The following is a 283,526-nucleotide window of genomic DNA, read 5'->3' on the forward strand; positions in this document are numbered from 1 at the left end:
ATTGTAGAACCACTTCAGATTTTCAAGCTGTAGAGTGAGTGTGTGCAGACTACAGGTACAAGAAAAACACACAGAAGTGGTGTTGAGATTTATGTAATTTACAAATCAAATTTGATTTCTAGATTGGGTTTGGAATGCCCAATTTAAATTGGTTTTATTTTTGCATTATGGTCAAGTGGGTGATATGGTAAACTGCAATGGACAGATTAAAATAAACATCCATATGGACATCAGAACATAGAAATAGAAGCATAAGTCATTGATTTCTCATCGTAGACTATAATTTACTTCAGAACCGCTTTACTGCACCCATTGATTTTCTCAATATCGAAAAATCTATCAACATCTCTCTTGAACATGTTCAGCAACTGAGGCTCCACAGCCATCTTCATGGAGAATTTCTATTATTCATGACCCTCAGAGGGAAGAAATTGCTTCCCACCCCCATCCTGCATGGAAGACTCCTGACTCAAGGTGCCCCAGCCTGTCAAGCCCCATAATAACAGTGCAATGTTCGATTACATTCTTCTCGCCTCCACAGAGTGAGGCTCCTCTCCTCACGCAATCTAATTAGGATTTTGTATAATTGGAGGGAGATGTCACTCCGCTTGATTTTAACAAAGACCAACATACCTTTTAACCTTCTAATTGCTTGCAGTACCAGCAGCATACTTTCAGTTATTTCTCACCATTGGTCAATGGTTCCCCACCATTTAAATCGACCCTTCGATATTCTTCAAACCAGAATGGACAGATCCACACTTTTCTGCACTATATTCCATTTCCCAACCCCTTGCCTATTTACTTAATCTGCTATAGTCTCTCCAAAGCATCTATACATCCTCTTCACACCCCATGGCCACCCAGTTTTGTCTCAGGCAAGAATGGATTCCCTCTAATCTAAATTATTCCCTCCAATCCAGGATTCCCTCCAATCCAAGATTCTCTCTAGGCCTGCACAATGGCATGGCTGGTAGAGCTGCTGCCTCACAGAACCAGAGACCCACCCAGGTGTAATACTGATCTTGGGTGATGTCTATGTGGAGTTTACGCATTTCCCCTCTGGCTGCATCGGTTTCCTTCAGGTGCTTGGGTTTCCTCCCACATTCCAAAGACGTGCAGGTTTGTAAGTTAATTGTTCTGTGTAAATTACCCATAATGTGTTGGGAGTGTATGAGAAAGTGGGATAACATAGAACAAATGTGAATAGGTGATCAACGTCAGCGTGGCCCCAATGGTCCAAAGGCCCAAAGGTCCATGCAGTATCTTTCAATCAATCCATTTTACCAGCCATCATTGCATTGTTAGAACTTGTAAACAATTGGTTCCCCATGACCAGTCCCTGCAGTATTCCACTGAGCACAACTTTCCAATCGAAAACTAACCCTTTTAATCCTAAATCCAAATCAGTGTAACACCCTCAATACTGTGTGTTCTAATTTTGCTTGATAATCTCTTGTGTGAAAACCTGCCACCTGTGAAAATTCTAGCTTTATTTGTCTATGGTGTACTGTTTCTCGGAAGATTCTTTAACATGTTTTAAGATGATTTGGTGAGAGAACCACACAAACTTTGAAGAGGGATATCTACACCATATTGGTGATTTCCATGGCATTTCTAACAAAGTTATGGTTGAGAGGAAAAGAAGCCTGGTGGGAATTTGCCTCTGATTCGACTCCACCCAACCATATCAACACTAAATTCATAATTCATTTCATTAGCAATGATGTAATGACAGTTCTATTTAGTTTGAACATGCATAGTTGAAAGCTTCAAACATAAGATTACCACAAAGGAAGAAAGCCAATTGATTGATTACTCAATTGACTGAATCTAGAGGATATAAATGTAGGAACACCTGTTAGAGATTTTAAGCAATAATTTAATATGTTTTTTCCGGTAAATTGGTTAATGATATATTCATTCCAGGTGCTGGATGACAAAACAGTAATCTTGCAGAACAAAATCCAAGTTGAAAGGCAGGTTTCAAAAATGTAAATCGAAGTAATTTTCTGTCTTCAGTAATGTCTACCAATATATTGAAAACAGATTGCAGAGGTTTATCAACTTTGTACTTTACAAATCTGCATTCCTGCCATCTTTAATAATTGGCTCTAATGGAATAAAACAATTATTTAACATTTGACATCGGTATTCTGACACAATGATTATGTTCTTTAATGTTTAAAATAATTAAATGAGATAAATGTGTAATTTTAATTTTGAAAAACTGAATAAAAAGCACCCCCAAAATAAAGCAGAATCTACTTATAGAACATAATGTAAGAATACATTCTCAAATGTTAAGCCACAGATCTGTTAAGTCCCAGAAATGTGTTTGTGTAATGCTTAAAGAATTGTTGAATGATGAAGTTGGTAATGAAAATTACATTAACATGTCATTAACCAATTTTGACCATGTTTCTGACTGAGTTAGTGCCAGTTTTAATTAGATGAGAATTTTTAGTGAAAAAATGTCATGATCCCTTGCAATGTTTTCTGACATCCATCTTGTCCAAATTCCATCAATATTGCTGCAATTCTCAGAATATGTATCTGGACAGATCTGCAACCACAATGGTCTGAATCATGACTGGCTCTTTTTGTGCACAGAGCAATCAACTTCTGATAACACTGAAGGCTCAAGCTGACAGCCATTTGAATTCATATGATACATTTCTCCCAATGTCATAGGCAGAGTGTTATACAACTCCCTGCCAAAACAACCCTCCAGTGGACTGACCCAAACTGGGATCTCAGACACCACAAACCCCAAGTGTTTTCAGCATGTTCTTCCTAATCCAACAAATGCTTGAAGAAACCGCACAAAAAGAGAACTGGATATATTTTCGTCTGATCAGAAATAAGCAAAAAGGAGGAAAAGAACCTTTAACAAAAGTGGTCACAATTGGTACGGATTGGGGATGATCACATTGAAAGGCGGTGCTGGCTCGAAGGGCCGAATGGCCTACTCCTGCACCTATTGTCTATTGTCCATTGTCATGGCATGCAGAGATCCCCATGAAGTGCCCATAAGGGCATAAATGTTTGTATTTTGGAAGCTCTGCAATGCTTTTCCACTTGAATGCAAATGTCACATTTGCCAACAATGGAAGATTCCTAATTTTTCCCATTGAACTTTCCTTGACTACTTCAATGTTGCAAATGGGCAGTGAAGCGTAAGAGTGAACATGTCTCAGCAAAGACAGCCTGCAAAGATCCTAAATTAAGATTTCTGGGAGTAAAGTAGACACAATTGTTTATGTTAGGTCCCAAGAAATGGATAGAAGTCCCCACTCATTTTCGCACAGTGTTTTGCATAAGGAGCCCACTGATACTGTTTATAGAAATGGTACTAAAAAATGTAATTTTTAAACTTCTTGTAACAGCATTAAGGAGGATGGGAATGTCATTTTAGCACCAGAAAATGGCCCAGGCACATTTATCTATCTATCTATCTATCACATTTATCTATCTATCTATCTATCTATCTATCTATCTATCTATCTATCTATCTATCTATCTATCTATCTATCTATCTATCTATCTATCTGTCTGTCTGTCTGTCTGTCTGTCTGTCTGTCTGTCTGTCTGTCTGTCTATCTATCTACCTATCTATCTATCTATCCTATTGCTATCTATCTACCTATCTATCTCATCTTCACCACTTCCGTGAGTGAATGAACTGTGAGTCTACACCGTGCTGACTGACTGAATGTGAGTCTATGCCATGAGTGACTGACCTGTGAGTCTACACTGTGCTGAGTGACTGAACTGTGAGTCTACGCCGTGTGTAACTGAACTGTGAGTCTACGCCATGCTGAGTTACTGAACTGTGAGTCTACGCCATGATCAATGAACTGTGAGTCTACGCCATGCTGGGTCCAGAGTTAGAATAAAGCCCGGAGGCCGAACATGAGTCAGTCAGCCCGGAAGACCGTGAGTGAGAGTTGAGTCCAGAACTGTGAGTCTACGCCATGCTGACTGAACTGTAAGTCTACGCCGTGCTGAGTGACTGAACAGTGAATCTACGCCGTGAGTGAGTGAACTGAGTCTACACCGTGCTGAGTGACTGAATGTGAGTCTATGCCATGAGTGACTGACCTGTGAGTCTACACCGTGCTGAGTTACTGAACTGTGAGTCTACGCCATGATCAATGAACTGCGAGTCTACGCCATGCTGGGTCCAGAGTTCACACTCATTCCGGAAGTCCCGCTCAGTCCAGAGTTCGCGCTCATTCCGGAAGTCCCTCTCAGTCCAGAGTTTGCAGTCATTCCGGAAGTCGGGCATGAGCAGATTCAAGAGAGTTTTACTGTCGTATATGTCCCGGATGTGTGTGTGTGTGTGCCTGAGATGAGGGGGTGTGTGTGTGTGAGATGGAGGGTGCAGTGTGTGAGATGTGTGTGTGGAGGGTGTGTGTGTGTGTGTGTGTGTGTGTGTGTGTGTGTGTGGGTGATGGAGTGAGGGTGTGTGTGTGTGTGAGTGAGGGTGTGAGTGTGTGTGTGTGTGTGATGTGTGTGTGTGTGTGTGAGAGATGGAGGGTGTGTGTGTGTGAGTGTGTGTGTGCGTGATGGAGGGTGTGTGTGTATGTGTGTGTGTGTGTGTGTTTGTGTGAGTGTGTGAAGGTGTGTGTGTGTGTGTGTGTGTGTGTGTGTGTGTGTGTGTGTGTGTGTGTGTGTGTGTGGAGTGTGTGTGTGTGTGTGTGTGATGGAGGGTGTGTGTGTGTGTGTGTGTGTGTGTGTGTGGAGGGTGTGTGGGTGTGTGTGCGCGTGTGAGCACACAGTCATGAGTGAGTGTGAACTGCGAGCCCACCAGCCGTGAGTGAGTGAACTGAGAGCCCACCAGCTGTGAGTGAGTGAACTGCAAGCCCACCAGCTGTGACTGACCGAACTGTGGGTCCAAGAATCCATTTGGCCCACAATGTCCATACTAGCCCTCTGGAAACCAGTCCCTTTGGCCCACAACACCCATACTAGCGCTCCAGGAATTGGTGGAGAGGTGGAGAGGTGGAATATTGCATTGGGGGATCAGCCCTCCCATGTGTGAATGGGACCCAACACGTCCCACTTAGTCTGGTATAGGTTAAAGTTTTATTTGATCAGCCATATATTCTTGTTCATCAACCCCAGCAAATGAAGTGTGTTAAGGTAACATGGATAAAGAAACATACATGACAAATCACAGCTTGTTTTCCATCCAATATAACTAAGATCAATATTGAATTCATTATACTGGTTCAAATATTTATTTCCCTAGGCAGAAACTCTACTGCATTTGATAGTCTCAAGTAGGCTTATGTTCAAGAGTTGACGTGACTATTCATAAGGAGGATAACAAGAATCTTGATCTATTGCTCCTTATTTTACAGTAGGAATATACATTATTAGTCTAAGAATAATTGCCTTTCAAAACTTGATCCATAAAACAGGGCATTCCTATTTTGCAGATTCACTGCTGATTGATTCCAAATAAATGGTTGTTTTTCATGGCTATAGATAAGATGTTAGCATTTTAGGAAATTTCAGTATCTGTATCATCGTAAATAAACCATTAACATGGCATTTGATAAATGGTTGATTATAAAGATGTTTATTCATAAACTTTGATGATTTTAACCTTATTTATTGCACAAGAAGTAAATTAAATATAGAAAATGTCAGATGGAAATCAAATTTTAGCAATCCATGTGACAATCAAACAAAAAAAAGTTGCAAATGTTGCACCTGAAAAACAGAAGAACATATGCTAGAAAAACCTGTAAAAAATTCTGGAAAAGACAAATGAGCCTTTCTATTTTGCATCTTGCACATAAACTTGACAAAGGACCCCTGCACAGAAAATGATTTCCTCTCTTAATTCCACAAGTGCTGCCTCCCTGCTTGGTGTTTCCGCAAGAAATAGGAGAAAATGTTCATTTTTATCTATAAAGCATTTAGATTCGTAAGGTTAGAAAGCATACAAGTTATAACATACTTATTCATTAAAATCTGTTCCTGTAATGAGTAATTAATATACATTTATTTCTCTACATGTAATATTAGCAGAATATTTAATTTTGTTTCATAAAAATTGTTCTTTCATATCATATTTTCTTTGAGCCGCAAGCAGGGCTGGAAGGCAAGGTGTATGCCCATTGAAGGTTACACAGAAAAGCTGGAGAAACTCAGCGGGTGCAGCAGCATCTATGGAGCGAAGGAAATAGGCAACGTTTCGGGCCGAAACACTTCTTCAGACGCATTGAGGTTGGCTGCAGAGGTTTTGCAGTGCAATCGCTCTACAAAGCCTTGAGTGCACTGGGCATCAACGGAAGGGGAGAGGAGAAGAGCTATCAAGAACACCACAGAGGCCGCGGAGGCGGCCTCGAGGTGGCTCTGGGTCAGGAGAGGAGGTCCATGGGGAGGAGCAAATGCCACCTGAACACAAGTCGTGGTCTGATCAACCCCGTCTGGGTCACCTGGGTGTGGATGTCTGATGTTGAAAGACCCGAAACACCCAATGATCCCAGGTTACATCACTGATGATGTGTTCAGGAGCATCAATAGATGTATTTTTATCAATCACATTTTCCAATAATGGATATTTCAAGTGTGTCTTTTACAAATGTAATTTCACCTTTTGATTGAAATATCAGCAATTTGCTTCTGAACATCATTCAAATATACTGCAATAAATATTGAATTACTTGATCTCCACTTTTGCCACATGTATTTCCAGAAATTATCACAATGTTAAATATCATGAATAATTAGAAATGTACAAATATCTTACATTTAGAAAAATTAAACTTACATAAATTACTTTTTCAAATACCTATTTATGCATAAGTTACTAATTAAAAGCAATAGTGAAATTAAGAAATATCGTTGATGGAAATCAAAAACCATCTACTAAATTAAAGATCAGTGATTAGATATTTATGACATATACTCAGTCATGTACCCTTACAAAAACTTAGAAAACAAAATAATCACTGTTTTAATTTTTTCATCCAATAATATGCAATGTGTCAATAATTTTGAAATTCATGGTTCAATTCTTAAAGCTCCAAATGCAAAGGGTATTCAGAGTAAGTAAAGTTTGTTTCACAACAATTTACCTAATCTTAATTTTCCAATAGATTAAAATACCTTTTGCTCTCAAAGTGAGTCCTTTAGTCCTGGATCTTTGACCTCTTAAAAAAGGAGTTAGCAATTTAATCTATAACGTTGATAATTGCGTCTCCAGGTCAGATCTTCAAAAGAGATTGATTATTTGGAATGTCAAATAGTAAGAAGAAGAATGGTGAATAAATGCTTCTTTACAATGGATAATAGTAAGTACATCGTGAGACACTCATTTGCACCTACTGCATACACGCTGAATGTAATTTTAGCTATATTCATAAATGCAATTATGATGCTTCTGAGGTTCTGCTGTATTTTACACTATTCACACTGCGAGGCTGTATGTAATCATTTTATTGAATCTTCAAAATATTCTACAAATATTTGAGATTGATGCCCATATTATATATAATGTATTGCAACATCCCTGCAATATGCTGCATCCCTATAAAAACCTTCAGAATGTTTCCCAATCAGAAGCCTTGGATCCGCACTCTTCTGAAGACCAGACAATGGGCATTCATGTCTGATGATACAGTGGCCCACAAGAAGTCCAGATACGACCTTGGTAAGGCCATCAAAAAGGCCAAGGGGGACTTCTGCTTCAAGCTGGCGGATGAGACAGATGTTCGGCAGGTGTGGTGGGGTCTGAATGCAATCACCTCCTACAAGGCAAAATCAGGAGGTAGTTCGAATGTCGGCGAAACATCACTCCCTGACGAGCTCAATGCGTTTTACGCATGCTTTGATAGGGAGAACACTGATGCCCCTTCTCGAGCCCCCATTCGCTGTGATGGTATTTCAGTCTCAGTCACAGAGGCCGACGTCAGAAAATCCTTCAGAGGGGTGAACCCTCGAAAAGTGCCTGGAACTGATGGTATACCAGGTCGTGTTCTAAAAACCTGTGCGGACCAACTGGCTGGAGTTTTTGCGGACATTTGCAACCTCTCACTTCTGAGGTCTGAGGTCCCCACCTGTTTTAAAAGGGCATCAATTATACCGGTGCCCAAGAAGAGTAAGGTGACGTGCCTCAGCGACTATCGACCAGTAGCACTAACGTCGGTGGTGATGAAGTGCTTTGAGAGGTTGATCATAGCGCAAATCAACTCCTACCTCGACAAAAACCTGGATGCACAGCAGTTCACCTACCGCCACAACAGATCAATGCTGGATGCGATCTCGCTGGCTCTCCACTCAGCTCTGGACCACTTGGACAACAAAAACTCATGTCAGGCTGTTATTCATTGATTACAGCTCGGCATTTAATACAATCACCCCCTCCAAGCTGGTTACCAAGCTCTCTGATCTGGGTCTCTGCGCATCCCTCTGCAATTGGATCCTTGACTTCCTCATTCAAAGACTACAGACTGTTCGTATTGGTGGAAAAGTGTCAGCCTCGATAACAATCAACACGGGAGAACCTCAAGGCTGTGTGCTCAGCCCCCTGCTGTACTCACTATACTCATGACTGCGTAGCGGTCATAGTGCGAACTCCATCATCAAGTTCGCTGACGACACCACTGTTGTGGGACGTATCACTGATGGGGACAAGTCAAAGTATAGAAGTGAGATCGACCGACTGACCAAAATGGTGCCAGCACAATAACTTGGCCCTCAACACCAGCAAAACCAAGGGACTGATTGTGGACTTTGTAAGGGGTAGGACGGGGACCCACAGTCCCGTTTATATCAACGTGACTGGAATTTGAGGGACTATGGTGGAAAGGGTCAAGAGCTTCAAATTCCTGGGTGTGCATATTTCTGAAGATCTCTCCAGGACCGAGAACACTGATGCAATCATTAAGAAAGCACATCAGTGACTCTACTTCCTGAGAAGTTTACGGAGAGTCGGTTTGTCAAGGAGGACTCTCTCTAACTTCTACAGGTGTATAGTAGAGAGCATGCTGACCGGTTGCATCATGGCTTGGTTCGGCAACTTGAGCGCCCAGGAGCAGAAAAGTAGTAAACACTGTCCAGTCCATCATCGGCTATCACCTCCCTACCATCGAGGGGATCTATCGTAGTCACTACCTCAAAAAGGCTGGCAGCATCATCAAGGACCCACACCATCTTGGCCACCATCAGGTAGAAGGTACCGGAGCCTGAATACTGCAACATCCAGGTTCAGAAATAGCTACTTCCCCACAGCCATCGGGCCATTAAATTCAACTGAAACAAATCTCTGAAGATTAATAGACCATTATCTGTTGATTTGCACTTCATCTGCTTATTTATTGATGTGTGTATATATTTATATAATGGTATATGGACATACTGATATGCTCTGTATTCATGCCTTCTATATTCTGTTGTGCTTAAGCAAAGCACGAATTTCATTGTCCTATCTGGGACACATGACAATAAGCTCTCTTGACTCTTGATTGGTATATTTAGTCTACATATTAGATATATATGTTATGAATATACCTCCTTTGCAAGTGACAAATCATTGTAATTGTAATGAATGATTGTACAATTCTTGGCATTTCTAAATCATAATGGATTATTATAGAATATATTAGACTAAACAGTCATGAAACGTAAAAAGCAGTAGCAACATCACTGTCATTTTTATTTTTAGTTGCTATTCTCAAATTCAAAATTATTTTGCAATTGCAATTGATTATTTAATTATTCTGCCCAAGATAAAACTCCAGTTAATTCATTTGTGTAACAATAAGTGATACTCGTGTCACGTTGCAAAAATACTGTCAATATTTTGTGCATATTCTGCATATTTTGTGTAATATTGTGTGCATAATATAGTATTCTAACATATAATTGCATTCATTTTTAAATACTTGTAATTATGAAAATTTCACATTAATTTACTGCTGAACAACCACTTTGGACTTTCTTTTATAATCAATTACATGAGTTTAAAAAAGGATGCCGGGAAAGCTCACATAGTCCCTCAAATTTGCTCTAGCATTCAATGATCACTGCTGAACCTTAAATTCAACTCCATTTCCTAATCTAATCCCCACATTCCTTGTTTCTTCCACAGTCCAAAACATCTATCAATCTCAGGCTTGAAGTACAACCTCAGTTTTGGAAAATTCCAAAGATTCATAACCCTCATTATTAGAGTCCTAAATAACAAACTATTTTTCCTGAGACAATGTTTCAGCAGAGGCATTAATCTTTCATCTCGGTTATGGCAGTTTATCAGATCCATACCTACATCAATAAGGTCACCTTTCAATCTCTAACTTCTAGAGAGTACAGACATATTCCGCAACAGAAAACTATATCATCCCAGCAGTTAATCTAGCGAAACTTTGCTGCAGTGGCTGTAAGGCAAATCCATCCTTCCTATGGCACGAAGACACTAACCTGTAAACAATAGCCATGGTATAGTCTCACCTGTACCCAATACACTGCTGCACAACCTCTTTGGTACTTTTTACCCATTTGCAATAAAGTCCACATGTGACTTACCATGTGCATTGCCTTCATATTAACTTTCTACACTTCATATTAACTTTCTCCATTTCATGTATAAGGACACTAAAATGATTCTGGTCACCAATAATTAATAGTTCTTCATCAAAATAAAATTAGATTTATTTCTGTTATTCCCAACAAACTGAGTAGTCTCATTATATCTACGATTTCTGATGTTGTATTTCTACTTAATGTTCCTTTGTGTACTCCTTACAATTTAATTTCCCATCTAGCCTTTTTCAGACAAACATAACAAAATTAGCAATGTAAATATGTCACCAAAGGGAAACTAAAATAATTGTCTGTCCATAACAGACTTCCACACAAATATAATTTGTTTGTTCATACCCTCTAAATTCCATTCTTTAACTAATCCTTCGTCTATGTTAATGTGTCAGCCCATATCTATAATTGAAGGAAATTTTATTATATTATTCAATTTTTGAATGTACACAAACAGAATGAATATGTGAACTGGATAAATTATATGTTTTGACAAATTTCATGTTTTTTTACGTATTGTTATTCAATCTGAGAGTAAAACAGTTATCATTAGCTGTACTGCAAGATATTGATTTATTTTAATTTTATTAGATCAATGCAAACCTGCTCATTTAAAGTTCTCTTAATGAAAAGTAAAATTGCCTCTCAAAGTCAGTAGATTCCTGTAGGTAAAGACAACTATGCAGGATCAATTATTAAACCAACTCAATGCATATTTGTCATTCTATCTTGTATAAATAATGACAACATTATAATAAAATGCATTAAAATATTGATCTTTAATGTTGCCTTGCTATGTAATGACTATCAGGTTTATTATATAAATTGACTTCCTAAAACAAGTCAGATTTAAAAAATATTTTCTCTTTTAAGCATCAGTATCAGTAATGTGAGGTCTGTTTGCAAATGCCACTGACCCCTGCTCTTTGCCCATGGAAAGCTACCAACCATGGAGCCAGGATCTTTGTTGAGGTGGAGACTGGGACTTGGGGGAGGGGTGGAGAGGAAAGGTCAGTTGCATGAGGGCTGCAACTTTGTTGACATCTTAAAATTTTCTATAAAAAAGGTTAATATGAATCCAGTTTTGAAAAGCATTTTATTTGGCTTATACTGTAATATTTGAAAAAGAAGCCCTGTACATTTAAACATAACCATGCAGCAAGGAATGGTTTGATATCTGAAAATTGTTAATATATTCTTCATTTCCTAAACTGCAAAAAATCGGACTTGCTTTCAGAAGTTCCAGAAGATTCACACTTTAAAGAAAATCACATTTTAATTGTCCACACATTATCTTTCATTGTTTTTAGTTCAGTAAATCAAATAGTTTAAATAATTACATATATTGATATTGAGAACATCGTCTGAAACTTGTGCAGGATTTGATGGCAATGCTACAAATATAATTTTTCATTAAAACACAATCTGATGCATGCCATATTTCATTCGATATATTTATTAATTCTTCATCTAATAACATTTATAAATTCAATATAAAGAAATGTATATTTCACACAATGACTATGACCACAAAGTTTATCTCAATGTTGGCACAATTTTAAACTACAGTAAATAATTTGACTATTACAGATTTGCCTGTCCTTTCAGAAATAATAATTGATTGATTTCTCACAGATGTCCAGAAACTTCAAAACAATATGTCAAATGCTTCTTTGTGATTACACAAATGAAAAACCTTTACTGTTTTGGGTTTTTTTTAAATCATTTCCATAGACCTCTTAGTTCTCGAGTTTTTGGATTTCATTGTTGTTATAAATTATAAACAGGAAATCTGGACCTAAGACTTACCGAAAAGAAAACTTCAACATGCTGCCTCACCCGCTGAGTTTCTCCAGAATCTTTGTCTACCTTAAGAAGGAAGGTCTAGATTAAGTTGATCGCTGGATGCGGTTATTTTGACCATCGGTAACGAAGGGCCAGGCTGGAATTTTGGTGCTGATTTAAACATATTAAGCACACACACACACACACACACACACACACACACACACACACATATATATAAATCATCATGACACAAGAATGAGTAAGTAATCTTTGATGTTTATTTTCCGGAGAAACAAACCGATTCACGTTTCCGGGAACGGATCTAGTTCTCGGTTTTCAATGCAGGTATTGATGTTTTACCCCGTTGTGGCCCCACTTGATTAGTACAGTTTGGCCTCAATACTTTTAGATCTGAATGTCGCGAAAAACGGGTAATGAACTGCGAGGAGCCCAAGTTTAGTAAACACGTTCAAACTTTCTTCCAGCCAAGTTTTTTGAAGAAATATATATATAATGACTGGTATACAGAAACGTAGTCTATTTCCTTTTAAGTATTCTGGGTAAAAGAGGTATTTTATGACAGATTCTTTGAACGTGTTGTTGTGGAGAAAGTAAGCGTGGTGTCCGCGGGCTTCGTTCTGTCTTTTTTTGTTACCGATTGTTTGTGTTGTGTTTTAACCGGTCACTTTCGCATCACTTTCGGGGGCAAGGGAGCAAAATCTCCCTCAAGGACTCCGAGTCGTAGCTGGCAATGTGGACAAGGACAACATAAACTAGTAGCAGGATGTGCGAGCCCCGCACACCGTCAATGTTGTTACTTTTGATTGTTCGCAAGTTCACCATCAAGGCTGATTGCATGATCTCCTGAATTCCAACACTTTGGGAGCGTCTAAAACAGCCAAGGTCGGAATCCAGAGGGACACTTGCCAAGTTTGTGACTTCTTTAAATATTCCAAGACTTAAGTGGGCTGGACCGTTAACATATCGGGATCCAGGAAGCTGAACTGGATTTTTACATGTTTTTTTTTAACGAGGAGAAAGTGTGTCGGTGGCTGGTAGCGAGGAGAGGAGGTGGAGGAGGAGGAGGGGAGGGGGTGGGGTGGTGGAAGGAAGCTTATCTTCCGTTGTGTAGTCTTATGTTTCTTTTTTTCTTTCGTCGGCTGGAACTTGACAGTGGGAAACGAAAAGTTCACTGAGCTGAGAGACAGAGAGAATGTGAGTGATTCGGGAAGAGAAAAGGCCGGGCGGCTCTCGCCTTTGTTGTTCAAAGGAATGCGGAAATGTTGATGTTGTGTGTCAACTGCTGAAGGGGGGGGTCACATTCAGGCGTCGTGGGAAAGAAAAGACAGAACCCTTGCTCTCCTCTCTCTCTCTCTCTCACTCTCTCTCTCCGGCAAGGGCTGTGGCGGAGGGAGCGAAATCCTCGCATAAAAGAGAAAGGAGGCAAGGGATTAGGGTGGAGATTGGATAGAAATTGTCCACCCAGGCTCCATACATGCTGACCGGCAAAGAGCACCAAACATTTGGCTAACAGGTTTTGTACTCTCCAGGCCTGGCATTTGCTTCTCTTTTGCACCATCTACCCCAACCATCCCCCTCCCCTCCTTCCGCACTACCACCACCCGACATGTCCTCATTCACACGCTGGGGAATGCTGAGCATCTACCTGTGTGGCCCAGTCTGCCGCTTGCCGCACGCTGGGCTGCCGGCTGGGCTTTGAACGGACATTAAATAAGTGCAGACCTCTTCAGCCTGGCGTGTTTTATCAAGAGAAGCCGCGTACAGCTCTGTGTGTGCGTGCATGGGTCAGGTGAAGGGTCCCGATTAAGTAAGTCTGCAATCTTTAAGATGATGTTGCTCCTTTAAAGCTGCATGGTTTTTGGAAAGTTGAGATCGCGAGTCTCGGCTAGATTGCTCCCGGTGCCAAATGTGCTGGAGCGGCCGACGTTTACTGAACGGATTCCTGGTTTCCCAGAATGTCCTTTCCTCTCGAGTCTTGCAAACAGCAATTCCCTAGCCCCGGCCCCCAACTGGTGCCATTTAGCAGCCGGATGTATTTCCCACTGACAGGTCTGTGTACACCACCCCTTGTGCGGGGTGCCCCGGGTTACATTTAAAACTGGGATTGGAGGCGGTCGCGCTTTCTGCCTCCAGGGCAGCGTGCTCAGAGGAGGGTTTCTCCCCCCCAATGCAAATGCAAGTGACTTTACAACCCCCACGCCCCCCTCCCCTTCTCTCTCCCGCACAAAAAAAACATCCCCTCCCACACTTGACCCCCACTCTCCCCATTTAATTTTATGTAATGAACCGGATTTGATAAGGGAACTCAAGATAAAGGAACCAATAGGAGATAGCGATCACAACATGATGATATCAGCCATGATTGAATGGCGGAGTAGACTTGATGGGCCGAATGGCCTAATGCTGTCCTATCACTTATGACCTTACCACACGGTCCCCCCACTCTCCCCTTTACATGACCCCCCCCCCCCCACTCTCCCCCATTATCGCACGATCCCCGCTCCCCTTCCATACTTGACCCACACCTTCCCATTACCCCATGAACTACACCCACTCTTGAACTCCATTCTCCCCATTCCCACACTCCCCATTCCCACACTCCCCATTCCCACACTCCCCATTGCCACACTCCCCATTCCCACACTCCCCATTCCCACAACCCCCATTCCCACACTCCCCATTCCCACACCCCCCCTTCCCACACTCCCCATTCCCACACTCCCCATTCCCACACTCCCCATTCCCACCCTCCCCATTCCCACACTCCCCATTCCCACACTCCCCATTCCCACACTCCCCATTCCCACACTCCCCATTCCCCACACTCCCCATTCCCACACTCCCCATTGCCACACTCCCCATTCCCACACTCCCCATTCCCACACTCCCCATTCCCACACTCCCCATTGCCACACGCCCCATTCCCACACGCCCCATTCCCACACTCCCCATTGCCACACTCCCCATTCCCACACTCCCCATTGCCACACTCCCCATTCCCACACTTCCCACACTCCCCATTGCCACACTCCCATTCCCACACTCCCCATTCCCACACTCCCCCATCCACACTCCCCATTCCCACACTCCCCCCCACCATTCCCACACTCCCCATTGCCACACTCCCTATTCCCACACGATGGCCTCCCCACCCACACGACCCAAGGTGTTTCAAGGGGTGTGGGTGGGTGGGTGGATCTGGGTGTTGGTGTTGCATGCAAAGTGCATGCCTTTCTATGGGCAGGCGGGCGGGCGGGCGGCGGCTGCAGCCTCGCCGCTCGGTGCTGTCGACAGCACGTGCGGGGGGGGGCGCGCGTTGTGCGCGTGCCCGCCGGTGCCGCTCTCGCTCGTCCGTCGCCCGCCCGCGCGCGCGCATTTCCGCGCCCCCCCGCCGCCGCCGCCGCCGCCGCCGCCGCCGCTGCTGCTCCTACATGTTCTGCTGCGCGATCTCAGCTTTGCAAGCGTCGCTGCACAACTTCCATGGTACACTCTTCCTCCCCACAGTAAACTCGCTTCAATTTCTGTCAGCCCCAGCCCCTTCCTAATCCTTACCCTAGTCCTTTATGAACAACTAACCGCACAATTTCGTTATCATCGCAACTGAGCACTCTGTTAAAATGTATTTTATTTTAAATATATATAAATGCTTTGCTTTCCAGATGTGATCGGCCCGGATAACCTCCCTGGTTGTTTCCGTCTGTGTGTGTGTCAGACATCGAAGGGGCTCCGCGGTTTGCACCATGGACGCTAAAGAGGGCAGTTGCTCGGAGCGCTATGAGCCGGTGGCCGAGATCGGGGAAGGGGCGTACGGCAAGGTTTACAAGGCCAGGGACAAGAACAACGAAGGTCGCTTCGTCGCACTTAAAAAAGTGCGAGTCCAGACCGGTGAAGAGGGGATGCCCCTCTCCACCATCCGGGAGGTGGCCGTGCTGCGGCAACTTGAGTCCTTCGAGCATCCCAACGTGGTCAGGTGAGGGGAACGGCAGCTGCTGGGGACTGGGGCAACCTCTCTCACTTAAACACATCCCGTCTCCCCCAGTTACAGTCATGGAACAATTGACCCCTCTCTCTTCTCCCAAACAATTAACATGTTGCTGGCAAACGGAGGGAGACGAAATCAAAGCGTTATCCTACAACCCATCTGTGGAAAGTGAATGTCAAAGTATCCCCCACTCCCTAACCTGATATTGGGCAAATATTTATGCAGGTAAATGCCAAGATTGGACATTTGTTTCCATCGTAATTGTAATTAAAGGTCAAATCCGAAGTTTGGAAGTTGTCAATGCTGGTGTTAAACTAGCTGTTTGGGACGGCACGTCAGGTGCGAAAACATATCCAGAGAGACGCGGCACATCCACTGCGGCAGGCGGCACCGCCGCCCCACGCATTGAAATAGCATGAAAGTAACTATTACGAAGCGTGAAAGCACCTTCTTCCTAGTCAAGAGAGAACTGTCTTATTCTATATATTTGTCCCAGCAATGGTTTAGGGAGTGGGGCGCTCTGTATTCAATTTCCAGGTGAACATCATAAAAATAACACTTCACCATATGGTCAAGTGGAAGGATCACCCCAGTGCTGCATATCTTAAATTAATTCACAGAGAAACAAAAACGATTAATGGTTTGTACATTCCCATTTTTTGTGAATTTTTTACCAAATAATACTATAATACTTCACTAAAGAATGTATGTGGAACATTATATTTTGGGATAAAATTGTGTAACATTTCATAATGCATTTCATTTCTGCACCACGGGGCTATTCGTTTCTCACCACCCACGAACAAATACAATTTTAAACTTATTTAGAAGGTAAAAAAAATTCACAGCCCTACCGCGTCATTTCAGCAAGAATGAGCGTCGGTGAAACATAAAACTGATATATTGTGACACGGTGAAAGTTTTGTGCAAATTAGGTGAAACTGTAACAAGTTTCTGACAATCAAATCAGAGTCACCTCTTTGCAAACTAATCGTCCTTAAAGTTGTAGTTTGCAACAGGTTTAAGAGAGTAAGAATAGTAGATGGTGGGTGGGGGACGGCCGTGCAGAGAGGATTTAAAGGACAGCTGGAAACTCCAGCTCTGGGGGTTGTTGTAGTTCTCGCGTCATTAGCGCGAGAAGTGAGCGGGAAGGCGCCGCTTCTCCCTTTCCCGTCCGCGTTGTTTCGGTTGTTTCTGCTGCGTCCGCGCTGTTGCTAAAGCGTCCCGTTGTCAATTTCACTCTTCGCATCTCTCCAGCGTTCACATTTCCACCAATGCCAAGTTTCACGTTTACCACCCTCACGCAAAGAACGGATACACAAATGAATAAATTGCAAAATTATATCATTCATATTAACTGATTTTGCTATTTAGGGAATTTCCCTGGAAGTCCTAATTTTTTGTGACCTCTGAGTTGAGTGTACTTTTTCACAGCAGCCTTTTATTGGAAACACCATGCGTGTTCACGGATGACTGGTAACATTTATTTTTCCCTTTAATTCTTACTGTAAGGGAAAACTTCAACTGGCGTCCCCTCGTTTAATGTAATTTGCATACAGCTGCAGAGTAGCCTCTTACCTTTTGAATGCACATTTGGATTTTAATTTGATTGTATAAACCACATAGAATGAATGTTTTCATTTTCACTTGGCAGTGTGAGTTTCCAACATGATTGCAGAACATTTTGGGGCAGGCCAATAAACGAGACATCTGATTTCCCCATATGCCTTCTTTGTAATGTCCCAATTCATTGCAACTGTCAAGTCCCTTGTTTAGTCATCATTTATTCTGAGTTTCAAAGAGTACTTCCTTTCTCACTTTTTGTTGTTATTTCTCCGTCAGAAAACCGACGAGTTAACACTAAATACTGATTGTTCTGCAATTTTCAGATTTGACTTTTGCACGACCAAAGCAGAAGTTAATTCCTGAACATTTATAGTGTCCATGGCCCCAATGATTAGGCAGGAGAAACTGGTATTTATTTATAAATGTTAAAATATTGTTAGGATAACCACTGGTATATGGGATTAGAATCGTTGGGCACTTGATAGTTGCTTGTGGGCATGGTGGGACAAAGGGCTTGTTTCTGTGCCCTATGACTAGCTAACTTTGCAGTTATTTTTCAAATTTGTTAATCAGATTCATAAAGCCATCCGCAAATGGTTAGGTTTTGGTTTAGTATTGAATCCTAAAGTGCACCACTCCCTTACTATTGTATTGATGTTTAATGCACAACTTTCTGACAGAGCGACAATGGTATTTGGGCTCCAGTTGACATATCCCTTGATATGAGAGCTCCAAAGGATTTCAATGTTGAGTTTTTGTACCAATTGAATGTAGGTAAGTTAGCATGGTGAGCCTGAGAAAGTTGATGATTATACTCTATTCCAATAAAAGTCACTTGCTGAACTGCCAGGTATTGTGTCCATGTTAGTTGTTTTGCCATTGTGGGATGTAATTAGCTGATGTTTCATTTGGACCACAAGCAATTTGACACAGAAGATAAATAGTTGGCTGGTGTTAATTTATTAGAGATAAAAAGTACAAAAAAACGGAATTGGTTGGTAACTTGATATAGAAGCAGATAATGTCAAATGGTTGCAAAAAACTCAACACTTGTAAAGAGTAAATGCATTTATTGCTTTGGTTTTACTTTCTCAGACCCCTGAGAATGAATCTGCATTTGAAATGTGAATTTACTTTTTCTTCCTTGATGCTGGTAAACCTTCTCTATATTTCTATCATTTTATAATTGCAACACATGCATTATATCCGTGTGTTTATGGAACAAATTTGGTAATTTCATTCATATGCAGTGATACCTGAATAAAAATGGGGATGATTATTGCTGTATAATAGAGGGCATTGAACAAGGAATGACAATACCAGCCTGGAATGATGAATTGGATGTCAAAAATTCCACACTTATCCAACTGAGCACCCTAAATAAATATTTATAAGCTGCACCATGATAGATGTTTTACAACAATGTTTTCCTGCCTTCCAAAAACAGTTTGCTTTTAACTTGACCAAATAACCTAAAGTGCTTCATGAAGGTGAATGCAGAAAAGTTCATGGAATACCGAAGAAGTATTTAGATGTGGTAATAGACAAAGTTAGGAAAACCTTGAGTTTTAAAGGAAATCTTCAAACTGTAGAAATAGATTGGGTAGTTCAGAGAGGGCCTACTATAACATGTTGCCCAAGGATGGCATGTAGGGAGAAAAAGGTACTAGAAATTGAAAGCTGGCGTAATCATTTTTAACATATTTTGCAAACTATTCTACTTAACACAAGTAGCATCATTGAACATTTCTTCTAGCCCTTAAGGTTGCACATCAGTGCCTTAATCGGTGAATTATGAGCACAGCTCCTTTATTAATATGGATTATTTTCAAAATAACTGAAATTATTATCTGAACAAAATACAGTGCATTCAGAAAGTATTCAGACCACTTCACCTTTTCCACATTTTGTTACATTACAGCCTTATTTTAAAATGAATTAAATTCTTTTTTTTTAATCATCAATCTACACACAATACCCCAGACTGAATAAGTGAAAACAAGTGTTTAGAAATTGTTGCAAAGTAATTAAAATAAATAACTGAAATATCACATTGACATAAGTATTCAGACCCTTTGCTATGACACTCAAAATTGAGATGAGGTTCATCCTGTTGGCATTGATTATCCTTGAGGTGTTTCTACAACTTCATTGGACTCCACCCGTGGTAAATTAAATTGATTTTACATGATTTGGAAAGGCACACACCTGTCTATATATGGTCCCACAGTTGACAATGCATGTCAGAGCAAAAACCAAGCAATGAAGATGAAGGAATTGTCCGTAGACCTCAGAGACAGGATTATATCAAGTCACAGATCTGGGGAAGGGTATAAAACAACATTGCAGTCTTGAAGATCACAGTGGCCTCCATCATTATTAAATGGAAGAACTTTGGAACCACCAGGACTCTTCATAGCTGGCCGGCCAGGCCAAACTGAGCAATCGGGAAAGAAGGGCCTTGGTCAGGGAGGTGACCAAGATCCCGATGGTCACTCTGACAGTGCTCCAGAGTTCCTCTGTGGAGATGGGAGAACCTTCCCGAAGGACAACTACATCTGCAGCACTCCACCAATCAGGCCTATATGATAGAGTGGCCAGACGGAAATCACTCCTCAGTAAAAGGCACATGACAGCCCGCTTGGAGTTTGCCAAAAGTCATGGGAAACAAGATTCCTGGTCTGATGAAACCAAGATTGAACTTTTTGGCCTGAATGCCAAGCGTCAAGTCTGGAGGAAACCAGGCACTGCTCATCATCTGGCCAATACCATACCCACGGTGAAGCATGGTGGTGGCAGCAACATACTGTTGGGATGTTTTTCAGTGGCAGGAACTGGGAGACAAGTCAGGGTGGAGGGAAAGATGAACGGAGTAAAGTACAGTGATCCTCGATGAAAACCTGCTCCAGAGCGTTCAGAACCTCAGACTGGGATGGAGGTTCACCTTACAACAGGACAACCACCCTAAGCACACAGCCAAGACAACGCAGGAGTGGCTTCATGACAAGTCTGTGAATGTCCTTGAGTGGCCCAGCCAGAGCCTGGACTCGAACCCAAACAAATATCTCTGGAAGGACCTGAAAATAGCTGTGCATCAATGCTCCCCATCCAACCTGACAGAGCTTGAGAGGATCTGCAGAGAAGAATGGGAAAAATAACCCAAATATAGGTGTGCCAAGCTTATAGCATCATACCCAAGAAGACTTGAGGCTGCAATCGCTGCCAAAGGTGCCTCAACAAAGTACTGAGTAATGGGTCTGAATACTCTTGGGTATGATGTTAATGTGATATTACAGTTATTTCTTTTTAATTTGAAAAAAATTCTATACACCTGTTTTCGCTTTTTTATTATGGGGTATTGTGTGTCGATTGACGATAAAAAAAATAATTTAATCCATTTTTAAATAAGGCTGCAACGTAACAAAATGTGGAAAAAGTGAAGGTGTCTGAATACTTTCTGAATGCACTGTAGATAGATTACTTATAGTGGCAAAAAAGAGATCTGTCATAGTAAATTATCCTATTAAAAGATAATTGTATATAATGCACAATTGAGATATAGTAAAGTATATTTTAACATTAATAGAAGAAGTAAATTCCGTTTAATATTTTGGCTAGAAATGAATGGGAGATCTCTGAATCCAGTTTCCTCGTGTAGATTTTAATGGCTTTAAACTGTTGAACAGAGACTGAGTTTCTACAGTTATTGCGCTATGTTTCATAATTTTATATGCAGAAATGAAATATATGGCACATAGCAGATCTGCTACATGTTGAATATGTCAATTTATTCTGATACTTATAGGTACCTATACCTTTAATATGGAATAATTTCATAAACATAGAATGCCATGAAAAAGTAAGCTAACAGAAGAGTGTTAATTATTGTTACAGGTCAAAGACTCTTGAAGAGTTCTAGGTGACATAATTCATAATTCATTTAGCAAATATATTCAGCTCTTTAATAATATTGGGTATTGAAAGATACTTTGGTCCGATATATACTTCTAATTTTGTTTTATGTCTATTTAGTTTGTGATTGAGATTAACATTGTTTACATTCAACATAAATCCAAGCACATTGTTTATATTGGTTAAAATGGAAACCACAGCTTATTTTCTTTGAGTTATTAAAACCAAAAGCTGAATCATTCTTATATCACAACCTGGTAAAATTCATCCATGTTCAGAATAGTTTAACACATTTAAAATACTTTAACATTGCATGTAAGCTATTGCCATGCTTGCCAAAATGCCAGAAATTGTATTGTAAGTATCCCTCAGCTGCCTTCAATACAATGCTCACTTTAAGACCCACCCGTTCATGTTAGACATTTCACTCTACATAGATGCCACCTCTATGCTGACCTATCCTTATTGCCAGGCTCTGAGCTGGTATCTCACGTCCCTCAGCACCTCAGGAAGGAGGGCAAAAGTTAGAGGTACATGCTTTTGCTATAAATCGGAAGATAGTGAGGGGGTGGGGGTAGGAAGTGTGGGGGTGGCAGTGTGATGCAAGAAGGTTGGGCAGGTATGAGCCTTCACCACGGCTGGCCAAGATTTCAAGCAATGGCTGCTGCGGTAATGGTGAGTGGTGTGTCCTCCATTCTGGGAAGTTCATGCAGCTGGGCCCATTTACCCATCATCCAGCTATTACTTTCTCCACAGATACACTATCTTTTGAACAAGAGAATTAAAAGTGAGTCAGTACGAGGCAATGCAAATGATTTTCCCATCACCAATGAAATAGTTGGTGATCTCAACTGTCTATTCCAGTAAACAAATTAGTCACATTATTGAATTTTAGCTCTTACCTCCCCCCCCCCCTGGTTAGTCTAGTTTTTTGGTTTTAGTTTGTGTTTTGGGGGGGGGGGGTTGAAACGGGGTTTGCAGTCTCTCCCTGCGGGGGAATACGACCTTTTTGTCGTATTCCCCTTCTCTGCCTCCGTCTGTGCTGAGGCCTAACGGAGCTGACTACCTCGAGGCTCCGGAGGCAGAGCACCGTCAGGACTCGCTCCCGTGAGGGTGGTCCGGCTCAGGGCTGGGAGAGGTTGGGACACTCCCGTGAGGACGGCCAGCCCGAGGGTGGAACGAGGCTCCTGTCGGAGCGGCCGAGCTCGGGAAGGTGAGGCGCTGGCAGCCCGAGGGAGGTTCGGCGCCCAAGTCGGGGCAGCCCAGCCCGGGGAAGAAGCGACGCCCAAGTCGGGGCGGCCCGGTCCGGGGGAGAAGCGACGCCCAAGTCGGGGCAGCCCGGTCCGGGGGAGGTGTGGCGCCCATGTCGGGGCGGCCCAGCCCGAGGCTGAAGACGGCGCAGTACTCACGTGAGGGTGGCTGGGACGGTGTTCTGGCGGTGGTGGCCCGAGTCCGGGGTTCAGCCGCGGGCCAGCGGCTGCGTCTGCAGGACTGGTGGGCGGCAGCTTCAACCACCCCGGGCCGCGGTGTTTGAGCCGTGGGACTGTTCTTAACATCGCCCGGGGGGGTATCGCCCCAGCGCAGAGGGCGAAGAGGAGGGAAGAGACTGCAGACCTAAGACTTTTGCCTCCATCACAGTGAGGAGATGCTGGGTGGACTCACTGTGGTGGATGTTAATATGTGTTTATTGTTGTTTTATTGTATTGTATTATATGTATGACTGCTGCAATTTCGTTCAGACTTCGGTCTGAATGACAATAAAAGGCTATCTATCTATCTATAAGAGAGCAGCAGGTGCAGGGGACCTTTAACAACAGCTGGTTCTCTTCCAAGTCATACACCATTCTGGACTGGAAATATATTGTCTTTCCTTCATTTTTGCTCGTCTGTACCTTGGAATATTCTCTTGAAAAGCCGCAAGGTATGCCTTCACCAGAAGTGCTGCCGCCACTCAAGATGGCAACTCATTTGTGCCTATTTGAGGGCAATTAGATTTGGGCAATAAATTCTGACCATATCGCATAAGATTGTTTTTTTTAATTTTGTGAAAGAAGTCCCAGTCTGCCCAACTTCTCCCTATAACTCACTCTCTCGAGTCCTGGCAAAATCCTGGTAAATTCTAACTGCACTGCTTCCACCTTAGTGACACCTATCCTGTAACAGAAATTTGAATCATAGCTCCCTTTCATCTTCTACAGAATTACCTGTATATGTTACTTTGTTATTAGAATTTGTTGAGTATGCTATGGTTTCAAATTCTATTAAATACACATTATTACACAGAAAACTCTAACTACTAAACATAGATTGCCAAAAGGTTCAGCTGATGCCACAAATATTAGGTAATACAAACCACTGTTTAAAATGCGACATGATGTTATATAGGTGAACCTACTTCCCGTACAGTCCTTAATTTCTGCAGTAAATATTGTATTGACATGGAGTTTGTTAAGGCAGTTTTGTTTTACGATGTTTCCATTTTGTTTATGGTAGATATTCTTGGTGATGTAGACATTTATTATTATCTGTGTGTGATGTATGAAAATATTGTTAACAAAAAAGTAACTCTGTGTTGCCAAAGAACATTAATCAGTTAGTCAGCTTGTTCCAACATTCAGCACTTTAATTACATTTATACATCTTGTTTCCATGTCCCTTGAAAAAATCTATCAAGTGTAATCTTGAATATTTTGGTTGATGTTTTGTCATGTTTTTATGAGGAATGAGTTCCAGATATATATCAAGTTTAGTGTGAAAAGGTTTTTGATCCTAAATGTCTACACTACTAGGATTGAGATTCCATTCCTTTGTTTGGATTACTGTTGAAAGAAAACAGTTTTTCTACCTTTATTACAGATGCCTTGAAAACCAACTCAGTCTCTATGATCTTAATTTATTTAATGCGTTAAGTCCTGCCAACACTGAACCAGTATTGTTTTCCCTTCCAAAACCAATATGTATATCCTGAACTTTAATGTCCATTCCAGATCAGGATTGGCCAATGCTTATATTTCCTTACTTCATGGGATGCAAGTGTCAATGGTAAGGCATGTGTGCCAAACTAAGGGTATGAAAAATGAACTTGTTTGCTCGATGTGTCCAACATATACACCGAGTCTCCTTGATTACATGTGTAGGAAGGAACTGAAGATGCTGGTTTAAACCTTGATTACATGATACTTCTTCAAGTTATCAAGAGATCGTATTCAAGAGAGAGTTAGATATAGCTCTTAGGGCTAACATAATCAAGGGGTATGGGGAGAAAGCAGGAACGGGGCACTGATTTTGGATGATCAGCCATGATTATATTGAATGGCACTGCTGGCTCGAAGGGCAGAATGGCCTACTCCTGCAGCTATTTTCTATATTTCTCTGTTTCTAATCTGTCAATCTGCCTCTGATAATGAATTCAAATACCAATCCTGCAACTCATATTAACAGGTTTACTTTTCCTTGTTGAAGCCAAATACTTTGAACCTCAGAATATGTTGGTCAGTGCATCTTAATTAAACTAAATTCCTCTATTTTGACTTTTATCTTCTCTTATTTGCCTTAGATTCCCTGCATGCACTTTCTCCTGACATATTCAGTATTTATTCAAACAATAAACCTTTATTTAAAGGATCAGCATTTCCTTTTACTGCTATATTTTCACTAAGTATTTATTTTTTAAATTGTGGTTCCCTCTGAAATCACTGCAATTTTTTTTCTATCCCTTTTATGTTTATGTTTGTCTTTATTTTCTATTTGCATCCCTTTGCATCTGTGAATAAATCTCCAAATTACTGGGGTCATTATTTGTATTTCCTCAGATATCCTCAGGAAGGTCTACTGTGTCAAAAGCTTCAGCATCTTTCCTAGATTGGGTGAACCCTATCACCCAATATTTGAATGGATGTTACAGTCTTCTGACATTTTAATCTTTCCATTTTACTATCTCCAGTGATAAAGGCTACTTTTTCATAATTCCATCGGGGTCAAGGAAAGGGCGTTTACGTCGCGGCCCTGTTTCCACGAATCTTTCCACCACGAAGCACAATAAGTGACAAGACAGACACCATTGTATGCAGATGCTGAGAAATGTGTTCAGCTCTGGCTGACCTTCTAATCTTGTGTGTGGACTCGATAAGAAGAAGAAGAAGAATTCTATCCAACTGAAGATTTTTTAATGTTGTATAAAACAGTACTTACAAATCCTTCTGATCTTCTGCAACAGTGTGTTTATGTATTTACAGTATAATTACTGCTGTTGTTCATTTAAACAAATGTACCTCTTGTATATTTATATTAAATTCCATTTCCTATTTGATACTGGCTTAACAAAATTAGCAATATCACTTTAAGCTTCCTTTCATCTTCTACAGAAGTGTCTGTTACTTTGATATAATCTATAAACCAGCTTCATTTCTTCTATATATACATCAGAACATATAATTAAACACAGCAAAGAGATAGAGCCTCAAAAGTGGACCTTGCGTGATACCACAATCTACTTCCAATCGGCATGGTATAATATTATCCCATTTAACCACATCTTAAATTCAGTGGGCTTTTCTGCCTATATATCTTAATTTTGTATTTATTATTCTCCATGTCATGTACTTCCATGTGAAGTACATCCACTACATTCCACCATTTGATCTGTCTTTTGCCACCTCAAATATTTCTATTGAGGACAGTGAAACCTTTTGAAATCAATGATTTGTTACTTCTCCAACAAAATGCAATAGAAAATAAATTGATTTTTGACAATGACATTGGTCGTTGTGAAAGGGAAATTATTGTATGATGTATTTCCTCTACCAAATGCAATTATAGCTTGTGTATAGAGTGTGTACCCAGACCAGCTTGTAAAACCTAAAGCATCTTGCCTGAATTGCCTGAGGTCAGGTGAAATTGAGAGTTTAGCAATAAAATAATAAACTTTATTTTAAACAGCATGAAATACTGAAGTGAATCTGTGCAAGTGATATCAAATTATAGTTCATTTAAAATGACTGGCTACATTGTACTGGCTACTTGCTGTCGCAGACCACCTGTACTGTCTGATCAGGGGACACATAGTGTTGAAGGAACTTATCTCCCAAAATCAAATCTGCCCACAATCACAATCAACAACTAGGAATCTGGTGGTGGTCCTGATGCCCACCCTAAATGCCAATGGAAGCTTTTATGAGCTGATTGCCGCTTTAAGTTCTTCAAGCTGTTGGAAATATCTAAGATGATTAGAGATGCTTTTTTGAAAATAAAGCAATTCAGATGGACCTAAATAATTTTAAACTATAGTAATTATTTAATGAAGATGCAAAATATTGTAGATGCTGGAATCTTGAGCAAAACACAATGTTGGAGAAACTCAGCAGGTAAAGCAGTATATGCGGAGAGAAATGGACAGTTGATGTTTCGGGTAGAGACCTTCGTCTGGACTGAAAGACTGGATGGGGGGATAGGCTGTATAAAGAGATGAAGGGGAATGGTTACAGCTGGCATGATCAGCCGATAGGTGGATTCAGTGGAGGGGTGGGTTGATGGATGGAGAAAGGTGGGAGAGAAAGTGATAGAGATAGTGACAGAGGCTGGGGTGTGATACAGTAGGTTGCGTTAACCAGGGTCATCAGATGGAATCTGATCGGAAAGGAAGGTGGAGGGTGAGACCAAATGTGACAGGTGGATGAGAAAAGGTTTCCAGAAATGAGAGATTTCAATGTCCATGCTTTCGGGATTGTAGACTACTGAGGTGGAATTATTTAAGTTGTTTTAATTTTATTTATTGTTAAATTATTAAGAATTTAAAACATAGTTTGTTTGTTGGCAAATAAACATAAATTACTTGTTAAATTTATCTTGTGTGATTAAAATTAAAATTGTCTGAAGAAGGGTCTCGACCAGAAACGTCACCTATTCCTTCGCTCCATAGATGCTACCTCACCCGCTGAGTTTCTCCAGCATTTTTATCTACCTTTGACTTTTCCAGCATCTGCAGTTCTTTCTTAAACATGTTAAATTTATCTTCTTCACATAAGAGGTTGTAGAAAAAATGCTGGAAAACTGTAAGATCATTGATTCTTGGTATGGTAGGTTTGTGAAGTGAGTTAAAGCAGACTAGGTAGTATAGAGGTGATCTAATTGAAACATCCACATTTTAAAGAGGTGTAATGCACCAGCATCTGACTTTCATCACACATCTACCATCTGGCCTCCTTCACACTACTATCTGACCTCCAGTACACCTCTACCATCTGACCTCTGTCAGACGTCAACCATCTGACGTCCATCACATCTCTACCATCTGTATTTCAAACAGTCAGCATCGCATCTGATTCTTGGAGAGCGTATGGGCAGCAGTATTTTATGTAATTGATATCCAGATGTGAGAACAGTTGGGCCAATATCTTACTATAACTTGGTCATATGAGCATGTACATATTATTAAAGAAATATCACATTATTAAATTAAATATCAGTTATTTTCCTTAGCTGAAATTAATCATCATAAATTCCTCGTGATTTTGGCATTTGCAACATTAGAAGATCGAAGTTACTTGAAATGCAATGTCATCACTTTTTATCATCCCAGCGATTTGCGCTGGTCACTTTGCACCCAAAGCTTTCTCCTGACCTTTCTTCCCCAATCTTGGTCACCTGTATACCTCAACTGAACCTAGTGTTTTATATCCCTCATTCATTCCTACTCTCACTCACATTCTGTTTGCAAATATTTGTCTTCCACTTGGCATTACCTGCAATCTTATCAAATACTTCATAATTTGCTACCATGAGCTCAGGTATTGAAAACAGATCATTTGAAACCTCGCTCTTCATCCACTGGGTCAGGTGGAGGTTTGGACCTTTCTGGTTCTAAAGCTTCATTCAACTATAGATCCCTGGACATAACATTCAAGCTTCCAACTTTGACCTAATTCCTGTCAGCTGTTTTCGACTACAACTTAAAATGCTTTAAAAAATATTTGCTGTAAGAACACCTTCCATTATAGCTTACAACAAAGCCTGTCTCTTTGTCCACACTTTTGTTCTTCACCTAATTTGCCACTACTTGATAATCATATTTTTATGCTCTGAATTAGTCTTTAAGATTTAGTACTTTAGAACTGTGCTTCAAACATCATTGCCAAAACAGATACTTAGATTGTTACCTCATCACAATTGGTGGAAACTTGCAATGTACCAATTGATAATTCCATTTCACCACATTACTATAACGTCTTTACTTCAAAGTAATTCATAGGGTGTGGTGTTCTGAGATGGTCTGAGGTTGTGAAATGAGTATTTATTTCACATGTAAAAGACTATGCCGGCAAACTATTGTTGCATGCAAATCTCATCTGACAAATTTATCTCACCAGAATGGTTTACTGAAAATGGCTATGAGCCATCATTCATAGGTACTCTATTTGTAGAATCATGCTGTCTGGGTAATAAAATGCTGGACCATGACGTGCCATGCTCTAATCTGCAAAAGTAACTTATTTAGGGGAAACTATTTAGCTTGAAAGAATAGTTCAGAATAGCCTTTCCCGATTCTTGATTTTGTCCAGAATAATTAGTTCACTTAATATCTTGATGTTAACTCCATTTCTTGTTTTAACAGTTTTAAAAACTGGAACCAGAAATGCTGTTCTGTCATTATTGGCTGATAGCATTTGTGTTTATTTGATAGGAATATTTAATATTTAAATCAATATTTTACTGATAGACATTACTCTCAATTACATATGGATCTAAATGACTGCAGTAAATCTTATCTAATTCCCTTATCCAGTGACCAGGTTGCTATGTTATGTAGAAAAGTGCTGTCATTGTCTCAGAGAGCAAGACAAACACCACTATCATTGTAAAATTCCATCACAGTGCCATCACTGATATACGTATATCAAGTACTGCAGATATTTTAGTTTAGTTTAGTTTATTATTGTTGCATGTACCGAGGTACAGTGAAAAGCTCTTCATTGCGTGCTATCCAGTCAATGAAAAGACTATACACGATTACAATGAAGCTGTCCACAGTGTACACATACAGGATAAAGGGTATAATATTTAGTGGAACATAAAGTCTGTTAAAATCCATTAAGGATAGTTCAAAAGTGCCCAAAGGTAGAACATAACCACATTCTAGCTGGTGAGACAATGGTTCAGTTGCCTGATAACAGGTGGGAGAAACCGTCCCTGAATCTGGAGTATGCGTTTTCAAACTTCTGTACCTCTTGCCGCATGGGAGAGGGAAGAAGATGGTGACTAGTGTGAGATTGCTCCATGTTTATTCTGGTGGCCTTGCAAAGGCAGCGTGAAGTGTAGATGGAGTCCATGAAAGGGAGGTTGGTTTGCGCGATGATCTGGACAATGTCCACAACTCTCTGCAATTTCTTGCAGTCTTGGATGGACCTGTTACCAAACTAATCTGTGAGGCATCCTGATAAAACATTTTCTTTGGCGCATCAGTTGAAGTTGATGAGAGTTGTTGGGGATATGCCAAACCTCCTAAGCCTTGTTAGGAAGTAGAGGCGTGGTGTGCTTTCTTGGCCACAGCTTCGATGTGGCAGGTCCAGGACAAATTGAAGTTTTTATTGTAATTGCTGTTCAATTAAATACACGTTATGTGCTATTGATGGGATTGAAGACCTTAATGCAGCCTTAATGTTGATGTTTGTACAAGTTCTAAAAATATGCAGGTGAGATGCAATTTTAAAGAAGAATGTCTACCCCCTAGTATTGGAATGGAAGATGAAAATCTATTCGGTGTGTTCTTTATTAATGTCAACAATTGAACATTTACAATTTCTCAGGGAGAATATTTATCTGTTCTGTTTGATGGAACTATAGTCTTGTGATTTAATATGAGCTTTTAATTTAATTGTTTTCTCTCCGTATCTGGATTAAGGATTCCTCGTGCAGCACTGTTAAATATAGGGCCAAGATGAACTGGTCCTTCTTTCTAGATGTATCAATCAATAAGTTGACATATTTACAAGGATGCTTGTAAGATGTTATAGTTTTAAATCCCCATGTGGGATTTAATGGGAATATTTGTCTTTTCCTCTGTGTCAATCTGCTAAACTAAACTCTGACAGTAGTTACATACCACAACCTGGTATTTCTCACTTCTATTACTTCATGTTCAGCCAAGTAATTCTTTGTAAATGTTTTATGAAATAAAGATTGGACCTTTCTGAACCATCGGTTCTCCTAAGTCAGATTGACAATTTACAGTTGAATTTATTTGGGGCTATCATCTTGGGGCAGTACTTCTTCCTATCGGTGTCTGATTCTGATTATTTTTCTTAGTTTTCCTATATACTTAAACCAACTTGATTTTCACTCATCTGCCCTCCACACTCTTACATTAGAAGTCACCCACAATATTTTCTCTTGAAATATACTTGCACTAACATCTCTGAGCATTTGCTGGAGTACTATGTGTGGCTCAGGTCACTGCACTACAAGAAGGATTTGCAAGGCTGCTGTCAAGGGTTGGAATGCATTTATGAGGAAAGGCTGTCTAGTCTTGCTATGATTTATGTGGAACAAAGGAGACTAAGAGGAGGTTTAATTGGGGTGCATGAGCTTAGATAGGATAGCAATAGGACTATTTTGCCGTTAGCAGAAACTGGAAAGCATGATAACATTTTAAATGACAGTTGAAAGGATTCAGTTCTGTGTCTCCATATTGGTTATATCCTGTTCATAAGCCCAGTTTGTCACTGGGACTTTCTGAGTCTTCTATTGTGGATGCTGTAGCTGGCCAGTTGTCATTATCAGTATTTAATATGCTGCTCCTGTTTCACCTTTAACATAAAAGTTTTCATTTGATAATCGCAACAGAGTATCTGGTTTGAACTATTGTACTTATTTGTGCAGCCACATAGGTGTCCTTATTTGTATCCTTGATGCTAGCATGGTCGACAGTGCTGATTTGGGACTTAATATTGCAGTAGTGTCTTAAGAACAATATTGGGATAAAGGAACTGTTAAATAAAAGCTGATAGAATTCTGATCATCAATAAAGTCATTATTTAAAGTACTTACCTTGATATGTGTACAGTTACACCTGCTTCTTGGGACATTGAATAGTTAGACTGATAAGTCTCCTGTAGTAGCCATTTAGCTTAACTCAATATGTTATAGTCTTGTCTAGTTACCTTTAATTTTATCTGCCTGTAATTATGTGGGTGGGATTTATACGTAGTCTGGGGCCTGGTTGTGACTAGGATTCTAGACTCCCAAGGAGTTTAGTTTAGTTTGATGAAGTTTGATGAAGATCGTGGAAGAGACATAGTTTTCGACCATGCACGAGCATGACCACGAGTATGATTGAAATGTACTTATACAAGAAGAGGCTTTTATGAACAATCTTACAGCTTTGTACTTCAATAAATAAATTATTAATTGAGACTGTTTTGGAAGATTCATCTTTCGACAGCATTGAATGGCCCGTGGGTGCGTAAGATTACCTTCTGATCACTGGTCATCAATAAAAGTGACTATTGAGGGCTAAACCCTTGAGACATCGTAGAGACTGTCACTAAATTTGGATTCAAAAACTACCTTACTACCAGGAGGTAGAAGATTGGTCCCATAGAAGAGGGACAGAAGCTTGGGCTGGATCTCTGTGAGAGATTACTGCCAGAAGAACTGGTTCCGTAGAAGTGGAACTGAAGATTGGTTCCATAGAAGAGGAACTGAAGAAGCTAAATCTGTGCCAGAGATTGTAGCTTGACCTGGTTTAGAGCCTTCCCTCGACACAGCCACTCGACTTATCTGGAGATTGAAAACGTCACTGATTGAACCATCGCGAGTGATGAACAGCTATTGTACTATGCTGTAAATTTGAAAGCTGGATCGCTTTAATTCGAACAGCTTCTTAACGAGATGCTGTGAACGGTTTGACTGATTTGTCGCATTTTAAAGTGATTAAAAAAGGGCAAATGTAAAGTCTGTGAGATATACTGGAAGTTTAAGTTCTGCTAAAGCCTGCAGAAATAGCCACAGAAGCTTGTTTACGTGAAGATAAGCCAGCAAAAGGAAAGCCGTGACCTTGAAAATAATTGGATGTTTTCTGAAAGTCCAGTTTTGTTTTGGATATTTTTGGTGTTTATGGAACACTGAACCAGAATGAACGATTGTTATGGATTTATGCTCAACTATTGAACCACTATTGAATGTTTATCAGCTAGAAGACAGAAGCAGATTGAAAACCTTCCTGCTAGGCCAGGTGAAGGAACGCCACCAGAGGGAGCCATGGAATCTTCGACAGTTAAGACAGGCGAAGAAGACCCACAAGGAAGAGCTATGGAGCCAGAATTGGTAAGAGCTGGCAAGTGAATAGTCAAACAAACTGAAAAGGCCCATGTTGCATTTCAGGAGAAATGCCAGAAGACTAGAGACAAATTAAGGAAGCAGATGGTTCAGTTAATTGAATTCCAGAAGAAACTAATGGAATCAGGTGAGAATGTGAAGATAGTAGAGTCTAATTGGGGCAACTATTCAGCCTCGGCAAAGAGGTTGGGGAAAAACAAAAAACACTGCTGGATTCACAGCTGCTTCAGGTAGAACTTGAAAGACATACCCGGTGGTTTCAAGATTTGATGATTTTAGGGTTTCTGCTCGTAGGGAAGCTGAAGTTGAAATGGCTGCTCTCTTGCAACAAACTGCCGCCTTGGAGAAAAGATATGAGATTGAGGAATGAGAAGAACAGCTGGAGAGAGAGACTGAAGAACAAGAAAGGCAGTTGAAGAGAGGCGCTGAGGAACAAAGAAGGCAGCTAGGTAGACAGAAAGAGCAGCTGGAATTAGCCACAAAGTTGGCAGTTGCCAAGACAGAGGAGATGCTGGAAGGTTCAAGATACGGCTCAGAAGAAGAGTTCCTTAACTCAAGAAGGAGCTGCTAAGCTGAAAACAACAGCTGAATCAAATCTACAGCCAGAGAATATCTGTCCTCATGACTTAGAACCTGCACGGAGCCAGTGGATGGCCGATAAAACTATATCTCAGCCACCGGGTGCTAGACCGAAGCAAATAACTTATGGGCCGTCTGTTGAGCTTCATAACAAACCACCAATTCAGTATCCTTTTCAGAGGCCTGATATACAGGCTTGAGCTGCCTATCAATCATTTGTACCCAGACATGGACAAACAACTAGCTCCTGACTAAGCTTACCCAAGACAGTACCCAGATGCCTGGTCATATACATCTGTGCCCAACCAGAGATCTTAAAATAAATTCTTTGAATTGGTGAGGAATCAAACGAAAATCAGCGAGCTCATAGCTCAACAAAATATCCTTTCCACCTATCTCCAAAGGAAATTCCTACATATGATGGTGATCCTATGCATTATGAATGGAATGAAAACTACTAATCTGGGAGATCGCTTAAACCTCCTTGTTAATCAACAGCTTGTTAATCATTGTCTACATTTGTCTGCAGAAGAGGGATATCTAAAGGCAAGGGAGTTGCTCAAAGAATATTTTGGTAATGAACAGAAGATTGCTAATGCTTACATGAAGAAGGCCTTTGCCTGGTCAGTTATCTAGGCGGAAGATGTGAAGGCATTACACGAGTTTGCGATGTTTCTTAGAGGTTGTTGTAACTCAACCACATGGGCGAATTGAAAGTTGTTGATAATATGCAGGCTATTATTCTTAAACTGCCCTTCCAACTTAGAGAAAAGTGGCGAGATAAGGCAGGCCAGATAAAAGAAGATCAATGCCAAGAAGCCATGTTTCCTGATCTGGTGAATTTCATAGCCAGGGAAGTACAAAATATGTAATGTCTGCGCCATCGGAATATTCAAGATCCAAAACTAGCGAACGTCAAAAGTTCTACCTTTACTAAAACAAAAGGAAGACCAGGACCTAAGGGAAGTAGTTTTGCTACTGCTGTAATACCTGCAGAAACAAAAGGCGAAAGGAAAGGAGATGCATCTACTATTAAGCCAAAAGGGTTTTGTTTGTAATGTGATAGAGCTGGCCCATAATGTGATGTCTAAAATTCAAGAAGAAGGAATATAAAGAAAAGATGAACTTCTTAAAGAAGAAGGGGATCTGATTTAAATGTTTGAAGAAAGGACACATGGTTAAAGACTGCACGAGTCATATGACTTGCGATAAATGTAAACAGAATCATCCTGGATTACTTCACACTGAACAGAAGAAGACGGAAAAGAAGCGGAGGACTTAGTACAGGAAGAAAAGCCAGCTACGAGTGATGCTGTCACCTCACCTCAGATAACTTCCCATGTTGGGGCCGGGGTAGAAACCTCTATCTTCTCTATCTTCCCAGTACACGTAAGGAATAGCAAGACAAATACAGTGTTGCAAACATATGCATTTTTGGATCATGGAATTTCGGCTGCCTTTTGTACAGAAAGCTTGATGAGAAGGCTGGACATTACAGGAGAAAAGGTTAAGATTCTATTGCATACCATGAATGAAGTATGGAAATATCTAGCCTGGATGAAGACAATTTTAAACAAATATCAGATATGTTTACACATGAGACCATGCCCGTTTTTCATCAAAATATACCCAGACATGAGGACTTGAAACAATAGCCTTACTTGAAGGATGTCAAGATATCTAAAATAAATTCTGGTATCGACCTACTTATCTGAATGAAAGCTTTGAAGGCATTGGAACCTACACTGACTGTGAGGAGCCAAGGGGGTGGACCGTTTGCTGTGAAACCCCTACTAGGATGGGTTATCTATGGCTCCTTGAGAAGGAACAACAGGAAAAGCAGGAACCAGAAGAACCACCCTGCCACTGCTGTCAATCAAATATCTACTGTTAAATTAGAAGAGCTGTTGATCAAGCACTACAATCATGATTTCAGTGAAAGTAAGGAATTGGAAGAAATGTCCAGAGAAGAATCCAAGTTTGTGGATATTATGAACCACTCAGTAAAGATGATAGAAGCACACTATTGTCTAGACTTACCTTTCAAGCAAAAAAGCGTTAGTCTGCCAAATAATAGTCGCATGGCAGAGCACCAAACCCAGAATCTGAAACGCAAGTTTGGCAAGAATACAAAATTTCATGAGAAATATGTATCTTTCCTGAAGGACATGATTGTCAATGATTATTGACTGATTCCTGGGATGTCAGGACTGTCTTATGAAGAAAGACTGGATAGACTTGGTTTATACTCTCTAGAATTTAGGAGATTGAGAGGGGATCTTATAGAAACTTACAAAATTCTTAAGGGGTTGGACAGGCTAGATGCAGGAAAATTGTTCCCGATGTTGGGGAAGTCCAGGACAGGGGGTCACAGCTTAAGGATAAGGGGGAAATCATTTAAAACCGAGATGAGAAGAACTTTTTTCACACAGAGAGTGATGAATCTCTGGAACTCTCTGCCACAGAGGGTAGTTGAGGCCAGTTCATTGGCTATATTTAAGAGGGAGTTAGATGTGGCCCTTGTGGCTAAGGGGATCAGGGGGTATGGAGAGAAGGCAGGTACGGGATACTGAGTTGGATGATCAGCCATGATCATATTGAATGGCGGTGCAAGCTCGAAGGGCCGAATGGCCTACTCCTGCACCTAATTTCTATGTTTCTATGATTATGCCGAAATGGTACCAATAGACCAGCTGAATCGGAGTGACGGAGAGTTTTGTTATATTCCGCAGAAAGGGTGGTCTTTGACTGTGCTGCACACAACTGTCAACTACTGCAGGGCGTGGACCTTACAAACTCACTCATTGGAGTTCTTATTAAATTCAGACAAGAACCAATTGCTTTGTTGGATGATATTAAAGCAATGTTTCATCAAGTCAAAGTATCAGAAAAGCATATTGACTACTTGCGATTTATTATGGTGGCCTGATGGTGATGCACAACAAGATCTCGTTGAATACTGGATGAAGGTACATCTCTTTGGAGCAGTGTCATCACCTAGTGCAAATTTTGCATTAGGAAAGACCGCAGAGGGCAATAAAGCTCACTTTCCAGAAGAAGTGACAAACACTGTGAAGAACAATTTCTATGTGGATGATTGTTTAAAATCCATGTCTACGGAGCAGGAAACAATTGAGATGGTAAAACATCGAAATTCCCTCTGCAATAAGGGAGGATCCATGCTAACCAAGTGGATCAGCAACAGCCGTGCTGTATTGGGAACCATTCCACCAGATAACAAAGCCAAGGAGACCTGGGAGTTGGATTTGGACAAAAACAACTCTCCAATGGAAAGAGCACTGGGACTGCACTGGTGTGTCAAATCAAATGTGTTCAAGTTCAGAATCTCGATTCAAGAGCGACCATGTACAAGGCGGGGCATCCTTTCTGTGATTAGTTCCATTTACGACCCTGTCAGCCAGGTTAATTTTGCAGGATCACTGCAAAATTAGAAATAGAAAATAAGAAAACACTTGGATGGGATGAGAGTATAACGCAAACCTCCTCTCACTGATGGACAGAATGGTTAATGCATCTTGACAAGATCTCGGAGTTTAAAGTGGAGCGGTCGGTGTATGAAGCCTACAGACTTTGGTCAAATCAAATGTGCACAGCAGCATCACTTTTCAGACGAGAGTGAAAGTGGCTATGGTACTGTTTCATATCTAAGACTGGAAAATGATAACGATGAAGTACATTTTCCATTCTTCATGGGAAAGTCCAGAGTGGCACCATTGAAACAAATGACAATTCCCAGAATGGAACTTACTGCCGCAGTCTTAGCTGTTAAAGTTGACGTAATGCTGCAAAAAGAACTATCTTCTGGACTGATAGTACCACGGTGCTTAAATACTTCAACAATGAGAACAAACGTTTCTTGATATTTGTAGCAAACAGAATCTCTTTTGTAATGGGAGCTACTAATGTATCACAATGGAAATATGTTAACACAAACGAAAATCCTGCGGATGAAGATTCGAGAGGAATAACAGCAGACCGCTTCCTAAGCAATAAGAGATGGATCAATGGACCAGAGTTTCTCTGTAAGCCAGACAGAGAATGGCCATAACTTGAGCTGGGATTTGATCTGGAAATTAAACAAAACATCACAGTGAACGTTATTGCTAAAGATTCATCAAACACAATAAATGACTTAATTACCTACTTTTCACCATGGAAGAAGTTGAAGACTGTGGTAGCCTAGTTTCTTAAACTAAGAACAATGTTTTTGCTGGTAGACAAAAATGCTGGAGAAACTCAGTGAGTGCAGCAGCATCTATGGAGCGAAGGAAATAGGCAACGTTTCGGGCCGAAACCCTTCTTCCGACTGATGCAGGGTTGGGGGGCAGGAAGAAGAAAAGAAGAGGAGGAGCCAGAGGGCTAAGGGAGAGCTGTTCGCTCGAAAAAGAAAGGAGCATGCTGAAGGTATCTTTGAAAAGGATCCTGAAAAACTAAAGGAAAAGGTTGAAAAGATGCAAGTTTTTAAGGCATCAAACCATGTATCAATACATCGTGATGATCTCCTCAAAGTGGAAAACGCAATTATTTATTTCTGTCAAAGACAGAAATACAAAGAGGAAACATCGACATTAGAAGCTTCAGTACATGTTGTCAAAAGAGACAGTCAATTGTACATGCTTGATCCGGTATTGGAAGAAGGACTTTGGAGAGTAGGTGGTCGCCTGAATAGACCAGCAATGCCTGAAGAGGCCAAGCATTCTATTATTCTCTCAAAGGACTTTTACATATCAACATTATTGTTACGACATATCCATGAACTGATCGGACATGGAGGAAGAAATTATATGCTGTCCCTTTGGACTTTTGAGTTTTGGACTATATACTGGGTGATGCTAAGGGTTTGGTGCTTACAGTATGACTTCAGACTAAGAATAATGTTTTAATAAGACCAATAACCAAGTTATGCTTCTAGAAGATGAAGATGAAGAAGGAATTAATCTGAATGCTGATATATATATAATGCATGTTTTTTTGTTTTTTGATATATGTTAAGCTTTTATAGCTCCTTTTTTTTAATGTCTGTTAGTAATTGCCTCGTTATATACTCAAAACAATTAGAGGCCAGTATGGATTAGCTTAACTCGGTATGTTATAGTCTTGTCCAGTGACGTTTAATTTTATCTGCCTGTAATTATGTGGGTGGGATTTATACGTAGTCTGGGGTGTGGTTTGCGGCTACGATTCTGGTGCAAACTCCCAAGGAGTTTAGTTCGATGAAGATCGTGGGAGAGACGTCGTTTTTGACCATGCATGAGCATGACCATGAGTATGATTGAAATGTACTTATGCAAGAAGAAGCTTTTATGAACTTTCTTATTGCTTTGTAATTTAATAAATAAACTATTAATCAAGAGACTATTTTTGAAAGATTCATCTTTCGGCGGCATTGAATATCTCGTGGAGGGCTCGTGGGTGCGTAAGATTACCTTCTGATCCATGGTGTGACTATTGAGAGCTAAACCCTTGAGACTTCATAGAGACTGTCACTACAACTCCTCTTCAAATATTGTGTGCAGTGCTGGTTGCCACAATATTAGAAGGATGTAACTGTGCTTGAGAGAATGCAGAGGAGAATCATCAGGATGTTGCCTGCATTGAAGAAATGGTTATAGAGATAGATTGGATAGGCTGTATTTTCTTTACAAGAGGCTAAGGGGTGATTGGACAGAGGTATATAATATTATGTCATAGATGGGGTAGATAGTCAAACTCTTTATTGCCAATGGTGAAGGTATCAGTGAAATGAAACACAAATGCATGTGAAGCAAAGAGCAACAAAGTGCAAATGACGACTGGAGGAAATATTAGCAAAAGTATCTCTTCATGCATTGTGATTATATACAAGAGATAAAATTGGCTTATTATTAGGTTATGGATGAATGGTACTGCCATATGATGAATGCAGTACTGCCACCCCTCAGTTAGACCAATCATAAGCACAGAGCCCTTATAGACGACAGCCAACACCCTCATTTTAGCAAGTTACAAAATTTTGAGATAAAAAATCAGTCTTGTAAGCATAACAACAGACACATTCGCCCTTCAGTATTAAAAAGATATGCCATGCCGGAAATTAGCATCTTGTTCCCTATTGATTTTCTATGGACATAACAAAAAAGCTGTGATCTTGGATAATCAAACGCCCATTTCTTAAGGAAAGATTAACATTTTTTAATAGCCTAAGTATTATTCACAAATAATTCACAATATAACATGATTTTTATATATTACATTAATTTTTAGGCCCTTTTAGTGTTCTTGCTCCAAATAAATGCCCATTTAAATCGGCTTTCTAGTGGGTTCATAAAAGTAGTGTTTAGAATTTGACAGCGCGCTGGATTAGTGTCAATGCCTCCTCAGGATATGCAAATTCCAGATAACTTGATATATATTATATATGCCCCATTTAATCTTATAAGGTACAAAAAAATCTTTCACTCAATTGCCCCTTTGAAAGTTTTTGAAATCAACTAAAACTATATTATTGAGGCCTAATAAAACTAATAATACCTTTGCCCGGGCTTCGGCGATTTTTCGTTAATGATTTACTAGGCTGGCTGGTACAGCCAGTAAAAATCGCGTTTTTTAAATCCAAACAGCGCCAAAATCCCCATGGCTCTGTATGAAGCAGGTAGGTTTTGTAACATACCCCCATTTGCCAACATTAGGTATCATTTATTCTATATCTTTCCCTTTAAGTTTTGTCCAAATGTCCCCTTAAATATTTCATCGGTCTCTCCCTTCAAATCTATGTCTATGTAAAAAGACTTTCCCCATTCCCCTTTTGGAAAAAACTTCAGCTTTGTCACTGGCTGGTTTGATAATTACTGTATATTGCCCCTCATGAATCTTTTCTGTATGTCTAGTAGACTATAGGGTTCACCCCTGCGTATCACATCTCCACATCTCCAACACTCCAGGAGAAAATAAGTCTAGTCCTGTCCTTAAAACACAACCTCTCAAATCATGGTAAAATTCTGGTGAATTTTATGTGCATTCTTTGCAGCTTAACATCCTTATCTTACGTTAGTTATGTTTAGAAATACAATGTGGAAACAGACTCTTCTGTGCACCTCGTACACAACAAATAACGATCACCCATACACTAGTTCTATCCATACTCACAAGGATAGATAGCAAGGATAGATGGCAATTTACAGAAGCCAATTAACCTACAAAGTTGCACGTCTTTGGAATGTGGAAGGAAACCGGAGCACCCAGAGATAACCCAAGGGGTCACTCGGGAGAACATACAAACTCCCTACAGACAACACCCATAGTCAGGATTGAACCCAGGTCTCTGGCGCTGCCCACTGTGCTGCTGGATGACTAGAAATGCATGCAATACTCCAAATGTGGTCTCACCAATATCTTGTACAGCTATAGCTTGATGTCGATACCCTTACCGATGAAGGCTAGTATGTTAAACATCTCCTTCTTGGTTCTTGGTTTCTTGGTCCTCCAAAATATTCCAAATGGAATTGAAACTGGAAGTTTAAACTGAATGTAAACACCTCCCTGTCCACCTATGTTGCCACTGTCAGGAAGTTGTGGACTGGTCTTTCTGCTCCACAACATCCTCCAGGGTTCTTTCATTTACTCTGCAACTCCTGCCCAGGTTTCACTTACTAAAAGCACCATCCCAAATTTATCAAAGTTACATTTCATCTGCTATTCCTTGGACAAATGTTCTGGTTGGTGCAAATCTTTGTGTAAACTTAGGTAGCCCTCTTCATTGGGTACTACACCCCTAATTCTGGTGTCATCTGCAAATTTGCAAACCACATTAACTATATTATCATTCCAATCATTAATTTACATGACAAGCAACAGTGAACCCAGCATAGATCCAACAACCCGCTCACTCCTTCCACCAAATCAGTTTTGAATTCAGTTGGCGAGCTTATCCTGGATCCTGCGAGCCCAACACTGTAATTCGGCTCACTGGCCTTTCATTCCCTGGCTTGTCCTTGCAACCATTCTTAAATAACAATACAACTTTAGCCACCCTCCAGTCATCCAGTACTGCCCCCATAGATAACAATGATGCAAATACATCTGCCAGGGCCCAGCAAATTCCTCAATAGCATCTCACAATGTTGAAGGACACACTTGGATAGGCCAAGGGGATTTATCCATGTTAATATTCTTTAAGACTGCCAATACATCATATTTTGATATTTGGATATGGTCCAACACATTACTAGTCATTTCCTTCAATTCCCATGCTCAGTAAATGCAGATGAGCAGAATTCACCAACTGGCCCATCTCATAGAAACATAGAAACATAGAAATTAGGTGCAGGAGTAGGCCATTCGGCCCTATCGAGCCTGCACCGCCATTCAATATGATCATGGCTGATCATCCAACTCAGTATCCCGTACCTGCCTTCTCTCCATACCCCCTGATCCCCTTAGCCACAAGGGCCACATCTAACTCCCTCTTAAATATAGCCAATGAACTGGCCTCAACTACCCTCTGTGGCAGAGAGTTCCAGAGATTCACCACTCTCTGTGTGAAAAAAGTTCTTCTCATCTCGGTTTTAAAGGATTTCCCCTTTATCCTTAAGCTGTGATCCCTTGTCCTGGACTTCCCTAACATCGGGAACAATCTTCCTGCATCTAGCCTGTCCAACCCCTCTCCAGAGGCTCGGCACAGACAACCATGTTAATCCTTAACGGGGCCAATCCTCTCACTTTTTTCTCTATATAGCTCTGGTAGAGTAGGACCTCTGTTTGATGGTTCTTTCCATTAATAGTATGAAACTGAATTTACAAGACTATGTGTCATGACTCAGAAATGAAACTTCTACTGCAGTATGCATTTGTACGTCATTGCTCCAGATATTAATCAACAAAAATCTACCTGCTGCTGATATCACGTGGTTTGATTTCTGTATATTCCCAATTCCTCATTCTGTGAATGAATTTAATAGCCATGGTCCTCCTTTCTATTGCTATTCAGAACAGCTGTGGTTGCATTTCTTAACCTTGGATAAAATAAACGTTATGCATTGTAAAGCAAGCACGAAACAAAAAAAAATGGGCAGTGCTCTCAATACATTCTAAAAGTGTCTTTACATTCAATATTGTTACTGTTATATCTCGTAGTGTTACCACCTCCCTTTTTCATTATACGCAGCACCATTGCCACTCATGTTACCCCCTGGGCTGATATCCCTTCTCATGTTTGAGTGGGATATCAGCCCCTTAATGTCCAACAGTGTCCAGTGTGCATCCCCTCTAGCCTGTGATCCTCGGCTCCCCACAGTCTTTGCATTGGCTGCACCAAGCTTCAGAACATCCCTCGGTATGCAGTCTTGCAGCCTGGAATGGGACTGTTGGCAGCATTCCCTATGGTCATCTCACTGTGCTGGGAGACCAACAAGTTTCTGGCAGATCAAAAAGCCTCTTTCACCAAATTGATGGCCTTCCGGCAACACTTGATGTCTGTCTCTGAGTGTGTTCCCTGGGAACCTGATGTCCCTTGTACATCAGAGAGTCTTCAGTTATGCAGCTACTTGGGATGAACTGTGATAAGAACTTTTAAATGTTTTTGCAAGACCCTCTTAACAAATCCACACTCTGCAAAGAGGTGGGCAACCATCTCCTCTCCATAGCCTCTGCCCAGAGGGCAGCAGGTGTTGGGAGTGAGACTCCAATGGTACATGAAAGATGTGAGTGGGAGGGCCCCTCTCACCCATAGGCAAGTGAGGTCATGGTGCTTGTTGGTGAGTTCTGGGGATGGACAATGAGGAACTGGGCGATCTGCTAAGGATCCACTCCATCGGATCTATCAATTCATTGTCTTAGGGATTATAGAGTCATAGGTGTTAGTCTGGAGGAACATTTGCACGAAGGATAGACAATGCGGCAATGTCCAGCTGACTGCCCCTTAGTGAGGCATCAATGCCAGGCCCATCATTCACATCTCTGGGGACAGGTAGAACATCAGCACTTGGTGACACTTGGTGCTTGCAAACTTTGGCTGTAAGCACATCCTGATGCAGACACAAATGGACCTTGGGTCAGTAGATTGTTGAAATGTGATTTTTCTTTTGACGACTGAAATATTTAGGTATTTAAATCCAAAAAAATTGTAGCAAGTGATGGACATTGTAACTTATTAACTGAATGTTCAACTTGTGTATACCTTTACATACAAGCGAGCGGCAGTGATATTATGAATTTAAAAGTCCAACATGTTCGTTCCAGTGACGTAGAATTAGTTGCATCTCCTTTGTCCACTTTTAGTAATTGTTATTTCTTATCAATCTATGTGCGTTTGGTGGCATTCGTTACAATACTTCAGAGGTATAAATACAATATTGAGTGAATTTTGTGCATGTTCCAACTTCAAGAATTCAAAAGAAACAAGTGGGTTTTAATTGTCACTTGACCAAGAGAGACCCGTTGGGTCCTGTCCCCTTAACGTGCGATTCGGCGTCATTTGCTATAATTTTAAATTCCTTTAATATCCTTGTGCTCAATTTGTTAAATTTTCAATATACTGTTGTGATATAGCATATCCATTGAAAAGTTGTAAATATTTTATTTTGCCTGGCTGTTCACTATCTATCTTTGTTAATGAAAACCTGTGGGTGATGGAAATCAGGAATAAAAGCAGAAAACGCTGGAAACATTCAGAAGTCAGGCAGCATCAGTGGAAAGAGAAACGGATCAAGGACTTCACAAATGGGAATGAGAATAAAGAAAATAGTAGATAGACACAAAAAACTGGAGTAAATCAGCGGGTAAGACAGCATCTCTGGAGAAACGGAATTGGTGATATTTCTGAAGAAATGTCTGAAGAAGGGTCTCGACCCGAAACGGCACCTATTCCTTTTCCCCAGGGGTGCTGTCTGATCCGCTGAGTTACTCCAGCTTTCTGTGTCTATCTTCGGTTTTATCCAGCACTGCAGTTCCTTCCTACACATAAAGAAAATGGTGTTGGGTGGGATTGATATGACAAAGGGAAAATCCTTAATAGGGTAAGGTTAATGAGGACGGCAAGAGAATGATAATACATGCAAAGAAGTATAGCCAATATCTGAGCTGCAGGACATGCCTGGCAAATCGGGCTATGCTGTGGGAGAGAGGAAAAAATCAGCCAATATCTCAGATGGGTGACCCAGCAGAAATGGCCAGTTTGGAAACAGTCAGAGAAAACAATATCATTAAAGTTGTAGAATTCGATGTTGAGTTCGGAAGGCTACAACATATCCAGATGGATGCTCAATTTATGATGAGCCTCACTGCAACAATGCAGGAGGCCACTGATAAAAAGAGTCCAAGTGGGATTGAAAGAGAATTGAAGTAACGGGCAATAGCGGTTCAGGATCACTCATATACAATGCAATTTGTCTGCAAAGCAATCAGTTAATCTGCTTTTGATTTTTCCAACATAGAGGAGACCTTGTTGTGTACTCTGAATGCAGTGCAAGAGACTGGAAGAACTGCAAGAATGGTGTTAATGTTGGAATTAATGTTGACTAATGTATTAATGGAATTAATGTTGACTTTCAAAATTGAGAGAGCTAGAAAGCCAGAATGATGCCCAATGTTGAGTTTGCCACTGAATTGCACTGAAATTGCACAATTGCACTGACATTGTGTAAACACACCTTTGTAGAATCAAGAGAGAGAATGTTCAAGGAGGTTCCCATTGTGTACAGTCTGCTTGTAGGAACATTACTTTCTCAAGGGAATCTTAGAAACGGCACAATGCACAACATGATTAAGCTGATCCATAGACTGCCCTTCCCCAAGACCAAGGAGTATGTTTTTTAATGCCAATCTGTTCATGCTAACCATTTCTACAACTGTAACTGAAGAAATAATCACTGGTCCCACAGATATGCATTGTTAGATTAAAAAACCCTTGGCGTTGACTAACATAACATCCTTAGACCATTGGTAAATTTTCATGTCAAAAGCATCCGATCATTTCAATTTGCATATCAGTAAGATTGCATTTTTATTTATGCTCGTAAGTGTTGAATACTAAATGTAGTAAATATAAACCACATTAGTGCAACTTCTGATATTGAGTATCAGTTGATCTTAACGTTGTTGATTCAGCAATAAAGACCTTGGTTCAGAAAAAGGAGTTCTTTTTTTGTCATGTCCTGATGTTCCCTCTGATTTGGTCATCAGCTTTATGTCAGTGCATCTGGTTATTAAAAATGCTTTCATTTCAAGGTCTAGAATTTACAGATATCATGGAAAATGTAAGTGTTTGACTTGTTAGATTATTTCCTTTAAGAAGTCATACAAGATAAATCTGCTCTCTGGCCCATCATGCCCAAGTCAACGGTCAAGTACCCATCCATACTGATCTCATTTAAGAGCCCTTGATCTATGGCCTTCCTGTCTTGGCAATTTAAATGCCCACCCAGATACTATTTAAATGTTGTGAGAGCACCTGCCAACATCACCTTCCCAAGCACTGTTCTAGATTGCAACGAACCACTACTTAACGTTTAATTACCTGTTGATTATAATGAGCTTTTAATGTTTTCAAAAAACATTTTCAGTCATTCTTAAATTTTAAAATCATAGCAACTTTCATATGTAAGGGGAACAATGTGTGTGTCATGCAGCGAACTAGTATCAATATTCCACTCCGCACAATATCACTTTGGACCATTTTCAAGAATAGGGGCTTAAATGTACTCTGTGAGCCCCAGAAGACAAGTAAGAACCATCTGATTGCAGCTTGAGCCTTTGTTACCTGATCTTCCGAGCAAGGATCTTGTTTGTTCAAAATTTTCTTTATTAATTTTCTTGGTTCATCCCATGTTCATCATAGTAGCCCCCCCCCCCCTCGGTCATGTGACCATGGGTGATGCATCCTAGTTGTTCACTGCTTCCTCCAAACTGCGGCTGGAGCAGCGTCGCTTATGGCTGAAGAGACCAATGCGGGAGTGACAATCTCTGTCACAAAGGTCACATTTGTGGGTGGTCTCTGATTTGTTGAAGTTGCTGCGCTCCTTTCTGTGTGCCCGCTTGTCTGCCGCTGCATTCAACAGTTTCTCTTCCCCCATTTTGAGATGTTGGTTTAGGGTACCTCTCCACCTCGTGCGGTCAGCTGCAAGGCTCTCCCAGGACTCCACATCGATGTCGAGCGCCTTCATATCTCTCTTGCAGACATCCTTGTAACGTAGCTGGGGGCGGCCGATGGTTCTCCTCCTAGATGTCAGCTCTCCATCGAGGAAGTCTTTTGGAATATGGCCATCCTCCATGTGGTGGACATGGCCCAGTTACCGCAGTCTGCGCTGCCTGAGTAGAGTGTACATACTGGGAAGGCCAGCGCGAGACAGGATCTCGGCGTTGGACGCTCTGTCCTGCCAGGATATGCCCAGGATATGACAGATGCTGCTCAGGTGGAAGGTGTTGAGTCTTCTCTCCTATCTGGCATATGTGGTTCATGTCTCACTGCCGTACAGCAGAGTGCTGTTGACACAGGCAATGTAGACTGCTATATTTGCTTTCACTGTCAGCTTTGGGTTGGTCCACACTCGAGTTGAGGCGAGTGAGAGTTGTAGCTGCCTTCCCGATCCTCTTATCAATCTCTGTGTCCAAAGAGAGGTTGTCGGTGATGGTGGAGCCGAGGTACGTAAACTGATGGGCGGCATCAAGTTCATAGTCATCGATGGTGATGACAGGCGGTGCCTCTATATCCTGCCCCAAGACGTTCATCTTCTTCAGGCTGATGGTCAGCACGAAGTCCTTGCAAGCCCGATTGAAGCGGTCCATCAGTGACTAGTTCCTGCCGGGTGTGGGACACAACTGCAGTGTCGTCGGCAAACAACATGTCTCTGATGAGAGCTTCATGTACCTTTGTCTTGGCGCTGAGGCAGGTGAGGTTGAAGAACCTGCCATTTGATCTAGTACGCAGGTAGATCCCCTCTGTTGCAGAGCCGAAGGCATGTTTCAGGAGCAGAGCGAAGAAAATCCCAAAGAGTGTGGGAGCGAGGACGCAGCCTTGTTTGAGGCCACTGCGGATGTCGAAGGGCTCAGAGAAGCTGCCATTGAACTGCATTGTCCCCTTTGTGTTGAGGTGGAAGGATCCTATCATGGTCTGCAGTTTTGGTGGGCAGCCGATCTTTAGCAGAGCCTTAAATAGGCCATCTCTGTTGACGAGGTCGAACGCTTTGGTGAGGTCAATGAAACCAACATACAGGGGCATCCACTGTTGTCCTGGAGCTGGTGAAGGGAGAAGACCATGTCTACCTATGACCTTCCAGCTCGGAAACCGCACTGTGACTCTGGGTAGGCATGTTCTGCCAGCTTCTGCAGGTGGATCAAGACGACCCGAGCAAAGACCTTGCCGACGATGTTGAGGAGGGAGATGCCTCTGTAGTTGTTGCAGTCGCTTCTCGCGCCCTTGTTCTTGTAGAGGGTAATGATTGTGGCATCCCTCATGTCCTGTGGTACAGCTCCTTCTTGCCAGCACTAGCAAAGGACTTCATACAAAGGAAGCAGTAAGGTAGTCTTGCAATACTTGATCAGGTCAGGGGAATTCCGTCGCTGCCTGGTGCTTTGCCCGAGGCCAGGCTGTCAATGGCCTCGCTGAGCTCTTCTACCGTCAGCTCTGCGTCTAAGTCATCCATGGTCGGCAGGCACTCGATGGCATCAAGGGCTGAGGGGGACACAGTGTTCTCTCTCCAGTAGAGGTCGGAGTAGTGTTCCACCCATCTCTACATCTGCTGGCATTCGTCTGTGATTACTTCCCCAGTGGGGGATTTGAGGGGGGCTGTCTTGCTCTGGACTGGTCCTATTGCCTTCTTAATGCCATCGTACATTCCCCCTGATGTTCCCTGTTATGGCGAACATGTGGATGTCCTCACTAAGCTGTGTCCAGTAGTCATTGGCGCAAGGCCTGGCGGTCTGCTGAACCTTGCTCCTGGCAGCCCTGAGGATCTGCAGGTTTGTCTCGTTAGCTGACCGCTTGTTCTTGAACAGGGCGGCGCACTTGACTTCAATGATGGGGAATCATCTCGGTCGACTTGTCCCCAAAGGACCTTCATCATAAGGTGGCTTAAAATCTGTTCATAGTTATTTTCCATATTTAGCCTCTTATTTTTAGAAAATTTAGTTCTGAATCACTCCTTAAGATCTCTGATGTGCTCCTCAAGGCTACTTTTTCCATTCTAATAGCTACATTGGCAATGCACAGTGTCTGAAGATTAAATCTATGCAATAACATTAGTCAGGCACTATGTTGGCAATTACTGGGTGGCGCGGCAGTACCAAATGCCACCGTCCCTATTCTCTTATTTAAACATATCACGTTCAAGTTAAAATCAGTACTATATTTTACCAATGAGATCGCCAGTGCATTTTATCCCATCACTAATTAAGGATCATGACATTATATGCAAGGTCAACATTTTCTATGAATGATCTGCTCGGTTCACAGAGAGCAAGATGGATTCGAATTCCATTCTATATTTATGAAAAAATTGAAGACATGTTTTTTTAATTATGCTGGCAGTATTTACCAGATGTTAGCAGAGAATAATGTAGTTTTGTTGAATATATTTATTTGTGTACTGTAAATATGGACAATATATCAAACATATATCAACGTGGTAAAAATAGAGTTTCCTAGGCTATGTCTTAACTCATTATTGATCTGCACATTTGAAACATAAATTTTAATGCACAAAGTTCAGCATGACTTTTGTTCTGGTATGAAAATAACAAATGTTACTTTTTATAATTACCAGAAATCTATAGGTTAAAAATATTTTGCTAGGTATTTAGCATTTGGTGTTGCAAACCAAAATGGTCACAATGACAGAATATGAGTGAGCTGTTCAGACTTCTTCAGTGAAATTCAGGCAAGTTGCCTGTGAATGTGAATGTGAGTGGGTGGTGGACCATACCTGGATACGGGCATATGCAGTGGATCTGCATGAAGTAAACATGCAGGTACAGCAGGCAGTGAAGAAAGCAAATGGCATGTTGGCCTTCATAATAAGAGGAGTTGAATATGGGAGCAAAGAGGTCTTTCTGCAGTTGTATAGGGCCCTAGTGAGACCACACCTGGAGTATTGTGTGCAGCTTTGGTCCCCTAATTTGAGGAGGGACATTCTTGCTATTGAGGGAGTGCAGCGTAGGTTTACAAGATTAATTCCCGGGATGGCTGGACTGTCATATGCTGAGAGAATGGAGTGTCTGGGCTTGCACACTCTGGAGTTTAGAAGGATGAGAGGGGCTCTTATTGAAACATAAGATTATTAAGGGTTTGGACACGCTAGAGGCAGGAAACATGTTCCCGATGTTGTGGGAGTCCAGCACCAGGGGCCACAGTTTGAGAATAAGGGTAAGCCATTCAAAACGAAGATAATGAAACATTTTTTCACACAGAGAGTTGTGAGTCTGTGGAATTCTCTGCCTCCGAGGGCGGTGGAGGCCGGTTCTCTGGATACTTTCAAGAGAGAGCTAGATAGGGCTTTTAGAGATAACGGAGTCAGGGGATATGGGGAGAATGCAGGAACAGGGTACTGATTGGGGATGATCAGCCATGATCACATTGAATGGCAGTACTGTCTTGAAGGACCGAATGGCCTACTCCTGCACCTATAGTCTATTGTCTATTGTCTATCAATGGGCAGACTGAGCCATGATTGACTGTTTATTTTGTTTTGTTTAGAGATAGAGCATGGAAACTGGACCTTCAGTCCACCAAACCCATGCCCACCATCAATTACCCATTCACACTAGTTCCACGTTGTCCCACTTTCGCATCCGTTCTCTGCACATTAGGGATATTTTAACTTGCAAACCCATTCCTCTTTGTGATATGGTAGGAAACCAGAGCACCTGAAGGAAACCCACGTGGCCATGGAGAAAGTGCAAACTCCACAAAGACAGCATCCGAGTCAGGTTCGAACCTGGGACTCCGGCTTGGTGAGGCAGTGGCCCCACAAGCTGTAAGGATATTCTGGCTTCACCAAATCTCATAAAAGTGGTCAAAGAATGGAGTTTACATTTTCTAAAATATTACCCACAAATTAGAAGCAAGATCCCAAGACCAGCATAGATCCTTGATTTATAGTTTCCTACTTGTATTTTGCTGCCCTGTAGCCAATAACAGCCAGACTGCAATTTGTCCCTCACATTTTGGTTGCCCATGGGGGAGCTGAGATGTCTCAGCAACCTTCACATGGCTAATTGGCTGGTGGATATAAATCAGCTCAAGGACCATCAATCTATAGTATTACTAAAACTCTCATCTTGACCACTTCCGGTCTGTGTTGTAATTAAATTTGCGCAAAAACGATTCCCCATAGTGATACGATTTGTTGCCACCTTACAATTCTCCTCTGCTGCAAGTCAAATAAGTTTTGTTCTGATCGGTGAAATAATACAAAAGATCTGAAGGTTTAAATATCGTAAAAAACGCCCCTTCCGCATCCCGCTGTCAATAACGTGTTGAGGAGAATAAAAAGCTGAAAGGGCGCAGTGTGTTGAGCAACTTGTGGGGAGTCAGCGGCTCATGGAGAGAGTCAGCAGCTCACGGGCTGCTTCTGCGGCGACCAGCATGACCAGCTGGAAGCTGTAGAGTTGAGTCGGAACCGGAGTGAAACCGAAGTGGGACCGGGATCTGTGTGTGAGGCCAAAAGCTGAAGACGCGGGGTCAGCAGAGTGCGAGCCCCCCCTCCTCACCCCCCACTTCCCCCCCCCCACTCCTGCTACCCCTCCTTTCCCCCAACCCCCTTTCCCCACACAACCCTTTTCCCACAGCCCCTCCCCCCCACCCTCCCCCCCACCTCCCCCCAACACACCTCCCTCCCCAGACCCAACAGGTCCCACTTAGTCTAGTCTATATTACTAAATCTCTGATCTTGACCGCTTTTGGCCGACTGTGCTCGGATTTCCGACAGAACGCCGCCAGCTACGGCCATCATTTTTGGCCACCTCGCTCAGAGCCCCCCTCCGCCATATGAGTGCGGAGGATTCTTTCCGTCGATGAAAAATGAGAGAGATATTAATGTTTTTACAAAATTCCCCATTTTCTCTGCTGCCCCCGCTGGCGGCAGGGGGAGGGACTATAAAACCAGGAAGTGTCGTGCCTCACTCAGTGTCTGCCAGACCCAGTAAGCGAGAGGGTCACAGCTCTCCGATCTGCGGATAACACTGAACGCACGTCTACTCACTGTGAGTCCCCTCGATGCGGCTGTAAAGTGGCTGCAATCCTTTTAAAAAGTTTGTGTTCACAAAATGAATTTTGGTTGTCGGGTGGCTGCAGCCCAATTGTTTGCTTCGCCATTTTAACAAGTTTGTGTTCACAAAATGAATTTTGGTTGTCGGGTGTCTGCAGCCCAATTGTTTGCCTTGGCTTGGCATTTAAAATCTTTGCAACAGTTGGATGCCTGCCCAAGCATCTATACGGCCCACAATGTCTATACTAGCCCTCTGGAAACCAGTACCTTCGGCCCGCAACATCCATACTAGCGCAACAGACAGCCCCCCCACTGGCGAGCAGTATTGGAATTGGTGGAGAGGTGGAATATTGCATTGGTGACCAGCCCTCCCGTGTGATGCTGGGACCCAACGGGTCCCACTTAGTCTAGTATACTTATAAAACTCTCATTTTGTCCTCTTCCGGTTTGTGTTTTTTTGTTTTTAAATTTGCACAAAAACGGTGCCCGATTGTGCAACGATTTTTCGCCATCTTACTCGCCATTCTCCTGTGCTACAAGTACAACGAGTTTCCGATCGGTGAAATAGTACGAACGTTATGAAGGTTTAAAATTCATTAAAAAACGCCCCTTCCGGCACCGGCAATCACTGGCGGCGAGGAGAATAAAGCTGAAGGAGCAGTGTGTGTTAAGCAGTGTGCGGATAAAGAGCAGCATGTAGGGTGTGAGCAGCGTGCGGGGGTGTGCAGCATGCGGGGAGAGATCAGCATGCCGGGAGTGTGTAGCTTCTGCGGTGACCAGCATGACGAGCCAGGAGCCGCTGAGTTGAACTGGAAGCCTTTGAGTGAAGCCGGAGTGGGACCAGGAGCTGTGTGAGGCCGAAAGCTGAAGGTGCGGGGTGATCAGAGTGCGAGCTGCATCTGCGGTGACCACACACCCTTCCCCTTCACACACATCCCCGCCCCCCACTTTCACCACCCCCTTACTTCACCCCTTTCCCCCACACACGTGCTGCTCAGTAGTTGCTCCATGACAACTCAAAGGTAAACTATGACTTGGAAGTGTTTCCGCAGCATCAGTGTTAAGTTGGTGCACAACCATACAGAGTGAATGATTACTGAAATCATGGCAGCAATGCCAGTCTGTGTGCCATTTGAGTTTGAGTCACACAAATCACCACATCAAAGCAACAAGTGGCAAGTTGCTTCAGTTGCTGCCTTACAGCGCTTGTGGTGCTGGAGACCTGGTTTCGATCCCAAGAATGGGTGCTCTAAGTATGGAGTTGGTGTGTTCTCCCAGTGACCTGCGTGGTTTTCTCCAAGATCTTCGTTTCCTCCCACACTCCAAAGACATATTGGTATGTAGGTAAATTGGCTTGATAAAATGTAAAAATTGTCCCTAGTGTGTGTAGGATAGTGTTAATCTGTGGGGATCACTGGTCTGCGGCGCGGACCCAGTGGCCGAAGGGCCTGTTTCCGTGGTGTATCTCTAAAGTAAACTAAACTAATAAAACTGTTTGGCAGACCCATCATTGGGAATTTAAGGAGATGCTACCTTTAGTTTACTGATCAAAACAGGACTGCACAATGGTGCAGCTGGTAGAGCCGTTGCCCCACAGTGCTGGAGCCCTGGGTTTGATCCTGTTTCCTCTGGATGCTCTGGTTTCCCAAAGATGTGCAGGTTTGTAGGTTAATTGGTCTGTGTATATTGTCCATAGAGAGTAAGGAGTGGATGTCAAAGTGAGATAACATAGAACTAGTATTAACAGGTGATCGATGGTCAGCATGGACTCAGTGGGCTGAAGGACCTGTTTCCATGCTGTATCTTTCAATCAATCCAAACAGATGGACTGAAACCTGTGGATTTTTTCTGAATATTTTTGTTCACAGGGCTATAATTTCAAGAAAGTGCTCCTGAGGAATCCTGATATGTATGTGCAGGAACTAGAGCTTACAAATAACTAATTTAGTGATATAAATATACATTATTCAGCATTTTAGAGTTTTTAATATGTTAAATCTGTTGTCATATGCAAAAGTGCGGCGCGGTTACTGGTACAATGAAAATATTGCTTGCGGCTGCATAAATAGGGAATTAGAGTTGGGTAAACACAAAAACATAAATTATATATAAATCGCAACAAATTCTCCAATAAACAAGCCACAAGTACAAAAACACCATTGGAAAACAAGTCCATGGTAATGCAAGAGGTGGCCCTTCATATTCTATTGCTGAGGTAGGATTTGGGTTGTGCGGTTTTTATCAAGAACTTGATAGTTATAAGAAAATAGCTATCCGTGTACCTGATGGTGTGGGGCTTCTTTAGAATAACTTTAAATAGCTTTCGAATAGCTGGTAAAGTTGTCAAACATGATCCATAATTTTGCATTCAAATGTCTTTGCCAGATATTTGTGTTGAAGTGGTAGAGTATGAATTGGGCAATGAAGCATTGTTTACCATAGAATGTTCCTGAGGGGCTCTGAGCATCGTGCAGCTATACAATGATGTAGCAAATTGCTAGTGTTGATCTCGGGTATTTTCCTGGTGACAGTGCGTTATTGTGCAAAGAAAATAAAATTTACTTAAGTACTTAGATGGCAAATAAAATTAGAAATGTATTACTTGGAGAAATTACTTTGATAAAATTATTATTTTTTTAATCTGATTGATATCTGCAAGAAGTTTTCATAATTTCTGTGGAATAATTTTCTATATTCATATCAACTAAACATAAAACAAACATTTTGACTATGAATATTAAGTGTGCGTTGCTATGTTAATTTAAAAATAAACGTTATTTAGATTGTAGAACATAGAATGAAAATAGTAATGTGCGGATGCAATGCAATTTTCTATTAATCCTCCATCAAACCAAGGTTCACATAAGGTATTAAATTTACTAAAGACGGTAGGCGGCGCGACTCTCGTCAGCAGCGGCCTCTGCAGCCCGTCTGCGTTTTTATTATTTTTGTCTATGTTTTTATGTAGTTTTTGTTATTTTATGTTGGGGTGTGTGTGTGGGGGGGGGGTGGGGGTGGGGTGGGAGGGAGGGGGTAACTTTTAAATCTCTCCCTGCACGGGAGACCGGACCTTTTCCTTGTCGGGTCTCCGTTGTCGTTGGGGCTGCAATGAGGAGCGGCCTCCAACAGGAAGACCGGGGGCTCTGGTGCCGACGACTCACCTCACCGTCGCGGAGCTGGCCGAGTCCGGAGCGGGTGGAGCGGTGGTGGAGCGCTGCTGCGGCCCAACCTCTGGAGATTCCGAGGCTGCAACTGCGGGTCTGGTGGACGGCGGCACCGGGAGCCCGCGGGTCCCTGGAGGGAGACCACTTTTCAGGGCTCCCGCAACAGCGACTTCTCCCGCCCGAGTTGCGGGGTCGAAGAGCTCCTGGAGCGGGGCCTTACGCGGGACTCTGCGAGCGCACGCCGGGGGCTCCAACACCAAGAACCCGGTGTGCGACCTTGCATCACCCGGCGTGGCTTTAATGGCCGCGGGACAATCGCCATCGCCAGCCGGGGCTTTGCTTTGACTTTGACTCTGACATCGGGGGGGGGGGGAGTGCAGTGGAGAGATAAGTTTTTTTGGCCTTCCATCAGAGCAATGTGATGGATGTTTATGTAAATTATGTTGTGTCTTGGGTCTATTTGTTTGTAATGTATGGCTGCAGAAACGTCAATTCGTTTGGACCTCAAGGGGTCCAAATGACAAATAAATTGAATCTTGAATTGAATCTTGAATCTTGAATCTTGATTAAAAATATCAGAGAAGTTTATGTCGAATACACTCAAACCTATAGCACCTGTGGTTTTGCCCAGTTTTGGGTGATTACTCTCATAATGATTGGAACTCTTTAGTTCCCATACAGGCACACTTGCAGATGCTAAAATGGATGCATATATGTACAAATGCACTAATCCACACAGAGCAATATAGTAAATGTTTTTAATGTGTAGGAAAGAACTGCAGATGCTGGTTTATATCGAAGGTAGACACAAAATGCTGGAGTAACTCAGCGGGTGAGGCAGTATCTCTGGAGAGAAGGAATGGGCGACGTTTCGGGTCGAGACCCTTCTTCAGACTGATGTCAAGGGAGGGGCAGGACAAAAATAGAATGTAGTTGGAGACAGTAAGACTAGTGGGAGAACTGGGAAGGGGAAGGGGAAGGGGATGGAAAGAGAAAGGAAGGGCTATCTATCTGAAGTTAGAGAAGTCAATGTTCATACCACTGGGGTGTTTTTAATTGATTGATTAATTGAATGTATCTTGATGCAATATATTCCTCTTAATTAGAAATGGGCTATTTTGAATTATTGGGTATTAAGCCCTTTACATAATATTCCTGTTATTAAACCATATTGAACCATAACAATTCATATTTTCATCTTGGCTGGCATGGGCAAGTTGGGTCGAAGGACCTGTTACCATGTTGTATGATTCTATGACTCTAGTAGGCTTTTCACTTACAGTAATAGCCAATAGTTAAGGTCATTTGATTACTGTACTTCTTTGTAATATTTCCATAAATCTGATGTGTTTTTATTATTGTGCTGTTGCTGCATAACTGACAACTTTAATCATATACTACAATATTACAGGATATCTACTTAGAATGCCTCTTTCTCAAACCAATTTTCATCCAACAAGGCAAACACACCACATATTCTGGAGGAACATCAACCTCAGTAACAATCATGCACACTGCGGTGAACTTATCCTGTCTATCTCTTATTAATATGCTGACTTGGAAACAATCGCAGTGGTTCCAGCTAGAGTAAGGGGATAGGCACAATTTCAGTTCCCTCGCCCTTTTAATTATTACAGCATGTAATCAGTGTTACCATTCAGCTCCAATTAATAAAAATTAATTCATTAACACAGAGAAAAATGCATTAATTTAAGAATTTCCCTTTTAATAACTAATACTATTATGTCAAGCTTTATAGTATGTTTTCCTATTCACAAATCATCTCTATAATTTACTAAAGTATGGTTGTAAGAGATAATTTTTCAGGGGTCAGCACTGTGAGATAGCTAGTGGAGCTGCTGCCTCACAACTTCAACAACTTGTGTTCGACCCTGACCGCGGGTGCTGTCTGTGTGGAGTTTCACCTTCCTCCCTGTAACTACATGGGTTTCCTTCAGGTGGCCCAGTTCCTGCCTGCCTTCCAAACTTGTGTGCTGATGGGTCAATTGGCCACTGTAAATTGCCCCATAATGTGTAGGTAAATGAGTAGTGGAAATCTGCAGAGAGTTGGTGATAATGTAGGGAGAATAAAATAGGATGTCTGCATGATGGTCAGTGCAGAATCAATAGGCTTCTTCTTCTTGCGTATGGCATGCACAGCCTAAAGTTGTAGGACAACTTAGAAACAAAGAAACATAGAAAATAGGTGCAGGAGTAGGCCTTTCGGCACTTCGAGCCTGCACCGCCATTCAATATGATCATGGCTGATCATCCAACTCAGTATCCTGTACCTGCCTTCTCTCCATACCCCCTGATCCCTTTAGCCACAAGGGCCACATCTAACTCCCTCTTAAATATAGCCAATGAACTGGCCTCAACTACCTTCTGCGGCAGAGAATTCCAAAGATTCGCCACTCTCTGTGTGAAAAAAGGTTTTTCCTCATCTCGGTCCTAAAAGATTTCCCCCTTATCCTTAAACTGTGACCCCTTGTTCTGGACTTCCCCAACATCGGGAACCAACCCCCTGATCCCTTTAGCCACAAGGGCCACATCTAACTCCCTCTTAAATATAGTCAATGAACTGGCCTCAACTACCTTCTGCGGCAGAGAATTCCAGAGATTTACCAATCTCTGTTTGAAAAAAAGTTTTCCTCATCTCGGTCCTAAAAGATTTCCCCCTTATCCTTAAACTGTGACCCCTTGCTCTGGACTTCCCCAACATCGGGAACAATCTTCCTGCATCTAGCCTGTCCAACCCCTTAAGAATTTTGTAAGTTTCTATAAGATCCCCCCTCAATCTTCTAAATTCTAGCAAGTACAAACCGAGTCTATCCAGTCTTTCTTCATATGGAAGTCCTGACATCCCAGGAATCAGTCTGGTGAACCTTCTCTGTACTCCCTTTATGGCAAGAATGTCTTTCCTCAGATTAGGAGACCAAAACTGTACGCAATACTCCAGGTGTGGTCTCACCAAGACCCTGTACAACTGCAGTAGAACCTCCCTGCTCCTATAGTCAAATCCTTTTGCTATGAATGCTAACATACCATTCGCCTTCTTCACTGCCTGCTGCACCTGCATGCCTACTTTTAATGACTGGTGTAGCATGACACCCAGGTCTCGTTGCATCTCCCGCTTTCCTAATCAGCCACCATTCAGATAATAGTCTACTTTCCTGATTTTGCCACCAAAGTGGATAACCTCACATTTATCCACATTATACTGCATCTGCCATGCATTTGCCCACTCACCCAGCCTATCCAAGTCACCTTGCAGCCTCCTAGCATCCTCCTCACACCTAACACTGCCCCCCATCTTCGTGCCATCCGCAAACTTGGAGATGTTGCATTCAATTCCCTCGTCCAGATCATTAATATATATTGTAAATAGCTGGGGTCCCAGAGCTGAGCCTTGCGGTACCCCACTAGTCACTGCCTGCCATTGTGAAAAGGACCCATTTACTCCTACTCGTTGCTTCCTGTCTGCCAGCCAGTTCTCTATCCACATCAATACTGAACCCCCAATACCGTGTGCTTTAAGTTTGTATACTAATCTCTTATGTGGGACCTTGTCTAAAGCCTTCTGAAAGTCCAGATATAACACATCCACTGGTTCTCCCTTATCCACTCTACTAGTTACATCCTCGAAAAATTCTATAAGATTCGTCAGACAGATTTACCCTTCATAAATCCATGCTGACTTTGTCCAATGATTTCACCACTTTCCAAATGTGCTGCTATCCCATCTTTAATAACTGATTCTAACAGTTTCCCCACTACCGACGTTAGACTAACTGGTCTGTAATTCCCTGTTTTCTCTCTCCCTCTCTTTTTAAAAAGTGGTGTTACATTAGCTACCCTCCAATTCTCAGGAACTACTCCCGAATCTAAAGAGTTTTGAAAAATTATCACTAATGCATCCACTATTTCTGGGGCTACTTCCTTAAGTACTCTGGGATGCAGCCTATCTGGCCCTGGGGATTTATCGGCCTTTAATCCATTCAATTTAACTAACACCACTTCCCAGCTAACCTGGATTTCACTCAGTTCCTCCATCTCATTTGAACCCCGGTCCCCTGTTATTTCCGGCAGATTATTTATGTCTTCCTTAGTGAAGACAGAACCAAAGTAGTTATTCAATTGGTCTGCCATGTCCTTGTTCCCCATGATCAATTCACCTGTTTCTGACTGCAAGGGACCTACATTTGTTTTAACTAATCGTTTTCTCTTCACATATTTATAAAAGCTTTTGCAGTCAGTTTTTATGTTCCCTGCCAGTTTTCTTTCATAATCTATTTTCCCTTTCCTAATTAAGCCCTTTGTCCTCCTCTGCTGGTCTCTGAATTTCTCCCAGTCCTCTGGTAGGCTGCTTTTTCTGGCTAATTTGTACGCTTCATCTTTTGTTTTGATACTATCCCTGATTTCCCTTGTTATCCATGGATGCACTACCTTCCCTGATTTATTTTTTTGCCAAACTGGGATGAACAATTGGAGTTCATCCATGCAGTCTTTAAATGCCTTCCATTGCATATCCACCGTAAACCCATTAAGAATCAATCGCCAGTCTATCTTGGCCAATTCACGTCTCATACCCTCAAAGTTACCTTTCTTTAAGTTCAGGACCCTTGTTTCTGAATTAACAATGTCACTCTCCATCCTAATGAAGAACTCAACCATATTATGGTCACTCTTGCCCAAGGGGCCACGCACAACAAGACTGCTAACTAACCCTTCCTCATTACTCAATACCCAGTCTAGAATAGCCTGCTCTCTCGTTGGTTCCTCTACATGTTGGTTTAGAAAACTATCCCGCATACATTCCAAGAAATCCTCTTCCTCAGCACCTTTGCCAATTTGATTCACCCAATCTATATGTAGATTAAAGTCACCCATTATAACTGTTTTACCTTTGTTGCACGCATTTCTAATTTCCTGTTTGATGCCATCCCCAACTCCACTACTACTGTTAGGTGGCCTGTACACAACTCCCACTAGCGTTTTCTGCCCCTTAGTGTTTCGCAGCTCTAACCATATCGATTCCACATCCTCAAAGCTAATGTCCTTCCTTTCTATTGCGTTAATCTGCTCTCTAACCAGCAACGCTACCCCACCTCCTTTCCCTTTCTATCTATCCCTCCTGAATATTGAATATCCCTGGATGTTCAGCTCCCAGCCTTGGTCACCCTGGAGCCATGTCTCCGTGATCCCAACTATATCATAGTCATTAATAGCTATCTGCACATTCAACTCATCCACCTTGTTACGAATGCTCCTTGCATTGAGACACAAAGCCTTCAGGCTTGTTTTTACAACACTTACCCCTTATACTATTATGCTGAAAAGTTGCCCTTTTTGATTTTTGTCCTGGATTTGCCTGCCTGCCACTTTTACTTTTCACCTTACTACCTATTGCTTCTACCCTCATTTTACACCCCTCTGTCTCTACGCTCACGCATTTAAGAAACCCTTTCCCTTTAACTCCATCCTCCAATATCCCATTCGACACCCCACCCCCCTTATTCAGTTTAAAACCACCCGTGTAGCAGTGGCAAACCTTCCTGCCACAATGCTGATCCCACACCTGTTAAGATGCAATCCGTCCCTTTTGTACAGTTCCCCCTTACCCCACTTGTTCCATTTGATCTTGTTTGATTGTGCACGCTGGGTTGATTGCATTCGTCGAAACAGGGCAGACCACGTGAAGGTTGCAATCTCCCACCCCAATCAATAGGCCAAAGGATTTGTTCCATTTAAAAAAAAACTCAGACTATCAAATTAAGTACATGAATTATGTGGCAGAGATCAATTGTTGTGCCTATACAGTTTCATTTATTGTCACGTGTACCGAGGTATAGTGACAAACTTGTTGCGTGCTAACCAACCAGCCTATGTTAACATATCAGCGGAGATCCAGGGAATTCCGGGCAGTTGGTCAAGGCAATAATTGTACACATAAATGGAAGAAGTCACTACCCAAGAACCTTGACACAAATGCTCACATTTGATTATAAAAATTGATTCAGAGTAAACATCATATTCCTTGAGTATTCCACATGAATACAAATAGGCCTCCATCATCATTTGCCAGCTGATGGTAGATTGAGAATTTTACTCACTGTTCTCACTGCTGCTGTAAGTGAACAAAGACAGAGTGAAAAGGGAAGAGCTGCCGGACAAACTCAGCTGGTCAAGCATCTTCTGTGGAGGGAAATAGTTGACATTTTGGGTCAAAACCCTTCATCTGGCAGTCCAAATGAAGAGTCTTGGCCTGCAATGTGAACTGTGCATCTCCCTCCACAGATGCAGCCTGACATCATGAGCTGTGCAACGTATTTTGCTTATTGCTTTTATCCCAACGTCTGCACTCTGTTAGATATCCAAAGATTGAGTGAACTTTGGCACCAAACTAATCACTTGACCTCTGTTAGCAAAGGTTTACGATTAATGCTTTATATTAGATTAGATTAGATAGCCTTTATTGTCATTCAGACCGAAGTCTGAACGAAATTGTAGCAGTCATACATATCTATATATATATAAAACTCAAATCAGTCCGCCTGCAGTACGGATCCCTTCCTGCCTTTTGATTCGTTGACGGCTGCTCCTTCCTCAGCTTCCAACACACTTCGAAACAATGTTGCAAGACAGGAACACTGAACTTTTCACTGCTGCAGCAGGCAGGGATTTCTTTTTAAAGAGGCAGGGCAGTGGTGGAATCTTACTTTTGAGAACGGCTTCAGTTCCATTGGAGGAGACGGGTGCATGGTGGAATATTGGGTTGGGGGATCACACCATTGGGGGAGCAGACCCAACGGGTCTGCACTTGGTCTAGTAATACAATAAAAACAACAATAAACACATATTAACATCCACCACAGTCAGTCCACCCAGCATCTCCTCACTGTGATGGAGGCAAAAGTCTTAGGTCTGCAGTCTCTTCCCTCCTCTTCTCCCTCTGCGCTGAGGCTGATACCCCCCCGGGCGATGTTATAACAGTCCCGCGGCTCAAACATCGCGGCCCGGGGTGGTCGAAGCTGCCGCCCGCCAGTCCTGCAAACGCAGCCGCTGGCCCGCGGCCGAACCCCAGACTCAGGCCACCACCGCCAGAACACCGTCCCAGCCACCCTCACGTGAGTACCGTACCGTCTTCAGCCTCGGACTGGGCCGCCCCGACATGGGCGCCGAACCTCCCCCGGACCGGGCCGCCCCGACATGGGCGCCGAACCTCCCCCGGACCGGGCCGCCCCGACTTGGGCGTCACTTCTCCCCCGGACCGGGCCGCCCCGACATGGGCCCCGACTTGGGCCCCGACTTGGGCGTCGCTTCTCCCTCGGGCTGCGAGCGCCGCACCTCCCCGAGCTCGGCCGCTCCGGCGGGAGCCTCGTTCCACCCTCGGGCTGGCCGCCCTCACGGGAGCGTCACAACCTCTCACGGGAGCACTGTTCCAGCCCTGAGCCGGACCACCCTCACGGGAGCGAGCTCAGGGCGAGTCTAGACGGTCTCTGCCTCCGGAGCCTCGAGGTCGTCAGCTCCATTAGGCCTCAGCGCAGACGGTGGCAGAGAAGGGGAATACAACAAAAAGGTCGCAATCCCCCGCAGGGAGAGACTGCAAACCCCGTTTCAACCCCCCCCCCCCCCCCCAAAACACAAACTAAAAACCAAAAACTAGACTAACCAAAACAAAATAAACAAAATAGTCAGCTTTAGATATTTTCATTATGATCAGTCCAACAATATTACTATTTACAATTTAAAATTTTGGTTTTGGTTATGCATAGAATTATTATATATTAGTAATTTCCTACATATTTTGTGCCATTTATTTTATTAATGGATCTGTGGAGTTCCTGGTGTTTTAGTATATTTTAACAACAAAGTGAGAAAGATATGTCTTTTAGCATCTGTGTGGATGGTTTAGGTTATTATTTGGAATACTTACCTGACATTCTCTTTATGGATCCTAACTTGTTGCAGTGTATTTTTTTTAAATTCTCTTTGTTTAGTTTTACTGAAGAAACCGGTGCAAAGGCGAATGGGGTGCAGTAACGCTCCAATGAGTGACATCTGAATGCTGTTTAATTTTTAACTTTAGGAGAAAGCCAATTGTCCCATTGATTCTATGCATATTCATTAAATTAACTTTCTAGACTAGCGTGGGAACTTCTGAAATTCCACTTTGCACCTGCTGTATTTACAATGCAACAGATGCAAGTGCTACCTGAATGTGTTCTCTCATAAATTCCACTTGAGCATCTTGGCACATCAAACATGTTCTACTTCAGTAATCAACCCTGTGTCAACCTTGACTGACTTGTGCCAATGACATTAGCATGCCCCATTAAGTTAAGCAAAGAACACAAGCATCATACATAGAGTAAGCATGAAAGAAGCAAAGCCAGAACACTCGACATCTAAAGAGTGGTCCTTGTATCGTCTGCCACAGATTGTCTCTTACTGCTATCATCCATTGATTTGGGATGTGCAGCTGAAGGTCGACTTGTAGACTGTGATGGAGATCTGTAAGACCACTGGCAGTAAGCAACTACTTTGTGGTCAAAAAGGCTTTTGGCACATTGGCCTTCATCAGTCAGAGTACTGAGTATAGAAGTTGGGAGGTCATGTGGCAGTTGTATAAGACGTGGTGAGACCGCATTTAGAATAATGTGTTCAGTTCTGGGCACCGAATTATAAGAACTATATTGTCAAGCTTGAAAGGGTTCAGAGAAGATTTCCGAGGATGTTGCCAGGACTAGAGGGTGTGAGCTAAAGGGAGAGGTTGAGTAGGCTGGGTCTCTATTCCATGGAGCGCAGGAGGATGAGGGGTGATCTTATAAAGGTATACAAAATCATAAGAGGAATAGATTGGGTAGATGCACAGAGTCTCTTGCCCAGGGTTGGGGAATCGAGGACCAGAGGACATACAGTAGGTTCAAGATGAAGGGGAAAAGATTTAATAGGAATCCGAGGGGTAACTTTTTCACACAAAGAGTGGTGGGTGTATGGAATAAGCTGCCAGAGGAGGTAGTTGAGGCTGGGACTATCCCATCATTTAAGAAACAGTTAGACAGGTCGTGTGCAGACGTGGCGCCGACAGACAAGAAGACGAAGCAAGGAAGACGAAGCCAAAGAACGGAATGGAAACGAGGCCAAAACGACAATAAACCAAAAGAGTCCGAAGACGAAACATCTACTAACCAAAAGGATGGGACGCCTCAATGCAAACTAACCCGAAAGGGCGGGACGCCTAAATCCCAAGGAACTGAAAAGCTGCTTCGCCTAAAAGCAAACTTACTGAATGGCCGCTCTGTCGAAACGCCACCTACCAGAAAGGCGGCGTCACCTACAAGCCAACGGACCGACTGCCGCTCAACAGAAAAGTCCAATAACGGACATGACGTTGCCGGGGGGCGGGACTTGTCAGCGATTGGTCCAGACCCCTGCGTCCATCACATCACTGTGAAGGCATGAACATTGTCCCGAACCTCCGCTCCACCCGACCCGCAGCCCGCGGAGGGTGGCCGTGGGAGAGTGGGGGCTGTCCCGAGCGATGTACACCTTCGGCCGCTTTCAATTTGGTGTTTGGGTTCAGATTGCCCAGTCACCTATGGCTTGTGTGCGAAAATAAACCCCACGCTCCCGTCTCCCTCTTCTCTCTCCCCTCTTCTCTCTCTCCCCCTCTCTCTCTCTCTCACTGTCTCTCTCTCTCCCTTCTCTCTCCCCTCTTCTCTCTCTCCTCTCTCTCTCACTCCCTTCTCTCTCTCCCTTCTCTCTCTTCTCTTCTCTCTCCCCTCTCTCTCTCTCCTCCTCTCTCTCCACTCTTCTCTCTCTCTCTCTCTCTCTCCCTCTCTCTCTCTCTCTCCCTCTCTCTCTCTCTCCACTCTCTCTCTCTCTCTCTCTCTCTCCCTCCTCTCTCTCCTCTCTCTCTCTCCTTCTCTCTCTCTCTCTCTCTCTCTCTCCCTCCCTTCTCTCTCTCCCTTCTCTCTCTCCCCCCCCCCCTACTCTCTCTCTCTCTCTCTCCCTCTCTCTCTTCTCTCCCCCTTCTCTCTCTTTTCCGCCTCCACCGGCAAGAGTGTCCCACAGTCACTGACCGCAATACACCGCCATCGGACCCCAACTTCCACACCAGGGTGATTTCCCCCCCACCCCCCTCCGACAGTGACAGTAGGAAGCTCCCGCGGGTGGAGACGGAGGAGAGAGAGAAGGGAGAGAGAGAAGGGAGAGAGAGGGGGGAGAGAGAGAAGAAGTGGGGAGGGAGGAGAAGAGAGAGGAGAGAGAGAAGAGTGGAGAGAGAGGAAGAGAGGTAGAAGAAGGGAGAGAGGGGAGAGAGAGAGAGAGAGAGAGGAGAGAGTGGAGGGGGAGATAGGAGGGGGAGAGAGAGAAGAGGAGGTGGGAGAGAAGGGGGAGAGAGAGAGAGGGGGGAGAGAGGCGAAGAGAGAGAAGAGTGGAGAGAGAGGAGGAGGAGAGAGAAAAGAAGGGAGAGGAGAGAAGGGAGAGAGAGAGGGGGAGAGATAGTGGGGAGAGAAGGGACAGAGAGAGGGGGAGAGAAAGAAGAGGGGAGAGAGAAGGGGGAGACGGGAGCGTGGGGTTCATTTTCCCACACAAGCCATAGGTGACTGGACAATCTGAACCCAAGCACCAAGTTGAAAGCGGCCGAAGGTGTACATCGCTCGGGACAGCCCCAACTCTTCCACGGCCACCCTCCGCGGGCTGCGGGTCGGGTGGAGCGGAGGTTTGGGACAATGTTCATGCCTTCGCAGTGATGTGATTGATGCGGGGGTCTGGACCAATTGCTGACAAGTCCCGCCCACCGGCAACGTCAAGTCCGTTATTGGACTTTTCTGTTGCGCGGCAGTCGGTCCTTTGGCTTGTAGGCGACGCTGCCTTTCGGGTAGGTGGCGTTTCGACAGAGCGGCCATTCGGTAAGTTTGCTTTTAGGCGAAGCAGCTTTTCAGATCCTTGGGATTTAGGCATCCTGCCCTTTCAGTTAGTTTGCATTTAGGCGTCCCATCCTTTCGGTTAGTAGGCATTTCATCTTCGGACTCTTTCGGTGTATTGCCGTTTCGGCCTCATTTCCATTCCGTTCTTTGGCTTCGACTTCTTTGCTTCATCTTCTTGTCTGTCGGCGCCACGTTCGGGTACCAGACAGGTACATGGACAGGACAAGTTTGTACAGATATGGAACAAGCGCAGGCAAGTGGGACTAATGTAGCTGGGACATTGTTGGCCGGTGTGGGCAAGTTGGGCCGAAGGGCATGTTTCCACACTGATCACTCTATGACTCTATAACTACTGTGCTGAATATGTCACCTCCCTTACCGCACAATTCCAATGCCCTCTGCAACATGGAGTATTGAATAATTACAACTTCACCCATTTACAAAGACCTATCAAAATAATACAAGGCCTTTAAAATCATTAAGGTTATTTTGTTATCGAGCTGTTAACATCTCTGCACCAAGCACTGATAGAATAGCCGGATGAAAGATACTGCAGGAATCAACAACTGTAGGGAGAGAAACAAGCTTTCAACAGACATTAATAACGATTAGAAACAAACATGTTTAAGATGCACAGTAAGGGAATATGTGTGCTGAGAATGATAGGAATATCTGTTTTAGTTTGGGGGCCAGGATAGACTGAATGATGCAAACATTAATGGTGCTGGCTGCGAGCGGAGGATGCTTGCTAATTATGAGCTGAATTATACGGAGTTTAAATAAGTTTAGGAAAATTAATGAGAATGGAAGAGAGAAAAAAATAAAAATAATGCTCAGAGCAAGTTGTCAGCTGATAAAGAAGAGAATGAGGGTGAAATATCTGTGATCACTTGGAATAAATACATGAGATCAAAAAGGCATGTGCGGGAATTGAGCACAACGCTTAGGTCGGAAGTTAGTAAAGCCGAGTCAAAATTGGAAAAATTAAAAAATGCCAGTGTCTTGTTTGTATTTGTCTCCTCTCATATACAGCATATACAGTCACCCCTCCATTGCAGCCTGACAAGATGTGCCCAATTATTGCATTGTTTCCATAGGAAGGATTCTTGTGCATCGTCTTTGAAGTGTCTTAAAAAAAAACATGGGACTTTATACTTGTTTGTGGTTCACTGAATGCATTTCTGGTATTCTGGAGGTTGCAATCATATTTGAATACTGATATAATGTTGGTAGTGATACAATATCAGACTTGTGCATCTTGGCACATCAAACATGACAATCAGGTAACAAATAGAACCATACAGCCTGCATCCAAAGATTCTAAAAGGCTGCAGAGATAGCAGAAATCCCTGATTCTGGGTCTATCACAACAAATTGGAAGATACCATTATTTAAGAAATATGAGATGTGAATGAGCCAAATGTTTTTTTTTTATTACTTACTTGACTTTTAACGCTGGTGATTTGACTATTTCCTAATGTCAGGACACTTCAGATGGATGCAAAACCCCAGTAGCTTCAGCAACTGGTAGAGCTGACAATGTGGCTTTACAGTTTGTCAAATTTTTCTGAGTCATTTTGTGGGTGTGGTTTGTGTTATCTCACCTACACTACACTGTTGAAGAGCCTGTGGCTCTGCAGTACTTTCCCCGTATACATTGGGACCTTCCAGGGAAATTGAATTGAAAGTTTAATCTGTGTGTTTTCTGTATGGCATTGAAGAGCGTAGGCAACTGGTTGATTTTAGGAAATTCTGACCCAGTGTTTTTCAGGTTCTGTGATGACCTTGTCTCATTTCACGTCTGCACCATCGTTTAGCATTATTGCACCCATTTTAAAACCAAAAACAATGCAATGCATATTAGAAGACATTGTGAAGTAGAATGGCCTGCTGCCGATAGTTAAGAATCCTTAACTTTTAAATAGGAAATTCAATATTAAGGGAAAATAGACAATACATTGGGATTATGTGGGAGTTCTTTCATCTTGGAGCGGCTGCTCAGCATCCTCAAGAGTGAGGGGGGGGGGGGGGGGAGGCAGCCGGAGGTTGTTGTGCTTGTTGGCACGAACGATATAGGTCAGAAGAGGAAGGAGGTTCTGCAACACAAGTTTACGGAATTGGGCAGAAGACTGAAAAGCAGGACCTGCAGGGTAGTGATCTCAGGATTACTTCCATTATCTCGTGTTAGTGAAGGGAAGAACAGGAAGATAGGGGAAATGAATGTGTGGCTGAGGAATTGGTACAGGGGGCAGGGATTTGCATTTCTGGATCATTGGGATCTCTTCTGGGGCAGGGGTGACCAGTACTTATGGGATGGGTTGCACCTAAACTGGAGGGGGACCAACATCCTAGCGGGCAGGTTTGCTAATGCTACGCGGGAGGGAGTGAGATCTCGTACAGGTCAGAGGCATATGAGTGGCTAGAGGTTGGTATGGAGGGTGGTGTGGGAAAGGTTAGTGCACAGAATAGGCAGGTGATAGGCAGAGAGCGAGGAAGGAGGGTTGGTTTAAACAGCACGTAATTTAATGCACATAATTTAACGCAATAGATAAGCTTAGGGCATGGATAGGTACGAGCGACTGGGACTTTGTAGCCATGACTGAAACCTGGTTAAGGGAGGGGCAGGACTGGCAGCTCAATGTTCCAGGGTACAGGAGCTTCAGGAGAGACAGGGGTGATGGAAAAATAAGAGGGGGGGGGGGTTGCATTGATGGTTAAGAAGGATGTCACAGCAGTGATCAGAGGTGACATTACGGACGGTTTGTCTCGTGAGGCGATATGGGTGGAGCTGAGGAACAAAAAAGGGATGATCACCTTCTTGGGGGTGTACTACAGACCCCCGAATAGTTAACGGGAATTATAAGAACAAACGTGCCAGGAGATTGCAGACAGCTGCAGGTCAAATAAGGTTGTTGTAGTTGGGGGTTTTAACTTTCCCAATATAGACTGGGAAAATCATAGCATGAAGGATTCACATGGGGTTCAATTCCTCAAAGGTGTTCAGGAGAGTTTTCTTAAACAAAATGTAGAGGCCCCCATATGTGAGAGGGCAACACTGGATCTAGTATTGTGAAATTGGGCAGGGCAAGTTAATGAAGTGTTTGTGGAAAAGCCATTTGGGACCAGTGACCACAGTCGATTAAGTTTAAGATGGTTATGGATAGGGATGGAGAGGGTCCACGTGTTAAAATGCTCAATTGGGGTAAGGCCAACTTTGAGGGTATAATAGAAGGTCTCGCTCAAGTTGACTGGAGCAGGTTATTTAAAGGGAAAGGAACATCGGCCAAGTGGGATATTTTTAAAAGTGTGCTGACGAAAGCCTCAGGATATGTACATCCCCATTAGAGTGAAGGGCAAACCATACAAACATAAGGTAGCTTGACTGATGATGGAAATTGAGGCATTGGTCAAACACAAGAAGGATGCATGGGACAGATATAGGCGGCTGGGATCAAGTGCATCCCTGGTGGAGTTTTGGAAACTGAAAAATGCGATCAGAATGGGGCCAGGAGATAGCTCTGGTGGGTAGCATTAAGGACAATCCCAAAAGATTTTATAAATACATAAGGGGGAAAAGGATAACTAGAAAGAAAGTGGGACCTCTCAGGAATCAAAGCGTTCACCTCTGTGTGGAGCCACAGGAGATGGGCAAGGTCCTCAATGGGTATTTCTCCTCTGTATTTACCGAGGAGAAAGACAGTAGGATGGAGGACTTGTGGCAGTCAATGGAAATGTCAGTGTTACCATCGAAGAAGTAATGAAGGTACTGTCGTGGATGAAGGTAGACAAATCTCCAGGGCCTGATCAGATACATCCAAGCACATTGCGGGAAATTACAGCGGAAATTGCGGGACCCCTGGATGAAATTTATGAGTCATCCGTAAATACAGGAGAGGTGCCGGAAGACTGGAGGGTGGCAAATGTTGTGCCTCTTTTCAAGAACGGCTGCAGGGAAAATGCAGGGAACTATAGGCTGGTGAGCTTAACATCTGTAGTTGGAAAATTACTAGAGAGTGTTCTAAGGGATAGATTATACAGGCATTTGGATGGGCAAGGGCTGATTTGGGATAGTCAGCACGGTTTTGTACGTGGGAGGTCGTGTCTCCCAAATCTCATTGATATTTTTGATGCCGTGACCAAAATGGTCCATGAGGGCAGAGCTGTAGATGTTGTGCACATGGATTTCATTAAGGCATTCAACGTGGTTCCGCGTGGTAGGCTGCTGTGGAAGGTTAGATCACATGGGATCCAAGGAGAGATAGCTGAATGGACCTGCGGGTGATGGTGGAAGGTTGCTTCTCGGACTGGAGGCCTGTAACTGGTGGTGTGCCTCGGGGTTCAATGCTAGGCCCGTTACTGTTTGTCATCTACTTCAGTGATTTGGATGAGAACATACAGGGCAAGATTACCAAGTTTGCTGATGATACAAAAGTTAGTGGTTTTGCAGATAATGAAGATGGTTGTGAAAGATTGCAACAGGATCTGGATCGATTGGGCGGAGGAATGGTTAATGGAATTTAATACGGAGAAGTGTGAGGTGTTGCATTTTGGGACGTCAAACAAGGGCAAGACCTACACAGTAAATTGTAGACCTCTGGGGAGTGTTGTAGAGCTGAGGGGTCTAGGAGTACAGGTGCATGGTTCCTTGAAGTTCGAGTCGCAGGTGGATAAGGTGGTCAAAAAGGCTTTTGGCACTTTGGCCTTCATCAGCCAGAGCATTGAGTATAGAAGTTGGGAGGTAATGTTGCAGTTGTATCTGACGTTGCTGAGACTGCATTTAGAATATTGTGTTCAGTTCTGGGCACCATGTTATAAGAATGATATTGTCAAGCTTGAAAGGGTTCAGAAAAGATTTACGAGGATGTTGCCAGGACTAGAGGGTGTCAGCTATAGGGAGAGGTTGAATCGGCTGGGTCTCTATTCCATGGAGCGTTGGAAGATGAGGGGTGATCTTATAGAGGTATACAAAATCACGAGAGGAATAGATCTGGTAGATGCACAGTCTCTTGGCCAGAGTAGGGGAATTGATGACCAGAGGGCATAGGTTCAAGGTGAAGGGAAAATGATTTTAGGAATCCGAGGGGTAACCTTTTCACACAAAGGGTGATGGGTGAATGGAACAAGCTGCACAGAGGAGGTAGTTGAGGCTGGGACTATCCCATCATTTAATAAACAGTCAGGTAAATGGATAGGACAGGTTTGGAGGGATAAAGACCAAGCGCAGGCAAGTGGGACTAGTGTAGCTGAGACATTGTTAGCTGGTGTGGGCAAGTTGGGCCGAAGGGCCTGTTTCCGCACTGGATCATTCACTCTATGACTCTCTATGACTCTAAAGTTATTAGCCATAGATGATTTTGGTACAATAGAACTGGATGAATTTGCCATCCACATTCTGATGCAACTTAATAAATGGGAATAATACTAATGATGTTCAAACTGTATATAACAGGAGAGAAGCTCCACTGCAAAATCAGTTAAAGGTTGAATTCTACTTTAAGCTTTTGTTACCGTATAGTAGGGAAGATGTAAAGGCGATTTAAGAGGATGTTGCTAAGATTGGAAAATTATAGCCACAAGGGAAGGCCAGGGTTCGCTAGGAGTGTTAGAATCCGGGGGAGTTCTAGGGAACTTGGGGTAAAATGGATTGTAGGGTAAGTTATTGGGATTGCTTTGTGAGCTAACAATGGAAATTATCAAAAGGGGACAAATAAAGCAAAGGGCGTAGATTTCAATATTTAAAATTAAAGAGACATGGGAAAAACAAATCACTCGATGAGGCAGAAGCTGACATAACTTTAATAAATACTTGGACATCCAGTTATGAGCTGTGGCTGCAGACTTACAGACCCAGTGCTGGAATGTGTGTGATCAGCTGGCAAACTATTCTGCCAGTCTAAAGAAGGGTCTTGGCCCAAAAGTCACCCATTCCTTCTCTCCAGTGATAATGCTCGTTCCGCTGAGTTACTCCAGCATTTTGTGCCTCTCTTTGGTGTAAACCAGTGTCTGCAGCTCCTTCATACACAAACTGTTCTGCCTGGCATGGACAGGGTGAACCAGAAGATTGTTGTGTTGCAAATGTCCATGACTTTGTGAGGTTCACTTTTGAGAATTATTAGCCCTGCAATTGCGTGTGTGTACCAGAAGTGCATGTTGATGATTGCTTTTAAGTAATTACCCTCCACAGAATTTGATCTTTTGTTTCTTTACTTTTTGTTTTTAGGTTGTTTGATGTTTGCACCGTGTCTCGAACAGACAGAGAGACAAAATTGACTCTTGTGTTTGAACATATCGATCAAGATTTGACTACCTATTTGGAGAAAGCCCCAGATCCAGGAGTGCCTCCGGAAACAATAAAGGTACAAAGAACAATTCATAATAATGGTGGTGCTTGGGCTGATAGACATGTGAGGAAGCACACAGCAAAGAGGGATGGGTGCATCGGCAATTAGTTTGTTGGGGAATGATATGCTGGTGTAAATTTAAGAGGACATATTAAATGAGGTTGGAGCAATATTGCATGGTTGTTGTGAAATTTACATGAATATCCATCAAAAGACGACACTAAGAGCAGGAGTAATGGGCCTGTCCCACTTGGGCGACTTTTTAGGCGACTGCAGGAGACTATGCAGTCGCCACATGGTCGCCACATGTTCGCGGGTGGTTGCCAGCGAGTCGCCTTCATGGTTGTGAGGAGTTCCTGCATTCTGGGAACCAGTCACGACCTCATTATGGTCCCCGCGTTGAAATATTAGCAGCGACCAGAATGAAGGCGCCATGGAGAGTAGTGAGAACTTTTGTGCCGTAGGTTGGTCACCAGGAGGTCCTAGTGGGTTGCCAGGAGGTCGAAGGTTCTCATAGGTTGTAGCCAGTGCTGACCGGTGAATTTCATTGGCTCATTGGGAAAAAAAACATAAGCAGTAGTTTTCAGAATCAAGGATAACCGGCCGGTAATGTTAATGTCCGCCGAGCTTCACAGCCGTGTATCTCTGGCTTCTTAAAAGTTGTCTCCACTCCTTCTCCCCCCCTTCACCCTCCTTCTCCCCACTCCCCCCCCCCTTTTAAAGAACTTACATGATTCTTCCCGTACGCTGTGCTTTCACCGTCTTAATTACAGCGCCAACCTTCCTGTTCATCGCGGTGTGTGTCTGTATCGCATTGGCTTTGTACCGTGTGAATTTCATTCAGACGGCGCTCCTCCCCTGCCTGCATAACGAGCTGGTGAAGGAAGCGATGTGTGTGCGTGTGTGTGTGCGTGTGTGCGTGTGTGTGTGCGTGTGTGCGTGTGTGCGTGTGTGCGTGTGTGCGTGTGTGCGTGTGTGTGTGTGTTGTGGTGTGTGTGTGTTGCACTCTGACAGTCGCCGTTCCAGTCATTGGTTTTTCAGGTGAGTGCCGGTGACTTGACCGTAATCGGCAGTCGCCTGAAGAATCGCCGGTGGGACAGGCCAATAACTCAGCGGAACATGCAGCATCCATGGAGAACATGAATAGGTGACGTTTCGGCTTGGGGTGTTGCTTCAGAATCTGAGGACTCGAGGGCCTGAGCTTCAGGGAGAGATTGGGCAGGCTCGGACTTTATTCACAGCACAGAAGGATGAGGGATTATGTAAAAGAGTTGTATAAAATCATGAGGGGAATAGATAGGGTGAAAGCATTAAATCCTTTTCCCAAGGTAGGGGAATTCAAGAACTAGAGGGCATAGGGTTGAGGTGAGAAGAGAAAGATGAATAAGATCCTGAGGGTCATTGTTTTCACACAGAAGCTGGTGGGTATATCGAATGAACTACCAGAGTGGTGTTTGAGGCAGGTACTATAACAATATTTAAATGATATTTGGAAATTCTTAAAAGTTCTCTCCACTCCTTCTCCTACCCTTCTCCCTCCTTCTCCTGAGCAACGTCTTTTTTGTTTCCTCTGGGTATGTGAGTACTCAGGAAATGACAATAAAGATATACTGATACTGATACTGAAAGTACATGGACAGAAAAGGTTTAAAGGGATATGTCAAACACCGGCAAATAGGACAAAGATAGATGGGGCATTTTGGTCAACATTGGACATATTGGGCCAAAGGGCCTGTTTCCATGCTGTTTGACTCTGACTCACACAGACATTTTTAGGGCATGGCCTGATGTAGGATCCCAACACGAAACGTCTACAATCCCTTTGCCTCCACAGATACTGCCTGGCCTGCTGAGTTCCTTCATAAGTTGTGTTTCCTTTTGCTCCGGATTTCAGCTTCTGCAGTATGTGCTGTTCCGTTTTTAACAGAACAATCTGTTACCCCAGGATATGTATGTGCTGAACAATGTGCTTGATGGATATCTATAATTGGAACAATGTGTTCCACTGGATGTATGCTTTATACCGAGCACAGCTGACTGGGCAATGTTATGCGCAGTAATTTGTACATAGAACAATATGGTTCATAGAAAACTGTGCAGATTGAACAAGATATTACATAGTGAATGTATAGGAAGGAATGAAGCATATAAACACAAAATGCTGGAGTAACTCAGCGGGACAGACCATCTCTGGAGAGAAGGAATGGGTGATGTTTCGAGTCGAGACATTAGAAATCTGAAGAAGGGTGTCCACCCAATAGACAATAGGTGCAGGAGAAGGCCATTTGACCCTTCGAGCCAGCACTGCCATTCAATATGATCATGGCGGTGACCCGAATCATCACCCATTCCTTCTCTCCAGAGATGCAGCTGTAAATTGCTCATTCTAATCTTCCCCCCAGTCTAGTTTCAGTCAAAAATCACTGAGTCAAGCACTTGCGCATCTAAACTTTATTTTGACAAAACACAATTACAGTTCCACTACTGTACCTAACCACCGCGGGTTCGATCCTCGTATCTGCCTGATCAAGCTCTCTTAGCCTCGCTCAAACAGAGACACTCCAGAAGGTCACACAGTCCTAAGCGCTCTCCCAGAAGATCGACACAGGACCTTGTGGTAGCGGACTTTTATAGGTCCCCGGACTTCGAGGGGCCGAACCACATGGGGGTGGTTCTTGGTTCTTGGTTTCTTGGTCCTCCAAAATATTCCAAATGGAATTTAAACTCGAGGTGGTGAAGGGAGGGCTTAAGCCAGAAAGGGTTATTGGGAGCTACTTTAAATTTAGTTGCATCTGGTATCTTAGTTTACAATCCAATAGCTGATATCGATTAACCCCATACATGACAGACATTTCCCTAACCCTATAATAAAGTGGCTAATACATTGTATTCAAACAGTGTTTCTCAGAGGAAACGAACATCGCAACATGTGCCCTGATATGCAAGAAAACCAGACAAGGCTCAATACTAAATTCAATCAACATTCAGCAAAGTAAAGCTTTGTAACATTATTTACAACGTGTATGTCTGGTTTGCATTCATCCAATCCATTCTATGCATTTTGCACCTAATTGTCAGGGTCTGCAGATGTTCCATTCTCTTCCTGAAGCTCTGATCTAGGCTCTAGACAAACTGGCACCATTCTGCAGCTTGTCCCATTTCTACAGAAAACACTTTTAAATAGGCCAAATGGCCTAGCAGCCCAGAAGCTTTTATTCAATTTTAGGGTCCTAGCCTCTCCAATTTGGCCAGGATTAACATTCCTTCCTTTTATCATATTTGATAAACCATCATTTATGATAACCAAATAGTCAGATAACCAGATATACATATGTGTGTCTGTTACATTCTCCATCTATCAACAACACAAGGTGATGATGTTTCTTCCCAGAATCTTGTCAAGCTTCCTGAGTTTTCGTGGGCATAGCTTCACAATTTCCGTCTGATGAGTCTTCACCTCCCGAGTTTTGGTGGGCGCGAATTCCCTCCATCTGTGTTGTTGCCCATTCTTCCATCCCTTTCCATAGTCGAACCTATAACCTATAATTCCTGAAAAACTTGGGACAAAGCAAGTTACCATTCATGCACCAATGCTTCCTCATACATTCACTGTAATTCTGCAATGCTATCCATTTTCCATTTCAATATTCTGCTCTATTATATTATACTCTATCACTGTACTCCTATTACTATTCTGTTGTATAATATACTCTTTACTATCCTAGGATCAACACTAATCAGCCCTCTCCATCTTCACACAATGTTATAATATGTGTATCTGATGATGGTTTCTCATAAAAATGTCAGCTGGGTTCAGTCCAGATTTCCCTACAGGCATGACAAGAGTCCATGCAAACCATGATAAATGTTTCAATTCAACTAAATTCAGTCTCAGCCTTCAATTTACTATTTTAAATTTCAGTGTCCATCCCATCCTTCTCATTCGGTGTTATCGGCATTGTGGCCGATAACACAATTCCATTCCAATTCCTGTGGAATTCCAGCAGCCAAATTTAAACAATCAATTTCTATATGCTGTCAATTTCAGCATAAATCCAATTAAGAATGTCAATTCCAGGGACAATTTCTTTCCACCTTGATAATAGAAGCGCTTTACCATCAAGGGTTAAACAATTTTGATCCATCGGTTAAATACATCGACTCTGATATCTCCACACCCATTCAAGTTTCTCCTTCTAATTCAATAGACTTCTCCTCCAGTACTTCTTCCTTAGTATGTTGGCTCTCAGTCTAACCACTGAGCAATTTCCTAGTCTGGTCTCTTAAAGGAAAGTCCTGCTGTTCACAGTTCGTCTTTTTACCATTTCCAATACCAACTCTCATGTTCACTGAATAATGTCCATGTTACCATATCTTCCCAAATTCCATCCTTCCTGATGTTCTCTGAATAATCCTTCCCATCTTTGGCTGCCTGTCTGGGGATGAGACAATAACAATATCAATTAATAATCAAACTCCAAATATTCCTAAGCCAAATCTCACATGTCTGTTCCAAATCTTAAAATCTAAAGTTCCTCCAATTCATTACCATACAATTTAGAGACCGAATTCAAAATGTTATACATTTATTTCTAATAATCATAATTTAGACGCAAAGTAAGTGTTTTACCCCAACCCACAGAGGAATGTCTTTTTATTCAAATTCAGTTCTTCAAAGTGGAGCTTGCTCCAATAGTCCTCATAGGTTGTCGGTGTTGTTTCTTTAGGAAATATTAGATTGTGTTATGCCCCTGTCCCACTTAGGAAACCTGAACGGAAACATCTGGAGACTTTGCGCCCCACCCAAGGTTTCCGTGTGGTTCCCGGAGGTTTTTTGTCAGTCTCCCTACCTGCTTCCACTACCTGCAACCTCCGGCAACCACCTGCAACCTCCAGGAACCGCACGGAAACCTTGGGTGGGGCGCAAAGTCTCCAGAGGTGTCCGTTCAGGTTTCCTAAGTGGGACAGGGGCATTACTTTCCTTCCTTCGCTGGCGTTAAAAGCTAGATGATGTTAAAGTTGGGCACTAGGTCAGTTTCAAGGGAGTAAAGATACTGAGGGGCAGCTCTCTCTATATCGGTTGGCCTTCCCAGATCTGTCTTAAAGGGACAGGACAGTATAATTTCCTCCTGCTTGTTGATTCCGGTTTCTGGGGAGCTACATTACCTTTGCTGCCTCTGCCCGTTCTCAAGGGGTCTGTATATTCTTTACCTCACTCCCCATATAGTATGTTGTCGATTATACTGTCCTGCAGGCACAAACTCAGTAACAAGTTAGTATAAAAGCTTCTTGCCTCACTCCCGTACCTCCTGCACAATAAGTTTGTTTCTTCTCTCCCTAGTGCCATTTCTTCTCCTTAGTTCCCATTCCATCTCACACCAGCTACTATGTTTCCCTTTCGTAGTCCTTATTCTTTCAGCTAGGGTTCCCAATAATTAGATTCTTTCTGTCTCCTCCTAGGATTTGGAAAGGGGTGATGTTCTTTCTGGTTTTTATTGCTTTTTTTGGGCCCATGTGAGGACGCCTTATGATTTAATAGGTGGCATTAACTGGCAGGTTTGGGCTAACAAAATGGGTTAGTTTGCCAAAATGTCCCAGCCCCCTCATCTCCTTGCCAGTGTCCTTGTCCTCTGCCCTCGGGGGTAGAGAACTAGGACCCCGTGGCCCTCTTCTTTGCCCCCTTCCTTCTCAGTAGTACTCCCTCACAGGACATGATCGGCTCCAATGTCCCAATTCCCCACAGTTGTAGCACTGAGCAGGTCGGACCGCTCTATACCCTCTCCAACCAAACCGAGGAAAAGTCGGCTCTCGGAATGGCAGGTCTATCCAAACTTTGAGATCTTCCTCCTCCTTGTCATCCTCCGTAGTTATTTCCCTTTTTTGAATTTTTAATCTAAGTCTCGGAGCTGCCGTTAGACCAGGCTGCATTAAAGTATGAACATTTGTGGCCCGGGGATCATTTACACCTAGTGTGGGACTTATTACCAAAGGTGGAATAGGCAGGTGAATCCGTTCTATACCTCCATCATCAGGGAATTGCTCCAACATAATAATACTATCAATGTCAGGATCAATCCCTCCATATCCTCCTGTGGTCTCACCGTCAGACTAGCTATTTGTTCTGTCTCTGTACTTCAGGAAGGATTCCGTCACTTTCCCACTACTGGATTTTCTAATTAATTTTGGTACCACTTCGGCAGAACCTTCCTTCTAGCTCGTTGATCCTCCCATACTGTCCCCCACTGGTGGGGCAATCATAGGAGCTAGAGGATCCTTCCCCGACTTCTCCACATCAGATTTGAATTTAGTGGGAGGAGCAGAAGATAACACTGACTCCTACCATGTGCCCTACTCGCAAGCTGCACATGGCGTCTCCGAACTGAGAACATGAGAGTGCTGTGAGGAATGCTGTGGCTCCATTCCAAAAAATTCTACCCACCCTGGCATATAGTGAGCCTATCTCCCTTTGAGGTCTACAGATACTGCTGCACTCTTAGCAAATGTAATGTTTAATTTTAATTGGCACCTCCCCTTTAAGAGCCTTCTCAGTAGTTTCCCTTTTAGAAGATGGTATTGTCTCCTGCTCTAGCTCCGGCTCTAGCTCCTGCTGTTGGCTTCCACTATCTTCCTTTCCCTGGTCTGGAATGTCCCGAGAAGGATCAGTTCTCTCGTGTTCCTCTCTAATGCCTAATTTACACGCTGCCATTCTTAGATTAGACTGCAGAACAATCTCTTTATTTATTTTTCTTCTAGTAAAGAACATTCTACATATTCCAATTAGCTCATTCCCTTCTTCACTGTTTCCATATCGTTTAACAATTGTTTCTACGCAGTTTACTCCTGTTACAGATTTCAGTCCACCCAGTGGCCAAAGTTCGCTTCTCAAAACTCCATTTAATTCTCCAGATAATCCTCTAAATCTGTCTGCTTCATGTGGAAATTTCTCGCAAATTGTTCTTATCGGGCTTCCGGGTCTATTTGATAAGTGTTCCGAGACATTCCCCATTTTTCTGCACAACAGTTACAATACAAAATAAAATTCCAGACACTCACCTATTCACTCCCTTTCAGACTCCAAGGTCAATGGAGTCACTCCCACACAATAGCTAACCGTCTCCCAGATTCACACCTATACGCACAATTGTTCCCTTCCAATCGTTACTCAATTACTCACTCAATCACTCCTATTCAATTATTCAAATCAATCGCTCTTATTCAATCGCTCTCCCAACTTTCTTATCAGTTAGATCACAATCACTTCATTCAACACTAAACTTTCAAACAAACGATCTCCGGTTTCTCAACCCAACACTCGAACTCTCAATCACAGTCTCTTCCAAGCAGTGATCTCTACCACTCAATCTACTTTAAGTTCGCACAGACAGACAAATCCGAACCATGCTAATAAAACTATAATCAGAAAATAAAGTATTCCTCCGATTACAAGTAACCCTAGACACACCCCAATATAAACTACAAGCATCCAATAAATCACACTCTAATAAATCCTCCGGGTGGCGCAATCGGTTAGCGGAACGACTCCTCCCCGACACAGCGATCGAAAGAGTACAAACCCTGATGAACCCTTCGCATTCGGATTACTTTTCACCAAGTAAATCAGGTTCCCGTCTTTCAGGTACTCTTCGCTATCAGGTACTAATCAACAATCGACCAGAGGGTTACTATTCACTGTTGATCAGCCGCTATTTGGAATCGATCACGAACATGCACAAACTCCGAAGTTCTATCTACACAGAATTCGAATTCTACCATACGGGCAGAACTTCAATGTGAAATTCTGTATTTGGAAATTTAATACTGCAAACCTAGACTTGTTCTCGAACTCCTAGTTTTGGTGCGTACCACTCCACATACGTGGGCTATCGAATCAAACTAAATTGCCCAATGAAATCTCGAATGGACTAGAGTATTCTCAGCCAATCTATACTCTATCCACCAAGCCCATCACCTTTACGAGATTCCTCGTCCATCACTCCAGGGAGGGACTCGGATATCTTCATGCAGACACCCCTCTCTGCTGGGTTCGTGCAGACACCCCTCTCTGCCTCTTCATGCTGGCAGTCAATGCCGATTTTCGGAATGCACCTTTCCAATCAGCGCTCCCGGCATAGATAGATCAATACGTAAACCAGACCTGTGTTTCAATACCCCGCCAATTGGATACCAAATTTGGACAGTGGGCCACCCCTCGCCCAATGAAGTGCGTCAGGCTCTTGTTAAAGCAGCTGCAGTCTGCCAACTACGACCAAGTTTTGGGCCACTCCACGCTCTGTTTCATGGGCCCCTAACCACACATATTACATAGGGTTTGACGGATGTAAGAACTGCAACCAAGTTTTATGTGAACTTATTTATTTCAGAAATAACTCTTTGGTTTACAGGTCCTCACAAACACATCTGACCACAACCGTGGTTTGCTACACAACTGTGGCGTGAAAGCGAAACCACGCGAAAACAACAGCCCCTCCCGAGTCATGTGTCCGTGGCTTCCGAACTTCTGGTTCAATACCTGCGTGCGCTAGCAGGCGCCGCTACATGCCCCCCCCCCCCCCCCCCAGAATCCGCGGTACGGACATGCACGGGTAACCGGATTGTTCGACTGGAACGCATAGTCCGAGGTCGCGGGGTGAGCGTAACAGTAGGGGCCGGCAAAACGGAACCAGAGGGACGTGACAAACGCGAACGAAGGACGGGCGTAACAGAGGGGACCGGTGAAACTTAACCGGGAGTGACAGGTGCAGAGGGCGGCAAAACGGCCGGCGGACACCCTCTACGCAGCGGAGTGGCCACCGCCACTGGGCTATACTCGTCGATGTGGGCTGGCTTAAGGCGGCTGACGGAGACGAACTCCTCCCTGTCACACAAGTCCAACGTGAACGTCGAGGTACCAGTCCTCAGCACCCTGTACGGACCTTCGTACACCCGCTGTAACGGCGAGCTGTGAGCATCCCTACGAAGGAAAACATAAGCACAATCCCGTAGCATAGTAGGCACATGCACTGCGGACGACCCGTGTCGGGAAATGGGAACTGGGACCAACGCGCGCGCCCGCTCGCGAAGGTCAGCTAGCACCGCTGAAGCCGGGACCTCCTGATCGCGGGTGGCGGGCAGAAAATCCACAGGTGCCCGCAAAACCAAACTATAAACCAGCTCGGCCGAGGAGGCGTCAAGGTTCTCCTTCTGGAACAGCAAAATCCTGTATGGGCTGGCGCACATGCCTCTGCACCTTGGAAGTCTGACAGGGGATACAAGCGCGGGCCCATGCTACGACCTGCTTTCGTAAGCCGTGCCAGACGAACTTGGACGCGACCAGGGCAGAGGTGGTGCGAATGGTGAGCTAGGCTGTGGATAGTGTCGAAAATCCTACGCCTCCAGGCAATCGGGACAATCAGGCGGGCTTTATCCGTCGAGACATCGCAAAGGACCCACACGCTGGCGGTGCCGCAAGGCAACTCAGCCAACTTGAGACCTGATTCAGCATTGCGGTAATCCCCCATGACGGCATCAACCCGTTGGGCAGCAGCCAGCTCCGCATAATCCACACCTGGGCTTAAAGCGGAAACCTCAAGGGCCGCCGGACGGGACTGCGCAGCTGCTGGCCACCAAAATATCATCAAGATAGATGAATATGAACAAATTGCAGTCAATTAACCCACCGGCACATCATTGGGATCTGGAAGGAGAGCTTTGAGGAAATGTACGCAATCATAGTGAGAACATGCAACCTACATATAGAAAGTACCGGAGGAAAGGATTAAATCCAGTTTCTGGACCTGCGAGGCAGAGCACCAACTGTTGTGCTGCCATGGCACCATAACGCCATCCCTCAAGTGTAAGATCTGCCATTCCAGAAACTGATAGTATGAATGTGTAGGAAATAACTGCAGATGCTGGTTTAAATCGAAGGTAGACACAAAAAGCTGGAGTAACCCAGCGGACAGGCAGTATCTCTGGAGAGAAGGAATGGGTGGCGTTTCAGGTCGAGACCCTTCTTCACTCTGATGTCAGGGGAGTGGGCGGGACAGAGATAGAATGAAGTCGAAGACAGTAAGACTGGTGGGAGAACTGGGAAGGGGGAGGGGATGAAGAGAGAGGGATAGCAATGGTTATTTGAAGTTAGGGAAGTCAATATTCATACCGCTGGGGTGTAAGCTACCCAAGTGAAATATGAGATGCTGTTCCTCCAATTTACGCTGGGCCTCACTCTGACAATGGAGGAGGCCCAGGACAGAACAGTTAGATTGGGAATGAGAAGGGGAGTTAAAGTGCTGAGCAACCGGGAGATCAGGTAGGTTAAGGCGGACTGAGCGGAGGTGTTCAGCGAAACGATCGCTGAGCCTGCGCTTGGTCTCGCCGATGTACAGAAGTTGACACCTGGAGCAGCGGATACAGTAGATGAGGTTGGAGGAAGTGCAAGTGAACCCCTGCCTTACCTGAAAAGACTGTCAGGGTCCTTGGATGTAGTCGAGGGTGGAGGTAATGGGACAGGTGTTGCATCTCCTGCGGTTGTGGGGGAATGTACCTGGTGAGGGAGTGGGAAAGGACGAGTTGACCAGGGATTTGCGGAGGGAATGACCTCGGCAGAAAACAGAATGGGGTGGAGATGGGAAGATGTGCCAAGTAATGGGATCCCGTTGCAAGTGGTGAAAATGTTGGAGGATTATATGCTGGGTGGTGTCATTATGAATTATGAATCTTTATTGAACTCCCTCTGTAATAGAAACATAGAAACATAGAAACATAGAAATTAGGTGCAGGAGTAGGCCATTCGGCCCTTCGAGCCTGCACCGCCATTTAATATGATCATGGCTGATCATCCAACTCAGTATCCCGTACCTGCCTTTTCTCCATACCCTCTGGTCCCCTTGGCCACAAGGGCCACATCTAACTCCCTCTTAAATATAGCCAATGAACTGGCCTCAACTACCCTCTGTGGCAGAGAGTTCCAGAGATTCACCACTCTCTGTGTGAAAAAAGTTCTCCTCATCTCGGTTTTAAAGGATTTCCCCCTTATCCTTAAGCTGTGACCCCTTGTCCTGGACTTCCCCAACATCGGGAACAATCTTCCTGCATTTAGCCTGTCCAACCCCTTAAGAATTTTGTAAGTTTCTATAAGATCCCCTCTCAATCTCCTAAACTCTAGAGAGTATAAACCAAGTCTATCCAGTATTTCTTCATAAGACAGTCCTGACATCCCAGGAATCAGTCTGGTGAACCTCTCTGCACTCCCTCTATGGCAATAATGTCCTTCCTCAGATTTGGTGACCAAAACTGGACGCCATACTCCCTGTGTGGTCTTACCAAAACCCTTTACAACAGCAGTAGAACCTCCCTGCTCCTATACTCAAATCCTCTTGCTATGAAACAACATGCCATTCGCTTTCTTTACTGCCTGCTGCTGCATGCCTACCTCAAGTGTGTACCATGACACCCAGGTCTCGCTGCATCTGTCCCCCTTTGGGAATGGCCACCGTTTAGATAATAATGCTTTCCCGTTTTTGGTCAAAATGGATAACCTCACATTTATCCACATTAAACTGCATCTGCCAAACATTTATAGCCTATGGGTCACCTTGCAGTCTCCTAGCATCCTCCTCACAAGAAACACTGCCCCCCAGCTTAGTGTCATCCGCAAACTTGGAGAAGTCTTTCATCCAGAGTGATAGTAAATAGTGGGAATGTACTGGTGAGTACCCCACTAGCGATTGTGAAAAGGATTGCCAGCTTCCTGTTTGCCAGTGACATCAATAGTGACCCCCAAGATGTGCTTTAAGTTTGGCTTATGTGGGACCTTGGGCCTTCTGGAAGTGGGAGAAATACCTTTCATAAATCCATGCTGACTTTGTCCAATGATTTCACCACTTTCTAAATGTGCTGCTATCCCATCTTTAATAACTGACTCTAGCAGTTTCCCCACTACCGATGTTAGGCTAACTGGTCTGTAATTCCCCGTTTTCTCTCTCCCTCCTTCTTAAAAAGTGGGGTTACGTTTGCTACCCGACAATCCTCTGGAACTACTCCAGAATCTAAGGAGTTTTGAAAGATTATTACTAATGCATCCACTATTTTTGGAGCTACTTCCTTAAGTACTCTGGAACTATCTGGCCTGGGGATTTTATGCCTTTAATCCATTTTAGCCTTTAAATTCAATTTACTCCGGGCCCTGCTTTTGAAAGATGGATTTCAACTAGCAATACCTCAAGTATGTAATATAACCCTGTAATTCCCCGTTTTCTCCCCCCCGCCCCCCCGCCTACCCCCCCACCCCTTCACTTCCCGACCCCTTTCTCAGATCATTCACTTCCTTAGTGGTGCGCAACTATTTATAACCCACTTTGGCTTGAGATCAAAAAGTGAGCATTTGGTCTGTGGTCTCACCAAGGTCTCAAGTCTGTTGTGCGCACTCAATCATTCTTGTTGTAAAATACCCATGTCATTTGGAAACACAAAGAACAGCAGATGCTGTAATCTTAAGCAAAACACAAAGTGCTGAAATAACTCAGTGTGTCAGGCAGCATCTGTAGCGGGAATGGATAGATGATGTTTCAGGTCAGGATCCTTCCTCAGACTGAATATAGTGGGGGAGAGATGCTGGAAAAGAAAGATGCAGGTGGGACAAAGTCTTTCAAGTGATAGGTGAATGTAGGTGAGGGCGATTTTAATGCCAGATGGGTGACGGTGACTAAGATGAAGCTATGTGGAGGTTAGTTCACCGCCCCAGTCATTGAGTTTTAACGACCAGGTTGAATCTGGTCTTTAGTAAATGGATTGCTTCAAGTTCTGAGATGGATAGATTAGAGAAACCACCACCCTAGACACAGACATTCCCTTTGCTTTCCCCAGCCCTGCAACAGTTCTGTAACTTAATTCCATGAAATGCATTAACTCTGAAGCATTAACTCTGTTCCTCACTTCACAGATGCTATCTGACATATTGCTTATTTCCAGCACCTTCTGTTTTTATATCTGGTTTTCAATTTCTTTTTGCGTTTTGTTTTCCTATTACGTTGGAATATGTACAACCAACGTTTTGTTACAGTAAGACAGATTGTGTAGCACCTAACCAAACGTGTATTCCACTGTGAGGTGTATGGACTGACATTGTGTTATGGAAGGATCTGTGTACATTGCTATTCAGCATCTTATCTCAACCTCATTGGTTGAGATACAGTAAAAAATGTTCTGAGGCTCAACTATGATGAAAAGTTGCCGAGGCCAGTTATCTTTTCTCTTGAAGGCAGAAGATTTAAGAGTGATGCATTTGCGGGACTTGGGATAGCTAACTGATATGACCGGGTGGATAGGCACTGTCTACACAGACTAATGGCAAATGCTGAAGGAGAGCTACACTATTCAAGAGTAATATCAAAAAAAACACCTGTTCACACAAAGGGTGGTGGAAACATGGAACTGTCTCCCCAAAGATCTAAGGTTGAGGTTTAATAGCCGGTGGCAGCACTAACTTTGTTAGATTTCAATTTGGCAAATGTATTAAAGGTTATGGAATGGAGGCGGATAGATGGTAAACTACAAATCAGCCACAACTTGATCAAAAGTAATTTATTTGTTATAAAATAGTTTTAAGACATTATATAATTTAAGGTTCATTTGCCACTTTAAATTTAAACTTTTTCGGTTGCCACCACCAACAACCATTCGCAGTGCAACATTTCAAAGCAGTTACCGCCACCAACAACCATTTGCCGTGCAGCATTTCAAAGCAGTTACCACCACCAACAACCATTCGCAGTGCAGCATTTCAAAGCAGTTACAACATTTTAATTTTCAAACCAAATTAAGGGCACGCACAGTTGAGTAGACATGTGTTCAGTGTTATTCACAGCTCAGAGAGACGTGACCCTCTCCTTCCTCCATCTTGCAGAGACTGAGTGAGGCACAACACTTCCGGGTTTTATAGTCCCTCCCCACTCCCACCAGCAGGGGCAGCAGAGAAAATGTCAACATTTTTTAAACATTAATAACTCTTTTATTTTTGATCGATGGAAAAAATCCTCAGCGGAGGGGGACTCTGAGTAAGATGGCCAAAATCACAGTCGTAAGTGGTAGTGTTTTTTTCAAAAATCATGAAACAGAAAAACAGGAAGTGGTCAAGATCTTACTTTTAGTAATATAGATTTTGGCAAAGGGTGGTATGGCGGTGCAGCAGTCATTGATCCGGCCTCACAACTCCAGTGACCACACTTACTGACTGTAGAATTCCCTTTGTGGTCTGGATAGGTTTCAGGTAATGATGTATTACCTCTGTCCCCACTTCTCATCCGCAACCTTACCCAACTCTCAGAGATTCATGATAATAATCCTGTAAAATGACAAAGGAAAGTGATTATTTTTTGTAGATGGCCAGTTTTTGACATTTATGTAGCACTAGACCAGGTGCGGACCCATTGGGGCCCGTCCCCTTACGCAATATTCCACCACTGACCCATAGCCCCCAACTGCGCAGGTGCGGCTGATGGATTCCCGTTATGATGCCAGAGATCTCCGTTGTGACGCGACTCACAGCAACCCTCCCCCATCTGCGCAGGCGCGGCCAGCAAGTGGGAGCACGACTGCAACGTTTTTATGTTCAAAGTGTCAATAACCTGTAAAATATAAGATCAATGTGAATGCATCTCACACTCCCTCTTCAGTCCCCTATTCCCCTCCTCCGTTATCCTCCCTTTCCTCACCCTCCACCAACCCTCCTCAGCTTTCTCCCCTCACCCCTCCCTCCCCCCTCACCTCCTCCATTACCTCACCATCCCTCTTCCTACCTCTCCTCCTACCTCTATCCCCCTTCATTCTCCGTCCTTTCCCCTCTCTTTCTCCTCTCTCACACTCTCTCCCTCACCTCTCCCTCCCTTTCCTTTCCCCTACGCTCAGCCACTCCCTCCCTCCCTCAATAACCCCCTCCCCTCCCTCCCTCCCTCCCTCCATAACCCTCTCCCCTCCCCAATGTGTGACGTTCCTGTACATCAATGAGATCTGCAGCCGAATGACCTACATCAGTCTGAAGAAGGGTAGGTCATTCGACCCGAAACGTCGCCCGTTCCTTCTCTCCAGAGATGCTGCCTGTCCCACTGAGTTACTCCTGCACTTTGTATCTATAGTCAAATACTGCCTTGATGTCCATTTGCAGTTGCCTTACCTTTAGAAATCGATTATCTTCCAAGTTTGGACCAAGGCTGCAATGAGGTCTGCAGACAAAAGATCCTCATGGAACTCAAGCCAAGCTTCAGGGAACTGGTTATTGTTGAGTAGGTAGCCAGTTGACAATTCCATTTCTCAATTTACTGATGATTGAGCGTAGGCTGAAGAACAGTAATCGGCTATTTGGATTTGGACTGATTTATTTGGACATACATGCCCAGGCAGACGGTTTAATTCAGTTAACAATGTGCCCTAGTAGTTCCAACAGAAAATGTAACAAGATTATACAAGTAATTGCCGTGCCTCAATCCCAGAATGTAATTGTCTTGGTTTGCTCATGCTTCAAGTTTAAATAATCTACCTTTTAGTTACAGTTCTTTTGTTATTATAATATAGAAAATATGAAACATATGTAAACATGTGTATGAAGAAAGAACAGCCTTTGAAATATTCTGAATGAAAATGAGCCTATCTTGAGAGAGATGACTGTGGGACCTAATGGATGAAATCATCTGTTAAATTATCAACTGCCGTGTTTCTTTCTTCAAGGGAACATGACAACCCGCTTCTGTCTGGACAGACAGATGTTCTTTTCTCAGTCATGATAATAGTGCATTAATGAAGCATAAGTCCAGATAACAAAATGACATAAAATGGTTTGACATCTGCTCTGATTTATACCTGGTCAAAGAAAACAATGTTGCTGCTATGAGCAGGAAAAACAGATTCAAAATGGCAATTGTTCCTTCAATTTTCATGTTATAGTTTTTGTCGTGACTTCATTGTATTCCTCTAAATGTAAGTGCAGTATTTAATTTGTACATTGCTATGCCTCTGCTTTCACCAAGTTCATCTGGATTAATGTTCACAACCTTAATTCAACTTTCCAGTCACTTCCTAACCATTTACGGAATGAAGCAGTGGGCCTCTCGCAGTCTTCAGTGTGGGGTCTTGGCAAGCTGTCTAAGCAGGCCTGCTGCAACCAGTGTCAAAGCCATTTAAAAAGAATTGGCAGAACAGCGTCCCCATTAATTTCTGTATGTCACATGTTGTCATGCAAGTTACACCAGAGGAAATGACCAGAAATGAATGGTTACAGCACTTAGAACCCCCTCTCCCCGCCACTACTTCACATCCCCATATAGATATTTGCCCTTGGGTTAAACAAGTGGATACAATTAGTTGCTGTCCACAAACAGCTGCAGGATAAAGGGCCTGTTGCTGGGTCCTCAGTACAAGGCTACAGATTTGAAGTATAAATGCATCTGGCCTGCTCGCAGCAGATTAGGATATAAACTTTTCCATTGTTTAACTGTTACAGCCTGGGAAAAAAAATATTTTGTTACTCAGTCTCTTCCCACCCCAATATTCAACATATTTTATCTTTGCAATTGTACCGTTTTGGTGGGAAGTTGATGACAAAATTACCCAGAAATTAATTCAGTTTTCTTTCCTGGCAAATCTTTAAAAAAAAAACACATTTGTTCAATATTATACTAATGTGAAGAGCAACAATTATTTATTCTCATCGAAAAATCTGAGGGTTGTGCCCAGAATATATGAGAGGTCATTTAAGGTGAAAGAATACATTTCATGAGATAAATCCCACACACCCATTCAGTAACAGAACATATTGCATTTAAAGTTGATCGGTCTCTGTGAACATCTTTTTGCAGGTTGTGAAACAAATGTTTATTTTTTTTTAAAGGAATAGCTTGCAGAATGTCTTGAAAAACTTCATTACAAATAAATTATTTCTACACCATGAAAGATCCAAAATGGCCAATTGATGGATTTTGAACCTTGCCGTTGAATTTATTTGCAATTGTTAAATTTGATTCTGTGTGGACTCTACTTTGTTAATATACTGCCTGTGTATTTTGAGAGAACTAAGGAATAGTTAATATGTCAAATACATCTGAAAGCAACATTACAAGGGGGGCACAATGAAAATAATAATGACTTGTTCACCTTTTAGTTGGATTCAGTGCAGCTTTTGTTTTACGTACATCGCTCCAGAAACACAACTTTCCATAGGATTAAATATCAATTTATCACATCGTCCTTTTAAGATGTTTGCTTGTAGAAAACTAATGCCGTACATTATAGCAGCTTTGCTGTGATTGTAACATAAAAGCAGCTGAACCAGCAAGAATTAGTGCAGTGTAATTTTCCACTACTCAGGTTTCACATTAAGTGCAGAACAAGTACAGATGGTTTGAAACAAACAAACGTGATTATTTGTGATGAATATGTAGTATAAGAACTGATACAGTCCACTTCCAACTTTTAAAATTCAATTATCTATATTTCCATATTTCTAAAATGCCAATTTGAAGGAAACCACTAATTTCTCCCTATAACATATTCTCTCCCTAGTTTCTATAACTGGCCTACGTTAGGGTCAATTTACAGCAGTCGATAAACCTAACACCCTCACATCTTTAGTGGAGTGATCAGGGAAACCCATACAGGTACAGTGAGAACGTGCAATCTCCATACAAACATCAGTGGTCAGAATTGTACCCGGCCCCTGGAGCTGGCGTCACTTTCAAGTAACTATGCACCTGCACTACTAAATCCCTCCGCTCTACAACGCTCTCCCCTGCCATTGAAGAGCCCTGCCATTTACTGTGAAGGTCCTGCCCTGGTTAGACTTCCTAAATGGCAACACATCACACTTCTCCAAATTAAACTGCATTAACCGTTCCTCAGCAAACCTGTCCTGTTGATCAAGAGCCTGCTGCAATTTTTGACAAACATCCTCGCTATCTACAATACCACTCATTTTATTTTTATCAGCAAATGTATTAATCATCCAAATCATTGATATAGATTACAAACAGCACCAAACTCTGAGGTGCACCACTAGTCACTAATCACAAATTCAGGGAAGAACATTCTTGCTATTGAGGGAGTGCTGCGTAGGTTTACAAGGTTAATTCCCGGGATGGCGGGACTGTCATATGCTGAGAGAATGGAGCAGCTGGGCTTGTACACTCTGGAGTTTAGAAGGATGAGAGGGTATCTCATTGAAACATATAAGATTGTTAAGGGTTTGGACACGTTAGAGGCAGGAAACATGTTCCTGATGTTGGGGGAGTCCAGAACCAGGGGCCACAGTTTAAGTCTGAAGAAGGGCTTTGCCCCGAAACGTTCCTATTTCCTTCGCTCCATAGATGCTGCTGCACCCACTGAGTTTCTCCAGCAATTTTGTGTACCTGCCGCAGTTTAAAAATAAGGAGTAAGCCATTTAGAACAGAGACGAGGAAACACTTTTTCTCACAGAGAGTGGTGAGTCTGTGTAATTCTCTTCCTCAAAGGGCGGTGGAGGCAGGTTCTCTGGATGTTTTCAAGAGAGAGCTAGCTAGGGCTCTTAAAAATAGCCGAGTCAGGGGATATGGGGAGAAGGCAGGAACGTGGTACTGATTGGGGATGATCAGCCATGATCATATTGAATGGCGGTGCTGGCTTGAAGGGCTGAATGACCTACTCCTGCACCTATTGTTTATTGTCTATTGTCACAAGCCTTCAGTCTGAAGAAAACCTTCCACTCTGCTTCCTTCCATGAAGCTGATTTTTTATCCGGTTAGCTAATTCTCCTTGGATCCCATGTAAATCTCTGCTCCTCTTTCTAGCCGGGTTTCCACTTATTGATGTTATAAGGAAACTATCACAATCTGTAACAAAAACAGAAAATGTTAAAAGCTCTCAGCAGACCAAGCAGCAGTGGGAAAGGAAGTATTAGATCAACCTTTGATGAGAAGTGACTTGGTCTTTCAGCTTATTGATGCTGTTTTGCATGCTGCATCCTTGCAATGTTTTGTGTTTCAAGCTTTCTGTTTCTGCATTGTATTGGTACAATGGTCATTAATCTATCATTCATGTTTGTGCACAATACCAATAACAATGACCTCAAGAAGATGTTCAATGCATTTGTATCTTTTCAATAACATTAGGGAAATTCTAATGTTTGAACAGTCCTTTCTGTTTTTTGAACAGTCCTTTCTGATGTCTGTTAGTTTCTCCAACTATTGGTTTGCATCTCCAACCTCCTTTTTCTTCGGCAATGCCCTGAGGTCTGAAGAAAGGTCCTGAACCAAAATGTCAGCTATCCATGATCTCCAGGGGTGTTACCTGACCTGCTGAGTTACACCAGCACTTTGTGCCTTTCCCTGAGGTTTTGGAGCCTTCTAAATATAGGCCTCTCTCTCAAGGCACCATAGTACAGCTAGTAGAGATGCTTCTGCACAGTTCCAGTGACCCAGGTTCAGTCCTCACCTCTGTTACTGTCTGCATGGGTTTTGCACCTTCTCCCTGTAACCACATGCCCTCACCAATATATCTGAAACACTCTCCGTTTCTTCCTGCCTACTGATGACAACCTCACCACTCATCCCCCTCTCCAAATTGTCAGCACTAGATCAGCAGAAATTATCTTAAATTAAACATTATGGAGCCCCACCATAATCTGTGTACCTAACCAGCGACTGTTACATTGACCAAGCTTTGGACATCTTTGCTAATGTCTAGCTAGGCTTGGTAATGCTCATGAGAAATGTTTGTAATGTTTTTGCAATGTTAATGGCTACTGTAAATATGAGTACAGGACATCCCTGGGTTACGCAAGGGTTTAATTCCTGAAAAACGGTCGTAAAGTTAGTTTCTACAGCTATCCATATTACATCACAAACATTTGCTGTATTGCTTTCATATCATTAAATATTCATCCCAACTCTATCCATATTTAAACATGGAATATATACTGTATCCAGTCGTTAATTGACCGTCATTAATTGACTGAGGCTCTGCATTCAGCTGGCTCCGTTCCTACCTTTCCAACAGATCCCACTTCATCTCTCTCCACAACCACACCTCTGCTACAGCCACAGTCACTCAAGGCATTCCCCAAGGCTCCGTACTCAGCCCCCTCCTCTTCATCATCTACATCCTCCCCCTTGGTCAGATACTCCGCCACTTCAACCTGGACTTCCACTGTTACGCTGATGACACCCAGATCTACCTCGGCACCAAATCCCCCCACAACCCCCCCTCTCCCATATCAACTCCTGTTTGTCAGCTATAAAAACCTGAATGCAACATAATTTCCTCAAACTCAACAGCGATAAGACAGAATTCCTCCTCATACGCTCCAAAGCCACACTCAGCAAAATCAATAACCCCACTCTCACCATCGACGGCACCACTGTCTCCCCATCTCCCCAGGCCCGCAACCTTGGCGTGATCTTTGATTCCACCCTCTCCCTTGAGCCTCACATCCGCCATGTCATTAAAACCTCCTTCTTTCATCTCCGCAACATCGCCAAACTCAGACCCTCTCTCACACCTCCCGCTGCTGAAAGACTCATCCATGCCTTCATCTCCTCCCGACTGGACTACTGCAACTCACTTCTCCTTGGCATCAGCTCCACCTACATCAACCAACTCCAACTGGTCCAGAACGCAGCCGCCCGACTCATCACCCACACCAAATCCTGGCATCACATCACTCCAGTCCTCAAACAACTTCACTGGCTTCCTATCTCCCACCGGATCAACTACAAAATCCTGATCCTCACCTACAAAGCCCTCCACCATCTGGCCCCCCCATATCTCACTGACCTCCTCTCCCCCAACCAACCCTCACGGTCCCTCAGATCCACATCAGCCGGTCTCCTCTCCATCCACGTCCAACCTCCGCAGTTTTGGGGACAGAGCCTTCTCCAGGGCAGCTCCCAGGCTCTGGAACTCCCTCCCCCAACTGATCCGCAATTCCGTGTCCCTCACCATCTTCCCATCCCATATCAAGATCCATCTCTTCACCTCTGCCTATCCTTAGCCCCACGTCCACCTCCCTTTTCATCTGTGCATTAATTGCCTTATTATTGTGTTTTGTATTGAATTCTGTCTTTACTTTGTGTACTAGTCATGTCTCTACTATTTATTTCATTCCCCTTACATGTTTTTCCTCCACCTGCTAATTTTTTGTAAGGTGGCCTTGAGACTCTTGAAAGGCGCCCATAAATAAAATACAGGGTATTATTATTATTATTATTATTAGTATTAATTAATGTAACACAACATTTTACTACTTTTATAGAAGGTATTCTCTCAGGATGATTCACAGCTTGGTTTGGCAACTGCTCTGCCCATAACCGTAGAAATTACAGAGCAATGTGGATGTAGCCCAGTCCATCACAAAAAAAACAGCCTCCGCATTGACTCCATCTACACTTTATGCTGCCTCGGGAAAGCAGATAAAATAATCAAGGACTATTTTCACCCTGTTATTCTCTCTTTCCCCCCTCGCCCATCAGGTAGAAGATACAAAAGCTTGAGAGGTTCAGGAACAGCTGCTTTCCCACTGTTATCAGGCTACTGAATGGACCTCCCGTGAGCTGCTGTTACATTGACTAAGCTTTGTGTATCTGTGCTAATGTCTGGCTTGACTGCAGTGTAGTCCCCATCTTCCAACGTACCTCATTACAGATCTTGCACTTTTACTTTTTATATGTACGTTTTCCATTATGCTATAATACTGCAACACTATATTCTGCACTCAGGTATTTTTCTCTTTGCATTACCTGTTGTACTTGTGTATGGCTTAATTATACTCATGTATGGTATGATTGTGTGGCTTCATTAGATAGCATGCAAACAAAGCTTTTCATTGTGTTTCAGTACATGTGACAACAATACAGTATACCAATGTGAATATTGCTATCTTGAAAAAAGCTTTAAAATATATGGGAGAATTTGCGTTAGAATTCCGTAAATCATGTCATCCATAACTCAGGGAGCCCCTGTACTTGTTTTCTTTTGTGCATTTAGATCCAGATAAGAACTAAAACAAAGCCAACTGACCTATGTTATTTAGAACAGCTCAGTAATTTTCATGTAAAGATATATTCATTTCTTGATATTGGATTTAAGCACACCTCCCAAAACACCTGCAATTGATCTCATTTCAAAAGTTCTGTACAGAAAACAGAAATGAATCGTTATTGTAAATATATTCCACTATATTTTACTGTTTTGCTACAATATGCAAAAAGCATGCAGCTTATTGGTGTGATTTGACTACTTGTGTTTGCAATACAGTTTGCTGGACATCCTAAGTACAACATGCTAATGGATTGAAACCATAAACTGTATTTTTGGTAACAACTATATTGTATGAAATTCCATTTTGCTATTTTATTTTTAATATTTATTTGCAAATAATTGTTTATTAAAGTAAGACAAATGTAATGGTTTTCTATAATCACGTTGTATTTATACTGCATCATTTGAAGGTGGAGAATATATATAACATATTGCCTAATTACATTTATATGGCAGACAGTGTTGCAGTGCACTTTGCCTTTTAAATTTTTATTGAAACTCTGAGAGAAGCAGCATTACCCAAAGTATGTGCTCAGTTATATTATGTAAATGTTATAACTTGTCCACAACCCAACAGCCCACAACAACCCAACCCATGATTGATCATGTCCCCCTTTAGCTCCTGGCTGCAATATTATCCACTGGCTTTGTCTCCAGAAAACTAAATTAAAAATCCTCATTGTAATTTGAAATTACCTCTCCCCTTTCGAATTGCGTACAATCTTTCCACTATCAACAAATGTTGATCTACTGATTCAAGCCTTATATATTTGTGTGCACTTTTCTTTGCTCTTTGTTTGCTGCCTCCCTTACTTCAGTGCCTTCCACAAAATATTCTTCTTTGACCATGCAATCAGTCGTCTCCACAGCTATTCTCATTGACCTCATAATCCTTGTGATCATTAATTAAGCTGAAGAAGTGATTAGTGCAAGTTGTTACAACAAAGTTTTGAGACTGGTTGTTAAGATTGAATGTATGGACATATTGATAACTTTAATGACAGTAAATTAATATCCCATTGGTACATTTGATCCTAATTGAATTGGAAAAGGAATGCTCAGGCAATTAACTTAAATAATGTTTCTATAGATAATTCTTCCCTTTGGTTTCAGTATCATGGTGATGAACTTTCTTAGAACAGACGGCTTCTTACTACCACAACACAGATGACCTGAACTGGGACCTGTTGATGAGAAGCTGACCATTGTTCACATGAAGCAAACTGAGCATTTGGACAGTTAATCCCATGGTTTAGAATTTAACTAAAGGTCACTCATTCTTTATTTCTTTTATCTCTGTCATAATCTGTCAGATGACTGAAACACAATAGTGCCTGAGGCTTCAGGTTTATGAGAATAATAGTATTAATAATCCTTTCCTGTTTAAAGTCTAGTGTTTTAAATAGTAATAAACACACAGAGGAAGAGATGACCCGAAGTTGGACTTTATTTAACATTGCCCCCTTGAGTATTAATTCTTTTCCGTGCTTGCTGACAGAACAATTATTTCCTGACTGGCTAGCTCACACTCATTTCTAATGAATATTTCCATCTTCTGAGTAGTTGGGGCTCTGTAAGCAATTCCTTAAAGAATAAACAATGGCTGGGAATATGTGATGCAGCTGTACCAAATTCAAGGAGTTTCAATGATATGATAAATGTAAAGGGTGAAGGATCAGCCCCAAGACGGGGGCGATGGCCATGAATTTAATCATGAAGATTGTGTTTTTATTTTACACTAGACTAAGTGGGACCCGTTGGGTCCCTGTCACACGGGAGGCCTGGTCCCCCAACGCAACCCGTTCCATACGCAATCATCCACCACTCACCCATTCCCCCAATGCAACCTGTTCCCCTAACACAATATTCCACCACTCACCCATAGCCCCCAACTGCGCAGGTGTGGCTCATTTCCCCTCAACCCCCAGCATTCCCTCCCCCTCCACTGCATCCTCCCTCTTCTATCCGTCTCTTCCTCCCCTCCCCAATCCCTCCCTCACCTCTCCCTCCCTCTCCTTTTCCCCCAACCTCAGTCCCTCCCTCCCTCCGTAACTCCTGTCCCCCCCCCCCCCCCCCTATCCTATCCCTCTATCCCACGCCTCCCCCACTCCTCATCTCCCCTATACCTCCACCCCCACTATCCCTCCTCATCTCCCCCAACTGCCCTCACTCTATTCCCCACTCCCTAACTCCCCCACTCCCCCCACCACTCCCTCTATTCCCCCTCCTCCCCCCACTCTCCCTCCTCACCTCACCAGGAACTCGATGTAACCCACCGCAGCCCTGTTTTCTCCAGCAAGACAGCGATGAAGTTGTACTTGAGGAGGGGGCAGTCAGGGAGGTGGGGGGGAGGGGGCGAGGCGGAGGTGGAGGCCTACCTTGCCCTGGGTGCCGCTCCTCTTCCACCCCACGCTCTTCCTCGTGAGTCCGGTGCCACTCCTCGGGGCGGGGGCTGTGGGGGGGTGAGGGGCCGACGGCATGAAGCCGGGGGAGAGAGATGCAGTGGCTGCGGCCAACCTTGTCCTCGGTGCTGCTTCTCTTCCTCCCCGCTCTCTTCCTCCTCGCTGTGGGCCGCATACTCCGGCAGCGGTGGTCATCCCCTCCGGCTGCTGCTGACCGACTGAGGTGCCGGACAAGGTGGGCGCCGCCAGTGACTGACAGTGAACGGGGCCAATCAGTGCAGCGATGGTGCAGGAAGGGGCATCGCCATCCTGGCCATGGAGGTGGCTGACAGGAGAAGAGAACAATCTGCGCATGCGCGTTTTTTAAGATTGTTGGAACTTAATAGCTTTTTAAAGATACCATAGATTGAAACAAAACTTGTTGCACTTCCAGCACAGGAGAATTGTGAGTAAGGTGGTGACAAATTGTAGCGTTATCGTGTACCGTTTTTGCACAAATAGTAAAACAATGCAAACCGGAAGATAACAAGATCAGAGTTTTAATTATATACTAGACTAAGTGGGACCCGTTGGGTCCCAGCATCACATGGGAGGGCTAGTCCCCCAATGCAATATTGGAAAAATCCTTGGCACCTGATGAGCGGAGGGGTACTCTGAGTAAGATGGCCAAAAATGACAGCCGTACGTGGTAGCGTTTTTTCTAAAATCAATATAAAGTGCAAACAGGAAGTGGTCAAGATTAAACCTTTAATTATATATAGTAGGCAAGGCAACTTTAGTCCCTGATGAGATAGGAGTTTACAGTCCTAATGGCCTCTGGGAAGAAACTCCTTCTCATCCTCTCCGTTTATACAGCATGGCAACGGAGGCATTTGCCTGACCGTAGCAGCTGAAACAGTCCATTGCTGGGATAGAAGGGGTCTCCCATGATCTTGTTGGCTCTGGAGTTGCACCTTCTGATGTATAGTTCCTGCAGGGGGAGAGTGAAGTTCCCATAGTGCGTTCGGGCCGAATGCACTACTCTCTGCAGAGCCTTCTTGTCCTGGGCAGAGCAATTCCCAAACCAAATTGTGATGTTTCTGGACAAGATGCTTTCCACAGCCGCTGCGTAGAAGCACTGGAGGATCCTCAGAGACACTCTGAATTTCCTCAATTGCCTGAGGTGGTAAAGGCGCTGCCTTGCCTTACTCACGAGTGCTGCAGCGTGTGATGTCCATGTCAGATCCTCTGAGATGTGGACTCCCAGGTATTTAAAGCAGCTGACCCTATCCACAGTATCCTCATTTATCTCCAATGGAGTGTACGTCCTCGGATGATGTGCCCTCCTAGAGGCCACGATCAGCTCCTTAGTTTTTTTGATATTCAAGAGGAGGCTGTTATCCTGATACCAGAGTGCTAGATCAGCCACCTCCTCCCGGTAGGCCTTCTCATCGTTGTCTGAGATCAGGCCCACCACCACAGTGTCATCAGCAAACTTGATTATAGAGTTGGAGCTGAACCTAGCCACACAGTCATGTGTGTACAGGGAGTACAATAGGGGGCTGAGGACGCAACCCTGGGGCGATCCTGTGCTCAGGGTGAGGGACTTTGATGTATTTCGTCCCATCTTGACTACCTGGGGCCTGGCGGTGAGAAAGTCCAGGACCCAGGCACACAGGGAGGTGTTGAGCCCCAATTCCAGTAGCTTCTCAGCAAGTCTGGTGGGGACTATCGTGTTGAAGGCTGAACTGAAGTCTATGAACAGCATCCTCACATAGCCTCTCTTCTGGCTCTTCAGCCTCACACTAGCAGCACGGTGATCAGCACCAAGCCATAGTTATAACCACAAAAATAAAGCCTGATAGTGATTTGACCTACTCTTATCATTTCTGCATCTGTGGATGCAGCCCAGAGCATCACATAAACCAACCTCCAATCCATTGACCCCATCTATACCTCATGCTGCCTCGGCAAGGCCAGCAGCATAATCAAGGACGAGTCGCGCTCTGGCCAGTCCCTCTTCTCCCATCAAGCAAAAGGTATAGAAGTGTGAAAACACACACCTCCAGATTTAGGTACAGTTTCTTCCCAGCAACGGAATCATCCTATCACAACCAGAGAGCAGTCCAGAACAGTCCAGAATCTACTTCATGGGTGACTTTCAGACTATGCTTGGGGGTGGGATATTGCAACCTTCACGTGGTCCGCCCTGTTTCAATGATTGCAATCAACCTGGCATGCACAATCAAATAAGATCAAATAGAACAAGTTGTCCTACAACTGTAGGCTGTGCACGCCATACGCAACAAGAAGAAGATTATGCTTAATTGGACTTTGCTGGCTTTACCTTGCACTAAACATTATTCCCTTTTCATGTATCTATATGCTGTAAATGGCTAGATTGTAATCATGTACATCGTATCGTCTTTCCGCTGACTGGATTGCACGCAACAAAAGCTTTTCACTGTTCCTCGGTACATGTGACAATAAACTAAACTAACTAACTAGTTAATATTAATAAATAACTGGGAGGGTTGTCAGACCATTAATAATATCAAAAGGTTTGCAAACATTTTTCACTCTTTCCCGATTCACGTGACAATAATAAATCAATATAATTTGGATATCAGTGATTGAAATACTGCACATGTCATTCAGGACAGAGGTACAGATTACAGTCTCAGCAATGTAGCAGGGTACTTGCAACCCCTCAAACTAATGTCACTGTCATTTATAGATACCGATGTCAAAGTTGAGGTGTTTTTGAGGGACGGTATATTTGCTACATATATTTAGTAATCTTATTAATATTTTCATTTGTCTTCCAAGATCAGCCATGATCACATTGAATGGCGGTGCTGGCTTGAAGGGCCGAATGGCCTACTCCTGCACCTACTGTCTATTGTCTATTGTCTATCTTTTGTAATCAAACAAATTTTGTAAAGAAAATATCACAATTTATTTTCTGATGGTCTAATATTCTTATACAGGTTTGTGTCTATCTGCCTGAAGTGGAATTGGTAGCTCCAACAAACTTTACACACATGAAATAATTCCTGTCCCTTTACCTCTTTCAGAACTTTACCCTTCACATCTTGAGGCTTTTCAAACTCTAGTGTAGTGTCATGCAATTATTATTTCAGATCTTCAGCATTTCTCTTGAATATTTTCAAACTATGTCGTAACCTTTGCTTAACTTTTCACCTGTGGTCTTTTAAATTTACAAAAGTAGAAACAGCAATGCTTTCACTGAATATACCACTGAACTGCAGCCAGCGGCAGAACCAGTATCCATAGCTGGAAGCTTGTGTTTGTCATATCTTTATTCATTGGACTATTATGCTGTGACAGTAGGGTGTATTACATGTGAACTTAGTCGTAAATCACGAGGTGTTGTGCAAAATAATCCAAATATTTTGACATAAAGGCATAAAAAGGAACAGGGTGGGTTGTATAGTGTAATAATGCAAGGGTGCTGGACGTATGTTGATGTGTTGATAATGAAAACATGCAGTGTGATGGACATAGATGTGACAATGTGGGCCCATAATCAGAGCTGCTGTTTGCCTGTTGCCAGTGACTCACCTAATGACATAACAACTTATTGTTCCTCACCTTAGAGTGTGCAGTGGAGGGTTTGGGAAAGAGATGATAAATGAAGGGGCCACCACTTTCACATAGATATCCTGCACAATGGATCTTACAACCTTACTTTTCAATGGCCAGCATAATCTTGTATCTTGTCTTGTATATCTTTATTGTCATTTCCTGAGTATTCACATACCCAGAGGAAACAAAAAAAAACGTTGCTCAACCAGTGTCCATTCAGTGTGCATTAAAAATAAATAGAAATAAAAATACATGTATCATGAACAAATTTAACACTCTACTAAACATTCAACAGGCGTTCCGATCGGCAGCGGCACAACAGTGGCTCTGCTGCAGTGTGTCCAGGTTGGTGGTTGGTGCGCGATACTTTGGCAGGGGGCAAAGTCCATTTAGCAGTCTTATAGCCTGTGGAAGAAGCTGAGGAGCATCCTGCTGGTTTTGCAGCTAATGCTCCTGTACCTCAGGATGGAGAAAATGTCATGCGATGGGTGGTAGGGGTATTTGATGATGGAGATAATATATATATATTACCAGATACCTGTTAACTAATAATTGTGACTAACAATTTGTGACTGAACTGAGTCACTGGAGACATTGAAGCTGATAAATCTTCAATAAGGTCCATATTCATCACAACAAGGAGGCATTCTCTTTCTCCTCTCCCACATTCAAGTGCTATTAATTGTGGACCTCAACGGGTCAGATAGCATCTCTGCAGAATGTGGAAGGGTGACATTTTGGGTTGGGACCCTCCTTCATAGTGATTGAGCGGGGGGAGGGGGGAGAGAAAGCAGGAAGAGAGGAGGGGCAGAACATGTATATAAAGTGAGGAGGGGTTTTCAGAGACAGAGGTATGAGACAAAAAAATTGAAGAATTGTGAATTGTGATGCCAGAGGAAGGAATCTAGGTAGAAGTGGGTGTGGGGGGGGATAAGAAACAACAACCTGCAGATGCTGATTTACAAAAAAGGTTCCCCTCTTCTCCCCCCACCACCCTGTCTTTTTCACCTCTCCTCCCCTGTGCCACACCTTGACTCACACCTATTTCTCCCCTCCCCCTCCCATGTCCTAAACTCAACTGAACAGGCAGGTTAATAGGTCACAGCAGATTACCCTTCATGTTTAGTTTAGTTTAGAGATACAGTGTGCAAACAAGCCCTTCGGCTCACCGGGTCCGTGCCGACCAGCGATCCCCGCACATTAACACGATCCTACTAGGGACAAGTTTTACATTTACCAAGCCAATTAAGCTACAAGCCTGTACGCCTTTGGAGTGTGGGAGGAAACCAAAGATCTCGGAGAAAACGCAGGCAGATCATGGGGAGAATGTACAAACTCCGTACAGACAGCACCCGTAGTCAGGATCGAACCCGAGTCTCCGGTACTGCATTCACTGTAATACAGCAACTCTACCGCTGCGCCACCGTGACCACCTAAGGTGAATAAATAATAGGATCTGCTGGGAGTTGATGGAAACCGGTAAGAATGGGTTACGGGGATAAACAAGTGGGGCAATGGGATCACTGAGCCAGAATGGACTCCATGGGCTGAAATAGCCTATTTTATAGGGATAGAGATGGAAGTCCCTATTTCATTCAAAAAGAGCAAATTGTTATGGCCCATCATGTACTGCCAGAAAAGATAGAGGAGCCATATTCAATCATCATTTTCAAAATGGATTTGATAAATAATTAAAATCAGAACAATTTGCAGGGCCACTGATTAAGAAGCCACTTTAAACAGCTGGTGAATGCACAACAAACCATCTGTGCTCCGAGATTTTACGAGTATCATGAAATCTTTTCCACTTCCTTGAGCAGACAAGACCTTGTTTTAGCATCATATTTAAAGCCGACATTGCCAACAATCTTGGCCACATTTATATCCTCAAATAGAGTTGGAACTGACACAGCACAACTGAAATGAACATACCACTAACTAATCCAGGCCAACACTTATAAAGGACAAGCTTCAATACAAGGAACACATGTTTCATGCTTAGGATGGTTTCCCAGAGGGGAGATTAGTGGAACACAATTGTGTATTCTTTTCAGTAGTTTTGTTGTTTGCTGGTGCAGCTGCAATAAAGAGAAAGGTGAGATAGTGGAAAGTTTAAACTGCAAATTGTTTCATATAATCTTAATGCTGCCATTTCTGCCTTCTCTCGAACAGGAAGTGTGGTCTTGAGTAGACCCTGCACTCTTTTAGTAAGTCACGCACACATATCTAATATATCTAATGTGGATGTGAGTGGTGGAATCTTGGCAGGTGAGAGAGGGAGAATTGATAGGAGTGTGGGGTGAATAAAATGGGATTTGTGTCAGATTACATGTGAAACTCTGACTCCAGTTGCAGAGTCAGCACTCCCCTCTGCAACTGGATCCTCGATTTTCTGACCAACAGACCACAATCAGTGAGGATAGGTGACAAATCATCCTCTACAATAATTCACAACACTGGTGCCCCACAAGGATGTGTTCTCAGCTCCTTACACACTCGTAACTGTGCAGCCACATATCAATACAACTCAATCTACGCTTGACTACACCACCGTAATGGGGCGGATATTGAAAAATGATGAAGATAGACACAAATTGCTGGGATAGCTCAGCGGATCAGGCAGCATCTCTGGAAAGAAGGAATGGGTGACGTCTTGGGTCGAGACCCTTCTTCAGAAGAATTCACATCATTCATATTCTCATCACCTATTCCTTCTCTCCAGAGATGCTGCCTGTCTCGCTGCGTTACTCTAGTACGTTGTGTCTATCTTCGGTTTGAACCAGCATCTGCACATTGAATAATTCCCAGACATTGAATAATGACGAGATGTAGTACAGGAAGTAGATTGATAACCTTGTAACTTGATGCCAAAGCAACAATGTCTCCCTCAATGTTAGCAAGACAAAGGAGATTATGATTGACTTTAGGAAGTGAAGCAGCACACATACCCCACCCCGATCGGTATAGATTGATGGCGCCAAAGTAGAGATGGTCGAAAGCTGCAAGTAGCCAGGAATAAATATCACATTCAAATTGTCCTGGACAAACCACATCAAAGATATTGGCAAGAAAGCACACCTGCCTCTACTTCCTTAGAAGGCTAAAGATGTTTGGCATGTACCCAACAACAGGTATCACAGCCTGGTTGGAGAACAACTCCATCCTAGACATTGGAACCCAGACCATCACACAAACCAACCTCTCTTTCATTGACTCCATCTACACTTCATGCTGCCTCTGGAAGGCCGTCAGCTTAATCAAGGACCAGTCTCACCCTGGGCACTCCCTCTTTTACCGTCTCCCATCAGGCAAGAGGTACAGAAGTATGAAAATGCATACCTTCAGATTCAGGTGCAGTTCCTTCCCAGCTGTAATAAGGCAACTGAATGGTCCTTTTATCAGCTAGAGTGTTGTCCTGACCACCCATCTACCTCTTTGAAGACCTTTGAACAATCTTTATTCAAACTTTATTGCTCAATGTTATATCTTGCACTAAATGCTATTCCCTTTATCCTTCCAATGTACACTGTGAACGGCTCTATTGTATTTATGTATAGTCTTTTCTTTGACTGGATAGCACACAAGCAAAAGCTTTTCACTGTACTTCAGTACACGTGAAAATTAAAAACTAATTTATACTAAACCAACCTAAATTAGTATAAATTGGTGCTTGATGAATGACCAGGGTTGGTGGACTGAAGGGCTGTTTTTGTTCTGTATGATTCTGGCTAAGCTGTTCAAAATTATCTATAAAGTGTAGATAAGTACAGGTCAACAGATCCCCATGACTTCTTTAGTGTGGTCTCGTTCAGGTGATGCTGAATACGTTTCAGCCCAGCCAGCCAGAATATCGCTTTCTACATGTTACGCGTTATTTTGAAATATGAATTCAGTTGTAGCTACTATTTAAGAATGAACAGCAACATTGTAAATGGACTTGGTAAGATTTTGTTCAGAAGTTGTTTCACATATCGAATTAAGTAAACATTTGTCTCTTTGAATTGATATTTTGATACCTAATATTCTGTCAACACCATAATTAAAGAATTTTAATAGCTTAAGAAAGTAAAATCTACTAATTTTAGTAGCTAATGCTTTACAAGCAGACACTCCGGTAAGTTCTGGGAATAGCCCACTCAATTTCAGAAAATTATTTTAAGTTACTCATAGATTATAAGCAGAATAATCAAATCTTTCAGATAATATCATAAACTGATACTTATCGACTTCATACACATCATCAGAAACTCCAGAATTTATTCTGGCCTTGAAAATGTATTCAGTCATTATTTAGAATCTGCATGAATGGCAGTTTAGTTTAAGGTACTTTAAAAAAAAACATCTGTTTCCAGGAATCAATGACATGAAGCCTTGCAAATTTGTCACAATTTTTTTAGTATATAATGCCTGCAAGCTTACTTCAACATATAAAAGTACACTGTCTTCTCCTCGCTGTTAATAATGACAAATAAGGAAATTAGACACCATGTAGTTTAATTGTTAGCGTACCATTTTATATCCTGCAAAACAAAATGAGTTTTGTTTAGTTGGAAACAGACCCTTCAGCCCACCGAGTCCACACCAACCAACAATCACTCACACGCTAGTTCTATCCCACACACTAGGGACAATATACATAAGCCAATTAACCTACAAACTGCACATCGTTGAAATGTGGGAGAAAACCGGCACACCCAGAGTAAATCCATATAGTCACAGGAAGTATGTATAGATACCTATCAGAAATAGGCACAGGAATCACCCCTTTCTTCCAAGACAAATTTTGTGCCAGCTAAATGCTACTGCATGATTGCCACGTGCACCTAACATTAACACTCAGACTTCTAAAGGAGACTTGTTTCGTTTTCTCATTGTGTTGTTGCACCAATTACCTCTTTTTTGCAGACTTTTAGAATTTTGTGCAACTTATATATAATTTGTTTTTGTGTGTTTATCAATAAATTTGATGCATCCCTTCATCACGGAAGGCATTGCTAATATTCCTTGGATATCAGACAGGCTAGTTTCAAATAACATTGTAAAATTTACAAAAATCCATATTACAAGGGATAAAGTATAGGAGAAACTCAGGAGGATGGAGGAAGACGTCACCAGGACCCAATGGACTGCACTCTAGGGATTTAAAGGAAATAGCTGTAGGGGTGGTGGAGCCAGTGACTGAAAATTTGTAATTTGACAAAATATCAGAAGGTACCAGAAAATTGGAAAATACCTAAAGTGACTTCCTTTGTCAAAATAGAAAGGCAGAAGACAGAAACTACAGGCCAGTTAATTTAATAGCTGTTACTGGCAACATGCATTTTATGAATCATGTTCTATTTAACAAATGTGCTTGTATTCTTTATGGATTCAACAGGGAGAATTGATAGAGTGGAAGTTGAACCTGTAGATGTAGTGTATTGAGATTTCTAAAACGTATTCAACAAAGAATCAAAGTATTCAGTGTGCCATCAATTCAATTAGCCCTTTGACTTTACCAGTTACTCTTCAATTACTGCCTGGTCAAGTTACTCTTTATAAGGATCTGAAGAGGGGGAGGAACAGGTTTTTGATGAGGGTAGCAAGAAGTGCATGCTCACCAACTGCAGCTTGGAGATGATGGAAATAGTAGGATCAGGAAAGAGGCTTTGTTATGTTGACCTCTGGCCCCTCATCACCCATGACTCCAGATTTGGATGTTGCAGTGTTGTCGAGTACTCTTTCTTCCACAGTGGGATGAGCATACACACAGCGCAGCAGTTGGCTAATTGCTGTCATCACTGATTTCCTGCACCATGTCCAACAAGGGGGAGAGGATTTGTCGAAAGTTTCATGCAATGTGTAAAGCAATGTGGCAGTCATAATTTGAATGTCTGCAGTGTGCACAAGCTGAGTGATGTGACTGAGCTTTTAAACATTTAAGGCTATCTCACATTGCCATTGACCCAGTTTCATTCCTGATCTTTGATGCTGTCTGTGGAAGTTCACGGGTTCTAGGAGCAGAATTAGGCCATACAGCCCATCATCTACTCCACCATTCAATCATCCCCTCTTAACCCAATTTTCCTGCCTTTGCCCCATAACCCTGACACCCACACTAATGAAGAATCTGTCAATCTCCGCCTTAAAGATATCCATTGACTTGGCCTCCACAGCCTTCTGTGGAGGTTTTGCTTATTTCCCCTGGGTGCCCCTACTCCAACAATGTGCAGGCTGGTAGGTTAAGTGGACAGTATAAATTGCCCCAGACTGTATGTGTATTTTGGGGAGGCGATGAGAATGTTTGGGAAATAGATATAGATGGTGATGCAAGATTAACACATACCCCCCTTTGCTTCTGCTGCAGGAAGAGCATGAAGTTAATGTAGGATTAGTGTAAATGGGTGGTTGATGGTCAGTACAGACTTGGTCAACTAAAAAGGCCTGTTTTTCCCACTGAATGATTGCTACGTGGTGTAGAGTGAGTGTTTTTAGAGTGGGATGCAGTTGGGCATCGCCACCGAGAAAAAAAAGGGACACAAAGAATTTCACTGTACAGTGAGAATGACGAGGGGCCAACAATCTCTGAAGAGGACTTTTGTAAATTGTCAGCGCCAGAAAAATGGCGATTCATTATGTACTTTGTGTATTGTATGCAAAACAAAAAAAATCACTGTATCTAGGTACATGTGACAATAAGTATTGAACCATTGAACCTCTGGATATTGGATTAAACATATTAGGTTACACATCATCTATGGAAAGTGAAAGAGAAAGTGTAACGTTTCAGGCCAAAGACCCTTTGGCAGACCCATGTTTTTTATGACCTGGTTGATTGAGATTGCTGGTGGGTTGTTGATGGGAGTGTGTGCAAAGTTAAGCAGTAGACGAGGCTGTTAGAGATTGGTACGATGTAACACTTAAAAATCTATTCATTAACAATGAAAATCTATTCATTAACATTGATCAAGTCCACAAAGAAACTTTTACTTTCCACATCCTGTATTTAAGTCTCTGATAAATGAGAAGCCATGCTCTCTCATGATTTCTGGGCAACAACATTACCCAAGTTGACTCCCAATATTTGCTGTAGCCATTATTCTCCTCTCCTTTAGGAGGTGCAGCCTAGCTGCAATTGATTCACACCACTTTAGATGGTGAGATGCACCACTCTGCAGCAAGTTAGTGCTGAAAGTGCATTCACAGTAATTAGCAAACCACTTAAAGTTGGCATTTTGCCTGCAGCAGATGCGGTAGGCATGAGTTAATTACACTGCATAAATCCTCACACCCCTTTTACCAGCTATTTAATTTAGCCCTTATTATACTACCATTAATTGCACTTAAAAGAAAAATGTAAATGGTTTGTTTCTATCCCGTAAATCCTTCAAAAGTAATTGATTAAAAAAATCACACTATGCTTGTATTCAACCATTGCTGCCCAGAGTGGTATATATGCTTTATATAATTAGAACCTCTGGATTTATATGCAATTCTTAAACGTTGTTCATTAATAGCTGGACAAAAAAACAGCTAATTTATAAAACTAAAAACAGATCATTAATATTGAAAGTAAATATTCTCTAAATAAACGTAAGCCTTTCATTCTATCAACACTTCCCTGCCTTAATGACCGTAGATCAAATATTAGCATGTTGCAATCAGGTCAGATTAAGGTTGATCAACACTGAGAAGAAGGTTCCTTTTCTTTGAGACATTTCCCTATAAATCTATTATGTGCTCCTACAAGGTTTGAGTTTAATTCCCTACATAAAGGTTACACAGAAGAAAGAGCTTCTGGCAGCTGTGGTTCTTTAACTGAACGTAATGAGTGATTTATAGTATTAGATTGGCAGTAGAATGTGTGTCCATGAATTAAGCAATTTACCCAAGATGTTCAAACTTGACAGCAGTTATAACAACAACAATTTACATTCGTATGGTGCTCACAGTGTTCATCAAAAACATACACAGTACTTTGCTGTGCAATGGATAATGAGAGACGAGAGAGAGAGAGAGAGAGAGAGAGAGAGAGAGAGAGAGAGAGAGAGAGAGAGAGAGAGAGAGAGAGAGAGAGAGAGAGAGAGAGAGAGAGAGAGAGAGAGAGAGAGAGAGAGAGAGAGAGAGAGAGAGAGAGAGAGAGAGAGAGAGAGAGAGAGAGAGAGAGAGAGAGAGAGAGAGAGAGAGAGAAGAGAGAAAGAAAGAAAGAAAGAAAGAAAAAAAGCGAGGGAGAGGGGGAGTGAAGAGAGGAGAGGACAATCAAGGAGATAAACAGTTTTGAGTGCAGACAGTCAATGGAGGTTGAGCAAGACTGGTGTTCTGGTGTGAGTCACGAGACAAACCAAATCTTTTTGGATGGTTTTCACTTTGTGGCAGAATGGAAAGTACCTGCACACTCAGGCTCCATAACTATGCTTCTATTATTTGGCCCCGGGAGAAACAAGCCAGAAAATTTGCAATCTACTTTCCTTCCATTCCTCCTCTCTTTTGTTTGCTTCATCATCAAAGTTTGGCGTGAGAGTAGATTGATTAAATTAATATTTCTTTGCAGTATTTGGTTGAATATCTTGAGAAATTCAAGTCACTCCCAAATGTGGTCCACAGTACCATGGCTTCAAGGAACTTCCCACACTGCCCAATTATTGGAGACATAACACAGGGCTGTAACATTAGGATTCTGAACAGTGTATCGTGAATTTGATAAGACTTCAAAACACAAGCCTGTAGATGGTGATGCAAGATTAACACATACCCCCCTTTGCTTCTGCTGCAGGAAGAACATGAACTATTTGCTGACTTATTTGAGTGGATTAATAGTGAGCACCAATCACATAGCTGAGTAGTTGCACGGCACAGTAAGAGATATGTAATAGACACAAAACTCTGGAGTAACTCCGCGATACAGGCAGCATCTCTGGGGAGATGGAATGGGTGACGTTTTGGGTCGAGACCGTTCTTCGACCCGAAATATCACACATTCCTTCTCTCCAAAGATGATGCCTGTCCCACTGAGTTACTCCAGCTTTTTGTGTCTATCTTTGGTTTAAACCAGCATTACACAAGAGATCTGTCATTGCGAGCAGCAACCAGCAGTTAAAACTCTGATGGAGGGTTTTGACCCGAAGCATCACGTGTCTATGTCCTCCAGAGATTTCAGCTTGACCTGCTGAGTTGCTCCAACACTTTGTGTCTTTTTTGTAATATCAATTAAAACCAATCTACACTATTGGCAAAGGTAGACAAAAATGTTGGAGGAACTCAGCGGGTGAGGCAGCATCTATGGAGCGAAGGAAATAGGTAACGTTTTGGGTTGAAACCCTTCTTCAGACTATTAGCAAGCCTACACTCTTAAAGAAAGCCTCATTGTGTATGGGGTAGATGGCATATTTCAGTGAGGACATCCTTTTGGACGCGAACACTGTTGCTTGCAATGCATGAAGAAAGAAAATTGGTTACTGGACATACATGTTCTCCTCCTATCTCTTTGTCCTGCTCTATGTTGCCTCTGATCATTTTCAACCATGCTTCATTCAAGATGAATCTCAATTAATGCATATATGAGCATCTGGTCTGTGCAAAACCTTTGAAGTCAGGATGCATTGCTTTGGTACCTTTTACAACATATCCTGCAGACTTTAGCAACTTTGGAAAGCATCAGATGCTTGTAGAACCCAATCAACAAGTAGTTGATTGTCACTTTAAATAGACCTGGTGGAGTTGTTTCAGTTGCTGAATGCCTGCCTAGTTGCAACTGATTAAAAGGATGATACGTGGAGCACCACTTTCCAAAGTGGCTGCACTAATGTCAAATTAGCATTCCATGTTGATTTACAGCTTAATTACCTCATAACTTGCCTATTTCAATTCTATTTTGTAACTAAATAGTGATACAAAACTATTTGAGTTTTGCACGTTTCTATTTCCATTCCTTCGAAGTCTCAAAATTTATCACTAATAATAAAGTCCTTTAATCCTTTTCAGAATCAAATTTACGTCATGACATTTGTATAGCCATAGTTATGTGATTCTATTCCTTCATCCAACTTTCCTATTGGTACGAAGAAAGGAAGCCTTGCATTTGTGGAAGTTTTCTGAATGTTTTAAAACGCTTTTTGTCCAAAGGTATCTTTGCAAGAGAAGTAAATGGCCACTGGACCAGGCATATACCAATTCTTCATCAAATCAGGACCATTCAATCCAATTGAAGGGGCCTCAGTTTAATACCTCTTCTGGAGTGGGTTTATATACTGTTAGAACTGGAACCAAGCATTTTCTGATTCGGAGATAAGAGTGCTGCTAATATAATACTTGCAGTGAATAATATTAAGCCTCTGAGATGTGCCCGGGGAACACCAAGTTACATTGTACTCATTTATCTGTATGCTGTTATGTCATAATTAAGACACTTATGTCGTAATTCCAATCCTGTTTGTTGCAGTTTAATAAAACATTCCATGCAGTGATGTTGAACGTTAAAGGCAATATAAATACTTATACAGGGAGACGTTGCAAACATAAAATATTAAGTTGTATGGGTTTTTGCATTTTTAAACCAAATGTTTAGCATGAATAATATTTCTGAAATGATCTTTATGCAGTTTGTTTTCCTTTATTTTTACATAGGATATGATGTTTCAGCTGCTCCGAGGATTAGACTTCCTTCATTCACACCGTGTGGTTCATCGAGACTTGAAGCCTCAGAATATACTTGTAACCAGCAGTGGCCAAATCAAGCTAGCTGATTTTGGTTTGGCTCGCATCTATAGTTTCCAGATGGCACTTACCTCTGTGGTAAGTTCCTAAATGATTTTTATGAGAATGCAGAAATCCGCAACCGATAGGAAGTTATTAATACTTTATCTTACAAGATTTCAATTGGGGGGGGGGGGGGGGGAAAGAAGGTTATGTTCATTTTGAAGAATAAATCAGCTGTTTTACAACAGTTATTCAAAGGATCTCAATTCCATACATTTCTTCCAAACATTATCAGTTCAATTTTATGCTTTATAAATCTGATCCATTTGTAATCACTGAACATGTATTCCTGATTGTATAATTATCTCTTTCCTGGCTGAGAATAATTGATAAAGAACCATGTAAAACAAAATTCCCCAAATTCTTAGCCGAATTATATGTGATGGTTACCCAAATTTCATAAAACCCCAATTTTCTTAGATAAATGTGTGAATATTTTAACAAAGATTTTAATGAAATTTCTTCACTTTGAAGTTATTTTCTGTCCAGCATTTGTTAATTGTATGTTTTTCACAAAATATATGGTGTGGAAATGACTGTGGGCAATGTGTTTTTTACGTTTGATGCATTTAAAACAAATTCCTTTCTTTACTGTTGGAGGTGTTAAACCATTTGTTTTAAATGGTGTAGTTCATCATAAAAGGCAGAGAAAAGAAATGTGCATTGTAAAGTAACATTACAAGGTTTATTTCCTAGCTTATATTTCTAAAATGAATGAAATAGGCAAAACAGTTTTGCAAACGTTTAAGGAAAACTAATGAATTGACGCCATTCAATTTCCATGATATTCTTTTTCGGCAAATGTGTATTGATTTATTTCTGGTAAACATAAGACACTGATATAAAGCAATTTACTCCTTTTTTCAGTACAGCAACATGTTAAGATTTTCCAATATCAATAATGTTTAGATAAGATGAGATTTATGGGAGATGGAGATAGAAAAGGAAAATAGCACAGAGATAAATGATCAGCAACAATCTGTAAACAATGGAGCAGGTACCAGAAGAATAAAACTCTACTCCTGTTGCTACTTGTATTGTTCGGCTCTAAGAGTTTAATTGAAACAAATGGATGTTTGTCATATTGGAAAACAAATCTTTCTCAAAAAAGTGTATTTTGAAGAGGTTTCAAAGATGTAGGGAAAGGTGAAGGCAGAGGGGTTTAGAAATTAAATTCCCGAGTTAAATGTCTGAAGACACAACTGTAGTTAATAGAATGAAGGAATGATTGGGAATGGAAGTGAAAACACAGCTAATGTGGGGTCAGGAAACTGTGAGTTCATTTTGGCAGGCACAGCCGTTAAATGATTTAAACATAGGGGAAGAGAATATAAAATGTGGTGAGCTATTAGGTTGGTGAGCCTCTGTAGCTCAGTACATACAGGGTAATGAGTCGTTGACCCAACGATAGTTTAACCTATGGTCATTCTGCTTTTCAATGAGCTACGTGTCATCTTGATGGGGGGCCAGAATCTTCATATACAGAAAACACTGTCAAGCGTGCTTATGAGATGGAGGGTGCCTTCAATATAATGTATGGAAATTGTGTGGATGTGGATAGAGAAGGTTTTGCTGGAGATGTTGAAACAACAGTCAAAAGGAGTGGAAGTCCCTTTAGGTTGACAATGACAATAAAACATTGAATGACCTTCTGAAATGCTGGTGTGGTTGACCTTCAGAGAGGTTAAGGAGAGCAGAAAGAATGATACATCGTGGTCACTGTCACTGTCATAAGAGATGACAAAGGTATTTGTGAAAATCTGTTGAAGAAATTCAAGTAGAGATTCAAACGGGGAAGATGGATGACGATTACGGAGAAATTGGTTTCAGAATGAATGCTAGAAAAGTGCCTGTATCAGACTGGGGCTTTGGACTTCATTTGGATCAGACATCATTTCTGGTGGACTTGTATGGCTTCTTTCTGTACAACACTTTCACCTTGTGGCATAATTAGCATCCATCTATGTATTCGGACACATGACTCATTACATTCACTGTCATTTCTCAGCAAAGGATCACCACAGCTTTCAATTTATTGACGATCGATGGTTGGAAATTTTCTCGGGTGTGTAGCAATATTCAATTGAATCCAAGTCCCAAATGACTCGGGATTTCTTGTCAATGTTAATGCAGGCATGCAAAATAAAGAGTTAATGTCAAGATTTTGTTCCCAGTGATATTGTTGTTCCAAGTGAAGTTGAAGAGTGTCAAGGGCTGATATTTCAAAAGGGTGATTAGGAAAGAAGAAGTGATGCCAACATTTTCTTTTTCTCTTTTAACATAATCCTTGAGTAGGAATTAGAGATATCAGTGTTATGCTGCTCTGGAGCACAATATTTGTCTTCTTAGTACCTTGGTAGTGATTTTATTTCAAAGTCACGTGAGTGACTACGTGAAGACCCCACCAGCCCGCATGCGCCTCAATTCCTGAATGCACTGTAAGCTAAAGATGGCTCAATACAGGCTTGGCAGAGCTTCATCAGAGAAGACACCCAGCAACTGGTGATGTCCATGAATCGCAGACTTCAAACAGTCATTGCATGCAAAGGATATGCAACACAATATTAAACATGACTACTTTCATTTACATGACATTGCCGTGTCCCAAACATTATGATGCCCTGAAATGGGGGGGGGGGGGGGGGGGGGGGGGGGGGGGGGGGGGGGGGGGGGGGGGGGGGGGGGGGGGGACTATGTATAAACACTGCTGTAATTTCTACATGGTGAAACTAAAATGTATAAATATGGCCTTTATTAAAATCTGACTATGTGCACTTTTATCACATGATTTTTTTCTATTACAAATCTCAAATTGTGGAGTACAGAGGCAAATAAATAAATGATGGGTCTTTGTCCCAAACAGTATGGAGGGCACTCTATGTCCTTTAGCTCCATGTGCAAGGGAAGATGCAGCCATGATTTAATGAGCAATCCATAAGATGGAATATCCATCAGTATAGCTCTCTTGTCAGTAATACTTTAGAAAAACTGCCTAGATTATTTTTTGCTTCAGTCTTCAGAATGATCAATATACCCTCTACCTTCTTACAGAGGTGTGAGTGAAATCATAATTGCACAAGCACTTCCTCTGTTAGACAGCATATATTGCTGTGCTCTGGGCTTAAAGTGTGTCAGGTTCATAAAATCGTCAGTACGTTTGAGCAGTTGACTTGACATGAGAATCAATTGAACCTTAATTAAATTTGCAGATTGTATATTACTTGCCTGGCTGCTAAAATGCACCACCATGTTGCATTCTAATATTCCTGAGTATTTTTACTCCCATATCCAAATTTAGGCATTTACATTTTCAGTCAATGTCAATGCAAAAAAAAACATTTCTTCTTTATAAATCGTTTTAATTTGTTGTTTTAATGCCGATAAAATGAAATGACCATTCCTTGTACTGTCAGGATGCAAGAATAATTATGAGATGCTTATTTGAAACTGGCAAAATGAACTACATGTGGATAAATGATAAGGCAGCAGTTTATGCCCATTTTTCATAAAGTAGCTTTACCAATGGATTTGCAGAGATTACACAAAAAGATAAGACGGTGTATTATGCAATGATAAACATGCCAGGTGTAAGAGGCAGAATATTATTGAGAAGCAGTCGGCACAATTAAATCAACCATCAGTAACAGACCCGATGACGTGGACAGTGTTGTAACTGGAATTTTCCATGAGGCTACTTGTTCCATCTCTTCAAAATAGAAAGCCCATGGAGTGAGAAAAAAAAAAAACCTAATTAGACCAGGGAAAGTTACATACAAAACTCCTCCAAGATTTTCTTGCTGAATGTGTAATTTTTTAAGAAAGTCCTGATGTTAAGATAGTGTCTTCTTATAACTGCCCCCAGATCGTTATTGGACAGTTCGTGCCTCTGGTAACATTCTTACCCTCCACCCCCCATTGCAAACAGGATGGGATGAGTCGAGTCTAGAAGAGAACATAAAACAAAGGATTCCAACATCCATAGTTCACAAGATCCAGTTAATCATTTAATCCTTGGATCAGATTTAAATTGAAGCCATTTCTCAAAGAAAAATGTTTTAAGGGTCCAGATCACTTGAACACCTCTTAATCATATCTGACAGTACATGCAATTCATACTGCTGGCTTGTAAACAGCCTCTAAAAGAACTGAAGATATCAAATACTTGGAGACACAAGAAATTGCAGACACCAGAATTTTGAGCAAACCACAAATTGTTTGAAGAACACAGCAGGTCAGGTAGTCATTTTGGGTTGGGACCCTTCTTCAGACTCATCTTGTGCAAACCACAACATGCTGGAGGACCTAGTAGGTCAGGCAGCATCTTTGGAATGAATGGACAGATGATGTTTTGTGTATGGACCCTTCTTCGAATTACTTTCCTCGTCAATATTTATTGTTCAGCCCACATTATTGAAACAGATCATTTGCTGAGAATCTCATTTGCCACGTGCAAATTGGCTGCAAGACCTTTTACAATTCAACAGGAGCGTCATTTGACCAAAGTTCACTGACTTCTTTGAAGAATTAAATAGCAGGACAGACAGAGAGTTAGTAGATCTTGTTTACGTAGATTTTCAGAAAGCCTTTGATAAGGTCCCACATGGGAGGCAGCTAAGCCTCCCATGTGGGATGAGAGCCCGTGGTATCAAAGGGCAGATACTAGCATGGATAGCAGGTTGGCTGGATGGCAGAAGGCTAGGAGTGGCAATAAAGGGGGCTTTTTCTGGTTGGCTGCCAGTGACTAGCAGAATTCTGCAGGGCTCGGTGCTGGGGCCGCTGCTCTTCATGTTGTATAATAATGACTAGTATGAGGGGATTGAAGGCTTTGTGGCCAAGTTTGCAGATGATACAAAAATAGATGGATGGGCAGGTAGTGTAAAGAAAGCAGGGACTCTGCAGAAGGTCTTGGATAGGTTGGGTGAGTGGATAGGGAAGTGCCAGATAGAATATAGTGTAGAGTGTGGAGTCATGCATTTTGGTAGTAAGAATAAAGGCATAAATTAATTTCTAAATGGGGAGAGAATCCAGAAATCGGAGGTGCAAAGGGACGTGGGAGTGCTGGTGCAGGATTCCCAAAAATCTAATCTGCAAGTCGAATCTATAGTAAAGAAAGCAAACACAATGCTATCAATTATTTTGAGAGGGCTTGTATACAAATACAGGAATTTAATGCTGAAGCTCCATAAGGCACTGATCAGACCATATTTGGAATATTGTGAGCAATTTCGGGTACCATATCGGAGGAAAGCTGTGCTGGCTCTGGAGATAATCCAGAGGAGGTTTACAAGAATGATCCCAGGAATGAGTAGGTTAAGATATGATGAGCGTTAACAGCGCAGGGCCTGTACTCGCTGGAGTTTAGAAGAATGAGGGGGGAACCTCATTGAAACATACAGAATAGTGAAAGGCTTGGATAGAGTGGATGTGGAGAGGACCATCGGTGGAAGAGTCTAGGACTAGAGGTCATAGCCTCAGAAATAAAGGATGTTCTTTTAGGAAGGAGATGAGGAGGAATTTATTTATTTCGAGGGTGGTGAATCTAAGGAATTCTTTGCCACAGAAGGCTGTGGAGGCAAAGTCAGTGGATATATTTAAGGCAGAGATAGATAGTATGGGTGTCAGAAGTTTTGGGGAGAAGGCAGGAGAATGGGGTTAGGAGGGAGAGATAGATGAGCCATGATTATATGGTGGTGTAAACTTGATGGGCCGAATGGCCTAATTCTGCTCCTATCACTTATGAACTTATGATCAGTGTTGCATGGGCATGGGTTGTCTTGATCTCAAACATTATTTCTGTCTCTGTAGTGGCCACTCAATTTGTTAAAGGGTTCTTTGCCTTTTGTGGATACAAAGACCGGTTATGATTTGATGTGCAGATGTCAGTTATTGTCTGCTTTTGCTCCCATTTTTACTGAATGCAATTTGTTTGGCCAAATATGTGCACAAATTTTCAAATATTTTTTCAAATAATAAATAATAAATAATAATAATAAATTATGACAAAATTATCATGACAGTAATTTGAGGTGATTGCTACAGTTACTGCATTTTATCATTTAGCTACCACCTCCGACCACCCCCTGCAGCCGTATCCCACTCCCATTTCTTTATAAATGCTATTTAAGGTAATGGCCCTTTTTAGCATAAATCATGTGCATACTTTATGTTTTTAATTTTCAAATTACTTGTTTGTAGCAACAAGGAAGACATCTTGCAGTCAAACAGCTGTTTAAAAAGCTTGTCCTGTCAGTGTAGTGCCCAGGTCCCAGCTGCAGATTTGCACTCACCCACACTAAAGTCCCAACAAGTCATATTTCAGATGTTGAAGAGCAGAAGGTGCCAAAGCATGACTTCATATAATCTATTTCTTGAATTTCTTTTTCTTTTTTCATTTACATTACTTGTGATGAACTAAAATACATTTGACTGTGTGTCAGTACCAGTTAAGAAAATGTGGAGAATGAGGAAGATCGTGAAAGGTTTAGGAATTTCTTACTAACTCTCTCAAACTTTCAACAAAATCTAGTCAATTTTTTTGGCTTTATGCACACATTCTGGTTTGTTTCTCTTAGTTGTAGCTAGTTCTTTCCTACGGTAGATCAATTTGATCCATAATAGCTAGAACATTTGTCCGACATAACATGTCTGTTTCTTGTGGCTCGTGAGTACTTACAAAGTTTCAATTTCCATTTAAAGCAAAGGGATGTTTATACTTTTAGTCATTTTACTTGTTAGGTAGGAGGACCAAAGTGATTTGGTATGAGGTTCACTTAGAAGTCTTGAAGTGACTCTTCAAATTCAGAAAAGGACTTGCTTTGTCCATATGCAATTAACTAACCAAGAAGCTGGAAATTTGTTTTTGATGTACGTCAAGTGTCCACTTATTCTTGAAACAAAAAAAATAGTGCATGGGTTAGAAAGTGTGTTTTTTAGTCACAAATGTTTCAATATAAATTTGAAAAATTCCCTGTTGTCTCAACTGCATTAACTAAAACTAAGTATACAGATTTGTCTCACATCACTTCTGCAACAATACCATTTGACAGTTTCAATTTTTTTCCAAGTAAATTATGTCAGAATATTTTTGTAAAATGTGAATTAAGGACATGTTTATAATGGATCAAAGAATAACATCTCGTTTTCATGTTACTTAAGTGTTCACTGCTCAAAATTTACAAGTATTTTCTGAACAGGAGGCGTTTTTTGAACTGATCATTGGCTATCAAAAACAAATCCAGCTGGCTGCTCAATAACTTCCACACAAGTTGAAGAAATGCGTCATTATATAATTGATGCTGAGGACAGATGCTAATCATGCAGTCCAACAAAAATAGTGGCTGTCACTAGATCTGTTGAAAGAATCCTCTTGCTCTCCTCACTCATTCACAAGATACTGCACCCACATTCTCTACTGACAAAGGGACTGTTCATTTAGGACAATGAGCTTTGCCAGAGGGCCTTCCACTGAAAAATCCGATCTCACCCACTAGATGCTGCAAATCTGGATTATCAAAGCGAAAGCTTTCTGGCGGAAAACGATTTCTGAAACGTCCTGAATGCTGAAGACTTCCCGCTGGCAGATCACAACTGCGGCAGGTTTCTGCTGTGAAAGAGCTAGTCTCTTGGGATAGCCTGGAACCCTTCCATGATATTCAGCCAGGGATGCAAGCTAATGGTGTATCTGTAAATTGAGAGCCATGCAGCAGCTGCAGTGAGCACCAGAGAGCCACCCTTTCACAACTGAAATACCCCTCTCGTTCAGCCGTTTATCACTGAATGGAAGATGCTGGCACTTTTCAGTTTACTTCAAAGGCTAGGTTGCTGTGCAGGTGTTTCCATCCACCTAGAGATGAACATGAATAAACTTTATACTGAGCAAAATAATTCTGGTCAATCAAAACAGTTGAATAGGTTGTCATAATTACTTTTCATTTTGCATTTAAAGTAGTCAGCATTCATTAATTTTTAAACAATGCTATCATGAATATTGGTGCTTTTTCTCATGCTTATTTTTTCTCTTTTTAAACCGGCATTTTGTTGCTCTTATGCAGAGAGCAAATGTCATATTACTGAAGCAAAGTATGAAAGGTTCTTTCCTGATGTTACTGATATATTGCATATAATTGAACATCAGAAACCAATTGGCAGATCTTAATATTTTGGAAATTTGCACCGCTCAGATGCTTTGAAATTTTAATGAGCCTTGGACAAGTCCTGTGATTTCATTTTTTTTACGGTGTCACAGGAAGGGCTGGATTCTGCTGTAGTAATAATAGCAAATCATTCAGCATTTTGCAGGTAATTTTATACCCAGCAACTAACAGGAATTTTAGATTCCTGCACTTACAAAGTCAAATGTAGAAATCCCAAAGTTGCTGCTCGAGATATATCTCTTCCTCAGATTGTTCTTCTTGTAGACTTTTCCAACAGAATTGGGAGAAATTAATTGAATTATTGTATTGTATTTTTTTATTATGACATGTACCAAGACACAGTGAAAGGCATTGTTGGCTTGAATTGATATGAATCTTGGGTATCTTCAAGCCAATTTCTGTGCAAAATACATTGAAAAAGTTACGTTTTACTCCAAAATGCTTGTGGGCTTTTAAGCATGCACTGACCCCTAATTACTCACTGGTTGCATATACAGAAAATGCAGTTATAAATGGAGAACATTTTAATAAAGTGCAACAAAATAACTTCAATACATTTGCAACATGCAACTGTACTGTCATTGGGCCTCTCTTTTTCAGCATTAAATCATTGGAATGTCAGGAAGAAAGAGTAAGCAGATTGAGCCGACACTGTATTGAGATTCGGGGAATAGCTGGTGATCTCTTGAAAGATATAAAATCCTCACAAGGATTGACGGTACAAAATCATGAGAGGAATAGATTGGGTAGATGCACAGAGCAGGGGAATCGAGGACCAGAGGACATGGGTTCAAGGTGAAGGAGAAAAGATTTAATAGAAATCCAAGAAATAATATTTTGACACAAAGGGTGATGGGTGTATGGAACAAGCTGCCAGGTAGTTGAGGCTGGGACTGTCCCATCGTTTAAGAAACAGTTAGGTACATGGATAGGACAGGTTTGGAGGGATATGGACCAAGCGCATGTAGGTGGGATGAGTGTAGCTGGGGCAAGTTGGCTGGTGTGGGCAAGTTGGGTTGAAGGGCCTGTTTCCACACTGCATCACTCTATGACTCTACGACGGTAAAATGAGAGACAATGTTTCCCTGAATTTACCCTGTCAATAGGGTAGTAGCATCAAAATAAACAATGAGCCATTCAAGGCAGAGGTGAGAAGAGACTTCTTTGCACATAAGATAGTGAATCTTTGGAATTCTCTATCCAAGAACGCTATGAATATATTCAAGATAACATCAGACAGATTTTTGGACCTAAATGGAATTGAGGAATATGGGGCCAGTGCAGGAAAATGTCACCAAGGTAACAGATCCACCATGATGTTTTTGTATAGTGGCGCAAGTACGTGATTGTCTGACTCACTTCTGCTTCTTATCTTTTTGTTTCATACATTTTGAGTTTCTTATGAATTGATGCCTGACAGCAACTGACAAAAGGAAAGGGAAAGCTCTTCCCTACAGAGACCACTACAGGACAGTGATATTGTAACAAGGGCAGAGTCCCCCTAGTCCTCACCTTCCACCCCACTAGCCGGCACATACAACAAATAGTCCTCCGTCATTTTCGCCACTTCCAACGTGACCCCACCACTCGCCACATCTTCACATCTCCCCCCCTGTCTGCTTTCCACAAAGACCACTTCCTCCGGAACGGAACCCTGGTCAATTCTTCTTCCCCTCCCGCAAAACCACCCCTTCCCAAGAGATGCTACCACCCCCTCCCCCTCGACTCCATTCAAGGCACAAGCTCGTTGCAACCCTGCATCTCCTCCAACCTCATCTATGCAGAGATGTCAGCTGATCTACATCGGTGAGACCAAGCGTAGGCTTGGCAATCGTTTCGCCGAACACCTCCGCTCGGTCCGCATTAACCAACCTGATCTCCCTGAATCCAGCGACTCTGGTCAGCACGGCCTCCAGCCTGTCCGCGTTTTTATTAGTCTGTGTTTTTTTATGTAGTTTTTGGTTTTTATGTTGGGGTGTGTGTGGGGGGGGGTGGGGGTGGGGTGGGGAGGGGGGGGGGAAACTGAATCTCTCCCTGCACTATTGTCGCTTTACAAGGAGCGGCCCCCGGGGACTCTGACTCTCACATCGGTGAGAGGAGCAATGCTTTGCTGAGTCAGGGCTGTGACGCGGCACCGGGAGCCCGCGCCCCGCTCCCTGGAGGGAGACCCTCTTTCTCGGGGCTCCCTCCCGCATCTGCGGGGGTCGAAGAGCCAGCCTTGCACCACTGCCCCGTGCTCTGGAATGCGGGACTTTGCGAGCTGACACTCGGGTGCTCCAACGTCAAGACCCGGTGTGCGACCTTGCAACCACCGCGTGGCTTTAATGGCCGCGGGACAATCGCCATCGCCAGCCGGGGGCTTTGACTTTGACTCTGACATCGGGGGGGCGGGAGAGTGCAGTGGAGAGATAAGTATTTTTTGGCCTTCCATCACAGCTATGTGATGGATGTTTATGTAAAATGTAATTAGGTTGTGTCTGGGGTCTATTTGTGTTAATGTATGGCCAGAAACGGCATTTCATTTGGTCCAGGGGTCCCCAATTAAATATACTCTCTGACTCTCTGTGGCTCAGCACTTCAACTCCCCCTCCCATTTCCGAATCCAACCTTTCTGTCCTGGGCCTCTTCCATAGCCAGAGTGAGCACCACCGGAAATTGAAGGAGCAGCACCTCATATTCCGCTTGGGCAGTTTGCATCCTAGTGGCGTAAACATTTTCTCCAATTTCCGGTAGCCCTTGCCGTCTCCTCCCCTCCTCTCCTTCTCAGCTCTCCCCCCCCCAACTCCACCCTACATCAGTCTGAAGAAGGGTTTTGGCCCGTAACGTTGCTTATTTCCTTCACTACATAGATGCTGCTGCACCCGCTTAGTTTCTCCAGCGCTTTGAATACCAGCAATATCTGATCTGATCTACTGCATTAGTTAGACTGCAAATTTTGGGGAGATGGATGCTTTTCACTGCCATAAAATAGGTGGTGAAAGATCTTGCTCATGATTTTTGTTTTAATTAGTGAACAACATTCACAGTTATATATGTGAAAATACTGTAGTTTCAGGTGGGGGAAGATGTACTGTTAAAAGGCAGAAATCCAGAAATGTTTATCTGCCAGTCACTACTCCATCATTAGCTTTACATAGATGGCAGTACAGTCAGTCCTTATTGTCCATTGTTTGCTATCCATGGGTCTGTGTACTTAAATTTCTATGTGGATATACATGTACACATCGAATGAACCAAGCAGTGTCTGTAAATACAGTAATCAATTTCCAGACCATGTGTCAAGTGTCTCACTAGTGTGTAGTATGCCTTGTGATGTCAAGACTGCTCACTGCTTTCAATGGAAATAAATTCAATGGAATTAGTTTGTAACTAATGTTATTTCCTTTTAAGCCTTTAAATGTTTTAGCATGTTCATTAACGCAATATATGTTATTTTAGCGCATAGGTTTATTTGGAGGTTTGTTGCATCCAGTGTAGAAGGTCATCCACATATTGTGTTATCACACTGGAACTTTGTGCCCATATTTCTGAAGAATAACAAAGACTTTGTGTACTTTGTAGACATAAGAATTGCATACGTACTGTACATTATCTGCCCTAAAACTGAAATGAAACTAAAAACTGAACAGGAGACTTTGCTGGATTTGTGCTGATGGTGTATATGAAACTTATCACACAATATTCATTAGCAGCATGATAAATGTTAAATACTGTCAAACAACCCCTCTAGTGCACCAAATAAAATGTTACATGTGTAAAATCTAAAACAGTGTTTGCTATTTTAAATATATAAAATTTAATTTTAAATAGATATTGATCATAACACACAAATTGCAATTCCATCTCAGTTCTTAAGATGGACACAACATGCTGGATCAGGCAGCATCTCTTGAGAAAAACGATAGGTGACGTTTTGAGTCAAGACCCTTCTTCAGACTGAAAGTAGGGGGTGGGATGAAGAGCTGAAGGCGAGAAAAGATCAGGGCCAACAACAAATGACCTCAGGCAGGGCTGTGCCTGATAAGTCCATTGCTGGCTGGGAAGGTGTGAGCTCAAGAGAGGAGAACTGTGGAGCTGGTGAAACGACTAGGGTGGAGGAAGGGGTGAGGGCAGGGGAGGGGAGTGTAAGTAGAAGTTACTTAAAATTCGAGAATTCAATGTTCATACTGCTGGGTTGTAAGCTACCAAAGCTATTCTTAAACTGTTAATTTCACAGTCCTGCAGTTTGATTGGTTGACTTAGTAAGATATCCAGTTTGCGTCACCACAACATCATCAACTAGCCATTTAATAGCAGTAACTCTCAACTTGACAGGTTAAAGCTGACTAAAGGCGAATGTCCTTAGATGCCCTGCCACTGCAAATCAAGAACCATTGTCGTGTTATAATAAGTGTGAGTGCGACCCAAGGTGGTGACTTCACATAATCTGCAGCAAAACCAAAAATGCCACGTAAGAAACCCTTGGCATTATGAAAAAAATCCTAGCTTCGAGCTTCTTAGATATCGTTATTAACCTCTTCAAAATGGGCAAAAAGAAAGCTGCTGCTTTCTCAAACCACTGAGAAACTAACTGCTGTTTGGACTCAGCCAAGCTGCATACTTCACTTGTGTTTAATCATAAATGTGGAGAGTTCTGCTTTCTCCAGACAAACCACAATATTAAACTGGCAATATAATATAACTGGCAATATAATAGTCGCCTCCTTGCCTTCCGTCACTCGGGGTACAGCCTGATAATATAACTGCACTTTTCTTTCATAACTTTTCTTAGAAGTATTTTTAATCCCTACTTAAGGACAGCTTTGACCTTATCTGCAGTCCCATGGTTGTTTCCCTGCCAAATTTGAATAGTTTGTGATGCACAGAGGCAGTTGGTTAATTCTTTGCAGCAAATTCATTCCAAGAATCCAGGTTTGCCTTGGATTTTATTTACAGAAGTAGTTTGAATAACACAGATAGTTTATAATAAAGGAAAACTACAACTAGCTCATACGGGTACTGCCATAAATAAGATCTACTGGCACTGAGGTGGTAAGCAAGCAACACAAATTGTCAGTAGGATTCACTAAAAGTTGCCCAGTCTCTTCCATTTGCCCATTTTACTGAAACAGATCAGCATATTTGGTGATTATTGGAAAGCTGTTTAGAGTCATAGAATCCCAGTTACATCAGAGAACCAGACCACTCAGCCCAACTCATCCATGCGGAGCAGTAGGCAAACTTCTGTATTAATCCCATTGCCCAGCACTTGGTCCACTACCTCCTCGCCCAAGCAATTCAAATGCTCATCTAGATGCTTCTTAAATCCTCTCCACAACCCAATTTCAACCGCTCACTTAAGTAATGCCTTCCAGGTACTCTGTGAGTGAAGAAGGTTCTCTTCATATCTTCTCTAAATATCTTCCCCATTACCCTAAACATTTATCCAGTTGTATCAACCTTTGATATGGGAAAATCTTCCTGCAATGTGCAAGCTACCTTATCTAAACATCATAATTTTGTATACCTCAGTCATGTCCCTTCTTAACCACCTCTGCTCCAGGCAGACCAGACCTAGCATCTTCAATCTCTTCTCATAACTGAAGTGCTCAATCCCAGGAAATGTCCAGATGAAGCACATTATCTATGTATGTCCTAGCATGATCCGTAGTCCCAAAATGCATCAACTCACATTTGCCTCTCTGGAGCATAATGGGCTTGTCCCACTTAGGGGATTTTTCAGGCGACTGCTGCCGACTGTCAAGTTGCCGGTAGTCACCTGATAAACTGGCACTGGAATGGCGACTGTCAGAGTGGAACACACACAAACACATCGCTTCCTTCACCAGCCCATTGTGCAGGCGGGGGAAAGGGCAAGCGGTGGGAGCGCACTCATTTCATACGGTACAAAGCAAAGGTGATACAGACACACATATATGGTAAGTCCTTTAGCAGAGGGAGAGGGGTAGGGAGAAGGAGGTAGGAGGAGTAGAGACAACTTTTAAGAAGCCAGAGATACACGGCTGCGAAGCTCGGCGGACATTTCACATTACCACCGGTCGGTTATCCTTAGTTCTGAAAACTACTGCTTACGTTTTTTTTCCCCAATGAAACAATGAAATTCACCAGTCTTCACCGGCTACATCCTACGCGAACCAACGAGAACCTTCGACCTCCTGGCAACCCACTAGGACCTCCTGGCGACCCATCTACGGCACGAGAATTCTCGCTACTCTCCATGGCGGCTTCATTCTGGTCGCCGCTAATTATTCAACATGTTGAAAAATTCTCGGCAGCCAGAATGATGCCGCGACTAGTTCCCAGAATGCAGGAACTCCTCACAACCATGAAGGCAACTCCCCGGCAACGCAACCACCCGTGAACATGTGGCGACTGTATAGTCTCCTGCAGTCGCCTAAAATGTCGCCTAAGTGGGACAGGCCCATAAAAAAAATTCCTTCCACGACATTAACAACACTGCCCATCTTCATTTTATCTGCAAGTTTACTGATTGTGTCTCCAAGACTCGTACATGTCATTCACCTATATCACAAATAGCAAGGACTCCAGCACTAATCCTTATGGGACGCCACCAGTCGCAGGCATCAGATCGCAAACACAACCCTCCAATATCACTCTCTGTCTCCTACCAACAAGCCAATTTTAGATACAGTTTACCAATTTGTTCTTCTCTATGACAGTAACACTATTACTTCACTTTCAACTTAACATTAACCAATATAATTGAACTAAAATTGGCAAAGCTGATTTAGTATGTACATTTCTGTAACAGCTTGTCAACAGTGTTTACAAGGAGCCTGGCTAGCTATTTTAGCTAAATCGATCATTATATTTTTAGCTATGTTAGCAGGCACTTAGATCGACTAGGCGTCCCTGATGTATGTGCAATGAGCATCAAGGTCGGTGAAGCGTCATGTAAATTTACAATTGTATTGTGCCACCGTGTGGTGGCTTGAGAGTTTATCGTCTTAATATTCCCATATCGAATGTTGCAAAATCCCAACCACACATCCGTTGCAAATAGCAGAGTTGCAGTCTGAGAATCACTTTCCAGTGGCCAGTCACATAACAAAGCTGGCAAAGACTGGAAGCAGCATGCCTGCCAACTTTCTTTTTCAGATAGAGTATAATACTAGTGAGAGGTTGCAGAGAGAAGGGAGGAGTTCTGAAAGAAGGAAAAACACATTGTACAGTATGAAAGGTCATTGCAGATTACCAGTTTAATGCTCCAAGTTATGCAATCATTAAAGGTCTCCTACGGTCCTTTTACAAATGCCTCTATTATTTCTCTTTTATGCTATAGCAATGATGCTTAACGTCTGTAAGGAAGTAACAATGCTAAACTTGCTTTTGATTTTTGAATGGAGTTGTAAATCGTGTCCTGAATGCAATTCTACTGTATTTGTGGGGCAGAGATTAGGTGATGATGATTGGGGTGATGATTCCACTATAAAAAAAAATTACATGAGTAGTCTTTTGAGAATTTTTCAGGTTAAGATTGATTCCTGTCACATTTGTGATCCGGGCAAAGTGGTCTCTTTATATTTATTTTCGGCATAATAATGAGGCTGACTGCAAAGTTCTTGTGTGATAAAAAGAAAAGAGTATATTGGAAGAAGATCCTCATTGCATTATACATTAAAAGAAAGAGTCTCAGTGATGTATTTGCTGTTTTTACAAAAATCAGTGCATTTTATAAATTCCAAGATCAAATGTTGATCTTGGAATTTAGCAAGAATTTCATTGTCCTATCTGGGACACATGACAATAAACTCTCTTGACTCTCTTGATCCTTGTTGTTTGAATTACCGTCATGCGTTTTATATTGTACAGTGAATTCTGCATTTACTTTATCTGTCTGAAATTGCTAAGCACATATCAGATAAAGGTCATCCAAGGATAGTAGACAAAAGTGTTCACTTTTTAAATGCTTAACTAATGGCAAAAGTGGAATGACTTCAAAGGAGTTGTGTGCTGCTATCCACTTGCAAATGGAGATTAATGGCAAAACTTAAAATATAAAGACTTGCATAGAAAAACTTGTCCTTTCCCCACCCCCATTCTCACTGTGCATTTTTGTTAGAAGATGAGCTTTAATATTGGTATTGCATTTAAAGATCTGTTACAAACATGATAACCCAGTCATGTGCTTTTCTGTTTCTGTTGACATTTTTGTTTTAACCACTTGAGAACTAATGAGATGAGAGTGTGAGTATATTGCACTTGCAGTAAAGTTGGCACAGAGCTGGGTATGATATTTTAGTTTGTGTTCACATTGACGATCAGATACAATCACAACAATTTGCCCCTTAACATACAAATATTACTAAAATATAATAAGAAAATGTAAAATTGGATCATTAAAATTAAATGTAATTTCTGTAATGGTTCTTGCAGGATACAAATGGATTGCATCCTCTTAATGTGAACAAATCAAAATACTCATGTTTTTTAAAAAGATTGAAATGAACAATTACCTTTACTTTTTTCAAATGACTGAGCACCATGTCAAGTGAAAGCAGAGAACAATTATATACAAATAGCTACAAGCTACATGTAAAACAAAGACTACTCATGTAACAGAAAGTATAAACACAAATCATTGTATTAAAAATAGGCTTTCATCCATAATATTACATTTTTAAAAATATTTTCACGTAATATTTTCCTGTTTCTATAAATTATATCTACTGCATTTTCTATATATGCAGTTTGTGTAGCATTTTGTAGAAACTGCGCAAATTTTAAATTTGTAATATCCTTTCAGATCTATTGTCCTGTACAATATAAACTGACCTATTGTCCAGAAAAAAAACATTTTTAAGTATTCCATTTTCATTGCTATGTGTTTGATTAAATTTCAAACAGAAACATTTACATCTCTCAGGCACTTATAATGTAATAATATATCATAATACGTTTATTTTTAACAATAAGACTTGATTCCACCCATGATAGTGTTTTTTTTAATAAGTCTGCTAATTTGGTGCTGCTGTCTATGACCACTTTAACATCTCATCTCAGATATTGGCAATTGGTCTTCTAAGCACAGAAGTGACAAGATCTTTGCTCTATCCTTTTAAAGTGGATTCATTACAAAGTATCCAGTAATTAAAAAAAAGATCATCTAGGTCAGTTATGTGAAAACTTGAAATAGTTTAGTTTATTATTGTCATGTACACGTGAAAAGCTTTTTATTGTGTGCTATCCAGTCAAAGAAAATACTATACATGATTACAATCAAACCGTCCCCAGTGAACAGATAAAGGATAAAGGGAATAACATTTAGTGCAAAATAAAGTCCAATAAAATCTGATTAAAGATAGTTCAAAAGTCTCCAATGAGATAGGTGGGAGGTCAGGACCACACTCTAACTAATGACAGGACTGGACAATTGCCTTATAACAGCAGGGAAGAAATTGCCCCTGAATCTGGAGGCATGCATTTTCACACTTCTGTACATCTTGGCTGATGGGAGAGTGGAGAACAGGGAGCAACTGGGGTGATACTGGTCCTTGAATAGGCTGATGGCCTTGCTGAAGCAGCGTGAAGTGTAGATGGAGTCGATGGAAGGGAGGTTGGTTTGTGTGATGGTCTGGGCTACATCCACATCTCTGTACAATTTCCTGCAATCTCAGAAGTAGCTGTTCCCAAACCAGGCTATGATGATCCTGATAAAATACTTTTTATGGCACATCTTTTGAAGTTAGTGAGGGTTGATGGGGGCATGCCGAACTTCCTGAACCTTCTAAGAAAGTAGAGGCATTGGTGTACTTTCTTGGTCATATCTTCAATGTGGCTAGACCAGGACAAATTGCTGGTGATATTTACTCCTAGGACCTTGAAACTCTACTTCGATGCCATCTGTATATACCAGGGTGTGCGTACTACTTTGTTTCCTGAAGTTGATCACAATCTTCTTTGTCTTGCTGACATTGAGGGAGAGCTTGTTGTCATGACACCAGGTCATGAGGTTCTCAATTTCCTTTCTGTCTTCCTTCCCGTCATTACTTGAAATCCATCGTGCACAATGGTGATGTCATGTGTGAACTTGTAAATTGAGTTGGACTAATATTTGGCTGCACAGCCGTGAGTGTATAAGGAGCATAGTAGGGGGCAATGGATGCATCCTGGCGGGGCACCTGTGTTGAGAATTATCACAAAGGATGATTTGTCACCTATCCTTACTGATTGTGATCTGTTGGTCAGGAAGTCGAGGATCCAGTTGCAGTGGGGAAAGCTTACTCCAAGTTCCGTGAGTTTGGATATGAGTGGTTGGAATAATGGTATTAAATGCAGGGGTATAGTCAATAAATAGGAAACTGACACGGGTGTCCTTCTTAAGTAAGTGATCCAGCGATGAGTGTTGGGCCAGGGAGATGGCATTAGCCGTGGACCTGTTGTGGCGATAGGTAAAGTGATGTGGATCAGGGTTCCTTGGTAGGCTGCAGTTCATATGTTCCATAACCAGCCTCTCGAAACACTTCATGATGGTAGATGTCAAGGATGGATACAGTATATATTTTTGTGTGAACAACCCCCAGCCATCTGGCCACCCAGCTCTCAATTTTCTCTGAGCCTTAGACGCCACTCAACAGTACTAGCCACCTATATTTTTGCCTCCCATCAATTACCCTCATGGGATATCATAAATTCCATTACCCATATCCTGACACATTAAATATCACTGTATCTGGCATTTCTGCTTGCTAACCTATACCTACATTGGCTCCAGTAATAATTCAATCTTAAAATTCTCATCACATTTTCAATTTCCTCCCATTCTCTGTAACTTCCCATAGGTCTATGACTCTCCCAGGTTCTTTACTTTCTTTACTTAATGTAGAGGGGATGTTTCCACCAATGGAATAATCTAGAACCAGAGAGCAGAGCCTCAGAATCAAAGGACTTACCTCTGGAAGGCACTTTTCACTCCTTTAAAGTCTTCTCTGAAGCCTACTCCTTAGACTATGTTTTTGGTTAACTGACCTAATAGTTTGTTGTGTGACTCAGTGTAGTGTCTTGTTAATAAAATGCCATGAAGTTCCTCAGGATAATTTGCCATGTTAAAGGAGACGTTTAATACACGCTGTTATGAAATGGGAATGCGGTCAGGGGCTCAAGAGTATTCAACTGTTAACTGTCAACAGAGCAGTGAAATTCCTACTTACATCAGCATAACAGGCCTGTGAACACAATACTAATAGATAATATAAACAAAAAACAATAAATTAAAAACCGCAATGTAATTGAAAAAAAGCCCCAAATTCTTAATGCAATCTAGACAGTTCACAATTTATTTCATGTTTGTAATATTTGCAAGAGCCTGATGGTTGTTGAGAAGAAGCTGATCTTGAACCTGGATGTCACATTTTTTAGACTTCTATACTTTTTTCCCAAATGTCAGAAGTGGAATGAGAGTGTGGCTAGGGTGAAGTGGGTCCTTGGATGCTGGCTGTCTTTTTGAGATACCCCCTATATATCCCATCGATGGTTGGGAGGTCAGTACCCATGATGAAGTGGGTGGTGAACACCACTTTGTTGTAATCTCCTTTGTTCTGGCTCCATTCAGTCAGACAATCAATTTCCCTCCCATACTTTGATTCATCATTACCCATAATACGTCCATCATCGGCAAATTTAAAGATGGAGTTGGAATTGTGTCTAGCAGTCTACAGATGCCAGTCTATAGCATGGATATAGAGCAGGAGACTGAGCACACAGCCTTGAACTACCCCTGTGCTGATGGTTTTTGAGGAAGAAATGTTATTGCCAATTCATACTGTTAGTTATCTGTTGATGAGGATGTCATGGATCCAGTTGCATACTGATGCACAGAGACCTAATTCCCTGAGCTTAATAACAAATCTGGAGCAGATGATGCTTTTGAATTGTTCTGCAGATCATCATCCACCAGGGAAAGATCGTACTTTACATGTGCAAAGTGCCAAACCGTTGAATAAAAACAGAATTCAGCTTTTGCAAAATTAGTGAACACATATCAATAACAAAATGATGTGCATTGTCGCATGGATTGCTTAAAAATTTCAGTGAGGTCATTTCTCAAGAAAATTTGATAAAATAGCCCAGTTTTTGAAAGGGCCAATGGGGAAAACGCACAGCTAGCAGAATCAGAGGAAATCAGATAAGGCACAACAATTCATTTCAGTGGTACCTGTTAAGCAGGAAGATCAACGGCTTAGCATCATGACGGCGACATGGTTTTTGCAGTGTTGGTCTCCAAGATAGCTGGGACCAGCTGGCCCTACATTTTAAGTTAAAAATAGTAACTTTCATCCTTGCCAGGCAATGATATGGGATCCCGAGTGATGTCTGCAAAAAATAGCTAAATTAGGTGAAGTAGGTTTCAGAATCACGGTACTATTTGATCAAAAACAGTAACGTTAACTTTGGAAATTTTTATGAGTAGTTGAAAACTTATCAGTTAAAATGTCAGAACCTTTGTTCTAGTTTCTATTGCCTGTTTATCCTCCAAATGTGAATAATGACTAAATCTAACCAAATCTTTGTATGGTTGACTCATTTTCAAGGTTCAGGCAGTTGCCTTTTTCTCATTAGTGCCTGTTTAGTCAGGCTTTAGGTGCTTTCATAAATGTAGTGTTTGTATCATTATGGTATCTTTTTTTAATCTTTATGTTTCTGCATTTTTATAGAATAGAATGACCTTATCCAGCATTATTGTAGTCCATCAGAAGACTGTCATGATATATTCATCAGTTTTGGTGGAAGAGACATATGGGTCAGTTAAAATTATTTTTCTTGTTAACATTTGCCCTTCAGTTTTCCTTATTGGTTTCACTCATTGAGCTTATTGGCATGACACTGCCAACTCCTAAATGATTATTTACTTATTCATCTGCCTTGTCCATGAATTTGTGATAAACATAATTCCCCAGTGAGAGTTTTGCTGCCATGTACATTGCCGATTCTTAATCGCTCCAAGAAGGGAGGACATTAAGTCAAATAGTGTCACATGCAGGTGAAAATGTGACCAATTTGGTTTATAGCTTTTATAGCCTTTCTCTGGTGCAACCCTTCAAATACCAACGTTATGGAATTGATTCATATTATATTGATTGACATCTAACATGGATACCATATACAGAATTGAATCATTTATCTCTGGAGTAGTTCAGACTCTTCTGTGACCTCAGTCCATATGTTTGAAAGATTTGTTCCATGACCTTGATAAACTTTTATCACAAAAAATTATCAATATCAGATATTAACAATTGACCTTGTATCCCTTGCTGTGGGTGTCAAGAAGTTTCAAATTTCCATCATTTCGGGGTGAAAAATATTCTCATTCTTCAAAAATAAAACTATAATTTTTGGATTACATCTTTATTCATAGACTCTGCAACTGATAGAAATATTGACAAAATTTATTTTCTTGGTTCATAGATTATTTCTCGTATGCTTATGCCTTTTCTGTCTAAGAGCAAACTAACAAGAATTCTGGTAAAACAAAAATGCACACTGGGATTATATGGACAGGACAGATTTGGAGGGATATGGGCCAAACACAGGCAGGTGGAACGAGTGTAGATGTAACTGGTTGATGTGGACAGGTTGGGCCGAAGGGCTTGTTTACATGCTGTGTGACACCTATGACTCTATGACTTGATATAACCAAGAGTTTACTAAAATGCAGATGGACTCTTGATGTGATTGCACTCTCAGTCTCCAGAAATTCTTGATTGAAGCAAAAACAATTTTGCAGAACATCATAATATTAAGAAATAAAGCAGAAATGCTGGAAGCTCATTACATTTCCAACAGACAATACAAACAATGGGTTCATAATGTTCATTTGTTCAATGATGTTCATTTAATATTTTTCAGAACATTCATCCTGATATTGATGTTGCAATGGGTCAGATATCTCTTCTCTTTACTTACCTTAGATCAGGGATTTAAATATTGACATTGAGACTCTGGTGAATCCTGCACAAAGTGTTTCTTTGCAACTGAAACCTAATGTTATTCTTATTTCCTTTTGATTGTCTCCTCTTATCTCTTCTCTCTGGAACAGAATCCTGCTGGGTGTTCGTTCCATGGTCCAATATCTCCTTAACTGACTTTTGTTTGTATGAATTTGGATCTTGTCAAAACTACAACCAAGACAGTATTGCAGTGACATGTTTGATGGATGAAACAAGTGTGTGAAGCTATTTCCCATTTCTTCAATCTTTCTAAAATACTCCTGGATAGTACTAGTAATCCATGAAAGGAGGTGGTCACTGGATGCACTGAGGTGAACAGCAAAAATGTAAATGTTTGAATTTTGCTGGATGATAGTATCTGTGAACAGCTGTTCACCATAAGATTAAACTGCTTGGGTAAATCAATTATTTATAAGCACCGTAATAAAACTGAAAATCTCCATCAACTACGGACTAAAGAACATACAATTTAAATGCTAATTATATCAAATACCGCAGGTAGCTACCAAAAATAAATCAATCCTCACTGCAAATTTAGCAAAATTGTTAAAGTTGTATTTTGCAATCTATTTTGGCCTTCAAGGCTTTTAATTAGATTGACCATCAGAATTCTTCTTCTTAACCACTTGTTGTTAAAATGTAGATAATTTAGCTTTGTTCCGAAGTGCCCATTTCAGTGACATATGGTGCTTGCCATCTATCTATCTATCCATCTATCTATCTATCTATCTATCTATCTATCTATCTATCTATCTATATCTACCTTCTTCCCCCCCACCCCAGTTGCTGGCGCCCGCATCTCGCCTCAAAGACGCCATTTAAAAACAGCCGCACTGCTGATTCCTGAGCCGCTTGAGTTGGAGGACCACGTCTCCCGTGGGGGCTATGGGTAGGGAACGGCTGCGTTGGGGGAGCAGACCCAACGGGTCTGCACTTGGTCTAGTTACTTATATACTTACAGCAGCTTTCATGAGAAATTCACCTGCATGAGTTTACAGGGAGGTATCAGTAATGTTCACATAAACACATTTATTTTGAATTTCTTAAAATAAATGCCTGAATGTCAAAACACCAGAAAGCAAATGCCTTGCTACTAATATTGACTTGAACGCTTTGAGACAATGGTAGAAAGTGAAATGGGGTTTCGTTTTTTTAGGCCACACATAAAGATTCAAATCCTCATCATCAGAACACAATTTCTTGCAATGACTGGCATACTCACTACAGTTGGTAATTAAATTAACATACTCACTTTAACAGATAAATGTTAACCATGAAATAGACTATGTTGCGATTTGTGCTGTTACAGTGACTAATATTAAATATTTCTAGGTTAAAAAGAAAATGTCCTAATGTTCAACCTGACATGAACAACTATAAAATAAATAATAAGTTACCAAGTATAACATTTAGAAGAAAAATGCAAGTTGGAAACTATACTTTGATCTAGTCATGGTTGGTTGTGTCATGATGTGCTGTGGATTTGCTGCCAGAGTTTTGCTGCATAAAGATCACTGATCAAAAGAAGCCAGAAAATAACTGATCTCTGGTCCTGGAACATTAATTTTAAAATTAATTTATACTTCTTGCCTGGCATGCATTTTCCGTGAATCCAAGTTTGGGTCAAACTTTTTTTTTAGCTCAGTCAGTTTTCTCTTGAATGTGCTCTCTTGTTGGCCTTGTTTCTGTCAAATGACTTTCTGGTCACTCTTCAATTAATATTTATTCTTCCTGCTTGAACTCCAGATGCAACTAAATTCACAGCAATCCAAATGCAAGTAATCCCATGCTCTCAGTCCGCTCTTTCCGTCCTTTATGCCAGTGTTTAATTTACCATAATAAAGAGAGTGGTGAATCTCTGGAACTCTCTGCCACAGAGGGTAGTTGAGGCCAGTTCATTGGCTATATTTAAGAGGGAGTTAGATGTGGCCCTTGTGGCTAAGGGGATCAGGGGGTATGGAGAGAAGGCATGTACGGGATACTGAGTTGGATGATCAGCCATGATCATATTGAATGGCGGTGCAGGCTCGAAGGGCCGAATGGCCTACTCCTGCACCTAATTTCTATGTTTCTATGTTTCTAATTGATCAAAGTTCCTTGTATCTTTGTAATCATCATATTATTGCCATTAATTTGATTCTTCCAATCACTCATCAACCTCTTCACTAGACCTAACCTTCGTACATTGAATAAAGGACCAGATATAGCAAAGGTTTTCACTTGGTTTTATTTTATATTGAATTGCTATGTTTCATCAGGAAATTGCATACTGAATAGTTTACAAGGCAATAATGTAACTGAAAAAATCAGATGCCATTGTAAAGCATTTACATGAAAGGACCACTTACAATTATAATATCTTCCATGTTCCTTTCAGGATATCAGTAAGTGCCTGGCAGCTAAAGAAGCTCTGTTAAAATGTAGTCAATTAAAGTGTAATTAAGTTAATACACCTGACCAAGTTTTCTCAATCAACATTGAATCATAGAATGGTAATAACATGTACACAGGCAATTTGGCCCTTTGAGTTTATGCTGTCTCCCTGCCAGAGCAGTGCAATGAGGCCATTCTGTTTAATATTGTGAAGAACATAGGCACTGATATAATTTAAGCATTTAAACTGGGATGGATATTATTTGAGAGGGCAACATTTTCAGCGCCAGGGGGAGAAAATAGGAGATATTCCAGGTGGAATGCTCTTGCACCCAGTAAAGGCAAAATTACATTGTTCTGCACTAAAACTGTTTGATGATTTTATGAGACTCGCAACTTCCAAATGTAGATGTGTCACAACTGACACTGATGCAGCATTGTCACCTAGAGATCTGCTGTCAATTACACGATGCACAAGAAATTACAGTGGCTGAAATCTTGAGCAAAAAAATGAAGTGCTGGAGAAATGCAGCGGGAGAGGGGCAGCATCTGTGGAGGGAAGTGGGCTGATGACATTTTGGATCAGGACCCTTCTTCAGTCTATGATATTTGAGATGTATCCTTGCTGAAACCAGCTGATTGAGGCCCGTGTAAACAACAAATTTCGCACCAGTCTGGATTATTTAGCTTATGCATACACAACATTTAATGGGTTACCATGGAAGTTATAAAACGTATAGACCGTGTTTGTTTCATTTGATATTCCAATTTAGTATTAGATGGACCATTTTCCTCGATGCATATGATATATTCAATGTGGAACTGAAAATTTATAATGGTGAAAATGAACAGAAGTATCATTTAGTATATCACTTGAAAATCTCTTTTTGCTCTCTGAAAAATTAAGCTAATACAATGTGTCCAGTTTGATAACACTCCCATGAACCACCTTAGTTGCCACATGAATAAAAGTATAGTTATTGTGTTATCTTCAGGGGAACCAGGTTTAGGAGATGCAGAATAATTGGCATTTTACACACAGTAACTAAATAGAGTTATACAGCGTGGACACAGGCCATTCAACCCAACTAGTCCATACCGACCAAGATATCCTCTTTACATTAGTCCCGTCAGCCAGCGTTTGGCCCATGTCCCTCTAAACTTTTCCTATCCATGTAAAGTAGCTATAATCTTTGTTTAATTCACCAGAATGCCAATTATTCTAGAAATAGTTCCAAGACTTCACAGGACCAGGAAGACCGAAGAAAAGAAACAACATTGAAAACAGCTCCTACTGCACCAATATTTACAATATTAGGAACACCAGACTCTCTCTTGGCAGTCTGCAAGGCAAATTTAATAGTAGAATCAGTCATTTTTAGTGGTCTTCCACCTGATATGAACACTTCGACTACATACTATGAGTTAGATTACATTCAAGGAATATAGAAATATTAATTATAGTGGATGCAAGCAACATCATGTACCAGTCTGCATGCCGACCAATTTATATTACATGGATTTTTTTGTATGGGTTTCATTTAAAGATTTGATTGTATCAAATACAAGCTGTAGCATGAATGTATAAAAACATTATTTCATGGCAAGCTTTCATGGCAAGAGGTTAGAATGTAAACTTGCATTAGGATTTGCAATGGGCAAAGGAGAATTTGGAATAGACACCATTTTATTGTAAGTACATTCAGTTATCAGCCTGCTGTAAATGGTATTATGAATACTTTTACTTTAACATCTTCCGTATTATATGTTTTTGCCATAAACCTCGGTTGTTTAGTTTTGGAGGTAACCAGACCCTGCAAGTAACAGCTCATTAAGATCACATCTAAATATTTATTCTGAAGATGGTTTCTGTCTCTTCCAGGCAGTGATTTCCAGATCATACCATCCACTGGATAAAGAATGCATTTTCTTATCTGCCCTTATTCCATCCACCTATTAGTTTAAATTTTTTGACACAAGGGACTGCAGATGCTGTTTTACAAAAAAAAGACACAAAGTGCTGGAGTAATTCAGCAGGTCAGGCAGCACCTCTGGGGGACTAAACAGGCTATGTTTCGGGTCAGGAACCTTCTTCAGACAGGGTGAGAAAGCTGGAAGAGATGTGGGGGTGGGGCAAAGCCAGGCAATTGATAGATAGAAACAGGTGAAGGAGGTGGGGTTGATTGGCAGGTGGTTGGACAAAGGCCAGAGATTAAAACTCAAGACCATGAGTTAATGAGAGGAGACGTGAAATGTGAAGCCAGAGAAAGGGTTACAGGTAGAAGGGGAAATGGAGGCAAGATTGTGGAGAAATGGGTCCACCTCCAGGTTGAACATAGGGGGGAAATGGTGAAGTTGTTTGTTGACGAGTTACCTAAAATTGGAGAATTTAATGTTCATACCATTGGGTTAGATGCTACCCAAGTGGAATATGAAATGCTGTTCCTCCAGTTTACATGTGGCCTCACCCTGGCAATGGAATGAAAGGTCAGTGTAGAAATGGGATGAGGAAATTAAAATGGTTAGCAACCAAAGGGTCCAGCAGACCTCGGTGGACCGAGCGCAGGTATTCGGCCAAATGATGCCTAGTCTTTGCTTGGTCTCGTCAATGTAAAGGAGGCCCCATCAGGACCAGCGATGTCTCACCTAGAAGGACAGCTGGGGTCCCTGGAGGGAAAAAGTGTAGGGACTGATGTTGCATCTCCTGGGGTTGCGGAGAAGGATCTTCTAGATACTCAAACTGCTTTTTCCAGTATATGTTTCTAGGTTACCTCTTCACTACTTTTGCAATATTTTCCTGTGTCCCTTGCTATTGTATCTAGATTTGACAAAAACAATTCAGGTTTTAACCTGTTCACTGACATGTTTTTTTTTCACAATTGGCCATGACCCGAGTATACTCGAATGTGACACTGAAGAGGTTAATTCTGTTTTGGTGGTATGTTCGCATTCATTTACTTAATCTTCCTTACGCAGAATTTATCTTTGTATCCGAGGATGATATCCAATACAGTACATATCCTTCCCTTTTGGGCACCATTTATATTATCCTTTCTTAGGATATAGGCATTTCTATACTGGTAATGCATTTCAGGCAAAATTTCTATACTATGTAATGCATTCAAGTTATCCTTTCCAAGGCACCATTTATATTATCCTTTCTTAGGATATAGGCATTTCTATACTGGTAATGCATTTCAATGTCAAAATGGTTTGTGTTATTGAAAGATACTTGGAGATATTTCTCAAGCAATACCAAGTAGTAGAAGTCAGTGCTTTCTTTGCATTGGTATAACTGTGCTTCAGTTTTTAGAAGCTTCACACTGCAGCCAAAGTGCACTATTCAACTTCCTCCACTTGATGTCAAGAACAGGCTGAGAATACAGGAAAGTTGTGGAGAAATGGGTCCACTGTTTGACTAGAGTTACAACAATAGTTCTTGCCCAGCAGTGTGCCTCTTCACAAAATAACTGAAATAATTCATTTGGGCCAATTTATGCCCAATTGGCCTCTTTACAATAATCGGAAAATCAATGGAAAGGATCAACTCTTCTACATACTCGCCAACAATTTCAAGGTTTCAAGGTTCAAGGTTCAAGGTCAGTTTATTGTCACATGTACCAATTAAGATACTGTGAAATTCGAATTACCATAAAGCCATACTAAAAACAAGTAACAAGACACACAACTACATAAATTTTAACATAAGCATCCACCACAGCGCATTCCCCACGTTCCTCACTGTGATGGAAGGCAATAAGGTCCAAACTTCCTTCCTCTTTATTTTCCCATGGTCGGGGCAGTCGAACCATCCACAGTCGAAGAGATCAAAGTTCCCGCAGCCAGCGGTCGAATCCCCCGTGTCGGGCGATCGAAACTCCCACGCTGGGGCGATCGAAACTCTCACGTCGGAGCGGTCTAAACTCCTGCGGCTTGGAGTCCCCGATGTCGGTCTCTAGCCAGAGACCGCAGGCTCTGCGAGGTTAAAGCCCCGCAGGCTCCCACGGTTGGAGCCCCAAAGATGACCCCCGACAGGGATCGCAAACTCCGTGATGGTAAGTCCCGCAGGCTCCCGCGATGGAGCTCCCGGTCGATCTCCAGCAGAGGCCACCAACCCCATGATATTAAGCCACAGTGCGAACGGAGATACGATATGGAAAAAATTGCATCTCCATCGAGGTAAGAGATTAGAAAAAGTTTCCCCCAACTCTCCCATCCCCCCCCACCCTCCACATAAAACAAGCTAAATAACACTAAAAAGCATACATTTAACACAGACACAAAAGAAGGAAAGGACAGGCAGACTGTTGGCGAGGCAATGTACAGTTTGGATTTCATCAGGACCATTTGCTCCAGACCTCGTCGCAATGTTAGTTCAAACATGGATCACAGACCTGACTTCCAGAGATAAGGTGAAAATTACTGCATTTGACAATGTATAGCAACATGTGTGGCATCAAGAAGCCACGGTAAAACTGAAATCTGTAGGCATCAAGGGGAAAACATTGCAGTGGTTGAGTCATAACTTGGACAGCCACTCAGTCCCAACTCATCATTTAGGAGTGTTTTAGGGTAGTGTCACAGACTGAACCATCTTCAGCCACTTTAAGTGCCCTTATGTTTGGATGATCATTGATGCTTTAACCTGACAAAGTACACATCATCCATTCCTTTGGTCTCTGATGGTATTTGCTAATTCTCTGCAGGTGTTGTTTGGATGCTCATTTATGATTGCGCAGTGCATCATTCCATTGTCAGCGAATGCAGCAGTCCATATTCTGGATACATTCAGCCATGAGCTGGCCTGCATTGGGTAACCTTCACAACACAAGAGTGTCAGGCAATGAACATCTCAACAAAGGACAGCCTGGGCTTGACATTTAATGCTATGACTGTTGCCATTTCCGCTACCATCAATGTCCTGCAGGGATCATCCATAACCAGAAACTCAACTGGACCAACTGAATTAATACCATGAGTACTAGAGCAAATTGGATACTGGATGGCATGGGAGTTGTATAGCAGGAAAACAATCCCTTCAGCCTAACTTGTCCATGTCTGCCTGAACTATTCAAATTTGCATTTGTCTTGTGGTGCAATTCTCAGCTCCTGACTTACTGAAGCCTTTCCTCTATTTTCATAATCCAAGTAAAGAGTGTGATGGAAATATCTCCACCGCCAATACCACCAGCTATCAAGCAGCCTGACACGATCCAGGACAGTATATCTTACTCGCGTGGGCACCCCATCATCTACCCACCACCGCCAACTACAGTGTGTACCAGCTACAAATGCACTACTGGTACTCACATAGGCCATTCCAACTTCCAATCCGGCAATAGCAACCTCCAATCCAGCAACCTGTGCCACCAATAAGGGCAAAAACATCAGCTCACGGGAATACTACCACCTGCACTTTCTCCTTAAGGTTCTACACTATCCTCAGATAAAAATGGCACCATTCCTTCATCTCTGGCCTAAGCCATTGGGAGTGACCAGATCAGCAGCAGTTCAAGACGATGACTCACAACCATATTCTCAAGGGCAGTTAGGGATGGGCAATAAATGCTGCCCTTCCCACAAATACCCAGATTTTGGAAAATGAATAAAAGAAATGACAAGGAATGGGGGTGGACAAAAGCCATTTGAAATCAAGCCTGCTCTGACATTCAACAAGGTCAAGGCTCATCTTCTCATTAAACACAATTTTCCTGCCACATTACTACACCCTGTCATTTCTATAATACCAGAAAAACTATGTGTCTCTGTTTTGATTACCAGTTATTTATTATGGGTGCAACATCTCCCCAGTAACCCTAAAAAAACGAAGGCAAGTATGCGCATCTCAATATCAAGGCTCCTCCATTAATTTTGCAGAACAGGCTCTAATGATGGCATCAAGGCCTGACTGCTCTTAGATCCACTGGAGTGAGCAACAGTGCCATTGTGGCATTCTTCCCAAGTCAGCGAAGACTAGGCCAGAAGAGGCCAAACGAGGTAAGTCTTTACACATTTGTTTTACTTCCCTTGCGTGGCCAATCAGAGCAAGAGACCATAGTTTTGACCGTCTGTCCAACATTTTCAGATGCCACATTTTGCCAGCGTTGGGCAAGAAACTCACAGAAATATGAGAGAAAAGCCCAGGATTTGATGTCTCCTGGACATTGCACTGTCAAGCTAAGTTTACATCTGCCATGCTCCTGTTTCCTGATAACACATGTAAAAATAAGGGCTGAAAGTTGCTTTTAAATATAATGGTGCTTTGATTCAAGTATAATCTAACCATTTCCTTAACTACCTAACATTACCTATGACTACTATTTATAGCACTATTGCTCATGAACTATACCTCAGAAGAGTTAATGCGTCACCAATAAAAATGTACAGCAGGAGGGTGTGGGAACAAGTTGTCTGTGGATCTTAGTGGAAACAAATGTGGCTCATTGGCTCACTGCTTTCAAGCAGTGTTGGAATGTGCCATTTGATATCACCTTTGTCTTGTGAGAAAGAATCTGGGCAAGGATGAACAAAACATGGTGCAACAAGCACTCAGCATTTGAGGTCAAGTTCTGACAAATCAGAACATTTCACAGGCTAAACATATATGTAAAAGTCACCTCAGAAAGTTTTTAAACATTACAGTTGTGTCTACCTGTATTGACAATCTGAATAAAATGTGCCTATAAAAACAGCTTGCACCGTTACCTAGTAATTAGTTATATATATTGCTATGTTTTCGGCCTTTCCCAACGAAGACAGCAATACCATTTTACTTAGTATTACTTACAATTCTGAAGCATTTCCGTTCCAGTTTAAACTTTTACGAATTTTGAGGTAGCTAATACCTTTGCCACCCTGTGCAAAGGAGAGCTACATATTTGTTATACATGTGTCTGATCATGATCTGGACAAAATGGCTACTGCAGTCATTTACAAATAAATCTATCTGCACTAGACATCCCAAAATTTCCTGCAAAAATGATTGCGACTAATTTAATTCTTGCTTGTTTCAATTCCTCCTTGCAATCCAGATGCTGATTGAAAGACTTTGTAAAATAAACAATATTGATCAGTCATAGATGTATTTTTAGTTGCTTTCCCTTTTCCCCTGCTCGGTTCCCATCCTTCCCCCATACAACAGTAGTGCACTGTATTTCTGTGAACCAGGTACCCATAGCAACTAACCAAATTCACACAGAGTTGATATTCACTCAGGTCTTTTAAACAGGACCACACCATTTGCCTATTGAAGGCAGTGTAAAGAAAGAAAAGCTTACATTTATGCAGCACCTAATCATATCTCTCACAAATGCCTCAAGACATTCCATGCACAATTAATGACTCTGAAGTCCAGGAGGGATTAGGGGTTGTTTTTTCTCTTCAAACCTGGCCAGTTCTGATGGATATTCAGCTTTGTTTGTGAGCGTTCATTACTTTCTTTAAAAAATCTCTGTGTTTCCCTGAGGGCTTTTTTTAAAGCAGTGCCCAATTTGGGCATGAAATCGGCCAAGTGACTGCTCTGTCCATCCATGTATACTAGTAAGAGGCTCAAGACATCCTGAGCCCTGGGAATAATTAACAGAGCCCAACAAGTGATGAGGAGAATAGAAAAGCCCATTTGATATTTTCATTGATATTATTACATGCAATTGACACACCAAGTATTAAACAAACTGACCAAAAATTGGATTATATCTTGAATTTCACACTAAAAATCAATAATGCAAAATTTAATACATATTTAAATTGCCTTGTTGATTTAAAATTTTGCAGCTTTTCTATGATGTACATAAGCATTCAGCATGATATACCATCTCTAAATTCTAGATTTATTATGCAGGAAGCCTTTCCTTACGTGCATAAAGCTACAGTCATTGCAGAGGTTTTCTCCTTTAAATAATCCTAATAAACTCAAACACATGCACTAACTCAAGACACCGAATGCTGAATTTCAGTTACCTCAAGGTATCTTCCACTGCTTAATTGAAGCTGACAGCCATTTTGCTACCCGAGTGAGATAAATCATTTATTTTTGGTTGTTTTGTTTGTTGAGCAAAGTTAATCATACAGAGGGAAAGCTTCCTACCTTTCTCTGAGTAATGTAATGTAATGGGATCTTTACATTTCAGATGAGGTAATTGGGGCCTTCAGTTAAGTACTTGTGAGCCAGGTTATTTTGAATGCCATGTCTAGTATAACAGGAGAACGTACTGAAAAATATTAAACATGTAACATCTGCATTCACTGCCTGTCTACATAGTCTTACTTCCTGTGGTCATGAATAGTTACAGAGTTTTAGGTCAAGAACCTGGAGCTCAGGTCCTAGTCAGCAAAAGATACGATGACCAGCTGTGATTAAAGTCAGGGGTGCCCAAGAGGCCATACTTAGAGGAACCACCAATACTTTGGGGGTTAATGGGCAGATTGTATAGAAGTTGAGGCACAGGGCCATGAAGGGAATTGAGAGCAAGCGCATGAATTTTAAAATAAAGGTTATTTATAAGCTGGCGTATGTTAGTAAGAAAAAGTGGTGGGTGAACAAGAATTGGTGTGAATTAGAAGGCAGGTAAATATTTTTTGATTGTTTCAAGGTGAAGTAAGTTGAGTGAGGAGAGCAGGTGTCAATGATTATGGTGAGAAGGTAGGAAAATAGGATTAGGAGGCAGAGATCAGCTATGATTGATTGGTGGAGTTGACTCGATGAGCCGAATGGCCTAATTCTACTCCTATAACGTGAATGTGAGAGGGGAGGTGATGGAGCAGAGGAATAAAGACAAAGGAAAACCAAGATTAGATACAGGTATGTTCAACCTCAGGAACAGTCATCAGCTTGGAAATGAAGTTCAGGGTGAGTGCCAAAGATGGCATCCCTGGTCTTCCCAATGTTTAGAAGAACTTTCTGCTCTGTCAGTCATGACCATCAAAAAAGCTATGTGGAAGCAGTGCTGTAATTTTGAGCAATGTTCCCCAGGAGCAACATGTCTAAATGAAATAGCAAGCCACGGATAGCTCCATGGGTCATTGGAGGTGGACAGGGCAGGAGGTGGCAGTGCAGGAGGTGACAGTGCAGGTCGTGCCAGTGCAACTGCTAATATTCACTGTGGTGATTTTTGAATTTCACCTGGATAATTCGGACCACAACCAAGTATATGCAGTTTCACTACTGCAACAGTGAAACTGCAATGGCAATTATGACATTATCAACCTTGTTTAAGATTACAGATCAGTCAAGATGGATGAAGGGTGGTGTGACTTTGTCAGGGTCACATAGGAAGCAGCAATGTTACAAAATGTTGAGATTTAAAAATTCAAGTCTGTAATTTATCCCATCAGATAAAGCATAAAAAGAAGTTTAATTTGACACCTAATTCACTTTCATATCTCAAGTATTTAAGAAGTTATGGCCATTTTCATACTCGGAAATTAGCATCTTGTTCCCTATTGATTTTCTATGGACATAACAAAAAAGCTGTGATCGTGTGCTGTCAAAAGGCCATAACCTTCTTAAAAATTAAGAGAACTGAATGAATTTTTCAGTTATCGTAGATTGAACCATTCTGAAACAAACATAAAATAATCTAACTTGGATGACCTGAAATTAAAGCATATAATTAGTTAGTTACCCAAGTGTAGCAAATTTCAAATTTCAATTACTAGATCTAAACATCTATCCATTTCTTAATAAATGATTAACGTTTTTAAATAGCCCAAGTGTCCAAATAATATTCATAAATAATTCACAATAAAACATGATTTTAAAATCTCATTTACATTAATTTATAGGCCAAATGGAAGGAATTTAGTGTTCAATTGCTGTAAATTAAAGTCCATTTTAAATCAGCTTTCTAGTGGGTTCCTGTGAACGCGCTGGTTTAGAACGTTCACATTGCGCTGGATTTGTGCCCTCAAATGCCCAGAAAAATACTGCGGGATATAAAGAGCCCAAAATGAGCTACTCGCTATAGAAAACTTTATATACAGGGATCTTAAGAAGCCCCTTTTAATGTAAAAATAAGGTACATACCTTTAATTGTTTGCTTTATAAAACCCTGGGGCCGCGAGAGGTCGCGGGTTTAGAGAGTGATTTTTAAACTACTATAACTATTATACAAGGCCATAAAAACTAATAATACCTTTTGCGACGGGGTCTTTCAGCTATTTTTCGTTAATGATTTACTAGGCTGAACATTTTCGATTGCAACAGCCTAGTAAAAATCGCGTTTTAAACCCGCCCCCTCTAAACAGCGCCAAAATCACGCACACGGGCTGGGACAGATTCTCAACGACGATTCAGGTAGGCTTTGCAACATACCTATAGGAAGCACTGGCTCTAAAATATTCTCTTGCACCAAACTTCTCATTCTCTTGCCTTCTACACTGATGTGTGTACTCTTCTGCTGCCCTCTGTACTGATTCCATCTTACATCACTTGCTTTCTGCTCATGTTCTACTTTGATTTCTTGCATGGTGTAGGGATTTGGCATAACTCTGACAAATGGATTATGATGAGAATTTTTTTCTGGAAGAACTTAATGGACAAATTATATATTTATAAAAGAAAGCATGAAGTGACCAATAATTATACACGATAGGGTTTAGTGAAATTCATATGTAATTTTTTTGGTTGGTTTTTACAATGTTCTAATTAAAACATACAATGCAGGAAATACTAGCAGCTCAGTAGCAGTTGTGAAAAGGGAAGGAAAGAACCGTCCCGGGTTTACCTGTCACACCACATCATCCATATTATTTATGATGTGGTTATGTCTGTTAACTGCAAAGGAAACGTGCTGACTTTCAGTTGGTGGGTTACTACTGGCATAACACACCATGTCACTCGGTTACCCCTAACCATTGTACCTGAAGAAGGGTCTCAACCCGAAATGTCACCCATTCCTTTTCTCCAGAGATGCTGCCAGTCCCGCTGAGTTACTCCAGTTTTTTGTTTCTATCTTCAGTTTAAACCAGCATCTGCAGTTCCTTCCCACACGTTCTACCTTGCTTGTTGCTTTAGTTCAAGACTAAAACAATTGTTTTGCCCGTCACCCTGTGTTTGCATGAATGAGTGACTATTCGGCTCTGGGTCAGTACAGAAATAACTCACAGTGCACTGCGCTGGTGATGAGGTTGGAACGTGTGGAGATCCCAGACCACAGAAAGAAAGTTGGTAAATTTATACTTTGTAAAAAAAGTTGTGAAGCAGAAGAGTATGGCTTCACCAGTGGGAACAAGTCACGTGGGCATTCAAGGTAGGTTTTGGCAATGATTAGCCTGACTGATGGTGGGGGAGGTCAAGTCACGTGTTTGGTAACTCAAGCGGAATGTGACTGACACAAAGTTCTGGAATTCATCTTTTATTCAGAGGCAACAAAGCACACCCTAAGAGATGCTCGGAATACCAATGAAATGTTAATGTTAACTTTGAGGAATGCAGATTAAATTGTGTTTACAAGGACACGACAACGGATTACAGAAAGTTCACGTACCATTAGAGTAAATGGTCAAAATAGAATGCCGAGTCTAGTTCCTACAGCAGACTGTGCAGTAATGGAACATAATGGAAAGCAACATCCTACAACGCAAACATTATAGAGGTGTTGTGAACACTGGATGGGATGTAGTGCTCTGTGCCCAAGTTAATAGGGAAGGCCTCTGGCCTACTACACCAGTCTCCACCCAGCAACCTTACCGTGTTAGGCAGGAGCTAGAGTTCTTTCTGGGTTAGAGCACTTGAGATCAACATATCCCACCTGATCAATGCCCAGTGCGGCAGAAAGAGATGTTTACCCCGCAGAAACACATTTATCTTCGATATGGCATAATGAAAGGGAGGCAGGAGGCAGGCATCCTAGAGAGGCGATGGTAAAGATGGACACTGGATGTGCCCGGTTGGGTCAGATGCAAAGCCAACTAATGGTTGTAGGGAATGACCACAGGGGTACACACACTACATTTTATAGCAGCAAGGTCTTCCCAAAGATAGGTGACTATGGATAGTCAAGGGCTGCCAGTTTTTTTGAAGAAACTACTGGTGGAAAATTTTTCAAAGATCTTAAAAGGAGTACCAAGAACCTTATTTTGGAATAAAGAATTGGTAGTCCTAGTTGTGCAACTGACAGGAAGACTGAAGATAGACACAAAATGGTCTGAAGAAGGGTCTTGACCCAAAACGCCACCCATTCCTTCTCTCCAGAGATGTTGCCTGTCCCGCTGAGTTACTCCAGATTTTTGTGTCTACGTTTTAAACCAGTTCCTTCCTACACAGGAAAACTAAGATGTGCAATTCATGACAAAGAAGCACTTTGAGTGAATGTTTCATTTCAATGGGAGGGATAATCAGGGACATGCAGTCAGCAGAGTTAAGCAGCAAAGAGATGGAGGAGGAGCTGCACAATAATCAATGTGAAGAGACCTTATAGCAGGAGCATGATCGGCGATCATCGTGACTGGCCCAAGAGCAGGAACATGATCATTGTGGTGAGGACTGAAAGACACAGGGTTTTTTTTCATAAATCTCATATTAGAAATACGAATCAGGGAGCTGTCTTGCTCTGTTAGGCAAATAGAGCATGAATCTGGCTGAATGATTGTCGGAATGGTTCTTCTTAGAAAGGTCCTCCTGGAACTTGCCTAGTTTGGAGAAGCCAGGAACGAAGGCAGTGGTTACATCGGCTGTGGCTACATCTGGTGTGCTGGAGCAAACACTGTGAGGTCTGGGCAGGAGATGCCTGATAGGGTTAACACACTGTTTGAAGCAAGGTCTGAGTACACTGTCTCAGAATACAGTGAGTCACTGTCAGAATGTGTGTCACCAATTCTGCAGCTCCTCACTGGGGTTAGCTGCTTACAGATGAAGCTGGGTAAAAACTGTGAGAAGGATCCATGATGTGTAGTTTAGTTTAGAGATCCAACGTGGAAATAGGCACTTCACCCCACCGAGTCCATGCCAACCAATTCTGCCCTGCACTCCAGGGACAATTTACAGAAGCCAATTAACCTACAAACCCACACATCTTTGGAAACTGGGAGGAAATAGGAGTACCCAGAGGAAACCCATGTGGTCACTGGGAGAATGTGCAAACTCTGTACAGACAGTGGGTAGGATTAAACCCGGGTCTCAGGCGCTGTCAGGCAGCAGCTCTACAGGGCTCCAGGGCAGGTCGTAAATCGCTCCAATGACACAGAGGCCCAGTTAACATTGAGAATCTCAGCTCAAGGTGTAACTGGTGCCTTGGAATGACAGAGGCTGGAGGAAGCTGTAGAAGGGAACCAGAGATGAGATCTACAAGTAAAAGCGAAGAGCAGTTTTAGAAGTTAAAGATTGGAAGTAATTGTCACACAGAACGGGTAACCAAATTTGAATTACTTTGGCCACATCCAGGCCCACTTAATGCTCCTGGTTAATGTCTCAAAATTCACTCTCAAGGCATGGGCGTCACTTAGAAGACTGGCACAAAAATGGTGGTCAGCTTTATTCTTGAAACACTGCAGCATAAACATTTAGTAAAATTAAATCGCTTGCTAAGACATTTGAGAGGACAGTAAAAATTGACTATGTTATTCTTTCACTGATTTGGTATAGGCAGAACATGTTCAGACAGCTTAAGGTAAATAATGAACAGGTTGAGTGTCTGTCTCACTCCAGCAACTTCATGGTAACATTCACAAATGTAATCTTTTCATTTGTAGTCCTTTTCAAACTGAATTTCAATACGTAAACTACTGTAATGTATTCTATGGGTTTGGTTCATGGGTCCATGAACATACCTTCTATGCAACCCTAATCTCTTAAATATTATAAATTTGGTAAAGACCCTTTACACCACCGGACGAAATGTAAGTATTTCAACATTTTGGTCATTTTACAGTACTTCAAGATCCACCTTCCCCCACCCAACTGTACACTATTTAAAAATAGGTTAACAGGCGGCTTGGGTGAGAAGCATAGTAAGTAAGGAAATTGCTTCAGAGGCCATGGCTCTGATATCTAGCTGGAAGCAGGGAGAGTGCCAGGGAGGTAGAAAATGGCCTAAGGTAATCCAGCAAGGCTTTCTATGTCCCTTCTTGCAGCAGATGGGCTGAATGATGACCAGGCCAGGTGCAAGGTAGGAGGCCAGAGCCAGGGCCCTTTGGGAACCATCCCAGAAAATTGGGAGTGAGGAGGTGGTCTGTGTTTGGGGTATATGGAACTCAGTTGCCATTGGTTCCTGGGGCAGTGAGGAGGATTAATTATATCTGGGTGGAAAGGAAGTCCATGATCATCAGAGATCCGCATTGGGAAGAACTCCTGGAATCTCGTACCCACAAGGAGAGCCCCAAAAGTCACCACTTGTGATGCCTGCCACATCACAGTCACAGCCAGGTTGCATAAATACTAAACTGGGCTCCAGATGCACCATAGGAGACTAATATATGGAACATTCAAGCACCTTTGTTTTTAACCCACACCCTTCTAGCTATTGCGGGAGTAGGGTTATAACCATTGCCTCACTGATATCTTAGAAGGCATGTTGTGGTGAACAGATTCTCTCATGGAAAATTGATATTACTCCTTAGAAATCTCCAGCCCAGCAACTGCAAGTCTGTTAACAATTAAGTAACTAGACTTCATGCATGCAAATAAACACACACGTGCATACGCACACACATATAAACACATGCATGCATGTATACACAGACATTGGCCAAGTCTAGCTTCCTTTTTTCAAGTGATCTTAGTCTTCATCATCATCTGGTTTACAGAATCTTGTAATGAGCACGTCAACTCTCAACTATTTACAGGAGACTGCGTGAAATATTATTCAGCAAATAGATTTTGAATTACACAGGCTTGCTGAGGGATAAAATTAAAGTATTTTTGGAGCTAACTATTTCAGTAGTTCTGCTAATTGGATCCTATTTTTTAATCTTTCGTTGGCTTTATCTAAAGTAACTTACTGTACCTGTCACCACTGATGAATTGTCTAATGTAGCAAACATTTGGAGTTTTGCCACAACCACTTTCACATGTCGAAACTCAGTCAAGTGCCTTTGCGTGACATATGCAAAGAACGACAAATCTGTGCTTAGTGTCGCGCATACTGTATGGAGGGTGCCAATATATAAATTAGACTTGAAACAGACTGGCCTACAGGCAGGCAAAATAGTTAAACAATGCATGATAAATTTATTTGGTATTTCCTGCCAGACTCTGCCAATTGCCAAGGAGTGTACATTTTTTCCCCCTGATACAGTAATTATTCACCAAGTTGGGCAAAGAGCCAATCCAATGGGGATAAATTGGGAAAATGTCATCTGGGCTTTAAACTGTACTGGGAAAAAAAGCAAAAAAATGACAGCATTTTTCAGGAATTTTCCATTAACGAAGTACGGATGTGGTAGCAATGAGGGGGTGGAGAGGGGGTGGTGTGAGAGGTGGGGGAAAGAGCTGTACATACTGAGCACTCTTTGTTCATAGACGGGGCCCCCGGTAACATTCCATTAGAGCACTGCTTGCTGGATTCCGTAGAACTTCTCGCAGTTCTGAACAGAGCATATTTCTGCACTGTTCGTTTTCTTCATGGACCTTCTTTTGCCCAGTAACATTAATTTTTTTAGCTCATATATCACTTTTATTTTCTAGATAAACTTGGACCATCCTTTTGGTGATGTCTTTGAATTAAGGAATTACTCTTCCGGGAACGTAACACGTTTTGTTTGCTGGAAAAAGCATGTCCATGGGATTCTCATATTTTGTCAGATCCTGTGAAAACTGGCTTGGACCATCCTTTTGGTGATGTCTTTGAATTAAGGAATTACTCTTCCGGGAACGTAACACGTTTTGTTTGCTGGAAAAAGCATGTCCATGGGATTCTCATATTTTGTCATTTAAAAGCAGTATTTGAACAGTTAAATGGAGAATTCCTGTGAAAGTGTGTGAGCTGCAGGGTCACAGGCGGCTACAGCTGAGAATTCAAAGGACGGCCATCAAAGGCCTTTTACCCTCTGCTTCCCACACAGGGAGAATGTAAACACTGGCACAGTGCCAAGCATCCTGGAGAAGCCTTTTCGTGCATTGAACACTATTTTCCTCCATTTAATTAAGAAAAACCGAGGCGCATATTTATTTATATCATGCTTGAAAGCAGACAGTTGTAGGATGGTGAGGGTGTTAGTAACAGAAGCCTCATATTTGTAAAGGTATATTCAGGGTCTTCTGGCAATAGTTGAACGTGCAAGGTTATGGTTCCTCTGTAGCATTGAATGTCTGCTATACTGATTCCAGCTAACTAGGACAACTTTCTCACCAGAAAAGAATGTGCAGAATGTTGTCATTTAATCATAACTGACTTGAGTTTTTTTTACAGTATCTGCTATTTATTGCTAGCCAGCATCATTGTTCTTATCTGTCCAGCCTGCTTCACTGCCCTCAGATGTGGGAAGTTATAAAGTGAAAGAGCCTCTTATTACTAAGCAACATATGCATATTGATATTATATTATTTAACCTGATTTCACATACCATTATTGAAGAGAGAAAATCATGTAAGAGTGAGCTCTGCCGAATGTTTCATTTACTGTAGATTTATTTGACTGACGATGTTTGGTGAATCACCACAGGAATTTGAATTAAATTGCCAGAATGTCCTTCATTAAAAGATTTAACTCATGACAGGTTGTGGCAAATTACTTATCTCTGTGTTTCAACTCACATTCCTCAATTAGTGTGGTAGTTTAAATCCATTAAGTTGATATTTTAGCTAAAATATTGCATTTCTAAGCACATCTGCCAATACTGGGTCAGATTATGTCCATGCATTTAACTGTTTGTGCATGAGGTAGATCAGCCTGGCATCACCAGCAGGGACAGTACCAACAACCTCAAGTTCATGCATTAGGAGCTCACAGAAGCAATGGAAGGAGCACCTCATCGTTAGGCACCCCCTGCCTCAACAGCGGAACAGTTTGTGGGTTCTCACATTGGTCTCATTATTCTGCTCAGAACCCAAAGGAACAGAGTGAAAGGTGGTCATTTGGGACTCTAAGTGACACAGAAGATCCAAACTTTAATTAAGCATTGATGTACATGCAGTAACATTCCTGGTCATTTACATTTTTAGGTTATTTATCCATTGGACCACAATGTTGAGATCTCACTGACCTATGTTGTTTCTGACATTGGACTGCAGCCAATTATCATATGCATTATATCTATGAGGTGCAGGTGCTAATCTCTCAGTACTCTCTCACGTCTTTCTCTCACCCCCCTCCCCCCTCCCCCCTCCCGCCTCCTGCCTCGGGAGCTGCTCGTAGAACTTCTGCAGCTGCAGCACAACTCTTTTAGTACATGTGCCAGTGGCGTAAAACAGAAAATAACACTGTCAGCAAACATCCTCACAGGATCAACGATGACTTGGTTCCACTGTGGGTTTTGTGTTTTTAGATGAGGCCAACGTGGGAACCTCAGACGTTTCCACAGTTTCTGTGACAGAACTCAGAATAAATTGTTTTGGGAGTCTAGCATACCAGTGAGCTAGACTGTCTAGTGTGGCTAATGAGTGTAACTGCAACCTCATCAATGGTTGGCATGGGCGAGGACACTGACAATGATTAACCTACCCGTTCAGTGAACTAGGAGGGTTTTACAGAGACACTAAAGATGGCGGCTTTGCTATGCCTTCAGGTGCCTGCTGTAGGTAGTCCAGGTCTCAAAAGCCAATGGAAGGGCAAGGATTATTGCTGCTTGGCAGAGCCATGAGTTTTGTATTAGTTCTGAAACATTTTTTTCATCATTTATCTGAAGCCTCTACTGGCTCAATGAAGGCAATGGCGATATTTACTGTTTCTGTCTGTCTTTGAAGTGAGGTGACTGAAGATATGAGAAGTAGTCCAGGGCCTTGCCATGAACCATTACTGTCAGTGGGCAATGTTATACAGTGTGGCAGGCTGGCACAGAAAATTTGTATTGCAGAAAATTGGGTGCAGCTGGAAGAACTTCACCTTTCTTTCCTCCGTTGCTGTCTCCACCCCCCATATATATTTCTAATATATGCCTCCCCATAGTTGGGAAACTCCTCCAACGCCAAAGTCTCTTCTGAGGAATTATGGGGAAATGTTAAATGTGTCCATTGTCTCCATTTATCTGATTTTAAATAGATGAAAAACATACCAACCAAACTAGTGAGGTACATTGTATCCATCCTGTGCTTTAAAAAGGCTCACCACCACCTTTTAGAAGGCACAAACCAGTGACTAACTACATGGAAACTCTTAATACTGCCCAAGCTAAAGACTACTCAGATGGAGTGGTTTAAAGCACTTCAGCTCCTGTAAAATTGGTGAAAAAAGAAAGGTCCACTTTAAGGATAAGTTGGTAAAGGAAATACATTTCTTTCAAATCTGTTCCTTTCCATCCCCAACTTTGATTTTCCCAGGCTGCTGTTGAAGTTTTGGCAGCTAGGAGATCACATGTTTTTATGGAATCAATTACTTTCAATAGTTAGACAGTTGTTTTGAATACAGGAAGCATTTTCTCAGGGTTTCAAATATCAATGTTTGAGACCTTTAGGCGAAGTAATGCACAAGGGTACTGATTTTTGCAGAATTATTTTAATGTGTTCATTGCTTTGTTATCCTTGGTTTTGTGAAATGTTAACATACCATTTTATCAGAGCAGATTGCACCTTTGTTTAAAAAACAAAACAAAAGATGCAGCATGTAAATTCTACATGTGAATTGAAAGGGAGATAAATTATAGTAATCAAAATATAAGGTAAATGCGTCCTTTGTATGATGTTAGCAGTAGAATTTATTTGCTATGGATTTGAAACTAATCCATCCTAGAATGTAAAAATCTGCATCTAAATTTGATAGTCCTAGGAAATTGGATTGGGTATCATGAAGATTAGCTACACCAATTCAGATTGCTTCCAGTGGAGGCAGATCACAGATTTAGTGTCACTTATCAATTCACTCCATTATTCTGTGCAGCCAGCATGAACTATGTTGTATAATGCAAGGCTCTGACAACATAGTGAGTAGTAACATGACTGAAATCTCTAAAAGGGAGATCCATTGTGATTGGAGCCAGTCACAGACTTCAGTGAGGTTTTGCTCACTGGACCCGAGATACTTATCATTTTGTTCCTCACTGGGATTCATAAAAGGAGAATCGCTTCCTGTACATCCTTGATGGATTTCACCTGCTGCTGAGAGTCCTTCACTTCCTTCACCTCCTCCCTTCTGCAGCAGCTTGATTTCCATTCAGTCTTCCTGTCATGCCGTAAACCAAGGTCAATGCCAACTAATGCTTTCGGGTTTGTTCCAAAATCCAAAAGCGAAAGCCTTTACCTCAAACCATATTCCATCACATCTGTTACATCATGGCCTTAAATTTAACAATGTTAATGAACTCAGAAAGCTCTTGGGAATAGTATAATCACAGCTTCAGAGTAGAAATTAATCAGAATATGAACTAATCATCTTGGTGACGTTGGGATTGTGAGGACAGTGAGGTGGTGGGGGGTTGGCTTCATGCTGCCAAATGTATGTTTATCCAATGGAATGAAGAGTGATCAGCTAGAGCATTGAAATGCACAAGCATTTTAAATGGACAAGCCTTGTTCACTGAGTGACGTTGCAACCTGTATACTCTGTACACCTCTGCATACAAAGGCTATCACTCTCACAGATGTAATGCAAATGTAATACATCGAAGAACTCTTTCCACAAATATGTTAATGCGCAACATACATTTTGGAAAGAATTATGCACCTAGCACCATGTATAGAGGTTCCTTGAAACAAATTTTGTGTTGATTTTCTTCACCAAAGAAGAATGAAAGAGGCCATAATAACCGTACATCACACTATATTTAGCATCATGTACAGTATCCCTGCCAAAGTTATGGTTCATACCTGCTGTTATGTTAATTCTTGTAGTAGATTATATTCAATGCTAATAATAATGGTGAATTATTTCAATTGCTTTATTGATTATATTAATTATAGACTCAATGCTAGCAAACAAGTTTATACATTTAAAGGGCATCGTTCATGCCCTTCTGACCTATGAGAACATGATATGGCTAAAGAAGTACTTTTGAAGTCCACTCCTTCTAGTGATGTAGGAAATGCAGCATCTAATTTGCAAACAGGTTCCTGCAGACTGGAATAAATAGATGACCTCTATAAATAAAGTCAAATGAATGATAAATATTGACCAAGACATGAACTATAACTCCACGACTATTCTTTGAAATTGTATCATGGTATATTTCCATGTCCACCTGAGAGAGGGCACCATGGACCTCAAGAATGCAGCACTCACATAACACTGCACTCAACATCAGCCAAGGTTTTTAGATCACGTCACTGAGTGGCTTGAACCTTCATCGCCTGACACCTGTGCTACCGCTTACATTGAAGAACCTTTGATTAAGCATTCATTTGTCATGTGACCAGAAGCACACAAGTCATGTGAAAGTCATGTTAAAGATGGACATAAAAAATGATAACACAAACCTCAGCTGTTCCTTTACCTCAAGAATGCAACGACTCACGAACAAACATGTGCTAGATTGTTGTAATGACCTGCTAACCAGTCAAAGCCCTTCATTTCAGCATGTGGTGTCATCTTAATTTCTAGGTAGAACCACAGATTCTAAGTAAGCTGTTTTTCTGGGTACATCCGTTTCCTAGTTATAAAAACCTCTGGGAGTCACCGCAGATAAATAGACAAAGGTGTGTCTCTTTCATCTTCCCTGTATCAAAGTTTTATCATAACACTATTATTTCACCATTTAAATGGAAAGGAAGTTTCTGTTGGTGCCAAATATATGTGTCACTTCTCAATAACTACTCTCTGCTTGCCCATAACCTCCCCTCCTCCCATCGTGCCTGCCTCAATACCATACTGTTACAGCTGTGAATTAAATGCTGAATAAAATAAACACCACTTTTCGTTATGAAGATTGGAGATGCAGCCATCTGGAGAGCTACTAGTAGCCGAACAGAATAGTTACTTTTAGAACGATAGTAACTTTTTGTGAGTTTGCACAAACCAGAAAGCATTGATTATGGTGTGAATATTCTCATTTCAAGTTGCATATCTGTTATGCAGTGGAAGATCCCAAGAAAGAACAAAATATTACAAGGATATTAAGTTTGAAGCAATCAAAATTAATAGAGCAATGATTTCCATTGTATTAGCCGCAACTAGTATTTAATTGGATAGCAAAATGTATGTAGTTGTAATTCATAAATATATAGAGCAAAGGACCTATGACATTTGTGGGCATGTGATCAGAATCAGAATCAGAATCAGAATCAGATTTTATTCACCAAGTATGTTTTGCAACATACGAGGAATTTCACTGGCCCGGTCAGTCATACAATTAAAAGCAACAGACTTAAATACACATTTTAACATGAACATCCACCACAGTGACTCCTACACATTCCTGTGATGGAAGGCGAAATAAAGTTCAAGGCCTTCCTTTTGTTCTTCCTCGGTCAAGGGCCTCAAGCCCTCCGTTGACGGGATGATCTTGACTCCCGTAGACGGCGGCGTTCGGGCCCTCAACGTCGAGGCATTCAGCTCCTGCATCGGGGGGGGTTATCAGCTCCCCTGCGCCGGGTGGTCGAACCTCGCGTCGGGGCTGGTTGAACCTTCTGCAGCGTTGGAGCATCCCGACTAGCCTCTCCCGAGACTGCGAGCCCTTGATGGTAAGTCCGCAGGCCGCGGTGGGAGCATCCCAGGCAAGGGATCTGCTCCGATGTTAGGTCCGCGCCCCACGGTGGGGCTCACGACAGTCCAAGGCGGCTCTCAGCTCCAGCGATGGTAGGCCGCAGAGCCCGGAGAATGTGATCCGAAAATCAATCACATCTCCGGGAAGGTAAGAACTTGAAAAAAAGTTTCCCCCGATCCCTCATCCCCTCCCCCTCCTCCCCCACGTAAAACAAACCAAAGTACATTAAAACAAATGCTTAACAGACGCTAAAAATAACAAAAGATGTAAAAACGAACAGACTGCCGGCAGGGCTGGCCATCTCCCCGGCGCACCAGGTGGTCTTTAATCTTGATCTTGATAATTGTTCACAAAATGTTAATTTACCTTTTTGTGCAGTTGCTGTTAAAACAATAAGACCGTTAACAAGAGTGTGAAAGTGTTTTTATTTGATTATTGTTTTACTATCTTGCACACGGAATGTCTGAAGATGGGTCTCGACCCGTAACATCACCAATCCATGTTCCGCAGAGATGCTGAGTTACTCCAGCACTTTTTGTCCAAATGGTGTTAAGTGTTTGTTCGTACTGGAACATTTCAAACAATAGTTTCAAACATCTGCAAATAATCGCCAATTTCATCGGGTATACCTCTTTTGTGTAGCATCAGATATCAGTTTTCAAATGTCGAATGTACAGTATGTGTTGTTTATGCTCTATCTGTGCATTTGCAAACATTGTGGCTTCCAATAAAATACTGTGCCATTTAGTGTATAGTAACTTCATAGACGAGGCTAACTGTTTATGTCAATACAGTCAATTTGTGTTAATCTGACACAAAATGTTAAAATTTGCATATGCTAGATTATTGAATTTTACGAACTCAGAGATTAACGATTTAATGGCTCAAGGATTTTTATTGCCACGTTTGCACCAGCACAGTGAAATTTTCTTGCACAATCCGTAAATGCACAGTCGGCATATTTTGGCACCGTTTATAAAGAAAAAGGGAAAAAGTCCAAAGTTCAAGTCCGGTCTGCATGTTGAAAGTACTGGAGCACCCCCGATCCAGGGAAGCCCACCATATCTCTCCGTCCAGCTTTAAATTCAACTCAAGAATTAACTTACAAAATTCTTAAGGGGTTGGACAGGCTAGATGCAGGAAGATTGTTCCCAATGTTGGGGAAGTCCAGGACAAGGGGTCACAGCTTAAGGATAAGGGGGAAATCCTTTAAAACCGAGATGAGAAGAACTTTTTTCACACAGAGAGTGGTGAATCTCTGGAACTCTCTGCCACAGAGGGTAGTTGAGGCCAGTTCATTGGCTATATTTAAGAGGGAGTTAGATGTGGCCCTTGTGGCTAAGGGGATCAGAGGGTATGGAGAGAAGGCAGGTACGGGATACTGAGTTGGATGATCAGACATGATCATATTGAATGGCGGTGCAGGCTCGAAGGGCCGAATGGCCTACTCCTGCACCTAATTTCTATGTTTCTATGTTTCTTCTGCTTCTTCTTCCTTATCTGACAACCTTTTGTCTCCATTTTACCTGTATTGAATTGAATTGAATTGAATTGAATTCCTTTATTGTCATTCAGACCTTACGGTCTGAACAGAATTTCGTGCCTGCAGTCATACATACAATCATACAATAATAAACAACACTAAACACAAATTAACATCCACCACAGTGAGTCCTCCAAGCACCTCCCCACTGTGGTAGAGGCAAAACTCTTAGGGCTGCAGTGTCTTCCCTCCTCTTCTCCCTCTGCGCTGAGGCGATACCCCACTGGGTGATGGCACAAACAGTCCCGCGGCTCACCGAACCCCGCAAACAGGCCGGCTCAAACACCGCGGTCCGGGGTGGTCGAAGCTGCCGCCCTCCAGTCCAGCGGATGCAGCCGCTGGCCCGCGGCTGAACCCCAGACTCAGGTCACCACCGCCAGAACGCCGTCCCAGCCACTGGAGCACCGTTCCAGCCCCTAGCCGGATCGCCTTCACGTGAGTGCCGTTCCTCCCTCGAGCTGGGCCGCTCCGACAGGAGCACCGTATCTCCCTCGGGTTTGGCCGCCACGACGGGAGCGCCACAGCCCCTCAGGGAAAGTCTCAGCCCCTCGCCAGGCCGCCCTCACGGGAGCGTCACAGCCCCTCACGGGAGCGCCGTTCCAGACCCGAGTTGGGCCGCCCTCACGAGAGCGAGCCCAGGGCAAGTCCTGACTGGCTGCTTCGGAGTCTCGAGGTCACGAGCTCCGCCATTTGGCCTCAGCGCAGACGGAGGCAGAGAAGGGGGATACGATAAAAAAGTCGCATTCCCCCGAAGGGAGAGACAGCAAGCCCCGTTGGCCCCCCCCCCCCCCCCCCCCCCCCCCCCCCACAATAACCATAAACACAACCTAAAAACCAAAAACTTAACTAGATAAAACAAAAAAAAAACAACACAAAAAAGTAAAGACAAACGGACTGCAGGCGAGCCGCTCACCAGCGCCACCACTTCCGGAAAGCATTTATCACTCCAGCCATCTGCCACTAAACCCCCTCCCCTCGCCTGTATCCACCTATCACTTGCCAGGCTTTACCCCACCCCTAAATCTCCTTTCTACCCTACTCTCCCAACTTCATTAATCTAAAGTTGCGCCCTGGCCTGAAGCATCATATGTCCATTCCTCCAGAAGTGCTACCTGTATGCTGAGTTCCTTCAGCGGTTTATTTTCTGTTGATGTTTGGAAAATGAGAATCAGTCTCTTCTGTTTTATGTATTTTTAAAGAGGAAATAGCAAACAAAATCATGTGAATGGGGTAATACCCGATGGGGCGTGGCATCATACCCGATGCCATGTCCCATTATTCAGTTTATTGTTTTTTTATTCATTAAGTGTCTCCAAATTCAGCCCGTGTAGATCCATCCTCAAAACATGATGGCATTATGCTTTACCAGTTGAGTATTTTCACTATTGATATTTACTTAGATGGACAAGGGCTGTTTAGGGGTAGTCAGAATGGTTTTGTATGTGGGAGGTCGTGTCACGAATCAGATTGAATTTTTGAAGATGTGACCAAAAACCTAGATGAAGGCAGAGCTGTAGATGATGTATGTATGGATTTCAGCTAACATTTGGCAAGGTTCTGCATGGTAGACTGCGCTGGAAGGTTAGATCCCATGGGATCCAAGGAGAGATAGCTAAATGGATAGAAATTTAGCTTCATGGAAGAAAGCAGAGGGTGATGGTGGAAGGTTGTTGTTCAGACACGAGGCCTGTGACCAGTGGTGTGCCTCAGGGTTCGGTGCTAAGCCAATTGCTGTTTGTCATCTATATCAATGATTTTGATGAGAATGTACATGGCATGGTTAGCAAGTTTGCAGATGATGACAAAAGTGGGTGATATTGTAGATAGTGACGATGGTTGTCAAAAATTGCATCAGGACCTTGATCAGTTGGGCAGATGACCTGAGGTCTCGTCGAAGGAACCAAATGTATGTACTGCTCAAACTCACATCCACTGCTCATCCACTGATCTATTTCTTAGCCTATTTATTAAAACTACGCTCGACTATTTCTCGTTCATAATTTTGTGGTTGTCGTTAATTACCTGAGATGTTTGCCCTGCATCTAGAATTCCACCATATTGTGATCATTATTATCAAAGTATCCTTAATCAGATTTCTTGTTAATCCCACTTTATTACACTTTTTTTTTTTTTTTTTTAATATTTTATTTTATTAGAAGTAAGCACAGTCATATGGCACCAAAGTGCCTAATATACATTTTCATAATACATTTTATGTACAACTTCTTTTTTTTTGTTACATTGAAAAAAGATAAGAATAAGAAAAAGAAGTTAGATAGTAAAGGATAGAAAAATGTGAAATATATAGTGTGTGAAGAAAGAAAACGAGTAAATGAAGAAAGTTGAGAGAGAAAATAATGAAAAGAAAAGGAGATCATTATTTATAGTTTTGACCAACCCTCGTCCAGTCCTGAAACAGTTATTTTTTACAATTGTGTTGCACCATATGATTCCAAAAAAACGACGAATGGAGACCAACTCGTTATGAATTGGTCTGATTTATCCATTAGGAGGAATTGCATTTCCTCAAGATGAGCGGTGTCCAACATACTTGCAATCCACATTTTAAGCGTTGGTATTGATGTACCCTTCCAAAATTTAAGTATTAATTTTTTTGCTATTATTAAACCATAATTAAGGAATAGATTTTGAGACGCGTCCAATTTATTCCCATCTTCCATTACACCAAATATAATCATTTCAGTATTAGGTTCCATTCTTGTCTTGAATAATTTTGTAAGTATTTCAAAAATATCATTCCAAAATCTATAAAGTTTTATGCAGGAAACTAAGGAGTGTGTTATAGTTGCCTTTTGGGCTAGACATTTATCACAAGTGGCGGATATATTTGGATAAAATTTGTTCAATCTTGTTTTTGAATAATATAATCTATGTACAATTTTAAATTGTATTAGATTATGTCTTACATTAATTGAACATTTGTGAATATATATCAGGTATTTTTCCCATTTAACCTTCGTAATTTTTATCATTAATTCCCGTTCCCACTCTTCTCTAAGTACCTCTGTCGATGGTAGGTCTATATTTAGAATACTATTATATAAATAGGATATTAATTTTTGTGAGTCAGCTTCAATATTCATTGCTTCTTCCAATAAGTCAGGAGTTACTTTTTGATATCCTTGTATATATTTTTTCACAAAGTCGCAAATCTGAAGATATTTAAAATATTGGTTGTTTTTCAATTTAAATTTTAATTGTAGTTGTTGGAATGATAATAGGTTTCCTATTTCGTACATATCCCTGATCCTTCTAATTCCGAGACTTTCCCATTGGTTATATGTCTTATCAATAAGAGATGGTTTAAATAAAGGGTTATTCGCAATTGGCATTAACAGTGATAGATTTCTTAATTTTAAAGATAATTTTATTTGTTTCCAAATTCTTATTGTACCATATATAATTGGGTTCTTCTTATATATTGTGTTATTCAGTTTTTTGGGGGAAAAGAGGATCGTTCCTATATTACAAGGATGACAATCCTCCTTCTCCATTTTTATCCATTCTGTCTGTTGTGTAGAACTATCCAACCAATAAATCATATTCTTAATATGCACTGCCCAGTAATAATACATAAAATTCGGAAGTGAAAGTCCCCCGACCTCTTTTGGTTTACATAAGTGTTTTTTTGTGATTCTATGTGATTTATAGTCCCAAATATAATTTGTAATGTTAGAGTCTAATTTTTTGAAAAAATATTTTGGTATATATACCGGTATAGACTGAAATAGGTATATCACTTTATTACACATGACCAAATCATGACGATATTCACTACTGCCAATTCCTCCATCTCCACCGCATCTGCTCCCAATATGAGGTTTTCCATACCAGGGTACCCTAGATGTTCTCATTCTTTAAGAATTGTGGGTTCCCCTCTTCCATCACAGATGAGGCCCTCACACATGTCTCCCCTGTATCCCATGGTTCCAATATTGCTACCACCCTTAGCAATATTCATTCTTACCGATATTTAAGCCAGAACCTTATCATCTATTATAGCCATTATATTATAACACCATGTAACATTTTTATTTCAAACACCCCTTTCTTAAATACACATGCATAATAGAACCATGCTGGTCAGGTTAGCTTTTTCCTCCATGATATTCATGCTTTTTCTTTTGTACACCTTTTTCTTGCTACCAACATTGTTCCACTTCTTGGCAAATTCCTGAAACTGAATCAGAAGGTGTATAACTTTGCTGGCATTTTTGAGCCCCAAACTGAGCTTCGGATTATTATTTGTCTACCTGTTGCAGACATTTTCATTTGTGCCTTTGCTGTCTCTGGATTTGATTCTTCCCAGGTGATCTCCTGTCTTCGTCCAAAGCTTTGCTGCCCATATACTAACTCACACCCTGGTGTCACTTGAAATCACTGGCAATCTACAGAAACGTCTAAGTGTAGGCATGTGAAATGCACACAGTACGTGGGAAAATTTAATGCCCTGTGAGATCCACGCAGCATATATCCTTTGGATTTAGTCATAAGGATTTACATTATTCCTTAGTGCAGAAATATGTAACACAATGCAAATAATTTCTGGGTCCTTATCTTTACTCTCTGTTTCTTCCAAGCCTTTACTCTTGGCAAATTCATTTAAACCCTACCCCAGATTTCTTAGACAATGGGGTCAGACCTGAAAAATTACCTCTGCTGCAGAATTAATCCAAATGCCTCAGGAATCAAAATATTTCCTCCAGCACTGCTACTCAGGCCACATATTTACCCGCTGTGTATTCATTTTTCTATATTCACTCGAGTCATGGATACATATTGCATGGAAACAGGCTCTTCAGCCCAACTTGCCCACACCGACCAATATGTCCCATCTACACAAGTCCCACCTTCTTACATTTGGCCCACGTCCTTCTAAACCTATGCTATCCATGTACCTGTTTTTTAAACATTGCAATAGTACCTGCTCCAACTACCTCCTCTGGCAACGTGTTCCATACACCTACCACTCTTTGTGTAAAAAAAATGTTGCCCCTCAAGTTCCTGTTAAATCTTTCCCCCCCTTTCCTTAAATCTATGGCTTGGTCTTGATTCCCCTACTCTGAGCAAAAGACTCTGCGTAAGACCCAATCTATTCCTCTCATGATTTTGTGCACCTAGAGTCATAGTCATACAGTGTGGAAAAAGGCCCTTCAGCTTCCCAAAATTCAACACCTCGTTATTATCTGTCCTAAACGCCATTAACTAGCGATATTACAATACTTACGTTCAGCGGCGCTGCAGTTCTGCCACTGGCCATGTGCGCGACTTTGGCTCCTTTGAGGGGGGGGGGGGGGGAATGGGATTAAAATGCCGTTTTGTCCTGCCTATCAGAGGCAGACTTCCTCGGGCTGCTAGCTGCTGAAGAAAAATCGATCCAACACCCGTTCGCGATATTTTTTTTTTAAATTGCTGGGCAATTTAATATTTGGATTAAAATAAAAAGCAACTTCGAACGCGTACAACATGACGGATCGCAATTTCTAGATTAAATTATGGGAATTAAACATTAAATTCCTTCCATCTGGGATATAAATTCATGACAGTGAGATTTAAAAATCATGTTTTATTGTGAATTCTTGTGTGAATGGGATTAGTTTGTTATTTGGATACTTGGGCTATTTAAAACATATATCCTTTTCATAAGAAATGGAATCTACAGGACATTCTTAATGGGAAAGTAGTGGGCAGAAAGGCATGTCATGCATGGTTTGAAGAGCAAAAACTTGTAGTTTACAATGCCAAAATTGAAAAGTTGAGGATAAACAAGGTGTACAGAGTTGCTTATTGGTTACAATCTGAGGAGTATGATGATGCTACTGATTATGATATGCCAATGTACCAGCTAGCAACTGATCTTCTCTATAAAGACATTGTAATTTATTTACCTATCTGTTACGGACTTACAGCATATTATACAATAATATTAAAGTTCTGATCATCACATTTTTGAATTTTGAAGGCAGTCTGGGTGTTTATTACTATTTCCGTCACAATGGTCAATTTTGTAATTAGCTACAATTAGGTAATTAACTAATTATATGCTTTAATTTCAGGTCATCCAAGTAAGATGTTTTATATTTGTTTCAGAATGCATCAATCTATATAATCATTCAGTTCTCTTAATTTTTAAGAATGTTATGGGCTTTTGACTGTCCGCGATCACAGCTTTTGTGCTAAGTCAATGGAAAAGCAATAGGGAACAAGATGCTAATTTCCAAGCATGAAAATGGCCATAACCTTTTTAATACTGAAGATATGAAAGTGAATTAGGTGTCGAATTAAACTTCTTTTTATGCTTTATCTGATGGGATAAATTGCAGACTTGATATTTAAAATATTTTGTAACATTGCTACATTAACCATTCCTCAACCCACCTGCCCTACTGATCAAGATCTTGCTGCCATTTTTGACAATCATCTTCACTATCTAAAATAGCACCCACCTTAATGTCACTAGCACATGGTACTGGGACATTATCATCTTTTCTCTAGCTCCAAAACTCCAAATCCTTTCCACCATGGCCATTGTTTCTTTGTGGATCAGAATGTTGTTGTTGTTGTTACTTTCCTGATATCCAATGAGTCCCAATTGTCAAACTTACCTGCAGAATTTCTCAGGTGAATTTTTTTGTGATATATCTTTTAGCAACTGACAAAAAAAATACAATTACCTTGATAATTGTAAGAGCTTGAGACAAATATTTCCAAGAACATTCATTTTGGATCTGGGAGCAGTTTGCCCTTACTTAATTTATTGTTATAATGAAGCACAAATAGAACCCTTTGAATGATGCAAAGGGTTAATATGATGAATAACAGCAGATGTATCATAACGAAGTTTATATTTTAACAGATATGTGCATGACTGTGGGCAGTTCCAAATCACGCATTTTGTTCAATTCATGGAAATGCTTTTGGCCATTAACACGCATCTGGTTAACCAACAAACCCTGGTTCCTCATTTTACTGAGCTTCCTCTTCATTTCTAGGATGGTAAAGGTTGTTCCTCTGGTCTTCCTCTACATTTATTTTTGCCTTTTTTTAACTTTTGATCTAGTATACATTTGCCATGTCAATATTTGAAATCTTAGGGAAAAATGCAGTTTTTGCGCAATATGAAACTGAAAATGATAAATTTCGACATTTACCTAAATTTGCATAAATGTTTTTCCATTGTCAATGAGTTTTCATACTTAAAAACATGAGATCCCTGGATCAGGTGGTAAAGAGGTGTATATTTCGGACACTTCCTGGAATAGAAAACTATCCCAATTCCACCCTATTACTTAAGCTAATGGTTAATTCATGGGTTAAAGTTAGCATTTTTGCATGGAAATTTGCCATGGATGAAGTGATGAATACAGGGCTCATAGATAGACAGTACCATATTTATCATTTATGTACAACAGGAGAGATCAACACATTTGTATTAACAAGGAACTGCAGATGCTGGCTTATACAAAATGGCACAAAATGCTGGAGTAACTCTGTGGATTAGGCAACATCTCTGGAGTACATGGATAGGTGACGTTTCAGGTTGAGACCATTCTTCAGATCTGAAGATTCAGTCACCTGATGTCACCTGCCCAAAATGTCACCTGATGTCACCTGTGCCGTCACACACACTAACCACCACCCCCCCTCCCCCCCACACACACAGACACTAACCCTCCCCCCCTTGATATTATATTAATATTATTCATTTGCTCCTTTTACCCCATGCGCCGACCTATCCACTCTCACATAGCCCCCAACAACGCAGGTGCGGCTAGAGAGGGAGAGGAAGTGGGTAGAGAGAGAGGGCAGAGAAAGAGAGTGCAGGGAGAGAGGTGGCAGAGAGAGAGAGCGAGGGCAGAGAGCGAGGGCAGAGAGAGAGAGAGAGGGCAGAGACAGAGAGAGGGCAGAGACAGAGAGAGGACAGAGACAGAGATAGGGCAGAGACAGGGAGAGGGCGGAGACAGGGAGAGGGCAGAGACAGGTAACATAGAAACATAGAAACATAGAAATTAGGTGCAGGAGTAGGCCATTCGGCCCTTCGAGCCTGCACCGCCATTCAATATGATCATGGCTGATCATCCAACTCAGTATCCCGTACCTGCCTTCTCTCCATACCCTCTGATCCCCTTGGCCACAAGGGCCACATCTAACTCCCTCTTAAATATAGCCAATGAACTGGCCTCAACTACCCTCTGTGGCAGAGAGTTCCAGAGATTCACCACTCTCTGTGTGAAAAAAGTTCTCTCCTCATCTCGGTTTTAAAGGATTTCCCCCTTATCCTTAAGCTGTGACCCCTTGTCCTGGTCTTCCCCAACATCGGGAACAATCTTCCTGCATCTAGCCTGTCCAACCCCTTAAGAATTTTGTAAGTTTCTATAAGATCCCCTCTCAATCTCCTAAATTCTAGAGAGTATAAACCAAGTCTATCCAGTCTTTCTTCATAAGACAGTCCTGACATCCCAGGAATCAGTCTGGTGAACCTTCTCTGCACTCCCTCTATGGCAATAATGTCCTTCCTCAGATTTGGAGACCAAAAACTGTACGCAATACTCCAGGTGTGGTCTCACCAAGACCCTGTACAACTGCAGTAGAACCTCCCTGCTCCTATACTCAAATCCTTTTGCTATGAAAGCCAACATACCATTCGCTTTCTTTACTGCCTGCTGCACCTGCATGCCTACCTTCAATGACTGGTGTACCATGACACCCAGGTCTCACTGCATCTCCCCCTTTCCCAATCGGCCACCATTTAGATAATAGTCTGCTTTCCCGTTTTTGCCACCAAAATGGATAACCTCACATTTATCCACATTATACTGCATTTGCCAAACATCTGCCCACTCACCCAGCCTATCCAAGTCACCTTGCAGTCTCCTAGCACCCTCCTCACAGCTAACACTGCCCCCCAGCTTAGTGTCATCCGCAAACTTGGAGATATTGGTGGAGGACAGAGCAGAGACAGAGAGAGGGCAGAGACAGGTAGAGGGCAGGCAGAGCAGACAGGGAGAGGGATAGAGACAGAGAGAGGGCAGAGACAGGGAGAGGGATAGAGACAGAGAGAGGGCAGAGACAGGGAGAGGGCAGAGACAGGGAGAAGGGAGCTTGCTTCCTTTTATGCTTGGTACAATGACATGTAAATATGAATGCTGCCATAGGAACCTCACAGCCTAATTGTGACCCTTGTGGCAATAAAGGCATCTTCCCCAGAAGGGATGGTGATTTGAGAAGGGCCAGAGTCTTTGTGATGCGGCACAGTCTTCCTATACTTTTCTTTCAAGAAATACAGACACACTTGGGAAATGCCTCTTTTGTTTGATTGAAATGCCTTAATGAAGTGGAGAGTGGTTTCCTGCAAAGGAAACATGAAACGTGACAATTTGTAGTGTTTATGTATCTTTTAAACCCCAAGTGAAAGGATGTACCCTATTCATTGTGAAGGTGTCAACAAAACTGTATTTTCAAATGTAAACTTTGTGCCGTCATGTTGTTCTGAACTGTAATAAATGAGATATTTTGCATTTGCAGGTTGTTACTTTGTGGTATCGGGCACCGGAAGTTCTGTTGCAGTCTAGTTACGCAACACCAGTTGACCTATGGAGTGTTGGCTGTATATTTGCAGAAATGTTTCGTCGACGGTAAGACTCAAATTAGTGCCTGCATCTTATATTTATTTAAAAACAAAGTGAATCATGAGGATGCCTGCTCTTTCATTGTAGGAAATCAGCATGATTTGGAGGTTGCAATTCATCCTCGATCACAGGTGTCTAACATATAATATAGTAGTAGCTCTACACTGAACTCGCTTCTGAAATTCAGCCTTTCAGAAGCAGAGTGCAATTTATAACTGCTCCTCAATCGCACATTTAACGTGTGATCACCGATGGATTTCTACCCTCACTGACCTCTGCTGTCTCTGAGATGGAGATCCATTAGATAAAGCTTTCCTCGTTTCCATGCGCAATTGTACAGTTTAAATATGTGACCGTATATTTCAGCTAAAGGGTTGGGAGGCATTGACCAATTTAGAGACGGGTCTCATTATCATCCTCCTAATTCCCGGGATGGCGGGACTGTCAAATGCTGAGAGAATGGAGTGGATTGGCTTGTATACTCTGGAATTTAGAAGAATGAGGGGGGATCTTATTGAAACATATAAGATTATTAAGGGTTTGGACACGCTAGAGGCAGGAAACATGTTCCCGATATTGGGGGAGTCCAGAACCAGGGGGCACAGTTTAAGAATAAGAGGTAAGCCATTTAGAACGGAGATGAGGAAACACTTTTTCACACAGAGAGTGGTGAGTCTGTGGAATTCTCTGCCTCAGAGGGTGGTGTTTGCTGGTTCTCTGGATACTTTCAAGAGAGAGCTTGATAGGGCTCTTAAAAATAGCGGAGTCAGAGGATATGGGGAAAAGGCAGGAACGGAGTACTGATTGGGGATGATCAGCCATGATCACATTGAATGGCGGTGCTGGCTCGAAGGGCCGAATGGCCTACTCCTGCACCTATTGTCTATTGTCTATTCTCTATTGTCTATTGAATGGGTGGTCTACCGCATATCCCAGCATTTGATCAGCACCAGATTCAGTGGTCTGAAGGCCGACAGAGCTGCAGAATAATAGGTGCAGGTGTAAAGTGCCTGGAGTGGCCAGAGGACCTGTTGGGGATAGCAGGCAATAACATACTTGTGAACCCAAAAATAGAATTCTCACTACATCTTACCTCATAAAAATTCTGTCATATCCCTGTTCTTATTTCCCTGGCTTACTGGGAATGGCTAATAAACTGATGGTTCATTTTTATTTATTACAGGATTTTCAAATCCAAGTGTTCTGTCCAGACACATTTTACTAATAATTTTGCAGCTATTTTCTCCCATAGAATGTTAGCTTTTTTTTCTTCTGTCCATGATGTTGATTAAACTAGGGCTAAAGGTACTATAAATTATAACAGAACACAAATACCGAGAAATTGACACTACACTAGTTGTGCCTGTTCTGCAGACACTACTTTAGGAAACAATGACATTGGGGAAACATGCACGCACTTTTGATCTTATTTGTTCAAGCTTTTAATTTACCTAAGAACTTTATTGTATGTTTTAACTACATCTGAATTCAACCTAGAGCTCTTTGCAAATGCAACCAAACAGTTTGCACTCAGCGTTTTCATGAGGCTAGCTACATTGCAGACCGCGATTGTGCACAGAACCTTAGGATTCACCATCAAGGAACAGAAAATGTTCCCGTCACTGTCCCCTCATGCATTAAAAAATGAGCACGCCTGAATTTCTGGCTCAAATTCCTCTCATAGAGCCAGCAGATAAGTTTAGTCATCAGCTCTTCCCATGCAACCTCCCTGTTGTGTCTTCTAAGAATGCTGCTCCAGTTGACTGAGATATATTTTCTTTGATGCCACTCCCAGTCTTGTGAGACAACAGGGGGTTGTGACTGGCTCTATCACAGGCCACATCTCCGGCCATATCAAATGCATGATTATCTGGTGTTTAGCAGTAAAGTGACATTGTGCATGTTTGTGTCATTAGAAACCAGAACTAAGGGTTTTTTTTAAACACATTTGGAGTTTCTGGCAGCTGGACAGGATGATAACAATTCTTAAGTTGGAAATACAGGAAAAATCTTGGTGACAAACAACAATTCTGCCTTTCAATGTAAATATTCAAATATTTTTTAATTTAACTTCAAATATTTTACAGCCCCCACATTATTTCTAATGTAAATTGCAATGTTGCTCTGTACTCTTGAATTTGCAATGAGTACCTCATTAACAGGAGAGAATAGAAACTATTGAAACACATTGAATGATTCAAAATATTTGTTCTTATAAGCGTAGGACTGGGATTTTCCTGCTTGTCAGCTCACCAGTGACCCACTGAGGCCAATAGCGCGATAGGCTTTTAAACCTGGGTGTCAGTTGACGCCGGTAATATCTCTGTAAAATATCATCACTCTGATCTTGTGCATCTAATTTTTTTTTAACTTGCTCCTGCGCCACCTCATCAGCCATCCAATACCACCCCTGCCCACACTCACCACCAGTTATTCATCCTCTAATTGCAGTCTGACTGCAACTGCGTTAAAGTAATTTCATTCCCACCAAACCTTCCTCTCTCCCACAATAATAATAATTATTATTACATTTATTACCAATATGATAACGCTACCTTAGATGTATAGTGCATCAGCATTTTCATTACAGTGAGTTACAGGGCTTCACAACACAAAACCAGGCCCTTTGGCCCACATTGTCCATGTCTGGGTCCATCACCTTTGGATTTAGCCCATCCAACCCAATCATCTGTCCAAATGTCTTTTGAAAGGTGTAATTGTATCCACTCTAGCATTCCTAAACAATATCAAGTGCCTGATGAAGTTTTAGTGCTTAAACATCACTGCTTGTTTCATTATTAAATTACTCAATACTCAAACGTGATGCATGGAGAATGTCGCCTGTGCTGAGACATGTTGTGACATGAGGTGCCCAGTCCACTTTAACTGTTAGCTCAACGACAAACTAAAATGTGTGAAAACATTTTTAAAAAAGGCATAGCATGCTCATATTTTGAGATTGAAGTGGCAAATTTTATGGCCTGAAGATATATCAATATCCTTAGTTCTTAATTTGCCATAGTAACAAACTGCAGTCATGAACTTCATTTGAAAATAGTCTTTACTTAGGCCCGATATGTAAGAAGTGTTGGAATGCCTCAGCGGGTCACGCAACATCTCTGGAGAACATGGATAGGTGACGTTCAGGTTGAGACTGGCTTGCGAAGCAAAAAGGGCTGTTGAGCCAAAACCAAAGAAGCCAACATCAGGCAATGCCATTGTAGTTGGAGACTCCATTGTGAGAGGTATGGACAGGGGTTTCTGCAGCAATAGACGGGATTCGAGGATGGTGTGCTGCCTTCGTGGTGCCAGGATCCAGGATGTCATGGACAGAGTGCAGAAAATCCTCAAGGGCGAAGGTGAACAGCCGGAAGTGGTAGTGCATGTTGGCACAAACGATGTCGGAAAGAAGGGGATGAATATTCTGCAGCGTGACTTTAGAGAGCTTGGAAAAATGCTGAAAAGCAGGACCTCCAGGGTTGGTATCTCTGGTTTGCTCGTGCTGGCGAGAGCAGGAACAGGGAGATACAGGACGTGAATGTGTGGCTGAGGAACTGTTGCAGGGGGCAAGGATTTACATTCTTAGATCACTGGGGATCTGGAGTAAGGGGGAACTGTAAAAAAAAAAGGGGACGGATTGCATCTTAACAGGTGGGGGATCAGCATTCTGGCACGCAGGTTTGCCACTGCTACACAGGTGGTTTTAAACTGAATAAGGGGGGTGGGATAGTCAAATGGGATAGTCGAGGACGGAGTTAAAGGGAAAGAGAGTAAAGGGATGGTTAATGACCCCAGAATTAACGGGAAAGGAAGCTCACAAAGGGATAGGAGAGTATGGCCAAGTGTAATAGGGATCGATGTGAAAGGTGAGATGCGTAAGGAATTAAAAGTATTGTATATGAATGTGCGAAGTATAAGAAGTAAAGTAGATGAGCTTGAGGCTCAGTTAGAAGTTGGTAGATATGACATTGTGGGGATTACTGAGACATGGCTGCAGGAGGATCGGGCCTGGGAACTTAATATTCAGGGTTATACATCCTATAGAAAGGACAGGCAGGTGGGCAGAGGAGGGGGGGTAGCTCTGCTGGTGAGGGATGGAATTCAGTCCCTTGCGAGGGAAGACATAGGGACTGACGAGGTAGAGTCACTGTGGATTGAGTTGAGGAATTGTAAAGACAAGAAGACACTAATTGGTGTTATCTACAGACCCCTAAATAGTAGCCCGGATGTAGGGTGAAAGTTACAGCAGGAGTTAAAACTGGCATGTAACAAACTGTGGTGATGGGGGATTTCAATATGCAGGTAGACTGGGAAAATCAGGTTGGTTCAGGACCCCAAGCAAAGAGAGTTTGTAGAATGCCTCCGAGATGGATTCTTAGAGCAGCTTGTAATGGAGCCGACCAGAGAAAAGGCAATTCTGGATTTAGTGTTATCCAATGAACCAGATATGATAAGAGAACTCGAGGTAAAGGAACCGCTTGGAGGTAGTGATCATAATATGATTAGTTTTAATCTGCAATTTGAGAAGGAGAACGTTAAATCGGAAGTGTCAGTGATGCAGTTGAACAAAGGGGACTATGAAGGCATGAGAGGGGAGCTGGCCAAAGTAGACTGGAAAGGGATCCTAGCAGGAATGACGGTGGAACAGCAATGGCAGGAATTTCTGGGCATAATCCGGAAGACGCAGGATCGTTTCATTCCAAAAAGGAAGAAACATTCTAAGGGGATTGGGTGGCAACCGTGGCTGACAAGAGAAGTTAGGGATAGAATAAAACTAAAAGAAAAGATGTATAACACAGCAAAGAGTAGCTGGAAGCCAGAGGATTGGGAAACTGTCATAGAACAACAGAAGGAAACAAAACAGGCAATACGGGCTGAAAAGATGAAGTATGAAGGGAAGCTGGCCAGGAATATAAAGAAGGACAGTAAAAGCCACTTTAGATATGTTAAGGGAAAAAGAGCAACAAAGTCAAATGTGGGTCCCTTGAAGGCAGACACGGGTGAAATTATTATGGGCAACAAGGAAATGGCAGAAGAGTTGAATAGGTACTTTGGATCTGTCTTCACTAAGGAAGACACAAACAATCTCTCAGATGTACTCGGGGACTGAGGATCTAAGGGGGTTGAGGAACTGAAAGAAATTTTCATTAGGCGAGAAAAAGTATTGGGCAGGCTAATGGGACTGAAGGATGATAAATCCCCTGGGCCTGATGGTCTGCATCCCAGGGTCCTCAGGGAGGTGGCTCTAGATATAGTGGACGCATTGGTGTTCATTTTCCAGTGTTCAATGGATTCAGGATCAGTTCCTGTGGATTGGAGGATAGCTAATGTTATCCCACTTTTCAAGAAAGGAGCGAGAGAGAAAATGGGGAATTACAGACCAGTTAGCCTGACTTAGGTGGTGGGAAAGATGCTGGAGTCAATTATTAAAGAGGTAATAATGGGGCATTTGGATAGCAGTAAAAAGATTAGTCCAAGTCAACATGGATTTATGAAAGGGAAATCATGCTTGACTAATCTTCTGGAATTTTTTGAGGATGTGACAGGTAAAATGGATGAAGAGGTGCCAGTGGATGTAGTGTATCTAGACTTTCAGAAAGCCTTTGATAAAGTCACGCATGGGACTGGTGACTAAAATTAGAGCACATGGTATTGGGGGTAGGGTGTTGACATGGATAGAAAATTGGTTGGCTGACCTGAAGCAAAGAGTAGGAGTGAACGGGTCCTTTTCAGAATGGCAGGCAGTGGCGAGTGGAGTGCCGCAAGGCTTGGTGTTGGGGCCGTAACTGTTTACCATATATATTAATGATTTGGAAGAGGGAATTAGGAGCAACACTAGCAAGTTTGCGGATGACACAAAGCTGGGTGGCAGAGTGAGCTGTGAAGAGGATGTTAGGAGGTTGCAGGGTGACCTGGACAGGTTGAGTGAGTGGGCAGATGCGTGGCAGATGCAGTATAATATAGATAAATGTGAGGTTATCCACTTTGGTGGCAAAAACAAGGGGGCAGATTATTATCTCAATGGGGTTAGGTTAGGTAAGGGGGGGGTGCAGCGAGACCTGGGCGTCCTTGTACACCGGTCACTGAAAGTTGGCTTACAGGTACAGCAGGCAGTGAAGAAAGCTAATGGAATATTGGCCTTCATAACAAGAGGATTTCAGTATTGGAGTAAAGAGGTTCTTCTGCAGTTGTATAGGGCTCTAGTGAGACCACATCTGGAGTATTGTGTACAGTTTTGGTCTCCTAATTTGAGGAAGGATATCCTTGTGATTGAGGCAATGCAGCATAGGTTCATGAGATTAATCCCTAGGATGGCGGGACTGTCATATGAGGAAAGATTGAAAAGACTTGGCTTGTATTCACTGGAGTTAGAAGGATGAGGGGGATCTTATAGAAACATATAAAATTATAAAAGGCCTGGACAAGCTAGATGCAGGAAAAATGGTCCCAATGTTGGGCGAGTCCAGAACCAGGGGCCACAGTCTTAGAATAAAGGGGAGGCCATTTAAGACTGAGGTGAAAAAAAACTCTTTCTCCCAGAGAGTTGTGAATTTATGGAATTCCCTGCCACAGAGGGCAATGGAGGCCAAGTCACTGGATGGAAATAAGAGAGAGTTAGATAGAGCTCTAGGGGCTAGTGCAGTCAAGGGATATGGGGAGAAGGCAGGCACGGGTTATTGATAGGGGACAAAACAGCCATGATCACAATGAATGGCGGTGCTGGCTTGAAGGGCCGAATGGCCTCCTCCTGCACCTATTTTCTATGTTTCTATGAGACCCTTCTTCAGATTCAGAAAAACTGAAACTGTAAGTTTTTCTTGACTTCCACTTAAGAATATATCTGGTTTTCTTTAGATTGATCACCTGCTCACTTTGAATCTTGCTGCTTTTCACTCAGCATTCTCTATGATCAGTAACAGTGCAATTTTACGTACTTTTTGTCTTCACCACTTCCCCACACTCACTACCATCTTTGTGTAATATTTCACCTGTATCAAGAGGTTCATTGAAAATATACATTTATAACAACAATTTAAATGTATATGGCATTCTTATCCTGTTTACACATCCCAGATATTCCGAGGGAACCAAAAATTTGGCTAGAAGTGGGTATTACAAAACACTTAAAAGGAAAGAGGTCTCCGACACATAATGTTGGCAGTGTGCAGTATAGCATGTGTCAGAAGGAACTGCAGATGCTGGTTTAAATCAAAGATAGACACAAAATGATGGAGTAACTCAGCAGGGCAGGCAGCATTTTGGGAGAGAAGGAATGGGTGACATTTCGGGTCGAGACCCTTCTTCAGACTAGGTCTCGACCCGAAACATCACCCATTCCTTTTCTCCGTAGATGCTGCCTATCCCGTTGAGTTACTCCATCATTTTGTGTCTATCTGCAGTATAGCATTGTAGCATCAGAGGAGTACCCAAGCAGAGTGGTTAAAATACTGAACCAGCACAGAAGGTTTGAAGCTATTGATCCAGAAATATGAGTTTGAATCCCAGTATTTGTAACTGAGGAAAATAAAGTCAAATAAATAAATCTAGATTTTTAATTAAGTCTAACACACAACCATGGGACTACCATATTGTTGTTAAGAAATCCAATTTATTAATGTCCTATAGCAAAGGTAATCTGTCATTTTATCAGTCTGACATTTACATGATTACAAGGTGGTCAACTCCAAACCATTGGTTTGGCTACAACTGGAGTATTGTGTCCACTCTGTGGACCATTCGTTCAGAAGAATATAAAGGCTTTAGAGAGGGTGCAGAAGAGATTTGCCAACATGTTTCCAGGCAAGAGATATTTCAGTTGTATAAGTGCACTGGAAAAGGCAGGTTGTCTACTTGCAATGAGGCAAATAAGAAAAGATTTGATTTTGTTTTTTAAATGGTGAAAAATATAGACAAAGGATTGTCAGAAATATCAAGAACTGAGTCATTGGATGAAGTTCATTGTTTTAAGAACCAAAAGTTATATTAAGATTTTTTTTTAAAGTAACATAATGAATGGTAGGCTGGTAGGCAATGCCATGACTTAGACTGATCAATTGTAGCATTCAAAAGTGAGTTGGATAAGTATCAGATGGAATTCATTTGCAGCACAAAGTGGGGGAATGGGACCAGCTGGATTATACCATAGCAATTTTATGGCTCTACTTATGAACCATCTCGTCAGTCACCCCTCTGCAAGGTGTGATTTTGCAGTTTAAGTGGGAATTCAGATTGCTTATGCAGTCTATTGGTGGATGTTGTCTCGTTCAGTTGTCTACACAAACTATATTGTGCCATTTTCAGCGTCAGTACACTCAGTGTATGCAAATAAAAAGATGCATAGTTGGCTACAATACAATACAATAATACTTTATTTGCCAAGTATGTTTCGCAACATACGAGGAATTTCATTTGCCAAGTCAGTCATACAAATAAAAAGCAACAGAACACACAAAATACATATAAACATAAACATCCACCATAGTGACTCCTCCACATTCCTCACTGTGATGGAAGGCGAAAAAAAAGTTAAGTCTCGTCCCTTCTTTGTCCTCCCATGGTCGGGGGCCTCGAGCCTTCCGTTGATGGGACGACCTTGACTCCCGTAGCCGGCAGCGTTCGGGCCCTCCGCGTCAGGGCGATCAAGCTCCTGCATCGGGGGGAATTTCAGCTCCCCCTCACGGTGATCGGACACCGGGTCGGGGCTAATCAAGCGTTCTGTGTCGTCTACATCCACGGTCTCTCCCGAGACTGCGAGCTCTCGATGGTAAAGTCCGCAGGCCGCGGTTGGAGCATCGATCCCAGGCAAGGAATCGGCCCCGATGGTAAGTCCACTCCCGCGTTGGGGCCCAAAGCCAGTCCCGAGCGAGGCTTCCCGCTCGAAGTTGTTAGGCCGCAGAGTGACCGGAGACACGACCCAGAAAGTAATCTGATTGGGGATGATCACATTGAATGGCAGTGCTGGTTCGAAGGGCTGAATGGCCTACTCCTGCACCTATTGTCTATGTCTAATCGCATCTCCGGCGGGGTAAGAGACTGAAAACAAAGTTTACCCCGATACCCTCCCCATCCACCCACATAAAACAAACCAGAGAACATTAAAACAAACTTTCAAAACACTAAAAATAATTAAAAAAACACGAAAAAACAGACATACTGTTGGCAAGGTTGCCAATCATACGGCACCTCTGGTGGTATATTAAAGTGTTCAAAGGGGAATGCCATTAATATTTTGGGACATAAGACTTTCCCATTGTGAAGGTAAAGAGATTGAATACAATATTTTACACCAATTGAATGGAAGTAATTGCAACCTTTTCAAGGGATTTGGCTGCTCGTTCTCTCCATTGTGCTTGTTAAGTCAGAATAATATGCTTGAGGAAATGTGCACCTACTTATTATAAATTTTAATCGGTTTGAATTTCTCTGGGAATAGTAGTTTTCTACCTTTCTTGTGGCATTTTATAAAATTGTTGGTTCAATCCATTAGACAGCAACAAATTAATAAAACATGTCATCCCTGCCTAAAGGCCAGTGGGAAACCGTTTTTGTTGCGATATAATGATAAATGATGAACAATAAATCCTTATACCTTTCCAGTTTCTGTTGGTCAAAATACCTCAGATTACTGGGCCCATCCCTCACCACCCACGCAAACTAAAATTGTTGGTCATGCACTCAAAATGCTACACTGAATAAGCAGCAAATTCTGGTGACTGACTTTGCAGGGATTAAGATATGCAGTTACATCTGTTCTATTTTATCAGGTATTGAATACAGCAGATAATCATAGTTGGATTTGGTTTTGAAAGAATATAAATCCCAGCAAGTTTCTAATTAAAATCCAACATAAGTCTGGTGGGAAAGTGACTTTGGATGCTCAAGCTCTGTACTTGTTTTGGCATGTCACTGCTTAAAGTGATTGAAGAACAGAACTGGTTTGCCCATCTGAAATTAGCATTTTTTCATTGCTGTGGAGTCTGCACACTGTTGTTCTCTTGTTGTTGGTTTCTATCTGTGCCTACTCTATCCTGTTCCAATTATGTACAACAGACCCTTGCGCTATTTTATCTGAGAAGTTACTCATCTAAATAGTATACTTGGATTGTCGGTTCCTGAACTTGTGTTGCTGCATCACACACCTGTACAATGATCTTACATTGTTCAGGCAAAGGATCTTTGATTTGAGGTGTTAAGTCTCTTTCTCTTGCCATAGATTCTGCCTGAAGCGGAAATTACTGTTTTTAAGTCGAGCTCCAGCATTTACATCTTTTGATTTTCATTCTTATTTTGTTGTTACTTCAAGTTAACTGACCATCATGCGGTAAGGCAAAATACCCAGATGGGAGCAATTTATTCCTTTGTGTTTAGTCTGTGTCAGTTGCATTTGATACAGTTTTTGAACTATGAGTTGTGAGCAAAATACCACTTTTATATAAAGTCACAGTTAAACAGAAAGACTCACATATTTCCCCGTTCTCTGTCAGTGCACATATTGCACGGACTACTTATCTTCTAATCATATCTGGGCTAAACACAACCCTTCTTTGTTTTTTACCACACAGCCTTTCTTTAATGTCCAGCAGTAGCGTAAGCATCAGGCATTAAGCCAGGCCAATCCAGACTGCATGGCCAAGACAAAAAAGATAAACCAATTTGCTAAATGTTAGCTTTAGGACTTCAGGCAGAGGCCAATGCCAGAACCCCATAAATGTACTCACAAATTCAGGCTCCACTTAAGTGTAAGTGATGAAATTGCAGTGAAAAATGTCATGGGATATTAATGGGAAAGGACAAAAATGCAACAAGGTTGACATAAAACAAAAAAGAATAGATTTCAAATCTCCCCAATTTTCAGGTTGTTGTCATTAAATGTTAAATTTAAAGCAATGAATGGTAATTTTTGCACTACAGATAAATAATTTGCCACATAATTAAAACTATTTTCATTTCCTTGTATCATCCAAACAGTATTCATCTTACGTGTTTAGACCTGTTTGTGGACAGTGTGAAATTGGTGTAGATGTCTTTGGTTCTCCTGAATCATTTAATACAAGGTTGAATTGTTAGGCGCTTCCCCCTCCTGGTGAATGCTATGTACTTACCTTTCTCTGTTTCTCTCCCGAGTACAGGCCTCGTGGCAGTGAGTCTGGAATCAAGGGGTTAAAGGCTCCTGTACCCGATTGGCCAAGCTGCGTCAGGTGACGGGTGACTCATCTGAAGCTTAAATACCAGAGCTTCCCAGGATACTTCTTCGTAGACCCTGACTAATGAGTAGACTGCTGGTGTGGGCCGAGGGAGGCCTGGCCACATGGCATAGAACTTTGTGTACTTTCACCATTCCTTGGTAACAAATATTGAATTGGGACGGATAAGGGCTGACCTTAGTGTTTTCGTGTATTTTGTTTCAGGGTTATATCTCTTTAGGCAGGTTTTAGAGTCTCTGGTTCGACGGTCCATCACGTGGCTGGCTGGAGCACTGTTAAATTGTTTGTCAGTTCATCCATATCCCTGACTGGGTTGTTTAAATCAGGTTTGGGTTTTGTGTTCCATTGAATAATTAAAACTATTTTTGAACTTGAACCTGGTTTTTGCCTTGTGTTACGCGGCTCTGAAGTACCTGCATTCGGGAGTCGTAATATGAATACAGAGGCTAATTTTATGATTCTTGCAAATTCTTAGCATCAAGGTTTTATCGATTGAACATGTTGGGAATCTGATCACAAAAGCCCAGTCATCCAATTTAAGATCTGCACTATTATCCATCCATGTCGCAAATCGTGCCGTTTGGCCTCCACATTCTTCATGGTGCAGGAAATGTGTTGAAGGAGATGTTGTGCCTGGGTCTGGCATTCCTGGGGTAGGCATGGTAAATGGGTTGGATATTGCAATTGGTGTGGAGTATTCTTTACCCTTATAGCCTGTCAAGAATACAGGGTAAAATTGGTTTAATTGCCATATTTGAACAACCTCTAACTGCCCTTTTGAGAGCTAAAGTAACGCCATTGACCACCAATGCAAGTGGGTTACATTGGCATGGAGAGCACAAATTGTGTATTAAACCTGATCTCATGCCTGGAAAAAAAATACCCATTTATAAAACTCTATTTAAACAGTGAGGACCAGCTGGCACAGTGGCATTCCAACTCAAGCCTCTGGATCAATGACCCTGGACTCTGGCTGCAAAAAGAGTTACTTAACCATTATGATCTACAACGATGCTACAGTTGGCTACAGTTAAAATCAACTGTTGGATTTTAAAAGAAAAAAACAAGAGAAGTTGTCAAATCGGGAAAAATATAGAGAATGCTGGAAATATTTATTGGGTCAGGCATCATTTGCGGAGAATAAAATGGTATTGACATTTCAGGTTGATGACTTCACAGCCTTGGTGATTGGTAGTTAGCATTGATGGTCAGCTGGGGATGTGATAAAATGGACAATCGGTGGGTGCGTCCATATTGATAATCACGGATAGGATTGCATTTTTAGTGCATGATCAGTGACCGGTGATTGATGGAGAGAGGCTGTGTGATGTTTCTGACGTTTGCAGAGTGTGGGAGTGTCCAGCATAGCCACTATAACAGATGTGTTTAAATCACACGGTCCAAAGCATAGCCACTATAACAGACGTGTTTAAATCACACACTGTCTCTAGCACTTGTTTCAACTGCTCGAACTGGCAAGATCGGCCACCTTACCCAGCCTACGCACCACATATTCGGGGGGATTTCGTTGCTCCCAGATTAAAGAAGGTGCCGGACCATCAGTTGCCAGAAAATTGGTGGTGGATCTGTATCAGCAATCGTGGTGACTTTACCCGGAAAAACTAAACAATTTAATTAAGATTAAATGTCATTTTGAATAACAATTTGTTTTTATTTCCCCAGTGTCCTCTTTCGTGGTAATTCAGATGTTGATCAATTAGGAAAAATCTTTGAGTAAGTTATCTATCTTTTACATTGAAATTATGTGGAGATTTATAATTTAAAACAATGATAAACACACGTTACAATTCTGGAAGTAGTAAGTACTTTACCTGGTGTATTTAAAGATTTTATTAAACTGTTTCGCTTAGATTTGGTAGTAATTATTTTTTTTTATATGGTGCCCTATAATGAAAATCACGCTATTCAAATGATCTTAAACTGACACAGAGCAGCAACTGATTTATTAATGGGCTGTCAATTTTGTTTGGCACAGCCAGGTTACCAGGTATCTTCTGTCTTTAGCTGCTGGTGTTAAATTAACTGTTTACATGGACAACTTGGACATTACACAAACGCTCACTCATTTCACTCCCATCTTGCCCTCTTATGCATCTTATATCTTCTCACTTTCCAAAACTATGACTTGGTTTCTCTGCACACTGACTGCTTTGCTTTCAGATTTCTGGTATCTGCAGTTTTTTTCTTCAAATGCCTTTCCTTTTTAATATATTAATCTTACATCAGTCTTTCATTTTCTGACTTCTTTAGTCATGTTGCAATCAATGAATCGTGAATTCTGCCCAAATTTCCACAAACCTTAATCTCAACTCACCACAAAAAGCATACTTGGGTTGTCCTCTTCGTCTTTCTCGCTTCATGCCATTTTCCCGTTGAGATTTATTCATGAGAACCAGGATTTACCAATTAAACCTTTGGGATTAAAACTGCATGCCTGGCAAAGTGATGGCATTGTTGAGGTTATCTAACACTATTATCTCCCACCAAAGTATGGATGAACACTTCAAGATGAATTTACCAGTAAACAAATTTAGAATAAAAGCAAAAGAACCTAATGTGCTTTGGCAAAATTGGAAGTGGGAAGCACAAAACCGCTGTGGGCTTTAATCCATCACAGATACATTTATTATAAGGAGAAAATAAAAAAAAATGTTGGTAGATTTTACATCAGAACTGATTATTTCTGAAGCTGGGCGGCATGGTGGTGCAGCAGTAGAGTTGCTCCCTTAGAGCGCTAAAGTCCTTGGATCGATCATAACTACGAGTGCTGCCTGGATGGAGTTTGTGCATTTTCCCCATGACCTGCATGGGTTTCCTCCGAGATCTCCGGTTTCCTCCCACACTACAAAGACGTACAGGTTTGTACTGGAGGATAATTGGCTTGGTCAAATTGTAAATTGTCTCTCGTGTGTACAAGATAGTGTTTGTGTGCGTGAATCGCTGGGTCTGTTTCCATGCTGTACCTCTAAACTATCTCTAAACTAGAAACCTTGAGAGTCAATTTTATACAAAAAACTAGGTGGTTTGGGTCAAATGGAATATAAAAATGTTTAAATTGTAATTCTAGCCAATACGTTTATTATCCATTTCAATACTTCAAAGAAGTGTGTGCCCCGTTTTTTTTCTGTTTTGAATTAAATGCTGACCTCAGGGTTTCCCTGGTTTCAGGAAACACAGCCTCAGGAAAGCTCACAGCAAAGGATTGTGCTTCCCACCCAACAGGGAACAATGGCTGTCAAACAGGCTTCATTGCAGGTGGGGATCCTGGATTTAAAAACAAACACATGGTGGTATTAAAATACCTCAGTCCTCAGGGTAGCAGAGAGTTCAAAATCTCATCCTGCAACTGTGGCAAGTATGTCATCATGGAGGAGTCTCAGGATTCGAATGTACTTTTCAGGACATCCGTAGGTGGATAGGATGTCCCATATGCGTTTCCTTGATACCGAGTCGAAGGCCTTAGTGAGGTCGATGAATGCCATGTACAAAGGTTGAAGTTGTTCACAACATTTTTCTTGTAGTCAACGCATTGTGAAGATCATGTCGGCCTGTTCCACGTGATGGTCTAAAACCGGCTTGTGTCTCTGGAAGGATCTTCTCGGCTCAAGGCTTGAGTCGATTGTTCATGATGCAGGTGAGGACTTTGCCTGCCGTTGCTAATAGGGAAATTCCACGATAGTTTCCACAGTCAGATCGATCGCCTTTCCTTTTGTAGATGGTAATGATTGCTGAGTCTCTAAAGTCTCTTGGTACGTCTTCATTTATCCAGATCTTGATGAGAAGTTGATGCAGATGGTAATGGAGCAGGCTACCTCCAATTTTATAGACCTCGGCTGGTATTCCATCAAGTCCAGCTGCCTTGTTTTTCAAGGTTTTGATGGCTTCCTTGACTTCTTCAAGTGATGGTAATCAGCTTAGGGAGTTGTCAACGGGCTGCTTTGGAATGTTGTTGATCACATTCCTGTCAAATGAGGCTGTTTGATTTAGAAGATCTTCAAAGTGCTCCCTCCATCTAGAATTCATGTCAGTATTGCTCTTCAGGATGATTGGCCCATCTTTGCTTTTGAGATGGGCTTGACCGTGAGTGGATGGACCAAAAATGGCTTTGGTGGTGTTGAAAAAGCCTCAAGTGTAATTGACGTCTGCTAGTTGTTGGATTTCCTGAGCTTTCTCCCTCCACCATTGGTTTTTCAGGTTTCGGGTGCTCTTCTGGACTGCAGCCGTGCATTCCTGATAGCACTTCCTTTTGGTAGCCGACCGTTGGTCATTTTGTAAGGTGATGAAATCATTTCTCTTTTCATCGATGAGTTGTTGGAGTTGTTTGTCATTATTGTCAAACCAATCCTGATGTTTTTTTTTACTTGAACCCAATTGTTTCCTTGCAGGAGGCGATGATATCGTTCTTCAATAGAATCCAGTGTTCTTCGACAGATGATGGGATATGTTGAGGCAGTTGTTCTTGAAGTTTTTGGTGAAACTTCTGTACATGGTTGATGTCTTGAAGGACATCAACATTGAATTTCTTGATGGTGTTCTTGTTTTGATGTTTCCTTTTGGGCCGAATCTTCATTCTCACAGTGGACGAGATGAGACGATGGTCTGTCCAGCACTCGTCGGCACCAGTAACAGCTCTTGTTTTCAGCACATCTTGTTGGTCACAGGATCGTCGATGAGGTGCCAGTGTTTGGAAAGTGGATGTTGCCAGGAGACTTAGTGCCTGTTTTTCTGGCGAAACAAGGTGATTGTAATCGCCAGGTCGTGTTCAGCACATTTGGTGAGGAGGAGTTTTCCATTGGCATTGACTTTGCCAACTCCTTCTTTGCCGATTGTTCCGGTCCAGAGCCTATGATCTTTCCCGACTCTGGCATTGAAGTCTCCGAAGAGAATGATCTTGTCGTCGTTGGGAACAAAGGAAAGGACATCGTCAAGTTGGGCGTAGAAGTTCTCCTTTATTTCCAACATCCAGAGTTGGAGCATAGGCACTGACGATGGTGGTGTATTGGTTCTTAACGAGCTGGATTCGTAGAGTCGTAAGACGTTCGTTGATTCCCAGTGGTTGCTCTGTCAGCTTCTGAAGTAGGCTGTTTCGGATGGCAAAACCTACTGCGTTAATCCTCGGTTGTTTAGGATCAAGACCTTTCCAGAAAAAGGTGTATTGACCTTGTTCTTCCTTTAGTTGCCCTTCTCCAGCTCTGTGGGACTCACTCAAAGCAACAATGTCAAAACTGAATTTTCGGAGTTCCCGAGCAACAAAGACGGTTCTTCTGTCTGGTCAGTCTGAGTTTGGGTTGTCCATCAGAGTTCGTATATTCCAAGTTCCGACTTTCATAGTTTCGCTTCTTGATGGTTTTCGACCGCATGATGTTGATCCCTCTGGACGCGGCTTTCCAGACAGGACGAGGTGAAGCCGGCTATTTTTAGGGCACCTTTTCTAGCCCCTTCCCAGTTCAGGGTGAGCAGAGTAGGGCTCTAAATAGGGCTCCTCAGACATGAATACTACTACCGAACAACTTTCCTGCTTCTACCCAAAGTTGAGCAATTGAAACAAGTATTCACCGCTTCCGTGCTGGTTCTTGACTAGGAGCTTCCAGCCATCATGTGGCCAGCTCCCGTCGCCCTTCCCGATCGCGGAAAACCTTGAGACGTTTTGTGCTGCTCACAGAACAAAGATGCCTGTGCATGTGTTTGTTTATCGTGTACTTGATGTTGCACTCCAAGAAGCACACAGTCCTTCACAAATCAATCAAGTTAGTCCAATGGCAAGGGAACCAAGACAATTGGAGCTGATACATCTGTTGCAGCCTTCATCCGCCTTCACAGCCATTGAGGTCAAGATAAGTTCGTCCGCCTGGTCCGCCATTGAGGTCTTGTAGGTTGGATCGTTCTCAGTCTGGACCCTCATCCTCGATCTTACCGCCATGGGTGGCCCTACCAGAAGCCGGTGTTTCCGACGGCATCGCTCTCGGAATCATGGGGACACGTAAGCCTCTTCCCCACAACAAGGTACACCATCCGAAGAGCAGTTCTATCTTACAGACGTGGGACAATTTACAGAAGCCAATTAAACTACAAACCTGCATGCATTTGGAATTTGGGAGGAAACCGGAGCACCCTGGGAAAATCCAGTGGTCACAGGGAGAATATGCAATCTCCGTACAGACAGCACCCATAATCAGGATCGAACCTGGGTCTCTGGAGTTGTAAGGCAGCAACTCTACCACTGCGCTACTGTGCCACTCGCACCTTATGCTGCTTGCAATATAATTGACTGCACCTTATGTATTTATATTAAACCCTCGTTTTAATGGGCCCCTTTATAACGGAACTGCCGACCCACCCCCAGCTCATACTGCCTCCGCAGCCTGGACATCTGAGGCCACCCTCAGCTTGCAAGGTGCACCAACAGGTCCTTCTTCATTCGCCGCATGGTCTGGTTGATTGACCTGTTTTTGTTGCTCACGTTGTAGCCCCTGGGGACATCGCCCACAACAGGATGCACTTGGTCACCGTGGAGGTCTGTCCTCTCTCACCTGTTGCCTCTTCTTTCTGTTGGCCATCACTCGGTCCACTTGGCCTCTTCCCTCCCCTCCACCGCCACCTTCTCCACTGGAGTTACCGATGTAATCCACCTTGGAAGATGTCAGCGACTGCGGGGGAGAGGAAGGTCGAGGCGGTGGGGCAGCAGACAAGCAACGGATGAGAGTGAAGGGAGCCCTCAGTGACCGAGCACGTCCTGTCGGTAGAAGCAGCCTGAAGAATGCGCATCCTGCTGGGGGCTACAACGTGAGCCGCAACAACAGCAGAGTGAATGTATGAAGACGGGCTCGCTGGCGCAGACTAGCAGCATCAGCGCCTAGTTTTATGGTCTCAACAAATGCCAGCACAAAATCAGAATCATGGAGAGAACAACATATAATGTTGTGGGCTAATCTCCTTGGTTGGGGAGGGGGAAGAGGGAAGGGGGGGGTGAAAGAGGGGATATGAAAGAGGGGGCAGTGGCGTAGGGTGGGGGGGGAGGGGGGAGGTTTAAAGTTTTGCGCCTCCTCATTAGCAGGGGGGGGGGGGGGGAGGGAAGGATGGGGGAGGAAGAGGGGGGGGGGGGGGGGAAAGAGGGGGGGGGGGGGAAGGGAAGAGAGGGGGGGGGGGGGGGGGGGAAAGAGGGGGGGGGAGAAAGAGGGGGGGGGAAAAAGGGGGGGAAGAAGGGGGGGGGAGGGGGGGGGGGAGGGGGGGGGGGGGGGGGGGGGGGGGGGGGGGGGGGGGGGGGGGGGGGGGGGGGGGGGGGGAGGTGGGGGGGGGGGGAGGGGGGGGGCGAAGGGGGGAGACGGGAAGGGGGAAGGGGAAGGAACACGATTTTTGGTCTCTTCCTTCGGGGGATGCGACTTCTTTTGTCGTATCCCCCGTCTCCGCCTGCACCGAGGCCTAATGGCGGAGCTGGCGGCCTCGGAGCTGGGACGGCGGCAGCGGCGACATGGCCTCGGAGCTGGGGCGGCGGCAGCAGCCGCCCGGTATCAGAGCTGGGACGGCGGCAGCCTGGCAGCGGAGCTGGGACGGCGGCAGCAGCAGCGACAGCGGCGGCCTGGCCTCGGAGCTGGGGCGGCGGCAGCGGCGGCCTGGCCTCATAGCGGGGACAGTGACAGCGGCGGCCTGGCCTCGGAGCTGGGGCAGCGACAGCGGCTGCCCGGCATCAGAGCTGGGACGGCGGCGGCAGCGGCTGGACGACGGCGGTAGCAGCAGCAGGGAGCGGCGGCAGCAGCAGCGGAGCAGGGCGGCTGGCCACGGAGCTGGGGGGGTGGCGACCTGGCCTCGGAGCGGGGGCGGCGGCAGTGGCCACACGGCCTCGGAGCGGGGACAGCTGTAGCGGCGACCTGGCCTCGGAGCGGGGACAACAGCGACAGCAGCGGCCTGGCCTCGGAGCTGGGACGGCGGCGGCAGCGGCTGGGACGGCGGCAGCAGCAGCGACAGCGGTGGTCTGGCCTCGGAGCGGGGACAGCGACAGCGGCCACACGGCATCGGAGCTGGAGCAGCGGCAGCGGCGACCTGGCCTCGGAGTTGGGACAACGGCGACCAGAACTCAGAGCTGGTCGGGCCTCTGTAGAAGCAAGCCCTGCGCAGTTTTTATACTCACAGCTCCAGGTAACCCCTCCTCGCTCCAACGGCTCCCCGGGCCTCTGTAGAAGCAAGCCCTGAGCTGTTTTTATACTCACAGCTCCAGGTAACTCCTCCTCGCTCCAACGGCTCCCCGGGCCTTTTAATTTTATTTAAAAAATGTATCCAATTTTTTTACGCCCCTAAAAATTTACTGCCCGGGGCAACCGCCCCTCTCCCTCTCCCCCACGCTACGCCACTGCCCCTGAGCATGTCACACCCCACGGTAATTTCCGTGATAAACAAGGAAGCTGCCTTATTGAGTGATTTTTCTGCTAGGCTCTCCTGCGGCATGTAGGGCCAATGTGCAAGCTATAAATCTGCTGTGAGTAAGCGCTACTTTACAACTCTGCAAGCCTTACTTCCCCAGGATCTAACTTCAGTATGTTATGCTTCCTTTTATCAGCCAGGAGTATTTATCATTGGAGAATAACGGCAAGTGGTCACCAGGGTTGGGTGGAGTTGAAATAGGAGGGTTATTATTGAAGCCTTGCAAGCTCTATGATGCCTGCATGGCAACAGAATTAATCCTTGTTAAAAAATTTAGATGAATACAAACACTATTCAAGGCATTTCTCCAGTTGTCCAGATAGCTCTTGAACTTTCACCTGGCTGTGCTCATGCTTCGGAAACTTCTTTCATAAAAATGTTAATAGTCTTTTTATTCCATATAACTTAATTTAGCACAAGCTTGGATACCCCATTTTTTTAAATGTAGCTCTTAATGTAGAAGTGGTAGATTTCTATTGAAATGTATTACACGTTTAAATAAATGACAAATATAACCAATACTTTTTAAAATGACATTGGACAAGTTAGGTTCACTGTCCTGTAATTCAGCAAGAGAAATACATTGCCCTCCAGTGGCATCTCTGAGTATTGACACTACAACTGAATATAATTCAAATATAGACACAAAGTGCTGGAGTAAATGGCCTGTCCCACCAGGTGATTTTTTAGACGACTGCCAGCGACTGTCATAGTCGTAGCAAGTAGCCGAAAAAACGGCGACTGGACTAATGGGCCTGTCCCACAGGCAATTTTTTAGACGGCTGCCAGCAACTACATAGGAAATAGGTGCAGGAGTAGGCCATTCGGCCCTTCGAGCCTGCACCGCCATTCGATATGATCATGGCTGATCATCCAACTCAGTATCCCATCAATGACTACGACAATGGAATTCACTGGTCAGCACCGGCGACAACTAACGTCAACTGGCGACAACCTACGTCATCCTGGCGACAACCTACATCATCCTGGCGACAACCTATGACAATCTACGACAGCACCTACTACTCCGGAGAAGACAAGCTACGACAAGCCCAACTTTTTGCCGACTGTCGCCAAAAAGTTTTGAACATTTCAAAATCCAGTGACGACCCGAAAAACGCTACGCCTCTGGGCGACTGAGGAGACTACTCACGACCGTACATGCAACCGTGTGGCAACAGCCTCGTCACCGGCAGTCGCCTAAAAAATCGCCTAAGCGGGACAGGCCCTTAACTCATCTGGTGAAGCAGCATCTCTGGAGAACCTTGATATGTAACGTTTCAGGTTGGGATCCTTCTTCAGACTGACTGGGAAACAAGGAACTGCAGATGGACACAAAATGCTGGAGTAACTCAGCGGGACAGAAAGCATCTCTGGGGAGAAAGAATGGGCAATGTTTTGGGTCAATGTTCAGACTGAAGAAGGGTCTTGACCCGAAATGTCACCAATTCCTTCTCTCCAGAGATGCTGCCTGACCCACTGAGTTACTCCAGCATTTTGGGTCTACCTTCCACTTAAACCAGCATCTGCAGTTCTTTCTTACACAAAGAACTGCAGATGCTGGTTTAAAAAAAAGGCAATATGTCTGGAGAACATGGAATAAATTAAATTGGATTATATACATTTTAATTATATTATGTTGCTTTTCTGGGGGTAAAAGAACCCTACCACGTCATATTCCTTTTTTGTAGCCCACAACCCAACGGTATAATTGTTACATTCTTCTGCCCCCTTCTCACCTGCCTTTCTCCCCCACTCCCTGAAGATACATCTTACTTTTCTCCTGTCCAGTCATCCAGTTCCTTTCCCTTCCTCCATCCACTCATCCCATACCCCTCCCTAATCTGTGCCCTATATTTATTGTCCCTCCTCTTTCTATTCCTCCATTCCCTTCCACCCACTACACATTTCACTTCTCTTATTCTTTCTTTATCTTTAACATACGAGAGGTTAATTCAAGAGTCTGCTAACAATAGAGAAGAAGCGTTTTTGTGAACTGTCTCTAATTCATATAATCATATAACCATATAACAATTACAGCACGGAAACAGGCCAACTCGACCCTTCTAGTCAGTGCCGAACACTTATTCTCCCCTAGTCCCATCTACCTGCACTCAGACCATAACCCTCCATTCCTTTCCCGTCCATATATCTATCCAATTTATTTTTAAATGATAAAATCGAACCTGCCTCCACCACTTCCACTGGAAGCTCATTCCACACAGCTACCACTCTCCGAGTAAAGAAGTTCCCCCTCATGTTACCCCTAAACTTCTGTCCCTTAATTCTCAAGTCATGTCCTCTTGTTTGAATCTTCCCTACTCTCAATGGGAAAAGCTTATCCACCTCAACTCTGTCTATCCCTCTCATCATTTTAAAGACCTCTATCAAGTCCCCCCTTAACCTTCTGCGCTCCAAACAATAAAGACCTAACTTATTCAACCTATCTCTGTATTTAGTTGCTGAAACCCAGGCAACATTCTAGTAAATCTCCTCTGTACTTTGTCTATTTTGTTGACAACCTTCCTATAATTAGGCGACCAAAATTGTACACCATACTCCGGAATTGGCCTCACCAATGCCTTGTACAATTTTAACATTACATCCCAATTTCTATGCTCAATGCTCTGATTTATAAAGACCAGCACACCAAAAGCTTTCTTTACCACCCTATCTACATGAGATTCCACCAGGGAACTGTGCACAGTTATTCCTAGATCCCTCTGTTCACCTGCATTCCTCAACTCACTACCATTTACCATGCACGTCCTATTTTGATTTGTCCTGCCAAGATGTAGCACCTCACACTCATCAGCATTAAATTCCATCTGCCATCTTTCAGCCCACTCTTCCAAATGGCCTAAATCTCTCTGTAGACTTTGAAAATCTACTTCATTATCCACAACAATGTCAATTCAAATTGACATTAAAGAATCCAACAAATAATAGAAAAGTAATGGCTAATTGAACATTCATGATCACATTAATTGATCAGATTTTCTTAATTCCTTTAGATCCAATTACATCCTCACTTCTCTTGAAAGCTGATAGCCTTATTTATCAATTCTACTCATCTGCAAAGATAAGCTAAGGAAACCAGCAGATTTGAAAGGTGACATTTGTGAGCCTCTATTTTGTGAGCAGGTTGCAAGTCATTGAGAAACACAAGCAATTTCAAAAAGGATTATTTAATCCATGCTGTGTGCCTAAAGCTCGGGTCTGTCACCTAGATAATGATGGTATACTTCTTCAAACAAATCTCCCAAATTACTTCCGAAGTTAGCCTGTGGCCTTGATGGATTTTAGACGGAAAACAGTTTGTCCATTCTCTTGGGTACAGAATGACCCATTGAAAAAGATACATTGTAGAGATAAAAAATAGAATCTGTCCCATTACAAAGCACGATAGCATGTAATGTTTAATGTGGATTTGATTGCAAATTCATCTTGTTTGTTCCTGCATTTGTTCTTTTCCACAGTGTACTTGGTCTCCCAAGTGAGGATGACTGGCCAATAGATGTGGCCCTGCCAAAAAATGCATTTTCTACAAGATCACCACAACCCATACAGGACTTGGTACCAGAGATAAATGAACCAGGGAAAGACCTGCTGCTGGTATGTCTTTGATAATATAACCTTCATTAAGAGAGACTTTACAGGCATAAAAGGTTCACAGGGGGAGCTATGTGATCAACACCCTTAGAGAGGAGGATGGCACGGTAACATCCTTGCAAACTGACATGCTGAGGATCTGCAGATCTTTTATATAGGTTTGTACGACAGAAAGGCCACAGACAGCACCGCCTCCCTGAACTTCCTGTCTCCTATCACGGAGGTCTTGGAGGACAGCAAGCGGGAGAGTCTGGACCAACCACTGACCCAAGAAGAGTTGGCTGGCTGCATCCGTTCCTTTGACTCGACCAAAACTCCTGGAAGCGATGGCTTACCGGCCGAGTTGTATTCGGCTCTGTGGGACTGGGTGGGCCCGGACCTGCTGGAAGTGTACAATGACATGCTTCAAGCCAGCAGCATTTCAAATTCTATGAGGAAGGGCAGCATCACCCTAACCTACAAGTAGAAGGGGTAGATGAATGATATAAGGAATTGGAGACCCATCACATTGTTGAATGTTGATTACAAGATCGTGTCTAAGGCCATCGCCAACCGGGTCTAGGTTGGGTGATCCAAACCTGTGCTGTACCTGGCAGGAAAATCTCAGACAGCCTGGCACTGCTGAGAGATACCATTTCCTACGTGGAGTACAGACGGGTGGATGCCTGCCTAGTCAACTTAGACCAGGAGAAGGCCTTCGACAGGATATCGTACATGTACATGAGGGATATACTCTCCAAAATGAGCTTTGGGGAGGGAATGAGGAATTGGATCCAACTGCTCTACACCGATATCTGTAGTGCAGTCCAAATCAATGGGTGGGAATCAGATAGCTTCCTGTCAGGTCTGGAGTCAGGCAGGATTGCCCTCTCTCCCTGTCTTGTTCGTCTGTGTATTGAACCTTTTGTCGAGTCCATCAGGAAGGACTTGACCATAAGAGGAGTGACATTTCCAGGCAGTGAGGGCACTCAGGTCAAAATTTCCCTCTACATGGGCAAATCCGCCGTCTTCTGCTCGGATCCAGGGTCGGTCCGCAGATTGATCAGTGTCTGTGACCAATTTGAGTTGGCCATGGGAGCTAGGGTGAACCACAGGAAGACCAATCTTCCATCCCCTTCACCATCAAGCCTGACTTCTTGAAGGTGCTGGGGATGTAGTTCGGGGGGGCTGAGGCACATTTCAAGAATTGGCTGAAACGGATAGCCAAGGTGGAGAGGAAACTGGAGCTGTGGAATCAGCGCTCCCTCTCTATAACAGGAAAAATGGGATAATCAGGTATGAGGCGCTCCCTGGGCTTCTGTACTTGGCGCAAGTGTAGCCCGTCCCTCCCTCCTAGACCACAGGGATCACCCGGGCCGTCTTCCACTTCATCTGGGGGTCGTGGATGGACTGGGTACGATGAGCAACAATGTACAAGTTGGCAGACAACGGGTAAAAGCGTGCCCAACGTCACCCACACCCTGATGGCCACCTTCTTGTGTAGCTGCATCAGGAGGAGCGTAGAGCCAAGGCACGTGGGCACCAAGTGTTTCTACCTGCTGAGGATCTACCTGTCTCCGGTGTATTGCGAAGGAAGGGCCTGGCGCAGATGCCACACAATGCGCCAGTCAGCTGGACTTTGCCGCACCTTCCGTCGTTCGTGGAAAGGTTCTTCCGGACCAACACCTTTGACCATCAGTCCTTCGGGCAGTGGTCAGCACGGAACGTCCTGCAAGCACTGCAGGGAAATGACTCCATGGATCCTGTGGCGTGGTTCCCAGAGCAGACTGCCCAGCTTGTTTAGCGAAATACCTCGTCACCAGAACTCACCAACAAGCACCAAGACCTGGTTTGGCTGGCGGTGAGAAGAGCCCTCCCAGTCAGATCCTTCCAGCTCCATCAAAACCTCACAACCAGCGCACGCTGCCTTTGGGACGGCTGCTATGGAGAGGAGAGGGTTGACCACCTCTTTGCAGAGTGTGGATTTGCAAAGACAGTCTGCTGCTGGAAGGTCATCAACAATAAAGGAATCTAATTCTAATTCTCTAATTCTAAGAGGTTTGCAACGGTCCCTGTCACGAATTATTCCGAACAGCTCTGTCACAGAGGACTCTCTGATTTACGGACTGTTCCCAGGGACGCATTCAGAGACTGACATCGAGTGCTGCTGGAAGGTCATCAACTCGGTGAAAGACGCTCTTTGGTCTGCCCGAGCTTTATTGACCTCCCAGCAGAGGGAGATGTCCATCGGGGAAAGTTGCCGACTGGCCCGCTGCAGACAGCAGGAGTACGTGCTGAGGGAAGCACCCTAGCTTGGCACAGCCAATGCCAAGGCTCTGTGGGAGAGGACCACAGTCTAGGTTCCTTCCGCTGCTGGACATGGGGGGCAGGGTGTGGTGGAGACGCCCCTCCAAAATAAGGGAAGGGATTCCACGCCAGTGGGCCCCATGAGTGGCAAAGGTGGGGGGTAAATTTGTTTAATTTGTGTAAACAGTATTGAATGTATGTATTGCCTCCAAGAATGATGAATGGAATCTTGTAACGATCATGTATTGGATATATTTATTTCTCAAATAAAGTATTTTTTGAAATTTAAAAAAAAAGACTTTACAGGCATATCCAAAATGAAAATAAAATAAGCTACATTTATTTAAGGCTTAGCAGCCAAATCGGTGGGAGTGAGTACAACTGCATTTGATTCTATGCTTTTTACACTGGCAACTAACAAACAAAGTATGTCCATGGATTTAGTTAATTATTATTCCTCATCTGTGCATATCTCATTAAAATTTGAGTCTCCGTACCTTTGTTGACATATTATGACTGGGAATTTCCTTGCAACTGTTGTTTCCTCTGCTGTAACTTGGCAGAGGTTTGACAAAATCCAGAGTGAATCTTCAGCTATTGACCAAGATTTATTTACAATCCAAGAAAGACGCAACATGCTTGAATAACAGTAGGTTAAGCAACATTTCTGGAAAATGTGAATAGGCAACATTTCAGGTTAGGACCCTTCTTCAGACAAGTCCTGACCCGACATGTTATCCATTCATGTTCTTCAGAGACATTGCCCGACCTACTGAGTTACTGCAGCACTTTGTGCTTTATTTGTAAACCAACATCTGTTGTTCTTTTGTGTCTATATTTTCCTATCTTTATTTCAAATCTGACGGTTGTGCTTTTTTTTTAAAACAGAGATTACTAACTTTTAATCCGGAGAAGAGAATATCTGCTTTTAATGCACTGTCCCACCAGTATTTTATGGACCATGAGAAATACACTGAGAATCAGAACCAGTCTTCTTCTGGAGTGAACACGGCTTAACATCTTCAAGTGTAATTTTTTTGTCCTTGAAAGGATTACTTGACAAATCAAATATCTTGCATACAGCAATATCTCCTCCATATGCTGCTTTTAAAATGTGTCTCCAATTTGTGCTTTCTTGATTTCATGCCCAATATTCTGAAACAATGCAAAAACAATTCTCAGTGTATTTTGCAGTTTCCACCACCATCCCTCACATCTCCACCTTCATCTCTGGAACATTCTGGACTTAATTAGCTGCTTAATTAGCTGTGAATGCTGCAAATTGTGTTACCTGAATGTGGAATGCTGCAAAGGTGACGTTGTACACCGAATACAATCACTGCCAGACCTGCCAGGTTTTTATATGTCCAGCTGCTAAGGCCAGAATTCAAACATTAAAACATTAAAATAAAAAAGGTATTAAATATCCAAACTGACGAATGTTCTTTGAACAAGTGAAATGGATTACTTCAGCCATTGTCCATGATACTGTGAATACAATGGATTATCTTCAATACCAACAACTTTGACAAGAAGTTTGAAAATCCATTGAAGAGCTCACTTTTGTGGCAGTATTGGAAATAAACCATTTTGGAGAGAAAAAAAAGATTAAAGAAAAATCAGAAGAAGTCCTTCACATTTTGTTCATGAAAAAGAATACTATCAAAAATCAGGGTTAAGCTTCTGCTACTATAGATTTGTTGCTTGTGGTCAATGATATTTTTATATTTATGTCAACAGAAGAGAAATCTTTGCTAGGGAGAATTTGAATGACATTCCTGGAATTATCAAGCATCCTAATATGATCAACCTCTTAACACACATCAAAAAATATATTTGCAAAGTGCGAAACGTGATGAATAGAAGATGTTTTGCAAAACTTACAGCAACATTCTTCCTATCCAGTGTGTGCAGAATGTTAGGAGGTCATGCCTGTTCTATTTAGATTTACAACCAATTGCTAAATTTGAAACCAGGTGATCATATTTAGAAGCTGGTTTGAGGTGATTCAATCTATTTGCTTAACAGTTTAATAAAATCCATTGCAATCTTGAACAGGCTTGATATCTGATACCTTCAGAGAAAAGCACAAAAGTTGAGGAATATAACATTTGGTTTTAAAAATGTGTATTTTTGTGGCCAGTTTACACTTTGGAAATTGTCTAAAGCTCTAAGGATAAAGTTTTTGTTCATGGAAAACTGAGTGTGCATCTTCCAAAGTGAAGCTGCAGTTTTACATTGGAAATATTAAGCAGCATCACTGCTGAAACATACTGTAGGTGTGAGGCAGCACTGATTAAATTGATGGAGTCCAATGCTTCTTAACTTTCTTACCGTCAAATTCTATAGTGACGCAGTAGAGTGAAAAATTATCTATTTCAAAATGACTCTGGCAGTCTTATGGATTTGCAATATTATATTTTTGATACAAAACTGGTGAGAACTTAAAGTAGCTTGAAAAATGAAAATGCTCTAAATACTCAGCAGACCAAACATCATCTGTGGAAACTGAAACGTAGTGTGATGACACACAGAATTAAATATAATCGACTTGAAAGATTAACTTGGTTCCTCTCTCCACATGCTGCCTTATCTTCAGTGTACTTCCAGCATTGTTCATATTATTTCAGATTTCCAGTAATTGGTTTTCAGTCCAGAGTATTATTAGTCTCTAATTGGGACTAATAATTGTATTTTCCTTGAAAGCAAACTTTACTAAATTATCATTGATGGAAGGCTTCACTCATGAAGGAACTGGGTGTAAGTGAAAATAATGCATGTTAAATAAGTAGTATTTGGTATCATTGAAATTTTGCAGTTTACAAAAACTGAACAATAGTGAAATTGGCTCAGATTTTGTGGTCATCAGTGAAAATAAAGTTTTCCAGGAAGATCTAGCCATCTGTATGGCATGGATTTCAAACTGTCCAGCATTAGTTGCTATGAAGGGATTCAGGGGATCTCTAACATCCAGCAACACAGATGTCATCAACCTGGCTAAGCAACTAATCACATAGAAGAATTCTCAAAAATGACAAACCAAGAGTTGAAAAGCACTAATCTTTTAACTAACTCTTTAAACATTTTACAAAGAGTAATATTTAAATAGAAACTTAAATATCACAAATTATTTTTTTAGAAACAAAATAACGTTTTTATTTTAAAAGACAATAACTAACTGAGGGAATGACAATCCACACAAATTACCATTATGGTCCACAAAAGATGATAGGCAGCCTTTATGGCGTAGTACACATTTAACAATATCACTGCTCCTCGAGCAACAGAGCTTAACGCTTTCAGTTTTTTTTGGGTGATAAAAGATATCTGAAATCTTCACTGATTTACTGATTCCTATCAATTATTGTGGAGGAGATTGCAAAAAGACAGAAAGGGATACAAATTCTGAATTCCACTATAACTGTACATGTACTTACTCCAGACATTTCAGGAATATTCCCTCCATTATAACAGTGAACAATGATAAAACATTGTTGTTTTGTCATTGCAAATACAACGTATATGACTTTAATGATTTATTATGAATTTAAAAAGGTTTTAACAGTAAAGCAACTGAATATTACAAGGGATTTATATATAAACATGTTGTATTATTAGTTATGGTGCTTTATAGTGAATAATTGTAATATTGACTGGAATATGTATTAGGATGGAGTTCAGTATGGATTAGATACATCTCTGACTTCACCAAGTAATGTCTAAATATATGTTCATGTCCATACAAATGAACATCATTCACCACTTCACAAAGTAAATATTGTTAAAAAAAACAACACAAAATGAACAGCAACATTTGTAACCTATTTTTTACTAATATTAAATTGAGGTTATAAACTTCCTGACAAAGTTTGTAAAAGCATAACTATGTAATGCAATTCCACAGCAACTAATCTGCCAATGGTGCACTTAGGTAATATATTTTTATCCTTCAAGACAAACCACAGGCTCTGTTCAGGTTTGTGAAGTTTGGTTTCCGTTTGAATTAAAGTAAATCTTAACAAAAGCATCACGGTTCTATCATAACTATTATACTGTCCCCAGAAGCAATGGGAATATCAAAGTATTTTCAGCAAAAAGAATAAGGTAAATACAGTAATAGTAAAATTACAAGAAATGCAGAGGTCAAAATCCGTCATTTGTTTAAGAAACAGTGGTTGTGCAATTAAAAAAAACACATCAATGAATAGTTCCATGCTTTTAAAGCTCTTCTGATATACATGTACTATGAGATAACAAAGTAATCGAATATAGCAAAATGCAAGTGGAAACTAATGTTTCTAATGCCTGTTTGGATGTTGAATGTTTCTGCTGAGTGCAGTTCCACACACACCTTGACTGTGGTTTTCCTTTTACCTGCATTCCACACATCATCACTTTAAGAACCACTTTTGGACAAAAATCAGCAATCTCCTTAATGACAATTCCATAATCTAGGCTGTTTCTTTTTTCAGAGGAGCAATAAAAAAAAACAGCGCAATGCTCATAACAATTACAGTACTGTGTAAAAGAGCTTTATTTTTTCTGCCTTAAATTCACATTATGCTGCCAACTTTCGGAAAAAAATCACAGATCAAAGATGTCTCCAAATAAAAATAATTTGTATATTTCTACTTTCACTAAGTGCTTAATTATTGATGCACAAGGATTGGTATTTCCAAATACATTTCTAAGAAACCAATTATAGTTATGGAAGACCAAGTCCAACATAAGTAGAAAATCTTGAGGGTTTCTTAGTTTTATGTGTATATTCATTTATACTTCAAATTTATCATTTGGGTACCTATGCAAAAATCTCCAGTTAAGGATTGTATGGGAGTCTGTCCATTGAGAGTTCAAGTGGATAAAGCATCAAGTGAGTTTTTCAATATCCAGTGAACTTCACCACTGAATGCCAATAAAAATGTAGAGTATGCATCACTTGTAGACATTTGGAAGTACATTACTATTAAGTCATAGTTACGTAGTTAAAGCAACAGATAGTCACAGGTATGACATTGTGATATATTAATTTGGATCTTAATGGTCCATCCCTGAAATGATTTCATGTTGTTTATTCATTAATTGTATGTAAGATTAAGCATGTCAAGCAAAATCAGCTCGTAAACCTATAGACTGCCATCAATATGAGATGTTTTATATACTGCCTTTAAATCTAGATTAATCAGTAGATTAGAGTGTGTCACAGTAAATGTTGCTCTAAATAATGTAAATAATGCTGTACTGTATGTATAAATATAATAGTTCAGGAAAAGAAATACAGTGTCACAGCTACAGCAAATTGACATAAAGGTACACATCCTTCTCACCAAATTTGTCAAACCTACAAAGTGTGGGTAGAGAGTAATTTTCAGTGCAATGATATTATGCTGAACTGTCAGTAAATTTAATTGGAGACATAGTGTACACATTTTAATTACATCCTTATAATATTTCAATGGCTATTGAAAGGCCTACAATTATATAGCACATTGCAGTGACTTTCAAATATCAGACATTTTATGTTCTTCAATTAATTTGATGTGTTGTGGCAATTTTTTGTGAACAGTAATCATGATAATTCATTAACATTGATATAAATGTGAATGGATTCTACTGAAGTGATAAAGTTATTATTTGCTTTTTCTGTCTATGGGTGCTATTTCCAAAATGTTAATGGCAAGGAGCATTACATAAATGAGAGCCAATTAATTCTAAAAATAATGGACGGAAAGATTTGTTAGACCTTTACACCTTTTTATCTCACAGTAGCTCTAACTAAATACTGCTAATATTTAACCTTAAATATAAATGGATTTTTCAATTACTTAAGATAAGTACTTGCCTTTCATAATGAAAGTGTTTTATTTTATTGTTAGCCGTAGCTCAACTGTTAGCCGGTTCAAGACCCTTTGCAGGACTTTGGCATAAAAAGCTAGGCTCAAACTCTTGTATGGGAGACTAGTATCCTGCTAAAAGTGCCACTTGCTTTCTAACTGAACACTTGTATACTCTCTCAAGTGACCATAACAATCTTCTGGCAGTACTTTGAAAGGAAAAAGTGGAGTTATATCTGATATCCTACATAATATGCTTCACAGTGTTAAAAAAAAAAAAAAGGTCAACATCTGGCCATTCTCAATTTGCCATTTTATGGTTGCATTTCCTTTGTCCACCAGAGTTTTCAAAAGTCTGAAGAAGGGTTTCGGCCCGAAACATTGCCCATTTCCTTCGCTCCATATATGCTGCCGCACCCGCTGAGCTTCTCCAGCACTTTTGTCTACCTTCAAAACTATTTAATTTGGATATGTGTTTTATGATATCCTGATAGGTAATGTGTTAATTGATTGTCTATTTTGAGTAACTTTAACAGATGTATAATATAGCTACATCTTTTACCTCAAGAAAATTTGAATGGAAGAACGTGTAGATTGCTTGACTGTAATGCAAATCTACACATTCAGATGCTCACAGCAAACAACTTAGCTAGTTGAAACAGTAAGAATTTGTTTATTTCCCTGTCATTTAATTTTGCACAATGGGAAAACACAGTTAATAAAAAAAAATCAAATGATCCAACTTCCAGAAAAGTCATATTGTTCAGAACATACGCAGATCCTTCATACAATTATTTGATATTGAAAGAAGGAGAGAGAGAGAGGGGGGGGGGGGGGGTATGTGATAGAAGCAAACTGAGAATGTCAAAACAAGGGAAGGTGGATTTTGTGGTGATTGGGAAGATGCGGAAATTGTGGTGAATCACTGACAACTGAAAAGAAATGAGAATTAAAATTAAACTAAATTGGCATTACAGAAACCAATGAGTTCAAGGTATGTAGCAAAAAAATAAGTAAGAGATATAATGGCCAATGGTTTGAGAGTTGGTAATAAAAAACAACAGAACCCTCCAGTAAAATGCAAACTTCAAAATAATGCATATTCCATTTGCAAAAAAAGAAAATGGTTAACATGTTATTAGTTCAACTGAGCATCGTTTGACAGAATTAACTTATCATTTGTTTTATTTGTTTGAAATTGTGCGATTATATCCAGCCAACTAGTTTTTGTGCACTACTGAATTAACAACTGTTTAATTGAATTTAATGAGACACACTGCAGTATTGAGTCAATATATGAAATGAACCTGGCTCGGTGTGAATCTGTTTGAATGGTGCATTTTTAAGTAGGCTGCAATGTAAAATTATGAGAAGAGGCTGAGTATGACAAAATAATTTGAGGCAGTACAGGTGACCTTATGCTCTGATTTGAGGCTGTGGCTTACTTTAAGTGTTATGGGATTCATATTTGTTAAATAATAAATTAAGCTTTAAAACAATTATAGCAGATGGTCAATGGTCCTGTAAGAATAGTTGAACAGTCAGGAGTTGAACCATATTTTTATCACAATGTGATGTCCTGCAGTTAGATTCAGTGTCCATTGGTTAGAAAAGGAGAGATTGGTTCAGATTCATGATTCTGAATACATTCACATCAAAAGTAATCATGTGAGTGAAGTATCAAAGAGAGACCAACACCTGTAAAGTTGTAAGCAGCAAAATGATAAAAATATTTTAAACATATTAGCCAGTGGTAAAGATTTGTACAAGCATTTTAAGAGTTATGCACATCCATCATAGAAATCACATCAGGTCTCCATGTGTGACTCATGGTATAATATTTAGGCATGGACATTAGGTTTACAATTTTCTTTATCACAGTTCTACATCAGGTAAAGGGCAACATCACCAAGTTTAGAGCTTTTTTTTCTTTAACATGAGTTTATTCTACAGAATATGAAAGTTCACTGAAATTCTGAAATTTCCAATTTAACAAAATGATGGAAGTGCCTAATTTTTCCCTTTTACCCCAAAGTTTATTACACGTCAGCCCTATTCCTTCTCCTGACTTATACACTGACATTGGTTCCAAATAGTACATTGTCCAGTCTTTTCAGTCTTCCGTCAGCTATTGATAGGCTATGGTAACAGCCATAAAACGTACCAAGAAGATTTTCTTTAGACCAGTTTGTCCCTGATATCTCTTTTAGTATAAACATTTCTCCAAATGTAAATCTATGCCAGCAGTACAGAAATGTTGTTTTCCCTGCAGCCCATTTCCTCAACAAAATATTAAAGAGTTGTCAATCCCTGATGCCCTTGTAAACAAAAAAATGACCAGTAGTGTTTCTGCTAGGTTTACCAGAATTGAACATAGGTTAAACTAATAGGGTAGGAAAGAACTGCACATGCTGGTTTAAATTGAAGGTAGACACAAAATGCTGGAGTAACTCAGCGGAACAGGCAGCATCTCTGGAGAGAAGGAATGGGTGACATTTCGGGTCGAGACCCTTCTTCAGACTGATGTTAGGGGAGTATAACTGCTATTCAACTGTTGTAAAATACACAACACGGTTTGCATGGATAACCTGCGGTTGCAACAAATGTTTTCTTAGTTTAACCTAAAATGGCACTTTATAGTTTTTGGCTGTGCCTGTTTCAGATGATTTGTTGTAATATGTTATAATATATAGCCCACCTTAGGCTCAAATTGATCACTGCATTAGAAGCTTTACAAATTATTCACTTCTGCAAGTTAAACTGTTTTGCAATAGTAAAATTTGAGCATTAAAGCTGAAGAGAGAATTAAGGTTATCAGAGAACTGAATCATTAAACAATTGGAATTGGTTAAATCAGCCGAATGGTATTATGGAGTTTGGTTACTGCAAAATACATACATTATTCTCCAGGTGTTGCATGTATATTTAATCAACTTTCAGTGTGGTTACCTGTTGCACCTATGCAGTTTAGAATATGTAATTGTAAGGTTCTCTCCATTAATTATAATGTTTATTGCTATCTTAACTCTGGAGTATAAGGAGATGTTTATTCTACCATTAGTTAATTAGAATTCCATTGCTTATTTTGAACTAAATTGGACAGAACAAATAAGCCATGTGCACATAGTAACCAATTTCTTTAAGCTTACCTTTATGTAAAAAAAAAACAAATTACAATGTTCAAAATAACATAGAATTTTGGCTCTCAACGGCTTTATATTTAGTCTGCTCGTATTTAGAAAAATCATTGTAAGTAACCCAAGAGATTTTTTGAAATTAAACTCTGATACTTTTCAAGACATGATCCCAGTTATAATGGGATTGTATTAATGCTGCCCTTCTGCACTGGCACCCTTGAAAGAGGTGTGGTCAGTGCGAAGGAACCTCATTTTCCTCAGAGCTTACAGGAGAAAGCCCCCTTTTGGGTGAAATTGTAGTGCATTCTTGCCTCATGCCCAAAAGAACTCCCTCATTCTTCTCCAACTGGGATCATGCATGTTTATGAAGTTTTGTCACATTTGTATTATTTTTAACCAATTGTTTTCTGTTCATACCTGTGTATGAATAAAATTCCATCTTACAAGTTAAATGAAATAGTAAAACTTAGCTTTTTTTTAACAATCTTATTTTGTTGCATCAAATTATGTTTATAGGTGCAGGTACCTGTATGATTGGTTTGGCGTGCAAATCAGGTGGTTGCCGTAGTCTGATGCCAAAAAAGATTTTTAGATCAAAAATATGTTCATATTTATAGTATTTTTGTGTCATTGCTTTTAACTTAGAGCATTCCTGATTCATGTTTGCTGCTAATTTTACGCCTTGCCAGGGTCTACTTTGTAGAATGTGTTAAAATAGGGAATAAGAATGCATTGGCAAGATACACCAATGCTGATGCTGCTTGTGTTGGGTGGACGTTTGCTGTCTGCATCTTGTGTTTTATTTTAGCTTGAACTGTTCTTAGCCACAAAGTCTTTATATTTTGGAAATAAATACATCTGTAGTATGTACAAGACTGTGTAAATGTGTATTATTTGAGGTTATTAATAGTCTTTTCATGGGGTCTGAACGTGTGCACAATTCCAACATAAAACTATCAAGAAGTAATGTGTAAGAAGGAACTGCAGGAAAACAACGTTTCAGTAGTAAGTTCTACCGCATCTTGCAAAATGTCATTAATATACCGTATAGAAACAAAAACATTTGATCACACAGGAGGGAGGAAGCTAGCATAACAAAAGTTAATTTCAATCTGAAGATAGCCACAAAAAGCTGGAGTAACTCAGCGGGTTAGGCATCTGAGGAAGAACATTCTTGCCATAGAGGGAGTACAGAGAAGGTTCGCCAGACTGATTCGTGGGATGTCAGGACTTTCATATGAAGAAAGACTGGATAGACTCGGCTTGTACTCGCTAGAATTTAGAAGATTGAGGGGGGATCTTATAGAAACTTACAAAATTCTTAAGGAGTTGGACAGGCTAGATGCAGGAAGATTGTTCCCGATGTTGGGGAAGTCCAGAACAAGGGGTCACAGTTTAAGGATAAAGGGGAAATCTTTTAGGACTGAGATGAGAAAAATATTTTTTACACAGAGTGGTGAATCTCTGGAATTCTCTGCCACAGAATGTAGTTGAGGCCAGTTCATTGGCTATATTTAAGAGGGAGTTAGATGTGGCCCTTTGGCTAAAGGGATCAGGGGGTATGGAGAGAAAGCAGGTACAGGATACTGAGTTGGATGATCAGCCATGATCATATTGAATGGCGGTGCAGGCTCAAAGGGCCGAATGGCCTACTCCTGCACCTATTTTCTATGTTTCTATCATCTCTGGAAAAAATGGATGTGATGTTTCGGGTTGGGACACTCCTTCAGACTCAAAACTTGAGTCTTCCATCTTGAAAACTTGTTGTCAAAAATCATGAGTTTTGAAAACTTGAGTCTGAAGAAGGGTCCCAACCCGAAACGTCACCTATCTATTTTCTCCAGATATGCCTGATCCGTTGAGTTACTCCAGCATTTTGTATCTATATTTGGTAGAAACCAGCATCTGCAGGTACAGCGCATTCAGAAAGCATTCAGACACCTTCACTTTTTCCACATTTTGATACGTTACAGCTTTATTTTCAAATGGATTAAAAAAAAAAATTTAATCATCAATCTACACACAATACACCAGAATGAAGAAACAAAAACAGGTGTTTAGAAATTTTTACAAAGTAATTAAAAATAAATAACTGAAATATCGCAATGACATAAATATTCAGACCCTTTGCTATGACACTCAAAATTGAGCTTAGGTTCATCCTATTTCCATTGATTATCCTTGAGATGTTTCTACAATTTGATTGGAGTCCACCAGTGGTAAATTAAATTGATTCGACATGATTAGGAAAGGCACACACCTGTCTATATAAGGTCCCACAGTTGACAGTGCATGTCAGCGCGAAAACCAAGCCATGAAGATGATGGAATTGTCCGTAGACCTCTGAGGCAGGATTGCGTTGAGGCACAGATCTGGGGAAGGGTATAAAACAATTTCTGCAGCGTTGCAGATCCCGAAGAGCACAGTGGCATCCATCATTCTTAAATGGAAGAACTTTGGAACCAGGAGGCCAGCTCTTCATAGAGCTGGCCTCCTGGCCAAACTGAGCAATTGGGGGGAGAAGGGCCTTGGTCAGGGATAACAGGAGATAGAAAAAACAGGATAACAGGAGATAAACGTTCACTGTGTATATATACCATAGACCATATATATACACAATAAATAAACAGATAAAGTGCAATAGGATGTTATTGTTCAGAGTTTGTTTGATAGTGAGTTTAATAGCCTGATGGCTGTGGGGGAGAAGCTGTTCCTGAACCTGGATGTTCCAGATTTCAAGCTCCTGTACCTTCTTCTTGATGGCAACGGAGAGATGAGTGCGTGGCCAGGGTGGTGTTGGTCTTTGATGTTGTTGGCTGCCTTTTTGAGGCAGTGACTGTGATAGATCCCTTCGATGGTGGGGAGGTCAGAGCCGATGATGAACTAGGCAGTGGTCACAACTTTCTGCAATCTTTTCCGCTCCTGGGCGCTCAAGTTGCCGAACCAAGCCACGATGCTATCAGTCAGCATGCTCTCTACTGTGCACCTGTAGAAGTTCTATAAAGTTCTCCTTGACATACCGACTCTCTGTAATCTTCTCAGGAAGTAGAGGCGCTGATGTGCCTTCTTTATGATTGCATCAGTGTGCTGGGACCAGGAAACATAGAAACATAGAAATTAGGTGCAGGAGTAGGCCATTCGGCCCTTCGAGCCTGCACCGCCATTCAATATGATCATGGCTGATCATCCAACTCAGTATCCCGTCCCTGCCTTCAATCCATACCCTCTGATCCCCTTGGCCACAAGGGCCACATCTAACTCCCTCTTAAATATAGCCAATGAACTGGCCTCAACTACCCTCTCTGGCAGAGAGTTCCAGAGATTCACCACTCTCTGTGTCAAAAAAGTTCTCCTCATCTCGGTTCGCAAAGGACCCCCTTATCCTTAAGCTGTGACCCCTTGTCCTGGACTTCCCCAACATCGGGAACAATCTTCCTGCATCTAGCCTGTCCAACCCCTTAAGAATTTTGTAAGTTTCTATAAGATCCCCTCTCAATCTCCTAAATTCTAGAGAGTATAAACCAAGTCTATCCAGTCTTTCTTCATAAGACAGTCCTGACATCCCGGAATCAGTCTGGTGAACCTCTCTCTGCACTCCCTCTATGGCAAGAATGTCTTTCCTCAGATTAGGAGACCAAAACTGTACGCAATACTCCAGGTGTGGTCTCACCAAGACCCTATACAACTGCAGTAGAACCTCCCTGCTCCTATACTCAAATCCTCTTTGCTATGAAAGCCAACATGCCATTCGCCTTCTTTACTGCCTGCTGCACCTGCCTGCCTACCTTCAATGACTGGTGTACCATGACACCCAGGTCCCGCTGCATCTCCCCCTTTCCCAATCGGCCACCATTTAGATAATAGTCTGCTTTCCTGTTTTTGCAACCAAAATGGATAACCTCACATTGATCCACATTAAACTGCATCTGCCAAACATTTGCCCACTCACCCAGCCTATCCAAGTCACCTTGCAGTCTCCTAACATCCTCCTCACACCTAACACACTGCCCCCCAGCTTAGTGTCATCCGCAAACTTGGAGATATTGCCTTCAATTCCCTCATCCAGATCATTAATATATATTGTAAATAGCTGGGGTCCCAGTACTGACGCTTGCGGTACCCCACTAGTCACTGCCTGCCATTGTGAAAACTCTCACCCGTTTACTCCTACTCTTTGCTTCGCTGTTTTGCCAGCCAGTTCTCTATCCACATCAATACTGAACCCCCAATGCCATGTGCTTTAAGTTTGTATACTAATCTCTTATGTGGGACCTTGTCGAAAGCCTTCTGGAAGTCCAGATAGCACCACATCCACTGGTTCTCATCCCTATCCACGGGACTAGTTACATCCTCGAAAAAGTCTATAAGATTCGTCAGACATGATTTACCTTTCGTAAATCCATGCTGACTTTGTCCAATGATTTCACCACTTTCCAAATGTGCTGCTATCCCATCTTTAATAACTGACTCTAGCAGTTTCCCCACTACCGATGTTAGGCTAACTGGTCTGTAGCCTTCAGAAAGATCTTCAGAAATATGCACGCACAGGAATTTGAAGTTCTTGACGCTTTCCACCATCGTTCTGTTGATATAAACGGGATTGTGGGTCCCTATCCTACCTCCTCTAAAGTCCACAATCAATTCCTTGGATTTGCTGGTGTTGAGAGCCAGGTTGTTGTGCTGGCACCATTTGGTCAAACGGTTGATCTCACTTCTCTATTCTGACTCGTCCCCATCAGTGATTCATCCCACAACAGTGGTGTCATCAGCAAACTTGATAATGGAGTTCGCACTATGACCGGCTACGCAGTCATGAGTATAGAGTGAGTACAGCAGGGGGCTGAGCACACAGCCTTGAGATGCTCCCGTGCTGATTGTTATTGAGGATGACACATTTCCACCAATACGAACAGTCTGTGGTCTGTGGATGAGGAAGTCGAGGATTCAATTGCAGAGGGATGCGCAGAGACCCAGTTCTGAGATCTTGGTAACCAGCTTGGAGGGGATGATTGTATTAAATGCTGAGCTGTAATCAATGAATAACAGCCTGACATATGAGTTTTTGTTGTCCAAGTGGTCCAGAGCGGAGTGGAGGGCCAGTGAGATCGCATCCACTGTTGACCTGTTGTAGCGGTAAGCGAACTGCAGTGGGTCCAGGTTCTAGTCGAGGTAGTTAATGTGCGCCATAATCAACCTCTCAAAGCACTTCATCACCACAGACATTAGTGCCACTGAATCCTACTCCCCAAAAGCTACTTGATAAGATATTTTTCCTCATCTATAAAACTCCTTGCTGGCAGTGATCAACTATGTGGAATTTAAATTTTCATTCTTTTGTTGCAAGAGTGTCACACATGATTTTTAAAATGCATATGCAGACTGCTTGTTGAATACACTGGTCAGCAGCATCATTTTGTGCCTGCCTATTACTAGATCTAGATTGTTGAAGCAGGGCTGCCAACTCTCACGCTTTGAGCGTGAGACTCACGCCCTCAAGCAAACTCTCACGCCCTCACGCTCATCACACATTTCTCACGCTCAGTGCTGAGAAATTTTGTGATCAACAAAAATGTCAAAACTCCGATAAACTGTATGGTCCACGGGTGTTGAGAGCCCGGGGCTGTGGGAGGGATGGAAGCAGAACCAGCGGCGGGAACAGATGCGGGGAGCCGGGACTGGTGAGTTTGCACGGCTAGCGAGTCGCTCGCTGCAGCTCTGGCCATGGAGCGCTCCGGACAGTGCGAGTGTCCCGGGCGTCAGAGCCGTCGGAAGCACCACAGCCGCGAGAGTCTCTGTGCCAAAGGGACTGATCTCAAAGGGAGGTTTAGAGAGAGAGAGAGAGACTGGATTGTTTTTTAGTGTTATTATGTGTGAAGTGTTTAAATTTCATGTGCGGGCTCCACTATTCACTGGGGAAGTCTTTTTCATTTTGCACTGTACTTGAGAGCTGGGAGAGGGGGGGGAGAGAGAGATTGATTGATAGGAGAGGGAGGGGGAGAAGAGAGAGAGAGGGGGAGAGAGGGGAGAGAGGGGAAAAGAGAGAGAGAAGAGGGACAGAGCGAGAGGCAGAGACGGAGAGGGAGAGAGACAAGACGGACAGAGAGGGAGAGAGAGAGAGACGGGGCGAGAGAGGTGGGAGAGAAGGGGAGAGAGAGAGGGAGAGAGAGAGAGAGGGGGAGAGAGAGGGAGAGAGAGAGAGAGGGGGAGAGAGAGAGAGAGAGGGAGAGAGAGGGGGGAGGGAGGGGTGGGGGCCTACCTCTACCCTCCGAAGGAGAGAGGGGGAGAGAGACAGAGAGATGGGGAGAGGGAGAAGAGAGAGGGAGAGAGACAGAGAAAGGAGAGAGAGGGGGAGAGAGAGGGGGAGAGGGGGGGGGAGGGGGGAGAGAGAGGGGAGGGGAGAGGGAGGGAGGGGGAGAGAGAGAGAGGGGGGGGGAGAGAGGGGGAGAGAGAGAGAGAGGAGAGAGGGGGGGGAGGGAGAGAGAGAGGGGAGAGGAGAGGAGAGAGAGAGGGGGGAGAAAAAGGGGGAGAGAGAAGAGGGAAGAGGGAAGGGGAGAGAGTGAGAGAGGTGAGAGGGGAGAGAGGAGAGAGGGAAGGGGGGAGAGAGAGGGGGTTTGAGAGGAGAGAGAGCGGAAGAGAGGGGGAGAGGGAGAGGGATGAGAGTGAGGGAGGGAGGGAGAGAGAGGGGAGAGAAAGATAGGTGGAGAGAGAGGGGAGAGAGAGGGGGGGGAGAGGGAGAGGGGGATTGAGAGGCAGGGCTGCCAACTCCCATGCATTGAGCGTGAGAATCACGCATTTCACCAAATTCTCTCGCTGATCACAAATTTCTCTCGCTCTGTTGTGAGAAATTCTGTGATCAACAAAAATTTCAAAACTCATATCAACTGCATGGGCCGCAGGTGTTGGAAGCAGAAGCAGCGGCGGGGACAGATGTGGACGTGGAGCTGGGGCTGGCGAGTGTTTGCCGGGCTGGCGAGTCACTCACTGCAGCTCCGGCCATGGAGCAGCCTCAGTGCAAGAGTCCCGGTCCGTCGGAGGCGTCGAAGCGTTGCGCCGCTGCCGTGAGAGTCTCTGTGCCGAATTCACCCAGGTGACCGGCATGGATCAGGCTGCGGCTCGGTGCATCCTGGAGGACAACCAGTGGCTGCTGGAAGTAAGTACCAAGCACTGGGTAGATATGTTGAAAGATAGTGGACTTCAAATGGGGGTGGTTGGAGAAAGCATCCTGCTTGCCTGCTAGATTTTCACTTACTGTAACTGCAGGAAAAATGTTCCCGATGTTGGGGGCATTCAGAACCATGGGTCACAGTTTAAGAATAAAGGGGGGGCCAGTTAGGACTGAGATGAGAACAAACTTTCTTCACGCAGAGAGTTGTGAATCTGTGGAATTCTCTGCCACAGAAGGCAGTGCAGGCCAATTCACTGGATGTTTTCAAGAGAGAGTTACATTTAGTTTTTGGGGCTAACGACATCAAAGGATATGGGGAAAAAAAAGAAAGAGGTACTGATTTTAGATGAATAGCCATGATCATATTGAATGGCAGTGCTGGCTCGAAGGGCCGATGGCCTATTCCTGCACCTATTTTCTATGTTTCTATGCTTGAGTATATGGCAATAAAACTCGATCACTTGATTTTGAAGCATTCATGCATGGTGGAGGTACAATGTAGTCATAGAGTGATACAGTGTGAAAACAGGCCTTTCGGTGCAACTTGCCCACACCCGCCAACATGTCCCAGCTACACTACCTGCTTTTGGTCCATACGTCCAAACCTGTCCTATCCATGTATCAGTCTAACTTTTTCTTAAATGTTGGGATGGTCCCTGCCTCAACTACCTCCTCTGGCAGCTTGTTCCATACACCCATCACCCTTTGTGTGGATAAAGTTACCCCTTAAAAAGTTACCTCTTAAAAATACTTCATACAAAAAACATTGAAATCACATTTCTACAGTGCACTAAAACATGATTTTAATACATCAAATTTCAAAAAGTTCCTACACTGGGAGGGGGGGACACCCTTCTTCCACAACCTCTCCCCACTCGGTTGCTCCACTCCCTCACCGGGTACCCCCAAGGCCAGTGATCAGTGATCGCACAGCCTCATCCCTTTCAAAAACGCTCCAATCCAATTTAAAGCATATATATTGCATTCAAGTGTAAGTTAAAAGACTCGCTACAGTATGCACCATATTGAACAATTTCAAGCTGAAAAATGCAAATGTCCTGTACCAATGCGAGAGTGACACCAATGAACTTGTATAGTATCGAACACATCTTCAAAAGCCATGTCCCAGCAACAGAACAGCTAACCACAGTAGCTTCACCTGCTTCACATGTCTCCCAAAAAACTACCCCTACCCTTCGCTTACAGGCTCCTCTCATTCTTCACGTTTAACACTGATTGTAGGCCTAAAAACCACATCCCACAGTTCACACGTGTGGCCAACTGGTCTACCATGACAGGCACATCACCTTAGTGCAATGCATGATGCTCACTAATGCATTTCCTTCTTGCAAGAAAAGTGTATACATGATAAAAGACACCAGTAGCTAACCAACGGAGACAAGTTTAGCTATGCAGTTGTAGGTGTAACTTGCCTACAAGGAGGAGAGGGAGATAATCACATCAGAACAGCCCTAAGGTGTGATTGATTTCCTAGCCTAATATAGCATCCTGACTCTAGGAGGACTGCTTGTGCCCGAATAACTATTTTTCATTCTTCTCGGGCCATCTAGATCCAGGGAGCACATGTTTTAGGTGAGAGGGGAGAAATTTAAAGGAGATCTGAGGGATGAACCTTTCACGTAGAGAGTGGTGATTATCTTTAACAAACTGTCAGAGGTGGAGGCAGATACAATTACAATGTTTAGGAGGTACTAGGACAGATACTTAGATATGAAAGGCACACAAGCCTAAAGGCACACAAGCCTAAAGCAAACAACTGGGATCGGCATAGAATGGGATCACGATTGGTATGGACCAAGTACGTGCCGTCAGGGTGGGCAGGGTAGGCACTGTTTGCCCTGACTAAAATTATAAAATGGTAATTACTAACTATAAATAGTAAAGGCATGGGAGTATTATGCCTATCTAAGAGGTCGATCTCTTAGGTAGGCATAATTATCCGTGCCATTCATCCGCAGCACTTGTAACACGCAGAAGTCTGTGTAGCCTACGTGCCGTCAGCGCTGATTGAAGCCGTCAATGACAAGCGGGGCTGAAGGCAGCAGAAATTCTGCCTTTGCAGTACTGCACATGCACAGCAGCCTACTGCACATGCGCAGTGCTAGTTTCTTGGCGAGTTTTGCAAATATGGATTGCCATTATCTGAAGAGTCTCTTAGGAAACAAAGAGAGAAGAATGGAGTTTGTGTACCGATAATGTGGTAAGTACATTTATTGGTGCTATATGTTTTTAAATACCGTATTTGCCTGCTGGGAGACTTCTCCTAGCAGGCAAAGCAGACCACTTCCAAAAGACGTGGTCTGCATTTATGGAACTATTACAAGCATAAGGTGCAATAGTAATTTAAAATATAAATGGTACCAGGATCTGGTAACGGGGGGTATAAAATAAAAAAACTTAAAAAAACACGGTTGGTATATCCTTTTTTGCGGAGTTTTGTGTTATAATAGAGCGATTGTTTTTCCTTTTTTTTCTTTTCTTTCTAGGGTCTATTTCCTTTCTTTACTTCCTTCTCTAACTTCTTCCCTAAGGGGCTGTCTTTTCCCAACACTTTCCTGCACCTTCACGATTCTTGCTCACTTTCCTTACTTCTTCTATTTCTACCTTTTTTAAAGCTCGAAAAATGAAGTGGTACAACAAATGTAATAAGATATATGTGACGTGTATTACTGTAATTTACTGTACTACTTAAAATTTAAAAAAATAAAATAAAATAAATAAATAAATAAATACCGTATTTCCCGGGGTGGGGCCCGGAAAGGGAGAATTCCTTTCGCAGCGTTTAGGGAGTGGCCTGGGGTAAAGTTGCGGGGAGGGCAGGAGTGTTGAGAAGGAGGGGATCGGGGATAGGGGATCATGCCAGTAACCCATTTGCGACACTCCTTGCATGGAGCCACCGCATTGTAGCCGGGGAAGGAAGCAGCCCGGGTGGTTGCGAGAGGCCGCCGGGCCAGACAGCGGAACCAGCCGCCACCTCAGCGCTTTCTGCCGGCCCCTGCTCACCTCTGGCAGCTCTCCGTCTAAAAGCTCGCTGGCCTCACTCATGTCAGCCGCTTCCCGCAAATCCTTAAATTCCGACAGCGCGATTGAGGTTACTGGGTTGTGCGAATTTAAGGATTTGCGGGAAGCGGCTGACATGAGCGAAGTCGGCGAGCGGCAGGTGAGAGGTGTTCAGACTGAGATCACTGCCAAAGGTGAGCGGGCCAACAGAAGGCGCTGAAGTGGCGGCCAGTTCTGCTGTCAGGTCCCAGCAGCCGCTCACAGGCACCCGAGCAGCTTCCCTTCCCTGGACACAATGTGGTGGTAATTATTCGCTCCGCATCCGGTGCGCCACGGCAGCAGTGAGTGAGTTACTGGCATGATCCCCGACCACCACCTGCTATCACCCTTCACCCCCCACCCATTCAATAATTCAGAATAAAGGAGACTTGGAAGTCTTGGGCAAATTGAATTGTTACTGTCTTTCTTTTTATTTTTTATTTTTACGGAATGAACAATCTGCGCAGGCGTGGTTTAAGTTTTTTTTTAAAGCCGACTGACTGCCTACCCTAAGTAATCACTCACAGCACGTGCCTGGTATGCACAAAGGGGGCCGAAAGGGCCCATTTCTTGGGGGCTTTCGACTTGATCCGTGGAGGCCAACTCAATGGATATTTTTAAAGCCGAGATAGATAGATTCTTGATTAGTACGGGTGTCAGGGGCTATGAGGAGAAGGCAGGAGAATGGGGTTAGGAGGGAGAGATAGATCAGCCATGATTGAATGGCGGAGCAGACTTGAAGGGCCGAATGGCCTAATTCTGCTTCTATCATGTATGACCTTATGTCCTGTGCTGTACTATTCTATTATTCTCCACTGTGGTTGTACCTTTACTCACAGCTTGTAGTATTAATAAAAAATATATAATTTTCCTTTAAGATTAATTGAAGCATCTTTTGGTATGAGTGCTACTGTCTAGGAGGTAAACATAGCTGCCTGATGGTCGTCCTGTCCACGTTTGATCTCTCCTGCATGGCCCATGCAACATAGACTTGTAGAGCTAGAAGCTAGAATGTTAACCACCCTGGGCATTGTGTTTAACATTTTTGCTTGCAGCAGCAGAGCTTCCACGGAGATCATAATGTAAGAACATATTTATTTGTCTTTATTATATCTCTTTTATCATTTCACAAAATCTTTTTTATCATTGGTGCCAATTTGTAAAACCAATTAAGGGCAGCACAGTGGCGCAGCTGGTAGAGCCACTGCCTCACAGCACCAGAGATTCGGGTTTAATTTTGACCTCGATGCAGTCTGTGTAGAGTTTGCACATTCTCTCTGGGAAAATGGGCGTTTCCTTCGGGTGTTCCATTTTTGTCCCACACCCCAAAGACGTGCAGGTTTGTCGGTTAATTGGTCTACATAAATTGTACGGGGTGGTTGAGAAACTGGGATAACATAGAACTAGTGTGAACAGGTGATCGATTGTCAGCGTAGACTTGGTGGGCTGAAGGGCCTGTTTACTGCTGTATCTCTAAAAGTAAAACTAATAAACCAAGGCAGAACTTGAACACTGCTGGGGTTCTGTTACTTTCTATAAACTGTAATTACTGCAGTGCTTTGAACAAGGGTCTTTATTCTAATGGTAACATGAAGGAGCACATTCTACATTGTGTTTGAATCATATATGGATGTGACGGCATCAAAATATCGCCTGATTACATCACCTACTTCTCAAATATATACAAATATGTCACTGAACAAGTGCACACCTTTCTTATTCTCTCCCTTTTATCAGTATAGCCCACCCTTGCAATTTCCTTTCAAATTGGCAAGAAACACAGATCAAGAGAACAAAATGAAAGTGAAGGGAAAGAAATACCATCAATTTATGACAGAGACTTAATGGTAGTGGTTACGTTAGGCATGAGATGTACATGTGATGAGCCACCAGAGGGTGCTGATGATTCAAATGACATTCAATTGAAAAGCCGATGATTGTATTCAATGAATTTTTTTGATGTTAGTTCCGCAAGAATTTCAATGGAAAATGCAAGACGAATACAGTAAATCCTAATTTTAATGGAGCTCTTTCTAATTGATTTTGGTTATAGCAGATGGACCTACCGACCTTTAATGCCAGGCTGGATTGCTGCTGCCACCCTGGCCCCATCGTCTTCCAGGCCAGGTTGCCAACACACCGTCATACCCAGCCACTACCAGACTGGACCCACTGCCGGCCCATGCTGCTTTCTCGGCCGCTTCCTGGCCGAGCCTGCCAACGCCAAGTGCACTACAGACCTGCGGGTCGGATCTCTGCCTCAACTCGCCTGGATTCCAGGCCCAGTTGCAATGCAAGAGTCTGAGGAGGGGTCCCAACACAAAACATCACCTATCCATGTTCTACAGAGATGCTGCCTGACTTGCTGAGTTACTCCAGCATTTTATGTTCTTTTGTGTATTAACCAGCATATGCAGTTCTTTGTTTCTACTGCTTATAATCCCTTACTTAGTAATAGCGCACAATCAGCAGTAATGGACACCATTGCCCCCACCCACCTCCCCATGGTCCATTATAATGAGGGTTTACTGTAATAGATTCTGACCTAGCACTAGAGCTTGCCCACAGTTTCAACCACCTTCTTTCCAGCATGGAAGTAGTAGCCAAACCATCTATCATGTTGTTGACCCAAATATAATGATTCAGAATAGTGCCTGATCTCTCGGTTTCTATCGCAGAAATCACTTAAACATGAGTTAAGTTGAGTTGCTTTTTTGTTTCGTTTTTAGTTTATTTTAGTTTAGTTTAGAGATACAGTGTGGAAACAAGCCCTAGGGCCCACCAAGTCTACACTTACCAATGGAAGAAGCTGTAAAATTTCAGATTCCTTCACTGCATGTTGGGACTGTTGACATCATGGCTCTGGATATCAATGTGCTATTATTGTACAATTCAGGCCACCACTTTAGAGGAAGGATGTGATTGCATTGGAAAAATGCAGAGTTATGAATATGCTGTCAGAATTGGATAATTGTACCCATGATAAAATATTGGTGTGGCGGACTCTCACCAAAGAACCACAGACCAGACCAAAAGGGGAAATACAACGCGATCTGGGGGTCCTTGTTCATCAGTCTATGAAAGCAAACATGCAAGTACAGCAGGCAGTGAAGGAAGCGAATGGCATGTTGGCCTTTATAACAAGAGGAGTCGAGTATAGGAGCAAAGAGGTCCTTCTGCAGTTGTACAGGGCCCTAGTGAGACCACAGCTGGTGTATTGTGTGCAGTTTTGGTCCCGTAATTTGAGGAAGGCGAAAGCAGCGTAGGTTTACAAGGTTAATTCCCGGGATGGCGGGACTGTCATATGCTGAGACAATGGAGCAGCTGGGCTTGTACACTCTGAAGTTTAGAAGGATGAGAGGGGATCTTATTGAAACATATAAGATTGTGAAGGGTTTGGACACGCTAGAGGCAGGAAACATGTTCCCGATGTTGGGGGAGTCCAGAACCAGGGGCCACAGTTTAAGAATAATGGGTAAGCCATTTAGAACGGAGACGAGGAAACACTTTTTCTCACAGAGAGTTGTGAGTGTGGAATTCTCTGCCTCAGAGGGCGGTGGAGGCTGGTTCTCTGGATACTTTCGAGAGAGAGCTAGATAGGGTTCTTAAAGATAGCGGAGTCAGGGGATATGGGGAGAAGGCAGGAATTGGGTACTGATTGGGGATGATCAGCCATGATCACATTGAATGGCAGTGCTGGCTTGAAGGGCTGAATGGCCTACTCCTGCACCCATTGTCTATTGACCCAGGTTCAATCCAGGCTACAGGTGCTGTCTGGACAGAGTTTGTATGTTCTCCCTGTGATTGCATGGGTTTTTTCTGAGTGCGCCGATTGCCTCCCACACTAAAGACAGAGATTTGCATGTTAATTGGCTTCTGTAAATTGTCCCTAGTGTGTAGGATAGTGCCAGTGTATGGGGTGATTGCTGATTAGCAAGAACTCGTTGGGCCAGTTTCCACGCTGCATCTCTAAAGTCCAAATTATTTTTCCAGTCACTTACCTCGACAGAGAAGCGATTTTTCTCTATGTCGCATCTCCGTCCCCCCTGTGTTCTACAACATGGAGTGGTGCCGGCTTTCCTGGAGACCGGCCCGGAGCTTCAAGCCGCGGACGAGACACGGCGCGGACTTACCATCGCGGACACTGGGATCTTTTGCCGAGGATCGCCAGTGTAGGAGCTCCGATCGCGGGGCCTGTGGACTTTAACACCATGAAGCAGTGGTCTCAGGATAGAAGCGGCCGATGTGGGAGCTCCGATCCGTCCCGACGCCGGAGTTTTAATCATCCCGACAAGAGGGCTTGAACAGCGGACCGTTGGCAAAAGCAAGTGTGGAGGGTTCAGCCCTGACCATGGGTGACCAAAGGAGGAAGATTACTGAACTTTATTGCCTTCCATCACAGTGAGGAATGTGAACGTGGTGGATGTTTATGTTAAATTTTATTTTATGTGGCTGAATTTTGTATTGTTGTTTTTCTCATTTAGTATGGCTGTATGCTAACTCAAATTTCACTGAACCTTAATTGATATATGTGACAATTAAATTGAATCTTGAATCTATTATGTTCAGATCTGGTTGCCATACTATACAATATGACTAAGTAAAGAGGGTGCAGAAAAGATTCAGAGATATTGCCAAAACTGAAGGCTGAGTTATGAAGAGAGATTGGAAAGGCTGGGACTGTTTTCTTTGTAATGATGGAGGCTGAGGTGTGACCTTATAAAGATTTATAATATCATGAATGGTATAGATAAGATGGATGGTCATGTTCTTTTTCCCAGTGTAGTGGAGTCTAGAGGGCATAGGTTTAAAGTGACATGGGAAAGAATTAAAGGAGATGTGAGGGCCAATATTTTCCGCAGAGGATGGTGGGGTTAGGGAACTATCTGTCAGAGAAAATCGTAGAGGCAGGTACAATTACAATGCTTAACAGACGTTTGGACAAGACATCGATAAGAAAGGTTTCGGGATATGGGCCAAATGCAGGCAAATGGGACTAGCCCAGAAAGGCATCTTAGTCACCAAGCCCCGAAAGGCCTGGTTCCATGCTGTATAACTCAATGAGCTCATTCAAAAGGCCAAGCTTGTTGAAATGTGCTACATTTTAAATTGTCTGAAAATGTTTATATTCTCCCATTATTTTCTATATCTTTTCAAAAGATTACTTGTTCTGTGACTCCACTTCTTGCCTTCATTTTTTGGAAATTGTTTCCTGGACTCAGAATGCAAGCAAGAGGGTAGCAAACAATAGTTGTTGTCATTTCTGTGGCTGTTTTGGATTTGTCATCATCCAGAAAAGATTGCAGCAAGGTACTGGCATTTGGTTCAAAGAACAAAAATATTCGTGAAAATTGAAAGTATAGTCCATTGAAATCCAGATTCTGATCAGAAACATCATCCATTATGTCCACGTGTACAGTGCTTCTGCTGCCTTTATTTAAGTGAAATTATTAAAATATTATTTTATTTATTCTTCATGCGATGTGGATATCCTGACCATTATATACTGTACATCCCCAATTACCCATAATTAAGCCGTTGCTATGCTATTTTCAGAGAGCAGTTAACAATCATCCACAATGTTCTTGATCTATTCTAATGTCACACATTGGCCAAATTTGAAAGATGGCACTTTTCCAAACTTTTCCACAAATTCAGTAGCTTCATGTTGCCATTAATGATCCTACCTCTTAATTCCTTGGATAGTAAGTTTGGTGGGATTCAAACTCATGTCTTCAGATCAATAGTTGAAGCCTCTACATACCCCAATAACTTAACCAGGGTAGCAAAACTATCACCCCAGGAAGGAGCATAAAAGACAGGGTTTGAAACCTTGCACGGCATGATTTACATTTTTACCACAATATATAGGTGTTCAGACTGGGAGGTGGTGAACTGAGTGTGGTCTTGCCGATATATATAGTAGCAATGTTACAAAATTTTGAGATTTAAAAAATTAATTCTGCAATTTATCCCATCAGATAAAGCATAACAATAAGTTTAATTTGACACCTAATTCACTTTCATATCTCAAGTAATAAAAAAGTTATGGCCATTTTCATACTCGGAAATTAGCATCTTGTTCCCTATTGATTTTCTATGGACATAACAAAAAAGCTGTGATCGTGGACAGTCAAAAGCACATAACCTTCTTAAAAATTAAGAGAACTGAATGAAATTTTCAGTTACCATAGATTGAACTATTCTGAAACAAATATAAAATAATCTAACTTAGATGACCTGAAATTAAAGCATATAATTAGTTAGTTACCCAATTGTAGCTAATTTCAAACTTCAATTTACTAGATCTAAACATCTATCCATTTCTTAATAAATGATTAACATTTTTAAATAGCCCAAGTGTCCAAATAATATTCACAAATAATTCACAATAAAACATGATTTTTAAATCTCATTTACATCAATTTATAGGCCAAATGGAAGGAATTTAGTGTTCAATTGCTGTAAATTAAAGTCAATTTAAATCGGCTTTCTAGTGGGTTCATGTGGAACGCGCTGGTTTAGAACGTTCACATTGCGCTAGATTTGTGCCCTCAAATGCCCAGAAAAATACTGCGGGATATAGAGCCCAAAATGAGCTACTCGCTATAGAAAACTTTATACACAGGGTTATATACATGCCCCATTTAATGTAAAAATAAGGTACATACCTTTAATTGTTTGCTTTATAAAACCTTGGGGCTGCGAGAGGTTGCGAGTTTAGAGAGTGATTTTTAAATTACTCTAACTATTTTACAAGGCCATAAAAACGAATAATACCTTTTGCGACGGGGTCTTTCAGCGATTTTCCGTTAATGATTTACTAGGCTGAACATTTTCGATTGCAACAGCCCAGTAAAAATCCCGTTTTAAACCCGCCCCCTCTAAACAGCGGCAAAATCACACACAAGGGGTGAGGCAGATGCTCAGCCACGATTCAGGTACGTTTTGTAACATACCTATATATAGGTATGTTGCAAAACTTACCTTCAGCGGCGCTGCAGTTCTGCCGCTGCCCGTGTGTGCAGCTTTGGCGCCTTTGAGAGGGGGGCGGGTTTAAAACGCGATTTTCTCTAGGCTGTTGAATTCGATGTTGTTCAGCCTACTTAGTTGCTGACGAAAAATCGCTGCAAAAGGAGGGGAGGGGGAGGGGGGAGGGGAGGGGGGGGAGAGGGGGGGGGGTGGGGGGGAGGGGGGGGGGGAGGAGGGGGGGGGGGGGGGGGAGGGGAAGGGGGAGGGGAAGGGGGGGAGGGGGAAGGGGGAGGGGGGGGGGGGGGAGGGGGAGGGGGGGGGGGGGGGGGGGTGATGCCGACGCCCCAAGTCCATCCTCGCCGTGTCCGCGTCGTTTGCAACGCGCTGGCGACGTGAGGCAAGTGACGTCACTCATTATGACGCAAGGGCGCCTGCGCGCGGGGTGGGGTCGAGATAAAGACAGGCGGTATAGCGCATGCGCGGTATGGCGGGTTGGCGCAGGCGCATCGAGTTGAGTCGAGTCGAGCCGAGCGGGGCTGAGTCCGGGAACTGAGTCCGGGAAAATGGGGAAGCGGGATAATCGAGTGGTGAGTACTGGACGGCCTGACCCGACCCGACCCGACCCGCTCTCCCTCCCTCCCGACCATCCCCGTGCGGCGCCTGGCGCACTGAGACCAGAAGGGGTGGTCGGAAGCCTCGGCTGCGCCGCCCGCCGCTACTGGGCCCGGCTGGGCCTACCCTGTCCCTCAGCTCCACCGCTCACCGGCGGCGGCGTTGTTGTTGGGAAAACAAATAAAGCTGCCGGCGCTGGGGTCTGGAAACAAAGCAGAATATTCTGGAAGAACTCAGCCCGTTTGTGGAAAGAGAAATGGGTGAATGTTTGGGCTCGGAGACCTTTCCTCGCATGATTGGAAATGACCATTTATTCGGTGATGTCGCTGGTGGAATAGAATAATGTGCCTGAACTCCCTGGGGAAAGGATATTAGTCTCTTAGTGATGGTGGTGGGAATGATTCTTCTGGTGAGGACGGACAGAGCAGAGACCAGAGCATCAGAGAGAGAGGGAGAAAAAAAACTGTCGTGATGGCGCATTTGGTATGGGGGCGGGGGAGGATACAACTCGACATTTCTACAGAAGGGGGATGATTGTAGGCCATCGTGTTGTGTCACACTTGGCATGTCACCCTTAACAACCAAATTCGTGTTGGATGTTAGTACAGTTGGAGACAAACCTGAAATCCTACAAGCGGTTTCTAAAGATAGGGAACACGGTTTTTTAAAAGATACAAAGGTTTATCATTGGAAAATAAAACTTTTAATTTTAAAACTTGAAGATGGTAGAAAGCATTGAAAATGATTGGGTCTGGCTGCATTTGTGGATGGTTGCCATTGATGATATGTGCTTGTCATGATACTAGTAACAGATCTGAGGGAGGTTTGACTGATAAAAGCTGGATGGATTGCATTTAAATAGAACAGATCCCTGTTGTACAATGTGTTGTTTTGCTAGTATCATAGGGGGCTAGCATAATTGGAATATGAGCTTGAATATGGATAGAACATCTGGATCTCGATGTAGTATGCTGAAAAGCTCGAGGTAGAGCATCACTCAGCACTTAATGAGTTTGGCAGTACCACTTTAAGCCTTTTGCCTTGATATGAGGCAGTAGCACAGGTAGGCAAGTAGAAAAATCAATAGCTAAAACTGAAATGTAGCTCAAATAAGGCATGGGTAAGCAGATTTACATTCTGATAGCTGGGTAGAATTAAGGCAGTTAATTATAAATGTCTATATTTTGAAAAAAGAGCAGTGACGAGCAATATGCTGGAAGGATATTGATGTACTGAAAAAAAATAAACATGAGATAATATGGGTTGTTCAATGAGGAGCAATGTACTGGAAGAAGTGTTGATGTACTGTAAGAATAAATAAATGAGACAAAATGGACTAATAAAACTAATTAATTTGTATGCATATAACCATATAACAATTACAGCACGGAAACAGGCCATCTCGGCCCTACAAGTCCGTGCCAAACAACTTTTTGTAATAGAGCATATCAAATACCTAAAGTGCAAAAATAACAAGGCAATAATAGGGAGGGTTCAAATTAATATTAACAGTATAGTACATTGTAGCCCAAATAAGGAGGGCCATTTCTAGATAGTTTTGGAAAATAAAGCAATGAATCAGAAAGGGATGTCAGTGAGACAACTTCGTAGTCATAATTCAGTTAAATTCAGGACCATTATGAAAATCTCTTGTAGCTAGGGGAACCACCTCTGCTGTTAATTTCTGTGATTCTAAAATTACTTTGGAACAAAATTATTGGCTACTTAAATTCTCTGAGCTGGATGAGTTCAATGGGTGAGAGAATTGCAGATGTTTTGTTGCATTTCTCCAATGTCAATCTAAATGTTCCGTTAGGGCATAGGGAAATTAGAGATGTAACATTATAAAAAAATAAAAATAAACGACCATCTTGGAATACAGTTTATAAATAAAATTAAGCTGATTTGGAGAAATCCTAAAGTGGGAATGAATAGTTAGGTTATGTCTACCAGATTAAACTGAATTGTTAAACAATGATTGTAGTTTAATATGTACTTCCAAAGGCTGCAATTCCACAAAACACTTAAACTTTAAACTGATAGAATTGAAAGTAAATTCTGGTTGGTGGAAGGCATATCAGGGTTAGACTGATGTGGTGAATCTGTCTCTCTCAGTGAAGTTTGCTATTACACTACAGTTGTTGCACTTTTGTAATTATCTATGATTGTGCTTGTCTGTCTATAGTATGATTTTACCAGATGGTATGCAAACAAAGATATCACTCTGCCAATAGTGACAATAAAGTATCATCATCATAAATTTCCCAAATGCTTTTTGGAGCTCAAGCTTAAACCAAGTTTACGAGACTGCACTATTCTAAAAGAGATATAAAACACACCACTAGCCTTCAAGTTGAAAAGATCATTCTTGGTGATTTACTCCACGTTCAAAGGGCTTCAACAGCCAGATGCGGGCTTCAACAGCCAGATGCGGGCTTCAACAGCCAGATGCGGGCTTCAACAGCCAGATGCGTCTGCCCCTTTTTAGCATTTTGCAGGGACCAGTCCCTTCATGACTCCCTGATCCACTCTTCTATCACCAACCTATCCTCCCCACCATCTCATTCTTGCAACATTTTCCTTTGCAACCAAGGTGATATAACCCTTGTCAGGGCTCTCACTTAACTTTTTTTCCCAATTGGCACCTGGGCAACCTTGGCAGCTTTTTAGGTTGCCAAATGACAGTTTAGGTGGTTATTTAAGATTGTTTGCATGATGCGTGCGATAATGTGCTCGGACGAAGTGCGTAGTTACCAGTCGGAATTATGCGTAATGAAGCATTTACATATTATCACACATATATATGCTTCAAATAAAGTCACAAACTAAACATATTCACCAATCAAGACATGATATATACCACAATGACATGCAGCAAAATTATAATACAGTATCTCAACTCTTTTTACACATTGCAATTAATGTGATTTCTATTAGTTTTTTCCACTTCCAAACAAAAATGTTGTTGGATTATTCAGCGTATGATCAACCTGTTTCAATAAATCCTGGATCATGGTAACATATTGGATCTTGGTAACATATATGCTTAACCATGCCCACTACAGATTGATGCAAACATGGTTTCTGTGAAAGACCGAAAATTACCATCACATGGCCATAGCATGGGTCGTTATTGCTATTGGTACAGAAACACTCTCGCTTCACACATAATTTATCCATAACAAAATATACAGGTTACAAGGACATTTCTAAAGGCACTTTATGATAATAGCTGTTAAAACCGACTATACCCATCTGACAGGTTAAACATTACACTAACTGACGAGATGGCCAAGGACATAACTGCAGCAAATGGTCTTTTGGTAATATGTTTAAAGGTGTCAAAACGCCACATTACCGTACATTCAGATTAGATGTACGTGTTGTGAACACCTATGAAGATACCCAGTTTGAACGCACAGATTTAAAAAAAAAATTGATTAATGCTCTTTCCATCATTCCCTCTTCTGAATTAACGTTAAAATTTCAACTGAAATATCTCCTGACCAAATTTGTGATGTATATGACCAACTGTAGAAGTAAAACCTGGATAAATCGAACATATAGTTGTGAATGTTGCTTATTGAATAACTACAGTACTGATATTCCATATTAAGATTTGCCGTTAAAATTAATTCTGTAATAACGTGTCAATAGTAGCAGTGACAATCGAACACTGCGGTTTTAATATTTCACATGTTCACAATTTAATTAATCCATCTTTATGGACTAAAACAAATAATAACATTGGGATTTAAAACGCATTTGATTGCATTCCGTTATCAAACATAGTCAATGTTTGCTCTGAAGACATTTCCAGCACATTAGGGTCAGGGAGGGGGGGACGTGTGAATCAGTGCGGGTGGATAGATGGCGGGGGGGGGGGGGGGGAGGTGGGGGTTGAGAAGGCAATCGGTGCAGAATGGATGGATTGAGGCAGGTGAATTAGTACATGTTGGTTGGAGTATGTAAAATTGTGAGGGGAGAGGGTGGGGGATGTCAGGGGGGGGGGGGGGGGGGATCGGTACGGGATGGATGGGGGGGGGGGATCAGTACAGGATGAATGTGGGGTCAGTACAGGATGAATGGGGATAGACAGAAATGCTGGAGAAAGTCAGCGGGTGAGGCAGCATCTATGGAGCGAAGGAAATGGGCAACGTTTCAGGTCGAGACCCTTCAGACTGTTTCCCCCCCATTATGCTTGAATGGGGGGATCAGTGCAGGATGGATTGGTGGGGGGGGGGGGGAAATCAGCACAGGATGAAAGGGTTATCAGTGCAGGATGAATGGGGGGGGGGCTCAGTACAGTGGGGGTCGAAGGGTCTGTGCAGGATGAATGGGGGATCACTACAGGATGAATGAGGGGATCAGTACAGGATAGAAACATAGAAAATAGGTGCAAGAGTAGGCCATTCGGCCCTTCGAGCCTGCACCGCCATTCAACATGATCATGGCTGATCATCCAACTCAGTATCCCCTACCTGCCTTCTCTCCATACCCCCTTAAATATAGCCAATGAACTGGCCTTAACTACCTTCTGTGGCAGAGAATTCCACAGATTCCCCACTCTCTGTGTGAAAAATGTCTTTCTCATTCTTAAACTGTGACCCCTTGTTCTGGACTTCTGAACAATCTTCTTGCATCTATCCTGTCCAACCCCTTAAGAATTCTATAAGATCCCCCCTCAATCTTCTAAATTCCAGCGAGTACAAGCCGAGTCTATCCAGTCTTTCTTCATATGAAAGTCCTGCCATCCCAGGAATCGGTCTGGTGAACCTTCTCTGTACTCCCTCTATGGCAAGAATGTCTTTCCTCGGATTAGGAGACCAAAACTGTACGCAATACTCCAGGTGTGGTCTCACCAAGGCCCTGTACAACTGCAGTAGAACCTCCCTGCTCCTATACTCGAATCCTTTTGCTATGAATGCTAACATACCATTCGCTTTCTTCACTGCCTGCTGCACCTGCATGCCTACTTTCAATGACTGGTGTACCATGACGCACAGGCCTCGTTGCATCTCCCCTTTTCCTAATTGGCCGCCATTCAGATAAAAGTCTACTTTCCTGTTCTTGCCACCAAATTGGATAACCACACATTTATCCACGTTATACTGCATCTGCCATGCATTTGCCCACTCACCCAAACTATCCAAGTCGCCCTGCAGCCTCCTAGCATCCTCCTCATAGCTAACACTGCTCTCCAGCTTCGTGTCATCCACAAACCTGGAGATGTTGCATTCAATTCCCTCGTCCAAATCATTAATATATATTGTAAATAGCTGGGGTCCCAGCACTGAGCCTTGCGGTACCCCACTAGTCACTGCCTGCCATTTTGAAAAGGACCCGTTTACTACTACTACTCTTTGCTTCCTGTCTCCCAGCCAGTTCTCTATCCATGTCAATACTGAACCCCCAATACCGTGTGCTTTAAGTTTGTATACTAATTTCTTATGTGGGACCTTCTTATGGGGATGCTTTAAGGATGAATGGGGGGGGGGATCAGTACAGGATGAATGGGGGGGATCAGTGCAGGATGAATGGGGGATCAGTACAGGATGAATGGGGGCGTTCAGTACAGGATGAATGGGAGAGCAGTGCAGGATGAATGGGGGGGATGAGTGGAGGAGCAGTACACGATGGATGGGAAGGGGGGTGAAGTACAGGAGGAATTGGGGGACCAGTGTAGGATGGATGTGTGGGTGGCAGGAGAATCAATGCGAGGTGGATAGGGTGATCAGCGAAGGATGAATAGATGGGGGGGGGGGGGGGGGGGGGGGGGGGGGGGGATGTCAGTGAGGACTGAATAGAGGGCGGAATGGGGATCAGTGCGGGATGGAGAGGAGGGGTCCCAGGATAAAGGGGGGGGGGGGGGGTTGTACGAGAGGGAGAGAGAGGAGGTGGGAAGGAAGGTCAGTGTTCCTCAGACAACACCGCCCCGCTGCCTTGGCCGTCCCTGTCCACCGCCAAACGGGGAGGCGGTTGGGACCTCCTCGCCACGGTCCCCCCTCCTCTGCCAGCCAACAGCAAGGTGCAGCTGCTTCAGACGGCGGAAGTAGGCCTCCCACTCCATCCCTCCCGGCCTCGGCGTGCGGGAGGGTTGTTTTGAAAGCGCCGTTAGTGGATTTGCAAGCCGCTATCAGGGCGGGCGGGGTGCGGGAGGAGGTGGAGTTGGAGCCGCTGCTGCCGCTGTTCGGGGCCCGTCATTCGCTTCGACCCTTCGTCACCACGCACCTAATATCTTTGCCCCACAATACAGCCGCCGCTGCCACAAAACGTCACGTTCCTTTTCTCCAGAGATGCTGCCTGACCCGCGGAGTTACTACAGTTTTTTTGTGGCTATCTTTGGTATAAACCGGTATCTGCAGTGCCAAGCCGGGCAAAATGACTCCACTTTTAGGTTGCCCAGTGGTACTTTGGGTGGTCAATGGCACCCGGGCAACCGTTAATTTTGAGCCCTGCTTGTCCTTTCGCCTTTCTTCCCCACACTGTTTACTTGACTCTCCACTCTCAGGGAGCCATGCATCATGACACTCCTAGATCTGTCTGTTTTGCTGCACTCTCTAGGGCTCTACCATTTACTGTGCAAATGCTGCCTTGGTTTCACATACCAAATGTAACACCTCAAACTTGTCAAAAAGTAATTCAATTTTCTTTTCCTTGGCCACCTTCTCAGCTAATTTAGATTTTATTGTAAACTTAGATATGCTTCCTCACTGTCCACTATACCAACAATCTTGGTTTTTGCTCATAATGTTAACTACGTTGTCTTCCAAATGGTTAAATGTATAACAAACAGCAGTGAGCAGAGCACTGCCCCCTGCTGCATTAAAAAAAAAACACCCTTTGATTCCTTCCTCCGAGTCGATTTTGAATCTAATTAACTTGCTGAATTTCAAGCAACCAAGCCTTCTAGACAAGCCTGCCACATGGGACTTTGTTAAAGGCCTTGCTGAAGCCCATATAGACCTCTGCTCCTCCCTCATCAATCTGGTGGTGACCTCCAAAAAATAAACGATCAGATTTTTGAGACACAATTTCAATTTCTGAAATTTCCTCCCTGACTTCCCACAAAATCCAAGGATGTTCTTGGTCAGGCCCTGGGGATTTATCAACTAAATGTGCTTTAAAACCAATGCCTGCTGTTCGGTAATTTGTCTGTGATCGAAAACATCACAACTATGCCACAATTCCTTAGCTAACACAATCTTTTCCTTGGTATAAACATGAGACGTATTCACGTAATATCTCTCGTGGTTCTACACAAAGTGGGCATCTTTAATTTCTTCCCCCATCTACACTTTAATTCGTAATATACCTGTAAAATCTATTGGAATTTTCTTTACCTCGACTGCCAGCTCCATTTGGCGTCCTTTTAGACCCTCCTGATTGCATTCTTAAATATAATCCTACACGTCCTCTCAGAGGGATATGCTTGATCTTGGTTGTCTATATCTGATGTATGCCTCCTTTTTCCTGACTAGAGCCACAACATTTTTCATCAACCAGGGTTCCCTAAATTTGTCAATCTTACTCTTCACCCGGGCAGTAACATGCTGCCCTTGTACTCTTGCGAGTGCTCATTTTTGAAAGCCTCACTTGCCAGGCACCCCCTTCCATGCAAATAGACTCTCCAATGTTTTCCTTCCTCTCTATCACACCTAGAGCATCCATAGCCTGTAATATTGAGCTGCCAATCCTGCCCTCTGTTGCCTTTTTTTATTAGCTGCTCTGCATCTCAAGGAGGTGCTGCCTGACTCGTTGAGCTGCTCTAGCCCTTTGTAACCTTTTATAAAAATAATGGTTCAGCTGTTCCTTGAGTAATATGCCCCTAGAATAATCAAAATCTCAGGATGTGGATCTCTGGCTAGACTGGAGAAGTTGGGATTGCCATCCTTGGAGTAGCTAAGATTATGGGGAAATGTGAAAGTATCAAAAAATTATTAAAGAGTAAATCCACATTTTCCCATCTCCACCCTGCTTTCCGCAGAGACCGTTCCCTCCACAACTCCCTGGTGAACTCGCCCCTTCCCACCCAAACCACCCCCTTCCAGGTACTTTCCCCCGCAACCGCAGGAGATGCAACACCTGTCCCTTTACCTCCCCCCTTGACTCCATCCAAGGACCCCGACAGTCTTTCCAGTTGAGACAGGGGTTCACTTGCACCTCCTCCCACCTCATCTAATGTATCCGTTGTTCCAGGTGTCAACTTCAGTACATCGGCGAGACCAAGTGCAGGCTTGGCAGTCTTTTCGCTGAACACCTCCGCTCAGTCTGCCTTAACCTACCCGATCTCCCGGTTGCTCAGCGCTTTAATTCTCATTCCCAATCTGACCTTTCTGTCCTGGGCCTCCACCATTGTCAGAGTGAGGCCCAGAGCAAATTGGAGGAACAGAACCTCATATTTTGCTTGGGTAGCTTACACCCCAGTGGTATGAACATTGACTTCTCTAACTTCAGATAGCCCTGGCTTTCTCTCTCCCTCCCCTCCCCATTCCCAGTTCTCCCACCAATCTTACTGTCTCCGACTAAATTCTATCTTTGTCCCGCCCACTCCTCTGAAATCAGTCTGAAGAAGGGTCTTGACCCGAAACGTCACACATTCCTTCTCTCCAGAGATGCTGCCTGTCCCTCTGTGTTACTCTAACATTTTGTGTATACCTTAGATGGAAATAAAATGTCCCTGTTGAAAAAAGGGGCAAAAATGGTTGCAGGAGGGCTGTGATTGGAAACTAAATATTCCAGGATTTCGTTGCTTCAGGTGTGATAGAATTGGAGGGGCAAGAGGTGCAGGTGTTGCATTGCTAGTCAGGGAAGATATTACAGCAGTGCTTTGGCAGGATAGATTGGAGGGCTCATCTAGGGAGGCTATTTGGGTGGAACTGAGAAGTGGGAAAGGGGTAGCAACACTTATAGGGGTGTATTATAGACCGCCAAATGGGGATCGAGAATTAGAAGAGCAAATATGTAAGGAGATAGCAAATATTAGTAGTAAGCACAAGGTAGTGATTGTGGGTGATTTCAACTTTCCACACATAGACTGGGAAACACATTCGGTAAATGGGCTGGATGGTTTGGAGTTTGTAAAATGTGTGCAGGATAGTTTTTTGCAGCAATACATAGAGGTACCTACTAGAGGAGGGGCAGTGTTGGACCTCCTGTTAGGAAATCAGACGAGACAGGTGGCGAAGGTATGCGTTGGGGAGCACTTCGGGTCCAGTGATCACAATACCATTAGTTTCAATATAATTATGGAGAGGGTCAGAACTGGACCTAGGGTTGAGATTTTTGATTGGAGAAAGGCTAACTTTGATGAGATGCGAAATGATTTAAAAGGAGTGAACTGGGACATTTTGTTTTATGGGAAGGATGTAGAAGAGAAATGGAGTACATTTAAAGGGGAAATTTTAAGAGTACAGAATCTTTATGTTCCTGTTCGGTTGAAAGGAAACAGTAAAAATTGGAAAGAGCCCTGGTTTTCAAGAGAAATTGGACATCTTGTTCGGAAAAAGAGGGAGATCTACAATAATTATAGGCAGCATGAAGTAAATGAGGTGCTTGAGGAGTATAAGGAATGTAAAAAGAATCTTAAGAAAGAAATTAGAAAAGCTAAAAGAAGACATGAGGTTGCTTTGGCAAGTAAAGTGAAAGTAAATCCAAAGGGTTTCTACAGCTATATTAATAGCAAAAGGATAACGAGGGATAAAATTGGTCCATTGGAGAGACAGTGGACAGCTATCAGCAGAGCCAAAAGAGATGGGGGAGATATTGAACAATTTATTTTCTTCGGTATTCACCAAGGAGAAGGATATTGAATTATGTGAGGTAAGGGAAACTAGTAGAGTAGCTATGGATACTATGAGTTTCAAAGTAAAAGAAGTACTGACACTTTTGAAAAATATAAAACTGGATAAGTCTCCAGGTCCTGACAGGATATTCCCTAGGACATTGAGGGAAGTTAGCGTAGAAATAGCCGGGGCTATGACAGAAATTTCAAATGTCGTTAGAAACGGGGGTAGTCGCCGAGGATTGGCGTACTGCGCATGTTGTTCCATTGTTTTAAAAGGGTTCTAAGAGTAAACCTAGCAATTATAGGCCTGTTAGTTTGACTTCAGTGGTGGGCAAATTAATGGAAAAGATACTTAACCATATAACAATTACAGCACGGAAACAGGCCATCTCGACCCTTCTAGTCCATGCCGAACACGTATTCTCCCCTAGTCCCATATACCTGCGCTCAGACCATAACCCTCCATTCCTTTCTCGTCCATATAACTATCCAATTTATTTTTAAATGATAAAAACGAACCTGCCTCCACCACCTTCACTGGAAGCTCATTCCACACAGCCACCACTCTCTGAGTAAAGAAGTTCCCCCTCATGTTACCCCTAAACTTCTGTCCCTTAATTCTCAAGTCATGTCCCCTTGTTTGCATCTTCCCTCCTCTCAGTGGGAAAAGCTTATCCACGTCAACTCTGTCTATCCCTCTCATCATTTTAAAGACCTCTATCAAGTCCCCCCCTTAACCTTCTGCGCTCCAAAGAATAAAGCCCTAACTTGTTCAACCTTTCTCTGTAACTCAGTTGCTGAAACCCAGGCACCATTCTAGTAAATCTCCTCTTTACTCTCTCTATTTTGTTGACATCCTTCCTATAATTAGGCGACCAAAATTGTACCCCATACTCCAGAATTGGCCTCACCAATGCCTTGTACAATTTTAACATTACATCCCAACTTCTATACTCCATGTTCTGACCTATAAAGGCCAGCACACCAAAAGCTTTCTTTACCACCCTATCTACATGAGATTCCACTTTCAGGGAACTGTGCACAGTTATTCCCAGATCCCTCTGTTCACATGCATTCTTCAATTCCCTACCATTTACCATGTACGTCCTATTTTGATTTGTCCTGCCAAGATGTAGCACCTCACACTTATCAGCATTAAACTCCATCTGCCATCTTTCAGTCCACTCTTCCAACTGGCATAAATCTCTCTGTAGACTTTGAAAATCTACTTCATTATCCACAACCCCTCCTATCTTAGTATCATCTGCATACTTACTAATCCAATTTACCACACCATCATCCAGATCATTGATGTACATGACAAACAACAGTGGACCCAACACAGATCCCTGTGGCACCCCACTAGTCACTGGCCTCCAACCTGACAAACAACCATCCACCATTACTCTCTGGCATCTCCCATTCAGCCACTGTTGAATCCATCTTGCTACTCCACCATTAATACCCAACCATTGAACCTTCTTAACCAACCTTCCATGAGGAACCTTGTCAAAGGCCTTACTGAAGTCCATATATACAACATCCACTGCTTTACCCTCATCAATTTCCCGAGTAACCTCTTCAAAACATTCAAGAAGATTAGTCAAACATGACCTTCCAGGCACAAATCCATGTTGACTGTTCCTAATCAGACCCTGTTTATCCAGATGCTTATATATATTATCTCTAAGTATCCTTTCCATTAATTTGCCCACCACTGACGTCAAAACTAACAGGTCTATAATTGCTAGGTGTACTCTTGGACCCCTTTTTAAACAATGGAACAACATGCGCAGTACGCCAATCCTCTGGCACTATTCCCATTTCTAATGACATTTGAAATATTTCTGTCATAGCCCCTGCTATTTCTACACTAACTTCCCTCAATGTCCTAGGGAATATCCTGTCCGGACCTGGAGACTTATCCACTTTTATATTTCTCAAAAGTGTCAGTACTTCCTCTTCTTTGAATCTCATAGTTTCCATAGCTACTCTACTCGTTTCCCATACCTCACATAATTCAATTTCCTTCTCCTTGGTGAATACCGAAGAAAAGAAATTGTTCAATATCTCCCCCATCTCTTTTGGCTCTGCAGATAGCTGTCCACACTCTGACTCTCTAATGGACCAATTTTATCCCTCGTTATCCTTTTGCTATTAATATAGCTGTAGAAACCCTTTGGATTTACTTTCACCTTACTTGCCAAAGCAACCTCGTATCTTCTTTTAGCTTTTCTAATTTCTTTCTTGAGATTCTTTTTACATTCTTTATACTCCTCAAGCACCTCATTTACTCCATGTTGCCTATAATTATTGTAGATCTCCCTTTTTTTCCGAACCGTGTCCAATTTCCCGTGAAAACCATGGCTCTTTCCTATTTTTACTATTTCCTTTCAACCGAACAGGGACATATAATCTCTTAAAATTTCACCTTTAAATGTACTCCATTTCTCTTCCTAATCTTTCCCATAAAACAAAATGTCCCAATTTACTCCTTTTAAATCCTTTCGCATCTCCTCAAAGTTAGCCTTTCTCCAATCAAAAATCTCAACCCTAGGTCCAGTTCTGCCCCTCTCCATAATTATATTGAAACTAATGGTATTGTGATCACTGGACCCGAACTGTTCCCCAACGCATACCTCTGCCACCTGACCCGTCTCATTTCCTAACAGGAGGTCCAGCACCGCCCCTTCTCTAGTAAGTACTTCTATGTATTGCTATGTATACTTAGAGATAATATATAAGCGTCTGGATAAACAAGGTCTGATTAGGAACAGTCAGGATGGATTTGTGCCTGGAAGGTCATGTTTGACTAATCTTCTTGAATTTTTTGAAGAGGTTACTTGGGAAATTGACGAGGGTAAAGCAGTGGATGTTTTCTATATGGACTTTAGTAATGCATTTGACAAGGTTCCTCATGGAAGGTTGGTTAAGTTGGTTCAACTGTTCGGTATAAATGCAGGAGTAGCAAGATGGATTCAACAGTGGCTGAATGGGGGAAACCAGAGGGTAATGGTGGATGGTTGTTTGTCGGGTTGGAGGCAGGTGACTAGTGGGGTGCCTCAGGGATTGGTATTGGGTCCTTTGTTGTTTGTCATGCACATCAATGATCTGAATGAAGGTGTGGTAAATTGGATTAGTAAGTATGCAGATGATACCAAGATGGGGGGTGTCGCGGATAATGAAGAGGATTTCCAAAGTCTACAGAGTGATTTAGGCCATTTGGAAGAATGGGCTGAAAGATGGCAGATGGAGTTTAATGCTGATAAATGTGAGGTACTACACCTTGGCAGGACAAATCAAAATAGGGCGTACATGGTAAATGGTAAGGAATTGAAGAATACAGTTGAACAGAGGGATCTGGGAATAACCGTGCATAGTTCCTTGAAGGTGGAATCTCATATAGATAGGGTGGAAAAGAAAGCTTTTGGTATGCTAGCCTTTATAAATCAGAGCATTGAGTATAGAAGCTGGGATGTAATGTTAAAATTGTACAAGGCATTGGTGAGACCAAATCTGGAGTATGGTGTACAATTTTGGTCGCCCAATTATAGGAAGGATGTCAACAAAATAGAGAGAGTACAGAGGAGATTTACTGGAATGTTGCCTGGGTTTCAGCAACTAAGTTACAGAGATAGGTTGAATAAGTTAGGTCTTTATTCTCTGGAGCACAGAAGGTTAAGGGGGGACTTGATAGAGGTCTTTAAAATGATGAGAGGGATAGACAGAGTTGATGTGGATCAGCTTTTCCCTTTGAGAATAGGGAAGATTCAAACAAGAGGACATGACTTGAGAATTAAGGGACAGACGTTTAGGGGTAACATGAGGGGGAACTTCTTTACTCAGAGAGTGGTAGCTGTGTGGAATGAGCTTACAGTGGAAGTGGTGGAGGCAGGTTCGTTGGTATCATTAAAAAATAAATTGGATAGGGATATGGAGGGTTATGGTATGAGTGCAGGCAGGTGGAACTAAGGGAAAAAAGTTGTTTGGCACGGACTTGTAGGGCCGAGATGGCCTTTTTCCGTGCTGTAATTGTTATATGGTTATAAGAACAGGAGCATATTCAATGCAGATTAACAAAAGAACCACAACCACTCCATGTGTCCATGGCTATAGTTGGCTTTGCAGGAAAATTGATATCCTGTATTAAAGTTCAGACAGCAGAAATGCGGAAATGCTGTACAATGTGTCACTTAGCAATCCAAACAACGCATTGTGCTACTGTAACCTAAGAGATAAACATATTTGGAGCTGGTTGCTCCTTGGCTACAAAAAATATTGTGGCCTTTGCAAACAGAGTTGAGACTGCCTACAATCAGTGCAAAGTCAATTACCACTCAAAGAAGGATTAATCAAATCTTCAGCCATTGTGCTTGTCCCATCACAATACAATGCAGATCTTCAGTGATATATATCGATGTGCCAATGTCGTCAGGACTGTGACATCATGATCGGATGCACTAGTTGAACAAGTGTGGAACGCTTGTTTACTAGTACAGGTGCACAACCTTTTATCCGAAAGCCTTGGGACCAGACACTTGTCGGATTTCGGACATTTTCGGATTTCCGAATGGAAGATTTTTAGCGTAGATTAGGTAGGTAGCGCGGGCGGCTTGAAAAGTCTGGAGCGACTGCCTCCTCCCCGGAGACCGGGGAATCATTGTAAATCATTGCATAAATGTTAGTCAGTTAGTTTGGAGGGATTTTATGTGGTGGTGGTGGGGTGGGTGGGTGAAGGGGGAAACTTTAATTCTTAGTCCCCTACCTGGTCGGCGACTCGCAACATCGCGGAGCTGGGGACTCCGTCCGGCCGCGGGCGGTGCCGGTTGGAGCTCCGACCCCGGCAACTCTACCCCTGGCTGCGAGGCGCTCCAAATCCAGCACCGCCCGCGGTCGGACGCCCGCAGCCCCTGCTCCGCGAATGTTGGGAGAAGGCGGCCTCCGCGCCCTGGAGCTTACCGCACGGCGACCCGGTAAGGCATTGCCCGCTTCCCGCTGGTATCCCAGCGCTGCGACGCCGCCGACTCCCAACATTTGCGGAGCTGGGGTGGGGGGCGTCCGGCCGAGGGCGGCGCTGGATTTGGAGCGCCTCGCAGCCAGGGGTAGAGTTGCCGGGGTCGGAGCTACAACCGGCGCCGCCCGCAGCCCCAGCTGGGAGTTGGCGGCCACAGCGCTGCGGAGCTTACTGCATGGCGACCCGGTAAGGCATTGACCGCTCCCCGTCTCTCTGACCAGGTAGGGGACTAAGAATTAAAGTTTACCCCTTCAGCCCCCCCTTCATGTAAAAGCCCTCCAAACTAACTGACTAACATTTAAGCAATGATTTACAGATGTTTAAGTGTCTCCCCGGTCTCCGGGGAGGAGGCAGCCGCTACAGTAGTACAGACCTGGGTTGACCATGGGTCGTTTCGGGTCAAGTTTGGCGCCAAACGCGAGCTTTGGTGTGCAGACGACATCCTGGAAAAAATGGCCGGTTTTCGGAGTTTTTCGGTTTCCGGAACACCAGATAAAAGGTTGTGCACCTGTATACCAGTTTCACCAGAAATACACTCGCATTGTGGAGTATACACTACGTTTCAGTAAAAGATAACTAATAAAATGTGGTATCTCAATTAAATTACAGCTCAAATTTTGCAGTTTATTGTAATTTCTGATTATAAAGATTTAATAATCATGATCTCGTGCAAGTTAAAAGTTCTTTCACTCTGTTGCGCTAATGATACAGACACTTTTCTTGTTGCACCGATAAATTCAGAATTACAACATAGTTGTGCTTCTCACCATTCTATCTTTGGATATCACCCACGACCCTTACTATGACTAACTTTTATCCACCATTGGGGGGAAGCAGTGCGAGTAAACTGTTCCTAAAAGAGGCTTGATGTTTTCTTCAATAATGATTTTGTTTTAGAGGGGACTCCCTGAATAAAATAAGGACTGTATAAAATGTGACTTGGTCAACAACACAGATTGAATGGACAAAAATAACTTCCCTCCTCCCATTCCCTCCAGTTATGGATGAACAGATGACTTGGTAACATTTTTATAATACTTGTACAAATTCTTCCTCCATTTGTTTTATTTTTTCCCTTTCTTTTAGGCCTTTGTTAATCCAGTCGCTCTGGCAAGAGCTCGTGGACCTGCTCCATCATCAGGCCCTTCCATACAAGATTACTTAAGTCGTCCAAGACCTACGTGGTAAGAGACAGTAGACTTTTGCTCTATTTCATATGTGGTAATACAATTTATGTGGAATTCAGTTCCAAAGAATTGTATAAAATTCTAATATATATATATATATGTGATTCGCATTTTAATTTGTATCTACTTTTATTTAATCTAAAACTAGAATTTTGAGTGCAAATCTCTTATGTAGTTTAACATTCAAATATATGCTAATTTGCAGTATGGTCATACGACGTATTTGTTTTGGGTTCGCATCAATTACTGTAAGAGAAAAGCGACTTCCTTAATTTTATTTTTGAAGAAACAGTGCAAAGGGCCATTTGGTCTGAGTCCCTGCTGACTAGTGACACCCATACACTAGGTCTGTCCTACACACTGGGGACAATTTACAGAAGGCAATTAGAAATAGGAATACTTTATTGTCTTGTATATAGGCACTGTGACATTCTTTGCTTGCATACACATTGCATATAAATAGCAGCCACCTACGGTGCTGGCAAAGTTACAAAGCACCCGGGCTCCCCCTTTTGGGCACCCCCCCCCGCCAACAGTTCCCCCATGCCGGGTCCCCATCCATGCGAGGCTTCACCACCGTCAACGCCCCACTTCACCCCTCCGTGGTGCTGACCCGGCCCCCAGCCGTGGGCTCTGTCGGCCACATCGCCTGACACGGGCTTCTACCCACGAGGCCCTCATCGGGCCCTGACCCAGGCTTCTACGTGGCGACCCGGGAGGCATTGATACCGCGGCGCCTCGATAAAGGCCTCCCGCCGTGTTCCCAGTCCTACAAACCTGCGTGTCATTGGAATCCGTGAAGAAACTGGAGCACCCGGAGAAAACCCACGCAGTCACAGGGTGAATGTACAAACTGTTTGGACAGTAGTGAGGATTTAACTTGGGTCTCTGGCACTGTAAGGTATCTGTCATCTTGCAACAACTTTCCCCCAGAATTAAAGATAAATCTCATTTTGATATCCACCCATTTGAACCATTGCATACATTATTTGTCTGGTTTGCATCACATACACTATTTCATATTTAATCTACATTTAATATTTATTTCAATAAACATCATGCTAGTTAAATTGTGTTGTTCTGGAGCATCTGTCAAATATATTGTCACTATATATCCGTAGATTGTAAAAATTCTAATATATATATCTATATATCTATATCTATATATATATATATATTTCTATTAATATATAAAACTCAAATCCGTCCGCCTGCAGTACAGATCCCTTCCTGCCTTTCGATTCGTTCCCGCCGTGTGATGTCACAATGCCCAATGCTCGCAGATGTCCAATCGGGATGGATCCATTTATATATGCCTTTGCACCAGCCCCAGCCCCTGGTGACCGTGTCATCGTGTGATGTCACAATGCCCAATGCCCAAAGACATTGTTGCCATAGAGGGAGTACAGAGACGGTTCACCAGACTGACTCCTGGGATGGCAGGACTTTCATATGAGGAAAGACTGGATAAACTCGGCTTGTACTCGCTAGAATTTAGAAGATTGAGGGGTGATCTTATAGAATCTTATGTTTCTATGTTTCCCTCTCCTCACCCCTCTCCCTCTCCTCACTCCTCTCCCTCTCCTCACTCCTCTCCCTCTCTCCCTCACCCCCCCCTCCCTCTCTCCCCCACCCCTTCCCCCTCTCCACCCTCCCCCTTCCGCCCACCCCTCTGTCCCCCTTCCATCACTCCCGCTACCCCTCTCCACCTCCCTCCCCACTCTTCCACTTCTCTCCCCCTTCCCCTCCACTCTCCCTCCCGACTCTTTCCCCTCTTTCTAATCTGAATGGAGCTGTGTATTGCATGCTCATCAATTGAAATTATCAACAATAGGATTTAAAGTTTTGGAGTTATGCTGCAAGCAAACAGGGCCTTCGGCTGAACTTGCTTATGGCAACCAAGTTGCCCCGTTTACCCATATCCTACCTACCTGCATTTGGTTCATCTATCTATCTATCTATTAATATATAAAACTCAAATCCGTCCGCCGTCCACCTGCAGTACGGATCCCTTCCTGCCTTTTGATTCGTTGACGTCTGCTCCTTCCTATCAGCTTCCAACACACTTCGAAACAAAGTTGCAAGACAGGAACACTGAACTTTTCACTGCTGCAGCAGGCAGGGGAGGTGCAATTGAGGGAGGCAGGGGAGTGCTGAAAACTTACATTTGGCAACGGCTTCAATTCCATTGGAGGAGACGGGTGCATGGTGGAATATTGGGTTGGGGGAATCACACCATTGGGTGAGCAGACCCAACGGGTCTGCACTTGGTGTGTATATATATATATATACTTGACTTGCGTGGGTTTTCTCCGAGATATTCGGTTTCCTCCCACACTCCAAAGATGTACAGGTTTGTAGGTTAATTGGCTGGATATAAATGTAATTCATTCCCAGTGTGTGTAGGATAGTGTTAATAGCGGGGGTTGGCGTGGACTCGGTGGGCTAAACTAAACTGAATAATTCTTGCTAGCATCTAAGCCAGATTGCTCGGAAAGGTACACAATTGTATGAGTCTTGGAAAGGCTGCTTAAGTACAGTAGTTTTCAATAAGCAGTTCCACCTCTAATTATATTACTTCAAGAAATGCAGTAGTGAGGCAGGTGGAAGCTGGAACTCGGTATAGAAGTCAATGACAGTAAGTTCAGTAGTCAAGATAGATAAGAGGATGGTAGAGACTGAGAAAAGCCTGTGAATTCAATTGCATTTATTTCAATACAAGAAGCATGATGGGTAAGGTGGATGAAGTCCGTGTGTATAGGTACGTGCAAATGGGATGTTATAGCAATTACGGAAACATGGCTACCTGAGGAACTAGACTGTCAGCTTTGTTCCACGCGACAGGTGCTACATGAAAGAGAGAGATGGAAGTTAAAGAGGCGGGTGTGTTGCTTTATTAATTAATGAGGATATTACTGCAGTAGTCTGAAATAACATCACGGAAGGATCATCCAGTGAGGCTTTATTTGTGGAACTGAGAAATAAAAAAGGGATGATCCAATTGCTGGGATTGTACTATCAGCCCCCAAATAATCAACCAATTTTCCCTGAATATACTCCTCCAGGGATATACTTGATCTGACCTGCCTATACCTGACCCATTCTTCCACCAAACTTTATTAAAAGCTTTGTTAGTTCTGGCAAAGTGTACAAACCCAAAGTTACATTTCAGTAAAGCATTGAAAAAAATTCTAAACATTGGTATGGTCATATTTGGAAGACGGCCTGTAATAGGAAGGATGTCATTAAACTGGCAAGGATACAAATAAGTTGCAAGAGGATATTACGGAGATTTAACCATTTGAGTTGGAAGGAGAGACTGAATAGCACACAACTTTTTTTTTCTGGAGCAAATGAAGCTGAGATGTGACCTTCTAGAGGTTTATAAAATTAAGAGGGTCTTGGATTGATAAGGTGAATAGTCACTTTTCTTTCTCATCACAGAGTTAGAAAATCTCAAAATTAGAGGGGATAGATTTAAAAGACACCCGAGGGGCGACCTCTTCATGCGGATTGTTTATGTGGAGCGAGCTGCCACAGGAAATAGTTGGCACAAGCATAATAACATAGAACAGTATAGCACAGGAACGGGCTCTTCTGCTCAAAATAATAACATTTAAACGTCCTAGTCGTAGAGGTAGATGCAATTATGATTTTACAAGACATTTGAACCATGGTTGTAAAGGTTTCCGTTTTGCAATTTGATTGCCCTGGACAAGTTGAGTCAAAAGACCAGTATCCTGCTGTACCACTCAATGAATCAATGACTAAGCTGTTTATATACATGATTATTCAGAATTGCTATCAAATATGCAGTATTGTGTCCTAGTTTCAGAAACTTAGATACTGCTGTCAGAAGATGTAATTAATGCTAGGTTTTGTCACTTTGTCACTTGAGTTCCATCCTGTTAGTGTTTACATTTTGTTTTGTTGTGGCTGTTGTCGGCACAGACTTGATTAAATATGGCAATGTGTCGCTCTTTTAATGTTTTCTAAATATTATTGGTATTGCTTTTGTGACGTATTAAATCATGTTATAGATGGCTGAAAAAATAATTTTACTTTTTTTTTCAGGGAAGAATTAAAAGAGCAGTTGGAAAAGAAGAAGAAAGGTTCTAAAACCCTTGCAGATTTTGAAGAAAAAATGAATGAGGTTTGTTAATATTTTATTATAAATTTTAGTGACTTGCAATAAACTGGTTTTTGTTCAATTGTAAATTTGTACATCGTCTTTTTTCAAATTATCATGCTTTATTTTTGTCTACTTCATCTAACAAATTAATTTTGCAGATAATCTATATTTTCTATTAAATCGTTTGGTGTTTAATTAGCACATTTAATTGAAGTTCACTTGTAAATATGTAATTCCTATTTTACTTAGCATGGTTTCTGTACCATAAAGTGTAAATACTGATAGTTCATCTACACCATGTTAGTTGTATTCACAAGAAAACTCACGTTACAGAAAATTACATTGATAAAACTATTGTGTCAATGGGGAAATGGGGTTTCGGGCTAGATAATGCATGAGTTTCAGACGCAGGATTTTCAAAAAAATTAGCAATTTTCGGTAGCGATAAGTTTTTATTACTGGAAGCAAAAAATATCAACAGCTGAATGTAACATTGTTTAAGAGTATCATTCCACAATGGAAGCGACTGCTTGTCAATTTCACTCACCGTTAAAGTAGCTGTTTTTGTGTGAAATTGTGATGCGTGATTACTGCAGGGATGTTACTTGGCATATGTTTTTTTTCTTGAGACAATTTCTTCTTGTCAATTTCCAAACTAACTTATAAGTGGTTATCAAGTTCCCAATCAAAATTTATGTTACAACCAATTTGGCCCACGTGATGCGGATAGTTTTCCCTAATTCATTACATGCATTATATCCAATTCATGTTGTGGAAACACAAAATAGCAGAACTACCTGTATGGCCGTCAAAGTTGATCCAAAATATCTGGCATTTTATGCTAATTAGATTTTGTTTCAAAACCATCATATGTGATCTCATATTTTTAGTTTTTAACAGTTTGATATTTTAAATGCTGACAATATATATATTTTTTAATTCTTTCTACGATCTTTTTTACGGTGCCCTCCATAATGTTTGGGACACAGACCCGTCATTTGTTTGTTTGCCACTGTACTCCACAATTTGAGATTTGCAATAGAAAAAAATCACATGTGGTTAAAGTGCACATTGTCAGATTTTAATAAAGGCCATTTTTATACATTTTGGATTCACCATGTAGAAATTACATCAGTGTTTATACATAGTGTGTCCCCCCCCCCCCCCCCCCCCCCAATTTCAGGGCACCATAATGTGGGACATGGCAATGTCATGTAAATGAAAGTAGTGGTGTTTAGTATTTTGTTGCATATCCTTTGCATGCTTGTAGTCTGCAATTCATGGGCATCACCGGTTGCTGGGTGTCTTCTCTGGTGATGCTCTGCCAAGCCTGTATTGCAGCCATCTTTAGCTTATGCTTGTTTGGGGGTTAGTCCCCTTCAGTTTTCTCTTCAGCATATAAAAAGCATGTTTAATTGGGTTCAGATCGGGTGATTGACGGCCACTCAAAAATTGATGATATTTTAGCTTTGAAAAATTCCTTTGTTGCTTTAGCAGTATGTTTGGGATCATTGTCTTGCTGTAGCAAGAACTGCCGGCTGATGAGTTTTGAGGCATTTGTCTGAGCAGATAGTATGTGTCTATACACCTCAGAATTCATTATGCTACTGCTATCAGCAGTTGTATCATCAATGAAGATAAGTGAGCCAGTAACTTCAGCAGCCATACATGCCCAGGCCATAACACCACCACCACCACCATGTTTCACAGATGAGGTGGTATGCTTTGGATCTTGGGCAGTTCCTGCTCGCCTCCATACCTTGTTCTTGCCATCACTGATATAAGTTAATGTCTCATCTATCCACAAGACCCTTTTTTCAGAACTGTGGTTGCTCTTTTATGTTCTTCTTGGCAAACTAACCCAGCCATCCTATTTTTGTAGCTAACCAGTGGTTTGCATCTTGCAGTGTTGTCTCTGTATTTCTGTTCATGAAGTCTTCTGCGGACAGTAGTCATTGACAAATCCACACCTGACTCCTGAAGATTGTTTCTGACCTGTCAGATGGGTGTTTGGGGGGTGTTTCTTTAATATGAAAGAATTCTTCTGCCATTAGTTGTAAAGGTCTTCCATGGCCTGCCAGTGCCTTTGCGATTAGTAAGCTCACCAGTGCTCTCTCTTCTTAATGATGTTCCAAACAGTTGATTTTGGTAAGCTTAAGGTTTGGCTAATGTCTCTAACAGTTATACCTGAACATAACCACTGCATGTTGACCACACAGACCTGCCATTGTCCATTGCTGCTAGGTTATCTTTTTAGCATTCAGCATCGGTTTGTGAACTGATGTGGCCCACCCAGTGATTGGGCAATGGTTATCGTAGTGTCGGGGCACCATCCTCCCAAAATGCCCTTTTGCTTGAAAAGGAATTGTGCTAACTGAGAATGCCAAAAAGTTTAATAGTCTTTAAGTGGCTCAAGGTAAATAATTTAAAATTGTAATTTTGTAACTTTATTTAAAAGTTAAAAAATAATAATTTTGCCTTGCCTTCCTTCTAATCCATGTGCCTGGAAACCCTATTACAGGTGCACAACCTTTTATCCGAAGTTCCAAATAACGAAAAGCTCTGAATAGCGACATTTTTTCGGTCCTTGAAAAAAGGTCCTTGAAGACGTTCACCGAGGGCGGCCCGCAGAGGTGACAGCGGAACCTCCGGTCGGTCCTCGAAGAAAGGGGAACTAAATCCCCTTTCATAAAAGAGAAGGTGAGGGTATATTGCGCGGGAGGGTTAATAATTGACAATCTGCTGCTGCCTGCCCGTTGAGTTAAAAAAGTTCCCACGGTAGACTCACGATGCACAGTGTATCGTGAGTCTTGCGTGGGAACTTTTTAACTCAGCGGGCAGGTAGCAGCAGATTGTCACTCCCTTCAGTTTCACCCCACCTACACCCCTCTGCTTCCCGGCCATGTGTGTGACCCCTTCCCTCCCCTCTCCAGCTCCCCGCCCATTGCACCGGCGCGGGGGCTTTGCACTGTCTTCACGTCGGAGCCAGTGCCAGTCACCGGAGACGTCAGGACCAACGGGACACCGGCCCCCAGGCCCACTGCAAGCACGGAGATCCCAGAGACCCACAGCCAGCAGCAGCCCAGCCCCGCTCCAACTACAGAGGAACACGCTCCCCGTAGGGACAGAAGCTGATGGTGTGCAAAGTACGTCTTGGTCTTGGGGTTGCGGATGAGGGGGCGCAGCTCGGGCTGTGACGTCTCCGGCCACCCCCCTGTACAGGAGCTGAGGCTGGGAACTGTACCGCCCTTGCAGGTGAGCAGGAGTGGGGTTGTTTGCAGTTGCAGAGGGAGGGGGCAAGGGCGGTACAGTTCCCAGTCTCAGCTCCTGTCCAGGGGGGTGACCGGAGACGTCAGGACCAACGGGACACCGACTGCAAGCACGGAGATCCCGGTGACTCACAGCCAGCAGCAACTCTAGCCCAGCCCCGCTCCAACTCCAGAGGAACCCAGGTTGCGGATGAGGGGGCGCAGCTCAGGCTGTGAGCGAACTGCCACTTGTCGCTGTAGTGGCGCATCGGGGAGCGGGTTCTTGTTGGTCCTGACGTCTCCGGCCACCCCCCTGGACATGAGCTGAGAGACGTCAGGACCACCAGAAGCCGCTCCCCAATGCGCCGCTACAGCGACAAGTGGCAGTTCGCCCACAGCCCGAGCTGCGCCCCCTCATCGGGACACCGACTCCCAGGCCCACTGCAAGCACGGAGATCCCAGAGACTCACAGCCAGCAACAACTCTAGCCCAGCCCCGCTCCAACTCCAGAGGAACCAGGGTTGCGGATGAGGGGCCGCAGCTCGGGCTGTGGGCGAACTGCCACTTGTCGCCGTAGCGGCCCATCGGGGAGCGGATTCCTCTGGAGTTGGAGGGACAGGGAGACACAGCGGCTTTTGAGAATGGTGGGCAATCACTTCCAAAGTTCTGCCCACACAGTCAGTACACCTCTCCTACACTTGTCTCCCGCACTAAGATCATCTCACAGAGAATGATCCCAGCCTAACCCTCCCTATTCTCTCCTATTCTGCAAGAAAAAACTACATTGAAGACTCAAACTCGCGATCGAGTAACTGCCGGGATCGAGGCGCAAACTCGCGACCTTGCGGATATGAGCCGAGCACTCTACCACTACGCTAAAAATCTTCCATTCCGAAAGCCGAAAAATTCTGAATTACGAAAAGTGTCTGGTCCCAAGGCTTTCGGATAAAAGGTTGTGCACCTGTATGTCCCAAATTGTAACTGAACGAGTCCAGATAAAACAGCTGGAGGAATTCAACAGGCTAAGCAGCATATATGGAAGAAATGGACATGCAACATTTCAGGTTGGGTCTCCTCAGTCTGATGAAGTGTCCTGTACCGAAACATTGAATGTCCATTTCCTCCACAGAAGCTGCCTGACCTGTTAAATTCCTCCTGCACTTTATTTATTGCTCCAGATTCCAGTAACTGCAGTTCTTTTATGACTGCAAACGTCTTGAATGTTAACTAGTGGATTGGTGCGGCAACAACTTGGAATTAAATGTCGACAAAACCAAGGAGATGATTGTCGACTTCAGGAGGTCGCAGCCCAAACACTGGATTGGACTGGATTGTTTTCATTGTTTTTATTTGTGTGTGAAATGTTTTAAGTTTTATGTGCGATGCTCTGATATTCCCTGGGAAACATCTTCTCATTTTGCACTGTACAACTGTTGCTTTGCAAGATGACAATAAAGGTTGATTAATTGATTAATCTTTTATTGCTTTCAGAAATGGAAAAGAGAACTTGAAAAAAATAGGGAGAAAATCTTAGGAAATGAAAGTTCCTTCAAAAGGAAAGAGGTAATGTTATCAAAATGATTACAATTCATTAATAGTTATCAAAATGATTAAACTCATCTAGAGTGGATTAGCATCATGGCATTGTCTTGTGTTTGCATCTATATGGAAATTAAATTCTCTTCTGCTACAACTTAGGAAAAATTTGATTTGATATTCTCAACTAAAATGGCTGGCACATATCCACATCACAAACACAGGAACAAAGTCCAGAGTCTGAAATGTATGGAAACAAAGATTAATGTTTGAAAGTATAGATGTCTTGTGTGTTAATAAAACAGATGCTGTCAAAAGAGCTTTACTAATTTGCTGCTGCACATCTTGTAGCTGATGTATACATTTCAACTGTAAATAAGGGAGTATATATTTCAGGTTGACTGATGGGATGTCATTCAAGCAGACTGCTAAAGACTTTTAGTAGTCGGCAAATAAGTTACAACAGAATATTTATTGAACAGCTGTTGTAAATTGAATTTATGTACAGGTAGTAGGTCCAGTTTGACATTGCTCAAGGATGATAAGCTTTCAAACCTAAAGGGATGAAATATGTTAAAGTTCACTACATTAATTTGTAGATATTCAAATGCATTTTGTTTGTACCCAGTATTGCTGTTTCATATTTGTTGCTTTCTGATTAGCAATTATTTTAGTGTACCTTGCATAAATGCCCGAATGTGAAATGCATGAAATGTTTTAATTTGTAGTATCCTTAGTGCATATTCTCCATTCAGTAATTCTTTATTCTTCATCCCATTTAGAAAAAAAGAAAGGAAAAGAAGAAAAGTAGGGTGAGCAAACATTTTTCCCCCCCCCCCCCCCCCCCCCCCCCCCCCCCGCAAAGAATTATTCATTTTGACCGCTTTTCTATTGTTAATGCTTCATTTCTATTAAATGAATGATAAATCTCACAAGCTGTATTCTATTGTGTTTGGTCAAGCCGTCTTCATCATCATCTTCCTCATCATCAAGTTCTGATTCTTCCTGCAGCTCTACGGACATTGTCAATGAGGTATGTCAAAACAGTTTTGTATCCAATGCAAATTAAACAAACATGTAAGAAATAAAAAGCTAGTAAGAATGTTTTGGGGATCAAGAATGCAGAAAATTAGTCCATAATCAGCACGTTCTTGTTTAAGATCTGTAGGTCTACAAATTTGGGTTGGGTGTAATTTCAATGGATTCTTGGCATGTTGATGTCACTGAGTATGTAGTTCATGTTTACTACAGTATCTCGATCATCCCAAAGGAATTATATCATGGGGCACATGATCTTGAGCTTGATTATATTTTGGAAAAATAATGTGATGCTAATTTTTCTCTTAAAACAAAATATTTTCAGTATACATTAGGGACATAAAAGATTAAAACCATATCCCCAAAGTACTTCCTGGTATAATTACCACATGGTTCTGTGCTTATTCTATTACAGTGATCTAAGTAATTCAAAGATCAGGTGATATCTGTGCATAAAAATAGTATTACAACTGCATAAGGTATCGAGATTTAGATTTGAATATCTGAGAATGAAGAAAAGTTTGATTAGTATTTGTTAGACAAAAGACTTTTACTTGATTTTCCACTTTTTTTTAATTCAATTATGGTGAGAAACAATAAAGTATCAGAAAAGATATCTGGGAATTATTGACCCTCATCTGAGATGATCGGGTAATAAGCAAAATTCCAGTAATTTCTACATGGTAATCTTAAGCCTTGAACGCCCCATTATGATAAAATTTGTGTTTAAATGTAATCTTTGTTGTATTATTGTATCAAAGCTGTAACTACTCTGCTCTGGGGAAAAATTAGTAATTGCATAGACTCTATTGTTAAAATACAATACATCCAGATCAACTCTGACTCACTTTTATTCCAAAGAATCTATAAATTAAGTGTTATTAAATTTGAATCGAAGTATTGCCATTTTTTTATTGCAAGTCCAATACTATTTTTTGGTATCAATATCCAAAATTTGTCATGAAGCACTTCTATGAATTTGATCAAAGCAAAATCACCTATTCTGTCAACTTTTTAAAAATCTGGTTATAAACTGCTCTTTTGTGTATCTCATCAAAATCTGAGGATTAAGGAATATTTAAATCTTAGCTTTTAGAGAGTCGAACATGAAATTAATTCAATGGTTAATGAAAGATTTAAACCAAATTCCCAAGAATAAGGAATCACAATTTAGATTTGTATATCTGAGAATGGAGAAAAGTTACCATTACTAGCAACTGTAGGAAATGGCTGGCATGGTGCAGCTATGATAACAAATTGAATGTTTAAAATCTCATCAGTTTGTCATAAAGAATGGAATTGTAACATCTATTGCAGGATGAAAAGAAGCATGTTAAAAAGAAACGGAAGAGAAAGCATAGCACTGTGCGAAAACCCGCCGATGACTCACGCTTAGAATGTGACATGGATAGCAAGGTAGAATTGAACACTTAATTTTGTGGAGCTGAGATTTTATTAAAATTGATTTTAATTATTGTATGTTTCTTGTAAGGAAACCACAAAGAAGAAAAAAAAGATCAAGGAGGAATCTGATAAAGGACGAGTGAGCAAAACATTCTTTCATGCTACATGATTCTTAATTATAATTGATGTAAATAGCTTTTCAATATGTAAACCTATGCCAGCAAATAATTTTGAAGAAAATTGCCTGCCGGTTCCTCACTCTTTCTTCAAAGATGCTTGTATTAACGGGATTAGTCCAGACCCCCAATTAGTTTTATTAGCCAGATTAAAATTTTGTATCAAATAAATGAATCCTCCTTCAGTAGCCAGCTCTTAAAATCAATGGAATGACAGCTCCTGGAGGCTAACTATTCGTAAAATGCTTTCACAGTGCCTTCCATAATGTTTGGGACAAAGACCCGCCATTTATGTATTTGTACTCCACAATTTGAGATTTGTAATAGAAAAAAATCATGTGGTTAAAGTGCACATTGTCAGATTTTATTAAAGGTCATTTTTACACGTTTTGGTTTCACCGTGTAGAAGCGCATATCCTTTGCATGCAATGACTGCTTGAAGTCAGCGATTCTTTGACATCACCAGTTGCTGGGTGTCTTCTCTAGTGATGCTCTGCCTGGTGTGTATTGCTACCATCTTGAGCTTATACTTGTTTTGGGGGCTAGTCCCCTTCAGCTTTCTCTTTAGCATATAAAAGGCATGCTCAATTGGGTTCAGATCGGGTAATTGACTTGGCCGCTCAAGAATGTATCATCTTTTAGCTTTGAAAATCTCATTGTTGCTTTAGCAGTATGTTTGGGATCATTGTCTTGCTGTAGAATTAACTGCCAGCGAATGAGTTTTGAGGCATTTGTTTGAACTTCAGATAGGATGTGTCTATACACTTCAGAATTCATTATGCTACTACCATCAGCAGTTGTATCAATGAAGATAAGTGAGCCAGTACCTTCAGCAGCCATACATGCCCAGGCCATAACACTCCCACCACCGTGTTTCACAGACGAGGTGGTATGCTGTGGATCTTGGGCAGTTCCTTCTCTCCTCCATACTTTGCTCTTGCCATCACTCTATTATAAGTTAATCTTCGTCTCATCTGTCCACAAAACCTTTTTCCAGAACTATGGTTGCTCTAAGTACTTCTTGACAAACTCTAACCTGGCCATCCTATTTTTGCGGCTAACCAGAGGTTTGCATCTTGCAGTGTAGCCTCTATTTCTATTCATTAAGTCTTCTGCAGACTGTGGTGATTGACAAATCCACACCTGACTCCTGAAGAGTGTTTCTGATCTGTTGGACAGGTGTTTGGGGATGTTTCTTTATTATAGAAATAATTCTTCTGTCATCAGCTATGGTGGTCTTCCTTGGCCTGCCAGTCCCTTTGCGATTAGTAAGCTCACCAGTGCTTCCTTTCTTCTTAATGATGTTCCAAACAGTTGATTTTGGAAAGCCTAAGGTTTGGCTGATGTTAACAGTTTTAGTCTTGTTTCTCAGTCTCGTAATGGCTTCTTTGACTTTCAATGGCACAACTCTGGTCCAAGTTGATAAACAGCAATAAAAGTATCCAAAGGTGATGGGAAGACTGGAGGAAAGACTAGGTGATGATGAGAGCTCTCTTATACCTGCATTAACGAGGCAATTAAACACACCTGAACAATTACAAACACCTGTGAAGCTATGTGTCCCAAACATTATGGTGCCTTGAAATGGGGGGACCATGTATAAACACAGCTGTCATTTCTACATGGTGAAACCAAAATGTATAAAATGGCCTTTAATAAAATCTGACAATGTGCACTTCAACCACATGTGATTTTTTTTTTCCTATTGCAAATCTCTAAAATTGTGGAGTACAGAGGCAAATGAATAAATGATGGATCTTTGTCCCAAACATTATGGAGGGCACTGTGTGTGCAGTGAAAGTAAGCATGCGGGCAGTGGAGAAAGCCAATGGCATGTTGGCCTTCATTGAGAGAAGTTTTGAGTTTAGGAGCAAGGAGTCCGACTGCAGTTGTACAGGGCCCCTGTAAGACTGCATCTGGAGTATTGCATGCAATTTTGGTCTCATAATTTGAGGAAGGATATTATTGCTATTGAGGGAGTGCAGCATGGGTTCATTAGGTTAATTCTTGGGATGGCAGGACTGACGTATGATGAAAGAATGGGTCAGCTGGGCTTGTATGCACTGGAATTTAGAAGGATGAGAGGGAATCTTGTAGAAAAATATAACATTCTTAGAGGATTGGACAGGGTAGATGCAGGAAAAATGTCCCTGATATTGGGGGAGTCCAGAACCAGGAGTCACAGTTTAAGAATAAGGGGTAGGCCATTTAGGACTGAGATGAGGAAATACCTTTTCACCTCAGAGTTGTGAATCTGTAGAATTTTCTGCGACAGAAGGCAGTGGAGTTCACTGGATGTTTTCCAGGGAGAGTTAGATTTAGCTCTTAGGGCTGAGGGATATGGGGGGAAAAAGCCTGAACGGGGTACTGATTTTGGATGATCAGCCATGATCATATTTGAATGGTGGTGCTGGCTCAAAGGGCCAAATGGCCTACTCCTGCACCTATTTTCTATGTTTCTATGTAATGATACCACCAATTTTAGAATCTGTTCAATTAGGATAAAAAAAAGAAAAAACGTGATCACTCGCAGCGAAGATCAGAGGAATCTGGTTCGGCTGAAGAGAATGAGGTTAGTGAATTAACATGATATTTACTTGAATAGCCATGTTTTCATAGTCATGGTGCATAGCCATGTTCCCAATATTTATCTCTACTTTAGAGAGATTCTATTAATCTGATAGAGAAAAATATATTTCGCAGAATCGTACAGCACGGAACCAAACCCTTTCACCCAACTTATTTATAAAGACCAAGATACCCCATTTAAGCTAGTCCCATTTGCTCACATTGGGCCTATGTTCCTCTAAACCCTATCCATGTATTTGTCCAAATGTCTTTTAAATGTTGTTGCATCTGCCTGAACTACTTTCTCTGGCAGCTCATTCCATACACACACTACCCTTGGTACTGTAATATGGCTATTGTAATTTTAGGATTCGACATTATTTTGTAAATTTACTCTGGTTTATTATAATATAGAAATTTCTGCTGTTGGGTTCTGGCCTTTTCTCCTGAGTAATCCCAAACCAGGTGTTGGGTATTAACAGTGGAGTAGCAGATGGATTCAACAGTGGCTGACTGGGCGATACCAGAGTAATGGTGGATAACTGTTTGTCAGGTTTGGAGGCCGGTGACTAGGGTACCTCGGGGATCTGTGTTGGATCCACTATTGTTTTTCATATACATCAATGATCTGGATGATGGTGTGGTAAATTGGATTAGTAAGTATGCAGGTGATTCTAAGATAGGTGGTGTTGTGGATAATGAAGTAGATTTTCAAAGTCTACAGAGAGATTTAGGCCATTTGGAAGAGTGGGCTGAAAGATGGCAGATGGAGTTTAATGCTGATGAGTGTGAGGTGCTACATCTTGGTAGGACAAATCAAAATAGGACGTATATGGTAAATGGTAGCGAATTGAGGAATGCAGTAGAACCGGGATCTAGGAATAACTGCATAGTTCCCTGAAGGCAGAATCTCATGTAGATACGGTGGTAAAGAAAGCTTTTGGTGTGCTTGCCTTTATAAATCAGAGCATTGAGTATAGAAGTTGGGATGTAATGTTAAAATTGTACAAGGCATTGGTGAGGCCAATTCTGGAATATGGTGTACAATTTTGGTCGCCAAATTATTGGAAAGATGTCAACAAAATAGAGAGAGTACAGAGGAGATTTACTAGAATGTTGCCTGGGTTTCAGCACCTAAGTTACAGAGAAAGATTGAACAAGATAGGTCTTTATTCTTTGGAGTGCAGAAGGTTAAGGGGGGACGATAGAGATCTTTAAAATGATGAGAGGGATAGACAGAGTTGGCGTGGATAAGCTTTTTCCATTGAGAGTAGGGAAGATTCAAACAAGACATGATTTGAGAATTAAGGGACAGAAAGTTGAGGGGGAACTTCTTTACTCGGAGAGTGGTAGCTGTGTGGAATGAGCTTCCAGTGGAAGTGGTGGAGGCAGGTTCGATTTTATCATTTAAAAATAAATTGGATAGGTATATGGACGGGAAAGGTATGGAGGGTTATGGTCTGAGTGCAGGTAGATGGGACTAGGGGAGAATAAATGTTCGGCACGGACTAGAAGGGTTGAGATGGCCTGTTTCCGTGCTGTAATTGTTATATGGTTATAGTGACATGTGGGATGTGAAATGCTCTGATATTTCAGTGATTTGAGTTCTTGATGTCTAATTGTATAATTTAGATAAATAACTCTCATGAGTCTGAAGGACGGGGCAGTCGATGTAGCTACTCGCACAACATTTAACTATTTAGATGTACACTAGAAGTACCATGGCACAGAAGGCTACATAGGTTGAGAGCTGGAAATTGTGACTGGTGTATGTCGGATTGATGTCCAGCACAGACACGATGGGCTAAAGGGCCTGTTGTTGTTCATTCCAACACTGATTGTATAACCGAAGCCTATGATCTTCTATTCCTGGTCCAAAGTCATGGAAGGATTTTGGTCATTGACCTTGTTGCTCTTTATGCTATGTTTTACCTTGTTGATAGGCTAACTAGGTGCATCCTTTATTGCTCACTGAGATTACCATTTTGACATTAATCTTAATTTTCTTTTTCATTATTTTGCAGCTGTTTGCCTAATTCATACAGTTCTGGTTTAATCTGAAGTGTTTAAGATGTTTGCTCATAATGTAATAATAGAATGATTTTTTTGCTTTATTAGTCAATAATATGTACAGACTGGCTTACTTTTTTCACTTATTTTGATTGTTGCAAGATCTCGTCAGCAAGTTAGTTTTATTTTACATGTGTTAATAGTGAGGGCTTTGCAAGTGTATAACACTTCCATCCTGTTTACACAACAGAAAATCTTGAATTTTATAAATGTCAATAACTTCTGCAGTACCTTGTTTGAACATTTTGTGTCGGTGGAACTTGTTATAGCTATGCTTCAGCACCAGCTGTTGTACTGTATTGAAACCAAGAACAGCAACAATGCCAGCAAGTGGTTAGAATATGTACTGAAGAAAATTGTTTCAATGGAGTTTGATCTTCATTAACTAAGCAGCAGATTGGTGCAAAATCATAGTGCAATTTGAAAAGATGCGGAATCATTAAAATACAATAACCAAATGAGCTGAAATTAAAATATGGCAGCACTTCCAGGAAAGGGATGTGAAAGAAATAACTAGTTTTAGGGATCTGACAGCAGTCGGGGAGAAGCTATTGCTAAGTCTGGGCATCTGAACTTTCAAGTTTTTCTATTTTCTCGCAAAAGATGGAAGAGAGAAAAGAAAATGACTAAGATGAGAGAGGTGAAGTTTAAGAGATGTTTGGGGCAACAATGAGTGATGGATGCCTGGAACACAGTCAGGACTAGTGGTGGAGGAAGATGCAAAAGTGGCTTCTAAAAATCTTTTAGATAGGCGCATGGATAAGGAGGGATATGGGTCATGTGCAAACAAGCGTATCGACCCGAAACATCGCCTATTAATTCGCTCCATAGATGCTGTCCCACCCGTTGAGTTACACAACCTTTTTTGTCTAGCTGCAAACAGATGAGATTGGTTTGGCTTGGCATCATGTTCTGCATGGACATTGTGAGCAGAAGTTCCTGTACTATACTATTCTATTTTTCAGAACTGTTTATGTTGGAAATGTGGCTACCTGACCATTTTTAAGTAAACATGCAGGGCAACCAAAGGAAACATGTAGTTAAACCAGGGTGTTTAACTCAACCTTTCAGATTTCTTTGTTCAGTAGGTTCCCACACCACAGAACGTTATTTTGAATATGCACTTTAAACCTTGATTGAAGTGTATAGCGACAACTCTTAGATTATAGCATTAAATCTTCCTGTTTCCTCGTGACACTATGAAATTTAATTTAATAATACACCAATTCATTTGCCAGCACAAATATATCGTGCTTCTAGAATGTTTTAACAAATCAAATAATTCATTTCTACCCCCCTTTCTCTGCCTCCAACCCCCACCAAATATCATTTTATCCATGCATTCAGGAGTAATGTGGCATTGTTACCTTCATATTAAAGAAAAAGGGGGAGGAATATGGCCGTATTGGCATACTCTGTTTCTTCGACCTCTGAGAGCAATGTAGGCCTTTTGCCTGAAATAATACCCTGCATCTTCCCATTGGACACACTGTCAACAACCTTTTCCTTGTCAAGAGTGTTTTTTTGTCATATGACCTGGATGGGACAATGAAATTCTTCCTTATCCACCATGGTACAAAGACAGAAATATATCTGAAGGCGCAAAGCTTTTGGCTGGATGTGGAATTGAAACAACGCTTTCTGTTGAAACTTCTTCTCAGATCTTGTGCTGTTTCTCAATTAATGAACTTACAGATGTGGCAAGAGAGGGAGAGAGGAAGACCTAGACCGAAAGAGTGAAAACTGATTGGGTAAAGAAGCAGATGAGTAGGCATAGAATTTACAGATGAAGTTAAACACATCTGGAGCCACCGCAAAGATTAGGACGAGAAAGTGGGCAAAGGTATCAAATCAAAACTGTATAATAAAGAAGAAACTAAAAGAAATCAAGATGCACATGTACCAATGCAACATTTATAGAGCAACTAAATAACTAAGAGGAATGTAAACAAAATATATAAAAATAGAGTACAATGTTGCACCATCTTGTCAGTTTAAATTATGCAACAAAACCACATTAAATACTGGAAAATAGAGAACTGGCACACAAATCTTTGCACTCTTTGGCACACAAATCATCCATGATCACTGGATCGTCTGTAGCAAATATTTTCAATTTAACAAAATCGTATAGTATAGGATTTGAGTATAGGAGCAGGGAGGTTCTACTGCAGTTGTACAGGGTATTAGTGAGACCACACCTGGAGTATTGTGTACAGTTTTGATCTCCAAATCTGAGGAAAGACATTCTTGCCATGGAGGGAGTACAGAGAAGGTTCACCAGACAGATTCCTGGGATGTCAGGACTTTGATTCTGCTCCTCTCATCTTCCCTTCCCCTCCCAAACACCACCTGCAACCCCAGAGCACACAACAAACCCATCCCAATACAGATAAATGAATACAGTATGTTTGGAATCATTGTCTTGCTGTAGAATGAACCGCCAGCCAATGAGTTTTGAGACATTTGCTATTGTTATTCAGGGTAGGAAAACTTGCATCTATTTCTTTTATCACAAAGTTCTGAATAATATAAGCGATTTTATAGCACGTTTACAAACAATAAAGTTGCACAAACAACAAATGAAATAAATGATGAGCTTGCTGTTTTTGTGGTATAAATGAATGCAGTGATGTTTCGTATTTTGTTGCATATGCTTTGCATGCAATGACTACTGAGAGTCTGCGATTCATGGACATCACCATTTGCTGGGTGTCTTCTCTGGTGATGCTCTGCCAGGCCTGCCTGTATTGCAGCCATCTTTAGCTAATGCTTGTTTGGGGGCTAGTCCCCTTCAGTTTTCTCTTCAGCATATAAAAGGCATGCTCTATTGGGTTCAGATCGGGTGATTGACCTGGTCACTCAAGGATTGACCATTTGTTAGCTTTCAAAAACTCCTTTGTTGCTTTAGCAGTATGTTTGGGATTGTTGTCTTGCTGTAGAATGAACCACCACCCAATGTTTTCAGGCATCTGTCTGAACTTGAGCAGATAAGATGTATCTATACATTTCAGAATTCATTATGCTACTGCCATCAGCAGTTGTATCATCAATGAAGATAAGTGAGCCAGTTCCTTTATCAGCTATACATGCCCAGGCCATAACACCCCCACCACCGTGTTTCACAAATGAGGTAGTGTGCTTTGGATCTTGGGCAGTTCCTTCTCTCCTCCATAATTTGCTCTTACCATCAATCTGATATAAGTTAATCTTTGTCTCATTTGTCCACAAGACCTTTTTCCAGAACTGTGGTTGCACTTTAGTACTTCTTGGCAAACTGTAACCTGGCCATCCTATTTTTATGGCTAACCAGTGGTATTCATCTTGCAGTGTAGTCTCTGTATTTCTGTTCATGAAGTATTCTGCGGATGTCCACACCTGACTATTGAAGAGTGTTTCTGATCTGTCATACAGGTGTTTGGGGATTCTTCGTTATTATAGATAGAATTCTTCTTTCATCGGCTGTGGAGGTCTTCCTTGGCTTGCCAGTCCTTTTCGGATTAGTAAGCTCACCAGTGCTCTCTTTCTTCTTAATGATGTTCCAAAATGTTGATTTTGGTAAGCCTAAGGTTTGGCTGATGTATCTATAAAAGTTTTATTCTTGTTTCTCAGTCTCATAATGGCTTATTTGACTTTCATTGGCACAACTTTTGGTCCTCATGTTGATAAACAGCAACAAAAGTTTCCAAAGGTGATGGAATGACTGGGTGAAAGACTAGGTACTGAGAGCTCTCTTATACCTGCATTAAGGAGGCATTTAAACACACCTGAGCAATTACAAACTCCTGTGAAGCCATGTGTCCCAAACATTATGGTGCCCTGAAATGGGAGGACTATGTATAAACACAGCTGTAATTTCTACATGGTGAAACCAAAATGTATAAAAATCTTAAAATTTTGACAATGTGCACTTTAACCACATGTGATATTTTTCTATTACAAATCTCAAATTGTGGAGTACAGAGGCAAATAAATAAATGATGGGTCATGGTCTGAAACATTATGGAGGGCACTGTATATACTGATTTCCAGAATGTTTTAATCATTTAGGGGAATGATTCTCCTTGGAACCAGCCTGTTCACAGGTAATTTTGGGTAGTTACATCTTCCGGCATAAAGATTGCCATTATTTTGATATCCTATGATATACTATACTGCAAAAAAAAAGTCTGTTTTAAAAACATTCTTTCAGCTCAATTAGAAACATAGAAAATAGGTGCAGGAGTAGGCTTCAGCCCTTCGAGCCTGCACCACCATTCAATATGATCATGGCTGATCATCCAACTCGGTATCCCCATTCCTGCTTTCTCTCCATACCCCCTGATGCCCTTAGCCACAAGGGCCACATCTAACTCCCTCTTAAATATAGCCAATGAATTGGCCTCAACTACCTTCTGTGGCAGAGAGTTCCACAGATGCACTGCTCTCTGTGTGAAAAATGGTTTTCTCATCTCGGTCCTAAAAGATTTCCCCCTTATCCTTAAACTGCGACCCCTTGTTCTGGACTTCCCCAACATCGGGAACAATCTTCCTGCATCTAGCCTGTCCAACCCCTTAAGAATGTTGTAAGTTTCTATAAGATCCCCCCTCAATCTTCTAAATTCTAGCGAGTATAAGCTGAGTCTATCCAGTCTTTCTTCATATGAAAGTCCTACCATCCCAGGAATCAGTCTGGCGAACCTTCTCTGTACTCCCTCTATGCAAGAATGCCTTTCCTCAGATTAGGAGACCAAAACTATATGCAATACTCCAGGCGTAGTCTCACCAAGACCCTGTACAACTGCAGTAGAACCTCCCTGCTCTTATGCTCAAATCCTTTTGCTATGAATGCTAACATACCATTCGCTTTCTTCACTGCCTGCTGCACCTGCATGCCTGCTTTCAATGACTGGTGTACCATGACACCCAGGTCTCGTTGCATCTCCCCTTTTCCTAATCGGCCACCATTTAGATAATAGTCTACTTTCCTATTTTTGCCTCCGAAGTGGATAACCTCACATTTATCCACATTATACTGCATCTGGCATGCATTTGCCCACTCACCCAGCCTATCCAAGTCACCTTGGAGCCTCCTAGCATCCTCCTCACAGCTTACACTGCCCCCCAGCTTCGTGTCATCCGCAAACTTGGAGATGTTGCATGCAATTCCCTCATCCAAATCATTAATATATATTGTAAATAGCTGGGGTCCCAGCACTGAGCCCTGCGGTACCACACTAGTCACTGCCTGCCATTCTGAAAAGGACCCGTTTACTCCTACTCTTTGCTTCCTGTTTGCCAGCCAGTTCTCTATCCACATCAATACTGAACCCCCCCAATACCGTGTGCTTTAAGTTTGTATACTAATCTCTTATGTGGGACCTTGTCGAAAGCCTTCTGAAAGTCCAGATATAACACATCCACTAGTTCTCCCTTAACCACTCTACTAGTTACATCATCGAAAAATTCTATAAGATTTGTCAGACATGATTTACCTTTCATAAATCCATGCTGACTTTGTCCAATGATTTCACCACTTTCCAAATGTGCTGCTATCCCATCCCACTGACTCGAGCATTTTCCCCACAACCGATGTTAGACTAACTGGTCTGTAATTGCCCGTTTTCTCTCTCCCTCACTTTTTAAAAAGTGGGGTTACATTAGCTACCCTCCAATCCTCAGGAACCACTCCGGAATCTAAAGAGTTTTGAAAAATTAATACTAATGCATCCACTATTTCTGGGGCTACTTCCTGAAGTACTCTGGGATGCAACCTATCTGGCCCTGGGGATTTATCGGCTTTTAATCCATTCAATTTACCTAACACCACTTCCCGGCTAACCTGGATTTCACTCAGTTCATCTATATTACCAAAAGTCTGATCTTGACCGCTTTTGGCTCGCTGTGGCGTGATTTCCGAGAGATCGCCGCCATTCAAGGCCGTCATTTTTGACCATCTCGCTCAGAGCCCCCCTCCGCCTTCCGGGACCAAAAGATTTTTCCCATCGATGAAAAATCAGTGATATATTAATTTTTTTTTTTTTTTAATTGCCATTCTCTCTGCTGCCCCTGCTGGTGGGAGGGGGGGGAGGGACAATAAAACCAGGAAGTGGTGTGCCTCACTTAGTCTCTGCAAGATGGAGGAAGCCAGAGGGTCACGTCTCTCTGAGCTCTGAATAACACTGAACACATGTCTACTCAACTGTGTCCCCTTAATGTGGTTTGAAAATGAAAATTTGGTTGGTTTTAAGTAAAAAGGCACTGCCTGCAAATTGTTGTTTGGGTGCTTTGGCTGGAAGTTAAAAGGCACTGCAAATGGTGGTTTAGGTGCTTTGGCTTGAAGTTAAAAGGCACTACTTACTGCAAATGGTGGTTTGGGTGCCTTGGCTTGAAGTTAAATGGCACTACTGCAAATGCACTTACTTCCTGTGTGCACTGTATATTGATTTTAGATAAAACGCTACCACTTACGGCTGTGATTTTTGGCCATCTTGGACAGCGGTCATCAAGAAGGCTCAGCAGCGGCTGCACTTCCTGAGGGTCCTCAGGAAGCACAACCTGGACTCTAACCTGCTGCTGACCTTCTACCGCTCGTCCATCGAGAGCCTGCTGACATACTGCATTACAGCATGGTACGGCAGCTGCACCATGGCAGACAGGGAGAGGCTTCAGAGGGTAACTAGGACAGCGCAGAAAATCATTGGTTGCCCTCTCCCCTCCCTGATGGATATCTACACCTCCCGCTGCCTTAGCAGGGCAAAGAAGATCATCAAAGACAGCTCCGATCCTGCATTTGGACTGTTCGACCTGCTGCCCTCTGGAAGGCGCTATAGGTGCATCAAATCCAGGACAAATAGACTCAGAAATAGTTGCTTTCCGAAAATTATAACAACTATTAATTCAAATTCACACATGCACTGACTTCACAGCCCAACACCCGGACTTCCATCTGTATATATGTATATAGCGCCGCAGAATTGTGCACCTTTCTTCCCCCCCCCCTTCTCCCTTCTGTTTTTGTTTTTCTGTTTCTTGTTTTTTGTACTAAATTATATGTATGCACTGAGTACTAGCAGCTTTCAATTTCACTGTACATGTATAGTGACAATAAATGGCATATCATATCTTACTCGGTCCCCCTCGCTCAGCAGGTGCAGAGAATTATTCCCATCAATGAAAAATAAAAGTGTTGTTAGTGCTTAAAAAATGTTGAGAATCTCTCTCCTGTCAATCACGCCATGAAGGCCACACCTTTTCTAGGGGGAGGGGTTATAAAACCTGGAAGTGTGGGTGTGGATCAGTCTCTGCATGATGGGGGAGGGAGAGATCACGACTGTCTGAGCTGTGAATCAACTGAACACACTGAATGTCTACTGAACTGTGTTTGGTGTTTTGTGTGGGTTTTATGGTGGTTTCACCCTGCATTAAATGGTATGAAGCTGCATTTGAATTTGGTGGCCTTGCACCCTGCTTGAAATGGAATGAAACTGCACTTGAATTTTGCGGCCTTGCACCCTGCTGAAAGTGGTATGAAACTGCACTTGAATTTGGTGGCCTTGAATCCAGCTTGAAGTGGTATGAAACTGCACTGAATTTGGTGGCCTTGCACCCTGCTTGTAGTGGTTGGAAACTGCACTTGAATTATGTGGCCTTGCACCCTGCTCAAAGTGGTAAGAAACTGCACTCGAATTTGGTGGCCTTGCACCCTGCTTGAAATGGAATTTCAAGGAATAGCCATGAGTCAACTGCCAGCCCACCAGCCATGAGTGAGCTGCCAGCAGATCAGGCTTGAGGGACTGAGCTGCCACCCCAAGAACCCATACCAGCGCTCCAGAAAGCCCCCCCACTGGCCACCAATATTGGAATTGGTGGAGAGGTGGAATATTGTGTCGGGGGACCAGCCCTCCTGTGTGAACATGGGACCCAACGGTTAGTCTAGTAGAAACATAGAAAATAGGTGCAGGAGTAGGCCATTCGGCCCTTCTAGCCTGCACCGTCATTCAATATGATCATGGCTGATCATCCAACTCGGTATCCTGTACCTGCCTTCTCTCCATACCCCCTGACACCTTTAGGCACAAGGGCCACATCTAACTCCCTCTTAAATATAGCCAATGAACTATAATAAATTTATTTATGGGCGCCTTTCAAGATTCTCAAGGACAAGAACTGGCCTCAACTACCTTCTGTGGTAGAGAATTCCACAGATTCACCACTCTCTGTGTGTAAAATGTTTTTCTCATCTCGGTCCTAAAAGATTTCCCCCTTATCCTTAAACTGTGACCCCTTGTTTTGGACCTCCCCAACATCGGGAACAATCTTCCTGCATCTAGCCTGTCCAGCCCCTTAAGAATTTTGTAAGTTCCTCGATCTCATTCGACCCCCGGTCTCCTGCTATTTCCGCAGATTCTTTATGCCTTCCTTAGTGAAGACAAAACCAAAGTAGTTATTCAATTGGTCTGCCATGTCCTTGTGCCCCATGATTAATTCACCTGTTTCTGACTGCAAGGGACCTACATTTGTTTTAACTAATCTTTTTCTCTTCAAATATCTATAAAAGCTTTTGCAGTCAGTTTTTATGTTCCCTGACAGTTTTCATTCATAATCTATTTTCCCTTTCCTAATTAAGCCCTTTGTCCTCCTCTGCTGGACTCTGAATTTCTCCCAGTCCTCTGGTAGGCTGCTTTTTCTGGCTAATTTGTCTGCTTCATCTTTTGTTTTGATACTATCCCCGATTTCCCTTGTTATCCACGGATGCACTACCTTCCCTGATTTATTATTTTCACAAAGTGGGATGAACAATTGTTGTAGTTCATCCATGCAGTCTTTAAATGCCTTCCATTGCACATCCACCGTCAACCCTTTAAGAATCAATTGCCAGTTTATCTTGGCCAATTCACATCTCATACCCTCAAAAGTTACCTTTCTTTAAGTTCAGGACCTTTGTTTCTGAATTAACAATGTCATTCTCCATCCTAATGAAAAACTCAATCATATTATGGTCACTCTTGCCCAAGGGGCCACGCACAACAAGACTGCTAACTAACCCTTCCTCATTACTCAATACCCAGTCTAGAATAGCCTGCTCTCTCGTTGGTTCCTCTACATGTTGGTTTAGAAAACTATCCCACATACATTCCAAGAAATCCTCTTCCTCGGCACCACTGCCAATTTGATTCACCCAATCTATATGTAGATTGAAGTCGCCCATTATAACTGTTTTACCTTTGTTGCACACATTTCTAATTTCCTGCTTGATGCCATCCCCAACTCCACTACTACTGTTAGGTGGCCTGTACACAACTCCCATTAAAGTTTTCTGCCCCTTAGTTTCGCAGCTCTACCCATATCGATTCCACATCCTCCAAGCTAATGTCCTTCCTTTCTATTGCGTTAATCTCCTCTCTAACCAGCAACGCTACCCCACCTCCTTTTCCTTTCTCTCCATCCCTCCTGAATATTGAATATCCCTGGATGTTCAGCTCCCATCCTTGGTCACCCTGGAACCATGTCTCCATGATCCCAACTATATCCTATTCAATAATTTTATTGTTTCAAGTGAGAACAATGCCCAATAAGTAAGTTATTCTAAAGCTTAAAAGATTGTAGATAATCATAAGTCTGAAGATATAGATTTGCAGAAAAACGTCATGGTTTAAACACATACGGGACCCAAAAAATTGCATTATGGTAAAATTTAAAAGCAATCTTTGACAAAATTTGCCTTTTAGGATGGACAGTCCTTTGACTCTATACTTCTAGAATAATATAGTTAGTTCTTATTACACCCCAGAAGGGTAGACGAATCTATGCGTTAAAACAGGGTCTCGACCCTAAATATCGCCTATTCCTTCTCTCCAGAGATGTTGCCTGTCCCACTAAGTTACTCCAGCATTTTGTGTCTACCTTCGATGGAAACCAGCATCTGCAGTTCTTTCCTACACAATTGTTTTAATGTTACGTGCCTAAATAACTGCTTAAAATAAAGGGCGATACTTAGTTTTGTCATTCAAAGGAGGCATCTGATCGCATAGGAATATCTGCCTAAATTGCTCTCTTCTAGAGAATGGCTTGACAACATAACCTGTATTGAAGCAAATGAAATTCAACCTAACCTTCTGCACCCACAAGACCTAGTACAGTTGAAAGATATCTTCCTCTAAACTTCCCCTAAATCTGCCAATTGCAAATTTCAAGCTTATCAATTTTTGTAGTGATTTGAAATCAAAAGTTGTGTTTTGATTTACCTGGATATGCTTTAGTTATTCATTCATCTATTTATTTATGTTTGCCTTTCGGTTTGTTTACTTATTTTCATACATCTTCAATCAAATGCATTTGGTTTAATGAGTATCTTTCTTTCAAGGCACAGTCAAGAAAAAAGAAAAATAGCGAAGCTAAAGACAAAACTGCTGTAAGTATTAAAGCCTCTATTGTAAGCTAGTGCAATTAAATTATTATTAGTGATTCCTAATTTCAACCATTGGTTTGTTGATGCTAATTGTTTCAATTTTTTCACTCTTTCCATTCAAATATGTACATTCAAATACTGAAAGCAGAAATGTGGTTCTGTTGCTAATGGCATTTCACAATATGATTTCAATTCCTCAAATATAATTACTTGCTCTAGTAAAGTGGTTGTTGAGCATGTGTACATATTTACAATGATGCTTGGATGAAATGTATACAGTAATTATTCTGACAAGAATTTCACAACACTAATGCACAATGTCTGACTGGAATTTGGATTTTTTCAATTATATGCCCTCTAATTTTTGACTTCTCTGCTGGTGGTGCTCATAATTTAATACTTCTCTATATGGTCACCCCTCAGCCTGTGAGGGGATATCCACCAGGTCACAGGGAGAACATGCAAGCTCCTTGGAGACATCATCCAAGGTTAGGATTGGTGCTATGAGGCAGTGACTCTACCAGCTGCCACCACTATGCCGTCTGCAAACTTGTAAATGGCATTAAAATATATCCCTCATCCTCGTCTCCCCCTCCTACCTGGATCCATCTGCTCGTCATCCTATAATGCTTCTGGAGTCGCCCTCTGGCCCTTTTTTCGCCACTTCCCCCTCTCCTCTTTATACTGGCTACCTTTCCTCTCTCCACTCTTAGTCCTAATGCAAGGTTTCGACTTGAAACATCGACATTTCCTTTCTCCCATGCATATACTGCTATCCCACTGACATACTTCAGCAGTCTGTTTGTTGCTCCAGTTTTCAGCATCAGTTTTACTGAGTCTGATTTCACGAGATATGTGGGCTTGGGAAGGTGTCTCGGCACAAATAACACCGTGTGCAGGACAAAATATTCTTTCAAAGGCCTTCACTTTGCCAGCTCGTTTGGCCATGTTTTACTTTCTCAATTATTTTGTTAAAATAAAGTAGAAGATCGATGCTTTGTGAAATTTGAATCAATGCAGAAAGTTAAAATACTGTATGATTATGGAGTATGTAATTTTATATCCGTGAAACAAATTTTTCTTTCAATTCTATTAAGGAGAAATTGAAGAAGAAAAAGAAGCATAAGAAACATGGAAAAAAGAAAAAAGTATTGGCTTCCGATTTTGAGTCTGCATGAAATGAGAATGAGAAAAAGTATTTAAAAAATGGAGCTTTAGGTTCTTTGAATTGTACAAGCTGCATGGGAAAGACCTCAAGAGTTGAGGTAGAAAGGACTTGAACACTACTTGCTGCATGATATTCCAAATTCTGCTTGCATTTGCAAACATTTGTAACTTTTAAAGTTGTTTTTATTTCTCAAAGGTGATAAATGACAAATACATCTTTTTTGTAGGGTTCAATATTATCAATTGTAAACATTTTTGTTAGTCCTTTGGTAGCTTGTTTAAAATGTGTGATGACCCAACTGTATTGCTCATGTGTTGAATCTAAACATAGCTGATAATTTACAATTTATTCGGAGTTCCACTTTACCATGGTGTTGGCTGAGGAAAGGAACATGCTCATTAGCCATACTAAAGAGTTATATTTGTACCATTTCTTGATCCTTTTAGCTCAACGGACCTATGTTTTCAATGTTCAGTTTTAAATTTGTTTCTAATTGGAGAGTAGTATCATTCCTTCCGAAGTATTGATCTGAAAGTTTTATAACTTTGTAAAATATGTAAAATAAACCTGAAGATATCCATCATATTTATCTGCATTCTCTGTCATCAAATATCATTAATAATTGATACACTAAATGATTTATAGTGCCCTCTGTAATGTTTGGGACAAAGACCCATTCACGTGCCTCTGTACTCCACAATTTGAGATTTGTAATAGAAAAAATCACATGTGCTTAAGTGCACATTGTCAGATTTTAATAAAGGCCATTTTAACATGTTTTGGTTTCACCATGTAGAAATTACAGCTGTGTTTATACATAGTCGCCCCATTTCAGGGCACCATAATGTTTGGAACACGTGGCTTCACAGGTGTTTGTAATTGTTCAGGTGTGTTTAATTGCCTCCTTAATGCAGGTATAAGAGAGCTCTCGGCACCTAGTCTCCTCCAGTCTTTCCATCATCTTTGGAAACTTTTATTGCTGTTTATCAACATGAGGACCAAAGTTGTGCCAATGAAAGTCTAAGAAGCCATTATGAGACTGAGAAACAATAATAAAACTATTGGAGACATCAGCCAAACCTTAGGCTTACCAAAATCGACTGTTTGGAACATCAGTAAGAAGAAAGAGAGCACTGGTGAGCTTACTAATCACAAAGGGACTGGCAAGCCAAGGAAGACCTCCACAGCTGATGACAGAAGAATTATCTCTATAATAAAGAAAAATCCCCAAACACCCGTCCGACAGATCAGAAACACTCTTCAGGAGTCAGGTGTGGATTTGTCGATGACCACAGTCTGCAGAAGACTTCATGAACAGAAATACAGAGACTACACTGCAAGATGCAAACCACTGGTTAGCCTCAAAAATAGAATGGCCCAGTTACATTTTGCCAAGAAGTACTTAAGAGCAACCACAGTTCTGGAAAAAGGTCTTGCGGACAGATGAGACGAAGATTAACTTGTATCAGAGTGATGGCTAGAGCAAAGTATGGAGGAGAGAAGGAACTGCCCAAGATCCAAAGCATATCACCACATCTGTGAAACACTGGTGGGGGTGTTATGGCCTGGGCATGTATGGCTGCTGAAGTTACTGGCTCACTTATCTTCATTGATACAACTGCTGATGGTAGTAGCATAATGAATTCTGAGGTGTATAGACACATCCTATCTGCTCGGGTTCAGACAAATGCCTCGAAACATCAAAAAAATTGTCAATTCTTGAGTGGCCAAGTCAATCATCTGATGTGAACCCAATTGAGCAAGTCTTTTATATTCTGAAGAGAAAACTGAAGGGGATTAGCCCCCAAAACAAGCATAAGCTAAGGATGGCTGCAATACAGGCCTGGCAGAGCATCGGCAGAGAAGACACCCAGCAACTGGTGGTCCATGAATCGCAGACTTCAAGCAGTCTTTGCATGCAAAGGATATGCAACAAAATACTAAACATGACTACTTTCATTTACATGACATTGCTGTGTCCCAGACGTCATGGTGCCCTGAAATGGGGGAATATGTATAAACACAACTGTAATATCTATATGGTGGAACTAAAGTGTATAAAAATGGCCTTTATTAAAAGCTGACAATGTGCACTTTAACCACATGTAATTTTTTTTTTTTTCTATTACAAATCTCAAATTGTGGAGTACAGAGGCAAATAAATAAATGATGGATGTTTGTCCCAATCATTATGGAGGGCACTGTAATTGCTTAAGCTGTTCTGCTGTTTGCCAGTTTTATAAAGCCGCCACTTCTCTACAGGAAACTAACTTAGTATCTGCTATCGCAAGATGGGTGACTTCTAATTTTGTATTTGAAGGAGAAGGGGTTTTTGGTACACTTATCTTTCTGTACTTGGCCAAATAATTACCACCAACATTGAGATACTGGGGATGGCAGGGAAATGCTATCTCAATCCTGGCCATTCATCCTTTTCACTTTTACCCTTTCTGAATCCTTTCTGTGGCATTTTATCCTTTTTGAATATTAGCAACCATATAATCTGCATAGACTAGCAGTGTTTTTTTAAATATTCATGATTACTTGAAATGAGGCAACGGGAGGAATTTGGCAAAATTCCTCTTATATTTAGGAGAGTCGGGATTAATAAGAAAGGTGGAATTGGAAAGACATTCTTAAATTATATACACAGTGCATGGGCTTTTCTCTTGCCAGTTTATACATGTCTGAGTTCAGAATTGTTTTTAACATCCAGCAACGTTGTGCCATTATCAAAGGTAAAATTGAATCTCAGCAATCTGGTCTGAAATGTCATTTTGTTTTCTTCAATTTGCTACAATCTCAAATACTTAGCATGATCATTATGGATCAATAAAGGTCACAGATTTGATTTTAAATTGCATGTTGAAATGAAATGTTTGATTATTTTTAAAGCTAGTTTGCAGTATTTTTTCATAACCAGCTACTCAGTGTTTGCTTAAAAATAGAATGTTCTTCACCTGGGGGAAAAAATGATTAAAAACAAAATTTATAGTATGCTCCTTCGAACTCTATCTGCCTTTTTGTTACGATTTATCAGTTCCATATTTTTTGTGCTTTGGTTCCCTTCATGCCCAAAGTCTTATTGAAGTCATAGTCATACTACACAGTCCACCAGTCCAGGCCAACAAAGATACCCATCTATACTAGTCCCATTTGTGTGCAATTGTCCAATATCCTTCAGAATCATTCCTATCCATGTACCTAACCAAATGTCTTATAAATATAGTTATTGTACCTATCTCAACCACTTCCCCGTGCAGTTCAATCCACATGCATACCACCCCCTGTGAGGAAGCTCCCCCTCAAGCTCCTATTAATTTATTCCCTTCTAATTTTAAACCTATGACCTCTATTTTCTGATTTCGCTGACTCTGGGAAAAGTTATGTGCATTCACGCTATTTATGTCCCTCAAGATTACTCCTCAACCTCTTACGCTCCAAGAAATAAAGACTCTGCCTCTCCTTGTAGCTCAAGTCTTCGAATCCTAGCAATATCCTTGTAAATCTTTTCTACACTCTTTCCAGTTTAATGGTATAATGTGAAGGTTAAAACAGGTTTTTGATCTAAAATAGAGTTGGGTGCTGACGGTCCCTGAGCAGGCTTGCTTAGATAAACAATGAGGTCTTTGGGAAAATAATTGGCACTTGGAAGAACTAGTAAATCACAATGTCTCAGATCATGCACACTCAGTGTGGTGTATTAAGACATACAGTGTAAATGATTGATGTTACACAGGTCTGGAGTTTAAAGTCATCTTTAATTGTAACACATAGTATAGCGGTACAGCAGGTTGTTGGTTCATCACTACCGCTTCCAAGACTACTTAATGTAGGAAGTGGGTGTTAATATAAAGCATACAGTAAGGTGGGGTTAATGATGCTACTCTACTATGATTGGTTCACATGCAATAACCAATCTACATACAGTAAAGTGGTAAGACAAGCCTACATTTTCTGTCCCAGGCCATCTGATATTAGATCAATTTTAATGTAATAAATAACCCCTGTTCCCATCACTGTTGAGGATATCTGGTTTTAAAAACATAGTCGACTGTAGATTGGGGAAGAAGCATGGGTTCATGGAGTGTACAAGTACACATTGCCAATTACCTCACTGAACCTCTAACTGGCTTTGAAACAGTGTCAGAGCCTCATTCTCTAGGCCAGACTGCAGTTAGAAGGGTGAATGAATGATACTTTGCTGTCATACGTGACAAGTTATTGATTTGCATACCCAAGGTATGCAAAGAGTCGCCACATAAAGGGCGTTGACAAAATTGTAATTGTAATTAATGTATTAGCCAAGTATGTTAAAACATACAAAGAATTTGATTTGCCATAATCATACCAAAAAAGCAGCAAGACACACAACTATATGAAAATTAACATAAACATCCACCACCAGCGCACAGTGATGGAAGGCAATAACGTATTATATTTTTCCCTCCTTTTCTCCCGCGGTCGGGCCGTCGAACCACGCTGCCAGGGCAGTCGAAGCTCCCGCGATCTGGGCAGGTGAGGCTCCCGCAGTTGGAGCTCCCGAAGTCGATCCCCAGCAAAGGGCCAGCCAGCTCCACGATGTTAAGTCCGCAAGCTCTCCCGGGAAGAGCACCCAAAGTTGATCCTCCATTGAGGAAAGTTTTTTTTTAAGTTCCCCCCCCCCCCACCCTCCCACATATTACAAAGTATTCAATTTTACCCAAACCATTTATAACACATTCCATTTTTGCGGTCCCTCTTAGTTCCATGCCGGGTCCTCCTTTGTTCTCTGCTTTTTCTCCCCCCTCTCACGGCAGTTCCCCCACTCCTTTGTCTCTCCCCTTCTCATGGCTGTTTCCCCCATTACAGGTCCTTTGTCTCTCCCCCTTTCAGGTCTGTTCCCCTACGCTGGGTCCTCCTTTGTCTCTCCCTCTCACGGCAGTTCCCCCACTCCTTTGTCTCTCCCCTTCTCATGGCTGTTACTGCTCCAGGTCCTCCTTTGCTTCTCCCCCTCTCACGGCCGTCCCCCCCCATGCCGGGTCTTTGTTCTTGGCGGCACGTCCGTCCTCCTTGCCGGCCCGACCTCGAAAACCAGTATATTGACACCTCTGCGGCGTTGACTCCGTGTGATGCTTGTTGCTACCAGCTGCCACTCGTATCAGTGAGGACCTGAAAACCAGAAGGGAGTGAGACTTATAATTTATTTAATCTTTTACTAATCCTTTTGCAATTCTTCACTATATTTTCATAAACTTAATTTATTTGTAATCTTGAAGTGCTCCATTTCAATCATTGTGTTGAATCATCAGAACCTGCTTACATCACCACATTTTGATGTCGGTGGCAAGCTTCAGTGAAAAAGTTGAGAAAGACAACGTTGAAACCCGGAGCCTTAAGTCCATGGGTGAACAGGCAATCCTGAGCAGTTCAATGGTTCAGCAAACACGTTGAGCAAATGGGGATCACCTAAGATTGAGAGTGAGAGTTGCAGCATAAAGCAGAAATGCTACTGGACTTAATTATGAAATGTTTGGAGAGAGCAGGCTTCCCCAATTTAAAAAAAAGGAAGCCTCGTATAAGTGGGATGGATAATTGCTACCACACTGACAATGGCTTGTTAATGGAAAAACATGGAATTCAAACTGAAAAGGGAATTTACTGCCCCAAAAATGCAAAATATGGCCTTGACTGAGGGCAGCAAAGGCTGCGCAGAAAAGACTGAAAAGGTGGGAAGGAAACAAATGATTTTACCCACTGTTCAGCAGAAAAAGAAATTCAAGGTAGGAGGCCTTGACTTTACCCACCAAAAGTGTGCACTATGCTGTCAGTGGACAGGAACGGGAATATGGAATTCTCGCGACTCAAGGGGCATGGGCAGATGGAGAGGACAATGGGTAAATTGTGGAGGGTAAACCCTTAACAGAGAAAAGGAGAATACTTGACCACTTTTTCCAACTGCTATGGCTTCAATTTGAAGGAATTTATGGTCTAAACCTGAACAGACAAAACCTACAGTATCTGAGTTTAAGGGATAGTTCTGGATTCGTACCTTTAGTCTCGCATTCAAATGAAAGGTCCATACAAGCTTGTCGTAATTTTGATCCCACAAATAAGATCCATAATGTGTCTTTGGGATTGTGTAGAATGATTCAAGTGTAGGATAAGCTGTGCAAGAATCGAGCTTCAAATCGGAGAAGGCTTCAGAACCAGTACAGTGCCCACATCCACTGTGGCACTGTGGGTCATTGTGCCCAGAACTGTTCAACAAACAGGTCTTATAATCCCAGTCCTATCACAACATTTGTTTTGAGTTTTGATTGATGTGGGGATGTCGCACCTTAAACATGTTGAATATTTACTTATGCATTATCAAACTTCCAGTACAGTATTCCTTTGTTTTAAAGTCAATGCCTAAATGTTTCCTGAAAGTTAGTGTGATTGTGTTATTTTGATAATTGTTTAGCCCTTGAACTGGTTTAAAGTGTGAATGATTTCTGAGTTGACAGGAAGAGAAAATGCATGAAGTGGGTGAGTGCAGAGGCTGGTAAATGTGCATGTCAAATGTGTGCAGGGAGAATGCTGAATTAGTTTTATACCCCAGACAGAATAAGATGTGACTGATTAATTCTGCACTTAAATTGTGTTAACTTTTTGGTATTTTAAAGGGCATTGTCTCATTGAGAAGTTGTTTTAACGTGGGGCACCCAATTTCTTTTGGTTCCTCGGAGTGCAAATTACAGACAGTCTCACCTGGTCCAGGAACAACGCTGGGATTGTCAAACGGGCCCATCAGCGATTGCACTACCTGAGAAAACTCAAACAGGCCTCACTCCCCACCAACATCCTCAGGACTTTTTACAGGGACACGGTGGAGTCTGTACTCACGTACTGCATGAACTGTAACTGCTCAGACAGGAAGGCTCTGCAGAGGGTAGTGAGGGGAGCAGAAAGGATCATTGACGTTTCCCTACCCTCGGTACAAGCTCTGAGAATAGCTAAGGACAAACTGCACCCCCTCCACACACACCTGGATCTCCTGCCATCAGGCAAGAGATACCGTAGCATCAAAGCCCGGACTACCAGACTGCTAAACAGCTTCCTGTCACAGACTGTGAGGCTGCTAAACAGTCACTCCACCTGATTCTGCTGCTTTGCACTGACAATTTAATAACTCTGACACTGGCCACTCAAATCGGCTGCCCTGGACATTTTAATGACTGGTTTTACTGTATTTTAATGTTGCTATTTTACCTGCTTTTAATGATTTATACTGTTTCATCAGGGACTGGATTGTTTTTACTGTTATTATGTGTGAAATGTTTAAGTTTTATGTGCGATTCCCTGGGAAACGTCTTCTCATTTTACACTGTACAATTGTTGCTTTGCAAGATGACAATAAAGGTGATTGATCATTTTATTTTTTTACTTTGGATTGTTGAGAGACCAGAAACTTCACCAATCCACATCCATTTTCTACAGAAATGCTGCCTGACCCGCTGAGTTACTCCGGCATTTTGTGTTCATCTTTGATTTTTTTTTTTAAACAGTGTCTGCAGTTCCTTTTTATTGCTTTTGTACCTAGTTCTGTTCCATTAGGGAATTTGAGACTGTAATATTTCCATGTCAAATATATAGGCTGTAAATAGATGATGCCCAAACATTGTGCCAACAATAACTCCATACCTTGAACATGTTATGTTTGTTCCTATTGTTATTCATTAACAATCCATTATCTAAACTGCTATAAATTGTGATCTTGTGAAATAACATGGAGCTTTTTGCCTTAATTCTGAAAATCTAATCCTGAACAAGTCCCTCTATCTCTACTGTATATTATATCCAAAATAGTGCTCATCCCGAAACTTTGCCTGCCCATTTTAATACAAAATTATCAAGCAGACATGTACAATATACTGAGACGTGACAGGAAATAATATTGTATAAATGTTAAAGCTATCAATATCTGATGTTCCCAGGCATCACACTAACTTTGGAGAAGTACCATTTGTGACCATTTTTAATTAATCATGGCAATGTCGGACTCTTTTAGGAACTCGTGATTGAAATGCAGATGCTGGTTTTCATTAGTACTTAGGTTTGGCTGCTAGTGGAGAATGTCCTTAGATGCACTAGCATTGTCTTCTGCCTCTTCAGGCTGAGTTAACAAATAACATGAGGAGGGAAAGGAGAGACAATTCCTGATAAACAAAGCTCATCATTCTCTTAACATGTAAAGCAATAAAAAGTTTGTAGGGTGCAATTTACTAAGACAGTATTTGGACCTTTTCAAACAAACTATATTGACCTTTTAAATTAATGAAGTGATTTGGTTGTTTCAGTTCCATGCAAAATTGCACAAGCATCAATTTTCGATTTGAAGAAAAACGGGAAACATAACTTGCAAGTAATAGTTGCATTATAAATATTTCAGTCTGCATATTTGTAAAGTGAATGTTAAAAAAAGTGATGATTCTCTGTCAGAAGACCATGAAACCTACTTTTTGTTTAAAGTGCACAAATGATCCAATTAATGCTTTTTTTTGTATCACATGACATTGGTTTTGATGAGGTGGAATGCTTGCTATTATAACTGGAGGTGAAATGGTGTTTAACAATGCAGTTCATTATGTTATGAAGTCAATGTAATACTTGGAATATTACAAGTATTGAAAAGAGCTACAAGCAATGAAATCTAAATTGTGTGAAAATCCAATGGAACAAGGGATTAAAATATTTCCAACTCAACCCAAATGGCTACCAAAGGGTACATTTAATGAATGTGATGAAACACCTCTGACTATGTTGTAGTCTGTTATTTCTTTTTACAATTTATGTTTTTTTTTAATTTAATCAATTGGATATTCCTATCCCTCGGAAGAAATTAAAAGGATATGGGCCACACGCAAGTAGGAGACTCTGCATCTCGGTCGGTGTGGGCAGGTTGGGCCGAGGGTCCTCTTTCCGTGTAGTATGACTCCATGACTCTAATTCAGCGAAATGAATAAAGCGTTTGTCTACCTGGTAAAACAATATTTACTCACACTCTAAACTGGCTAATGCTCTATATGAGAAGCAAACAGTAGGAGTGAGAGGAATAAAACTGGATCAGAACATGAGACAAATGCCAACTGACTAACTAGACACAAACTCCAGATGCTAGTTTACAATAAAAGCAGTGCTAGAGTAATTGGGCCAAGGAGCATCTCTCGAAGACAAAGATAGGTGACATTTGAGGATGTGACAAGTAAAATGGATGAAGGGGAGCCAGTGGATGTAGTGTATCTAGACTTTCAGAAAGCCTTTGATAAGGTTCCGCATGGGAGACTGGTGACTAAAATTAGAGCACTTGCTATTGGGGGTAGGGTGTTGACGTGGATAGAAAATTAGTTGGAAGACAGGAAGCAAAGATTAGGAGTGAACGGGTCCTTTACAGAATGGCAGGCAGTGGCGAGTGGAATGCCGCAAGGCTCAGTGTTGGGGCCGCAATTGTTTACCATATATATTAATGATTTGGAAGAGGGGATTAGGAGCAAGACTAGCAAGTTTGCAGATGACACAAAGCTGGGTGGCAATGTGAACTGTGAAGAGGATGTTAGGATGTTGCAGGGTGACCTGGACAGGTTGAGTGTGGGCACATGTGTGGCAGATGCAGTATCTATATTACTAAAAGCAAGATCTTGTCTACTTCCTGTTTTTCTGTTTAATGATTTTAGAAAAAACGCTGCCACTTACGGCTGTGATTTTTGGCCAGCTTACTCAAGAGTCCCCCTCCACAGCGCAGGACAAGAGGATTTTTCCCATTGATGAAACGTAAAAGAGTAATTAATGTTTAAAAAATGTTGACATTCTCTTTGCTGCCTCTGCTGGTGGGAGGGGAGGGACTATAAAACCCGGAAGTGTTGTGCCTCTGTCAGTCTTTGCAAGATGGGGAAAGTGAGAGGGTCACGTCTCTCAGTCTGTGCTGTGAATAACACTGAACATGTCTACTAAACTGAGTGTGGTTTTACTGACCTTCAGTGCCCCTAATGTGGTTTGAAAATGAAAATGTGGTTGGGTTGAAGTAAAAGCACTGCAAATGGTTGGTGGGGTTTTGGGTTGAAGTAAAAGGCAAATGGATGGTGGAGGTTTGGGTTGAAGTAAAAATGTACTGCAAATGGTTGGTGGTCTAAACCTGACAACTTCCTGTTTGCACTGTATATTGATTTTAGATAAAACGCTACCACTTACGGCTGTGACTTTTGGCCATCTTACTCAGTCCCCCTCCGCTCATCAGGTGCAGAGGATTCTTACCATCAATGAAAAATAAAAGTGTGATGAGTGTTTAAAAAATGTTGAGAATCTCTCTCCTGTCAATCACGCCATGAAGGCCACACCTTTTCCGGTGAGAGGGGGGAGGGATTATAATACCCGGAAGTGTGGGTGTGGCTCAGTCTGCCTGCTGGGGGAGGGAGAGATCACGACGCTGTCTGAGCTGTGAATCAATTGAACACACTGAATGTCTACAGAATAGTATACAAACTTAAAGCACATGGCATTGGGGTTCAGTATTGATGTTTGGCTGGCAAACAGGAAGCATAGGAGTACTCAGTCCCCAATGGCAGGCTCTATCGGGTGCAGAGGGTACTTACCCCAGCATTTCAATTTATAATAAATCTGGATGAGGGAATTGAAGGATCTGTTTGCGGATGAAAAAATGTTTAGGTTGAGGAGGATCTCTCTGACTTGGATAGGCTGGGTGAGTGGGCAAATGTTTGGCAGATGCAGTTTAATGTGGATAAATGTGAGGTTATCCATTTTGGTCATGGGAAAGGGAGATGCAGCGAGACCTGGGTGTCATGGTACACCAGTCATTGAAGGTAGGCATGCAGGTGCAGCAGGCAGTAAAAAAGCGAATGGTATGTTGGCTTTCATAGGGGAGGATTTGAGTATAGGAGCAGGGAGGTTCTACTGTGGGTGTTGTACAGGGTCTTGCTGGACCACGGAGTATTGAGTTTTGGTCTCCAAATCACATTATTGCCTGTGCTGAGCTGGGATGTCAGGACTGTCTTATGAAGAAAGACTGGATAGACTGAATTTAGGAGATTGAGTCTAGAAACTTACAAATTCTTAAGGGGTTGGACAGGCTGGACGCAGGAAGATTGTTCCCGATTTTGGGGAAGTCCAGGACAAGGGGTCACAGCTTAAGGATAAGGGGGAAATCCTTTAAAACCGAGATGAGGAAACTTTTTTCACACACAGTGGTGAATCTCTGGAACTCTCTGCCACAGAGGGTAGTTGAGGCCAGTTCATTGGCTATATAGAAATTAGGTGCAGGAGTAGGCCATTCGGCCCTTCGAGCCTGCACTGCCATTTAATATGATCATGGCTGATCATCCAACTCAGTATCCCGTACCTGCCTTCTCTCCATACCCTCTGATCCCCTTGGCCACAAGGGCCACATCTAACTCCCTCTTAAATATAGCCAATGAACTGGCCTCAACTACCCTCTGTGGCAGAGAGTTCCAGAGATTCACCACTCTGTGTGTGAAAAAAGTTCTCCTCATGTCGATTTTAAAAGATTTCCCCCTTATCCTTAAGCTGTGTGTCCTGGACTTCCCCAACCCTGCTCTAGCCTGTCCAACCCCTTAAGAATTTTGTAAGTTTCTATAAGATCCCCTCTCAATCTCCTAAATTCTAGAGAGTATAAACCAAGTCTATCCAGTCTTTCTTCATAAGACAGTCCTGACATCCCAGGAATCAGTCTGGTGAACCTTCTCTGCACTCCCTCTATGGCAATAATGTCCTTCCTCAGATTTGGAGACCAAAACTGCACGCAATACTCCAGGTGTGGTCTCACCAAGACCCTGTACAACTGCAGTAGAACCTCCCTGCTCCTATACTCAAATCCTCTTGCTATGAAAGCCAACATACCATTCGCTTTCTTTACTGCCTGCTCCACCTGCATGCCTACCTTCAATGACTGCTGTACCATGACACCCAGGTCTCGCTGCATCTCCCCCTTTCCCAATCGGCCACCGTTTAGATAATAATCTGCTTTCCCGTTTTTGCCACCAAAATGGATAACCTCACATTTATCCCCATTAAACTGCATCTGCCAAACATTTGCCCACTCACCCAGCCTATCCAAGTCACCTTGCAGTCTCCTAGCATCCTCCTCACACCTAACCTGCCCCCCAGCTTAGTGTCATGCGCAAACTTGGAGATGTTGCATGCAATTCCCTCATCCAGATCATTAATATATATATTGTAAATAGCTGGGGTCCCAGTACTGGCCTTGCGGTACCCCACTAGTCACTGCCTGCCATTGTGAAAAGGACCCCGTTTACTCCTACTCTTTGCTTCCTGTTTGCCAGCCAGTTCTCTATCCACATCAATACTGAACCCCCAATGCCATGTGCTTTAAGTTTGTATACTAATCTCTTATGTGGGACATTGTCAAAAGCCTTCTGGAAGTTACACCACATCCACTGATTCTCCCCTATCCACGCTACTAGTTACATCCTCGAAAAATTCTATAAGATTCGTCAGACATGATTTACCTTTCGTAAATCCATGCTGACTTTGTCCAATGATTTCATCACTTTCCAAATGTGCTGCTATCCCATCTTTAATAACTGACTCTAGCAGTTTCCCCAATACCGATGTTAGGCTAACTGGTCTGTAATTCCCCGTTTTTCTCTCCCTCCCTTCTTAAAAAGTGGGGTTACGTTTGCTACCCGCCAATCCTCAGGAACTACTCCAGAATCTAAAGAGTTTTGAAAGATTATTACTAATGCATCCACTATTTCTGGAGCTACTTCCTTAAGTACTCTGGGATGCAGCCTATCTGGCCCTGGGGAATTATCGGCCTTTAATCCATTCAATTTACCCAACACCACTTCCCGGCTAACCTGGATTTCACTCAATTCCTCCAACTCGTTTGACCCACGGGCCCCTGCTATTTCCGGCAGATCATTTATGTCTTCCTTAGTGAAGACGGAACCAAAGTAGTTATTCAATTGGTCCGCCATATCCTGGTTCCCCATGATCAACTCACCTGTTTCTGACTGCAAGGGACCTACATTTGTTTTAACTAATCTCTTTCTTTTCACATATCTATAAAAACTTTTGCAGTCAGTTTTTATGTTCCCTGCCAGTTTTCTTTCATAATCCATTTTTCCTTTCCTAATTAAGCCCTTCGTCCTCCTCTGCTGGTCTCTGAATTTCTCCCAGTCCTCCGGTATGCTGCTTTTTCTGGCTAGTTTGTACGCATCATCCTTTGCGGGCCGCGGAGTTTGAACCGGCCCGTTTGCAGGTACAGCAGGCAATGAAGAAAGCTAATAGAGTGTTGGCCTTCATAACAAGAGGATTTCCGTATAGGAGTAGAGAGATCCTTCTGCAGTTGTATGGGGCTCTGGTAAGACCACACCTGGAGTATTGTGTACAGTTTTGGTCTCCTAATTTGAGGAAGGACATCCTTGTGATTGAGGCAGTACAGCGTAGGTTCACGAGACTGATCCCTGGGATTGAGGGACTGTCATATGAGGAATGATTGGAAAGACTAGGCTTGTAATCACTGGAGTTTAGAAGGATGAGGGGGTGTCTTATAGAAACTTATAAAAGGACTGGACAAGCTAGATGCAGGAAAAATGTTCTCAATGTTGGGCGAGTCCAGAACCAGGGGCCACAGTCTTAGAATAAAGGGGAGGCCATTTAAGACTGAGGTGAGAAAAAACTTTTTCACCCAGAGAGTTGTGAATTTGTGGAATTCCCTGCCACAGAGGGCAATGGAGGCCAAATCACTGGATAGATTTAAGAGAGAGTTAGATAGAGCTCTATGGGCTAGTGGAGTCAAGGGATATGGGGAGAAGGCAGGCACGGGTTATTGATTGGGGACGACCAGCCATGATCACAATGAATGGCGGTGCTGGCTCGAAGTGCCGAATGGCCTCCTCCTGCACCTATTTTCGATGTTTCTATTTCTGGTCGTGACCCTTCAGACTAATTATTGTGGTGGGGGGAGAAAGTTGGAAAAGAGATGGGAGCAGGACAAAGCCTGGCAAGTGAGGGTTGGTTTTATCTAGTGTACTTGAGTTTGACGATTGTATGTACAGTAGTATCTGATCAGATGGGACAGCATGCAAAACAAAGCTTTTCACTGTACCTTAGTTCACATGACAATAAGAAACCTAAACCTTTTATTGGCAGATGGGTGGACAAAGATCAGAAATGAAAAGAAGACAAATGGAGAGAAGATGAGCGAAATGTGATGTTAGAGGAAGGGATGTAGGTGGAAGGACTGGTGGAAGGGGGGGTGGAGGGAAAAGGGGCGGGCAGGATAGAGGGAGAAATGGGTGCCTATCCAGGTAGAGCATGGGGAAGAGAGGCGAAGGAAAGGGGTGGGGTAGTTGGGTTGTTGCCTAAAATTGGAGGATGCAACTTTCAAATAGGGTGGCATGGTGGCACAGCGGTAGAGTTACTGCCTTACAGCGCCACTTCCGGAAGTGGCGGCGCTGCCTTGCAGCTGCGGCTCGCCTGTTTGTCTTTTCTGTTTTTTGTTTTCTCTTGTCCCGTTTTTACAGTATATTTCGGTTTATTTAGTTGTGTATGTGTGTGTGGGGGGGGGTGGGTGTAACATGTTTTTTGACTCTTCCTTCGGGGGGAATGCGACCTTTCCTGCCGTATCCCCCGTCTCCGTGTCCGTCTGCGCTGAGGCCTATCGCGGAGCTGGCGGCCTCCAACTGCGACCGACCTCAAGGCTGCGGAGGCAGAGCCAGGACTTACCAACGCGAGGCTGGCCAACCAGGGCTGTGGTTGCGGTGCGACCCAACTTCCGACCTGACTTTGGAGCATCGGAGGCTCGGCCGCGGGCCAGTGGACGACATTATTGGGAGCTCGAGTTCTGTTTCCGGAGCTCCCGCAACTACAGCTGCGTCCGCTGGACTGGAGGACGGCATTTCGGCAGCTTCAACCGCCCCGGGCCGCGGAGTTTGAACCGGCCCATTTGCAGAGCACGGATTCAGCCGCGGGATTTACCTACCATCACTCGGCGGGGTCACAACATCGGAGGCTTGGATTGCCTCAGCGCAGAGGGAGAGCAAGGAGGGAAGAGACAATGACTTTGAGACTTTAAACTGTGTTGTGTGTTTGTTATTTATTCTATGTTATGACTGCAGGCTAAACCATTTTGTTGCACTGAAAAGTGCAATGACAATAAATTGAATCGAATCAAATCAAAATCAAATCAGAGGCCTAGGTTCAAGCCTGACTATGGCTGCTGTCTGTACAGAGTTCGTATGTTCTTCTCGTGACCTGCATGGGTTTTCCCCGGGTGCTCCAGTTTTCTCCCACACTCCAAAGGCGTACTGGTTTGCAGATTAATTGGCTTGGTAACATTCTAAATTGTCCCTCCTGAGTGTAGGATAGTGTTAATGTGCAGGAATCGATGGTCAGCACTGCCACGGTGGGCTGAAGGACCTGTTTCCGCGCTGTATCTCTAACTAATATTAACTAATTGTACTTACTAACTGTAATATCTTGCATCACACTGAATAAAATGTGGAAGTCCAAGATACTGGCAATACAATTATTTTATGTATATTGACAATTAGCGTCCAAAAACAAACGTTGAAAAACAAACTGGATGTCAAAAACTGAAGTGAAAGCAGAAGTGCAAGCAATACTTTTTTTCAATATAGTTTTTTGCAACGTAATAAAATGCTTTATTAACAGATAAATATCATATCAAACTATATTAAATTCTAAATAGTAGTTATTTTAAACTTTTGGACGCTAATTGTCAATATACAACAGCCTGGATTTTAACCCAGGCACAGATTGAAGAAAACTATTCTAAGGTTTTGTCAGTTTTGTTTGTGGAGATGGAGAAGGGTTGGATCAGGAATGGCAGGCTGGACTGTGAGGCTTCTGTACCCTGATGTCTTTAATTTTCTGGAAGCTGAAGGGTGGAGGAATTGAGTTGACCACCTTTATGTTTCCACGTGTACACCTTGTGCATCTCATTGAAGCGTGGCCACAGTCAATCTCCGGCATGTACGGAATCGGCTCTGTTTTATTCCTTTTCTCAGCACTGTGGGATCCGTGTTTAGTCACTTCTGCAATCTGTTGCAGTTGAACAGTTGTTCCATTGCACCTGCATAGATTAAAGAAGAAAAAAGAAGAGGGATTTCCACTACTTAAATAATCTGGTATCTGGCTCCCTTCCCTCCCTAGAAAAGACTACAAGATCTTTTTGAGAGTACTTCTATTTGCCATGCCAGTGCACGTGGTGTGCTGAAAAGGCATATGTTGTCCCAGGAGAAAGGAATCTCAAAATATAATCTTATCTGGGACTGTGCATCATGGTGATTTGAAGGGCCTGTTATCGTTTTGTGTGATCTTCGTATCGAGTCCACATACAAGATTAGAAGTTGTTCAACCAGAGCTGAACACATTTCTCGGCATCTGCACAATGGTGTCTGTCTTGCGCTTCTTGTGCGTGGTGGTGGAAAGATTGGTGAAAACAGGGCCGCGACGTGAACGCTCTTTCCTTGACCCTGTTTTGTGTGATTATGGCCAGACTATAATTATTGTATGGTATTACTTCAAGGCTGCTTCTTCTTCTTGCGTATACGGCGTGCACAGCCTAAAGTTACAGGACAACTTGTTCTATTTGATCGTATTTGATTGACCAAAGCTGAGTAAACAATTCTCAATTTCCCCTGACCTGTGTGGGTTTTCTCTGGTCTCTTCCTACATTTCCAAAGACATACAGGTTTGTAGGTTAATTGGCTTGGGATTATTGTAAATTGTCCCTAGTGTGTGGAGTAAGGTAATGTAAGCGACCCCAGTGGGCCAAAGGGTCTGTTTCTGTGCTGTATCTCTAAACTAAACTAATTAGGGATTGATACAAATGCTGGAGTAACTCAGCAGAACAAGCAACATCTCTGGAGAGGAATGGGTGACATTTCGGATCGAGGCCCTTCTTCAGACTGAAAGTCATGGGAAAGGAAAACGAGAGATAGAGACGATGATATGGAGGGATACAGAACAAATGAATGAATGTAACAATGAAAGAGCAAAAAAATAACAATGGTAAAAGAAACAGACCATTGTTAGCTGTTTGGAGGTACACAAAAATGCTGGAGAAACTCAGCGGGTGCAGCAGCATCTATGGAGCAAAGGAGATAGGCAACGTTTCGGGCCGAAACCCTTCTTCAGTTTGTTTGGTGAGGCCGAAAAGCTGGTGTGACGGGTTGGGGGAGGGACCAAGAGGGAAGGAATGCAGGGGTTCCTTGAAGTTAGTGATATCAATACAATAAGGTTTTATTCGTCACATTGCACATAAAGTGCAAGTGAAATGAATTTGTCAGCAGCGGTACAATGATAAAGAACACACAAACACAATAAAAATGTAACACAAACATCCACCACAGCATTCATTACTGTGGTGGAAGGCACAAAATTTAGCCGGTCCTCCTCCATTTTCACCCGTGTTCGGGACCGCCACCCTCTGCAGCTGTCGCTACGGGCATCCAGATGTGCAGACAGGTAAAAGTCCAGGTAAGTCCAGAGTCGGCTCTTCCCCACCGGAGACCGCGGCTTTAGGTTGGTGTAGGCGGCAGGCCGGCGGTCGAAGATTTAAAGTCCCGGCCGCGCCACGCCGCAGCCAGAAGCACCGCAGACCGCAGGGCGGTGGTCGAAGCTCCCCTCCAGGGGTGATGGTAAGTCCATGCCGGGCCCGCGGTAGAAGTTGGCCACGGGCCGGCGGTGGGAGCTTCTTCTCCCCTGGGTCCCCCACGAGGGATCCCGGGCTGCGGACGCCGCGCCAGCTGGAGCTCTGCAGACCGCAGCCTCAGGCTAACGGCTGCCGTGGTTCAGCGAAACAGAGCGCTCCCCTCTGGCGAGCCCCCGACGGCTTGCCCGCTCCATGCCGAGAGTCCGCGCTGCGCCCGCCGCTGAAGTCCCGAGTGCATCTCCGGGAAAGGCCGCGCCGATCCTCGTTGTTAGGCACTGGGGGGGGGGGGCGACCTGGAAGAAGTCGCCTCTCCATGGAGGATGTGACCAAAACGGTTCCCCCCACACCACCCCCCACACAATACACACCGAGAAACATTAAAAACACACTTTAGAACACACTAAAAAAAAATGTATAAAAAAACTAACACGCTGCTCACCAGGCGCCGACTTGCAGCGCCCCCACCGACCAACAATCATACCCCTGGGTTATAAGTTGCCCAAGTGAAATATGTGATGCTGTAACTCCAATTTGCCTCTGACAATGGAGGAGGCCTAGGACGGAAAGGGCAGTGTGGGAATTGGAAGGTGAATTAAAGTGTTTTGCAACTAGAGATCAGGTAGGTCCAGGCAGACTGAGCAAAGGTGATCAGTGAAATGATTGTCTATGTTAGGTCTAGCCAATGTATATGAGTCCACATCTTGAACAGTGGATACACTAGATGTTGTTGGAGGAGGTGCAAGTGCACGTGAAGAAGCTCGTTATGCTGAGGCTGTATAAGGCGTTGGTCAAGCCACATTTGGAGTACTGTGAGCGAATTTGGGCCCTATATCGGAAGGAGGAGGTGCTGGCTCTGGAGAGGGTCCAGAGGAGGTTTACCTGAAAGATTGCAGTGATAAGCATGTTAGCACATGATGTGAGTTTGATAGCACTGGGCCTCTACTCGCTGGAGTTCAGAAGGTTTTTTTGTATTTTTTAATTTATTTTATTAGAAGCAATTGAACAGGGATAAGATGATCGACATGACATCGTCTTGTTGGAACTGACAGTGCCGTGGGAGGACCGTCTGGAGGAGGCCCACGAGAGGAAGATGGCCAAGTATGATGAGCTGGTCATAGACTGCCGTAAGTAGGGCTGGAAGGCAAGGAGTATCCCCATCGAGGTTGGCTGCAGAGGTTTTGCAGGGCAATCGCTCTACAAAGCCTTGAATGCACTGGGCATCAACGGAGTG

At 42.3% G+C, this 283,526-nt stretch overlaps 2 protein-coding genes across 3 annotated transcripts; both read left to right on the forward strand.

Moving 5' to 3' along the window:
* The first annotated feature begins 14,035 nt into the window (after nt 1-14,035).
* On the forward strand, nt 14,036-203,943 carry cdk6 (cyclin-dependent kinase 6). Of its 2 annotated transcripts, none has more exons than XM_055660865.1 (8): nt 14,036-14,170; nt 16,023-16,333; nt 72,249-72,384; nt 111,018-111,185; nt 168,458-168,567; nt 181,449-181,499; nt 191,681-191,816; nt 194,988-203,943. In XM_055660865.1, exons 2-8 carry the CDS (start codon nt 16,104-16,106, stop codon nt 195,114-195,116), a joined length of 960 nt encoding a protein of 319 aa, XP_055516840.1. In that variant the 5' UTR covers nt 14,036-14,170; nt 16,023-16,103; the 3' UTR covers nt 195,117-203,943. The 2 variants fall into 2 exon arrangements, with proteins under 2 accessions (XP_055516840.1, XP_055516832.1); XM_055660857.1 differs by lacking the exon at nt 14,036-14,170 and adding an exon at nt 15,694-15,846.
* A 16,756-nt stretch (nt 203,944-220,699) lies between these two features.
* fam133b (family with sequence similarity 133 member B) lies at nt 220,700-265,182 on the forward strand. Its single transcript, XM_055660878.1, has 11 exons — nt 220,700-220,854; nt 236,767-236,864; nt 240,942-241,020; nt 245,739-245,810; nt 246,566-246,595; nt 246,745-246,816; nt 248,139-248,237; nt 248,314-248,364; nt 250,902-250,973; nt 263,385-263,432; nt 264,527-265,182. Exons 1-11 carry the CDS (start codon nt 220,831-220,833, stop codon nt 264,605-264,607), a joined length of 726 nt encoding a protein of 241 aa, XP_055516853.1. The 5' UTR covers nt 220,700-220,830; the 3' UTR covers nt 264,608-265,182.
* The last annotated feature ends 18,344 nt before the right edge of the window (nt 265,183-283,526 follow it).

This window comes from Leucoraja erinacea, chromosome 2 (assembly GCF_028641065.1).
Source record: "Leucoraja erinacea ecotype New England chromosome 2, Leri_hhj_1, whole genome shotgun sequence".
Lineage (NCBI taxonomy): Eukaryota > Metazoa > Chordata > Chondrichthyes > Rajiformes > Rajidae > Leucoraja > Leucoraja erinaceus.

Coding starts and splice junctions, on each gene's coding strand:
- cdk6 (XM_055660865.1), top strand. CDS start 16,104: ATGGACGCTAAAGAGGGCAGTTGCTCGGAGCGCTATGAGCCGGTGGCC. Junction 111,186..168,457: donor AGATGGCACTTACCTCTGTG/GTAAGTTCCTAA, acceptor TTGCATTTGCAG/GTTGTTACTTTGTGGTATCG. Junction 168,568..181,448: donor GCAGAAATGTTTCGTCGACG/GTAAGACTCAAA, acceptor TTATTTCCCCAG/TGTCCTCTTTCGTGGTAATT.
- fam133b (XM_055660878.1), top strand. CDS start 220,831: ATGGGGAAGCGGGATAATCGAGTG. Junction 246,596..246,744: donor AGGAAAAGAAGAAAAGTAGG/GTGAGCAAACAT, acceptor TGTTTGGTCAAG/CCGTCTTCATCATCATCTTC. Junction 248,238..248,313: donor AATGTGACATGGATAGCAAG/GTAGAATTGAAC, acceptor GTTTCTTGTAAG/GAAACCACAAAGAAGAAAAA.